Source organism: Muntiacus reevesi, chromosome 3, assembly GCF_963930625.1.
Source record: "Muntiacus reevesi chromosome 3, mMunRee1.1, whole genome shotgun sequence".
NCBI classification, from domain to species: Eukaryota; Metazoa; Chordata; class Mammalia; order Artiodactyla; family Cervidae; genus Muntiacus; species Muntiacus reevesi.
Window position 1 is genome coordinate 110,038,007 of NC_089251.1, and position 248,167 is coordinate 110,286,173.

At 43.7% G+C, this 248,167-nt stretch overlaps 5 protein-coding genes and 2 pseudogenes across 10 annotated transcripts; 4 read left to right on the forward strand and 3 right to left on the reverse strand.

The window, feature by feature from the left end:
* Positions 1 to 54,648: 54,648 nt before the first annotated feature.
* Positions 54,649 to 59,891, reverse strand: SYF2 (SYF2 pre-mRNA splicing factor). The gene is made up of 7 exons (XM_065930078.1): positions 59,805 to 59,891; positions 59,475 to 59,585; positions 57,891 to 58,016; positions 57,363 to 57,480; positions 56,953 to 57,043; positions 55,742 to 55,840; positions 54,649 to 54,962 (listed from the first exon to the last, which is right to left on the reverse strand). The coding sequence occupies exons 1-7, from the start codon at positions 59,829 to 59,831 to the stop codon at positions 54,797 to 54,799; spliced, it is 738 nt and encodes a 245-aa protein (XP_065786150.1). The 5' UTR covers positions 59,832 to 59,891; the 3' UTR covers positions 54,649 to 54,796.
* Positions 59,892 to 61,518: 1,627 nt separating this feature from the next.
* On the forward strand, positions 61,519 to 66,333 carry LOC136164082 (pre-mRNA-splicing factor SYF2-like; annotated as a pseudogene).
* Positions 66,334 to 76,562: 10,229 nt separating this feature from the next.
* LOC136165567 (U4 spliceosomal RNA) lies at positions 76,563 to 76,688 on the forward strand (annotated as a pseudogene).
* Positions 76,689 to 77,284: 596 nt separating this feature from the next.
* RSRP1 (arginine and serine rich protein 1) lies at positions 77,285 to 81,114 on the reverse strand. 6 transcript variants are annotated; one of them, XR_010662399.1, is made up of 6 exons: positions 80,924 to 81,091; positions 80,149 to 80,687; positions 79,599 to 79,750; positions 79,129 to 79,173; positions 78,279 to 78,903; positions 77,684 to 77,748 (listed from the first exon to the last, which is right to left on the reverse strand). XR_010662399.1 is itself a non-coding variant. In XM_065930081.1 (5 exons), exons 2-5 carry the CDS (start codon positions 80,633 to 80,635, stop codon positions 77,629 to 77,631), a joined length of 843 nt encoding a protein of 280 aa, XP_065786153.1. In that variant the 5' UTR covers positions 80,636 to 80,687; positions 81,032 to 81,114; the 3' UTR covers positions 77,285 to 77,628. The 6 variants fall into 6 exon arrangements, 3 of the variants coding, with proteins under 3 accessions (XP_065786153.1, XP_065786152.1, XP_065786151.1); XR_010662398.1 differs by having other exon boundaries at positions 79,099 to 79,173; XM_065930081.1 differs by lacking the exon at positions 79,129 to 79,173 and having other exon boundaries at positions 77,285 to 77,748; positions 78,279 to 78,362; positions 81,032 to 81,114.
* A 21,663-nt stretch (positions 81,115 to 102,777) lies between these two features.
* On the forward strand, positions 102,778 to 117,956 carry TMEM50A (transmembrane protein 50A). The gene is made up of 7 exons (XM_065930083.1): positions 102,778 to 102,937; positions 104,981 to 105,085; positions 106,716 to 106,828; positions 107,920 to 107,987; positions 110,108 to 110,200; positions 112,711 to 112,771; positions 117,530 to 117,956. Exons 2-7 carry the CDS (start codon positions 104,993 to 104,995, stop codon positions 117,573 to 117,575), a joined length of 474 nt encoding a protein of 157 aa, XP_065786155.1. The 5' UTR covers positions 102,778 to 102,937; positions 104,981 to 104,992; the 3' UTR covers positions 117,576 to 117,956.
* A 1,730-nt stretch (positions 117,957 to 119,686) lies between these two features.
* On the reverse strand, positions 119,687 to 158,682 carry RHCE (Rh blood group CcEe antigens). The gene is made up of 11 exons (XM_065930082.1): positions 158,535 to 158,682; positions 147,153 to 147,339; positions 142,173 to 142,323; positions 138,756 to 138,903; positions 137,657 to 137,820; positions 135,943 to 136,080; positions 133,484 to 133,587; positions 130,979 to 131,008; positions 126,363 to 126,442; positions 122,377 to 122,450; positions 119,687 to 119,845 (listed from the first exon to the last, which is right to left on the reverse strand). Exons 1-11 carry the CDS (start codon positions 158,680 to 158,682, stop codon positions 119,819 to 119,821), a joined length of 1,251 nt encoding a protein of 416 aa, XP_065786154.1. The 3' UTR covers positions 119,687 to 119,818.
* A 9,641-nt stretch (positions 158,683 to 168,323) lies between these two features.
* MACO1 (macoilin 1) lies at positions 168,324 to 234,712 on the forward strand. The gene is made up of 11 exons (XM_065930084.1): positions 168,324 to 168,567; positions 183,064 to 183,205; positions 184,809 to 184,935; positions 188,773 to 188,896; positions 190,636 to 190,814; positions 192,023 to 192,524; positions 218,119 to 218,277; positions 219,787 to 219,969; positions 222,169 to 222,289; positions 228,023 to 228,197; positions 232,780 to 234,712. Exons 1-11 carry the CDS (start codon positions 168,488 to 168,490, stop codon positions 232,980 to 232,982), a joined length of 1,995 nt encoding a protein of 664 aa, XP_065786156.1. The 5' UTR covers positions 168,324 to 168,487; the 3' UTR covers positions 232,983 to 234,712.
* The last annotated feature ends 13,455 nt before the right edge of the window (positions 234,713 to 248,167 follow it).

Here is a 248,167-nt window from a genome sequence, read left to right on the forward strand (position 1 = left end):
TGAACTAAATGCCACCAGATTGTTCACTCTTAAATTATTCGTTTTATAATACGTGAATTTTGCCTTCATTTAAAAGAAAAAAATTACTAACTTCCTTCCCTGAATCTCATCTTCTTCTGATCCTATAAGAATAAGAGTTCCTATAAATTTTTTATTATAACTTATAGTATAAAATTAATATCCATGTGTCCATACTGATACTAATAAGTGACCGGATTGAAAATTAATAAATGGGGAGAAGAGATGCGTCTCCCAGGTACAAAAATGCCAAAGAATTCATGTAGATGCTCAGTCACCCCAAAGAGGTGGAGCTCAACTCCCCTGTCCTTAAGTGTGAGCTACACATCACAAATTCCTTCCAAAGAATAGAATGCTGAAAGGGGTCAGAGGGGGCAACTTTACAGTGGAGACATTTGGAAACATGGCCTTAACCTAAGGGTCAAGAGAATGTCATGGTGAGAAGTCATGTTGACAACATGTGACCCCACCCCACCCCACCCCACCCCCGGTGTGAAACGACAAGAAAGCAACTTCATCTCTGCGGTCTTCCTCCCATAACTCCAGTCTAGGCATGGGAAAAAAAATCAGAGAATCCTTAAATGAGGGACATTCTACAAAACCCCTAACCAGTGACTACTCCTCAAGGCTGTCAAGGTCATCAGAAACGAGGAGTCTGAGAAACTGGCACCGACTCGAGGAGGCCAAAGAGACAAGATAACCGCAGACGGTGGGATGTCCGGGATGCCAGGTGAGAACAGGAAATGGACCTTAGGGGGAAACTGGTGACCTTAGAATCAACCATGGAGTTTAGTTCATAGAAGTGTGTCAGGACTGGTTCCTCACTAATGAAACACGGACCATGCTAATGCAAGCTGTTAACATTGGAGGAAACTGGATGGAAGGTATAAAGGAACTTTTTGCACTATCCTTGCAAGCTTTCTATAAAACTAAAACTACTCTAAAATAAAAGCTTTATTTCAAAAAAGGCAACGAACACATGTACACCCATAGCTGATTCATGTGAATGTACGGCAAAAACCCCACAATATTGTAAAGTAATTAGCCTCCAATTAAAATTTTAAAAAAATAAATAAAATAACAAAAAAATAAAGGCAACAGACAGAACAGTAAATATTCGTGCTTTCATATACACATGTATGTGCTCAGTCACTCAGTCGTATCCAACTCACTGCAACCCTGTGGCCTGTAGCCCGGCAGGCTCTTCTGTCCATGGGATTTTCCAGGCAAGAATACTTGGAGCGGGTTGCTATTTCCTCCTCCAGGGGATCTTCCCGATCCAGGGATCGAACCCGCGTCTTCTGTTTCCTCCGTTGGCAGTCAGATTTTTTACCACTGTCCCACCTGGGAAGCCCCACACATACCTATGCGTGTGTAATAGACAGATGTACACATGCCCTGAATATCTCAGAAAGCATGTTCTAGAAACTGACAACACCAGAGGCCTCTGAGAGGAACAAGGTGCTTGGAGGACAGGGAAAGGAGGATAGGGCATAAGTTTTCATAGCTTTTGAATTTTGAATACAAATTATTAGAAACTTCCCTCGTGGTCTAGTGGTTAAGAATCTGTCTGCCAACACAGGGGACGTAGGTTCGATCTCTGGTCTGGGAAGATCTCACAGGCCATGGAGCAGCTAAGCCCTCGAGCTGCTCTACTGAAGCCTGCATGCCTGTGGCACTCCACAACAAGAGAAGCCACTGCAATGGGGAGCCTGCACCCCACAACTAGAGAGTAGACCCCCTCGCCGCAACTAGAGAAAACCTGTGCGCAGCAACGAAGACTCAGGGCAACTGAAAATAAATACAAGAATAAAAGCAAAACAAGTGTCCTGGGAATTCCATGGCAGTCCAGTGGTTGGGACTCAGCGCTTTCACTGCCGTGGGCCCAGGTCCAATCCTTGGTCAGAGAACTAAGATCCCAAAAGTCATGCAGCAGGGCCACCCCCTCACTCCACACACACACACACAAAGTGCAAAAACGAAAAACAAAACAAATGCTTTGTGCTGGCTACAGCACAGACTAAAATTAGAATGATATAGAGAAGATGGACTTGGCCCCCCATGCAAGGACAAAACACAAGCTGGTGAACTGTCCCATATTCTTCACGTTTTTTTTCTTTTTGGGTACACCATGCAGCAGGCAGGATCTTCCCTGACCAAGGATTGAACATGTGCCCCCTGCATTGGGAGCACAGAGTCTTAACCCCTGGACTGGCAGGTACATCCTTCTTTAGTGTTTATTTAGTGGCTACAGTGTTTCAATTTTATAAGATGAAAAAGTTCTAGCAATCTATAGATCGATTGTTCAGTAATGTAAATATACTACTGAACTGTACTCTTCAAAATGATTAAGAAGGCAAAAGTAATGTTCTGTGGGTTTATTACAATAAATAAAAGAGAGAGAGTTCTGAAGCAAAAGTGTCAAAATGTTAACATCAATTCAGAGATGGGTATCCAGTTTATCTGCTTAATCGATTATGTTCTGTAATTTTCTGCGTATTTGAAATTTTCAAATCTCAGGGCAGAGGTGTGCGTGTGCAAAGGCCCTGAGGCCAGATGGAGCATAGCCATTGTGGGCCAGAGAGCAGGGAGCAAAGAACAGGGTGGCACAGGATGAAAGAAGTAGGTGGGGACTCGATCACACAGCCGACGGAGACAACGCCCTTCCCTCACATTCCAGAGCCTCGCATTCCTGCCAGCATTGAAGACAGTTCCGTTCCCAAGCACTGACAGGGCTCCTGAGTCTGTTTCCCAAATCACATAGTGCTGTCCCGGACCTGACTCTGCTCTTAACAAGACAAGCTCATTGTTCCCCTTCCCCTCGAGGCTGCTTCTCCCCGCAAGAGAAGGCTCTGAGTCAACAGGTTTCTGTGGGCGGATGCCCCACGGGCAGGGTTCACAAAGACGTGACTGTCTCAGGCACCATCCTGGCCCCACGAAGCAGGATCCTCACCTCATCCTCCAGCCTCCACATCAAAGACCACACATCAAAACCCCCACCAGGCGCCCACAATCCTCAGCCCAGCCTTGGTCCCGGGGTGGCTCTCTTGGGGCACATTTCACCCTGTGGAGACGAAGAGAGAGGTGGAAGTAGGACAGGAGCTGGTTGGCACTGCTGTGCCTGGGAGAAGAGTCAAATCATGGGGTGGCAGCATCTTCCACACGCATGGCACTTTACCGTGCTCAGAGCTCCAAGAAGGAGGCAGGGTGGGTGCTGCTCGTGACAAGTAAGGAGAAGGAATCTGAGAATGCCCAAGCCACAGCTAACCAGAGGGCGCAGACCCTCCGACTCCCAGCAGCACGGGCAGTTTCCAGTCCAGGAGAGGACCCAGGGCGAGGTCTCCCAAAGGCTTCACTTAGCAGCTGGGATCTTGGGCTGCCCTCCTGCTCATGACCTTCCTGGGGTGCCAAGTGCAGTGCCTGGCACATGGTAAATATTCAACAGCAGGTGGCTCTTCTAACCATGATGCCCTAGAAATAACCCACTAGAGAGCTGTCACTAACAGCCCACTCACCTACTCCAGAGGGCATCACACGGGCTGAAATAGGAGGAGGGATGAGGGCAGGAAGGGGGCAGAGCACACACCAGACAGATTCCCCCACCCTGCCCCCAGGCTCCCCAGCTCTGCCCTGATTAAATGCAGTCAGGGTCACAGAAGAGGCAGTGGGAGCCGGGACACCTGGGGATACCATCCCCACACTGACCCCAATGTGCTATGTTACTCTTGGGGAGTCACTTCTTCCCTGAGTTTCTTGGCTTTTTCATTGGTAAAATGAAGTGTCTGGACATCACAAAATGCCCTTCAAAGCTAAGGTCCTATGAATGTATATTATTCCCAATTTTTTTCTAAACTGAATAGATAGGTAGAGAGATAGAGATAGAAGGATAGGTGGGTGGATGGGGGGATAGAAGAATGATAGATAAAAACTGGTTGGTTATCTTCTTTTTTAGAAAATTGAAGTAGAGTTGATATACAATATCATACAAGTGACAGGTATATAATAGAGTGATTTGCAATTTTTAAATTTATAGTTATTAGTTATAAAAAATTTATAGTTATTATAAAATATTTGCTATATTCCCCATGTTGCACAGTATATCCTTGTAGCTTACTTTGTACCTAACAGTTTGTACCTCTTACTCCCTACCCCTCACCCCCTGGTAACCACTAGCTTGTTCTCTGTATCTAGGAGTCTACTTCCTCTTTGTCATATTCACTAGCTTGTTGTATCGGTTGTTATCTTCATTTAAGGATGAGGGAAAAAGAGAAAGTGGGGACGGAAACTAGCTACTGCCCCCTGGGCATTCCCACGTGCCATGATTTGCTCAAAGTACTTGCATAGGTTTCTCCTGCCCCTTCAAGATGGCAGCAAGTGAAGAAGAATGTTCAGAAACGATGAAGAGAAAAGGTCCAAAAATTACTGCCAGAAACCATCTGTATCAATTGAGGTTCTCCAGAGAAACGGAACCAATAGGATGGATGGGTGGATGGATAGGTAGGTTGATGGATGAGTGGATGGGTAAGTGGATGGATGGATGGATGGATGAATAGTTAGGTGGATGGATGGATGGATAGGTGGATGGGTGAGTGAATGGATGAATGGATTTATCTTAAGGTATTGGCTAACACAGTTGTGAAGACCAGTATGTCCAAAATCTTATAAGGCAGCAGGTTGGAATCTTCCAGCGACTGAAAAGTCAGGCATGAGATGATACAACCGTCTTGCAGCAGAATTTCTTCTCTGGGAAAAAAATCTCTGGTTTTGCTCCTAAGACCTTCAGTTGATTGATGATATTATACTATCAAGGGTAACATCCTTCACTTGAAAGGCAACCAATTGTACATCTACAGAATTCCTTCTATAGGGATTTGCCATCAATACCTAGATCAATAACTGGATATTATAGCCTGGCCAAGCATAGACACACAAAACTGGCCCCCCAACCTAGCTGATCCAGCCTCACTTGTGCCTCTCTTAACCTCTCTCCCATTTCCCCAACCCAGCCAAACCCACTCCCCACCCTTATCTCAAAGAATTAACCTCCAGACAGGGGCATTTCCATAGTCAAGATCTCCAGGAACCTCACCCAGTGGGGTTCTGAATGGGGATGCGAGCCAAACAGAACCAGAAAGATATTTCTATTAGGAACTTGGAACAAGAGACCTGGACTTGGCCAAATCGGCCACAAAAACCTGAACAAGAAAAGAAAAACCAGGTTTGCGGTTTGTTTCTGCTTTGGATTCCTGGGTATTCGCTGTCTCTCATAAACTTATTTCTGTGATATATACTGTAAATCTGCTTCATTTGAAATTCACAGTTAATGACCTATTCCCTCGGATTCAGGAAACAGAGTAAGGTTCCGGCTTTTAAAGGCCAGGAGTTTACTAGCCTGAATATGACAAGTATTACAAAGTATAGGCCTGCTCTAAAAGCACTTAAGAAACAGTCTCCATCAGAAATTTCAAGAATATCTTCAAATAACATCATTTATCTGCCAAAGGCCAAGGAGAATGGGGAGGGGTGGTGGGTGGGGAGTAAATGAGTATTTGATCACATCTGTACTTTCAACTCCCCGAGGAGTGGGGATAAATATTTACTAATCCTTCTTACTCCAGAGAGGTTTGTGTGCGCGCTCATGTGGGCAGGGGGATCTGCATGCGTGCTGACAGGTCCACACGCGGCACCAAAGGCCCTTCCGTCCACCAGCCCTCGCGGCTGATGCAACAAACACCACCATCATCTGAACTCCATGACAAAGAGGTAATTTAATAAAACGAGCGTCCCCGTTTTCGGGCCGGCCCACTTAACTGAAATCCAAAGCCAGCTCTGGAGTAAATTGGGCTGCGGACGCATTGATCGGGCCCATCCGCACTTTCTCATTTTCAATAGAGTCGGGGCTTAACCAGGTTAGTTTTTGTTAAACACATTACCCAGGTGCTCTCCTCTTACCAGCCCAATGATTTTGTGTCGGGCCTGAAGGATTGTAATTGCAATCCTGGGAGACGCCGACTCAACGAGGTCGTTTACCGAGGGCCGTGGAACCGGCCGGCCTCCTACCTGCTGGCCGCTGGGTGGAAACTTTCTTCCCTGAAATCTCGTCATGATTTACGGCCGAGGGCCCCGCAATGAGGCATCACATGCGAGGCTATCCCTGCGGAGAACAAGATGTTCCTTATTTTGGACACTGTGCTTCTCTCTAAGCCTGGGGCGGGGAAGAGGGAAGGCGCACAGGGTTAAGGCAGGAGGACTGGAGGGCCTCTTTGTTCCAGGGGACAGGAACTGGGGAGGGGCTGGGCCTCCGGAACCGGCCGTTCCCTGGGGGCATGTGATACAGGGAAAATTCCCAGCCTTACCTTCCAGTCTCTCTGGACCGCAGGCCTCAGCGAGACAGGCCCGGTCCTCCCACCGCGGACCCCAGTGGCTACTCCCAGCATCTCGCTGTGCTGTCTTTGGGCCCGACTCCCACGTCCACACATCCTGCTAGGAGATCACTTCACCCGTGGCCTGAGCGGCTCAATCTGGGCTGGGACGGGGACACCCACTCAGAGGGTCACGGGGACAAAGCCTGGGGCGCCGCAGCCTGCCCCGTGCACACGGTGAGCCTTCCATCAAGCTCAAGCGCAGTCATTTTCTTTAAGAAGAGAAGCTGGAAAAAGGATGGGCAAGAACCAGCGCTGGTGAGGATGGGGGGAGATCGGAGCCCTCCTCCTTGCTGACGGGAATGTGAAGCAGTCCAGCCCCTGTGGAAGCAGCTTGGCAGTCTCTTCTAAAGTTAAGTGTGCTCCTATCATGCAACCCCACCATGTTCATGCCTAGGTATTGACCCGAGAGAAATGAACACAGGTGTCCACACCAAGACTTGTGCACAAAGGATCACAACAGCTTCATTCCTAATACCGCAAAACTGGGAATGACCCAGACGCCCACCAGCAGATGAATGGATCAACAGAGTGCGGTCTGTCCACACAGCGAAGTGTTATTCAGCCATAAAAAGGAATGAAGAACTGATAACCTGCTACGGCATGGATAATCCACAAAATCGTCATACCAAGCAAAAGAAAGTAGACATAAAAGACCACAGAATGTATGATTCCACACTTAACGAAATGTCCCAAAAAGGCAAATCTATAGAGACAGAAATTAGGTTAATGGTTGCCTGGAACTCAGAAATAGAGCAAGGATTAACCATAAATGGGCACTAGGGATCTTATCGAGGTGGCAAAAATGTCTAGAGCTTGATTGTGATGATGGATGCCTGACTCGGTAATTTTACTAGAAAGCATTGAACTGTACACTTAAAATGGGCAGATTTTATGGAATGTAAATTATGCCAAAGTCATTTAAAAAGAGAGGATGAGGGAGGTTGAAATCTGCCACTTGTAACGAAAGCTGCTATCTTAGTTGAATTTGGGTTGGTTTGTTCTTTTTGTTTTGCTGAAGGAAGTTACCATGCTTCTGTTGGAACTGGAAAAGCTCATGAATATGTCGTTATATGAGATAATGGTGTAAATTTCCTAGTGCAAGGCCCAGCACAATGTTGGAAATGAAAGCAGGCTTCTTTTATAATCTGTTAGTTCTCTGTAGTTGGTTAGGTCTCCTGGAAGAGGAAAGATTTAAGAGGGATATGACTGACCTTTAATAGTCACTACCTGCCCTCTGGATGTTCAGTACATGAGATGCCTACAAAAGTCCAATGTCCATTCGTGGGAACCAAATAGAAATTCAGCCCTGCATTGGGCTTTCCCTGGTAGACCAGTGGTTAAGAGTCTGCCTTACAATGCAGGGGACACCAGTTCAAACTCTGGCCCAGGAAGATCCCACATGCCCCTGGGCAACTAAATCTGTGTCACAACTACTGAAGCCCAGACGCCTAAAGCCTGTGCTCTGTGACAAGAGAAGCCACCGCAATGAGAAGCCCATGCACCACAACTAGAGAGTAGCCCCTGCTCCCTGCAGCTAGAGAAAACCTGTGAGCAGCAGCAAAGCCCAGGGCAGGCAAAAATAAAAGAAAGTCAGCCATGCGTACACTGCTTATTGGGCATCCTCCACGTGCACAAGTTACTGACTCTGAGCCTCGGTTTTTTCATCTATAAAATGGGACGATAGGTTTGATGTAATAGGTTGGCTTGAGTTAATACACGGAAAGCACTTGGGCACACACCAAGTGTCAGCTATGACGGTTACTTTGTAAACCAGGACCTTCTCCCCGGCTTAGCTTCAAGATCAGCCTGCCTAATCAGTGGCTGCTGCTTCTTACTGCCACACTGTGCACCTCGCCCCTCTGGTGAGCAGAGAACAAGGTGGGGCATCTCTCAGCTGTCCCCACACCTGTCCTTTGCCACAGCGCTGGCCGCATCTGTGATGTCTCTGCCCTGTATCATTCTCTAGGCAACGGCTCCCCCCGTCACTGCAATGTAAGCTTCATCGGGGCAGGGATCAAACCAGTTTCTGCTTATTGTTATGTCCCCATCTGCCTGATATAGGAGCTAACAAGCTCATAACAATTATTTATGGAAGGAATTATAAAGGAAGATGAAGAGGGGATGGAGGAAGGAGTCACCAGCATTTTCCAGAACAGTCCTCACAAGATAAATGTTATTGTCACCAAGTGAACCTTCAGTCCTAGCCCAGAGTCTTCCAGTCCAGTGCCTGGAAGCATAGGAGGGTAGGAACTTTCATTATAATGGGGGAACGGTCCATAAATGGGTGCCATATCGCTCTGCATGTCGGCTTTCTGGAGTCCAGTAGCACTGGTGGTGGTAAAAGCGCAGAAAGTGTCATCCCTGTCATGCATTCCTCTGGAAACGGCCAGGTCTTACTCTAAGCACTGGATGCTTATTATTTAATCCTCTCAACAACGCTCTGCAGCAGGCACTACTACTGTCCCACTTAACATGTGAGAAGACTGAGGTCCAAAGCGTTTTAGTAACTAGCCTAAAGCCACACAGCTAAGTGGCAAAGCCAGTTTTGGACTCATAAAGCTTGACTCTGGGAACTTCCCTGAACTCCTACATGATGCTCCCAGAAGAGGGAGAGGTGTTTAAGGAATTAATGAGCAGCCTTTCTTTTCTGACACTATGGAACTTGGGACTCACCATAAAAAAAGGGCCATCCTCAAAGATTAATGCTGCCAGATCCCTCACAGACCCTCACTCACTCAATAAGTGTTTACTGAGCATCTTAGCCTCTGTTTCCTCATCTGTAAAGTGGGAATAATAGTAGTAGACTGTGTCTTGTGGGATAGGCACTCAGAACACAGCTTCATACATACGGGCTCAATCAGTTCAGTTCAGTTCACTTACTCAGTAGTGCCAGACTCTTTGCGACCCCATGGACTGCAGCGTGCCAGGCTTCCCTGTCCTTCACTATCTCCTGGAGTTTGCTCACATTCATGTCCATTGAGTCAGTGATGCCAGCCAACCATCTCATCCTCTGTCGTGCCCTTCTCCTCCTACCCTCAATCTTTCCCATCATCAGGGTCTTTCCAATGAGTTGACTCTTCAGATCTGGTGGCCAAGGTATTAGAGTCTCAGCTTCAGCATCAGTCCTTCCAATGAATATTCAGGATTGATTTCCTTTAGAATTGACTGGTTTAATCTTCTCAGTGTCCAAGGGACTCTCAAGAGTCTTCTCCAGCACCGTAGTTCAAAAGCATCAATTCTTTGGCACTCAGCCTTCTCTGTGGTCCAACTCTCATATCTGTACATGACTACTGGAAAAACCACAGCTTTGACTAAAGGGATCTTTGTCTGCAAAGTGATAGGTGTTCAGTAAGTGTTTGTCACATTGTTACCTACTTGAGGCATGCCCTCACTGAGCTATGGGAACATAAAGATGCAGAAGACACAGGCTTTCCCCAAAAGAACTTGTTGGCTATTCGGAGACACACACCAATAAACCATCACAACCCAGTCATTCTTTAGAAAATGGAAGGGCACCTCCTTGACCAATAAGATCTTGACATTATTTATAATATAAAATTCTAATCAAATTAAATACAAACAACACAAATGAGTGCATGTAATACTAGTGACATCTGAATAAGGTCAATGAATTGTATCAGTATTAATTTTCAACGGATTGTATCAGTGTTAATTTCCTACTTATGATATTGTACTATAGTTATGCGGGCTTCCCTGGTGACTCAGCTGGTAAAAAGAAAAATCTGCCTGCAATGTGGGAGACCTGGGATCAATTCCTGAGCTGGTAAGATGCCCTGGAGAAGAGAAACGCTACCCACTCCAGTATTCTGGCCTGGAGAATTCCAAGGACTTCATAGTCCATGGGGTCGCAAAGAGTCAGACACGACTGAGTGACTTTCACTTTGACTTTCACTGTAGTTATGCAAGGTGTTACACTTGGAGGGAACTGGGTGAGGAGGCTATGAGATCTTTCTGTATTATTTCCTACAATTGCTTGTGAATCTATAATTATCACATAATAGAAATCTTTTTAAATAAGCCTTTTGCTCTTTCAAGAGAAATTGATCTGTCATGTAATCCCATACAGAACTTTCAAGTCCATTAATATATACATATACATGCTATTATGAGTGTTTATATGAAGTGATACATGTTAGCTAAATTTATCATGGTCATTATTTCACATTATATGTAAGTCAAGTCATTCAAGTCATTATGTTGTACACTTTAAATGTGTACAGTGTTGTATGTTAATTACCCCTCAATCAAGCTGAAAAGGGGGAAAAATGCTGTTATGAACTTCTGGTTTGCCTGGAAAAAAAAATATTGATAGTACCATTATTAGGTGCCAAGTGGACGTTGTCTCCAGTCTTCACAATAGCAAGATGCTATTTTTCATCTCTAAATTCTACTGAGCATTGAAAATTGTCCAGAATGTGGGGAAACTGTGGCCTGGCTTTGCATCTGCTCAGAGGTTGTCCAGTGAGCATTGCAGCTAAGAACCAGGAGGGCGATGAACCACTTTCTCCATCTGGAACCCACCCTTCAAAAAGTATAAAGAAGGCAAGATGGAAAAATGGTTTGTGGTGGACAGGGAAGATGAAAGGGCTGGTAGGGCTGGAGATGTCCAGAGAATAGCGGCTTTCTGAAAGTCAGGAAAATCAAAAGTTTGCAAGAGGAAAAAAACAAAAGATTCTCATGAAGGTGACCAAACACCCAAGAAAAGCAGGTTTTCCTTTGGTTCAGGGATGCGACTGGCCAAAAAGCAGCAGCGTTACTTGTCACTTGCTGTATAAAAGCAACTAACAGGGTAAATCACTGGTGTAATATAAGATCTAGCCGGGTGTACGTGGTCCTCTCCTTTCAAATCAGGATTCAGTTGAACGCTTCAACATCGAGAAGAGAGTCAGTCCTGTTCATTCTAGGAAAGCCTTTCTGAGCCTGGAATATTTAGAAACATTAGAAATAAAATTTAGAAATATTTAGAAACTATAGTTTTCTAAATTATATTTACAATATAATACCTAATCATTTGGGGGCCCCACTTGGCCACAAAAGTCATTTGAGCAAAGAAAGCCATCATGACATCATTCCTGTTCTTTGGTAACTGTGCAGGAAAAAGGCGGGTGACGGATGACTAATACATGCAGGGACCCGGAGCTCTCCGAAGCAGATACAGACTTGGTCCCAGGCAGGAGCTGTGTTTCTGGTGACTGAGTCATCTGCAGGGACTCGAATGCTCTATAGTTTGCATCTGGACCCACCACAGCGTTCCGCTGGGGCAGCTTCCTTCCTGGTCTCGGGAAGTTCTAGAACAGATTTGTTTTTCCCAATCTGCAGCATAAGAGCGGCATATAAGGATGAGTCGTTTTTATGAACCACAGGGGAGTGTCTATTGAAGATGCGCCATGCATAGAAAGGTATGGGTGGGAACAGTATATTTTTTTAAGCACGGCTGAGATCAACCCACCATCTCAAGGTGTAAAATATGACTGGCTGCCCACCCTTCCTTCTGCAAGCCGAGCTCACTGGCAGAGGAGGCAGCACTCAGGCCCCCACTGAGTTTCCAGGACGTGGTAGACTGTGCCCTCTCATGAAAATGGGATATGAGAAAGATAGGTGAACCGCGACAGAAGCCAAAGAGCCAATTCCAGCTGATTCTCCATCTCCTGCCTTCCTAAAAAAAAAAAAAAAAAAAAAAAAGGAGTCTTTCTCCTCCCTCTCCACTTCCCAGGGAGACAGAAGCACAGTGGCTAAGCACAGTGCTCATGAGAGCAGGCTCCCTGGGCAAGCTTCCTCTGCCTCCGTTTCCTCGTGTGTAAAACGCAGATGACGGTAATCGTATGCATCGTCCCAGGCTGTTGTGAGAACTCAAAGTGATTACCCAGGTTCGGGCTTCTTGGTGGGGGTTCTTGGCTCATGGCAAAGGGTCCATACACAGGACTTATTTGTAGTGAATTCACCCATTCCAAGGTACTGCAGAAGCCTTGGCCTTCCCTCTTTGATTAAACCATCATGGCACCAAAGGAAGTAGGGATTTTATTTTCCCATTTTATAGAAGAGGAAACTGAGGCCCAGTCAGGCAAGATGGCTCTGGCCACAGTCACAGAGCCTCAAAGCCCGGTGGGTCCCTAACGGTCACAAAAGCAGCTCTATTGGTGGCAACTTCCAGGCTAGGGTCCCCCCACACCACCACGAGGGGTCTTGGTGTGAGCAGGGCTCCCCAGCCAGAGCCACTGCTCGGCCTCCTGCTCTAGCCCAGGCGGGCTCTGCGTCTCTGCCCGGGGATGGAGGCTCTGCTGAACCTCTTCTCTCCTGTAACTAATTACCAGCTACTAATCACTGCCCCTGCCAACTGCTGCCAGCATTTCAGAACGAACCAGCAAATAAAAAGCTTTTCACTCTTGATCAGCCTCTTAGGACTTCTCAGCCACGTTCCCTCACCTGTCAGGTTCATTTACGGAGGCAGACCCCAGAACGGAACCACTCACCCCCACTGACGACGCTGTTAGAATTGTGTTTCATGGAGACCGGGAAGAAGGGAAATGAGCGTGTGTGTATGAGTATATGGGAGTGTGTGTGTGTAGGTGTGAGTATGTGAGTGTGTGTGAGCATGGGAGTGTGTGTAGATGTGAGTATGTGAGCGTGTGTAAGCATGTGAGTGTGTGTGAGTGCATGGGAGTGTGTGTGTGTAGGTGTGAGTATGTGAGTGTGTGTAAGCATGTGAGTGTGTGTGAGTACATGGGAGTGTGTGTGTAGGTGTGAGTATGGGAGTGTGTGTAAGTACATGGGAGTGTGTGTAAGTGTGAGTATGTGAGCGTGTGTAAGCATGTGAGTGTGTGTGAGTGCATGGGAGTATGTGTGTGTAGGTGTGAGTATGTGAGGGTGTGTAAGCATGTGAGTGTGTGTGAGTGCGTGGGAGTGTGTGTGTGTGTAAGTGTGAGTATGTGAGCGTGTGTAAGCATGTGAGTGTGTGTGAGTGCATGGGAGTGTGTGTGTGTAGGTGTATGTGAGTGTGTGTAAGCATGTGAGTGTGTGTGAGTGTATGGGAGTGTGTGTGTGTAGGTGTATGTGAGCGTGTGTAAGTACATGGGAGTGTGTGTAGGTGTGAGTATGTGAGTGTGTGTAAGCATGTGAGTGTGTGTGAGAACATGGGAGTGTGTATGTGTAGGTGTGAGTATGTGAGCATGTGTAAGCATGTGAGTGTGTGTGAGTGCATGGGACTATGTGTGTGTAGGTGTGAGTATGTGAGTGTGTGTAAGCATGTGAGTGTGTGTGAGAACATGGGAGTGTGTATGTGTAGGTGTGAGTATGTGAGCATGTGTAAGCATGTGAGTGTGTGTGAGTACATGGGAGTGTGTGTGTGTAGGTGTGAGCATGTGAGCGTGTGCAGGCATGTGAGTGTGTGTGAGTGCATGGGAGTGTGTGTGTGTAGGTGTGAGCATGTGTAAGCATGTGAGTGTGTGTGAGTACATGGGAGTGTGTGTGTGTAGGTGTGAGCATGTGTAAGCATGTGAGTGTGTGTGAGTACATGGCAGTGTGTGTGTGTAGGTGTGAGCATGTGTAAGCATGTGAGTGTGTGTGAGTACATGGGAGTGTGTGTGTGTAGGTGTGAGCATGTGAGTGTGTGTAAGCATGTGAGTGTGTGTGAGTGCATGGGAGTGTGTGGGGGGAGTGTAGGGAGCGGGTGTGTCTGCGTGTGTTTTCCAAGGCCTCCTGGTGCTGTGTGTGCCCAGATGAATTGAGCTGAGGGATACTGTGGGGATGGGCAGGGGCCCCTGCCACGACTTATTGCTTCTGGAAGGGTCCAGGGTCACCTGAGAGACCCCAAAGCTGAAAGCCTCTGCCCTCCCACCTGAGCAGACAGCGGAGGGGGGTGGACCGCTGTCTTCACTGAGCAAAGGGAGAAACTGCGGCAAGGTGTGTGGACGGACACCCCGGCCTCTCCCCACGCCCAGCGCTCTGGAGGCCCCCCACGCCATCCCCCACTTGCTGGGTGCCGTGGACTGACTGCCTGTCCCGGCCCAGGGGCGGCCGTGCTCCGCGCCCTGGAGCAAAGCACTCAGCCTCCCCGTCCTCAGTGACAAGTAACAAATGTCTGGGCACCATGTCATCCTCCTGGCAGCCCTCTGCGGAGGGAGGCTGAGAACCGAGCATCCCCCGGTACAGATCAAGGAACTGAGGCCCCAAGAGACTGAGCAACTGAACGTTTACACGCATCTATGACTGCCTCCCTAGACACAGTCTCGGAAGATGTGGAAAGGCTGGGCTGAAGGGCAGACAAAACGAAGGCTTCTAAGGCATCTTGCCGATGACCCTCCAGAAATCTGGTACCAATGCATACTCCCACCAACCAATTTCCTTCTTTGAATATCCTATTTCTATCTTTCTGGGGGTCTGACCTGCTTGCACTTCCAAAGTCAATCCCATCACCAATTCTGCCAGAGGTCTCAGGGGTCCCAAGAGACACTCTATGATCAGCCAAGGTGTCCCAAGCTCCCCAGGTGGTAGACAGGTAACCCCTTCCCCCACACATACACACACCCACACACATACACACAGAAGGTGCACCTCAGCTTGTGGACACCGGCACATGTGTAATCAATGAGTTCTGTTGAGTCTGCTCAACAGGTTAGGGAGGCAGGCTCCTCACAGAGCATTTCCAACTCGGTTAAGAAAGTCGAACTGAAACATCAATAAACAGGCTCTGACGTAGACACCAAACATCCTGGAGATGGGGTTGCAGGGGCGCCCTCTGAGGGATAGACTGGTCAGGGTTTGGATCAAGCAAGAGGAGCTTCTCCAGGTAGGAGGGAGCTGAGTGCTCCATCAGATCTACGTTGCAAAATATTTCCTCAAATTGCAAAGCTAAGCAGGATGCCGCTAGTCCCTGGACAGCCTTCTGAGCTGAAACAGCTCTGTGAAAACATTTTCCAAACTCATTAGCCCTGCAGAAGTCCAGCTTTGCTTTCGAACTTTCCCCTGGCCCCATCCACACTCTGAACAACTGCTCCCCTTTTCATTCCATCCCCTAGGAGCTCTCCAACCTCTTCCCACGTCACCTGGCAACAGGAAGTCTAAAACATTTGCTGCACACAGCAAAGAACTTGAACTTGGGTTTGGACATGGTGTGAGAGGTAACAAGCAGGGAACAACCTTGGGTTAGCAGATGTCCTTGCCCCTAGCCCTCCACTCTCCCCTGCCTGACCTTCATTGGCCAGCTTCTGTTCTCTCTTAGACCCCATACCTGGGACGGTTTTCACGTCTACAGCCAGGAAGTGCTCTGCCTGGCCCTGTATTCCACCTACGTCCCAGCCCCCGGAGCAAACACAGAGCCAACAGCTGCCCAAAGCAGTTGCCTTGATTTACTGTCAAGCATAAGCCCTGCAAACTTCTATTTCCCCAGAAACACATGAAAAATTTGGCTCCTTCATTTGCTGACACAAATCTTTTTTTCCCCCCGTTATTCCTTCCTCCCTAGCACTCTCCCTCACCGCCCACCTCTGCCGCAGTTTCCAACACATAAATGAGAAACTGCAGTTGCAGAGGCAGGGAGATTGGACAAACTGACGCATCTTGAACATCAGCTTCCTTCTGAATCTGCAAGTCCTTGAGAATCTGCATCTGTTATCCCACGTAGGGGGAGGACGGGGTGTTCATGGGCCGTGGCTTGTTGGCTAGGCACCCATAGGCACCCAGAGGGGCCGCACACAGCACGGGTTCAGCCAAGCTGGAGAATCTCTAGCCCCTACTCCAGCCCCGGGGGGCTGGAGCTGTGCGGGGGAGTTCCTTCAACCAGCCTGCCCACGGAATCCTCGCCATCTCCCCATCCTATCCCGACCTGTTCTCCTGAAACCTCACCACATCAGTCTCAGTCAGATGTACTTGTGCGTGCTAAGTCCCTTCAGTCATGTCTGACTTTTTGCAACTCCATGGACTGTAGCCCACCAGGCTCCTCTGTCCATAGTATTTTCCAGGCAAGAATACTGGGGTGGGTTGCCATTTCCCTCTCCAGAGGATCTTCCTGACCCAGGGATCAAACCCATGTCTCTTAAGTCTCCTGCATTGGCCGGTGGGTTCTTTACCACTAGCGCCACCCAGGAAGCCCATTTGGTCACACCAAATAATAAAGTCCCCTTGACAGTCCCACTCCCACAACACACACACACACACACACAACCTTACCATCACACACAACACAGACGTGTCAGTCCTACAAGGTGTCAGATCAAAGCCACAAACCTGCATCATCCTTCCAGGCCCTCTGCAAGTGTCCCTGCTAACCAAGTCATCTGGATATTAAGAGTTTGTTAGGCTGGGTGGGGGTATGCTTCATCATTTAATGTTGCCTTTGATCAGAGGACAATGTTCCCCAGCTGACTTGTGGGCTATAGAACTGATTAGGGCACTTCACATATCATAGGAGAATCCCAGCACCTCGACCAAAGACTTCTCAGTGGGCAGCTCACAGGCCTGTCATCTGTGACAGCGTCGGAACTGCCCAGAGGCTAGGGAAAGGGTTGAGCAGTGTCAAATTTAGTAGGAACGTAATGTGTCCCCCATCCCAACCCAGCATCTGCTTCAGGTTCACAGGGGAGAGGAGCAATCTAATTAAAGAGCTCTGAGAGTTTGATGATAGTAGAAATAATAAGAGTCTGCCTGTCTCAAGCTCACTTTTCTTCCCGAGAGCCCTAAGCATTTTCACCAAGACAGTTCTGCCTGTCCTGAAGATTTGTGTGAAATGAACAAGAACTACATCATCGAGGTCCATGACAAAGTTGAAGCCCAGAGAGGTTAAGTCACCTGCCCAAGGTCACACAGCATGATCAACAGACTGAAACTGGCAGTTTCTTAAAAGTTAAGCAGGACTTCCCTGGTGGTCCAGAGGTTAAGAATCTGCCTGCCAATGCAGGGGACATGGGTTCGACCGCTGGTTCAGGAAGATTCCATATGCCACCGGGCAGCTAAGCCCCACAACTACTGAGCCCGCACACCTAGGGCCTATGCCCTGCAACAAGAGAAGCCACTGCAATGAGAAGCCAGAGCGCCATCACTAGGGAACAGCCCCCGCTCATCACAACTAGAGAAAGCCCGCATGCAGCAATGAAAACCCAGTGCAGCCAAAAATAAACAAATAAAATTAAAATAGATGATTAAAACAAGAAAGTTGGTAAAAAAAAAAATTTTTAAGTTCAGCAGAGATTTAACATACAACCCTACCGTTCTACTTCTAGATATTTACCCAAGAAAAATGAAAGCATACAGACACGTAAAGATTTTTAACCAACTATTTATAGTAGCTTTATTCATAATAGTTCCAAAGTGGAAGCAACTCAAATGTCCATCAACAGGTAAATGGATAAACCAAAAGGGGTATATCCCTACAATGGAATATTACTCAGCAATAAAGAGCAACAAACTACTGGTACATGAGCAATGTAGATAAATCTCAAAAACATTATTCTAAGTGAAAGAAGTCAGACTCGGAAGGAAGAAAAGTACATGCTATAGCTTCCATTTATTCAAAATTCTGAAACAACCAGCAGTAATTGAAAGCAAGTCAGGGGTAATTTGGAGAATGGGAGGGAGGGATTCCCAAGGGCATGAGGGAAATTTCAGAGAGGAATATGATCAGCATCTTGATTGTGGTGATGCTTTCATAGATGTATTCATATGTTAAAACTCAAATTGCACCTGTCAAATATGTGTTTCTTACTCTATGTCAATTATACTGCAACAAAACTGTAAAAAAAATGTACATATATAGGATTTCCCTGATGGTCCAGAGGCTAAAACTCAGTTCTCTCAATGCAGAGGGCCCAGGTATGATCCTGGTCAGGGAACTAGATCCCAGATGCCACAACTAAGAGTTTACATGCCACAAAGAAAGACCGTGTGCCAAAACTAAGACCCAGTGCAGCCAGATAATTATATACATACATATTTCTTTAATTTACATGTAAAACAGGAGAAGGGGAGACAAAGCAAAAGTGAAATACAAGTAGGAAAATACAAGATGCTAGAAGTGAAGTCAGTGTGCAGAATATAAGGCATGCTGCCTGCTACAGGACCAACTCAAATTTATTTCTAAGTTTTCCAATAATGAAAGAAAAGAGGGGGAAATTATTTTATTACAATAAAACAGTGTCCAGGAAGCTAGAAATGAAAATGTCTGAGTAAAGCCCAACAGGTTCTGAATACTGAGCCCTTCTCTGGAGCCTAGTCATCCACCCCCACTGTCATAAGACTCGGAAAGCCTAAATTTCTGTTTGTACAGGCAGAAGCAGGTTTCCCTTGAGACTCAGGGGTAAAGAATGCACTTGCCAATGCAGGAGACATGGGCTCCATCCCTGGGTCAGGAAGATCCCCTAAAGAAGGAAATGCCAACCCACTAAAGTATTCTTGCCTGGGAAATCCCATGGACTTAGGAGCCTGGCGGGCTACAGTCCACGGGGTCACAAAGAGTCGGACATGACTTAGGGACTAAACAACAATAGCAATAGGCAGAAGCAGTGGTGTGCTGCCAAGTAATTAACAACTGGCCCCTGGGGTGGGGTCTTCCTGACTGCAGCATTCCCCAATTTCTGGGATGTAAGTACTCCCACCACAGTGAACGTCAAACTACTCTTGTGAAGTCTTTGAAGCATTATATATTGCCTCCACTACAGATACAATGGCTGTAAATAACCCCCAAGACCATAGATAAAAGTGAAATATAGGGAAATAATTAGGAAGTGGTGGGTTTTGAAGACTTCTTGCCCTTGTTTTTAATATAATTTAATTGTAAACTTATAAATGTAATTTATAATGATGACTGGCTCATAAAAATTCCTGATGGTTTAAGGCATGGATCTCGATCTAGTATCCACCAGCTCTAGCACACCATTAGGCAGAAGTGAAGCCCCTGAAGACAAAGTCCCCATGTGACCCAAGGCCCCGTGGTTGGATGTGGGACCTGAGGGTGAATGGAGCCATCTATCAGTCACCGATACAGGTGGCCAGGCAGGTGGTGCTAAGGCAGGGATCCCTAACAAGGAACTTGTCTGCTATGCCCTAGAGGCTTTGGAGGGACCGATCAGCACCTCTGAATATTAAGTAAAAGGGGCTTCCGGCTGAACACACGCTTCAAAAACGCCTTCATGCCCTGAGGGTCTGGCCACAGGCCCATAGAATCCAGGGCTGGAAGCCCAGTGGGTCCCTAGTGTGTGTGTGGCGTCTTTGGGAGCTCTTTCCTTGAAGACTTGCCATCCGGGAACTCATACTTCCCGTCACTCATTCATCAAAGTCCGACCGAGCACAGCTCTGTGCGGGACCCTTGGAAGGTGCTGACCACACAGCCAGGAAGAGGATGGCCATGATCCCTGATAAGGTAACACTTAAAGTCTGCTCTACTGACTCATTACAAAATGACATGGGAGGCTTTGGAGTCAGACTAACCTGGGCCTCCCTCAGCTCTGCATCATCCTAGCTCTGTGACCTTGGGAAGTTGTTCGCCCTCTGAGACTCGGATTCCTCTCCCAGGGACTGAGAGCCCCCTGCAAGATAAGGTACAGAATTGTCTGATATAGAACCTGGTTCACAGCATGCATGCATGTGGGCTTTGTCTCCCAGAGCCACACAGGGAATGTCTGGATCCTTCTGCTCATGGGATGACTCTCAAAAAGTGGAAGGAGCCCCCAAAAGAAAAATAATAATAACTAAGACTTCCCTGGTGGCTCAGTGGTAAAGAATCTGCCTGCCAACGCAGAAGAAGCAGGTTCGACCCCTGGTCCGGGAAGATTCCACATGCCACCGGGAAACTAAGCCCGTGTTCCATAACTACTGTACCCCGGAGCCCTGGAGCCTGTGTTCTGCAACAAGAGAAGCCACTGCAGTGAGAAGCCCAAGCACCGCAACTAGATAGTAGCCCCTGCTGGCCACAACTAGAGAAGGCCCACACGCAGCACTGAAGACCCAGCGCTGCCAAAGAGAAAATTAATGAATTCTTTTAAAAAAAATAATAAGTAACACCAATTGAATTCTGTGCGTCAGGGACTATTCTGAGGCTCTCTGTGTATTAATTCATCGAATCCTTTCAACAACCACGGGAGATGGGTACTGTTGTTAAGCATATGAAAAAAAAAAATGGAGGCCCAGAGAGGTTGAGTTACTTCTCAAAGCCACACAGGGAGTAAGTCCTGGCACCAACGCGTGAGCGGGGGTGGTTCAGCACACGCACAAGCTGGACACCCCTGCCCCCCGAGGTGGTTTCAGATATCACAGCCCTTGGTTCCTCCACCCGCTACCTCCCACAGCTGCAGACCTGGACTCCCTGCCTCACACAGGTCCCGGCTCCCGCCGTGGAAGGCGCAGGGCTGGTGGGCTCCACGTTGCTGTGTACACCCAGCCGTGGTTGCAACCCCTGGGCCCCAGAGCGCTGCCGCCGCCCACTCTCTGCTCTCCTGCCCTTTCACTGGTCCAGGTTTAACCATGTTCTAGGAAAGTCACTAACTGTCCTTTCTTGGAAAATACTGTTCTTTAACCTGAGACGTGTCACTTCCCTTTTCTCAAATGTCCTTCCTTTTATGATATGATAGCGGTGGTCTACTTTTGGCCACAGTTTTAACACCTTCAACTGGCAAAATAAAGAGAAGTTTGTCACCCCAAGTGGTCCCAAGACTGAGAGAGGTGGACTTTACTAATTCTCAGGACCCAAAGCCTAGGGGGCTCGGCTGCCCCCTTTCAGCCAGACGGCCCTGGAAGACCCCTGTGTCCTGCTATCCTGAGGCTCCGCCCGCACGGCCCGGTGGGACGGCCTCACGGAAGATGCCTGCTCTCCCGTGTCTACTTGGAGGTGGCCCCCGATGCGTTCCGGAGAGAGGCCCCCACCCTCAGCCTGACCCACTTGCCAAACAATCTGGCGGCCTCACGGACTCACTAGCAGACTCAGAGCAGAGGTGAGAGTTGGCTGTAAGGAGCCCCTCTGGGCGGCACGGGGAGGAACAGCTGTAACCCTTCATCCCTAGGCAGGCAGAAGGGACGGTCCTGAGAGCTGGCGTGAAAACCCGGGTCGGGAGGAGGGGACGAAGGGAGCAGCACTGCCTGGAGAGGAGGCGGCTCTGGGGACCTGCAGGAAACCACGGGTGAAAGCCGAGAGACAGCCTCTCTGGGCCCAGTCCCAACTGAGGGCTCTGAACGAACTCCCCTCCTCCCTCCCACACCCTCACACATGCACGCTCACACACACTCACGTGCACAAACCTAGTGAGTGAGTGAGTGAAAGTCACTCAGTCGTGTCCGACTGTTTGCGACCCCATGGACTATAGAGTCCATGGAATTCTCCAGGCCAGAACACTGGAGTGGAAGCCTTTCCCTTCTCCAGGGGATCTTTTCATCGGAGGGATCGAACCCAGGTCTCCAGCATTGCAGGCGGATTCTTTACCAGCTGAGCCACCAGGGAAGCCCAAGAATACTGGAGTGGGTAGCCTATCCCTTCTCCAGCGGATCTTCCCGACCCAGGAATCGAACCGGGGTCTCCTTTATTGCAGGCGGATCCTTGACCAATGCACAAACATAGAACCATACCCTTATACACTCACACCAACGCACTCACTAAAGGACACTCACATACTCCCGTATTCACAGCTTCTCACACACACGCACACCCTCTCACACACGCTCATACAAACACCCTCACACACGCACACCCTCTCACACACGCTCATACAAACACCCTCACACACACGCACCCTCTCACATGGCCCTACACCTGAGGGTGGTCCCGGGGTCCATCTTTGCGCACCCCCGGGCACAGCGCCTGCACCAGCCCCGATCTAATCTGGATTGGGGAACCGGCCTTCAGTTCCGCAGGCGCAGACCCTGCTAGGAGGATTTGTCTGTGCAATCATTCCCAGCGTCTGGTCTTGAGGTAGGGAGCGGGGGCGAACAAAGGGCAGTGCCAAGGGAGCAGGGCAGCGGCTGCCAGGCCCCGATCGTCCAATCCTGGGTGGCCCTCGAGCTGCAGCGCCCGTGAGCACCACGGTTCAAGGCGGCTCCTCCCACAGGTGGCAGACGAAAGGCCACTGGGGGAAGTGTCAAGGCCTCTGTTTCTTTGGGGTCTTCAGCCCATAGCATCTCAGAACAAATGCCGGCCTCCATGGGAGAATTTAAACTTGTGGCTAGGGCTCTCAAGAAACACCGCCGTCCTGGCCTCCATTCTATCTGCTCTCCTGGGGGACTGGGGGCTCATTCCTTCCTGGCTGCAGCCCAGCATCTCACTTAGGAACCGAGTGAAGAATTAAGTCACCACAGAATTAGCTACATCACCCCACTGGCTGCAGCCCCAAGGATACCCATTTTGCAGATAAGCAAACTGAATCTCTGTGACGTCAGATTACTTGTTCAGTGATCAGCCTGTGAATGGTAGAAACCCAAAGTGGAACCCAGGCCAGCTGCCTCCAAGCCTGAGCTTCTGAACACCATGCCATGAATAAAATAGTAGACACCTCTGGTGTGATAAATTTTTTAAACTTCCCTGGGAAAACCTGATGAACAAGTGAGTTTGGAAGCATCCATCTCAGATACAAATGCTCCCACCCAAACTCCTAGGGGATTCTGGACTTTTCCCCAAATTGTGTCCCTTTCATGCTTCCTGATAAAACAGGATTATGCATGGAGAGCTTGGGCTTCCCAGGTGGCACTGGTGGTAAAGAATCCTCCTGCCAATTCAGGAGATGTGGGTTCAATCCCCAGGTCAGGAAGGTATCCTGGAGTGGGAAATGGCAACCCGCCCCAGTATGCTCACCTGGGAAATTCCAGGACAGAGGAGCCTGGCTGGTTACAGTCCATGGAGTTGCAAAGAGTCGGACATAACTGAGCGTGCGCACACACACACACACACACACACACACACACACACACACACACGCACACACAGAGCTTATTCTCAGCCAGGCACAGTTCCAGGGACTTGACATGAATGGACTCATTGAATGAATGCCCCCTTCCAGTCCTGTGATGTCGGAATTGTTATCCCCATTAGACAGATGAGGAAACAGGCACGAAGCCATCAGGAGGCAAAGATTTAGAGCCAGGCAGGGCAGCTCCGCCTCCGCCCTGGGCGGCGACCCCGAGCGCTGCCCCTGGCACACGGCTGGGCTGCCAGGGGGGCTGGAGTGGTGGCATTGTCAAGAACTGCGATTTTTATCTTGACAAGTGGTCCTTTCACAATTGCTGTTTCCCCTCCGCAGCCCAAAGTGGAAATGAGAAAGGGGAAAAAAGAAACAGGGCGACAGCCGGTCCTGATGGATGTGCCCGGCTGGATCACACCTTGAAACCAAAAATCCATTCCCTTTGTCTGCACCAACAATGTGTGTTGAGAGGCGGCAGGAAGCCCAGGCGGCCCACCCACCCCTCTGGGGGAGCTTGGCACAGCTCCGGGTCATGCAGGCAAGCCCTGCCTGGGGGGAGGGGGACGCAGGAAGGGCAGGTGTACACAGGGTCTGATGGTGCAATCACGGAGGTAGGGAGTGGGCAGCGTGACAACCCGGGAGAGCAGCTCCAGGGGGCCCCAGAGCACCCGGAACAGTCTGGAGAGAAGCCTTTCAGGTCGCCATGCCCTCTCCCTATAAATGGCCCTGGAAACACTCTCAGGACAGAGGTTTCCTAGGTGGCCTCAAGTCCCACGAGAAGCCGGGACTCCCAAGCTACGAGACTCGGGGACTCAGCCCCGCCTGGGTCAGTCTGTGGTGGAGGGTTGTCTGTGGTTCCTCCGATACCCAGGGATGGGGGGCCTGCCTAGGATTACAGAGGTGCGATTCAGTCTGCGAGGGGTTTCCAGGAATGAGACACACACACTCAAAGTGCCATGAGGCAGGTGGTCTCTCTGTCTCACCACTGGACCCGGCAGGTGTGTGTTGGATGAGTTTGTGATGAGATTATCAGTAAAAACTAACATTTATCCACCATCATGGAGAAGGAAATGGCAACCCACTCCAGTATTTGTGCCTGGAGAATCACATGGACAAAGAAACCTGGTGGACTGCAGTCCATGGGGTCACACAGAGTCATACACGACTGAAACGACTTAGCATGCATGCATGCATCAGCCATCAACTGACGGTCAGGCATATGCAGGGATTAGCATTTTTTTTTAAGATTATTCAATGTGGACTATTTTTTAAGTCTTTATTGAATTTGTTACAACAATGCTTCTGTTTTATGGTTTGTTTGGTTTTTTTTCTGACCCGGCGGAGGTATGGAATCTTAGCTTCCCAAACAGGGATTGAACCCACACTCCCTGCATTGGAAGGCAAAGTCATAACCACTGGGCAACCAGGGAAGTCCTGAGATTATTTGTTATCCTCCCAACAACCCTACAGTGAAAGCTCTGTGAATTCAGAGGGCTGGAGATGGGGACCAGTCAGGGGGCACTGGGAATGTTTGTACAGAGCAGGAGGGCTCTGGGTGGGTGGAGAGGAGGCAATGCCCTGCCCTTGCCCGTGACCTGCCTGTCAGCAACCCTAAGCATCCATATCTGTGTTGATACAACCAGCCCCGGTGGCTCTAAATGGACAAAGCCAGCCCAAGGTGGAGCGACGGCAGTCCAGAAGGTGAAGCGGGACAGGACCCTTGTGAGTGGTGAGGATCCACCCGCCTTGCTGGGGAGAAGCAGGCCTGGGGTCAGGCTGAGGTGGAATCCTGGCTCGGCCTCCTGCCTGGAAGGGCCGAGGGCAGGAAAACAAGAGTGCCTCCATAACCGTCAGCGGCCACTGGGCCCATTAATGAATCACGCCAACAATGCGTCTCTCTATTGGAGCCACCAGCGTCGGGCACCTTTTTCTGCTGCCTTGGGCGGGTGAGTCAGCATCCTCCGATGTCTCCATTGGTCACCTGTGGCTCCCAGTAACTCAGCCATAAATCCTCACCCCCACACCGCTTGGATGTCAGCCGGCCCCTGGGAAACCCTGCAGGATTTACGAGCTCGCAAGTCCAGATTCACCGGCGAGGGAAAACGGGATCGTGTTGCCACGGGGGACCTGGTGCTCAGAAGCCATAAACCACGCTGGTGACAGCGGGCCTGACGGGTTGAGGGCCCTCCCGGGTCATTTGCGCTCGGCTTAATGGCCACGATGATGAGGCAGGCGCTGTTTGGGAGCTCCTGGAGGGCCACTACTGAAGCTTTAAATCTGTCACAGGGGGTTGAGAGAGGGGCTGCCCCTTTTCATCTTCTTGGGGCGCCTGATCACAGCCCTTTGGCTTCCCCCCCCCCCCCCGTTCCTCCTCGTCTGTCCTACCTTGCCCCCACGAGATGGCCCCGACGTTTCGAACACACACGTCGAATTCTGACTTGGGAGCGCTGGAGAGTGACAGCCACTGCATTTCCCAATCATTTTTTATTGTCTTTGGAACAATAGTCCGCTGTGTTCCAGAGCACACAGGCTCATCTTGAGAGGGGCAGCAGGAGGAACGGGGGGCTGCTCTGGGGGCCAGGGGCGCGGGGCGTCCAAGGCAGCAGCGGCAGAGAGCGGGCCACGGGGCAACGAGGGTCTGGAGGCCACCCTCGGCCCTGCCAGCCCCAGCCTGGTCTGAGCCACCTCCCCTGGACGCCTCTTCTCTCCCTGGACTCAGCCGCTAGCCCATTAAGTGGCCACTGCAAGAAGCTGGTACCAGGTCTCTTGCCTTGTGCTGGGGCAAAAAGTATTCAGGTCTTATCCAGTGAGTGACCTCAAATTATCAAAAGCCAATGCGTTTATTTGATCTAAGACTCTGTGTGTGTGTGTGAGAGAGAGCGAGAGAGAAAGAGAGAAAGAAGAGGAAAAGATTAAAGGCAAAAGAGGGTATTATATGAACTTCTCCTTTGGCAGAAGGAAAGAAAGACATAGCATCTCTGGCTGGCTGTGAATGCTCTTTAATTAAGTAATAAATTTGGAAACAGGGAAATGAGCCCCAGTAAAGACACACTCTATTTAATTACCCATTCATCTGCTTGGCTCTGCCAGGGCACTTCTGCCAAGACACGCCGGCACATGGGCACTCAGGACAGAGGCTGCCCAAGCCCACATTCCGATTTGGTTGCAGCTGATGCCGTGTTGAGAGGGCAAGAGACACAGAGGCCCAGAGGCCGGGAGAGACAGAGACGGGGAGCCAGCGACGGGCAGAGTAACAGCTCTGATTCCATCAAAGGGCTCTGGTGACACTGTAAACCACCAGACATATTCAGAGTGGTTTGTCACCAGAGCCCCAGTGGAATTGACTCAGAAGGCATTGTTGCAGATTTTTCCAACGCGAAGTCAAAATAAAGAGGCCGTGTGTGTGTGTGTGTGTGTGTGTGTGTGTGTGTGTGTGTGAAATACTGCTCCCTGTCGTCTCCAGTCCCGCCCTGCTGCAGAGGAGCAAACCCAGGGTTTGGATCCCAAGTTCAACTCCAAGCGATTGCCCTGAGCAGAGTGGCCAGATGACACCCGGGTTGCTCTTTTCACCGAGGACAGAGCCAGGAGGAAAGCAAGGCTGGATCCCGGGGGACAGCTGGACCCCGAGAATCAAAGACTTTGGGATTCTATTTCTGTGTCCTTGCAGGGCCTGGAGCTCTGGGCCTAATTCCAGAGCTCAGACTCCTGGGTCAGTTCCACGAAAACCAATCACAGGACCCCTACCCCCACCCCCACCAAAGGCCGGGGGCCAGGATACTGGGAAGAACTGGGGAAGGAGGGATGGGGGTGGGAAGAGGCTGATCAGGGTGAAACCAAGGCCCAGCTACTCACTGTGTGGCACGCCTCTGGGAGTCTGTGGTTTGGGTACTGGAGCATTTCTAGAATCCAAGAGCAAAGTAAGGAGGATTTAGGGCAGCAGAAAGTGTCCTTCGGGTCACTACAGTGCCCCAAGGGTGTCTGAAGAGGCCCCCTCCCACCTCCATCAGGGATCCCAAACCCTTCACTTGTTTCCAGAATCTTCTCTCCATGTGGAAGAATATTTATGAATTGCTAGAGGAATATGTATTATTATGGACCAAATCTTTCCTGCTTTGGCCACTGATCCCTAAAATCTGCTCCTATAAACAGCCCTCGCTCACCAGGCAGCCTCGTGATGTGTCAAGAGTAAGTAAACCTGAAACTGCAGAGGAGATGGCCTTCAAAAGACTCCCAACTTTCAAAATTAAGGCGAAGAAAGCATTTGGCATAGGACATTTCAGGACTGGCCAGATTCAGGGCTTTGCAAAAATATCTTGGGACATTTCACTAACGCCAGAGTGAAGCGGCCAGGGCCAAGCTCTGGTCATTATAGGTTATTTGCAGCTTGTTTCTTTCCAAAGCAATTTTCTCCTATCTGCGAGCTGAGGTCTTCTGACTCAGCCTGATTGCTGCAGCTGGTGCACACAACTCCCGCCTTCACCAGCTGACAGGCGTTTGGAGACGGCTCTGGAAAGCGGCAGGAATGTGAGGGCCCCCGCTCCAGTCCCGGCTCCCAGAAGACCCTGGCCGGCTCTCTGCACGCTCCAGAGGCATCCAGGGCACTGCCGAGGGGGCGGCAGGCACACGGGACACAGCAAGTCAGAGTTCCCCTCCTCCCCGGGTGGGGCTCATCCAGGCGAAGTCGTGCCCATCAGAAGGTCAGTACCATGTGGCACCTGAGCTCTGATGGGCAGGAACTCAGGGAGAAGGGAGATGGAGCCTGGGACTCTGCGAGGAGCCTCAGCACACAAGTCAAGCTGTCAGGATGTGTGGCTGGCGGGTGGGCCTTTAAGCACACCACCCACTTGGGGGGCTTCACACACACTCAAAGAGCTACTGTGTGGGATGTTTCCTTGATGTGGAATAGATCTTTAGGCCCCTTCTGATACCCTCCATCTTTTTTAATATCGATTTATTTTATTTGTTTTCATGGCTGCACTGGGTCTTAGCTGCAGCACATACAGGGTCCTGGACCTTCGTTGCGCGTGCAGATTCTTTTAATTGCAGCATGCAAACACTTGATTGCGACCTACGGGATCTAGTTCGCCAACCAGGGATTGAACCCAGGCCCCCTGCATTGGGAATGCCGAGTCTAAGCCACTGGACCACCAGGGAAGTCCTCTCCATTTTTTAAAAATTTCGTGATCTTCCTATCCCCCTCAGTCCATCCTCTGTTAAAGCTGTGTCCCTGTTGGCTGCTCTCTTGCAACACACTCGGTCCGCCTGGACCTGTCCAGCCAGCAGACAGCCTCTGCAACCCCTCAGTCCCTCAATATCATCCGCTTCCATGTTCACCTCTCACCCCTACGGGGTGGAGGTCACCTGTTGAGGATAAGTCCTCTGGAGTCTTCCAAGAGACCAGTTTCACAGGTGAATAAATCTCCGGGGAATGTGTCCTCAAGGCTGCCTCCCTCCAGGTGATGTGATTGTAAAGTCCACGTCTCCCACCTACATCCTGCAACAGTGTGGCCAGGCTGGGAAGGACGGGGAGGGTTTGAGGCCATGAAAGCATCTAACTACCAATACCTTATGCCACATGAGCCAAGACCTTACTCCACCTTCAGCACCTCCTGCAAAAAGTAAGGGTGCAGGAGACTTCTTGGCAGTTCAGTGGTTAAAACTCTGCCTTCCAATGCAGGAGACTCAGGTTTGATCCCTGGGCAAGGAACTAAGATCCCACATGCCAAGGGGCAAAGAAGCCCACACGTTGCAACAAGAGAAGCCCACGTGCCACAATAAGGCCTGATGCAGCCAAAAATAAATAAAAATGTAAAATAATAAGTTAATTTAAAATTAATCAATTATTTTATTTTTTAATTAATTAATTAATTTTTTAAAGTAAGGAGACCGAGACCTTCAGAGCAAGCATTTCTCCAAGGGCACCCACACTTGTTTCTGATCTGTACACCAGTCAACACTTCCCCAGACCACAAACAAAACGCCAAGGAATAAAAGACCAACGTGCACCCTGGCGTGTCTCTTAATATTTCCAGATGCCCTTATAGGATTTTCTGCTCACTAAGAGGGCCTCCACCAGCTACCCACGTCAGTCTGAGAATGGAGATCAGGGGCCCTTGCTAGGCTCAGGTAATTTGTTCTTCCGCAGGTCAATACCTAGAACTGGGTCTAACGAATGATCCTGGTCCAAAGAGCTTGGTTTTGTCAGATCCTCTCTCTATACCCAATGGTGGCCAGTGGCTGGTGCCTCTGCTCTGAATATCAGCCTCTTGCCTTGATGCCTCTGGCCTGAGACTCTGAAATGTTTAATCAAAGCCATCCCTGAGACTGCCCCCCTTCACACAAGGCTTCTAGCTCCTCTCTCTAAAGACCTCAGTTTAACTTAATGGACAAAACAGAGAATGATTTCTATATGATTAATTAATTAGAGTCTTCCTAGGAAGGGTAATAATATAATAACTTAAATAAGACTGCAAGGCCTAGCTGCCAGTTTATAAAAAGAACACCAAGAATAGCACAATTAGAAAGACCTTCCAGATGGAGGGAATGAGGAACAGTGCACCCAGTTCTGATTAAGAGCACACTTGGTTTCTGGGGTTTCAAGTCCAGGGTCTGCCTATTCCATCTAAGAGTTACCTGCCTTCTCTGAGTGGGTTCTTCGCTTGATAAATGGAAGAATAGAGGTGTATTTTTCAGTGCTGTTGTAGAAATCCAATAGATGCTATGTCTGAAAACTTCTCAGGAAACAGGCTTAAAACACATGGAAAAATGCTCAAGAAATTCCAGCCTAATAGCTGATGCTAAGAATGGAAATAAGTGGGAAGAAGCCTGACGAATGTGATCCATTGTGTTTTATCAGCAAAGATTTTATTTTTCTCTGCACTAGGAACCTGCATGCCCACTCTAAGTCCTCTGAAAGTAAGTGGATGAAAAGTCCCTGTAAGAAACATCTTAGTTGATTATAAATGACTAAACAGTTTTTATTTGCAGATGAGTCAAGGTGATGCTAGTTCGTAGACTTGCTGGTTGGTATGTAGATTTGGAGCACTAGTAGCTTGCCGGGCTTCCCTTGAGGCTCAGCTAGTAAAGAATCCACCTGCACTGCAGGAGACCTGGGTTCGATCCCTGGGTTGGGAAGATCCTCTGGAGAAGAAAAAGGCTACCCACTCCAGGATTCTGGCCTGGAGAATTCCACGGACTGTATGCAGTCCATGGGGTCGCAAAGAGTCGGACACAACTGAGTGGCTTTCACTTCATGGTAGCATGTCAGTGTCCTGCCACCCTTCACCCAGGCCCCTCATCTCCCCCATACGGTCTGTCCTCACTGCCACGCTCTTGCCCAAACCACTACTCCAGGTCTCCCACCTTGGGAGAATCTGAATAGTTCTTTGGTAATAGGGGATTAGAATGGTTAATACATTGATTCTAGAGGCTCTCTTCCTTCTGGAGCTTTTTATACTTTAATCCTAAATCATGATCAATGGGGAACATTTTAGACACTGGGAAAAGTCAGGATAAAAGACACGTGTGGCTTCTCTGAATCAGCACCTGTGGCTGAAGCCCACCAGACTTCGTCGCCAGTAATTGCTGGCATTTTCAGATCACAGGAAGACCTAAACTGAATTAGATCAGTGGCTCTTAAGTTTGAGAGTACGACAAAATCACCCAGAGGGCCTGTTAAAGCACAGATTACTGGGCCCCACTCCAAGACCTTCTGATTCAGAAGGTCTGAGGTGGAGCCAAGGGATTCACATTTCTAACAAATTCCCAGCCAATGAAGAGGCTGCTGTCCAGGGACCATGGTTTGAGAACCCTGGTGATACACGTTAAAAACCTAAAGGCATACTACCACCTAGTGGAAAGTTCTTAGCAGTACCCAATGCCAACTATTCTTTGATTTTTAAAATGTATTGAAAATTACACATCTTTTGCCATGGAAAAGAATCAAATTCACAAAGCAAACTTGTCATTTGTATACTTGGGAATCCACAACCATATTCAAAGCTTCTTTGAAGAGATGAGGTGTCACATTATTTATGATAACATGGCTGCAATTTTAAATCAACTTAAACCAAAAACAGATTATTCTCCACCAGGGAAAAAACCCTTTAAATACCTAAATAGAATAAAAACCACTGCTGGCTCTGTTCTCTGGCCACTCTCCCATCACCAGATGCACATCTCTCTCCTGAAAGGAAAAATCCACACACCCTAGCTCTCCAACCCGCTATTGATAAACCACTTCAACCTGGTGTAATTGACAAAATTCAGCAGGAGACTGGCCAGAATGAGCCTGTTTCAGACCCTGAACTTTGCGACCTTTACATACACAGAACAGTAACAGTGGTTAAGGACCCTGTGAATAGGTAATTGACATGCTGACAATGCAATTACCCACTCCCACCTACTCATCCCAGTCAGTCCTATCTAACTCCACCTGGCGCGAAAGGAAGGGACACTACAATTGCCGATGGCAGATGACTTGGGATTCCACGCTTGGAGGGCTGCTGGATCGTCGTCAGCATGGAGAAACACATTGAGGCCGTGCTACAAAAGATGGCGTGGTACCAGGAGAACGGAAATGACAGGGACCGGAACGGTTTTTGATGCCAACAGTTTATATTTGATCTCCAGATGCAATACAGCTGACAGCTAATTAGTTTGACTTAGATCTACACAGATCTTCGCTTTTTTTTTTTCCACACATGCTGTGGGCATGCTAGTGTGAAAATGTGTCTGCCTGGGGTTGCTCTTTGATTGAGAATTCTCTGGAATGAACACACTTGGAATCCCCGAGAAGTCTGGAGCCCCAGCACGTGGACCATCTGGTGAAGACAGTCTTTCTCTCTCCAGCTTGGCCTGAGAGCAGGTAATGCAAGAGCTGTCTTTTTATTCAAGTGGCCAATTCCAGCCTAACAAAGCTGTAGTAGATCGTTCAGTTTCATGTTTCTGAGTACGAGGCCACCATTAACCTGCAAACCTCAGTGGTCAAGAGCTACTGGATGGGAATTCTGTGGCTACTAAGGAAAAAGAAACTGCAGAGCATTAGCTGGTGAGCTGTTTAGAAGAAATGAGAAAGACGTGCGGAGCTACAGTTTCGGGGACAGCTGGAGCAGCAAGATCTTCCCCTCCCCTGGCCCCAGAGGATCAGAGCTACATTTATACAGCCCTACTGTGTGCCGATAAGGGCTTCCTCCGTGGCTCCTGCCTGCCAATGCAGGAGATGCAGCTTCGATCTCTGGGTCGGTAAGATCCTCTGGAGGAGGAAATGGCAACACACTCCAGTATTCTTGCCTGGAAAATCCCCTGGGCAGAGGGGCCTGGCGGGCTATTGGGGTTGCAAAAGAATCAGATATGACTTAGAGACTAAACAACACTGTGTGCTAAGCGTTTTTAGAAGCACGTGTGGTCTTCACAACAGGTGCTATTATTCCCCTCATTTTACAGATGAGGACTCTGAGTCATGAAACTGATCGCCTTAGGTCAGACAGCTGGTAGATAGAGAAGCTGGAATTGGATCCTCTATGTCCTTCTCCATGCTTCCCTGGTGGCTCAGACAGTAAAGAATCTGCCTGCAATGCAGGAGACCCAGGTTGAACCCCTGGGTTGGGAAGATTCCCTAGAGGAGGGAATGGTTACCCAGTCCAGTATTCTTGCCTGGAGAATTCCACCGACAAAGGATAGACCATGCTCTTCACCACTACACCTTAAGACTTCATGAGTCGGGCTTGGTCTAATCCATCCGTGGCAATCCGGGCCCCGCTGACTGGCCTAGGAAAGGTAGATGTGGCCTGCACTCCCCAGAAGCGGGATTATACCTCACCCCCTACCATGACCTCATATTGGGCTGAGTGGCTCTCCCTGTCCCCTGACTCTGGGCTTAGCCGTGTGACTTGCTTCCGCCAAGGGGATGTCTCAGCATGTGGTTCAGGCTGGGGCTTGAAATGAGCTTGTGCCATTGGTGTACCCCCTTGTCCTCATGGGTCCCAGAAGGAGATTCAGGTGCCAACCAGTCTGGCCTAAAACCCAGAGCCAGTCCCAACTGCATCCAGCCTTAATCAGCAAACCATGGCCACCTCACTGGCTGTGTACATCTTGTACTGATACAGCTCATGATCATGTTCCAGTCGATGATACTGGGAAAGGTTTCCAGAATACACTGAACCTCCAGAGGAGAAAAAATTTTGGACTTTGCCCCTCTGTTCCTCACTGGGCACTGGTAAGAGGACACGGTACCCAGTGTTGGGCACCATCTGGTGACCACAGGTAACAAACACAAAGACGAAAGGCCAATACACTGAGAAGCCAGAGTAGGAAAAAAGGACTGATCCTAGGTTCTTGGTGATCTTTCAAGTCACTGAACAACTCCCCACCTCTACATTTTTTTAGGAAAACAATATCCTCTTTGTTCAAGCCAGCACCGTTGGGATTTCTATTATTTACAGCCAAAGCCATTCTTAACTGCTACTGACTCTCTTAAGTATGGGCTTAAAAAAAAAAACTGTTTCAAAGGCTGTATCTTCACATCTCCTTTTTTCTTGAAGTGGGTCAAATCTCTCCAAAAAATAGCAGGAGGGAAGTCACAAATTCTTGCTATCAATCAATAATACCTGCTGCTACTTTTCCTAGAGTGATTAGTTTATAAGTACCTTCTGCTTCCCAGGTGGCGCTAATGATAAAGAACCTGCCTACCAACACAGGAGACATAAGAGACACAGGTTCAATCCCTGGGTCAGAAAGATCCCCTGGAGAAGGAAATGGCAACCCACCCCAGCATTCTTGCCTGGACAATCTCACGGACAGAGGAAACTGGTGGGCTACAGTCCATAGGATCACACGGAGTCAGACATGACCGAAGTGACTTAGCACACACGAATGCTTATGAGAAGCAGCGTAACAAAAATCAGTCCTTAAATTTTATTTGTTGACATAGTCAAGTTTCTAGAACACTCCCTAACATATAATAGGTGCTCAATATAGCTTTTTTAATGAAGTTTCTGACTGAGTTGTTGATATTTCTCTGGATGGGCCATCACATGTGTCTCTTGGGAATCCAAGAGTCTGATTTGACTATTTTGTTTTCTTAAGAGGCCTCCTGGAAATCACACCAAAGTGAATTTTGTGAAGCCTGCACATTAAACAGATCTTCCAAACTCAATGGAAGTCTTGTCATGATATGATTACAATCAGAAATGATACTAGCTTATTGAGATATAATTCTCATACCATAAAATTCACTTTTTAAAGGGCACAGTTTAGTGGGTTTTGGCATACTCACAGGATTGTGCAACCATCAACCATAATATAATTTTAGAACATTTTCATCATCCCAAAAGGAGACTCATAACCATCAGCAGTCATTCCCCAACACTCCCTCTCCCATCCACCCAGCCCCTGGCAAAACCACTAGCCTACTTTCTGGTTTTATGGATTTGCCTGTTCTGGACATTTCATATAAATGGAGTCATATAATGTGTATTGTCTTTTGTGTCTGACTTGTGTCAGTTAGCAAATGTTTTCAAGATTCACCCATGTTGCAGCTGGTATCAATATTTCATTCCTTTTTTAAAATTTTTGTTTATTAATATTTATTATTTTTTACTGTGCTGGGTCTTCATTGCTGCACAGGCTACTCTTTCGTTGAGGTACACAGGCTTCTCATTGCAGTGGCTTCTCTTGTTGTGGAGCATGGGTTCTAGGGTACTCAGGCTTCAGTAGTTGTGGCACATGGGCTTAGTTGCTCTGTGGCATGTGGGATCTTCCCAGATCAGGGATCAAACCTGTGTCTCCTGCATTGACAGGTGAATTCTTTACCACTGAGCCACCAGGGAAGCCCTTCGTGCCTTTTTATTGCTGAATAATATTCCATTGTGTGGACACACCACATTTTCTTCTTTTTTACGCCACATTTTTTTATGCATTCATCATTTGATTGCTTCCACTTTGGGGCTAGTATAAAGAATGCTGCTACAAACATTTGCTTACAAGTTTTTATGTGGCAAGATAGCTTCATTTCTTTGGGGTACATACTCAGGGGTAAGAATTGTTGGGTCATATGGTAACTCTCTGTTTAACCTTTTGAGGAATTTCTAGACTGTTTCCCAAAGCAACTGCCCCATTTTGTATTCATGCCAGTATGTGATGTATGGAGAGTTCCAATTTCTCCATGTCCTCACCAACACTTGTCATTATCTGTCTTTCTGATTATAGCTAGTGAATGTGAAGTATATTTCATTGTAGTTTACTTTGCATTTCCCTGAGGGCTAATGGTGTTGAGCATCTTTTCTGTGTGTTTATTGGCCATTGGTACAACCCCTTTAGAAAAATGTACAGACATAAAGTTGATCTTATTTATATAAGCTAATTTTGCTCAGAGTCTTCCCTGATAGCTCATTTGGTAAAGAATCCACCTGCAAGGCTAGAGACCCCAGTTCGGTTCCTGGGTCAGGAAGATCCACTGGAGAAGGGATAGGCTACCAACTCCAGTATTCTCGGGCTTCCTTTGTGGCTCAGTGGGTAAAAATTTTGCTGAAAATTGTTGTAGGCCTGGATTATGGAACCAAAATTCTTTTTTCCCTAATAATAAAGTATTACGAAAAACTGATCAACTCACATGCCATTGATATAGAATACCTGAATCTACAACAAAGGAAAAGATCATTGTTTTCTCAGCCACTAAAGTCCCATCTCTTAGTATGTCTGGCAAAAACAAAAAGAGAGCAGAAAATCAGTCTAGTAGAGCAAAATTACAATCAGAATTAGTGAAATGTTTAAATTCAAAATGGCTTTTAAAATTCGCTTTTCTTCTTTTAATTACATGTAGTAACGGAAACTAGCTTACTGAATACTTTAAAATTACAACTTTTCCTACTTTTTAATTTATCTACTAATAAGTTCATTCCACGAACAAAGCTAGTGGAAGTGATGGAATTCCAGTGGAGCTATTTCAAATCCTAAAAGATGATGCTGTGAAAGTGCTGCACTCAATATGCCAACAAATTTGGAAAACTCAGCAGTGGCCACAGGACTGGAAAAGGTCAGTTTTCATTCCAATCCCAAAGAATGCTCAAACTACTGCACAGCTGCATTCATTTCACATAGTAGTAAAATAATGCTCAAAATTCTCCAAGCCAGGCTTCAACAATACGTGAACCAAGAACTTCCAGATTTTCAAGCTGGTTTTAGAAAAGGCAGAGGAACCAGAAATCAAATTGCCAACATCCACTGGATCATCGAAAAATCAAGAGAGTTCCAAAAAAACATCTATTTCTGCTTTATTGACTATGCCAAAGCCTTTGACTGTGTGGATCACAATAAACTGGAAAATTCTGAAGGAGATGGGAATACCAGACCACCTGACCTATCTCTTAAGAAATCTGTAATAAAATGCAAAAAAAAAAAAAAAGAAAAGAAAAGAAATCTGTATGCAGGTCAGGAAGCAACAGCTAGAACTGGACATGGAACAACTGACTGGTTCCAAATATGAAAAGGAGTATGTCAAGGCTGTATATTGTCACCCCGCTTATTTAACTTACACTCAGAGTACATCAGGAGAAACGCTGGGCTGGAGGAAGCACAAGCTGGAATCAAGATTGCCGGGAGAAATATCAATAACCTCAGATGTGCAGATGACACCACCCTTATGGCAGAAAGTGAAGAAGAACTAAAGAGTCCCTTGATGAAAGTGAAAGAGGAGAGTGAAAAAGTTAGCTTAAAGCTCAACATTCAGAAAACTAAGATCATGGCATCCGGTCCCATCACTTCATGCCAAATGGACAGGGAAACAGTAGAAACAGTGGCAGACACTATTTTGGGGGACTCCAAAGTCACTGGAGATCGTGATTACAGCCAAGAAATTAAAAGACGCTTGCTCCTTGGAAAGAAAGTTAAGACCAACCTAGATAGCATATTAAAAAGCAGAGACTTTACTTTGCCAACAAAGGTCTGTCTAGTCAAGGCTATCGTTTTTCAGTAGTCATGTGTGGATGTGAGAGTTGGACTATAAAGAAAGCTGAGCGCCGAAGAATTGATGCTATTTAACTGTGGTGTTGGAGAAGGCTCTTGAGAGTCTCTTGGACTGCAAGGATCAACCAGTCTATCCTAAAGGAGATCAGTCCTGAGTGATTTTGAAGCTGAAACTCCAATGCTTTGGCCACCTGATGCAAAGAGCTGACTCGTTTGAAAAGACCCTGATGCTGGGAACGATTGAAGGTGGGAGAAGAAGGGGACGACAGATGATGAGATGGTTGGATGGCATCACCAACTCAATGGACATGAGTTTGAGTAAACTCTGGGAGTTGGTGATGGACAGGGAGGCCTGCCGTGCTGCAGTTCATCAGGTCACAAAGAGTTGGACACGACTGAGCAACTGTACTGAACTGAAGTTGCTGTATATCAAGCATACATACAAGTGTAATACTTGTTCATTTAAACTTCACCAGAACCCTATGAGGTAAGTAGCATGTATTAGATAGCTATTCAGTTCAGTTCAGTTGCTCAGTCATGTCTGACGCTTTGTGACCCCATGGACTGCAGCACACCAGGCCTCCCTGTCCATCACCAACTCCCAGAGCTTCCTCAAACTCATGTCCATCGAGTCGGTGATGCCATCCAACCATCCTATCCTCTGTCATCCCCTTCTCCTCCTGCCTTCAATATTTCCCAGCATCAGGGTCTTTTCTAATGAGTCAGTTCTTTGCATCATGTGGCCAAAGTATTGGAGCTTCAGCTTCAGCATTAGTTAGCTATGCTGTGTAACAAATCATCCTAAAACTTAGTGGCTTAAAACACAGCCACAATTAATTATCTCTCACAGTTTCTGTGGATGAGACATGGGCAGGGTGGCTTGACTCTGCTATACAATATCTGGGCCTCAATGGGAAGACTCGAAGGCTGGGGATTGAAACAGCAAATATCACTCAAATGTCTGGCAATTGATGCTGGCTATAGATTAAGACCTTCACCAGGCCTATGCAAGCTCTTCAAAACATGGTGGCTGGATTCCTGAGAGAGAACCAGGTGGAAGCCATATTGCCTCTGTGACTGAACCTCTGAAGTCACTCAGCATCACTTCCATCATGGTTACAAAGACCCATCCAAGCTCAAGGAGGAGAAACGCAGTCCCTCCTGGTTATGGATTGCAGTATGCACCGTGATGCTTTCTTTCATGTGTCGGTTGGACTGGTCCACTTTCTTTCTGAGTGTGTCTGTGAAGCTGTTTCCAGATGAGATTCATGTTTGAATCAGTGGACTCAGTAAAGCAGATTTCCCTCCTCAGTATGGGTAGGATCATGCAGCCTTCAATCTGCTGGAGGCCTGAATAGAACAGAAAGAGGAGGAAGGGAGGATCCATCCTCTTCCATCCTGCCTGTTAAACTGGGACATCAGTCTCTTCTTGCTCTTGGACTAGAACTCACACCTTCAGCTCCCCTGGTTCCCAGGCCTTCAGACTCAGACTGAGTTTTACCACTGACCTTCCTGGGTCTCCAGCTTGCAGATGGAAGATTGTGGGACTTCTCAGCCTTCAAAATCATGTGAGCCAGTTTCTCATAACACATCCGTCTATATGGAGAAATTTATATAGAGATTGTATACATGTGCATAAAACTACATATACAAGTTGGTTCTGTTTCTCTAATACATATACCCCAGCAAAATTCATGTGTGGAAGTCTTAATCCCCATGCCTCAGCCTGTGACCTTATCTGGAAATGGGATCTTTACAGAGCTAATCAAGTTAAAATCAAGTCATTAAGGTGGGCCCTTTTTCAAACAAGTGGTATCCTTATAAATTGAGGAAATTTGAAGACAGTTAACTCACACCAGGAGAACACCACATGAAGATGAAGAAATCAGAGTGATCTTGCTACATGCCAAGACATGCCAAAGAGTGCCAGAAAACCCCTCAGAGCTAGCAAAGAGACAGGGAGGAGATTCTCCTTCACAGACCTCAGATGGCAACAAGCCTGCCAACCCCTGGATCTCAGACAACCAGCCTCCAGAACTGAGAGACCATAAGGGTCTGTGGTTCAAGTCACCCGGTTTGTGGCACTGTCAGCCCATATCCTCGGATGCAGAATGCACAGATATGGAGGGCCAAGTCTGGGACTTGAGAACATCCTCGAATTTTGGTGTCATGGAGGCTCCTAAAATCAATCCCCTGCAGATACCCAAGGGCAACTGTACTTTGTCAGAGCAGAGCTAGGAAACTAACCTCCGTCTGATGATGAAGGATCAACAACATCAAATTGTAGGAAGAGCACGCAGAAGGGGTAGGTTAGGGGTATGGCCATCTTTGGAAATTGCAACCTACCACAGCCCATCCCCTCAGCAACAAAAATTCACCTCCTTCCCACATGCAAAATGTACTGGTCCCCTCCTGCAAACCACCAAACCTCATCCCATTACAGCCCAGCTTAAAGTCCAGGATATGATCATCTAAATCAGATTCAGAAGGAACCGAGGCTTCTGGAGTACAGTCAAGGAGCACAGCTCCTCTGGACCTGAAGAGTCATCAATTAAAGAAATCGGTCATCTACCCGCCCCCACGGGCCACATGCAGTGGGGGAACAGCTCATGGACATCTTCTCCTTTCAAAGTCATCCCCATTCTCCAAAGAGCCTGAAACTATCACCATCAGAGATCTCGCTTAAGGGGCTTCCCTGGTAAGCCAATTGTTAAGAATCCCCCTCCCGATGCAGGGGATGTGGGTTAGATCCCTGATCGGGGAAACTGAGATCTCACATGCTGCGGAGCAACTAAGCTGGTGAGCCACAGCGAGAGAGTCCGTGTGCAGCAACAGAAGGCCCGGAGAGGTGCATCAAAGACCACGTGCCGCAGCTAAGATCCGACACAGCCAAATAAATCAGTATTTAAAAAGACCTCTCTCACACTGTTTTCTTTCCTTGTAGAATTAGATGATCTCAGAGTTGGAAGGGGATTTAAAGTTTAAGCCAGCCCTGCACACAGCCTGGACAAATGTTGGCCTAAGAGAGTCAGACCCTGAAAACTAGATACTGTATGATTCCATCTGTGGGGAGCTCAAAACTGGCAAACTAACTGGAGGAAATATAGGACAGAATAATGGTTAACTTTGGCGGATGGCTTGACAGTGAGAGATCACGAAGGATCCCTCTAGGCTTGATCTGTCTAGTGGTTACACAGGTTTTTAAGTGCGTAAAAATATGTAAGTCATAGCTCAGTCTTTTTAAAGATATTTAAGTTAGTTCTGTGGCTTCCATAATCAGGGATTTCATAAACTAATCAAATTCCATACTTCCCTCTGAGCCTTCCAATTGGAATAATAGAAGAATTTAATTTTCTAAATTACAATGGGTTAATGTTCTATCTAGGGAAAGGCTGAATGTTTTTCTTGGATTTAAAAAAAAATACGACTGATTTTGAAGCTATGTTCCTCAAATCCCACAAGAGGGCGCTAAACGGTGACCAGGATCTTTCCAAAAGGCTGTTTAATGGTCCCTGCTTTCCTTCCCCACCACTTCCTGTTGTCAGGCTCTGTCCCTTAAGGCCCCACACAAGGGCCTAAGCAACAGGTGAGAACGAGACCACTCTTTATTTGAGGGCTTCTATTATATTAATAAGAATGAGAAATGCCGAAGCAGGATTTTGTAAAAGTGGTGGTGTATTTTAGGTGTTTTACTTTTACATACATGTGGTGAGTGATATTCTGGAACACTCCACACAGTGTAGAGCATTTCTGAGATTGTTAGTTATTTTCTGCATCTTTCCCTAAAGGGTCACTTCCAGCCGAAGAAACGCACACCTGCCCCTCCCAGCACACACACACCACGCACTAGCACGAACACATACAGGTTTCAGCCACCTGAGATGTCAGTATCTCCCAGTTTCTCATCGTCCCTCCAGCCTGTTGAGCTCCCAACAGCCTAGAGATTTCCAAACGAAAATGCGATAACCTCATCCACAGAAACAGGACTGGATCCAAAGCTAAACTATTCGTTCAAAACATGAACATTTTATAGATAAGGAATTTTTTTTTGTTTTTATTTTAATGATTTGATTTTAAGTGCTGGTTCCACTGGGGCTTCCCAGGTGGCGCTAGTGGTAAAGAACCTGCTTGCCAATGCAGGAGACATAAGATATCTAGGTTCGATCCCTGGATTGAGAAGATTCCCCCGGAGGAGGAGGGCATGGCAACCCACTCCAGTCTTCCTGCCTGGAGAATCCCATGGACAGAGGAGCCTGGTGGGCTACAGTCCATGGGGTCGCAAAGAGTCGGACATGACTGAGTGACTTAGCATACGCTGGTTCTAACCACAGCAAAAATCCAGGTGAGACCTCTTGTTCTCAGATTTCTGGGCTCTGCAAGTGGTTGTCATTTGTCAGAGACCGGACTTTGAGTCTAACTGCCTTGGATTGGAGAAGCAGCCCTAGGGAGCATGAGGTTAATCCCGGATAAGCAGTGAGCTCTGAAGAGAGCTTTGCTGAAGGAGGAAGGCCACTGCTGCAGCACCTCTCAGTGCTGGGGGAAGGGGGACATCAAAGCTCCTGGGTTTCCTATCTCTTCAAAGCTTCAGATCAGCAGAAAGAGGAAGTCTCTGCTGGTCCTAAAAAAAAAAAAATCCAGACTTTTGGGGGCAGGGAGCAAAATCACACAGAAATCCTACCTCTCTTAAAGATTTCTGAACGTTCAACTTGGCATTATTGGGACTTCCCTGATGGCCCAGTGGTTAACACTCTGTGCTTCCAATACAGGGGGTGCAGGTTCAAGCTCTGGTCTGGGAACTAAGATCCCACATGCCGTGTAACATAGCCAAATCATAATAATAAATTGGTATTATCTTGATTTGGAAGAGTATAGAAAATCTCCATGGGGACAATACTTATTCATTTTGTTATTATTATTATAACTCACATGGTATCTGCTATAAACCAGACACGTCTAAGTGCATTATACTCATTAAATCCTCTCAACAGTCCTCAGAGGTAGGCATTATTAACACGTTTTAGAGCTGGAGAAACTGAAGCACAAAGTAGCTGGCTTATATTATGGACTGAATCATGTCACCCCAAATTAATATGCTGAAACCCTAACCCCCCCGTAAGACTAGATTTAGAGATGGAGCCTTTAAAGTGGTCATTAAGGTTAAATGAGGTCCTAAGGGTGGGGCCCTAATCCAATAGAATCAGTGTCCCTATAAGAAGAGGAAGAGATTCCAGGAATACACATGCACAGAGAAGAGGACTTGTTAGCACAGCAAGAAGGCTAACACACTGTAAGTAAGTAAGGTTAGCACAGTAGCCATCTGCAAGCCAAGGAGTGGGCCCTTGTCAGAAACCAGACCTGCCGGCACCTTGAGCCTGGACTTCTAGCCTCCAAAATTTTGAACAAGGAAATTTTTACAGTTTAAGCCACCTAGTCTATAGTATTCTGTTAGGGAAGCCCTAGTGAACAGTACAGGTGACTTGTCCAAGAATTTTTGCCTGATAAATGGAAGAACTGAGATTTGAATCTAGGTTGTTTGACACCTGAGTCTGCTTTCTTTTTTCTTGGCCACACCATGTGGCTTGCAGAATCTCAGTTCTGTGACCAGGGATTGAACCCGGGACACAGCAGTGAAGCACCAAATCCACACTAGACCACCAGGAAACTCCCCCAAATCTGTGCTTTTAATGGCTAATGCACAGGGTCTCTTGCCATGAAAAAGGAGAGAGGAGAGTCCTGTTTGGGAACATGAGGCTGACCACAGGAACTGCCAAGATGCAGGAGCATTTACCCTGCACACTTTATGTCAAGGAGAAGAGGGAAAAGTGGAAGCAGTAACAGATTTTGTTTTCTCGGGCTCCAAAATCCTTGTGGATGGTGCAGCCATGAAATTAAAAGACGCTTGCTCCTTGGAAGAAAAGCTATGACAAATTCTAGACCACATATTAAAAAGCAGAGACATCATCTTGCCAACAAATGTCCATCTAGTCAAAGCTATGGTTTTTCCAGAAGTCATGTACAGGTGTGAGAGCTGGACCATAAAGAAGGCTGAGCACCAAAGAACTGATGCTTTCAAATTGTGGTGCTGGAGAAAACTCTTCAGAGTACCTTGAACTATAAGGAGATCAAACCAGTCAATGCTAAAGGAAATCAACTGTGAATATTCATTGGCAGGACTGATGCTGAAGCTGAAGCTCCAATACTTTGGCCACCTGATGCAAAAACCTGACTCCTTGGAAAAGCCCCTGATGCTGGGAAAGACTGAAAGCAAACAGAGAAAGGGAGCAGCAGAGGATGAGATGGTTAGATAGCATTACCAATTCAATAGACATGAGTCTGAGCCAACTCCAGGACATAGTTTTAGACAGGGGAGCCTGGAGTGCTATAGTCCATGGGGTTGCAAAGAGTCAGACACGACTTAGCAACTGAACAACAGCAACAACAAAGCCCATGGCACTAAGAGCTTTGCATGGATTATTCTTTTAATACCAACAACCATCCTGTGAGGTTATTTGTAGTAGCCACCCACCCCCTCCCATTTTACTAAGGCCTTAAGAAGAAGCCAACAGGGGCAAACTCACCCCAGGCCAGCTGAGAAGACTGTGCTAAATACAACTAACTGTAACTATGAGAGATTATTTTGTTATGAGCAGCTTCACCACCTGACCCCAAACCGTTCAACCAGCCTCCCAAATGGGAGAACACAGTTGAATCAAGTGAGAATTAAGCCTCCATTTCTCTGGCAAGGCCTCTGAAATCAATGAGCCAGTGAGGAAGGTGTCCCCACTGAGATGTCACAGTGTTGAAGAATAGGGTTAGTGGGGAGCAGCCCTGCCCTGATGGGAGGGCAGCTAGGAAGGAATACTGTCAGAGGGGCTTACCCAGACAAGACTGCTGAGGGTGGGTGGGGGAGTGCAAATTTAAACAGGACCACTGCCCCCTCCCTCTTAGAATAAGTCATGGCCAATGGGCTTCCCTGATGGCTCAGTCCGTAAAGACCCTGCCTACAATGCAGGAGACCCAGGTTTGATGGAAGATCCCCTGGAGAAGGAAATGGCAACCCATTCTAGTATCCTTGCCTGGGAAATCCCGTAGACAGAGCAGCCTGGTGGGCTACAGTCCATGGGGTCTCAAAGAGCCAGACACGACTAGACCACCAATGGGGCCTCAGCAGCGGTCAGGTTGATGTCAGAGGGGGCTCGCTAACATTGCCTCTGTTTCCAGCCACATCCTCTATGTCCCCCCAAATAGACCTCACTTCCTTTTCTAGGCACTCAGTTTCATCAGACCCATGGATGTGTTCGGAAAGACTGACATAAATCATCTCCATTCTCCCTGCACAGAATTTTCCGGACAAGATGTGTTTCGAAGGTAAGCACACCTGAGACAGGTGGTCCCTTTTGAACTTTGCGGCTAAAGTCAAGGAAGAGACCTCAGCTTGGTGCTAATATGTCTTTCATGACATTTCTCATATTTTCTTGTCTTTTGACAAACAAAGACTAGACTTCAGATTCAGAGCCTTTTATGGGCAGGAGTGTCTTCCCTCCTATCTCCTGGAAATTCCAAATTACACATACAGGGTCCCCTAATTCACTGATACCCTGCTTATTATTTAATTCTTTTACTTTCTATCTTGCCTTTTGGAGGGTTTCTGTTGCTATGTCTTCAAGTCCACTACTTTCTGCTGTGATGTCTAATCTACAGTTAAGCCCATTCAGTGTATTTTTCATCTTAGACATGTAATTTTCACGTCAAGAAGTTCAATGTAGGCCTTTTCATGTCTCTTCTTAACTTTTTGAACATGTGAAGTACAGTTATAGTAACTGACTTATCTCTTATTTCAAACGTCTGTGTCACTTCTTGGTAAGTTCAGGTTGATTTACTTTTCTTCTCATTATGAGTCCTATTTTCCTGTTTCTCTGAAGATGCTAGACACTGTGAACTTGATTTTTTAGGTACTGAATATTTCTGTGTTTATTATAATGATTCTTAATCGTTGTCCTGGGATATAGTTAAATTATTTGAAAGCAGTTTGATTCTTTCTTTAGATTTTTTAAATGAATTTATTTTTCATTGGGGGATAATTGCTTACAATATTGTGTTGGTTTCTGCCGTATGTTAGGATGAATCAGCCATAGATATGCACGTGTCCCCTCCCTCTTTACCTCCTTCCCGTCTCCCACCCTATCCACCCCCCCATGTTGTCACGAGCACCAATTTGAGCTTCCTGAGTCATAAAGCAGATTCCCACCAGCTAGCTATTTGACATGTGGTAATACATATGTTTCCATGCTATTCCCTCCATTCATGCCTCCCTCCCTTTCCCCCACTGCGTCCACAAGCCTGCTCTGTATGTCTGAGGGAAACCATTTGATTCTTTTAGGTCTGAACGTCTAAGATTTTTAGGCAAGACCCAAGCAGTGTTTAGTCCCAGGCTAATTAATCTCCACCACTGAGGCAAAACCTCAGCCGTGAAACATGAAGTTTTCCAGCTCAGCTGGTGGGTACCACTCTTCCTGGCCGTGCGTGGTGCCAGGCGCTGTTCTCCCGTCAGCCTGCGGTCATGTCCTCACACCATATCCTGCCTTATGCTTGCTGAGACCTCTGCAGACTTTCCCAGTTCTGCCTGCAGCTCCCTTCTCCCCAGCACTCTGTACTGCGAGCTTTGCCGCGGTGGTGTCCCCAGACTTTCGGCTCTGTCTCTTCAACGAAGGACACCTCCGGGCTCTGCCTGGCTTCTCCCACCATGCGCCATAGCCTGGACGTTCTTTAAACACAATGAGCTCAGTTGATCTTAGGGCTACCCTTGTTTCCTCTCTTAGGAACCACCGGCCCTCCTGACTTTATTTCCAGGATCTTGAAAACCGCTGGGACTTCCCTGGTGACCCGGTGGTTAAGAATCCGCCTTGTAATGCAGGGGATGTGTGTTAGATCCCTAGTCCAGGAACTAAGATCCCACGTGCTGCAGGGCAACTGAGCCCACAGCTACTGAGCCAGAGTGCCACAAGAAGAGAGTCCAGCCTCTGAGACCAAAGATACACGTGACGCAGTGAAGATTCTGCGTGCTGCAGCTAGATGTAACACAGTGAAAGAGAGAAAACTGTTTCACATAAACTTTTTTTGTTTGTTTTTGCTTCAAGTGGCAAGGTAAATCCATCTCCCATCCCTCCATCTTGACTGAAAGTTGAAGTCTCATGTTAACTCTTTCAGTTAGATTTTAGAATTTTCTTCACATAGATCCTGTGCCTTCTCACTTAACCCAGGCGGCTGAAGAATCCTCCTGCAAGTGCAGGAGACACGGGTTTGATTCCTGGGTCGGGAAGATCCCCTGGAGAAGGAAATGGCAACCCACTCCAGTATTCTTGCCTGGGAAATCCCACGGACAGAAGAGCTGGCAGGCTACAGTCCACGGGGTCACAAAGAGTCAGATACAACTTAGCAACTAAACAACAACACATTTTTTTTCAGTTAATTAATTTGTTTTGATTGGAGCATAGTTACTTTACAATACTGTGATGGCTTTTGCCACATTCAACATGAATCAGCCACAGGTATACATGTGTCCCCCTATCCTGAACCCCCCTCCCACCTCCTTCCCCACCCCATCCCTCTGGGTTGTCCCAGAGCACCATATTTGGGTGCCCTGCTTCATCCATTGAACTTGCACTGGTCATCTATTTTACATATGGTAATATACATGTTTCAATGCTATTCTCTCAAATCCTCCCACCCTTGCCTTCTCCCACTGAGTCCAAAATTCTGTTCTTAACATCTGTGTCTCCTTTGCTGCCCTGCATGTAGGATCATTGGTATCATCTTTCTAAATTCCATATATATATGTGTGTGTGTGTGTGTGTGTGTGTGTGTGCGTTAATATACAGTATTTGTCTTTTTCTTTCTGACTTACTTCACTCTGTGTAATAGGCTTCAGGTTCATCCACCTCATTAGAACTGACTCAAATGCATTCCTTTTTATATCTGAGTAATATTCCATTGTGTATATGTACCACACTTCCGTATCCATGCATCTGCTGATGCACATCTATACCTACACTGAGGCCAAACTCCACCCAAGAGCCAGCAAGCTCCAGTGCAAGACACTCCATGCTAATCCTCCAGCAAAACAGGAACACAACCCTGAACATTAAAAGACAGGCTGCCCGAAGCCATACCAAACCCATATGCGTGCTTTTCTATGTGTGCTAAGTCGCTTTAATCATGTCCGACTCTGTGCAATTCTATGGACCATAGCCCACCAGGCTCCTCTGTCCATGGGATTCTCCAAGCGAGATTACTGGAGTGAGTTTCCATTTCCCTCTCCAGGGGATCCTCTCAGCCCAGGGATTGCACCTGCATCTCTTATGTCTCCTGCATTGGCAGGTGGATTCTTTACCACTAGTGTCACCTGGAAAGCCCATGGACACCCAGAACTCACTACTGGACACTGAATTGCCCTCCAGAGAGGATCCAGCTCCATCCACCAGAACACAGACACAAGCTCCCCCAACCAGGAAACCCTCACAAGCCGCTGGTCCAACCCCACCCACAGGGAGCAGACTCCACAACAAATATATTCTAGAGACTTCCCTGGTAGTCCGATGGTTAAGACTCTTTGTTCCCAATTCAGGGGGCATGGATTCACTCCTGGTCGGGGAACTTATATCCCACATGCCACAGGCTTGGCCAATATATATAAATATATATGCATATACATATACTAATTTTTACTGTATTGCAACTATTTCCTCCCATCTCCATTTCTAGGTATTTATTTCTACAATGGAGAAAAACGACTGATCTTTGTATATTTCACATTTGTCCTGAAATCGAACCATGAATTGTTCATGCATTTATTCAGCGGCAGGTAACAGGAAGATGAGAGGCAGGTATCTAGGGCTGGTGCAGCTGCTCAGTGCTGCCAACAGGAATGCAAGCTCCACTCTCCTCGGCACATTAAGTTTGTCCTTGTGCTTGTTACCTCATAGCACAAAAAGGCTGCTATTAGAACTCCAGCCCTCTCATGTATGATCCAAGCAGGAAGAAGAAAGGGGGAAGCAGGGAGTGGCTCCCTTATGAGGAAAGCAAAAGATTTCTCTGATTAGATTGTGTCATCTTAGCCAGAACTGTAACATTTGACAACTGGAACGGCAGGTCAGTCTGGGGAAACAAAACGTTTAGCTGGAAATTTTACCACAAATTCACCCCAAAAATCAGGGTTTGGTTGGTTATGAAGAGAATTGATGCTGGACAGGCAATTAACAGGCCTTCAAGTTACTCTTGCATTCTTAAAATAAACCCTGCTGGCTCATATATTCTTGTAAACACCTTGCCAGATTCTTTTTGACAATGTGTTTTAATGTGTTTTTTGTTTAAGGCTATTGCAATACTCAGGATTAAAGACTTGAACTAAGGTAATGGAAATGGGAGATGAAATATGTTTATTTTCGGGAGCTTCATGTTCAAGATAGTGGCATAAAAGGATGTGCATTCATCTCCTGCCAGAGCACCAAAATCACAACTAACTGTTGAACAACCATCAATAGGAGGATGCTAGGACCCGCCAAAAAAGACACCCCACATCCAAGGACAAAGAGGAAGCAATATGGTAGGAGGTGCATAATCACCATAAAATCAAATCCCATACCTGCCAGGAAGGTGACCCACAAACTGGAGAACAATAATACCAGAGAAGTTCTCCACTGTTGTGAAGGTTCTGGACCACACCTCAGGCTTCCTAACCGGGGGATCTGACAAAGGGACTGGGAATCCCCAGGGAATCTGGCCTTGAAGGTCAGCGGGATTTGATTACAGGATTTCCACAGGAGTGGGGGAAACAGAGACTCCAGACTTGGAAGGCATGAACAAAACCTTGCACACACTAAGACCCAGAGGAAAGGAGCAGTGACCCAACAGAAGGCTGAACCAAAACTACCTGCTAGTGTTGGAGGGTCTCCTGTGGCGGCGTGGGCGGGCAGGGGCTCACCACAGGGGCGTGGCACTGGCAGCATCGGGCTGGGAAGGTCCACCTTGGCCCAAACCCTCCTGGAGTTTGCCATTAGCCCCACCACAGAGCCTGTCGTCCCCAGGGCTGGGTCACCTCAGGACAAAAAGCCACCAGGAAGTTCAACCCCACCTATCAGCGGATAATTGGATTAAAGTGTTACTGAGCAAGGCCCTGCCCACCACAGCAAGACCCAGTTTTTCCCATCACCAGCCCCTCCCATCAGGAAGCTTTCTCAAGCCTCCTCCAGCAGAGGGCAGACAGAAGCAAGAACCACAGTCCCACAGCGGCTAAAGCAAAACCATCATCCATGATGATGAAAAAGCAGAAAGTTATGGCCCAGAGTCCCAGATGAAGGGACAACATGTTGTTGCTCAGTCACCCAGTCGTGTCCGACACTTTGTGGCCCTATGGACTGCAGCATGCCAGGCCTTCCTGTCCCTCAACCATCTCCTGAAGTTTGCCCAAGTTCATGTTCATGGCATCAGTGATGCCATCCAGCCATCTCATTCTCTGACGCCCTCTTCTCCTTCTGCCCTCAATCTTTCCCAGCATTAGGGACTTTTCCAACGGGTTGGCTGTTCACATCAAATGAACAAGATATTGGAGTTTCAGCATCAGTCCTTCCAATGAGTATTCAGGGTTGATTTCTCTAAAGATTGACTGGTTTGATCTCCTTGCTGTCCAAGGGACTTTCAGGTGTCTTCTCCAACACCACAATTCAAAGGCATCAATTCTTTGGCACTCTGCCTTCTTTACAGTTCAGCTCTCACAACCATAAATGACCACTGGGAAAACCATAGCCTTGACTATACAGACCTTTGTTGGCAGAGTAATGTCTCTGCTTTCAACACACTGTCTAGGTTTGTCATCGCTTTCCTGCCAAGAAGCAATCGTCTTCCGATTTCATGGCTGCAGTCATCATCCACAGTGATTTTAGACCCAAGAAGAGGAAATCTGTCACTACTCTGAACTTTTCCCCTTCTATTTGCCATGAAGTAATGGAGCCAGATGCCATGATCTTAATTTTTTAATATTGAGCTTTAAGCCTGCTCTTTCACTCTCCTGCTTCACCCTCATCAAAGGCTCTTTACTTCCTCTTCACTTTCTGCCATTAGAATGGTATCATCCACATATTTTGAGGTTGTTGATGTTTCTCCTCCATCTTCATTCCAGCTTGTAACTCATCCAGCTAGGCATATAGGTTAAACTAACAGGGTGACAGTAGACAGCCCTGTCATACTCCTTTCTCTATCTTGAACCAATCAGTTGTGTCATACAGAGTTCTAAATGTTGCTTCGTGACCCACATACAGGTTTCTCAGGAGACAGGTAAGATGGTCTGGTACTCCCATCTCTTCAAGAGCTTTCCACAGTTTGTCATGATCCACACAGTCAAAGGCTTTAGCATAGTTGATGAAACAGAGGTAGATGTTTTTCTGGAATTCCCTTGCTTTCTCTGTGGTGTTGGAGAAGACTCTTGAGAGTCTCTTGGACTGCAAGGATATCCAACCAGTCCATCCTAAAGGAAATCAGTCCTAAATATTCATTGGAAGGACTGATGCTGAAGCTGAAACTCCCAATACTTTGGCCACCTGATGCAAAGAATTGACTCATTTGAAAAGACCCTGATGCTGGGAAAGATTGAAGGTGGGAGGAGAAGGGGATGACAGAGGATGAGATAGTTGGATGGCATCACCAACTCAATGGACATGAGTTTGAGTAAACTCTGGGAGTTGGTAATGGATAGGGAGGCCTGGTGTGCTGCAGTCCATGGGGTCACAAAGAGTAGGATACGACTGAGCGACTGAACTGAGGACTGACTGAGCAATTGAACTGAACCTATGACCCAGTGAATGTTGGCAATTTGATCTCTGGTTCCTCCACCTTTTCTAAGTTCAGCTTGGACATCTGGAAGTTCTTGGTGTGCATAAGGCTGAAGCCTAGCATGCAAGATTTTAAGCATGGCCTTACTAGCATGGGAAAGGTGTGAAGCCGCTCAGTCATGTCCAACTCTTTGCAACCCCATGGGCTGTAGCCCACCGGGCTCCTCTCTCCATGGGATTTTCCAGGAAAGAGTACTGGAGTGGGTTGCTATTTCCTTCTCCAGGAGATCTTCCCAACCCAGGGATTGAACCCAGGTCTCCCTCATTGTAGGCAAACACTTTACCATCTGAGCCACCAGGGAAGCCCTAGCATGGGAGATGAGTGCAACATAAAACCTCAGAAAAACACTAAATGAAGTGGAGATAGGCAACCTTACAGAAAAAAGAATTCAGAATAATGATAGAGAAGATAATCCAGAATCTTGGGAAAACAACAGAGAAGATACAAGACATGTTTACCAAAGACCTAGAAGAACTAAAGAACAAACAGAGGTGAATACACTAGAAGGAATCAATAGCAGAATAACTGAGGAAGAACAGATAAATAATCTGGAGGACAGAATGGTGAAAAACAATGACGTGGAACAGAATATAGGGAAAAAAAAAAAAAGGAAAAAAAAAAAATGAAGACAGCCTAAGAGACCTCTGCACCAACATTAAATGCACCAACATTTACATTATAGGGGTCCCAGAAGGAGAAAAGAGAGAGAAAGGACTTGAGAAAATATTTGAAGAGATAATAACTAAAAACTTCCCTACATGGGAAAGAAAATAGTCAACCAAGTCCAGGAAGCACAGAGAATCCCAAGCAGGATAAACCCAAGAAGCAACACACCAAGACACACAGTAATCAGACTGACAAAAATTAAAGACAAAGATAAAAGATTAAAAACAACAAGGGAAAAACAAATAACATACAAGGGAACTCCCATCAGGCTATCAGCTGATTTCTCAACAGAAACTCTACAAGCCAGGAGGGAATGGCATGATATATTTAAAGTGATGAAAGGGAAGAACCTACAACCAAGAATACTCTACCCAACAAGACTCTCATCCAGATTTGGAGAAATCAAAAGTTTTCCAAAAAAAAAAAGTTTTCCAGACATGAAAAAGTTTAGAGAATTCAGCACCACCAAACCAGCTTTACATCAAATGCTAAAGGAACTTCTACAGACAAGAAACACAAGAGAAGAAAAGACCTACAGAAAATAAACTCAAAACAATTAAGAAAACAGTAATAGGATTATACATATCGATAATTACGTTAAGAGTAAATAGATTTAAGTGCACCAACCATGAAGACTGGCTGGGCAAATGAAAATAGGTGCACATATGCACTTTCACTTATCACTCTGCTTGACCCTCCAAATTGTATGTAATTATTTTATATTGTTAATTGTGTTCTCATTATGGCTTGCAATTTTAATTCTTTTGTGTGGCTATTGATTGTGCAAGCTGATATTCTTCACTAATGTGATTACGTAGCTATTAACTGTTTAATACCATTGTATCATGATTGGTCAACAGAAAAACAGAACTCTGTATCACCAAAACTATGATTTAATAGGAAAACCTGTAATCACTTTTTAAAATCCAGATGCATATAAATCAGAATTATCTTGAAGTTTGTTTTTGAAAAATACAAATACCCAGGTATTGCTTTTTTTCCCTCCAGAGCTCCAGATGTTTCTAATGAGCAGTCATGTTTAAAAATAACTGGACTATATGATGATCTTTTAGCTTGTTTCATCTATTTCATATTCAGTGCTACCTTTTCATTTAGTTTTCCAATTTCTCCATCTTTTTTTCTTTTTGATGTTTTTTCTCAAGCCTTTCTTAAGCACAGTAGAAAAGCTTTTGTACACGTATCAATAATCTATGTATTTTAGAAAATTTATCAATTTTTGCCTAAAAAATATGACATTTTGATTCCATTTGACTTCATATGGATAGAATGCTAGATTTCTAATTTTAAAAAATAGATATGCGACACACAACAAAGGTTTACTGTCTAGCACAAGAATTATAGTATCTTGTAATAACCTATAATGGAAAATAATTTCAAAAATGTGTATAACTCAATCATCTTGCTGTGCATCTGAAACATTATGTCAATTATACTTCAATAAAAAATATATATTAAGAAAAATATATAATTTATTTTCAGAGGTAGCATCCAGGCTGTGGTCAGACCTAACTGCACATAGATTAAATGCTAGAAGATAAAATAAGAACAGAAATAGAAAGTACTACATAAATTTTAAAAGGGAATAATCATCAGTGGTTACTAATTATAAATATTAAAGCTGAAGTTTTTATGAAATTTTCTTGAGTTTCAGGTTTTTCTTAATTTGGAATGTCCTAATTAGGTACTTAGCATTTTTATCACACAGAAAAAATACCAATCTTTCACTCTTTAGTTTTATTAAAATAGGACTATTATTGTGATAATAGCATTGTAGTCTTTTTATCTTTCAGATACATAGTGAAATATTTATAGATGAAATTATACATTTAATATTTGCTTCAAAAATAACATGAGAGTTATAGAAAGTGGATAGAAATGAAGATGAAACAAAGATTGACATAAGTTGGTAATTATTAAAGACAGGCACTGAATTATAGGACTCATTGTATTATTTTGACCATGTTTGCAATGAAAGCATGTGTGTGTATATCTGCATTAATATAAATGTATAAATACAAATATTCATTTTATTTATTGACTGTGCTAAGTCTTTGCTGAGGCATGTGGGTTTCTCCGGTTGCAGGGCATGGCTTAGTTGCCCCATGGCATGTGGGATCTTGGAGAAGGAAATGGCAACCCACTCATGTTCTCGCCTGGAAAATCCCATGGACATAGGAGACTCTCGGGCTACAGTCGATAGGGTCTCAAAGAGTCGGACACAACTGAAACTACTGAGAATATGGGATCTTAGTTCCCCAACCAGGGATTAAACCCAGGAAGGCAGGCTCTTAACCACTGGACCACCAGGCAAGTCCCCAAATACTTATTTTAAATGATAAAATGTTTAGTAGGGATTCTCCTCCACAAGATATCTCCTTTTGAAAAGGGGACTATACCTGGTCACTGTTTACGGGAGGACAACTCTACTTCCTGAACTTGGTCCTAAGCAGCCCTGCATGGAGCGCCTGCTCCTGCCCTCCTGTAGCCACTGGCATCTTCCTCATCCCCATCCTTAGCTACGGAGTCTACAGCCCCACATGGTTCCTGAGTCCAGTTGTAGATTTCATCAAAATCACTGAAATACCCAAAGTAACAGTGACAGCATTTACATATGCTACCAGCATTCCTTAGACCCAAAATGCTTCCAAGATTCAAGTCATACACATTTAAAATACATAGAAAAATAACAGAATTTATACAAAGTAGATTTTTACAAAACAAGTACATTACAAGAAATATATCTTATATCCAAGCACAAAAAATGTGGAAATATACATGAAGTATACATTTAAGAAAAAACATTTATTTTTAAATGCTGGGTGGGAGGGCACAAACGGAGTTCTAGTTTACAGTGTAACTCTGAAGAGAACTTCAATTTGCTAGCAGAAATTTTCACTCTAGCCTCAAGCTTCTAAACAGTTCTTAATGGGATTAGACGGCTGTTCCTCTTTCCAAATTCTGCTTAATTTCAGCTGTGTATTTCCCATAGAATCTTTCTGCCTTCTTGTTGAATTTAGCATTCCTTTCATTAATGTAGTCAATATCTGCATCATCATTGTAAGGACGTCTCCGGCTGTATTTGTCTCGTTTTTCAATTCTGGGAGAAGAAAATAAATTTCAAAACTGCCTTCCTTTTTCGTATTAATAAAACATGGCAAAAAATAAAATCAGTACACTTAAACTAGCACACTTTGGGGTGGGGGAGCCCAGTTTTCATCAAGATGAAGTTGAAACTGCCAATTAACAGCACATCCCTGGGTATGAACCATGAAATTCAGTAAATACAAACAAATCTACAGAATGCTTCTAAAAGAACAATGATACACTGCCAGAACTGGATACATGAAGTAAAGGAAATGATTTATAACAGTAATTATATTAATAGTTATTATAATTAATAATTATATTAATAATCACAGCTAATATAAACAAAGTACACAGTATGTACTAGACACTAATCTTAATACTGAAGTGTATGCCTGCCTATAAATTAAATTCATTTTGCTCTCTTGATCAATATCAGGAAAAACAACCCTATCAGTATTAAGAAACACAAATATATACTTAGGTAAATTTACTAGAACATTTATACTTCTTTAAATCAAAGAGTGCCATGGTTGTTAAAGTAGAAGTAAGAACAATTTCTTTAAAGAGAATAATTATACTTTCAATTATAATAACTCAATTCCATCAATATTTTACATCTTCATTCCAAATCAAATGGACTCAATTCATACTTGCTCTCTGTCCCCAATACCACTAGAGATGCAAGGTCAGAAATGAGCACGTAGAATCTCTATCTTAATTCATTCTAAGCACCTATGTCCATTTTGTCATGAAACATTTAGTGAACTGGCTGCTGCATGGAGTACTCACTGTTTTTCCAGGTCTATGACCATCCTGTCAATTTCCTCTGTGGAAGGCACATGTGTCCCATGAAGAAGACTGTTAGACGTTGGGAAAAACTCTTCTCCACTGAAAAGACAGCAATATGGACCTGAAGTAACACTGCAAGTGCGCCACATTTTCAAGCTAAACTACCATTCATGAAGAGAGATAAAATACACAAGTATCTTTACTGTGGGATCCTATCTCATCTTTTCTTAAAAAACAAGAGAAAAGAGGATACAGAATTGTAAAGGATGAAAGTTAAGAAATCACCTAGTCCAACCCCTTCATTCTACAGATGAAAGAGCCAAGGGTCAGAGGTTAAAGGACTTGCTTCTAGCCTCAGGTTCTCTTTCCACTATAGCAGGCCAGCAAATTCCAGCCTCTTGTTTACAGAAACAGTCTTACTGGGACACAGCCCACCCATTTGTCTGTGACTACTCTATGGCTGCTTTCACACCACAGGGGCAGAGTGGAGTAGTTGTGACAGAGCCCAGACAGCCTTTAAGCCTAAAATAATCATTCTCTAGTCCTTTACAGCAGTTCACCTATCCTGGCACTAAAGTATTCTATGTCCCAAAATAAGAGTAACTATGATAATCTCTCAACACCCAGTTGCAGAATGCTCCACTAGAAAGATAATCATGTGGTTAGCCTTAACTGCTGTGGACGAGCAGTAAACAGTGTCATCAAGACCTGAAACTATCCTTACACAGTTGAGGATTTCTCTGGTGGTCCAGTGGTTAAAAGTCTACCTGCCAATGCAGGGAACACAGGTTTGATCCCTGGTCCAGGAAGATTCCACATGCCACAGAGCAACTAACCGCATGCCCCGTAACTACTGAAGCCCACATGCTCTAGGGCCTGTGTGCGGCAACTACTAAGCCTGAGTGTTGCAACGAATGAAGCCTGCGCACCTAGAGCCTGTGATCCACAAGAGAAGCCCACGCACCTCAATGGAGAGCAGCTTCAATGGAGAGCAGCTCCCACTTGCTCTAACTAGAGAAAACCCACGTGCAACAAAGACCCGGCACAGCCAAAAAACAGCAACAACAAAAAAAACTGCTACTGATAATCCATACCTAAGCACTACAGTGCGTCTGTACTTATGTATATACGTTTATGTACACACACAAGTTTTAACACATCAGTATCACTTCAGGATGAAAACAGGGCTTGCATTAATCCTGTCAACTTACTGCTTTTCTCTCAGTCTCTCGTATGTTTCCATGTCTGGTTTGATCTGTTTGGTCAGTCGATGATACTGGCGAAGCTGGGCAGCAGCATAATCTAAAAATAAAACAAGAATTGGAAATGATATACTACCTTATTTGGTCATAACTATTCAAAATTATGAATCAAAATCAGAAAAATCAAAATTATTAGCATAGCCTCTATCCTGAAGATCCTGACCAAAGAGGCTTTAATTTTAGCACACTGAATAAAGGGATCCTGCTGATTCAAGTAGAGCCTTTTGGTATGTGGTATATTTGTATTTTTCTTAGGAGTAAGTCTCTTAGGGAATATTCCACGAAGGGGCATATCCTTTCTTAAAGCCAGAAACACTGAAAACATGCTTATCTCAGAGGCCCGCAAAGGTCAGTCTTACCTGAAAATCCCAGGTCAGGGTTTTTCCTCCTCTTTTTTCTCTCCCATCTTTCTGCATCTTCTGCACTGATTTCTAGCAACTTCACTTTCTCATAGTCTTCCCCTCTTGCTGCACATTCCTAAAAAGAAAGGAAAAAAGCTAATGCTTGCCCTTATGATACAAGTGATTGGTTGATCTATTTTAAGTGAATACAAAGCAATGTATTTAAAATAACCATTACTATGTGAAGGAGAAATTTGGTTATCTGCTACTGTATGTAAGAAGTGAATACACCAATCTAAAAAATAATTATTCAACATTTATCCAGTGTCAGACCTGCTTTTGAATGTTCCAAATGCACTGACTCATTTAATTCATAATTAACTCAACTAATTATTACAGATCCCATTTTACAGATGAGAAAACACAATCACAGGGAGATTAAATTACTTGCCAAAAGTGTGGCAGCTGATAAACAGCTTTTTTTTTTTTTACTGTCTCAATACAATAGAATAGATCACTTATGAAGACAGCAGAGCAGTTCCTAACCTTTTTCTTTTCTTCTTCCTGTAGTTCCCATTCCAAACGAGCTTTTTTGGCTTCCCAATTTGCAGGTAACTTAAGTCTTTTATCTTCTTCAACAACTTCCTGGTGATTTAATTTACGAGCTTCATTCTAAAACCATAAACCCAAAAGGTTGTTGGCTGAAACATAAAATAAATCCAAACAAATTTTTCCCACTTTAAAGAAGGCCAAGTAGACACAGTAACAAGGGACTCCATTTATCCTAAAAGCAAGAGAACCATCAAAGGATTTTAAGCAAGGTCTTACATTTGTATACAGTCAAGAAATGTGTTGAGCTGTACTGGTGTGCTATTCCAGATGCCTGGGGGTTAATGTCTCACATTATGAAAAAAAAATTCTACTTTCAATTCCCTTTTAATCCTGACTAATTCAAGGAAGAAGCCTCAATTTGAGGCTGGCGCTTTAATACCTATCATAGTATCTCTAACATTTCCCAAGTACTCCTGCTCTTTAGATATTTTAGCAGTTTACGTTATGGCAAATGAAAGGCACTCCCCATTTAAATTACTGAATGAAGAGTCTGTTTTAAAAAAAATTAACTACATAAACCAAAACAAGCACACTATCTCAGGGGCAACTTAAGTTAGATGTTTGTTGGGTCACAGGCTGGAGGCAGTAGTCCAGGAAGATGCGTATCTTAATATCCAACCCCACGTTCTTTACACAGGCCCTCCAAGTAAATATGTAAGTGTGTTTAATTCTGTATCAAATATTTCTGGGTAAAGAAACAGACTTCTTTCAACGTGTCATTCCTGCCATACAGACACCAAGAACATATATGTGGTCAAAGCTAAATCTGCTACACTGAAGGATACAGCAAACCATCGGGAACTGGAGACATTTCAGTGAAAAGGTGTTAGGAGGAGCTACTTATAGAATTTGAGTCTGTATCAGGTGACTGGAGGGAGAGGTTCAAGGAAGCTCTGGCTTAGGCAGGGTCAGAAAGTCAGGCATACTATGATTGTTTTTATGAACATACTTCAGTTCTTATATAGGAGGTAGGAGCAAGGGAGTGAGACTAGTGCTGCATTTATCGCTGGTGTTAGCAGAAGACGGTGCTGTGTGGTCATTTCTGTGGTCTGTACAGCTTTGCTTTTGTCACTGTGGTAGTCTGAGTGTGAGTGAGGATTTTGTGAAACCATGGCTAAGCTATCAGTCAGGACGCTTTGAGTTGAAACATCAAGAGATGCTTTTTTGTTTCTTGGCTCCAACTGCAGCCAGCTATTTGCTGGACTCTTATCCCTGATATGAATTCCTTTCCTTTGCATGTGTTCCCTCTGTTTGGAAGAGTTCACTGGAGTCATACTGCAAAGAGGCTGTTAGTGAGAGACCACCCCCCCCCCGCCAAACTCGAAAAAAGGTTTGGAGAAAGCATGTCCATTTCCAAATGTGACTCCAATGTGCTGCCAGGTTGAGAACCACCGGGACAGAACTTTCATCCAGCTCTGCCGATCTGTCACACGCATAGGTGCGCCTTCCTCTTCCCTCCACAAACTTGCACGGGCCTGGCCAGGTGACAAGTGTCAGGTGGCCTCCGGGACAACTCACCCGCTTCAGGTGCAGCTCCCGGAATTTGCGCAGTCTCTGTTCGCGCTTCTGGGCGGCCAGCTCCTCGGCTCCTGCGGGAGGCTGGGGCTCCTCTGCTCCACCCACCGGAACCTAGATGGCGGAGGAGAGGCTGAAGAAAGGGCCGGTTCGGCTTCTCCCCGGTCAGCCCAGGTGAGCCCCCGCGGGCCGGGCCAAGCGCTCATCGCCGATCCAGACCCCACATTATCTGCGCCTTCCTGACGCGGCACACAAGCACTTCCTCCACTTTTCTTCCCTGCTGCCCTCAGAACCTTCCCCAACTAAGAACTCTGGGTAGAACCCAGCACGTACCTTCTCGGCAAGAGTCGCAGCCGCCATCTCAAGCTTTCCTTGCTCACTTCCGGAAACAACACCCAACACTTCCGCCGACCTTTGGACTGCCGGGTAATATATAATAATAGCTACCATAAACCCCGCCTCTTCCGGCAGCCTCAGGAATTTAGGACCAATCCCTGCCCTTTTTGGCAGTGAGACATTTTCAATTGGGCAGAGTATTGCGCAGCCGCAAAAGGCCTAGAGGCGGGAGGTGGGGCTGGAGGGGCGCGGCGGGGACGGGTCAGGAGGCTTTCGGTAGCCGGTGGGTCGGGGAGCATAGCCAAGGTAGGGGAACCTTGTGGAAAGTTACCTCAACTGTGTACCTCACCCTTAAGCGGAAAGTGTTTTCCCCGCAGCGCTTAGACTGTGTCACCTCCTCCAACGCAGGTCTTCCCCTGACTACCTTGCCTCGCGTACACCCTTAGTACTGTCGTATGGCACCGTTTTCATTCTCTTCAATGTATGGAAGAGATTTTTCAAGTCTGTTTAATTTTTCTTTTCCCCCCACCGGTGTTGTAAATCGATGGGAGGCAGGTCAGGTGGTTTGGTATTCCCATCTTTTTAAGAATTTTCCAGTTTGTTGTGGTCCACACAGTCAAAGGCTTTGGTGTAGCCAATAAAGCAGAAGTAGTCTTTTGCTGGAACTCTCTTGCTTTTTTGATGATCGAGGGGATGTTGGCAATTTGATCTCTGGTTCTTCCTCTTGGAGGAAGTTACCATTAACCCCACCAGAGAGCCACCAGAACTTACACAGGACTGGAAAACAGACTCTTGGAGGGAACAAACAAAACCTTGTGTGCACCAGGATCCAGGAGAAAGGAGCAGTGACCCCCACAAGAGACTGACCCAGACTTGCCCTTGAGTGTCCAGGAGTTTCTGGCAGAGGCATGGGTTGGCGACGGCCTGCTGCAGGGTTGGGGGCACTGAGCAGCAGTTCCTGCATCAACGTTTTGAAGGAGGTCGCCATTATCTTCATTACCTCCACCATAGTTTGGCCTCAGGTCAAAAAACAGGGAGGGAACACAGCCCCGCCCACCAACAGAAAATTGGATTAAAGAGTTACTGAGCATGGCCCCGCCTGTCAGAACAAGACCCAGCTTCCCCCTCAGTCAGTCTCTCCCATCAGGAAGCTTCCATAAGCCTCTTATCCTTCTCCATCAGAGGGCAGACAGACTGAAAACCTCAAGCACAGAAAACCAACCAGTCTGATCACATGGGCCACAGCTTTGTCTAATTCAATGAAACTATGAGCCATGCCATGTAGGGCCACCCAAGATAGACGGGTCATGGTGGAGAGTTCTGACAAAATGTGGTCCACTGGAGAAGGGAATGGCAAACCACTTCAGTATTCTTGCCTTGAGAACCCCATGAACAGTAGGAAAGGGAGTAGTCAAATCAGTATATTTCTCAGACTTTCTTATTCCCAAATTACTGCTCTTTCCATCTTTACCATGTGGTTCCTTGAAGGCAGTAAAATAATACTTCACAGTATAGGTATGGGTGTTTACCTGAGCTCTTCTCCTTACATGAAATCTCCCCATTACACACACACACACACACACACACACACACACACACACACAATTCTTCTAGGGTGCACACACATACACACAATTCTCCTGGGGCTCCCCTCCTTTTGGAAAAGAGATGGGAATACCAGACCACCTGATCTGCCTCTTGAGAAACCTATATGCAGGTCAGGAAGCAACAGTTAGAACTGGACAAGGAACAACAGACTGGTCCCACATAGGAAAAGGAGTACATCAAGGCTGTATATTGTCACCCTGCTTATTTAACTTATATGCAGAGTACATCATGAGAAACACTGGGCTGGAAGAAGCACAAGCTGGAATCAAGATTGCCAGGAGATATATCAATAACCTCAGGTATTCAGATAACACCACCCTTATGGCAGAAAGTGAAGAGGAAATAAAAAGCCTCTTGATAAAAGTGAAAGAAGAAAGTGAAAAAGTTTGCTTAAAGCTCAACATTCAGAAAACTAAGATCATGGCATCTGGTTCCATCACTTCATGGGAAATAGGTGGGGAAACAGTGGAAACAGAGTCAGACTTTAATTTTTTGGGCTCCAAAATCACTGCAGATGGTGATTGCAGCCATGAAATTAAAAGACGCCTACTCCTTGGAAGGAAAGTTATGACCAACCTAGATAGCATGTTAAAAAGCAGAGACATTACTTTGCCAACAAAGATCCATCTAGTCAAGACTATGGTTTTTCCAGTGGTCATGTATGGATATGAGAGTTGGACTGTGAAGAAAGCTGAGTGCCAAAAAATTGATGCTTTTGAACTGTGTTGGAGAAGACTCTTGAGAGTCCCTTGGACTGCAAGGAGATCCAACCAGTCCATCCTAAAGGGAATCAGTCCTGGGCGTTCATTGGAAGGACTGATGCTGAAGCTGAAACTCCAGTACTTTGGCCACCTCATGCAAAGAGTTGACTCATTGGAAAAGACCCTGATGCTGGGAGGGATTGGGGGCAGGAGGAGAAGGGGGTGACAGAGGATGAGATGGCTGGATGGCATCACCGACTCAATGGACATGAGTTTGAGTAAACTCCGGGAGTTGGTGATGGGCAGGGAGGCCTGGCGTGCTGCGATTCATAGGGGTCACAAAGAGTCGGACATGATTGAGCGACTGAACTGAACTGAACTGACTGAACCATACAAGAAGAGAGGTAACTTCTATTGGATTTGTTTCCATACCTCTGCTGAAAATTCTGTGTCCCTATAGTAGAATGAAGCTTGAAAATTAAATCACCAGGAAATTGTGGAGGACAAAAGACTTAAATTACCTGCAAACTGGGAAGTTAAAAAAGTTTGTTTGGAGTGGCAATTGCAGAAAGAAGAAAAGGAAAAACTAAGTACACTTCTGCCATCTACATTAGCTGTGGATTCAAATATTAGTGCTATGTTGCAGCAGTACAGAACCTGGTATTTTAGTTAAGCTTTAGGCATTCCAGCTCTGGTTTCCTCACCTCTATCTTAGAGTTGTTGGAATAAAATATGTAAAACATTTACAACACTGCTGGCACATAGTTAGAGCCACATAATGGATATTGGTAAAAGGTTAAGCTACAGTAACAAAAGCTCCAATGATAAGAAAAGATAAAGCTCAGACTTCCCTGGTGGCTTAGCAATAAAGAATCCGCCTGCCATTGCAGGAGACTCGGGTTGGGCAGATCCCCTCAAGAAGGAAATGACAACCCACACCAGTATTCTTGCCTGGAAATTCCATGGACAGAAGAGACTGGCAGGCCACAGTCCACAGGGTCACAAAAGAGTTGGACACGACTTAACAACTAAACAACAGCAAAGACAAAGCCCGTGAGGCTTTCAGGTATCAGTTCCCAGTTGAGCAGCCCAAGTCACCTGACCTGGTCCAGCTGCAAGAGACATTGAGAACTGGGCGGCCATGAGGTCAGAAAGGAGGAGAAAAAGGATTTTGATGGACACTTAATGTTTCCCCCACAGTTATTTTTGGTGTCAGTGTTATAGATATATTACTTCTTTCAGATCATCACACAGCAAATTCCACAATTTTTGTAAATTGGCCATTTTACTGGCTTGATGGCAGTCTTCAGGTTTTTCATATGAATCAAGGAAATATAAAAGGCAATAAAGTTAATGTTTTTCCCCCTCATTTTAGGAATGTGCAGCAAGAGGGGAAGATTATGAGGAAGTAAAGTTGCTAGAGATCAGTGCAGAAGATGTAGAAAGATGGAAGAGGAAAAAGAGGAGGAAAATCCTGATCTCGGATTTTCAGATAAAAATGACTTTAACTTTACTGATTGGGCTTATTAACGGCCCATTTAAGAAGTCTAATAATATCCAACATCTAAAATAGTCTGCATCCCATTTTCTTCAGATTATGCTGCTGCCCAACTACACCAGTATCATAGGTTGACTAAACAGGTCAGACCTGACATAGAAACATATGAGAGACTTGAGAGAAAAGCATTAAGTCAATGTGTTTTAAAAGCATACGTTTTGTATGTTACTGGAAGGCCTTGAATATAAGAGTACTGATCCTGGAACTTTGCTTCCTGGCCTTGAGTCCTGTCTCCACCACTTACTAGCTGTGTCACAAGATTTTTCTCTTTCCTCATCTGTATACAGGGAATTACAACAGTGCTTTCTCACTTCATAGGCTGAGCAAAGAAAGATTAAATAAATTATAAAAAATAAATTCATACAACGCATTAGATCAGTGCTTGGCATACAGAAGGCACTGTATATGTACTGGCTATTATATATTATCATGATTATTACTGTTGCTATTACACATTCCAAAGGCAAGAGACACAGTAATACTTTCTATTATGTGCAGTAAGCAATGCTAAACTGCACTCCTTAATTATGTAAGACAGGTACTTCTGAGGTGGGTCTAGTGATAAAGAACCTGCCTGCCAATGCAGGAAATTAAGAGATGTGAGTTCAATCCCTGGGTTGGAAAATCCCCTGGAGGAAGGCATGGCAACCCACTACAATATTCTTGCCTGAAGAATCCCACGGACAGAGGATTCTGGTGGGCTACAGCCCATTGGGTTGCAGAGTTGGACACGACTGAAGCAACTTAGCACGCATGCACGTGCTAAAGATCAAACCTGTTTTAATAGAGATAGTGCAGTAGAGTGGAGAGGGCTGTAAATTGTGCTAAGCAGAGCATCTTACTCAAGATCTCTCACCGTATGAACTTGGTTAAGTCCATTAACCCGTGGTCCTCAGCTAACTCATTTGGGCTCTGGAATAGGAATTTCTTAAGTCTGAATTCTATTTCTTTGAAATCAAATATAACCCCTAAGCTTTCCACTTTTGACCACTGAAAACTGTCCAGTTCAAAAGGTATAGGACCTTTTTTTAACTTTATTTTGTATTTGGATATAGACAATTAACAAATACGTTGTGATAATTTCAGGTGAACAACGAAAGCATTTTACCATAAATATACATGTAACCATTCTCCCCTAAACACCTCTCCCATCCAGGCTACCACATAACATTAAACAGAGTTCCATGTGCTATGGTACAGAATCTTTTTTCATGTTACTCAGCAATTCACTTTTTCAGTGGAGAGGCATTCCACCCAACTTCTAGTAGGTTTCTTCATAGAACATATGTGCCTTCCACAGAAGAAATTCATAGGATGGTCATAGACTTGGAAAAGCAGCAAGTACTACAAATGTAGCCTGAAGTTTTAGTACTGATTTCATGCCTAATAAAATTAATTGGCTAGAAATCAAAGAACATTTGAATTAAGAAATAACATTTGAATTATTAGTTTGAAGAATTGTCCCATCCTCTACCACATTTATGTGTTTTGAATGGTGTAATTATTAGGCAGAATCTATAGCATATGCATAAAAATTCTAACATAATGTATCACTGCTCCCATATTTCAACCTGAACTCGGGTTCCCAAACTTCAGATCAGGTCATTTGATGGTTCAGTTCAGTTCACTCGCTCAGTCGTGTCCGACTCTTTGCGACCCCATGAATCACAGCACGCCAGGCCTCTCTGTCCATCACCAACTCCTGGAGTTTACTCAAATTCATGTCCATTGAGTCAGTGATGCCATCCAACCATCTCATCCTCTCTCATCCCCTTCTCCTCCTGCCTTCAGTCTTTCCCAGCATCAGCTCTTCACAACAGGTGGCCAAAGTATTGGAGCTTCAGCTTCAATATCAGTCCTTCCAATGAACACCCAGGACTGATTCCCTTTAGGATGGACTGGTTGGATCTCCTTGCAGTCCAAGGGACTCTCAGGAGTCCTCTCTAACACCACAGTTCAAAAGCATCAATTCTTTCATGCTCAGCTTTCTTTATAGTCCAGTTCTCACATTCATACATGACTACTGGAAAAACCATACCCTTGACTAGATGGGCATTTGTTGGCAAAGTAATGTCTTTACTTTTTAATATGCTTTCTAGGTTGGTCATAACTTTTCTCCCAAGGAGTAAGTAACTTTTAATTTCATGGCTGCAGTCACCATCTGCAGTGATTTTGGAGCCCAAAAAATTAAAGTCTGCCAGTGTTTCCACTGTTTCTCCATCTCTTTTCCATGAAGTAATGGGACCAGATGTCATGATCTTAGTTTTCTGAATGTTGAGCTTTAAGCCAACTTTTTCACTCTCCTCTTTCACATTTGATGGTACTGTTAACTTAAACTGCAAGAACAATGCTCACTGGACCTATATCCTTGCCAGGGTACTTTTCTAAATATATTGCTTTCAGTCTTAGAACAAAAAAGCAAGCAGCTTTGGATTCTGTATATGTTTCTACAGAATTGAAAAATGAAACAAATATAGCTGGTGAGACATCATTATACATTAATGAAAGGAATGCTAAATTCAACAAGAAGACAGAAAGATTCTATGGGAAATACATAGCTGAAATTAACTTAGAAAGAGGGAACAGCTGTCTAATCTCCTTCAGGAACTGTTTTGACTGCCAAATTGTACCAGAAAATCAGAACGCTTCCCTTTTATAACTTGTAAAGATGTGTTCTACAAATGACTGTGTTTTCATACTTACATATTTATTCACTTGTTTCAGAAAAATCTGTCTTGCATTTCTGTGTTTTAGGTGTGTACTTAATGTGTGTACTCTGCTAGGCTTAAAATTCTTAGATACAAACCCAAGTCATCATCATGATGAAATTTGTCATGTTTGACTTGACCTAGAGTTCAACTTGGGAGCTTCAGATGCTAAATTGGCACTAATTCTTCTTGTAAGCTATGGTAGGTAGTGAAAGAAAGGCAATGGAAATTCCTACTGGAAATTCACCTTAAGTTTCCCCATCCCCTCATCTGCCCAGAACAGTCAGTTAACAAGCTCTTGCCTGTCCCATATTCTACCCCATGGCCCAGGTACATGTATGGGGCAAGCATAGAGGGTAGGAGACTGATTCTCCAATGGCATTTTGTAAATATGCCATCCTTCAAAAAGCAAATATTCCTTTGAAGAATGTAAGTTAAAATACTTGGTCAAAGAATTATTAAAATATATATAATACAATCCATTTTTTTAAAGGTTAACTGGAATTCTAACCTTATTTCAACTGGTTTTAGGGTATTTTATTTTAGTAGTAATTATACATACACACACATGGGAAACAGAGGACAGAAGACTTAAGTCAGGAGTATCCCATGAAAGTGAAGATTATTTATTCCATGTCATGTGAATAAAAACATTAACTAGGACTGAGATCAGTAAATTGGGCAATGCTTACAGATAAACAAGTAGGAAAATATGACTTAGCTAATGATGGACTTATATAGACAGCTATATAAGTGCTATTAATAAAGGTATATTCAATGTACTGTGAATAGGGAAATTGTAACACTATGGTACATTCATATAATTAAAGAATGAGATCTACACTGAAGAGATGCTCTTATCTATATAAAGAGGGGTTTGTCCAGGCATAAAAAAAAATCCAGGATGTACATCATACTATTTACAGTGATTGCCTCTGGAGAATGGGAACAGAAGTGGTAATTTTACTTAGACTAATTTTTTAACTTAATTACACAAATGCACACCCATGCAGCCCAATCTTATCAAGAGTACTGAAATGACAGTTTTTTGTTCTCCAGTATTTTCAAAGAAAACTTTAATACATTTCAATTAACGGAAAAGGAGGTGAGGAAAAAATTAATAGGTTTCATAGACATGATACTGACCTGGGTTTAAAAGACAAATAGAATTTCTACAGAGGGGAAAAGCACTCCCAATAGCCAACCAAAAATCAGAAGTTAGTATGATCTGAAGACTACTCTTTGAAGGTGACTGGGTGCATGATGAAAGCCACTAATTCAAACAGGCAACACTGTAAGAAGCTCAGTATAGGAAAGGTTCATTTTGAAGCACTGAGGCAAGCATTGCAAACTGGAGTTCAGAAAATTGCTAATCCTCAGTTAGTAGATGATAGTTAAAGGCAGAATGGAGGAAACCGGCAACAGAGGTTAAAGGAGTAGGCCAAGGATAGAATCCAACAGCGGGCAAAGGACAAAGAGCCACTGTACACAGTAGAAGAGGTCAAAGACAAATGTATAGCAATCTGCCTGAAAGACAGAAAACTTTCAGAAAGGACTCCATAAGGAAATAGTGAAAAGTGAGCCCTCATAAGAACAAGTTTTATTTTACTAGGTAAGCTTGATAAGTGTTTCAGCAAAGAAAACCAAAGGACAGCGTGCTGTGTTAAGTCCAGTAAGCATAGCTTCTCTACGAAAAAAAAAAAAAAAATCAAAGTATTGCAGACCTGAGGGCTTCCCTGTTGGGAGCCGCCGGGACGAGAAAGGAACCTGCAAGGCAGCTCTTCCCCTCGAGGTTGTCCCAGGGACCCGGTATGTCCCTTTCTTCCTTCTGTCTTACTGTTGTTGGGCTATTAATTTTTGGAAATGATAATTTATAGTAATAAGGCCTCGCTGGAAAAGTCCAAGCCTTTTTGGAAATGCTCAAGATTGCTCTGGCTCAGGACATGACCATAAACATCAAGTCATAAAAGAAAAGGCCACAGGTATAGCTTGGCTGCTTGCTTAAAAGACTATAATGTTCTAGAATAGAAAAGAGTAGAGGTGTTTAGATTTAGAAGTAGATATACTGCTTTAGTTTACTTGCTCCTGGGTTGAAAGGGTTTTCACTATTGCTATTTCCTTGCTGCTATTTGTTCCTTGTTTCTCTTTCTTTAAACAACATGGGATATTATGGGTATTTTTGTAAAATTAGAAAATGAGGTATATAGGATTTTAATAGAAGATTTATATTAACCAGCTTTACTGCCATTATTTTACTATTAATAGAGGTGTTTTGCTGCTTTAAAGGTGTTCTTGCTGTTTAATAGTTAATCGTTGTAAATTGAGATTTTATGGTTTCAGGTAAAGAAAAATATCAGTTTTTTCTCATGATACTATTTTCAGAAATGTCAAACATGTTACTATAACCCTTCCCATGTATTGTTTTATTGTCCAAAGAATTTACACTATACCTGAGATTTATGAAACACTGTTTTTGTTAGAGTGAGAATGTTAGGCCATTGAGGCGAGAAGATTATGTACGGGATATTTAAGTATAAAACCCTGTAATCGGAACCGTTCTAGATGAATGCTTAGGGGAAAAACATGGGGAAAAAAATATTGACGGAAGCACAAACCAATATCTGATGTAATATGTGGTGACTTAAGGGGGAGGTAACATTCATTCTATAAAAACTGAGCTATCCTAAAAATAAAAAAAAAAAAAAGCTACCTCTTCTACGCAACGTCTGTGTGTGTCTGTCTGTCTGTCTGCTCTCGCCAACACCGTTCATCCTGAGGGTTCCCCTGGATCCTGCTGGGGCTGGACCCCGGCACTTCCGTTGCTGGCTCAGAGGTCAAGAACCCACCTGCCAGTGCAGGAGATGTGGGTTCCATCTCTGGATTGGGAAGATCCCCTGGAGAAGGAAATGGCAACCTACTCCAGTATTCTTGCCTGAGAAATCCTATGGACAACGGAGCCTGGTGGGCTACAGTCCATGGGGTCACCAAAGAGTTGGACATGAGTTAGTGACTAAACAACAACAGTATTACACACCTGAACCTAATATCTAGGGCTGTGCTTTTTTTCATAGGCACAGTAGCCATCTACCACATGTGACTAGCTACCAGTTGAAATGTGGCTAGGACAAACTGAGGTGTGTTTTAAGTGTAAAATACACACTGAGTCACCACCTCACCAAACAAAGGTAGGATATCACCTCTTTTTACATTAAATGTTGAAATATTTTTAAATATATTGGGATAAAAAATGAATTGACCTCTTTAATCTTTTTCACTGAGGCTCTCCTTTAAATTCGACAGCACTGAATCTAGTCTCTTAGTACAATTTCTCACTGTCAGCACCTGCTTGCTATTTGTCCACAGGTTATAATGACATGGTTTATCACACCTAGGCAACTGCATCCCACTTATGCAATGACAGTCTGGGAATATGCAGTTATCTTTTGTTATAAAACTTAGAAAGACTGAACACAGTAGTCATGGCCACACCCAAACAAGGTCAAGTTAAAGACTGACAGGATTTCATGGGATGATTATGAAAAAATGGAGAAAGTATATTATTTTCAGCATTAGGAGTTAGGAGTATTAGTCACTCAGTACTGTCTAACTCTTTGTGACCCCATGGACTGTAGCCCACCAGGCTTTTCTGTCCACAGAATTTTCCAAGCAAGAATATTGGAGTGGATAGCCATATCCTTCTCCATGAGATCTTCCCTACCCAGGGATCCAACCCAGGTCTCCTGAATTACAGGCAGATTCTTTACCATCTGAGCCACCAGGAAAGTCCTCTTTTCAGCATACTGGATAATAAAAAGAAAATAAGCCAAGATATTTGGGTCATGGTGGAGAGTTCTGACAAAATGTGGTCCACTGGAGAAGAGAATGGCAATGCACTTAAGTATTCTTGCCTTGAGAACCCCACAAACAGTATGAAAAGGCAAAAAGATATCACACTGAAAGATGAACTCCCCAGGTCCAAAAGTGCCCAAGATGCTACTGGAGAAGAGCAGAGAAATAGCTCCAGAAGGAATGAAGAGGCTGAGCCAAAGTGAAAACAATGCTCAGTTCTGGATGGGTCTGGTGGTGGAAGTCAAGTCCGATGCTGTAAAGAACAACATTGCATAGGAACCTGGAATGTTAGGTCCATGAATCAAGGCAAATTGGAAGTGGTCAAAAGGAAATGGCAAGAGTGAAGATAGACATTTTAGCCATCAGTGAACTAAAATGGACTGGAATGGGCGAGTTTAATTCAGATGATCACTATATCTACTACTGTGGGCAAGAGTCCCTTAAAAGAAATGGAGTAGCCCTCAAAGTCAACAAGAGTTTGAAATGCAGTACTTGGCGACAATCTCAAAAATGACAGAATGATCTCTGTTCATTTCCAAAGCAAACCATTCAATGTCACAGTAACCCAAGTCTATGGTCCAACCATTAATGCCAAAGAAGCTGAACAGTTCTATGAAGACATATAAGACCTTCTAGAACTTCTACAAGATCTTCTAGAACTAACACCAAAAAAAGATGTCCTTTTCATCATAGGGAACTAGAATGCAAAAGTAGGAAGTCAAGAAACACCTGGAGTAACAGGCAAGTTTGGCCTTGGAGTACAAAATGAAGTGGGGCAAAGGCTAACAGAGTTTTGCCAAAAGAACACACCAGTCATAGCAAACACACTGGTCATAGCAAACACACTCTTCCAACAACACAAGAGATGGCTCTATACATGGACGTCACCAGATGGTCAATACTGAAATCAGACTGATTATATTCTTTGCAGTTGAACATGGAGATCAGCAAAAACAAGACCGGGAGCTGACTATAGCTCAGATCATGAACTCTTTATTGCAAAATTCAGACTTAAATTGAAGAAAGTAGGGAAAACTACTAGATCATTCAGGTATGACCTAAATCAAATCCCTCAGATTATATAGTGGAAGTGACAAATAGATTAGATCTGATAGAGTGCCTGAAGAACTATGGACAGAGGTTCATAACATTGTACAGATGGTGGTGATCAAAACCGTCCCCAAGAAAAAGAAATGAAAAAAGGCACAATGGTTGTCTGAGGAGGCCTTAAAAATAGCTAAGAAGAGAAGCTAAAGGCAAAGGAGAAAAAGAAAGATATACTCATTTGGATGCAGAGTTCCAAAGAATACCAAGGAGTGATAAGAAAGCCTTCCTAAGTGAACAATACACAGAATCCACAGAACTATACAAAAAAGATCTTCATGACCCAGATAACTATGATGGTGTGATCATTCACCTAGAGCCAGACATCCTGGAGTGTAAAGTCAAGTAGGCCTTAAGAAGCATCACAACGAACAAAGCTAGTGGAGTTGATGGAATTCCAGCTGAGCTATTTCAGGTCCTAAGATGATGCTGTTAAAGTGCTGCACTCAATATGCCAGCAAATTGGGAAAACTCATCAGTGGCCACAGGACTGGAAAAAGTCAGTTTTCATTCTAAACCCAAAGAAAGGCAATGCCAGAGATTATTCAAACTACCCACAATTGCACTCATTTCACATGCTAGCAAAGTAACCCTTAGAATTCTCCATGCTAGGTACACGAGCCAAGAACTTCCAAGTGTTCAAGCTGGATTTAGAAAAGGCAGAGGAACCAGAGATCAAATGGTCAACATCCAATGGATCATAGAAGCAGCAAAAGAATTCCAAAGATCTATATCTGCTTCATTGGCTAAGCCAAAAAGACTTTGACTGTGTGGATCACAACAAACTGTGGAAAATTCTTAAAGAGATGGGAATACCATTCTCTGGTATTCCCACCTTACCTGCCTCCTGAGAAATCTGTATGCAGGTCAAGAAGTATCAGTTAGAATCAGACATGGAACAACAGACTGATTGAAAATTGGCAAAGTACTACATCAAGGCTGTATATTGTCACCCTATTTAACTTATATGCAGAGTACATTATGTGAAATGCCAGGGTGGATGAAGCACAAGTTGGAATCAAGATTGCCAGGAGAAATATCAATAACCTCAGATATGCAAATGATACCATCCTTAAGGCAGCGAAGAGGAACTAAAGAGCCTCTTGATGAAGGTGAAAGAGTGAAAAAGCTGGCTTAAAATTCAACATTCAAAAACCTAAGATCACGGGTTGGGAAGATCCCCTGAAGGAGGGCATGGCAACCCACTCCAGTACTCTTGCCTGGATAATCCCATGGACAGAGGGGCCTGGTGGGCTATGGTCCATAGGTCGCAAAAAGTAGGACATGACTGAAGCAGCTGAGCACAGCCCAAGATCATGGCATCCAGTCCCATCACTTCATGGCAAACAGGTGGGTAAGCAAAGGAAATAGTGACAAGACTTTTTCTTGGGCTCCAAAATCACCGCAGATGGTGACTGCAGTCATGAAATTAAGACACTTGCTTTTTGGAAGAAAAGTTGTGACCAATCCAGACAGCATATTAAAAAGCAGAGACATTCCTTTGCCGACAAAGGTCTGTCTAGTCAAAGCTATGGCTTTTCCAGTGGTCAAGTATGGATGTGAGAGTTGGACTGTAAAGGCTCAGCACCAAAGAATTGATGCTTTTGAACTGCGGTGTTGGAGAGGATTCTTAAGAGTCCCTTGGACTGCAAGGAGATCCAACCAGTCCATCCTAAAGGAAATCAACTCTGAATATTCATTGGAAGGACTGATGCTGAAGCTGAATCTCCAATAGTGGCCACCTGATGTGAACAACTGACCGGAAAAGACCCTGATGCTGGGAAAGATTGAAGGTAGAAGGGGACAACAGAGGACGAGATAGTTGGATGATATCACCGACTCAATGAACATGAGTTTGAGCAAGTTCTGGGAGATGGTGAAGGACAGAGAAGCCTGGCATGCTGCAGCCCATGGGGTCGCAAAAAGTCGGACATGAATAAGTGACTGAACGAGGCTGAAAGGCAAGATCACTGCAGAAGGGAAACTCAGAAGTGACACACGTCCGTATCAACAGATTTGGCTAATCTGTTATATAGGAGGATTGGTTAAAGAGGGTACATGACTTGTATACTTAGCTATTAAAGGCTGTATTTGAACACAAATCACAAAGCAGGTGCTTTTCTGTCACCAGCTAAGTGAAGGTGAAAATTATCTTAGCATTTTGTCAACAGTTCATTGCCAAAGTCTCCCTTACAAAGAATACCTTGAAGAGTTCTGTAACCTTGCTAAGGATATACCAACAAATTTTACTAACAGGATGTTCATGTTATCCACATTTTCAAAAAATTACAAACCCTAAAACCAATCCTGTTTTCTTGCACTCTGATGTAACTAGGCCAGTCTATGATATTCTCAGGTCTCCTTCGAATAAAAATGAACCTACTATTTAAACTCTCATGGATTAGAAGCAAATTACCCTCCCAATAACCACTGTTAAACTAAGTGGGGAAAAAAACATTTTATTTTACCCAGAAAAACCCTTTCTCCCAGGAAATTCCTTGTTCATATCAAGTGCTACTAGCTTAAAGGATGAGAATGTGACCAAGGTAAAGATAGTAACAAATTTGATGTCCAAGGACATATATCCTCAAGTCTTTGCACATTTACATTTTTAATAGGGTCAAATTTAAGAGCAACTCTTATCCAATACAATATTCTACACAGAAGTATTTATTATCTGCACTTTCCAGCAAATGGTTACTTAAAATTCAGTTCTAGGCTTCCGGCTCAAGATGGCAGACAAGGATGTACGTGCATCTCCTTCTGCAAGAGCATCAAAATCACAACTAGTTGTTGACCAACCACTGACAGGAGGATGCTGGAACCCACCAAAAAGATACCCCACATCAAAAACAAAGAAGCCACAGCAAGGCGGTAGGAGGGGCACAATCACGATAGAATTCCATACCCGCCAGGTGGTGACCCACAAACTGGAGAACAGTAATACTGAATTAGTTTTCCCACTGTTGTGAAGGTTCTGGACCACACCTCAGACTTTCCAGGCTGGGGGTCCAACAAAAGGACTGAGAATCCCCAGGAAATCTGGCCTTGAAGGCCAGCGGGATTTGATTATAGGATTTCCACAGGACTGGGGAAAACAGACTGCAATCTTGGAGGACACAAACAAAACGTTGCATGCACCAAGACCCAGAGAAAAGGAGCAGCGACCCAAAAGGAGAGCTGAACCAAAACTACCTTTCAAGTGTTGGGAGGGTGTCCTGGGGAGATGTGAGTCAGCAAGGGCTCACCACAGGAACAGGGGCACTGGCAGCAGCAGTCCAGGAAGTTACCCCTTGGCATAAGGCCTCTTGGAGGTCGCCATTCATCCAAAGAGCCCTAACAGGGAGCAAGTCCAACCCCACCCATCAGCCAATAACTGTATTAAGGCGTTCCTGAGCAAGAAGGCCCTGCCCACCACAAGACCAGTTTTCCCACGCCAGTCCCTCTCATCAGGAAGCTTGCTTAAGCCTCTTAGCCTCCTCCAGCGGGCAGACAGAAGCAAGAACCACAGTTTCACAAGAACTAGAACAAAGCCACATTATTGAAAGTTACTCAGCATGAAAAAGCACAAAGTTATATCCCAGAGGAAGGGACAAGATAAAACCCTAGAAAAACCACTAAAGTGGACAGGCAACCTTCCAAAAAAAAAAATTAAGAATAATGATACTGAAGATGACCCAGGATCTTGAGAAAACAATGGAGAAGATGCAAAAATCATTTACCAAGGACCAAAAAGAATTAAAGAACAAACAGATGAATAATATGCTAGAAGGAATCAATAGCAGAATAACTGAGGCAGAAGAACAGATAAATGACCTGGAGGGCAGAATGGTGAAAATCACTGACATACAACAGAATACAGGAAAAAAGAATGAAAAAGAATGAAGACAGCCTAAGAGACCTCTGGCACATTAAATGCACCAACATTTCCATTACAGGGGTCCCAGAAGGAGAGAAAGTACCTGAGAAAATATAGTAACTGAAAACTTCCCAAACAAGGGAAAGGGAATAATCAACCGAGTCCAGGAAGCACAGAGTCCCAGGCAGGATAAACCCGAGGAGAAGCACACCAACACCAAGACGTAGTAATCAAATGGACAAAACTTAATGACAGAGATAAACTATTAAAAACAAGGGAAAACAACAAATAACATACAATGGAACTCCCATCAGGTTATCAGCTGATTTCTCAACAGACACTCTACAAGTCAAAAGGGAATGGCAAGATATATTTATCAAGTAATGAAAGGGTAGAACCTACAACCAAGAATACTTCTACCTGGCAAGACTCTCATTCAGATTTGACGGAGCTTTCCAGGCAAGCAAAAGTTAAGAGAATTCAGAACCACCAAACCAGCTTTATAACAAATGCTAAAGGAACTCCTCTAGGCAGCAAACAAAACAAAACAAAACAAGACTTACAGAAAATAAACCCCAAACAATTAAGAAATTGGTGATTGAATCATATATATCAATAATTACCTTAAATGTAAACAGACTAAACACATGAACCAACGCGACTGGCTGGCTCTGGCTGGCTGGCTGAAAACACATGTATGCACTTTCATTTATCTCATCACTTTGACTCCCTCAAACTGTATGTAATTATTTTATATTGTTAATCAGGTTACCATTATGGCTTACAATTGTAATTATCTTTTACTTTTTGTCTGGCTATTGATTGTGAAACTGATAAACATCTTTTATTATGGTGATTATGTAACTATTATTCTCTAATACATTGTATCACCAAAACTCCATTTAACAGAAAAACCTGTAATCCCTTTTTAAAATCCAGGTGCATATCAGAATTATCCTGTAATTTTAGGCTCACTGTATAGCACAGGAAACTATAGTCAATGTAACAACCTACAATGGAAAATAACTCCAAAAATAATATATGTGTATATGTACAACTGAATCAACTTGCTGTGCACCTGAAACATTAACTCAATTCTATTTCAATAAAATATACTTCAAGGAAAAAAATTCAGTTCCTCAGTCATTCTAGCCAACTTCAAAAGTAGTCAAAAGCACACACGGGGCTAGTGGCTCTCTTAATGGGATGTGCATGTAAAATACTGGATAGCACAGCTTAAGTTAATACAGTATTACATCCCACTTGAGGATCTTCACTATCTTTTTAAGCTGACATCTTACATTTATATTCAAACATTTTATGCAATTAGTCAAATGCTTGAAGAGACCATTTAAAATGACTTAAATCAGCTTTGCACAGTGGCAGTATCGTAGCCAATGAGGTTTATCCGAGGCGCGATTATTGCTAATTGAAAAAAAAAAAAAAAATGACTTAAATCTTTCTAGCTCTGGTATCCACTACTATATCAACAGGCAAAATTACAAAAGTCTGTGCTGCTGCTGTTAAGTCGCTTCAGTCGTGTCCGACTCAGCAACCCCATGGACTGCAGTCTACCAGGCTCCTCCATCCATAGGATTTTCCAGGCAAAAGTACTGGAATGGAGTCGGGTGCCATTGCCTTCTCCACAAGTCTGTAGCTAATGTATAAACCAACTGTCCAGATCTTTAGTGTAACACTCATTTTAAATTCTTTACATGCTTAGTTAAGCCTCTGATTTTCTAGCTCATTGAGCCATTCCACTTCACTCTCTTGAGTTTCCTGCCCTGATGGCTCAGTTCAGGACAACACTATGCTAATACTAAGTCTTCAAGGTCAAAGTTCTCAGATTTTAATGAGTATCTTCATCAATGGGGAACACGGTTGTGATTCAGTTTCTAATTCAGATTTGGGGTAGAGACTTGAGGTTCATCATTTCTCACAAACCCCCAGGTAAGGTCACTAAGCCCTATGGTATCAATCCATGGATTTGGATCTGGAAGCAGGAAGGTTTTAAAGGAGATATTGCCCCATTCTTCTTCATTAAATAAAAACACATTATGTAAAATATACACAATCAAGAGAGACTAAAATAATTTTTAAAAATTTATTAACAAAATATTTACAACAAGAACAGTTCAATTACTGTTTGCTTTTAAAAATTTCACTTCTACATAACAGATCCATATTATATAAAACATTTACCAAGTGTAAATATACAAGAATCCCACCTGTGTGTAACCTGTGGTCCATTTGTGCTATCTCCCATCTGCAAGAGAAATCTAAAACATTATTTAAATTAAGTATTTACACATTTTTGTGTTGTCATTTGTAATTGCACCACCACCACTAAATGGTTCACAAGAATGGAATAATGCTAGAAACACAAACTTGCAAAAAAAAGTGCATTTCAGGCAACCTTAGCTATTGGCTTTTTTTAGACAGGTATCCACAGTCCATATGGACTTTTCTTCTTATCTATTTTTGGGGATCCTGAAGAATTCTCTTCAGCAGTAGCTTTAACTGATTTCTGAAGCATAGGCTTTGCTACAGAATTCTGAAAAAGAACAAATTCTTAAGTCAGCTTCCCAAACACATACATTATATATTTAAAATATCATTTTAAAGAATACATTAAATAAAAGACACCAACCAAGTGCAAAGCCATGGACCTCACTTGCAACTTGATTCCATCAAACTGTAAAGCCAAGACACTAGTGGGGGAAATTAGATACGTGCAAGGCATACTGCAAAAGGGAGATACTAAGATAGTTTTGAAATTTTATTAAGCCTTTAGCTAATTATTCTAATCACAGGATACTCTGAGATTTTATTTTAAAATATTGCAACAATCAAAAAGGACAAAGGGAACAGTTAAAAGGGGAAAACACTGAAACTGAGAATGTGCATATTAGAGTAGGAACCTACTGGTCACTTGTGAGGACCACACAAAAAAAGTATTAAAAATTCTATTTAGTGGCTTAGTAGGCCTCATATTATCAGAAGTAAGCTAACAAAAATAAAGCCCCCTAACAGAAATACATTCCAAGTCTAGCTTTTGAGTGATCAATGCTTAGATATACCTACGTTAGAGCTAAAAGCGATGCTTTTTTGCTGATAAGACTTTTCACTGGCATTTTTTATTCCATCTTCTGTTAACTTGTCCGATAGCTAGACAGATAAAAGAAAGTAAATTTTAGAAGTCATACCCTTGTAGGTATAAAAAGCAGTCTAATTGTATTAGAAATTTACTTGTAGAGACACAAATCAAGTTTGATCTAACCAGTCAAACTAAAATAACATAGTACTTTTGTTAAATTTTTCCCATAACAAAATTGATTCAATGATTTAAGACACTATTCTCCATAAAGCAGTATTGTATGTATCTCTCTGATATTAATTCAAGTAACTGTGAAAAATCATACCAAAAAATACCTAGCTTCAAAAGAACTAAGACATTTGCCCATCCAGTTGGGTACCTAAGCACCTGAAAAATCCACTCTTCTTTGTTCACCACTAATGCTTAGGCAAACCCACATCTGGGTCTACATGATAGGAGATAACCCATCCTTCCTATGTTAACTGAATGTATCAATCCCTAATTATCTTAAACCTTTAAAGCTATGCATTTTATGCTGCACATTTCTGGAGAATTATAATAAACTTATCTGCAAATGAAGCAGGCCTCTTCTTCTGTAATCTCTCAAAATATCTGGAATATATTGCATATATTATGAAAGGGACATCTGTATCAGACGCCCCACCATTACAAAGTACACTTTCATTTAAAAATTGTCTTTAGTATCTTATCCAAATAGTGCTTGTCCCAAATTCTAGCATGCATCGGAATCTACCAACAAAAAACTAAACTTTCGGTGTGTCCACATAGACTTCAAATTAGTTTAACCTCTGATGCTTTTGCGCATGTATCAATTACCAACAGACTTTCTTCATCAATGTCTGGAGACCACATTCATGATTTCTATAAGACAGAAATAAAGCAGATAAACTATACTGTATGTTGAGTACAGAATCTGTGGGAACATAACCCTGCAAATGAAAATTACAGATACTCTGTAAAAAACTAGCTAGAAAAACTTGGTAACTACACAGAAATCACCAAAGTACCAGCTACAATTATGGAAGTAATCAGGATTATGTCAACTGAAAATAAAGGTCATTAGTCTCCCACTTTCATGGGAAAGACCCTATCTAATATTGTCAGGTCTGTTATTTTAAATTATATCTAGCTAGCCATTCCAAGAAACAGTCTAGGGTAAATGAAATAAAAATGGATAATCAGCTCTTTCTGGTAAGTAGTCTTCTGAAGATCTTATTTATTTTAATACTAAGTTTAAAGATGAAGTTTGAAGATTACTAGTTTTAAAATAAACTTAAAATACTTACCTCAGACTTTGCACCATTATTCAGTACAGCTGTTTCCTGGTTTCTTTCTTTAGAAACAGGAACACTTCTGAGACTAGCTGGCAAGTCAAAGTTGGCTGTTCCTAATGCTTTTGCTGCATTGGCTTTGGCTATTTCTAACAACTCCATTCGATCTACAAAAGGAAACACAAAATGTTCATTTATCCGATAGCATTTCTCCAAAAAAACTCAAAATCACAAACTGTTTTTACACTAGTAATATAAAGATATTTAAACAGTATCTCCACGTATAAAATATACTTCTATTTATGGAAAGAGAATTCTACCTCTTTTGTTTAGCAAAGTATGCATCCCTCAATAATCAAAGCTTGGTCAATAAATCAGTAGCATTTTGAGAGCTGGTCCACCCAGAACTGCCCTCCACCGACCCATTTAACACGCACGGTGTTAAGCCCTTAGAGGGTAAAAAAAAGTTGTCCATTTTAAAACTGGGTGCCAACCATACCGGAGCTTTAACTATTAACCCGCTGGGGTCCTTCCTCTTTCCCCGAAGGCCTCTCCAACGACTCACCTTTCTCGCTCAAACGAAAGGGGGTTGGGCTCCGCGACCTGCTCCGGGATCGCCCCCTCCAGCTTCTGCGCTCCTCGGGGTAGACTGTGCGGCCGAAGCCGTAGTAGCGGCGGCCTCGCGCGATGGCGTAGGCCCTCCGGTAATACAAGCGGCCGCGGGAGCGGCTGCGAGACCGGTAGGACCTCCGGGTGGAGCCTGAGTGCCTCTCCCGGTACCGGCGGCTGCGGGAACGCGAGTGGCTCCGCGAGTAGGAGCGCGAGTAGCGCCGGTACCTCCTCTGATGGCGCCTTCGGGAGCGAGACCTGGAGCGGCTCCTCCGCCCGGGCGGGCTGCGGCTCCGGGACCACGACCGGCTCGAGGCGCTGGAACGGGACGGAGAGCGGCTCCCGGAGGCCGACGATGGTCGGCTGCACGGGCCCGACCGCAAGGACGAGGGCGAGGCCTTGGGCGGCGAACTCGGCCACAGGTCGTTCACGTAGCTGGACATCTCGGCCGGCAGCTAACCTTTCTACGAATACCCCTTCCCAAAAACTCAGTTCCTAAAAACAAACGAGGAAAAAAAACAAAAGTTAAGTTCCGGAAGTGAGTCCCGAAGGCGGTCCCGGGTCAAGGAGAAAACTAGCATCCTGGCTTCCAGGCAGTGGCGCCGCCTGCGGCCAGCCTTCCCGCCCTGCCACCTTCCTTCCCCCACCCGCGGGGCTCACAGAGGACAGAGGCCCGGGTATACACACGTCTTGAGGTACTCGCGGGGGCACCCCGTCACCAGAAGACCCACCACAGGCCGTCGACGCCTCACTCAATAAGAGAAAGGCCCAACGCACGCCTTCCTGCAGAAGCTAAGGACGAAGAGGTTTTCACTATTCTTCCCCAAACGAAGACTCACAAACTCCACGTCCGACGGGCTGACACGATTTGAACAGAGCGACAGCAGACGCATCTAAAACACCAGGAGCTGGCGCTCGGCGCGTGCGCAAAGACGTTGCGTGATGGGCGTGGCTCTTCTCGTCCAACTGCCGCTCTTCTCTCTGCCCGTCCAGCCCCACCCTCCGCCTCGCCCATTGGCCTCTGAGATGCGCTTGCGCGCCCAAGCAAGGAAGGCGGGCGCGGACACGCATTCGCTCCATCCGGGTATCAGCCTCTGGCTGTTTGCGTTTTCGGCTGTAAGTGGGGGGGAAATGAGGCAGCAACGCGCGGGTTACACTAGTTGCTGGGGCTTTATGCCCGGCCAATGTTGACTGGGGCGTGGTCTCCTCTTCTGGGAAGCTGCAGGCTCGGGGTGTGCCTCCCGGGACCCTTATTGGCCACTTCCTCCTGACCAGTGTCCGGAAGGTGGGCCGCCCTCTTGAGACGTCACAGAAAGCGTGTCATTGCGTGCTTTATATTAGAAAATGTGTCTTGGCTAGAAAAAGTAAGAAAGGTAAAGACAGAATGCAGAGACACTCATCAGTTTAGTTCAGTCGCTCAGTCGTGTCCGACTCTTTGCGACCCCATGAATCGCATAGCTGACCTTTAATTTACTGAAGGTTCAGAATGACGTCTGAGATTATTCCAATTATTATTTTGGTGCTACAAATTAAACACTGATGACTTTTATTTCCAAGGATGTATAAGTAGGATACATGTTAGACATCAGTTCAGTTCAGTCGCTTAGTCGTGTCTGACTTGTAACCCCATGGATTGCAGCACACCAGGCGTCCCTGTCCATCACCAACTCCTGAAGTCCACTCAAACTCATTTCCATTGAGTCGGGGATGCCACCCAGCCATCTCATCATCTGTCGTCCCCTTCTCCACCCACCTTCAATCTTGCCCAGTATCAGGGTCTTTTCCAATGAGTCAACTCTTGCATCAGGTGGCCAAAGTATTGGAGCTTCAGCTTCAGCATATTCAGGACTGATCTCCTTTAGGGGGTGGACTGGTTGGGTCTCCTTGCAGTCCAAGGGACTCTCAAGAGTCTTCTCCAACACCGCAGTTCAAAAGCATCAATTCTTTGGCTCTCCGCTTTCTTTATAGTCCAACTCTCGCATACATACATGACTACTAGAAAAACATAGCTTTGATGAGACGGACCTTTGTTGGCAAAGGAATGTCTCTGCTTTTTACTATGCTGTATAGGTTACTCATAGCTTTCCTTTCAAGGAGTAAGCGTCTTTTCATTTCATGGCTGCAGTCACCATTTGCGGTGATTTTGGAGCCCCAGAAAATAAGTCAGCCACTGTTTCCCATCTATTTGCCATGAAGTGATGGGACCAGATGCCACGATCTTAGTTTTCTGAATGTTGAGCTTTAAGCAAACTTTTTCACTCTCCTCTTTCACTTTCATCAAGAGGCTCTTTAGTTCTTCTTCACTTTCTGCCATAAGGGTGGTGTCATCTGCATATCTGAGGTTATTGATGTTTCTCCTGGCAATCTTGATTCCAGCTTGCGCTTCATCCAGTTCAGCATTTCTCATGATGTACTCTGCATATAAGTTAATTAAGTAGGGTGACAATATACAGCCTTGACATACTCCTTTCCCGATTTGGAACCAGTCTGTTGTTCCATGTCCAGTTCTAACTGTTGCTTCCTGACCTGCATACAGATTTCTCAAGAGGCAGGTTAGGTGGTCTGGTATTCCCATCTCTTTAAGAATTTTCCACAGTTTATTGTGACCCATAGTCAAAGGCTTTAGCATAGTCAATGAAGCAGAAATAGATGTTTTTCTGGAACTCTTGCTTTTTCGATGATCCAACGGATGTTGGCAATTTGATCTCTGGTGCCTCTGCCTTTTTGAAAACCAGCTTGAACATGTGGAAGTTCATGTGGAAAAAACCTGGCTTGGAGAATTTTGAGCATTACTTTACTAGCGCGTGAGATGAGTACAGTTGTGTGGTAGTTTGAGCATTCTTTGGCATTGGCTTTCTTTGGGATGGAATGAAAAGTGACCTTTTCCAGTCCTGTGGCCACTGCTGAGTTTTCCAAATTTGTTGGCATATTGAGTGTAACAGACTGACCCAGACCTGCCTGTGAGTGTCCAGGATTCTACAGTGGAGGCGTGGGTCGGCGATGGCCTCCTGCAGGGTTGGGGGGTACTGAGTGTGGAAGTACATACTCGGGATGTTTTGAAGGAGGTCACCATTTTCTTCATTACCTCCACCATAGTTTGACCCCACGTAAATAGGGAGGGAACACAGCTCTACTCATCAGTGGAAAATTGGATTAAAGATTTACTGAGCACAGCCCCGCCCATCAGAACAAGACCCAGTTTCCCCTTCAGTCAGTCTCTCCCATCAGAAAGCTTCCATAAGCCTCTTATCCTTCTCCATCAGAGGGCAGACAGACTGAAAACCACAATCACAGAAAACTAACCAATCTAATCACATGGACCACAGCCTTGTCTAGCTCAGTGAAACTATGAGCCACGCTGTGTAGGGCCACCCAAGATGGACAGGTCATAGTGGAGAGTTCTGACAAAATGTGGTCCACTGGAGAAGGGAATGGCAAATCACTTCAGTATTCTTGCCTTGAGAACCCCATGAACAGTATGAAAAGGCAAAAAGGACACTGAAAGATGAACTCCCCAGGTTGGTAGGTGCCCAATATGCTACTGGAGATCAGTGGAGAAATAACTCCAGAAAGAATGAAGAGACAGAGCCAAAGCAAAAACGACACCCATTTGTGGATATGACTGGTGATGGAAGCAAGGTATGATGCTGAAAAGAGCAATATTACATAAGAACCTGGAATGTTGGGTCCATGAATCAAAGCAAATTGGAAGTGATGAAACAGGAGATAGCAAGAGTGAACGTCGACATTTTAGGAATCAGCAAACTAAAATGAACTGGAATGGGTGACTTTAACTCAGATGACCATTTTAGATGTACTAATTGTTATTAATAAGGACTTCCCTGTAGCTCAAGTGGTAAAGAAGCTGCCTGCAATGGGAGACCAGGGTTCAGTCCCTGGGTCAGGGAGATCCTGTGGAGAAGGGAATGGCAATCCATTCCAGTATTCTTGCCTGGAGAATTCCATGGACAGGGAAGCCTGGCGGTCTACAGTTCACTGAGTCACAGAGTCGGATACGACTGAGACACACACACACATTGTTAATAAACATGACAGATGCCTTAAAATAAGTTTTCATCCAGTGAATTTACCACTTCTGTAAGGAGAAGTATTAATAGTTCTCTTAGCTGCTTTGCAAGTCAAAGGTGAAATTTTTACAAAGGCCACTCTTTTTGGAGGGAAGATGCAAAATCACATCCTGGATTATATAGGGTAGCCCAATCTAATCAGAGGAGAGATTCAAAGCAAGAGAAAAATTCCACTCTTCATTGCTGCTTCTGAAATGTTTGGAACATCTGCAAGGACTCAGAGAGATCTGTGGGAACTAAGGATGGCTCCCTGCTGACAGCACCAAGGAAATAGAGCTCTTAGTCCTACAATCTCAGAACTGAATTCCTCCAATACCTGACTGAGCAAGATGTTGGCGATTTGCCCCAGGTCTCCTGAAAGAATGCACTGGCAGCCCTGCTAACACCTTGACTTTAGATCAGTGACCCATCTCACAGAACTGTTAATAAACTGGGGTTGGTTAAGACACTATTAAGACTTTATTTTTTTGGACTCCAAAAATCACTGCAGATGGTGACTGCAGCCATGAAATTAAGAGACATTTGCTCCTTGGAAGAAAAACTGTGATTACCTAAGCAGAATATTAAAAAGCAGACATTACTTTGCCAACAGAGGTCTATATAGTCAAAGCTATGTTTTTTCCAGTAGTCATGTATGGATGTGACAGTTGGACCATAATGAAGTCTGAGCACTGAAGAATTGATGCTTTTGAACTGTGGTGTTGGAGAAGACTCTTGACAAGAGTCCCTTGTTGTGCAAGGAGATCAAACCAGTCCATCCTAAAGGAAATCAGTCCTGAATATTCATTGGAAGGACTGTTGCTGAAGCTCCAATGCTTTGACCACCTGATGCAAAGAGCCAACTCATTAGAAAAGACCCTGTTGCTGGGAAAGAATGAAGGCAGGAGGAAAAGAGGACAACAAGATGAGACGGTTGGATGGCATTGCTGACTCAATGGAATGAGTTTGAGCAAGCTCCAGGAGATGGTGAAGGACAGGGAAACCTGGCGTGCTGCAGTCCATGGGGTCACAAAGAGTAGGGCTGAGTGACTGAACAGCAACAACAAGAAGACACTTTGTGGCAGTTTGTTACTGAAGCAGTAGAAAATGAGTACATTCACTAAAGTTTTATAACTTTTATCCATGCACATCTTACACTTACCTTGCTAAGTGTATTCTAAGATATTTTGATGATATTTGTGGGTCCTGAATAGGATCCTTTTTGTTAAGTGTTCAGTTTGCTTTATGTGTTTGAAAGGTACACAACAGCTAGCTGAGTTAGGTGAATAACACCTAGGTCAGTTTTTTTACCCAGCATTAATGATTTTTTTCATTTAATAGGTAAATTCAACCTATTTACATTTATCAGAGTAACTGCATTATTGACCTTATCTCTTCCATTTGGGGCCTATTGTTTATTTTACTTTGCCTTTTTCACTTTTTCCTATTTATTTTGCCAACCTGATCAAGTCTCTCTTCCTCACACTGTTCATGTAAAGGTTCTGCAATGTTTCATCATACCATTAATGATTTAATAGTTATCTTTTTCTCCCTGTGAAAGATATTTAAACCCCATCTCTCCTTCCATAAATATTTATAAAATGTTTATTATATTAGATGCTATTGGATATGTTCAGAAAAATTGAGTACCAAAATTAAATTTTTTTATTAATTTTAATAACAGCTAATTTTGTAACAAGCAAGGAAATCCAAAGATCTATAATGTAAAAGCTAATAACACATTTCCTGTAAGTATGGAATTCTATAAAAGAGGGTCCTAGTCTTTTCTCCATAAATTAGAAAAAATGTTAACATATTCAAACTGTCTCAAATACAATATGCTATTTTTTGTGAATATGGTCTCTTTTAAACAAACTGATTTGAAATTTGCTTTTATAATCAGTATCCTTTAAGATAAACCATATAGATCTAATTTATTTCTAATCAGCTATCTAATACTCCATAGTCTAGAAGGACCAGAAATTAATCTATGCCTTATTCATGGACATTCATGTTGTATCCAGTTTTTCCACCACTAAAAACTATGCCTTGGACCCAAAGTCAGATTCCAAAAATGTCAGAGCAGTTGCAGAGCAGAGCTCCTCCACTGAATCCTAATAATGGCTTCAAGGTCAACAGAGCCATGTCCAGGATACAACCTAATTGCAATGAAAACCTAGCACTACTCAAAGAATTACTTCCAAAATACCTGAGGTAGTAGCTCAGCAGGTAGGCTTAGCTCTCTCAGACAGAGACAGGATAAGACGAGCTTGCAACCATGGATCTCATCTAGAGGGTGAGAATTGTAAAGAGGAAAAAGGAGCTCTCAGTAATCCTGACACAGAAGACATACTCATTTATCTTAGAAATGAGATGAGACATCTCTGTTATTAGAGCTGCTTTAGAACCATTATCTATAGTCAAGGCAGTTAACACAAAGATCAATAAACTCCAGTCTGATGTGACATTCCTGTCTTCCAGGATCTCCCAAAGAACTCCTGCCATTGGTTCATACATTACCCCATGTGAGCTCTCTGTTAATTGCCAGTGATTACTGAGCTGCATATAACTAGGCTGTTATTCCCACTATTCCTCCCAGTGACTGTTTCTTGAATTGGTAATTCTGGCATGGAAATACCAGTCTTCAGGGCTATTTAGGAGACACCCTTTGATGTAGCAACTTAACACTTCTGTTGCCTCCCGTGAGAATGTTACCTGCGGTATCACCATGGACACTGACCACCATGGCCCTATTGTAGCCACCATCAAGAGGTGTTAGGAAGTCTCCTGTACATGTTATTTGGCTTTGAGGTTAGGGCCAGAAAAAGCAAGCAAATAGCACACAGATACAGTGTCATTCCCTATAACCCAGAAAGTTATCATTCCTGGTGGTGTCATTACAAGATAAGGACTGACCTGTGCCTCTGCCTAACTAAGAATGTGGCATTTGTGTCCATGCCTAATGGCCACCTCTATTGCTTCTTTGAGGGCTGTTCGGCTATGCACAGAAGAGAACTCTTCAGGGCACACTTCTGCTCAGCAGAGTGTTGTTCCTGAATCAGATGAGCTGTCTCGGCCATACCCACCTGAACATCAGGGGAACCATAGCTAATCCATGTCTGTGGACTACGTTACAAGGCCTGCACAAAGAATCTGACTTCAGTAAAGGCACGGTCAGGGGCAGTGTAGTAACGAGAATGCCAACAGGTCAAGAATAGAAAAAGGAGAAATACTGCACAAGGCTACTATATAGATACTGTAAGAGATTTCCTTTTCACACATTACAGGTCTTGCAATCTAGTCTGTGTCCTCAAGGACTCCCTCAAGTCCTTCACAGCCTTTATTGACCATACTCAACAATAACATAATCACAGATATTGTCTCACAAGGCCCAGCACTAGTCTTGCCCTATGTAAAATGATCTATTCTATCCTCAGCCTAACAACAGGTAACCTTCATTTCAAGGTACAAAGCAGTGCAACTGTGATGTTTTACCAACAGAACCAGATTTTATACAGCAAATTGCCTCCATATAGGCAAAAGACCACACATCAGCCAATTGGGCCAACTATGCTCAGAGAAGTTAGGACTGGCCACTGCCCCATATTCAACAACCATTTCACGAAACCCTATTAATGAATAAGTCTTTACTGGGAGACTTCCACTGGGACCTTATAGCAAGCTTTCATGTGCTAGATACTTTGTATTATGCAACTGGACCTAAATCTGAATTCTCTGGAATCTTCTGTGCATCTCATGATGAGTCTACCTACTTGAATATTTCTTCACGACACACTAGATTACTTTCACTTCCTTTCCTCAACCCACCAGCTTGGCTTTGTAGGATAGTATGCATTACAATGCTTGCAACTTCATTAGGAGCCAGGGTCACACTTTGAGCCACTTTAAGTACTGGTACTTTTAATGTTATATGATAAAGTCTCAAAAGTGGGATTTCTGGATTAAAAATTCTGTGTAATTTAATATATCGTCATTCTGTGTGATTTAATATATTGCTGTATAGTTTTCCAAAAAGCGACAATGTCTGAAAGAAACCCTTTCTGATCCCCCAGACCTATTAATTTTCCCCATTATAGGCTTATCCTGTTTTCCTGTGCCTCATATTTGTAGCACTTCTCACAATTGTAATAAAATTTTAATTCATTTTGTAATGTGTCATTTTCCTGCTAGAATATAAACTACATAAGTACAGGCTTGTTTCCACTATATCCCAATATTCCAGACACCATATTGCACATGGAAAGCACTCAGTTGATGTTTACTGAATAAACAAATGAAACAGCCTCTCAAATAAATCTTGAAGGGCAGGCAGAGGGAAAGGAGAGTAAGTATGTATTTGTTCTTTTATGTATGTATATATGTATGCTTTGGCCACGCTGCAGCTGTGGGATCTTAGTTCCCCAACTGGACCGAACCCAGGCCCATGGCAATGAAAGCACAACGTCCTAACCACTGGACCACTAGGGAATTCCCAGGAAAGGAAGGGAGTTTTTCTTTTTTTTTGCTGTGCCACATGGCATGCAGGATCCTGGTTTCCCTAGTTCCCCAAGTTTCAACCAGGGTTTGAAAACACGCACGCACACACACACACACACACACACACACACACACACACACACACACACACACCCAGTATGGGGTCTTAACCACTGGACTGCCAGGAAGTACCAGGAACATTTTATTTTTTTATCTTTTTACCAGGAACATTTTAGACATGAACAAAGTTCTTAGCAAAATGTTGGAAACAGAATTGCCCATTTTGTAATCTGGGGACAGAAAATAAACCAGCATGTCTAGAGCAGAGGGTTTGTGGTGGGGAATTCTGGAAGATAAAGCTGGAGATGTGGATTTAGGGTACATTATGGGGAATCATGAATGTGAAAATTGTCAAGCAATAGGGGCCTAGTTTGTCAGAAACCGGTAGATTGAGGAGGGTCAGAAGATATTAAAGATCTGAAGAGGAAGAAGAAGGTCCAATGTAATCTTTTACGTTGAAATGACTAGATAGAGTAGGACAGCTAGGTATTACTTGAAATTAGTGAACATGAGTTCAAAAGGAGACCAGTTCGTATTTATTACTTTTTTTCTCCAACATCTGATCTCTTACCATAGAGGTTTTCAGTATTTAAATGAATGAAAAATAAAGTGAGTTAATATTGAATTTATGTTGCATGCCCAAAGAGAAATGCTTTATGCCAGAATTTTTTGGGGGGGCGGAGGGCCATGCCTGGAGGCATGTGGGATCTTAGTTCCCTGACCAGGAATTGAACCCGGCCTCAGCAATGAATGTGACAACTCCTAAACACTGGATGGCCAAGGAATTCCCAAGGCAGATATACTTTTATTTGAACCATTTATTTTAGAGAACTAGGTCCTATGGAGCACTGCATAAAATTAGCATGGATAATGAGAGAATATTATGAAATTTATAAAATAAAAAGCTCAAACATTAATAAGTTTAATAAACTATATAAAGTGTTTCTGGTAGAACTTCTACTGTTTCTTTTTTAGCAGTAAATATGTTCTCATAAAGACTGCTTGTCACATCCACAATTATGTGCTTCATGAAAATTTAGCTAGGGTACACTACTAGTCTCAAGACTTTTATACTTCCCTTTTTGAAGTCTATTTGGTGTTTCGGCAGAATTATCAACCCTATAAGCCTGGCAGTGCTTGTGATCAGACTGAGACCGAGGGCAGAACCCTGTAGCCGCTTGATTGCAGGACACGGGTATCGATATTGTGTGGCAGAGTTTAAATGCTCCTCTGTAAGCTGATGCCCTAGCTCTGTGCTTTGGCTGCAAATGCATCCCAGCGTTACATTTTTCTTTTCTATTGCTCTGTTTGTCTCATTTTGTTTAGAAAGATGGTCAAAATAAACTCCATTCCTTAATAAAAGCATAAAAAATTTAGTCACTGAATATGGCTGTATGTAGGTTATTACTGTGGGGAAACTTGGTTTGGCCAAAGTATTGTTTCTGTGAAAAACTCTGACAGACCAAGGTCTTTAATGTTTCCATAACACTTAAAAAAAAATCAAAATGAATGAGCTACCCAGTTACCAAGATTTCACTTATATTAATGTAGTTGCACATATGAAATTTGAGTGTAAATTTATTTTTCCAAGATTTTTAAATGATGAACATTATTTGAATGAAAGAGAACCAATCTATTGATTGTTTACAACTGATAATACAATTTTATTGTATGGATTTTTTTCAGTACATAAAACAATATGAAGCCACCCACAAAACATGGTGGGAGTGTCTTCCTCACTACCCTTCACTTTCTAAGATGATACTACTCATAGTGATTGAAATCAGACTGGGTGGCTTAAACCACAGAAATGTATTTGTTCACAGTTCTGGAAGGTGGGCGTCCAAGATCATGGTGCGAGCTGGATTGGTTTTGTGAGACATCTCTTCCTAGCTTGCAGATTGTTGCCTTCTCACTGTGTATTCACATGACTTTTTCTCTGCACATCTGTCTCCTCCTCTTTTTAGTAATGACATCAGTCCTATTAGAGTCCCACTGTCATGACCTCACTCAACCTTAATAATTTCCCTAGAAGCTCTGTTTCCAAATATAGTCATAATGGGGGTTAAGGCTACACAGGGGGTGGGCATAGAGACAACAATTCAGTGCATAACAATAGTTATTAACAAACATTATAAAATTTTAATGGATTAGATATCAGTGGACTTCCCCTGGTTACAGTGGTTAAGAGTCCGCCTGCGAATGCAGGGGACATGAGTTCAACTCCTGGTCCAGGAAGATTCCACATGCCCATGGGGCAACTAAGCATGTGAGCCACAGGTACTGAGCCAGAGTGCTCTAGAGTCTGCACACAGCAACGAAGAGTAGCCTCTGCTCGCCACAACTAGAGAAAGCCCTTGCAGAGAAATGAAGATGCAGTGCAGCCAAAAATAAATAAATAAAATCATATATATTAAAAGATATCTAGGAGTTCAGGAGTCCCAGAATGTGAACCCACCTTACCTAACCTTAACTAACCCACCTTACCTAACATTTAACTTCCTTGTAAAAAAAAAAAAGTATTTTATTCAGTAATTAATTTAACCAATGTTTATTGAGTGCTAACTTTGAGCCTAAGATACAGCAATAAACAAACTGTACTATGTGCTTGACCTCATGAAGTTTGTTTTCTAATAGTAGAGACAGACAATAAACATATCAAGATGTAGTTCTAATGAGATGGATAAAACTGGAGCCCATTATACAGAGTGAAGTAAGCCAGAAAGATAAAGACCAATACAGCATACTAATGCATATATATGGAATTTAAAAAGATGGTAACGATAACCCTATATGCAAAACAGAAAAAGAGACACAGAAGTACTTTGGGACTCTGTGGGAGAAAGTGAGGGTGGTATGTTCTGAGAGAATAGCACTGAAACAAGTATACTATCAAGGGTGAAACAGACCACCAGCCCAGGTTGGATGCATGAGACAAGTGCTCGGGGCTGGTGCACTGGGAAGACCCAGAGAGCTGGGATGGGGAGGGAGGCGGTAGGGGGGATCGGGGTGGGGAACACATGTAAGTCCATGGCTGATTCATGTCAATGTATGGCAAAAACCACTACAATATTGTAAAGTAATTCGCCTCCAACTAATAAAAATAAATGGGGGGAAAAAAGATGTAGAATGTAATGTCAGGTAGTGATACATATTTTGAATTTAAAAAAAAAAGCAAAGGAAGAAGTGGACAACGTGTGTGTGTAGGGGGGCTGCTATGCAAAACAGGGTAGCAGTAAAGGCCTCTCTTAAGGGGCATCATCTGAGCAGAGACTAGAAGGAGCGGAGGAGTGAGCCTGTGGCTGTGCAGAGGAGGGACATCCTAGGTAAAAGACAGGCCCAAAGGTTCTAGGGCAGCAGGGCAGTGTGTTTCAGGGTGTGCGAGGAAACCAGTGTAATGGAGTAGAACGAGCTGGGAGTGAGTGATAAGTGATAAGAGCATGAAGGATCTCAGAGCATTCTACTCTACAAGAGAAGAAGCCACTGAAGCCTACAGAGAACAGAAGAAATAGAAACTGATTTATATTTTAAAGCCTCTCTGGCTGCTGTATGGAGAAAAATGAGGGAGTGGAGACCCAATATGGAGCAGAGAGACAACTGGCCCAATGCTGGGCTGAATGAATCACTAGCTGGAATCAAGATTGCCGGGAGAAATAACAACAGCCTCAGACATACAGATGATACCACTCTAATGGCAGAAAGCGAAGAGAAACTAAAGAGCCTCTTGATGAGAGTGAAGTGAAAGTCACCTCAGTCATGTCCCAACTCTTTGTGACTCCATGGACTACACAGTCCACAGATTTCTCCAGGCTAGAATACCGGAGTGGATAGCTGTTTGCTTCTCCAGGGGATCTTCCCAACCCAGGGATCGAACCCAGGTCTCCCACATTGCAGGCAGATTCTTTACCAGCTGAGCCACCAGGGAAGCCTGGAGAGAGTGAAAGAGGAGAACAAAAAAGCTGGTTTGAAACTCAACATCAAAAAAACAAGGATCATGGCAACCAGTCCCATCCCAGATGAGTAGAAAGTGGAAGCAGTGACAGATTTTCTTTCGGGGGGAACTTCTTTTCTTTTCTTGGGCTTGCGGACAATAACTTTAGCCATGAGGTTAAAAGATGTTTGTTCCTTGGAAGGAAAGACATGACAAACCTAGATAGCATATTAAAAAGTAGACACACCACTTTGCCAACAGATATCCGAATAGTCGAATAGTCAAAGCTATAGTTTTTCCAGTAGTCATATATGGATATAAGAGTTGGACCATAAAGAAGGCTGAGTGCCGAAGAATTGATGCTTTTCAATTGTGGTGCTGGAGAAAACTCTTGAAAGTCTCTTGGACTGCAAGGAGAACAAGCCAGGCAATCTTAAATCAACCCTGAATATTTATTGGAAAGACTGATGCTGAAGCTCCAGTACTTTGACTAGCTGATGCAAAGAGCTGACTCCTTGGAAAAGACCCTGATGCTGGGAAAGACTGAAGGCAAAAAGAGAAGGGGACAGCAGAGGATGAGATGGTTAGGTAGCATCACTGATTTAATGGGCATGAATTTTGAGCAAACCCTGAGAGATAGCAGAGGACAGAAGAGCCTGGAGGGCTGCAGTCCATGGGGTTGCAGAGAGTCAGACATGACTGAGTGACTGAGAACACAAGCATGCTGCTGTATATATTTTACTGCAATAAAAAAAAAAAAGATGTTTGCCATTTTTGCTTCAATTTTTTTTTACTGTTCACAAAGTTTAGAACTAGATGATATGCTCATAGTATTATAGGTTACAGAGCTGATATCTGAGCCTAGATCTGACTCCAAAGCCCATACCTTAACCACCCTGATTTACTATCCCTGCATTAGAGTCCCTGGGACCCTTCCTCCTCTTGCATTTCACACATTCCAAGGTCTTATCTCCCTCAGAGAGCTCTTGAGATTACTAGCTCGCATTCATTCATTCAACAAATAACCACTGAGCTTTTCCTAGGTACCAGGAACTATGAAAATACCTTTTCCATACTCATGTAAGTCTCATCACAGCCCACAGTGAAAGGGATAGTGCTTAGACCTGAGAAAACTGCAGCCTGGAGAGGTTACATCACATGTTCAGTAGCACAGGCCTAGTTGGTAACCAAGGCAGGCACTAAATTCAGGTACGCCTGGCTCTGGAGACAAAGCTTTTCATGACCTCTTGTTCATTGGAGACAAGAGTGTTGTTTTTCTTATTTCTGGCATTGTGTTTACCATGAGGGAAACGTCACACCCACACTGTTAGTAGCTTGAGTCATCCTTATTCTCTGTCTACACCTGACAGATTCCTCTGGTTAAGGTTTCTCCTGTTTATGTCTTTTCTCTCCCCCAGAAGATCTGAGTTCCATATTCGGGGAATTTCTTTTTTACCTCTGCACCCCAGCATCTGAAGCTAGGAAACTGAATGTTCTTTCCCAAGCTTCTGTCCTCTCAGGAGTTATTTCTCAAATATGAGATCACCCAGCTACTCAGGGGAACCAGGGCTAGAACTCTGTTTATATCGGGGAGGCATGTGATGCCGCAGGTCCTCAGTTTAAACGTAGAGGAAAGTTAAGGGAATCGATCATGTGTGAAAAGGTCCATATGATACCTTTAAATCTCTTTCATTAATCTTTTAATAGAACCATTCGCTCTTTTTTTTTGGGGGGGGGGGCGCTGAGCAATACGCAAACTCTTAGTTGTGGCATGATATGTGGGATCTAGTTCCCCGACCAGGGATCAAACCTGGGATCTAACTCTGCATTGGGACTGCAGAGGCTTAACCAATGGAGCACCAAGTCCCAAGAGGGAGCTCTTTTTAGTCGAAAGATATGAACCCACGATTCAACACTCTAATTTGACTACCATCTGAGAGATTAAAAGAACCTGATGGGGCTCTTCCCGTTAAGGTTCAAGTACAGTTTTTGGTTGCTGTCTTTTCTTGAATACTGTCACTGGGTTCCAATATGTGGGGCAGATTCATCAGGTGGAGGGTCTCTAAAGGTCTCTTTGACCTGCTGGAAATAAGCTTCTAATACTGCACTGGAGTCTTACAGTACTGGGTCATATCAGAGTTCACAAGAGCTGATTGAGCACGTGTGGTTCTATCATTAAGGGCATGGGTTACCTGGTAATGATTTCATCAGGCATCAACTTCTATTTCCCAAAAGGTGCTGATCTTATTGTCCTGAGCTAAAAGGTGACAATTTAGGCCAAGGTAATCCCGTGGTTTCAGTTAGTTTTGCCAATTTTCATTTTAGAATGCCATCGGTACCTTCAACCATTCCTGAAGATTGAGGATGATGGGGCCAATAGTAGTGCCATTACCCTTTAATAACTCCGTCTAGTTGTTTCATAATTTGTCCAGTAAAGTGAATCCCTCTATCACCTGAAATTAAGTTTGGGATTCCCTGAAGGGGAAAAACATTTTCTAGTTATTTCTTTACTACAGTGGTAGCATCAGCTTTCCAACATGGAAAAGCTTCTACTCATCCAGAAAATAGACATACTGTTATTAAGTACATATTGATGGCCCACAGAAGGAGGCAAAGGAATGAAATCTAAATGCAAATGTTCAAATGGTCCAGATGGTGAGGCAGAAGTTCTGGAACCCCTTTCCTGAACTCATCCAGGTCCTGGGATTGGCTGGTTAAACATTGTGTTTCACACCATCTTAGAACAGTTACCCCAGCAATATTTTTTCCTAATTTGATTCATTTGGTCAATCCCACAGTGAACAGTTGGAGTGCTTATAATAATAGCAATCTGAGGGATTCAGGAAGCACCAGTTGACCATCCAGGGGTTTCCCAAGTCTTCTTTTATATTAAATTTGCATCCATTCTTGGTGCCACTCTTGTTTCCTAAAACAGATGTATTTGCTTGTCTGTTAAATAAGTTATCATGAGCGATTTGGTTTGGATCACCTTTGTGGAGTTCATTCGTTACAGAGTTTTGGTATATTAGGAATCCCATGAGTCACAGCCTTAGTATCTGAATCGTCTATATCATTTCCTTGATATTCGCAGTCTGATTTGTATGAGCTTCAACTTTTATGATGGCAACTTACAGAGGCAGTAATAATACACACAGGGGCTTAGCAATCTGTGGTGCATTTTTCATAGGCATGCCACTGATGTTAGGAATTCCTTCTGCTTCTGTAGTATACCAAAAGCATGGATTACTCCAAAATCATACCTGACTGGTATACTTATTTACAGTTTATCTTTGGTTAACTCACAGGCTTGAGTCAGGGTAACCAATTCTGAAACTTGGGCTGCATTAAGTTGGGGGAGAACTTTCCTTTTTAATTTTGGGTATTATAATTCACTTTGGGCATTATAAGCATAAGAGTGTGATATTTTCTTGCAGAATTTTTGGTGTAGGAACCATCAACATAGAGTATTAATTCTGGATTAGTTGATGGGTTTCCTGTAAATCTAACCTAGGAGTCAAATTTTGAGGAACCAATTCGACACAGTTATATATCTCTCTTTTGTTGGGTAAATGTAGGAGAGTAGCAGGGTTTAAAGAGTTACAGCGAAGAATGCACAGGCTTGACAGAGAGAAGAAACAGAATCTCATAAACTGTTAGTCTCCTGATTGAGAAATTCAGTGAATGCTTGGTTTGTAGTAAGCTTTCCACAGCATGAGGAACCTGTAGATATGAATCATTTCCCTGAAAAAGTTCCGAGGACTCTACAGTCTTAGTGACTGCAGCTGCAAATTTTTTTTTTAAGACTTCTTTTTTTTTTTTTGATGTGGACCATTTTTATCTTCCCAACACAGTTCAGTTGGTAAAGAATCTGCCTGCAAAGCAGGAGACCTGGGTTCTATTCCTGGGTCGGGAAGATCCCCTGGAGAAGGAAATGGCAATCCACTCCAGTATTTATTCTTGCCTGGAAAATCCCATGGACAGAGGAGCCTGGCGGGCTACAGTCCATGGGGTTGCAAGAGTCAGACTCGACTTAGTGACTAAACCACATTGAATTTGCTACAATATAGCTTGTGTTTTATATTTTTATTTTGTGGCCACCAGGCATGTGGGATCCCAGCTCCTGGACTAGGGATTAAACCCACACCCTCTGTATTGGAAGGTGAAGTCCCAACCACTGAACCTCCAGGGAAGTCCCCTGCGACTACTGCTTTCAAACAGTTTGGGTCTGGCCTGGTTAATGGGCAGGCTATAATAGACTATAGGTCTATTTTTTTCCTTCATGTTCTTAAGGACTCCTATACCCAATCGTTCCATTCATGGATGAACAATACAAAAGGTCTAGAATATTCAGGGAGCAATAATGTGGGAGGATTTTACAAAGCCCATTTGAATTCAGGAAAGGTTTCTTCAGGTTTTATTTCCCAAGGAAGAGACTTCCGAGTGCTATTTTAGTTCACAGAGTGGGGAAGCCAATCAAGACATATGAGACTCAGGACCTACAATATCCTGCAAGACAAAGGAATCCTTACAGGTCTAGGATAATTTTGAATGGTATTTATACTTTCTAAAGACAGAAAGATTCCTTTTGCAGAGAATTCATGCCCTAGATAATGAACTACCTCTTTTGAGAACTGAGGCTTATCTTGAGGTCTTACAGCTTTTTATAGGAGCCCCTGGTGGCTCAGATGGTAGAGTCTGCCTGCAGTGCGGGTGACCTGGGTTCTAGCCCTGTGTTGGGAAGATCCCCTGGAGAAGGAAATGGCAACCCACTCCAGTACTCTTGCCTGGAGAATCCCATGGACGGAGGAGCCTGGTAGGCTACAGTCCATGGGGTCACAAACAGTCGGACACGACTGAGCGACTTCACTACAGCTTTTATAAGCCAGTCATGTAACAGATATGTTAAATTGATTCCTGAGTTCTCCAGGGATGAGGAACAAAGAAGCACGTCATTTACGTATCAAATCAAGGCAGAGTCTCTGAGAACTTCCGGAAGAGTATTTAAATCCCGGTGTTAAATTTGTGAAAAAGATGAGGGAGCCTCAGTAAACCCCTGATGCACTGCTGTCCAGTAAAAGCAAACATTGACTTACTTTGTCCACAAGGATGCTGAAGAAAGCAGAACATAAATCTACAACTACTAAAGCATTTGGACTCGACTAGTACATTTGCCAACAAAGTTATTAGCTTTGGTACCCCTAGAAACTTCAGTATCACAATGGCTTTTGCTTATGGCTCTAAGGTCTTATACAAATCTCCATCCAAAACAAAACAAAACAAAATCTCCATCCCAGTCTACAGGGTTTCTTTAAAGATAAGAACAGTGCAAGAACTGATACAGGGGATAATAAGCCTCTGACTTAGTACATCGTCTGATATAGAGGTGAACCTGTGTATGGCTTCAGGCTTCAAGGGGTACTGAGGTGAATTAGGAAGTGGTTTAGAAGGATCATTCTGAATTTTAATGAGTTTGGGACTTTTTATTGTTTCCACATCTGTGGAAGAGGCCCATAGAGTATCAGGGATTTCAGAGAGATCTATCAGTTCAGTTCAGTTCAGCCGTTCAGTCCTGCCCAACTCTTTGCAACCCCATGGACTGCACCACGCCAGGCTTCCCTGTCCATCACCAACTACCAGCGCTTGCTCAAACTCGTGACAATCGAGTCGGTGATGCCTTTCAACCACCTCATCCTCTGTTGTCCCCTTCTCCTCCTGCCTTCAAACTTTCCCAGCATCAGGGTTTTTTCCAACTTGTCAGTTCTTCTCATCAGGTGGCCAAATAGCATCCTTACTTTATGGAATTTAATAGTCTCCGCAGGATAATCAGTTTGGACTTGGAGAATACATAATGCCTCAGTGTCAGATGAGTCTGGAAATTCTAAGATTATTTCTCCCCATGAAAATTTTACTAGGCTTTATAATGCAGAAAGCCGGTCTTCCCTCCACCCAAAATGAACAACTTTTTATTGAAGTATAGCTCATTTACAATTTGTGTTAGTCTCAGGTATACAGCAAAGTGATTCACTTATAGATATATACTTTTTCAGATTACTTTCCATTATAGGTTATTGAGTGAAGAGTGCAGTCGCTCAGTCATGTCCGACTCTTTGCAACCCCATGGACTGTAGCCTACCATGCTCCTCCATCCATGGGATTTTCCAGGCAAGAGTACTGGAGTGGGTTGCCATTTCCTTCTCCAGAGGATCTTCCCGACCCAGGGATCGAATCCGGGTCTGCCTCATTGTAGGCAGACACTTTACCATCTGAGCCACCAGAGAAGCCCTTTATAGGTTATTACAAGATGTTGAATATAGTTTCCTGTGTCATAGTAGGTCCTATTGTCTATTTTCGTATAGTAGTGTGTATCTCTTAATACCAAACTCCTAAATGATTCCTTCTCTCTTCCTTTCCCCTTTGCTAACCTTAAATTTGTTTTCTGTCTGTGAGTCTGTTTCTGTTTTGTGAAAGTGAAAATGAAAGTAAAAGTAACTCAGTCGTGTCTGACTCTTTGCAACCCCAAGGACTGTCCATGGAATTCTCCAGGCCAGAATACTGGAGTGGGTAGCCTCTCTCTTCTCCAGGGGATCTTCCCAACCCAGGTCTCCCATATTGCAGGCAGATTCTTTATCAGCTGAGCCACAAGAGAAGCCCAAGAACAGTGGAGTAGGTAGCCTATCCTTTCTCCAGGGGATCTTCCTGACCCAGGAATCGAACCGGGGTCTCCTACATTTCAGGTGGATTATTTACCAACTGAGCTATCAGGGAAGCCCATTTCTGTTTTGTAAATAAGTTCATTTGTATCATTTTTTAAGGTTCCATATATAAGTGATATCATGTGATATTTGCCTTTGTCTGACTTACTTCACTGAAGATGATAATCTCTAGGTCCATCCATGTTGCTGCAAATGGCATAATTCCATTCTTCTTTACAGATGAGTAATATTCCATTGGGGTGGGTACGTTTATGCACTGTGTGTACACATATCACATCTTTATCCATTCAACTGCTGATGGACATTTAGGTTGCTCCCACATCTTGACTACTGTAAATAGTAGGTAGCTGTATAAGTAAATAAATAGTGAATAGCTGTATCTAGGAAATTCAGAGGGGTGTTATCATATAATAGCAAAATATCACTTTCAGAGAAAGAGCCAACAGTTATGGGTTCCAATAAAGGAATTATTTGAACTTGACATTATTCCGAGGTAGTTCTTCATGTATCACGTGGCTTTATTTCTTTTTATTTTAATATTTAAAATTTTTTTATTTATGTATTAGCTGTGCTGGGTCTTCACTGCTGCATGGGCTTATCTCTAGTTGTGGCAAGTGGGGGCTACTCTGAGGTTGCAGTTTGTGGGCTTCTCATTGCTGTGCGGGCTTCAGTAGTTATGATTCCCAGGCTCCAGAGCACAGGCTTAATAGTTGTGGCACATGGGCTTAGCTGCTCTGCAGCATGTGGGATCTTCCTCCCAGACCAGAGATCTAACCCATGTCTTCTGCACTGGCAGGTAGATTCTTTACTGTTGAACCACAAGGGAAGCCCCCATGACAGTTTTAAAGTAAATAGAGTTGGGGGGTGGCAGGAAGGAGCTCCCTGGGGGCCTGGTGTTTAGGATTGGGGCTTTCACTGCCATGGCCTGGGTTCAATCCCTCATGGGGAACTGAGATCCCACCAGTCATGTGGAACAGCCAAAAGAATAAAAAGAAAGAAAAGAAATAAGTAAATAGAGCTGCTCTGGTATCTATCAATATGGTAGAAATTCTCTATTTAAGTTTACTTTAATTTTCATTCTTGAGTTAAAGGAATCATTGAAAGTAGCTTACTGGGCAACTTCTTGGAGGCTTATCATTGTTGACAGTCATCACAAGAATCTGGGAGTTGTGGGCTGTCTTATAGGGCAACTGGATTGTTAAAAGTGGGCCAATCTACCACTATCCCTTTTGATTACACGTATCTCTACCAATAGGGTCAAAATATGAAGTAGGAATGTATCTCCTGAAGTTGGGTCAGGATTGTTACCTTGAATTTATTTGCCTGATAGCCTTTTTCTGTTCTACTGTTCTTTCAAAATGTTCAGCAAAATGTTGAAGCTTTGGGAGGGAAGTGACTTCCGATTCTTATTTATCGGAATAAATAAGAGCTCCATAACAAACCATGGAGCTCTGGGTGAAGCCTATTAACAAAATGGGGACACAAGGGAAAACTAGTCCCCAGATTTTTGAGACCAGAGTATTGTCTGTGTGTGCTAGGTCACTATAGTCGTGTCTGACTCTTTGTAACCCTCTGGACTATATAGCTCCCCAGGCTCCTCTGTCCAAGGGATTCTCCAGGCAAGAATACTAGAGTGGGTTGCCATGCCCTCCTCCAGGGGATTTTCCCAACCCAGGGACTGAACTGAAATAGACAATCTTGCTTAGACTTCAAAGACAAAGCAGAGCAGGCCTCTGACCCAGTTTGTTAACCTTCCTGGACTGCCTGAGGTGGGTGCAAGCCTTGTAGCACCATAGATAAGATGAATCTTGAGATTGTTGAGCCCCTAGAGGTAGTCTAGTAAACCAAGCCTCAGGCTTAACAACATTCCAAGTTTTACATGACAAAACAAACAGCATTATCAAGAAACCACAGCTGCAATTTGCTTACAAATTGATGATGATATCAGTTTCTGTCCTGGGATTATAAGTGAGAACTCCAAAATGCAGTTTTTCAAGTCTCACCCCAGCGAGTGCTGCCTAGTACCTCTTCTCAATTGGGACTCCAGATGTGCTGTGTCATGGGACTTCCCAGCACTGTTTAAGTCTGTATGTTGGTCAAAACCGTATTTGGTGATGTATCCTCTTTAGTTCTCTTTTCTTTTAATGTTAGTATACTGAAAGTAAGCTAGATAATTCTCTAATTAGTATTATCTATTTGTATAGAAAGAAGGGCTTATTTTGTTAACAAATCCTTTGAACTTGAGAGGAAAGTGAAAACTTTCTGCAAAGCAGGGTCTTTTCAATATATTTCTTAAAGCCAATTTTGAGCATTTCCTGGATTCAGTATCATGCTAACAAACTAGCTCAGCAGGTAAAGAATCCGCCTGCGATGCAGGAGACCCTGGTTCAATTCCTTGGTCGGGAAGATCCACTGGAGAAGGGATAGGCTACCCACTTCAGTATTCCTGGGCTTCCTTGGTGGCTCAGCTGGTGAAGAATCCACTTGCAATGCGGGAGACCTGGATTCAATCCCTGGATTGGGGAGAACTCCTGGAGAAGGGAAAGGCTACCAAAAACGAAGATCATGGGATCCGGTCCCAACACTTCATGGCAAATAGATGTGGAAACAATGGAAACAGTGAAAGACTATTTCCTTGGGTTCAAAAATCACTGCAGAAGGTGACCGCAGCCATGAAATTAAAAAATGCTTGCTCCTTGGAAGACAAACCTAGACAGCATGTTAAAAAGCAGAGACATTACTTTGCCGGCAAATGTCTGTAGAGCCAAAGCTATGGTTTTTCCAGTAGCCATTTTGGATGTGAGAGTTGAACCATAAAGAAGGCGGGAATCATTCCAAGAATTGATGATTTCCAACTGTGGTGTTGAAGACTCTTGAAAGTCCCTTGGACTGCAAGGAGATCAATCCAGTCAATCCTAAAGGAAGTCAGTCCTGAATATTCATTGGAAGGACTGATGCTGAAGCTCCAATACTTTGGCCACCTGATGCGAAGAACTGACTCACTGGAAAAGACCCTGATTCTGGGAAAGATTGAAGGCGGGAGAAGGTGACGACAGAGGATGAGATGGTTGGATGGCATCACCGACTCGATGGACATAAGTATGAGTAAGCTCCGGGAGTTGGTGATGGACAGGGCGTGCTGCAGTCCATGTCGGAGTCAACTGAGCGACAGAACTGAAATGAACTGAAGTGAGCAGCAAGCCGGCCCGGGCGGGCGTGAGCAGACTCGCCGCGCGGTGGGCGTGGTCTCTCCGGCCCTCCTCCCGCCGGTCCTCTTCTCCCCACGCCCCGCTCTCTCCGTCCGGTCTCCGCATGCGCGGCCGAGCCCTGGGGGCGGGGCTGCTCCATCCGGGTATCCAGCGGCCTGTGGGTGTTCTGTTTTCTTGGCTGGAACCTGGAGCGGTAGGTGGGAGGCCCGGCCCCGGCGCGACACGGGGATCCGGACGTACTGCAACCGGCCAGGCTGGACTTAAAACTGTAAGTACCAGGCGGGAGTAGGGGGAAGGGGAGGGGCCGCCCGCTGCCGGCCGATTGAGGCTGGAACCGTCTGCCCGGCTGATGCTGCCTGGGGCTTTGCGTCCATCCTCTTGGGGACGCTGCAGACTCAAGCCAGCGCCTTGCTGGACCCTTCTTTCCTGCCCACTTACTGCTGACCTTTGTTCGGCCGGGGGCGGGAGAGGGCGACCACCTCCGCGCTCCGGACACTGCCCTCCCCTGGACGTCGCAGGATGCCTGAAAACCGAAAATCACCATGCTCCTCCCTCCCCGCCCCCGCTACTTTAGATCTGGGGAAGCTGACACCCGGGAAGGAGTTGAAGCCGGCTGGTCCCCTCGGCGAGGGGCCTGGCCGAGCTAGAAGAGCTAGATCTAGTTCCCACGTCTTCCCAGTCGCTGGCCACCCTCTACACCTCACATCCCCGGGGTCTGGAGGGGCGGAGTTTGGGGTTGAGTGTGCGGGTCGTAAACCAAAGCAAAACGGAGGATTCGGGTTGGCGTCATCGGGGCAGATCGAAAGCAAAAGATACTGGATTGCTATTCTGCCCAGGGAAGAATTTTTTTTTTTAAGTTAATTTTCAAAATTAGACTTGTCCTCAAGGCACAGCTTTTAATTTAATTTTTAAAACGGAGTTTCCAACTGGGTTCGTTACTTTTGTAACAACCCTGGTTGTCAACTACAGAGTAGCTTCATAGAGGTTAAGATTCACTGTGGGAATTTGGATGTTTGCTTATGAACAATTTACACTTAAGGCAGGCTTTTTCATCTTCTGAGACAGAGATAATATGGATGTGTCTCACACTGGGTCTGTATAGCTCAGAGGAATGTTTTGTGTAATTGTCTATGGTAACTTACCCGTGGTAATTTAGCAGTGGATTCCTTTGTCTTTCTTTCGTTTCATCCTTCCTTCCGTGTGTGTGTGCGCGCGTGCGCGCGTGCTTACTCGCTCAGTCGTGTCTGACTCTGCGCCCTTCTGGACTGTGTCCCACCAGGCTCCTCTGTGCACGGGATTCTCCAGGCAAGAATCCCGGCGTGGGCTGCCATGCCCTCCTCCTCCGGGGGACCTTCCCGACCCAGGGCTCCAACCCGCGTCTCCTGTGGTCTCCCGCATTGCAGGCGGATTCTTGACCCTGCGTCGTGAAAGCCCTCCTTCCTGCCTTTTCTTTATTCCCCCTTTCCTTTTTTAATGGTCTGAATTAATACTGACTTCAATTGTGTGCTTTCTTTTGGCTGGAAAACATGTTAGAATCAGAGGTAGAGATTATTAAAATGAAATGGCTGTTCTTTACATAGACGGCTTCCCTTATGGTTCAGCTGGTAAAGATTCTGCCTGCAATGCGGGAGACCTGGGTTTGATCCCTGGGTTGGGAAGATCCCCTGGCGAAGGGAAAGGCTACCCACTTCAGTATTCTGGCCTGGAGAATTCCATGGACTGTATGTATAGTCCACGGGGTTTCGAAGAGTCGGACACGACTGACCGATTTTCACTTTCACTTTTACACAGAAATGAAGCCACAAGACAGGCTTGGAAAAAAAATAATGAAGTGAAAGGACTTGATGTGAAGAAACATGTTATAGATAAAATGTGTAAATTGTTAGGAGAATTATTTTTCATCTGAGTCCATACTTTAACTCAACCAAAATTTTATCATTTGTCTCTTCACTGTGCTAGTGCTCCTGGACTCTAAATATCTAAAGAACATAATAACTTCATTTGGAATTAAAGTTAATAATCATTATAAATTTTTTTCAGTATTTGGACACCCACTTTTGCTTAAAATCATCTTTTAAATTAAAAAAAAAAACAACAACTAAATGAGTCCACACTTTGTTTTCCAGAGTTCTGTGGAAATTCATCAAAAGCTGAATCTCAAATGTTCTGAAATATTATGTAGCAAATAAAGTATTTATAACTTCATTTTTATTAAATTATTCCTAAACTGATGTTTTCTAGAAACATAAGTCAAATTTGAAGAAATTCACTAGAAGTACTGTATTAAGTTGGTTTTGTTTGTTTGTTTAAGTGACCTGAAAAAATGTCTGGATTTCTGGAAGGCTTGAGGTGCTCAGAGTGCGTTGATTGGGGGGAAAAGCGCAATACTATTGCTTCCATTGCTGCCGGTGTTCTAGTAAGTGTCCTTGATCATTTGGGCCTTCCTTAATTTGATGTGTTTGTTTTTATGTATTTTGAATTCTGTGTGATTTAAGTATGTACTATTTATTTTATCTTTGACCACTGAATTTTTAAAAATAAATGTTGATATTTTTGTTTATGAGAGGATTTATGTATTCCATTTAAAGAGTTGACATTATGGCTTAAAATTTGATATTTTTCTTTTACTGCATAAAACATAGTATAGTGAGACAGTATATTTTATATATTTATTCACAACATGGATTATGCCTCCTCTTAGTGAGTACATGAAGTTACCAAGAAGTGTTCAAGAAACAATGAGGTCAAAACCATTCAAAAGATATGACTGCATTTCTCCATAACTTAACTTTTCAGTCTCATTAGATAAATAAAGAGCTCATTAAAATATATTGTTTAGAAGTAATTTATAGAATAAAATTCTTATTTATATTACAAATCCTCAAGGCATGTGATATTTTTTTGTGCTCTAATGTTGACATATACTCTAAAGAATGAATTTTAAGTAAACAAGCAAAAATCTAAGTTTAAATATGTCTCTTTGCCTAGCCTCTTGACAGTTATAATCTATGAAAAATAAATTGTCCTAAATTTTTCCAGAGTAATGTCGAAATATAAAACTGCGATAGAAATTCTGCTCTTATATTTTAAAAAAAGCTTTGAATTTTAGTCTCTGAGGAAAATATATTGAGTATGTTGGGCTCAAAGTGTTTAAAAAAAAAAAGGCAAAAGAATACCCAGTAAAAATGTCATTAATATAGATCTGTCTGTAACCTGATAAAAATAATTTGATTAACCTAAAATAGTTATTTATAAATAAATAGAGCTAACTAGTTCAAGGTTGGAAGTGGAGATAGAGAAAGGGGTTACTTTCCAAATCTGCTAAACTACATGTCAGAATTTGGTTAATATCATCTTTTGTAAGTGTCTGCTCCAGTGATAAAAAATATTTATGCAGTTTTAATGTCTTTTTTCATTTTATATTTGTCCTTGATAATGTCCAGAGCCAAATTCAATTAAGATAAATTATAATTTTGTGTTTTAATTGAATTTAGCATCACCCCTGAAACCATCTGTAGACTGCACTGTTCATCAAAAGAGAAGGCAGTACTGCACGGCACATTGTTTATTTCACAGCACCAAGAGACTAGCTAAAATTCTATCAACAATAGTTATTCCCCATATTATTTTGAGTACTGTTGTTTTCATTTTCAATAATATCTTTCTGGAGGTTTTTATCATCAGCAACAGGCCACTCCTCTTGTCAGTTCAAGTCTAAATGACTTTTTTTCTTTCTCCTGCCATGAAATATAATTTACTTTTAGTTCACAAAAATTAGATCACAGACTTTTTAAGTGACAGTATAAAAGAATGATTGTAATCATCTTAGAAAAGAAGTTTGTGTTAATAAATAATAGTTGTGGGATTTTAGAGTATCTAATCCTTCATCAGATACTAAGCAAAGTGCTAATTGTATGCAAGAAACTGCTGGAAGATTTAAGAAAATTGTGGACTTTATTAGAAGGGATCTCTTCACTTAGATTCTTTGCTTTTTAGCCAGTAAGACAAGAAATGACTGTCATTTCTCCTCCTGTGGTTTGTTTTAGTTTTTTACAGGCTGGTGGATCATCATAGATGCAGCTGTCATTTACCCCCGCATGGACGAATTCAACCACTCCTACCACGCATGCGGTGTCATAGCAACCATAGCCTTCTTAATGTAAGTGTCATCGCTGGTGACATGACTTGCAGATTGTCCCAAGAGAAATATGTTTTACATACAGTTGAGTAGAGTTAAGATTTTTAAATGTTACCAAATTAACATATGGGTTGTAATTTAAAAGTCAAATCATAGAGAAGGACTTAGGAAGAAAAACAGTGATCCTCTTTTCTGTTCTTCTTATTTTAATATTTATTTATTTGGCTGAGCTGGGTCTTTAGTTGCAGCAAGGGAACTCTAGTTGCAGCATGTGGGATCTAGTTCCCTGACCAGGAATTGAACCCAGCCCCCCACCGCACACACACAAACACACACACACACACTGAGAGTGTGGGGCTTAGCCACTGAACCAGCAGGGAAGTCCCCAGAGCAAGCTTCTAAAGAAAGCAAGGCTGTCTCAATTTAGAGTGGTATTCTGTGAAGCTCAGTGAAAGACGTTTTCTGTTTGGAACATGTGTCAGGGATGGACAGAGTAAGATTTTACCGCTTGCATCTCTTCGTGGTGAGTATGTCTGATGTGTACAAAAAGAAAACTAGATAGGACCAAGCTAAAGATCACTCCAATCTTGGCAAGGTATAACTCTAAGAATATCACTCTCAAATTTTAGCAAGAATCAGAATCATCTAAAGGATTTGTTCAAATTCAGATTGCTGGGCCTTACACCCAGAATTTCTGCTTCAATAAACTTGGGGTAGAACCAGGGAATTCTCATTTTAAAGCATGTCCAGGTGATGCTGATTCTGCTGGTCTGGGGACTGTATCCAGTGCTTCACAGGATACTGATTGAGGGGCCTTGCCTATTATTGTATGAACCCATTACTCAAGACTCCTGAAGACTTAAATTTGCAGAACTCTTATGGTTAGATAGCATCACCAACTCAATGGACATGAATTTGAGCAAACTCCAGGAAATAGTGAAGGACAGGGAAGCCTGGCACGCTGCAGTCCATTGGGGTGGCAAAGAGTTGGACCTGACTTAGAGACTGAACAATAACAACAACAGCTTGTTGTACCTGGCAGTTTGATGTCATGGATAATTTCCTCTTAGAGTCAGAGACCCTGATCTCTTGGTTTTATTTTGTTCACACAGGATTAATGCAGTATCAAATGGACAAGTCCGAGGTGATAGTTACAGTGAAGGTTGCCTGGGTCAAACAGGTAAATAGATGCAAACAACATCTTACTGTACATTCTTAAAATAAGAATTATACATATAAGGGCCACTTGTCTGACTTCTTCAGATCGGGAATAGGATGGAGATGTATCTAAGGAGAGGTTGTAGAAAAGTTGCATTTGGTCAATGGTTGCCAAATAGTTCAGAATACAAAGTTTTGAGTATATAACCCTGTCCAATAATAGTCCTATATAGATATAAATGTATATAGTGTATAGTAAAAAACACTATATAATAATACATTATGCAAAGTGCAAAGTAGACTTTCTAGTACTTGAAGCTTTACTATACAAATTATTTTCTTCCCTTTTTTGCCAACCTTACTTGATTGAATTAAGCATTTTGATACAGCTTTGATTCATAGTTTTTGGCATGTCTCAAAATACACAACATAACATTTATGTTATCTTGACTATTCTTAAGTGTACAGTTCAGTAGTAGGTACATTCATTTTTATTGTGCAGCCAGTCTCCAGAACTCTTTTAATCTTGCAAAACTGAATAGGCAATAGAGTTGCAGTGGTTAGACTCACCCAGGCCTGCCTGTTTCCGCTAAGGAACTCACGTCCCCTGGACCCATGGCCATGTGCCCAGGTAGGCAGGGCACAGAATGTGTGTAGCAAACTTCCTGTAGGGTCCAATTGAGCCAGAGATTTGAGGAGACGGATACTTACTGAGCATTTTAGATGGTAAACTTATATCCATACAAAAATGAACCTGAATATAGGCAAATTTTAGGTGACTTTTTCCCCCCCGCCCTAGTGAAATAAAAAGAACTGCAGTGGTCGATTCTGGTCTGTGTTTTCAGACTCCCTCTGGTTCACTCTCTGTTACCAATAGATGAACTTAAATAGAAGCAATACAGATATACTGATATACTGTGACCTTGTAAAATCTAAATGAAGAGATAAAAATGTTAGCACAGCTCTGGGGGTCCAGAGCTGGTTGTATTTGTGTATCATATCATATCTATAAGTAAGAGCTTATTATTTCAGAACTATTGTTTTATATCTTGGGTATGAAATCAGAAATTTACATATAACATTATTTGCTGTACTTTATTGAGCAAGGCAAGGTTTTTATTAAAATGCATTTGTGCTAATTAAGTAAACTCATCTCAGAATTCACTTTAGGCGAGCTAATGACTGTTTCAATCAGTCAGTTCAGTTGCTCAGTCATGTCTGACTCTTTGCGACCGCATGGACTGCAGCACCCCAGGCTTCCCTGTCCATCCCCAACTCCCAGAGCTTACTCAAACTCATGTCCATCGAGTTGGTCATGCTATCCAAGCATCTCATCCTCTGTCATCCCCTTCTCCCGCCTTCAATCTTTCCCAGAATCGGGATCTTTTCCAGTGACTCAGTTCTTCGAATCAGGTGGCCGAAGTATTGAGTTTCAGCTTCAGTATCAGTTCTTCCAATGAATAGTTAGGACTGTTTTCCTTTAGGATGGACTGGTTTGAGCTCCTTGCAGTACAAGGAACTCTCATAAGTCTTCTCCAACACCACAGTTCAAAAGCATCAATTCTTCGGCCCTCAGCTTTCTTTATAGTCCAACTCTCACATCCATACATGACTACTGGAAAAACCATGGCTTTGACTAGACGGACCTTTGTGGGTAAAGCAATGTCTCTGCTTTTTAATATGCTGTCTAGATTGGTCATAGCTTTTCTTCCAGGGAGCAAGCATCTTTTAATTTCATGGGCTGCAGTCACCATCTGCAGAGATTTTGGAGCTCAGGACATAAGGTCTGTCACTGTTTCCATTTTTTCCCCGTCTATTTGCCATGAAGTGATGGGACCGGATGCCATGACTCTGTTAGTAAATCTTCATAAATATTATATAAGCGTGATTTATAAGTTGATTGTCTTTCCCTGTTAATGTGATTTTAATGCTGTCTAGGCACTTAGAATGTAAAGACAAAAGTCGACAGGGAAACGGCCAGCGTCCACACCGACAACGCTTAGCACAGTTCCCACTATTCTGGCTTTAGACTCTGATGGCAACTGCACATGTTTTTCTCTCTGGGTTTTTGTCTTTTTTTGAAAGGCTAATTGAACTGAGTGCTGCCATTTAAGAAACAATTCTCGTAAAATTTCTCTTAAGGTGCTCGCATTTGGCTGTTCATTGGCTTCATGTTGGCCTTTGGCTCTCTGATTGCATCGATGTGGATTCTTTTTGGAGGATATGTTGCTAAAGGTAAGAGAAAACACAGTTTACCTTTTACTTCAATGGAATTTTGAAATTTTGCATTAAAGTTGTTTTTTTTAGAATAAAGTTTTCTTTGTATAGTTCAGCCAACTACTAGCAATGCATTTGTGCCCAGGAACCCCCCCTCCCTAATCTGTATTTGTATTTGTTTTGTTTGCTATGTTTTTAGTATTCCTTTCTCCTGTATTTTTTCTTTTCATCTAGAGCCTGGAAGGGATGGGACACAGCTCCATACCTTGTTTCTCTTTGGCTTCCAAAAACCTCAGGAGCAGAACACATATCTTGTCCAGCTATATGGCAAGTCTTGACTTGCTGAATAACATGCAGACAAAGCTTTAACAGCCTAGAATTGAAATTTATTGAGCTCAGCCTCCTTGATAATATATCGTCATCTTCTTTTAGATAAAAAAGCAAATGAACACTTAATGCATATCTGCTATATAAGGCCAGTTTGAGGCAAGCTAGGAAAAGACCTCCTCTCAGGTCCCTGGTTGAATCTTTGCCTTGAGGGACCCCAGAAAAATATGAAATTCATTCAGTGTTCTAGGTAAAATTGACTATGCTTATCATAGTAAAAAATAAGATATTAATGATTTGCCAAACTGGACCAGCAGAAATCTAATCTAGCTCATATTTTAACACTTCACTTTGTTAGATAAGATGTAATTCTTGGGTTAAAATAATTGGTTTCCTGATTTTTTTATTCAAATTGTTTAAATCTTGCAGATAGGAATGATAGGCAGTTTTAAATATTTATAGTTCTTCTTTTATTTATGTAATTTTTTATAAAACCATGTTGCTAAAAATATAGAAAAGAAAGAGAAGAAAAACTGATAATCTTACTGCTCTTAAATATTTTGGTATATTTTCTTTGGTTTCTTTTGTTTCTTAAATAGTTGTAATCATAGTATAAATATAATTTTGAACCTAGCCTTTTGCCTATCATACGAAATTCTCTTGCTGCTACAAAATTTATCACCATCATAGTTTAAAAACAAAAATGTTACTTTTTTATCATGTGAATTGCATAATTCTTACTCATTGTAGAAAACTGAGAATATAAAAGAACTCAAAGAGGAAAGTAAAATTACTGATAATTCTTCTTTCCTAGATAACAACTATTAATACAGAGCCCCTTTTTGTAGGAAGGTGTTCATCTCATAGATTTTGAAGTTATTTTCCTAAAGGCTTCTGAAGCCAAGTTATGCTTTGAGAATTATTAGCAGCAAATCTGTAATTTTATGAAGTGCCTTTATATAGAATCTTTATGAGTCATTCTAGTGGTAATGGTTATTTAATGTGGCCTTCTAGTACAGAGGGCCTATACAAACCAGCTATTATGGTAGCCAGATTAACTTAAAACTCTTAGGAGGAAAAGTTGCTATTCATCACGCCTCAGTTTGTCAGTGAGTGATCATTGACAGCTCCAATAGTAAAAACTTGAAGAATTTCAACTTCAGTTCAGGATAAAATCGAGACAAGATGGTCCTTTGGCAGTCTTTCCTATCTTAGTGGCTACTTTCTCCATCCAGGTGTTTAGGCCCAAAACATGGGTGGTTAAGGCCTGTCAAAGATGACCTCTTTCTCTTACATCCCACAGCCTAATCCATCCCCAGATTCTGTTGATTCTGCTATTAAAATATATCCTGAATATGACCACTTTTTATCTCCTCTGTTGCTCCCACCCTGGTTCCATCCATGATAGTCTCTGGCCTGATTTCCTAAAACAGCTTGTTTGTGTCCCCTCCCCACCCTCACCCCTCTTTAGTCTACTGTCAGCAGCGCAGCCAGAAGATCCTGTTGAAGTGTGTCAGCTCAAGTCACTTTTCTGCTCAAAACCTTCCAGTGATTTTTTTCCCTCTCACCCAGATTGAAAATCAGAGTCCTCAGCACGACTGTGAAGCTGCGAAGGATCTGCACTGCACCCCCACCCAGCCGCTCATCCTTCTTTGATCTGTCTCCTGCTTTCCTCTCTTTGGCCCTTGTGACTGTTCCTCCACTGAACTAGCATGCTACCACCCCAGGGCTTTTGCACTTGTCGTTTTGCTGCTTCTGCATGGCTGCTTCTGCCCTCACTTTCTTTGTGTTCTTACACTTTTCCTTGCCTCAGCTTCCCATGAGGTCCTTCTGGCCATCTGTCATCATTCAGTACACTTCCCATACCTTTCCTGCTTTACTTTTTCTTCTTACTCACTCTTAACAGTGTTTAGCTCCACGAAGGCTAGCATTTCTCCTGTTTTGTTTACTGTGTTATCCTCAGCACATTCAACAGTGCTGGTACACAGAATGTGCTCGGTATTTATTAAATAAATGAAGGAAGCTACTGTTTACTAAACCAGAACTACACTCTGATATGTACTGTGTCATTTAATACCCACACCAATCATAGTTGCCAGAAAAATCAATTATGTTAGGCAGGAAAACTGACATTCACCAGTTTATCAGAAACTGAATGTTTTGAGATCATGCACCTCTAACTGTTACAATTACTTTTATAGAAAAAGCCGTAGTATACCCTGGGATTGCTGTATTTTTCCAAAATGCCTTCATCTTTTTTGGGTAAGTTTGTTTTGCATTCTTCCTCCTATCTTTTTTTTCTTTTTTTAAAGTGATACTTTATTTTATGTCATTGACTGTATTTAGTTGCTTAATTTCCTCCTGTCTAATGCCTCTCCCCCATGTTATTGTCATAAAATAAGAATGAGACTGAGACAGATATTTTTAATACGTGGGTTGGTTTACTGCCAACCTTGGAAACATACATTGATTTTTTTAAATGCCACCACCTCTCCTTTAATGAAGACTTGTGATTCATGTAGATTTAGTTATCTGGCACTGGCACTGTTCATTTAAAATTTATGTCTCTAACAGTTGCTTTTAGTGAAAGCCTGCCTAAAGCCATTTCTTCTTAAAATTTTGTTTCTGGATGCATTTTATGGTTCTTTCTGTCTTTGGTGTCACTAGAATTTATGTGTGATATTTGAGGTGTAAAGCCTTGACCTTTTTTTTATCTTTCTGATGCAATGACGAAAGATTACTTAGACCCTAAAAACCTTAATACTTTTATCACTAATCTTTTCTAATGTTCACTCTTTCCTGGACATATAGGGCATGCCCTATCCCCTTTCCCTAGCCTCCTTCTTCACCCCACCTCCCAAAAAAACAACAGAAATTTCCCTTTATCCTATGTATCAGGAGTTCTTAATTCCCATTGCATGGGTAGGCTTCTAAAAACTGGGAACCACCAGACATATCTGCATGCAAGACATTGGTTTTTCTGTTTATTTCTGGGAAGAGAGCCTATGGCTTTCATCAAATTTTCAAAGATGTCTAAATCCAGAAAAGGTTTTTTTAAAAAAACTAAGCAAAACTGCTGTATATTCTAGGACAGTCTGTTCTAGGACTTCGCCTTCCCTTCCTTGCCCCTTCCCACCCACCTCTTGGAAGGAAATAGATAACTCCTGCCTACTTGAACCACTCATGGAATGCTAATAGTTGCCCTTTAACAATAGCCAGCAGTTGGTATTCATACTTTTTCCATTCCACCACAAAGCATTTGCAATTTTATAAAATCAGTTTAGAAATAAGAAAAATGTGAATTTACATGTGGCAAGATATACAGCCTCTTTGGGTCATACCTTGCATCTTGAAACTAGTGGGGAAAATCCAAGAGTTTTTTTGTTTTTTTCTAATGTTAAGCCATTGATTTTTGTGCAGAAAATAATGCCCGAAGTTTCTTGAGCACTTTTTATGTGCAAGACACCATTCTTAGTGTGTTACATGTGTGCTCCCAGATGATTCCTAAAACTCTAAAGGTGGCTCCAGTGTTACCATCACTTTATATGTGAGAAATAGACACAGAGATCATGTTCCAGGTCGTGTGGCTAAAATTCAGGCTATCTGACTCTGAAGTTCAGGCTCCAGGAGGATGGAATTTGGAATGAGTTTAATTAGCATTTTCTCCTTTGTTGAGTCTTCAACCAGTTGCTTAATATTAGTTCTGTTTCCTTCCTGCCCACCCCCGCTCCTTTTTTTTTGTTTTTAAAGAATGTAACACTGTACTTGAAAAAATAGGAAGTGAACCAACCTCACTCTCCAAGTTTTGTAAATTTGGTAAATATAGGTAGATTTGTTATTTTGTAGGGTGGTGTATTATAGCATGTGTTTATTAGAGGGACAGTGTTGATGTTTAGAATTTTTTTTCCTTTCAAGCTATAATGCTGAGGCTTGAACATCTTTAAAGAAGGACCAGGCATCTGAGCTCAGTACTCCGGAATCTCCACAGGGTTAGAGGTGCTCGTGGGAATTCAGTGTCCCACAACTTCAGCCAATGGAAGGTAGCGTAACAGGGTCAGAAAAGCTTCAGGATGGAGTGGTGGGGAGGGGATTTACCAAGAACCAGCCAGGGAAGGCTAAACAGCAGCCTTCTGGGTTTTAATCATTGTTTACTCTAGCAGAGGTGGAGGATAAAGTAAGTTCCACCTTGAGATGCTGTTTCCGGCAGAGAAGTTCCTCTGAGCAGGGAGGAGGAGCCAGAGGATTGAGAGATTTGTGGGAAATTTTTCTTTTTTTTCAATGAGGGAAGAAACACGTGTGTTCATGCAGTAGTTACCACATTTTCACAGAACCTTAAAAACCCATTGCTGACTTGTCTCAAGTTAGTTATAATACGTTATTTTTCTATGCAACAAGTTTGGTTAATTTCTCATGTATTGCTATTGTACTCATTAAATCCAAAAACTGATTTGGTTTTGTGAAAATACTGTAGGCAAAGAGCAGTTAAATCCAACTAATAGACACCATTGTCAGGATAGTTGTAGCAGATTGCCTACCGTCTTTGAATTTATAACAGAACAGTTCTCAGCAACAAACTTAGAAGCTATTGTTTCAGACATCAAAAACAGAAATCAGTACCAAAGGTAACCATCTGACAATGCAAGAGGGAGTGGCTCTTGCCTAAGAAACTCTTGAGGTTGCAGTTTGCATCTGGTGTTTAGGGTGTAAAGTTAAGCCATGCATCTTTTAAGCTATCTGTGGAGTAAAGGCTCTGGTTTTTCTTTTTCTGTAGCAGTAGTTTTGAAATTACCTGGAAGAGCACAGATCAATCGCTTTTTGGAGGTTTATGAAATCCTTTATAAAGGAAAATTCCATGAGGGTACAGACGACTTCCTGGTTGCTTTTTTTTTTTTTCCATTAAAAAACACTCAGGTGCCTACCTTTATAAAGGTCTGTGAAACCTATTTTGTTTTGGCTGTGCTGAGCGGCTTATAGGATATTAGTTCCCCAGGGCAAACCCAGGCCCCTTGCACTGGAAGGGCAGAGTCCTAACCACTGGACTGCTAGGGAATTTCCTATGAAACCTTTTAAAATTGACCATTTTGATTGAGGGTATATCTTTGAGTATACACTGGAAATTGGAAAACAGATGAGAAAACAAATGAAAACCAGCAGATGCCATTGTAGTGTCTCCTTTTCACTCCTCCCTTGCCTTAGCCCCCCGACATCCAAGCCCCGATGAGTTTGCTTCTGAATTGTCTTAATCCTCTTCTCTCTGTGTTCATTTCCTTTGTTAGGCTCGGTCATTCTCATCCCTTCCTGAGCACTTCACACTCTTGACTGATGTCTCTCTTGGGTCCAGTTTTCCTGTATCAGTGTTCCTTCTAAAACACTAGAAAATAGCGGCCCACTCCAGCATTCTTGCCTGGGAAATTCCATGGTCAGAGGAGCCCGGTGGGCTGCAGTCTGCTGGGTCACAAAAAGTCTGACACCACTGAGTGACTAACACTTTCATAGAAGAGATTGCCACTAGGGGCCGTCCAGCAAAATTCAGAACAGCATTGTTTTGTTTTATTGAGCTGACATTTAAAAATGAGGGTATTTTACCTAAAAATCTGAATTCTTGAAAATCTAGAGGACCCGCCAGCCCTGGGCCCTGGCTCAGCAACAGTCGTCTGGAGCTGAAGTTGTTTCTTTTACCGGAGATGCGTCTCTGCGTAGTCCCAGCTCCTGCATTGTCTGGGCCCAAGCTGCCTTTAGTAGATCACAGGCTGGTGCCCGCCCGCTTGACTCATCTGAGGCTCCTGAGGCCCCTGTGGGCAATTTGCCACTCTGGTCAATTGGCTTGCCAAATCCTGACCACGGCCGTTTCTCATCCTCCTTGCCTCTTAAACTGTACTCTAGCCATGTTGGACTCTCCCCTGCTCTACTACACCACAGGTATTTATATCGAGGTATATATCAATGAGCCAAAAACTTTGTTCAGGTTTTTCCATAAGATCCTACAGGAAAACCCTAACGAACGTGTGTGTGTGTGATCTTGTGCATCTGCCCTCTTAAATTGAAGCCTTAAAAAAAAAGCTATAGATACTTCCCAAAATAAAACCTAGAGTATAGGCTCTGTGAGGGCATTTCCTGACATGTCTGTCTCTGGGGCTTTGCCTGAGGACCCGTGTTCTTTTTTTTTTGACCTGTGATCTTTTATTCTCTTTGCCTTTTTTATTTTTCTCCACTTTGCCTTTTGATCTGCCGTTTCCTCCTCTGAAACATCTTCACCATCCCACCAACTCCTGCTTCTCCCACCCTGCCATTCAAACTCCAGCTTATCCTTCCACGTTCTTCTAATATCACCACCTCTGTAAGTCCTTTCCTGACACATTCAGGCAAAATAAATCCCCATATGGGACTTCCCAGTGGTCCAGTGTCTAAGACTCTGTGCTTGCAATGCAGAGTTCGACCTGGGTTCGATCCCTGGTCTGAGAACCAGATCTCAGATCCCACATCACAGCTAAGACCTGGCACAGCCAAATAAATAAATATTAAAAAAAAAAAAAAATCCCCATACGTTCTCTGCTCCCTTAACATGTGGTGTATATGCCTCTCCCCACCCCCGACCCTCTGTCCTTACCACGTTGTGTCATCAACAGCATAAGCAACTTGAAGGTCGGGACTGTATCTTTACCTTTAAAACCCTAGCTTCTCGCACTGCCATCTTGACTCAGAAAAGGCTTGTTAAGGGAATTAGATAATATCAGACATATAATGGTTACACGCTAAACACTGGTTAACTTCTTAAGAGGGACATACGTCTCCAAACTCAGAAGTTCGGGTTGCAGGATAGCTTGTGGTAAACAGCACAGTCGCATACATTGGCCGAGCTTACTACCATGGAATGATCAGTTTCTGTTCTGATACATCCCGTGGGTTTTTTCCATACAGCTCATCAGTTATTCTTTGTTGCTAGTTTCCCACAATTCTAAATCTCTCATCTTTTTTCCCCAGACTCAGCCAGTCGTGTGATATTTCTTGTTCTTTTCACAGAGGACTCGTTTTTAAGTTCGGCCGCACTGAAGACTTATGGCAGTGAAAGCTTCTGGTTCGTTACTGCCCAGCAACCCTGCGTGGGGTTTCTTCTTGTTTGGTTGGTTTTTTTTACTACTCACTCCCAGTCTTTCGTAATGCCATTTTCTAAACTCCTTTCTGAGTATAGTCTGAAATTTGTATAATACTAAAATCATGAGAACTCTCTCTTTAATCAACAACCACAGCAAAATCTATTGTGATATACATTTGATTACGTTTGATTAACTTGTAAAATGTTGAAGAAAAGTATTTCACGTGAGAAATTTTTATTACATTTTATCATGTTTATAAGAATAAATCACAAAAGAAGTCATGGAAGCATCTTATATGAGTATTTGTCATATCCAAGGTCCAAAGCTGCAATTAAAATGCTCTGAAGATTTAATGTGTTTATTTAAATGTGGCCTGTTCTGTGTCAAATACTAGATGAAACATAAATAATGATGAAATATAAACACGTTCTTGTTTTTAAAAACTATTCAGTGGTCAGAATTCTTTCTCACTATCCTTTGTGTTTGCTTTATTAATGTATGGTTTTACCAAAAATTCTGTAAATATTTCAGTGTAAGTAGTTATTGAGGGTCTCCCAGGGGGTGAGTGAATATGTTGAAGGAGAGAAGCCCCATAGTCTAGCCACCAGTTTCCTCAGAAGTGTCCCCTCGGTGCCACTGACGGCGGGGAAGGGCAGTGGTAATCGCTCGGCTGTGACCCTGGGCCTGGTGGGACGCTGACAGTCACTCCACAGCCACCGTGGAAGGAAAGAGGAAGCGGAGAGGGGCTTGGTCTTTACTCCGGTGACCGACTCTCTTGTTGGTTTGATAATAAATTGAATTCCATTTTGTTGTATCTCTACCACTAAGCTCAGAATAGACCAAGTGAGGTCAGTTATAATGACAAGTGTTCAGCTACTGGGAACTCTTAGTCTGTTCCTTTTTGGAATTCTTTTATCCCCCAGGCTCCCCACTCTGACATAATGGGAATTTTTTTTCTTTAATGAGCTAGCTAACAATGTGGGTACATGTTCTTCAGAACTAAAGCTTGAAATACTGTCTTATTAATAAAGCTTGCAACAATTCGCTATTTGTTAACCACCAGATACCTCTCAGATGATTTAGATTGTGGTACCCTTTCTATGTCAGCCACAGTTTTCTCCCAGTGTGTATGTTTTATTTTGTTTGTTTTTAAATTTTAGTTTTTGGTTACACTGTGTGGCATGTGGGATCTTAGTTCCCTGAACAGGGATCAAACCTGCACCCCCCTGCATTGGAAGCACCGAGTGTTAACCACTGGGCCGCCAGGGAAGTCCCTACTGTGTATGTTTTGAATGTTGCCTGGTCATCAGCTACTCAAGGAAATGACTGTATCACTGTCATTTCACCATCAAATCACTGTGTTTTAGATCCACAGGTATGAGAATTGGAGGAGATCTTGGGGATTGAAGTTTACCTTCTCTTTTTTCAGATAAGGGAACCCAGACCATGGCGATTTAAATGATATCCTCAGGGTCATAGGACTAGTTTTTAAATCTTGAGGCAGTCTGTCTCCACGTTGGATCACAGATGTTTTCCCTACAGTTAAATTCAGGATGTGCTCAGGGAATAAGAACTCCTTGTAAAACCACTGGAATAAAAAGCATAATGTCAGCAAGGATTAAATCTGAGTCTTCAGTTTTCCCCTGTTTTATATCAGCTGCTCTGCTGATATAGGTGAGTTAGCGGTGTAGCTGAATACTTTATTAAGCACAAGAAAGAATCTAGGAATTGTCAATAAAATTGAACCAAAACCTTAATGTCTTCCCTCATAGTTTAATCAGTAAAGAATCTGCCTGCAAGGTAGGAGAACTGGGTTCGATTCCTGGGTCGGGAAGATCTTCTGGAGAAAGAAGTGGCAACTCACTCCCATGTTGTCGCCTGGAGAATCCCATGGATAGACGAGCCTGGCAGGCTACAGTCCGTGGGATCGCAGGAGTCGGACATGACTTAGCAACTAAACCACCACCACCATGTGTCTGTACCCAAGACAGTATTGAGAGCATCATCTTTCATGAAACTAAACATAATTATTTAAAATCATTATAAGATTATTAAGTTTTTAGTCTTTTATTTTTAGTATCAAATCTATCTGACCTGTCTCATTGTACATAAGGAGACTTTGCTATAACAAGTGGTTGTGGCACACACACAAATGGGCAATGGTGAAAAGTTGTCTTGTTTTCACACAGGCCTTGTTTCTCTTGGATGCTTTCCCTTAATATCCAACAGCCAAACGTGGAAACTGTAAAAGGAAAGCAAACTTTTTTTATTATAGATGAACACTTACACACTCAATATTGCACACATATTGATTCTGATTTGATCTTTTGAAATTTATGTTGCCCAAAATGTTACTTTATCACAATAAAGAACCTTTATCACAAAGTTCTTTCAAAAAATCTGAATTGGAAGACCTCTTAGGTAAATCTCAATTCATACAGCTCTTTACATGGATCATTCATGGTCACCTGGCTTTTGTTTGTATAACTCCAGTGGAAGACTCATTACCATGTGAAGTAGTTCTTTCCATAAAATCTTATGGAAAAACCTGAATGAACTTAATTGGCCAACCCAATAGTGTCATCTGTCATCCAGGGATGAGGTGGGTATCCTTGGGGTTGGTGAGTGTCCCACCCTAGGAAGTGCTGAGCATGGTCTGAGCAATCAGTGAAGGAATGTCATTTTTAACCTCTAGTAGTCTGCTTCTATGACATACAATAAGGGCATTTCATAATGTTTAAGATGTCCTTTTGGATGGTTTACAAAAAAAAATCATTCCTGGATTAATCAGCTTGGGCAGTTTATATTCTTGCATTTCAAACGCAAGCTGTAAAGCATTATCCTGCTGAAAAAATGGTTCTACTCAGCTATAAAAGAAAAAAAGAAAAAAAAAAAAAATCAGAAGATTTGGGGAAAAATAGCCATTCTCTAGTAACTGACCATAACACATACACACAAACACATATGTGTCTCTGAAGCCAGACAGACATCGATTCAGCTTCCTCCTGTATCATTTACTAGCTTTGTCATTTTGGATGAGTGACTCATCTTTAGATGGGGAGACTTATTCTTATGCAGGGTTTTTGTGAGGATAAAGTCAATTTGATTTTGTTTAAAAAAAAAAAAAAAGTCAATTTGAGTAAACTCCGGGAGTTGGTTATGGACAGGGAGGCCTGGCGTGCTGCAATTCATGGGTTCGCAAAGAGTTGGACATGACTGAGCGACTCAACTGAACTGAACTGACCTGAAAGTCAAATAATGTTGAAAAGCATCCAGCACGGACTGAGAAACAGTAGGCTTGCAATAAGCGATAGCTGCGAGACTTAACACATTCCACCGTGGTTGTGGCAGGAGGGCTCAGTAGTTGCAGCACATGGGCTTAGTTACCCCGGGACATGTGGGATCTTAGTTCCCTGACCAATGAGTGAACCAGCACCCGCTGCATTGGAAGATAGATTCTTAACAACTGAATCACCAGGGGAGTACCGATACATATGTTCTTATCTTGATGTGGTCATGGTTTCAAGGGTGTATAAATATGTTTAAAGATAGCAAATTATATACTTAATAATGTGTGCAGTTCATTGTCAAGTATACCTCCAGAAAGCTGTTTCAAGAGGAAGAGGAGCACAGAGATCAAGGAAAAGGAGAGGAGGTGGTAGGTTCTCTCCGTTTTGCCCCCACAGACCTGAATACCAAGGTCCGTAATAAGGCTGGTTCTGTGTCCCCCTGGTGGTCAGTGTCTGGGCCTGCTAGGTGGAGAAAGGATTGGTCTGGGACTCAGAAGGCCCACTTTCATTCACAAAGGCATCAGTTGTGCATTAATCTGCCCTCTGTTGGCCCCTGCTTCCCATTTATAACTTGGCCATATGGGTCCCTGCTTGCCTAGCCAACCTCAGCATCAGTTGGAAGATTACCTAACATACATCAGAGAACTTTGTGAACTGTGAGTGCAGGTCAAAGGGAGGAAGGCAGTGGGGTCTCAGGGAATGAGCCCCGACCTTCTTCCTAGCCCAGTCATGACAACAAACCCTACAATGTCACCTAGACTGTCAGTGGCCGCTGAATTATTTGAGTTTTACATCTCTTGACTCATTGACCCCAGGTCCCTATACTGCACGTTTTCTCGTGTCCACTAGCTGTAATTTATCCCGCTCTTCCTCTCAGGACTTAGACAGTCATGACTCCGCTCAGAAGTCTAGCAAATGAGGGGACTGGACTTGCTGGTCCCTGTGGGCCTTCTGGCTTTTGCACTGCAGGATTCTATCACCTTCATGTTGAACTATTAGCCCACTTCGGTGACTCCAGATGGGGAGGAGACGGGGCCAGTGTCAGTTCTCACATCTCTACTACCTCCCCACCCCCGACCAAGACACACACACACACACACACACACACACACACACACACACACACACACACCATGGATTTGCTTTTCCTCCAGTGACACACACACACACACACACACACACACACACACACACACACACACACACCATGGATTTGCTTTTCCTCCAGTGCTCCTTGCTTCATTTTTACTTTACTCTCCATAAACACCAAGTTAACTACCTCCCCACCCCCGACCAAGACACACACACACACACACACACACACACACACACACACACATCATGGATTTGCTTTTCCTCCAGTGCTCCTTGCTTCATTTTTACTTTACTCTCCATAAACACCAAGTTAACATACATACCCCAGGTATCTTTTTTTAAGTCCATTCACTCCAAACCTATGACATTAATAGGTTAAAAATCTTACCTTCCAGAAAGATTGGTCGTCAAAATAGTGACTCTTGTGAGTTGATTTCCATATGTTGAGGTTTAAGAGCAAGCCTGTTTAAGTTCATAAATAAATGTTACACATTTAGAGGATTGCATTTATCTCAAAGTTAATCAGACTATCATATCTCACCTATGATAACTCAACAGAAATCCTTTTATCTTCCACAACCGGGAGATAGAAGCATTGAAGCACTGTCCTTCCCGGACCTGTTTAATTAATTCTACAGAGATCTTTTAAATGGAACTGGTAAGAACAATTATATCCAAAGGATTATATTACACTGAGAGGTATATGATAGTCATGGATCTAACATGCTTGCCAAGACAGAGAAGAAGGACCCTGTTGGACAAAGCCCCACTTAAAGGCTGATTCATTTAAACACAAGAGCTACCATGGAGAGCGACTCAAACAGCCACCCTTGCAGGTTCATCCTCCCTGGTTCCAATAAAGTCCCAGTGACCTCAGCTCCAGATTCCACTGGTTAGGAAAGCAGGTAATAAAGTGCTTCTGTGCTTGTTCTTGTCAGCCATCCTACCTCTGCCCAGAGAGCTAGGGCCCTATGCATTGCCCCAGTTGCTCAAAGTGGAATTTCCAGTTAAAAACTCATGCTTACCTTTCATGTGAAGCAGGGAAATGCCACTGATAGACTTATCTGTGTATTTTTAATGGTGATTCATCCCTATGTATTAAATAGTAAGATTAACAAGAGTAGGCGTGTGCTCATTCACACTTGCCTCTCACATTATGTGCCTTTAACTGATATTGGCATGGCAAGTGTAATCCACACACCTCATTTAGCTAGAATTACTCATAAATGAACCTCTGTTGCCTACTAATATTTTTCAGATAGTTGAGGCTTACTCATCACTGATGAAAATCCACCTAAAATATATTTTCTTGCCTTGTGAGACAACACTGAACACATTTAGACTTAAAAAAAAAATTAGAGCTGTTGATAGGAATATCCATTTATCAAAGGCACTGTATAACGTGGAGAAGGGCCACAGCTGCTGAAAGTTACTGGCCTGTTCTCTGGCAGCCCAAGCTTCTCAAGCTCTTGTGTCTTGTTTTAAGAATTCATTTTCTCCTGTTAGGCTCTTTGCTTTCACTGCTGACTTCTCCCAGTGTGTCTTACCTCTGGAAATCTACCTCTAATCTGCTATTTTTAATCTGCCTGAACTGGGAAAACCCTTAACCATGCTTGATAAGATTGTTTCTTTTTATATTTTTTCTCTCTCTCTCTCTTTTGGCTGTACCACCCAGCATGTGAGATCCTACTTCCCTGACCAGGGATGGAACGTGTGCCCCCTGGAGTGGAGGCACAGAGTCTTAACCATTGGACCACCAGGGAAGTCACCAAGACTGTTTCTTACCTAAGTGCCTATAGGAGGGCTTCACAGAAAGGGGTCTCTTCATGGGTAAAAATGCTTGATTTTAGGGGGTCGATTTGGTGCCATCTTGGCTTCCTGGAGGCCTCTTTCCCCTTACATTGTCCAAGTAAATTTTTTTTTTAATTTGGGAAGATATTAGGGAATGTCTTTGTGGTGCACAGCACATGGAAGGCTGTGTTTCTTTTTCTTTTTTTGGCCAAGTGGCAAGCAGGATCTTAATTCCCCGACCAGGGACTGAACCTGTGATGCTGAAGTGGAAGTGCGGAGTCCTAACCACTGGACCACCAGGGAAATCCCGTCCAAGTACTTTTTAATCACCACTTTCCTCAAGTAGAAAGCAACATGTAAAGATGAAAGCTCACTGTTCTTAACTCTTAAAGGGATAAAAGCAGTGTCTTTATGCTCTTTCCTGGTCTCAGTGAGGCATGGGAAGCCTTCCCAGCTGCTTTACAAGACAGCACAACTCAATGTCATTCTGTCTACACTGGTGACAGTGGTAAATGGCATGAGAGCCCAGGTGTAGGACTGCCAAATACAATGCAGGATGCTCAGTTAATTCTGAATTCTGAGTTGGGTGCCTTGTGTTTTCACTTGTTAAATCTGGCAGCTCTCTTTAGGGTTGGACCGCCACCACCAACAGAATGTAAACTTACGGCAGGAGGCCTTGTTCTCATCTGCATTTAATCAGTCATCTCAGACTCTGTTGAAAGCTGAGGCCAACTGGTACATTAAAGCAATTCTAGCCAATCTCATTCTCGAAAATTCCAGAAAGTACTTTCGGGACTTTCCTGGTAGTCCAAAGTTTAAGACTCTGTGCTTCCAATGCACGGGAAGTGGCTTCAATCCCTGGTCAGGGAACTAAGCTTCCCCATGCCATTGTTGTTCAGTCACTAAATTGTGTCTGACTCTCTGTGGCCCCACGGACTGCAGTATGCCAGGCTTTCCTGTCCTTCAACATTTCCCGAAGTTTGCCCAAACTCATGTCCATTGAGTCGGTGATGCCATCCAACCATGCCGTGCGGCCCAAAAAAGTACTATCATACATGTTTTAGAGCTGAAAGGATGCCAAATGATTAGTTACTATAATCCATCCTCTTTACAGAAAGCTAGCCAATGCCCAGAAAGAGTAAAGTGACATGGTCACACCATTCACCCAAGGTCACACCATTCTTTAGTGTCTGCTTTGGCTATTTTGTCTCTGATTTGGCATTCACTCCCTGCTTAGAGATACAATATATGAGAGTCTAACCAATAAAAGGTATTTACCTGTAGAATAACAGTGAACAATTCTGGGCAGAATGCATGTTTTCCTCTTGCATATAAGTAAGACAGGCAAATTGATGTCTCCCCAAGATTCTTTTGGGACTTCCCTGGTGGTCCAGTGGCTAGGACTCTGCACCTCCAGTTTGATCCCTGGTCAGGGAACTAGATCCCACATGCCACCTGTGTTTTGGGGGCTTCCCTGGTAGCTCAGATGATAAAGAGTCTGCCTGGAATGTGGGAGACCCAGGTTCAATCCCTAGGTCAGGAAGATCCCCTGGAGAAGGGAATGGCAACCCATTCCAGTGTTCTTGCCTGGAGAATTCCATGGACAGAGGAGCCTGGTGGGCTACAGTCCACGGGGTTGCAAAGATTTGGACATGATTGAGTGACTTTCCCACTCACACTCACAAGATTCTCTGCTCTTCTGTCACATTGCAGAAGTAAAAACATACTTCAGTCCTCTGCCTACAGATCTCTAATGGCCTCCCATTTTCAGAATGATCTGGCTCCTTCCTACCACTCTGTCTCCAACCCCTTCCCCTCTCCCATTTCTCCAGCCACATCAGCTACACTGACATCCTTGCTATTCTCCGAACAGGCAATGGATGCTCCTGCCTCAGTGCCTCTGGCCTTGCTGTCCCTTTTCATGGAAAGTTCTTCTCCCAAATAAATACACGGTATGTCTCCCTCCTTCTTTGCAGTCAAGTCCTTGCCTAAAGGTCAACTTCTTGGATAGGCCTTCCTTACCACCCTTCCTAAAGAGCAGCCCACCCTCACCATGACTTTGCATTTCCCTACCCTGATTTATTTCTCTTCATAGTGCTTATCACCATCTGATGTACCATATATTTTTCTGTTTATGGTGAAAGCTCCCTCCCCACCTAGAATATCAACTCAGTGTGACCAGGGAATTTGGCTTGTTCACTGCTGTGTCCCTAGTACCTGGTTTATTTGCTGAACAAAATAGCAGTGTAGGTGTTATCAGGGAATAAAAGGTAAGTACTGTAAGCATCAGGGTTTCCTTAGTCTTCTGTACAAAATTCAGTGAAATCACCAGTCCTGGACTCAAGAGGCTACAGTGTCTAGGTCACCTCTGAGGGCCTTCCCAATTCTGAGATTTTGTGATTCTGTCTTCATTTGTTTTTTTAAATCAAGATCTGAATCCTTCACCCCATTTGGCTGGAGCTGAGGGGGGTGGGTTCATGGGGAAGGAGATGGGCACATAATGTCCAACCATGCGGCAGGTGCAGTCTCGGCCCAGACCCTGTGCCCTGGACAATGGTGGAAGAAGGGTGGTCTCACACTGACCTGTCAAGAGACCAGAGATCACACTCATGACGATGGTGAAGCCCAGCGCCCCAAGGTTGATGAGTCCCCGGTATTCGAGCCTAGAAATGACAAAGCAGAGGAGGTCACATTTGGGCATCAGGCTGCAGAGGTCACTGCAGACCAAAAGGACTATGTGCATCAGCGGTGACGCGGTCAGGAAGGGCCACCAGGAGAACAAGCGCCCCCTCCCCAGGCAGTACCTTCCCGTCGCTCTCCTGCAAAGCTGCTCAGACACGAGAAGGGGAAGAAGGCATTTCAAGATCCTCTTGGGCTCTAGTTCATGGATAATGAACTAGACCAGAAGTCAGAAAACCCAAGTTCAAGTCCCAGCTCTGTCACTAGCTGTGTGACCCTAGGCACTTAACCTTGGAGTCCTGAGTTTCCTCATTAGGCAATTAAAGATAAAGGTTTTATGTCTATCAGGGCAAGAAAAAGAAAGGTTTTATGTCCATAAGGGCAAGATAGGGTACAACTTGGCCAGCAGACCCATCTCCCCTACCCACCCGCCTTGAACATACGTCCCTGTCTTCTCTCCTCCAAAGCAACCCTGAGGCGTCACTTTAGACTATTAAGCGGTGGGGTGGGGAGGGAGCTAGGAGGTGGGTTCGGGATAGCAGGACACATGTACACCCATGGCTGATTCATGTCGATGTATGGCAAAAACCACTGCAATACTGCAAGGTAATTAGCCTCCAATTAAAATAAAGTAATTAATAATAAATAAATAAACTATTAAGCGGCCCTTGGAGGACATCTATGTGACCCTGTAGTAGGCAAAATTTTCTTAAACAGGACACATAAGAACTCAACATAAAAAAAAAAAAGAACTCAACATAGAGGGAACAATGATACATTGAATAAATTAATAATACATTGATAAATACATTGATACATAAAATAAAGATCTTCTGCTCATCAAAAGACATCATTAAGAAAGTGAAAAATAACCCACAAAATTGGAGAAGTACATATATCTTACAGTACATATATCTGACAAAAGACCTATATCCAGAATATTTAAAGAATTCCTAGAAATCAATAAGAAAAAGTCAGAACATATGACAGAAAAACAGGCAAAAGAAAGTGAACAGACATTTCAAAAGAGGAGGCATTCAAATGTCCAAAAAAGTCCTACGCTTAAGTAGTCATCAAGGAAATGAAAATTAAACAGTACGTTTGACGTCTAAATTACATATTAGGAAAAAAAAAATAAATAAATTATATATTAGGTAAAGGAAGCTCTCTGCTTCCACTGTATAAACCACAATAGAAAACTGGAAGCATCCACTGAAGCATATTGTATGAAAACTGTATCATCCAACAGCTCAACTTCTAGGCATATACTCAACAGAAGTGCATTTGTAGGTTCAAAAAAAAGTGCTAGAACATTCATAACAACAATTCTAGCTCCAAACTAGGAACTACTGAAATGCTCATCGATAATGGATAAATTGTGCTGTGTTCATATAATGGAACTCGGTTATATGTTTTCTTAGATTTTGTATTTGCCACTCATCTATTGCAGGGCCAAACTAAGTGTCAACATTGTTTACCTCCATCTCTCATAGTCAACCTTCATCACAAGCCCCCAGCTGCAAGCTCTAACATTTGTGTTTTCACTTTCGGCCTATAGGGGACATCCCTATGTCCCTCCCCTGCCGCTCTAGTCCTAAAGACAGTCTCTGCTCCTTCTCTCTCTACTGCCTGGCCCCTGCACGTGTAAGCTTTCACGTGTCCCTGGTGGTATGTCTCATCTCCAGGGCGATCGGAACATCCACGTTTCCGTTCAATGACGTTGAAACTCTCCCTGTTGTTGTTCAGTTGCCTTTGTCAATTAAGCCCAAGCACAAATCAATGCTATATTCCAATGAAAATGAACAATCTACAGAGGTGCTCAGCGACATGGATGAACCTCACAACTTCAGAGTTGAGTAAAAGAAGCCAAGAAAAACACAAGAGCAGACCTCCTATATGATTTTGTGCATTTAAAGGACAAAAACAGGCAAGACTGCTTGCTGCTCTTAGAAGTCAGGTTAGCGGTTGCCCTGAGACAGGACACAGAGTTCTGTGTGCTGGTTATCGGGCGTGTCAGAAGTCATCGAGTGGTACTCTTATGATATATTTTTAAAAATTTTTGTTTATTTATTTTGGCTGTGCTGGGGCTTTGGTGCTACGTGGGCTTTTCTCTAGTTGCGGCGAGTGGGGGCTACTCTCCGGTTGCCGTATGTAACCGTGGGCTTCTCATAGCAGTGGCTTCTCTTTTTGCCGAGCACAGGCTTCGGAGCACTGGCTTAATAGGTGTGGAGCACAGGCTTAGTCGTTCTGTGCCATGTGGGGTCTTCCCGGACCAGGGATGGAGCCTGTGTTTCCTGCAGGGGTGGATTCTTTACCACTGGACCACCAGGGAAGCCAACCCTTATGATACTTGACTATTCTGGAAGTAGATTTTGTATTACAAGGAAAAAGTTTCTTAAAAAAGTAGTAAGTGGTAGAATAAAAGCGAAAGTCGCTCAGTCGTGTCGACTCTTTGCCACCCCATGGAATAGTCCATGGAATTCTTCAGGCCAGAATACTGGAGTGAGTAGCCATTCCTTTCCCCGGGTGATCTTCCTGACCCAGGAATCGAACCAGGGTCTCCTGCACTGCACGTAGAATGAAGGCTAAACCCAAATCTGTTACTTTCAACCCAAATTCCCTCTCTGCCATCTGAGAGTAGAAATGGATGAAGTAGAAATGGCTGTGTTAACATTCCCCACACGGGGTGGGCTCCTCGTGCCAGGGCTTCAGCCTCTACGGTTTACCTTCTGATTTTAGGTGATCCTCAGAGCAGGCCTGTGAGAAAGTCCCTCTTTCACAAACGGGAGGTGCAGTTTAGGAAAGTGAACCAAGGATCCCATTGCCGTGTGGCTTGGAATGGGTGTTTCTAGGGATTCAAACCAGGCAGTTCTGTCTACCCACAAAAGTGGCCAAATTTCAGCATCGGTGGTCTCCCTTCTCAGATTTGGCCAGATCTGCATTCCAGGGATACTATTATTTATTTGTTTATTTATTTATGGCTGCACTGGGTCTTCATTGCTGAGTGTGGGCTTTATCTAGTTGTGGCCAGCGGGGGCTATTCTCTTGTTGCAGTATTCAGGCTTCTCATTGCAGTGGCTTCTCTTGTGGCCGAGCACCGGCTCTAGAATGCAAGGCTTCAGCAGTTGCAGCTCCTGGGCTCTAGAGCACAGACTCAGTAGTTTGGCACTCCGGCTTAGTGACCACCCAGCATGTGGATTTTATCTCCTGCCTTGGAAGGCTGATTCTTTACCCCTGGACCACCAGGGAAGTCCCAGGGATACTATTTTGTTTTTAATATTTTTCTTTAAAGTGAAGTCACTCAGTCATGTCTGACTCTTTGCATCCCAATGGACTATAGCCTACCAGCCTCCTCCATCCATAGGATTTTCCAGGCAAGGGTACTGGAGTGGGTTGCCATTTCCTTCTTCAGGGGATCTTCCCGACCCAGGGGTTGAACCTAGGTCTTCCGTGTTGCAGGCAGACACTTTACCATCTGAGCCACCAGGGAAGCCCCTATATTTTTCTTTAAGTAAACTTAAAATTAAATTTAACTAAATCTAATTAAAAGGAACTTTGTGTCACTAGCTTAAATGGAAGAGAAATAGGAGGTAACCAAGAGACAGTGAAAAAAAAATATTGCTTTAATCTGCTTTAGATGCAGCAGCCAGGGCAAATCTCAGACTGAGGTTTCCTTTGCTGTTGTTCAAGTTGGAGGTCAGCGAGGGTGGGAAGAGTGTGGAGACACTCAGCCCTAAGGGAAGCCTTTTCCCTGATGTAATCAACAGATTGCACGAGAACTGCAAAACGGCGCCTGCACGGTGTGATCCGGTGCTCTTTACGTGTGTCTTCACGCCACTTAAAATCCCACAGTTTGTGAAAAATGCTCCATCCAGGCTCCAAGCGCAGCATCTGACTCATTTACATTCACTCACCCGAATAGGGAAGTGGGCAAATACTGTTCGTGGAATGAATGAAAAGTCATTCTTTGGAATGACGTGTCTGATGACACAGAGCTACTAAAGCAGTTGATCCACACTTCCTGGGAAGTGTTCTGACGACCAGTTCAATCCTCTCGCCATCCTTCCAATAAGTCCAGATGCCCTTCTTATGGAGGCAGCAGCATCAGTAACTATCCTAAAGAAAGTGACCGTGTGTTGAGTGTTTACTACACGCCAAGCACTGTCCTGAGCCCTTTCTTGTAAGAAAGTGGAATTGTCAGTTGCTCAGTGGTGTCCAACCCTTTGTGACCCCATGGACTGTAGCCCACCAGGCTCCTCTGTCCACGGGACTCTCCAGGCAAGAATACTGGAGTGAGTTGCCATTTCCTCCTGGGATTGAACCCAAGTCTTCTACATTGTAGGCAGATTTTTTACTGTCTGAGTCACTAGGGAAGCCTTGAGCCCTTTCTCTTATGTTGCTAAATCTTCACAGCCACCCTGGGACGTGCATCTTATCATCCTATTTTACAGATAGAAAGCTGAGACTTTAGAGAGCGTTTGAATACCAATGCCCAAAGTCACACAACTGTTACGTGTGACCTTGCTCTGTTTGTCCCCGAAGCCTGTGCCCTTTACCTCCAGCAGACCAGAGGCCACCCCGAGAGAGGTCATTGCTGTCACTGTGCCCTTCTTTTGCCAAGTTCCTGCAGAGGAGGGAAGACTAACACTTGGTCCTCAGCTGTCTCATCCTGATGAGACTTGACTCGCAGACGGCGCTGGAGTCAGGCTCACGCGGATGCACAGGACGACAGCTCTCATTTCCTCTCAACTCCATGTGTGGGACTGTCACTTTGGTGGCTTGAAATCGGCCACGGTGAGAGTACTGGCACCAGAGAAATCAGCAGACGCTCTGAGTCAGGGCTTTGTTTCACCAGAGAGACAGTGGTTAATCCTTTAGCAGCAGATTGGTGGCTGGTTTCGCTTTGTTTCTATTTTTTGCTATAGGCCAATAGTTCTCAAACCTCAAATTGCAGGAGAAGCACCTATAGGACTTGAGCAAACAGACTGCTGGGTCCCGCTGCCAGGTTTCTAATTGTGTGGCTCTGGGGTAGGGGAGGATTTGCATTTTTAACAAGACCCAGGAGATACTATTGCTGTTGAGAACCACTGTTCTGGGAGAGCCAGAGAATCACAGAATTCGGGGAAGGGGAGGGCAAGTAATCCAGAAGTTCCAGGTCAGCTGCCCACGAGCAGAATTTGGCCTACACATTGTTTCTAATGGGGGCATTTTCCTGTAGCTCAGATGGTAAAGAATCTGCTTGCAATGCAGGAGAAGACCCAGGTTGGATTCCTGGGTCAGGAAGATCCCCTGGAGAAGGAAATGGCAACCCACTCCAGTATCCTTGCCTGGAGAATTTCACGGACAGAGGAGCCTGGCAGGCTATATAGTCCACGGGGTCGCAAAGAGTTGGACACAACTGAAGTGACTTAGCACTCACATGTTTCTAATGATTTTGAATCTTTTGCCAATACTTGGGAGAGTAGGTGCATAACTCTGGATTTCTGCCTTCTTTTAAGAAGTCATTAGATCTGGCAATACTGATCCCGAGTCTCTGGATGGTTTAAGCTGCCTGGCACTGAAGAACAAATGCCCATGGTTTCCTCCCCCTGCTGGTCTCATTTTTAACCTTACCTGTCTGGCCCCAATAGGCATCTGAGTGTAGGGCCCTGCTAGAACAACCTGTCATTTTACAGAGGGGGACTCAGGACACCAGAGAGAGAAAAGAGATTGCCGACAGTCACACAGTTATTAAAACAGCGGCAGGGACATCTTTGGAGTCTGTTACTGAGATGCCTTGCTTCACATATACCATCCTCTCCTCATCCCCAAATGGGATCCTCCTCATCCTTAAGCAGCTCAAGAATGTATATCTCATTTGCTCATAGATGATTCCTATAATTTGGAGCTATGGTTGTCTCTGTTGTTGGAATTATAAGGGACCTAGCTCTCTATGATTTCTGAGATGCTTCCAAACACAATTTCTCATCGCCCACTGCTGGTGCTCACCACCTCTACAGCCAGCTTCCAGCCACGTGACTTCAGACAGCTAACTGCCCCAAAGTATCATTTCTCAGGGAAAGCTAATAACACCTCACCAGGTAGTTGTGAGGATTAAATAAGATGATGCACCTAATGATTTTAGCTTAATGCCTAGTACTTAGAAAGCAGTCAATAAGTAGTACTGATTGTCATCAGTAATTTTATTGTTGTTATTACTATATGGGTTCATCTGGAAAAATCTATTCCTGTATCATGCCCAAGTCACTCTTTCATTATGTGTGAGCCACATTCAGAAGATAAACAACTTCCAAAAAAAACAAACAAAACAAAACAAGAAAGCGAGAACAAGAAGATAAACAACTTTCAGAAAGCTATGGTCAGAGTTCTGATCATTGCTGTCTATTGCCTGGGGGGCATGGGACCTGACTCTGGTCCAGGGACTCACATTCCCACCTCACAACTGAGACATTAACCACACCCTCTCCCTCTCTGGGTCTCAGGGATGAGCAGTATTCAGCATTTTCCTACATGAACATATCACATATCAAATCCTCTTAACCACACAGTGCCTAGCTTCCAACACCCCTATGCGGGGAAGTACTATCATTATCTTCATTTGTCGTGGGGCGACAGAGGCTCAGAGAGGTTAGGTAGCATGGCCCAGGTCAAGAGCTCATGGTTATTTCACCAACACTTAAACCACCAGGGGCCGAAAAGTGGACTCAGTTGGTTTGGGCCTGACTGCCTCCTCTGTCTACATTTGGGGAGGCACCAGGACTATTAGCTTTTCCTCTCACTTAAGCTAACTGCTTTAGAAAGAAGTGGCCTGGACAGGTGATAAGTCCATCCAAGGTGGAGGCTGGGCGGAATTTTGGAATAAGTTGGCCGACAGATATTCACTGAGGCCTTCTGACTCCCTCGCCCTGAAGGTATGCCCCTCACCCCCAGCCAAGGACTCCGGGCACACTCCTTCCTGAGATGGATGGGGTGATAGGGGGCTGAGCCAAGCGACCCACGTGGGCTGAGTGGTTTCCTCGCGAAACTCCATCAGCACAATGGTGACGATCCCTCCGAGCAGACCTGGCAAGCCGAAGGTGTAGTGCACGCCATAGGTGTCGTGGAGTTGCACCGTTCGCTGAAGACACGCCTGGGGATAAACACCATCATCAGCAGAGCTACATGTGGGACTGCTACACCTTCCCCACCCTTTCCCAGACCCTTGGCATCCAGGGCATCCAGGGGGGTGGGCACTAGGGCTCAACTAAATAAGTGCTTCTCAGATTTGCGTGTGTACTCACAGTATCTGGGCAGCTCATCCAAATGCAGAGTTGGATTTAGTAGGTCTGGGGCCTGTGATTCTACTTTTCTAACAAAGTCCCGGGTGATATCAGTGCTGCTGGCCATAGTCCACACTGCTCACATTTGGGGCTGTGTTGGGGGAGCTCAGTTGGTAAAGAATCTGCCTGCAATGCAGGAGACCCCGGCTCGATTCCTGGGTCAGGAAGATCCCCTGGAGAAGGTGTAGGCTACCCACTCCAGTATTTTTGGGCTTCCCTTGTGGCTCAGCTGGTAAAGAATCACCTCCAACGCCGGAGACCTAGGTTTGATCCCTGGGTTGGAAAGATTCCCTGGAGAAGGGAATGGCTACCCACTCCAGTGTTCTGGCCTGGAGAATTCCATGGACTGTATAGTCCATGGGGTCGCAAAGAGTCGGTCACGACTGAGCAAATTTCACTTTCACTTTCTTTCACTGGGGGGCCCTCCTGTGCATTATAGGAGGTTTAGCAACATCCCTGGCCTATACCCTCTAGATGCCAGAAGCAGCCCTCTCCCAGGTATATCCATCAAAACTGTCTCCAGACATTGTCCATGTCCCCAGGGGTTGATTGAAACCCACTGGTCCAGCCCAAACTTAACTCCATCCAAAAGACTACATGACTGATTGAAAGGTAAGAAGCTGACCACTCCACTAGAGTCCCAGTCAGCATTCCTTCCATTTCATCACTTGGCCAACAGATGTGGATGCCAATGCAAATTAAAATATATATGTGTTTATTTGGCTGCGTTGGGTTTTAGTTCCAGCACACAGGATTTTCCATTGTGGCACATGGACCTCAGTGGTGTGCAGGCTCAGTAGTGACACACACAGGCTTAGTTGCCCTGCAGCATATGGGATCTTAGTTCTTGAACTCATGATCTGTGCATTGTAAGGTGGAATCTTAACCACTGGACCACCGGGAAAGTCCTCCAATGTAAATCTTATCAGGCTAGTTCCCTCCTTAGAATCCTCATTGTGTTCAGATTAACAATTCAGACTCTTCAGCTCCCCCAGGAGGTGTTCCCGAGCATCAGCCATCTCTCAAGGCTCTGGTGGGAGACACACTCCCTGATGAACTTCATGCTTCAGCCAAAAGAACATCTTTCTGTTACTTGGTTGGGTCACATGCTCTTCTCACCACTGAGCCTTTGAACACACTGTTTCTTCTGCCTGGAGGACATTTCCCACTTCTTTCCCTGGTGAATATTAGTTCTCTGTCAATGCTTAGCTGGGATATCCTCTGCCCTAGGAAGCATTTCCTGACCCATCTCAGGCCAGGTTAGATGTGCTCTAGTAGCAGTTCTTACACTGTGCTGTGTTTATTTATCCATTTTCTTCACTACACTATAGCTTAGGACACAGAATGACTGTTAAATGTGTTGAGCAAATGAACGAAAAAAAATCAGTGAATCACCTTTGAATCCTTCCCCTGGTGATAGAATCAAGCTACCTGAGGCACAGAGAAAATGACAGACACTGAGCCTGATGATAACTCGTGATACACGACTTTTGGCCACACCTTATATCTTGTGGGATCTTAGCTCCCCAATCAACCCAGCATCCCTCTTTTGGGTGCTGCCTTTCCCATCCCCCTTCACATGGTTCATGGACAAAAGTCATAAATGTATCATGTGCCCTATCTCCCACCACTGCCAAAGATGGGCACATTATCCAAGTTAGACCAAAGAATCCCTTCTCCAAAGAACTTGCAATTTGTACCAAGAAATTTCACCTGGCTGCCTTCTTGAAGAGAAAGATGACATTCCACCATGTGGAGTAGAAGAGGAAGGAAGAGTGAAAAGAAAACAGGTGTTTAGGAAAAGCAAAAAAGGAAGAGCAGGAACTCCTTGGGCTCCCCACAACACTACCACCCCTGGTGCCAGTCATTCCTGGGCTCTCAGCAGCATTCCTGGACTTGGGCTCAGTGGTGTCCCAGTAGCCTTATAACAAATCCCCCTTATTCCTGAGCAAGCTTGAATAGGTTCTGTTACTTGCTCCTCAGATCTTAGCTAAAGCACCATCCAACTAGGATGGGTCCCTCACCCAAGCTCTGAAGCTAAATTGAGACGCTGCCAACCAGTGCCTAATGCAGCCCATGGCAATACGTGATGACCCGCCATGGTCTAGGGGCCTGGACCTTGGCATAAGGCCAAAGCAGTAGGTATTAGTTGCCCAGCTCCTTACCTGCACATATTTGACTCCCCCGATGGAGATCACCCCAGCCACAAATCCCAGCACCATGGCAAGCCAAGGAGAATGGATCAGGTGAGAAGGGGCACCCACAACCACACCTCCTGCCAGCACTGCATTGTGGATGTGAGTCTGCAAAAGAATAGCTTGTGGGTGAATGAAGTAAGCTAGAGGACAGCATCTCTAAGTTATTTGGTAAGGTGATAGCAAGACAACACTATAACATCCTCCCTGCACCTCTGATCCTGAAACCAGCCCCTCCCCTCTGCTGAGACTTCATCAGTGGTCTCATCTCACCCCACATCTCAGGCTCAGGGAGCAGTTACCCTGGTTGGCAGTCATTTAGCTTGAAAGCGCAGTTACTCAATATCCAAACCATGCTCACACTTAGTTGTGATGTATCCTTGGGTGCTTAGACATTCAAGGGCTTTAACTTTGTCACCAGAAAAAGGGGGCTTTGATTGTAACTGTTGCTGAGTCATGTCTGACTTTTTTGTGACCCCGTCGACTGTAGCCCACCAGGCTCCTCTGTCCATGTGATTTTCCAGGCAAGAAATACTGGAGTGGGTTGCCATTTCCTTCTCCAGGGGACTTCCTGACTCAGGGATTGAACCCACATCTCTGGGATTGGCAGACAGATTCTTTACCACTGAGCCACCAGGGAAGCCCTTTGATTGTACCTACTGTTTCTGCTTATTTAACTTATATGCAGAGTACATCATGAGAAACGCTGGGCTGGAAGAAGCACAAGCTGGGATCAAGGTTGCCGGGAGAAATATCAATAACCTCAGATGTGCAGATGACACCACCCTTAAGGCAGAAAGTGAAGGGGAACTAAGGAAGCCTCTTGATGAAAGTGAAAGAGGAGAGTGAAAAAGTTGGCTTAAAGCTTAACATTCAGAAAACTAAGATCATGGCATCTGGTCCCATCACCTCATGGGAAATAGACAGGGAGACAGTGGAAACTGTGTCAGACTTTATTTTTTGGGGCTCCAAAATCACTGCAGATGGTGATTGCAGCTTACTCCTTGGAAGAAAAGTTATGACCAACCTGATAGCATAATAAAAAGTAGAGACATTACTTTGCCAACAAAGGTCAGTCTGGTCAAGGCTATGGTTTTTCCAGTGGTCATGTATGGATGTGAGAGTTGGACTGTGAAGAAAGCTGAGCGCCAAAAATTTATGCTTTTGAACTGTGGTGTTGGAGAAGACTCTTGAGAGTCCCTTGGACTGCAAGGAGATCCAACCGTCCATCCTAAAGGAGATCAGTCCTGGGTGTTCATTGGAAGGACTGATGCTGAAGCTGAAACTCCAGTACTTTGGCCATCTCATGTGAAGAGTTGACTTACTGGAAAAGACCCTGATACTTGGAGGAATTGGGGAGGAGAAGGAGACGACAGAGGATAAGATGGCTGGATGGCATCACCGACTTGATGGGCATGAGTTTGAGTAAACTCTGGGTGCTGGTGATGGACAGGGAGGCCTGGCGTGCTGTGATTCATGGGGTCGCAAAGAGTCAGACACAACTGAGCGACTGAACTGAACTGAACTGTTCCGGCTATTGTAAGAATTAAGTGAATTACCATATGTAAAACTCTGAGCCCAATGAACATGAGTAAATGCCCCCCAAAATAGAAGCCAATGAATGACTATGTGTGTCAGGCCTAGAAGACCCAAGTGTTGTCCAAGGGACAGCCCCTCTCCTCACCATGTTGATCTTCCCTTGAGGGTGAGCCAAGGATGACGTTAAGATGGCAGTCACCGTGCTAACCGCCAGGGCGTAGTAGGTGTTTAACACAGCCTTTCTTTTGTCTGCATCTGCCGGCAGAGCAGAGTTGAAACTCGGCCAGAACATCCACAAGAAGAGGGTGCCTGTGGACCAGAAAGGGTCAGTGGCCAGAACCAGTATTCCTGCTCCAAGGCCTCAGTCTCTAGAGACTTAAGTCAGGAGGCTCCCAGACCTGGCCAGCCTCATCTCTGTCACTATCTTGCTCACCGACTTTGGGCAAATCAGGTCTCCTCTCTGAATTCTTAAGCCAGGAGGGCCCAGCTAACATACTTTATGGGCAAGAAAAAGTAAGGCCCAGAGAGTTGAAATCACCAAAACCCAAGCTTTCTGTCCCTAGCCTATGATGGCCACATGCTTATTATTTTTTTTTTTTTAATTAATGGAACTCTTCCACTTGGCGCTGGTATTCAATTGCCTGCTGGCAGTCTCACTGCCTGATTTCTTCCCTCTAAGTCTCTCTCAACCTTTAAGTTCATCACTTACTGAAACTCTTCCAATTAGACATTATTACTTCTCTCTTCCCGCTCCCATTCTTTCCTTCACTCCCAAGCCTGGCTTTCTTCATCCATCCAATTCCCTTCTTTAAGTTAAGGACAAAAGGATTGGATAATCTAATCTTATTTATTTATTTTTAAATTTATTTTTGGCTGCATCAGGTCTTAGTTGGGGCATGTGGGATCTTAGTTCCCCAACCAGCAATTGAACCTTCACCCCCTTACATTGTGAGGCGGATTCTTAACCGCTTGACCACCAAGGAAGTTCCCGGATAACCTCATTTAAACTGAGATGTAACAAGTCTCTCCTCTCCTTTGGGTATCAATGAAGAGAGGTTCCCTGGAGGGGAACGCTTCCTTCAAAGATGTGAATTCATCAAACACTGCTTGAGGAAATGGGTCATCACAAAAGGGCTTTAGACACCCGGGGAAAGTTGGAAAAGCAGAGAGATTTTTCTGCAGAGCCCTTTTGGAGCCTCCTGCTCACCCCAGATCTGAGCCCACCCACATCACCTTGTCCTCACCCAGCATGGTGAACAAACTGGGGCTCGTTGCTGTCTGATCTTTGTCCTCCGATGCACTGGGCAGAGGCTTCTGGAGGCAGCAGACCACGGTCAGCCCAAAATAGGCCGCAAACATGTGGATGTACATCATGCTTACATGTTTGTCCATCTGCAACAAAACCCAGTGGGAGCAGTGAGCGTCAGCAGCCTCTGCTCCCAGGGAAATCCCTGTGTTCCATTTAGGAAGTTCTGCCTTCATGCAAGAGGCATGACTTGAAGTCAGGAGACTGACCCCACCCAGCAGTCCCCCTTTCAGAGGAGCCCCATGAGTTGCTGTGTATTTATTTATTCCTGGCAGTTTTCTGGTTGGCTATATTTATTTAACTGGCTGTACCTCTCAGCTTTCGGGATCTTAGTTTCCTGACCAGGGACTGAACCCAGGCCACAGTAGTGAAAGCGCTGAGTCATAACCACTGGACCGACAGGGAACTCCCCTCTGGCTGGCTTTGAATACTTTGGGCCGAAGTCCACTTACCTGGGGAAAAAGCCACATGGACGTATACCCCACTGTTTCTTGCATTTTGGCAGAATTTCAACTCTTTGCATGGAGTATGAGTGCCATAAACTTTGCAACATGAAGCTGCCAGAGATTTTATAATACCAAGCTAAAGTCTTCAGAAAATTCAAGCTATGTGCTAATTTTGCTTTACAAATGTTAGGTAGATAGAATAGGAAAAAGGAGTCCAGAATGGTGGTGGCTAAAAGACAAAGAAGGGAAAAGCCCCGAAATAGAACAAAGGAGTGAGGACCTCAGATAAAACAAATAACCCTCCTGGCTAGCCCAATTTACATAGGGCAGGCTCAGAGGGAGGAGAAAAAAAGGCATAAAAAGAGGAGGGATGGGGCTTCTCCTCTTCTCCTGTCTTTTGGGTCGACCCACTCTCAAGGATGTATTTTCCTTTGTTTTCTAAATAAAACTTCGCTGTAATATGGAGCTGTAACATGGAGCTGTAACACTGGTCTGTCCGTCGAGTCCAGTTTTTGCTGTGGCAAGACCAAACCGAGGAAATTACACACTCCCCCCAATACAAATATCAAATTTAGTAATCCTTCACAACTCAGTGGGCTATGGTTAAGTCCTGTCCACTGTGCCTTCAAAAAAGCATCCAGATTTGGCAGAATTTTTACCACCATGCCCCAACAACCCCCACTTGGTTTAAACCAACTTCAATACTTGCTCAATACTTGTTGTGATAACCTTCTAACTGGTCTCCCTATTTCCACCCTTGTCCCCCAGCCGAGTCTTCTCCATGTAGCAGCCAGAGCAATACTGTGAAAATCTAAGTCAGCTCACGGCACATTTCTGCTCTGAATCCCCCAGTGGCACCTGGCTCCCCCAGTGTCAAAGTCGGCATTCTTACTATGACCAACGGGACCCTGCGTGACCTGCTCTCCCACAAACCCTCTGACTCCACCTCCTGCTCATTCCCTTGCTCTTCCTTCAACCCACAGCCATGCTCTCATGTCAGTACCAATTTGAACCATCTGTTCTACTGCCTGGAGTACAGGGTAGAGGGAGCGATCCATTCTGGGCACAGGCAATAAGGGGATGCATTGTCTGTTGAGAATTTAAAACAATAATAAAAGCAACCAAAAGTCCATCTCCTTTTTATTACCATGGAAAGTGAAAGTGTTAGTTGCTCAGTCATGTCCGACTCTTTGTGACCCCATGGACAGTAGCCCACCAGGCTCCTCTGTCCCTGGAATTCTCCAGGCAAGCATACTGGAGTGGGTTGACATTCCCTTCTCCAGGGAAACTTCCTGACCCAGAGATGGAACCTGGGTATCCTGCATTGCAGGCTTATCATTAGCTAGTTAGTTCAGTCGCTCAGTTGTGTCTGACTCTGTGACCCCATGAACTGCAGCACGCCAGGCCTCCCTGTCCATCACCAACTCCCGGAGTTTACTCAGACTCATGTCCATCGAGTCAGTGTATATATCATCAATTCTAAACAGTATATCAGTGGACTTCTCTGGTGGTTCAGTGGTTAAGACTCCACGCTTTCACTGTAGGGAACACAGGTTATATTCCTAGTCCCCCTTGCTAGGGAAGTTTCACATGCCATGATGCAGCCAGAAAAGAATAGTAATAAAATAAAAAATTAAAATGAATAGTGTCACTAATAAGATCCTACTCTTGAAAGATGAAGACCACTCCAACAGCTCTGCCCTTGATCTGCCCCTGTCTTCAGACATCCACATGACTTGCACACCTGCTGCCTTCAGCTCTTTACTCAAAAATTATTTGCCTGGTGAAACCTTCCCTGGTCACTCTTCCTAACACTTTATCCCCTCTCCCAACTATTCATATCTTCTACCTTCATTGTACTTTTTCCTCCATAGTACTTATCACTATCTAACATGCTATAGAGACCTGCTGTAGAGCAGACAGCAAAGAATCTGCCTGTAATACAGGAGACATAAGAGATGTGGGTTCAATCCTTGGGTTGGGAAGTTCCCCTGACCCAGGGAACTTGCAACCCACTCCATTATTCTTGCCTGGAGAATTCCATGGACAGCGAGCCTGCGGGCTACAGTCTATGGGGTCAAAAGAAATGGACATGACAGCAACTAATACTTTCGCTTTCAACATAGTATCTCTTTTGCCTATTTTATTGATTACTGGTAGTCTTTCCCTCTGCCAATAAACAAGGAAGTTCCGTGACAGTTACATTTTCCCATTGCCTAGAAGAGTGCCTGGTACAGAACAGGCTCAGAACAAATATTTGTGAAATGAAAGAATGAAAATTAAGGAACCCTTAGTCATACGTAAAAATGCAACTCTGCGGAATTCTCTTGTAAGAATGGAAGAGATCTTCCATTTTTAATCTCTTTGCAGTCCCCCAGGAATCTAAAAACCACATTTGGCAATTGTCAACTTGGAATCCTCATTTCTTGAGTCATGTCTACTGAAACAGCTCTGGTTTCTGGCTCTGGTTTCCCCTGAGCCCTTCCATGAAAGAAGCCCAGGCTGAAATGAAGTTTTTAAGGAGAAGACGTGAACTCTCAAAATCAATGCTAAGCCCTTCCCTGGACCACCTAAACTAACACATTGCAGAGAAGAGAGGAGATGGCTTTCACTTAATGCAACTTTCTAAAACAACCACTACGAGAACCATAACAAAGCAGGAGAAGGCTTATAATGTGCTACCTATGGTGAGGAACTGACCTCTTTCCTTGACAGCAGTGTTTTTATTGTGGGAACACCTTTCCATAGCATTTGAGTGTTGAGCAGACACCACACTTTTGCGACCCCATTTTGGCCTGTCTCTAATTTTTTTTTCATCACAGAAGCTTTACCAAATGGAGATGGAGCCCTCCCCTTCCACCTGCTCATCCCTTATCCCAGACATCCCTCCCCACATCACCAGGACTCACATTGAGGTAATTCATGCCAACCAGCCTCGTGGCACTGAAGGCTGTCACCTCTATCAGTGTCATAAACACCAGCTGCAGCAGGTTGACCTTCCCCAGGACGACACCCGCGGAGATCAGCACAGATGTAGCGCTCATGGTGGCGTTCTGAATACTGGGGAGAGTGGGCAAGACAGGGATGATAGAAAAGTAACGATGCCTCTCATTCATTCATTCATTCACTCAACAAACACTTGTTGAGGACCTACTCTCTGCCTGATACTTCTCAAAAAACCGGGGACAGAACAGGAGAGCAAATACTCAACATTTCTGCTCTCATGGGGATGTATGTTGCCCAGTCTGGAATCTCTTTCATTCCCTTCCCTGATCAGGGTGGCAGCCACACGCTGAGAGATCGATCTGGACACACTCATCCCAACTAAGGATGCGCTGAGGTTCTCACAGGAGCATCTGACTGCTTGGATCCTGCCCTGGGCTTCTCTTCCGCCGTCATCACACACAGATTGCTCAATAGAGGGCGCTCTTCACCTGCCATCTCTCCAGTGATGCAGGCACCCGCTCCGGACACGGAAGCCTGGCCGTGCTGCCGTCCATGGGGTCCCAGAGAGTTGGACACGACTGAGTGACTGAACTGAATCCTCATCTCTCCCTCTCCTTGTAGTGGAAAAAAGACTGGGTTTGGAAGTAGGGCAAGTCTGGCTTCCAGTTCCAGCTTTTCCACTTGAGCAGCTATTTAATCTCACTGAGTGTGCCTCTTCATCTGTAAAATAAGAATGATGGTAATACTTATCTCATGAAATCGGGGTGAGGGATTAGAAGGAATGGTCATGCCCGTGTGTGGATCACACCAGGACTGGCACAAAGAACTCAGTGCTATTACTGACTCTTTCCTTCCCTTGACAAGTGAGCAAGCTTAGTGTGGGGATTTGGAAGGAGAGAACAGCTTTTGTTTTCAAGGCACTTACGACTGGCCTGGGGAGACAAAGCAGACATCATGACCCTGTCAATTAAGACGATCTGTGACATCATGCAGCTTCCCAAGTGGTTCAGCGGGTAAAGAATATGCCTGCAATGCAGGAGCTGCAGGAGACTCTCAGGTTCTATCCCAGGGTTGGGAAGATCCCCTGTAGAAGGGCATGGCAACTCACTTCCAGTATTATTGCCTGGAGAATCCCATGGACAGAGGAGCTTGGCAGGCTACAGTCCATGGGGTCGCAACGAGTCAGACATGGCACGTGATACCACAAGGCAAGAGGGGTTCATTGGAGGAAGAGAGCACTGTGAACTGGACTCATCAGGGAGGGCTTCCTGGGGGAGGTGGCACCGAACTGGACAATCCTTGGTGTTTAAGCCAACCCACCCTCTTCTGGGCACCTTGCTGAGACCACCCTTCCCCCTAGGAGTTGATGATGATGCTACCACCACTGCTGCCATCATCATTATCATCATCTGTTGGATAACAAGACTGTTGGGTAACAGTCTTGCAAGTCCATCATCTCATTTAAATTTAAATCCTCCAGGTAATCCTCTGTAAAGTAATGGTGCTAGGTACCATCCATTTTACAGGACAGGACATTGAGACTAGCAAGGTAACTTTTTTGGTAATGGCCACACAGCTAGTTAATGACAAACACAAGGTTCAAACCGACCCAGCTGGCCTGGATCCAAGGCCTGGACTCTGAAGTTTGGACACAGCCTTCCCACTGTTTGCTGCCAAAGTAGTATCCTGCTGAAGGTTCAAGGATTTTGGAAGAAAGGCCAGAGGAGGGCCAAGGGTATGGGGAAAAAGTCTCAGAGGGACCAGGAATTATGGAAATAATGGGTCGGTCACTGAGTGTTTCACTGTGGCTGGCCATGTTATCTTTGGGGTGAGCACTCGTTTCATTCAGTTCAGTTCACTCAGTCGTGTCCGACTCTTTGCGATCCCAGGGACTATAGCACATTAGGGTTCCCGGTCCATCACCAACTCCCAGAGCTCGCTCAAACTCATGTCCATCAAGTTGGTGCTTTCCTTGGCAAAGGACTAATTCAAGAGATTCTGTGCCAGTGGCAGGATTTCAGACCCCAGGGGTGGGGGAGGTGTTGAGACAGTGAAGTGCAGTGCTTAGGACAATCTCTCTCCAGGCTGCCAAGGTTGGAGTCCTGACTCAGCCACTTCCTGGCTGTGTGGCCTTGGGCAAATGACTTAACCACACTGTTTCCATTTCCTCATCTGTAAACGTAGAGGCAAGGCCTTTGGAGCTGTTGGGAGGGCAAAGTGAGTCAAACACAGTCAGGAGGGTAGTTATTGCTATGATAGGCCCTCAATGTACAGCATTAAAAATATCACATATTTTAGGGTTCTTTTTTATTTTCATCTTTGTTCCAATAACCAGTTACTAAGTCCTTACTATGTGAGGAAAACAAAAGAGGGGAAGACAGGCCCCTGCCCTGAAGGGACTGGTCATCGATGACTCAAGGCAGAACAGATTTAGAGCCAAGTCAGTCTGCACCGGTGGGTGAGGCCTCAGGATGGGGAGAGGGAGAGGGCCGGGCTGGGAGGCAGGCCTGGGCACCACCCACCACCCCAGTCAGAGCAGGAAAGGTCAGAAAGGAGCCCATTGTTCAACTCTGGGAAGCCAGTCCCGTTGGGGGTCACAGCCAGGAGGACCCAAGTGGTCAGGGTGGGGCAGGGGCGTTCACTCAGGCAGTAAACGGCCTCTTCTTGTCTTTCCAGATTGAATCAAGGGCAAACAGATTCCTGCAGGCAAGACGTCAGAAGAAGGGGGCAGCCTGGAGACTCCTGGAGACTCAGGTGCAGGAGGCCAAAGGCTTGTGTGACTTAAGCCTAGGCTGCAGAAACCCCAGACCAGCACCACCCTGTCAGGGTTCCCCCAGAATGCCCTTTGTCACTTCCCAGGTGGTTACTGGGGTGGGGTCGGGTTAAAGAATCCCCCTGGATCAGCTCTAAAATGGTTTAAAAGAAAAAATGTGGCGGGGACTTGCCTGGCAGTCCAGGGGTTAAGACTCCACACTTCCAATGAAGGTAGTGAGGGCTCCATCCCTGGCTGGGGAACTAGGATCCTGAAGGCTGCATATCGTGGCCGAAAAATGAAAAATTTTTAAAAAAATTTGTTTAAATAAAAGAAGCCCTAATTAAAAAAGAAAAAAGGTGGAGAGTTCTTTTCAGGGCCAATGGGGAGCTGAGACTGTGTTTCTTATCATGGCCACTTTGCAGTATGTGGGAAAGGCTACAGAATGAAAACTGAAGCCACTTCTACCACTTAGCTCTGTGACCCTAGGCAAGTGTCTCGTGAGCTCTGAGCATCTCATTCCTTGACGGTACACCCCGTCAGACCCCTCCATGAGGGAGTTAAACACATAATGTTTGTGAAGTGCCCAGCACAGAGCCTGGCTCATAGAGAGGTGTTTAACAGTAGTGCCCAGAGTTTTAGCAGGGTATCAGAGGGGAGGGTAGAATGGCCTTGGAAGGTGATGGGGTCCCCAGATACTTGAGATGGGATTTACCATCATATGGGCAAGAAAAAGTTTCAGAACTGGATAAAACCAAAAAACAATTAAAAACATTTTTTTACCTTGTTCCTCCTATTGAGTGTGAATGACTTATTTCTGCAGGCATGTACAACTATATGGATGTGTATATGCGTATATATGGACTTCCCAGTGGCTCAGTGGTAAAGAACCCACCTGCCAATGCAGGAGACACACAAGATGTGGGTCCAGTTCCTGGGTCAGGGAAGTTCCCCTGGAGCAGGAAACGGCACACCATTCCAGTATCCTTGCCTGGAAAATTCCATGGACAGAGGAGCCTGGCTGGCTATAGCCTATGGAGTCACAAAGAGTCATGACTGAGCATGTACCACCATATGTATATGCACATGTATACTCTTGTGTAACCATCACCCAGAATACATAGAGAATGTTTTTGTTATTTAGTCACTAAGTCATGTCTGACTCCTTTGTGACCCCATAGACTATAGCCAGCCAGGCTCCTCTGTCCATGGGATTTTCCAGGCAAGAATGCTGGAGTGGGTTGCCATTTCCTTCTCCAGGGGATCTTTCTGACCCAAGGGTTGAAACTGCCTCTCCTGCATTGGCAGGCGATTCTTTACCACTGAGCCACCAGGAAAGCCCAAGAGGATGTTTTTTGCATCCCATAAGCTTCTTTGGAGCCTTTTCCTAATCAATAAGCACCTCTGCTGCTAAGTCACTTCAGTCGTGTCCGACTCTGCGACCCCATAGACGGTAGCCCACCAGGCGCCCCCATCCCTGGGATTCTCCAGGCAAGAACACTGGAGTGGGTTGCCATTTCCTTCTCCAGTGGATGAAAGTGAAAAGTGAAAGTGAAGTCGCTTAGTCGTGTCCAACTCTTAGCGACCCCATGGACTGCAGCCTACCAGGCTCCTCCGTCCATGGGATTTTCCAGGCAAGAGTACTGGATCGAGGTGCCATTGCCTTCTCCAAATAAACACCTCAGGTAACCATTATTCTGACATCTAGCAACACAGGTTAATTTTGCTAGTTCTTCTAAAGGCATCTAAATAGACCAAAGTTAATTTAAAGAAACTAAAGGCATGGCTATTTCTTGTCCACCAGCATTTGAAGACTGAAGGTACTTCCTTCTTTTCAAGAGACTATCTTTCTGAGTGCAAGATTTCTTTCTTTTTGTCTAATCTCTATTATTTTTTTCTTTGAACTAATATTCACTGTATAAGTTTTTTAAATCAATTTTAAAAAAAAAGAAAGGACACAAGGAGGGCTGTAGATCTGGGTCTCTTGTGATGCCACAAAGGAGGGTTGTCAGATTAAATAGAGGATGCCAGTTAAACATGAATTTTAGACAATGTATAACTTAGTTTAAATAAGTCCTGAATATTGCATAGCATTGGTGCTAGAAAGAGACATCCCAGCACTTCTAGAATCTGCTCTCTTGGACCCCAGACCCCCAAGAACCCAGAAGTGATCCAGCAGCCATCTAGTTACCTGAGCATTTCGATGTTCACCTTTCTAGGGGAGAGTTGGATCAGTAAGCCATCCAGCAAGACTGCTAGCTGCACCCCGAGGGCCAGCAGGAAGAGATTGAAGGCTACGCTGCTCCAGCAATGTCTCCGCAAAGAAGTGTTGAGGAAGCCGAAGCCAAGGGAGGCCATGATGAACACATCCTGGAAGGCTGCTCAGGGGAAAGAGGCCAAGAAGGAGGACGAGAAGCAGACAAAGTGGAAGGTTGTGTTAGTTTTACCGAACGGCAGCTGGAAGGGGCATCAGGAATCATTGAAGAGAGCTTGGTCAAGTTACCTCCCCTCTTTAAGCCTCAGTATTCTTATCTGAATAATGGGGATAACACTTACAGGGTTGAGGGAAGGAATGACTGAGCTAACACAGAGCCTGGCCCACGGTGAGTGTTCAACAAAGGTAGCAATTATTGTTATTATTAAACACAATAATATGAACATGCGTAAGGAGTCAGGGCCCGTCCTTGGCATGTAGCTGAGACTCAGAAAAGGTACTGACCTCTTGCTTTTTGAGAATCAAGTTTAACCTCCTGATCATGTGTGAGAGAAAAATAAGGCCACATAGTTTGGTGACTTGGCTCAGGTCATTCAGAAAAGAGGGAGCAGTGACGGGTCTAGAGGTTCACAGGCAAGAACTAAATTATCTTTGCAGAAAAACAGCTGTCTCCTTTGGCTCCTGCTGAGGGGGCCCTGGGGGGCCATTGGAAAGCATCAGGGCCACCTGGGTGACCCTCCCTTTCCCAGCCTCAGACTTCGTGTGGTGGCTGCCATGGCAGATGGGGGAGAGGGACTTAGCTGATGTTCCGGAGGGGACCAGGAAGAGGAAAGGGCGGATGCTTTGAATCGGCTCCAACTTTGCAAAATGGGTAACGGCTTGGGCTCTGGAACTAGATAAGCTTGGGGTTCTATCAGGGCTCTGGCACTGTCCAGCTGTGTGGTTTAATCTCGCTCTTTAACGTCTCTGAGCTTTAATAACCGCCTACATTTATTAACTGTTTGCCAAATGCCAACGCTGTTTAAACCACTTAACGTAAACTATCTCGTTTAGTTCTCACAAGCGTCCTTCACTGCGGGTGCTGTTATTATCACCATTTTGCAGATGAGAAAACTGAGGCATAGAGGAGTTATCATTTGCTCCAGCTGATAGAGTTGGGATTTCAACCTACAGGGTCTGCTGTAGAGCCTGTGCCTTGAATTACCACACTATCTGCCCTCTTGGTTTTCTCTTTTATTAAGTGGGAAAAATAATTATACCTCCCTCATCAGGTTGCCAGAATCAAATGGTATAATACACATAATTGCTCCAGAATAGTAAAGACTATTTTATCAACAAACATCAACTAGGTTCACATGTGTGCAAAAGCCTGGAGAGAAGTCTTAAAGGAATTCCGCCCCCTCCCTCCCCTCCCCCACGAAGATTATCTCTGGGTTTAGGAGAGTTCCACTTTTAAAAAAATTTTTAGTGTTAAAATTTTCTACAACTGTTATGAAGAGAGTAAGTAATTTTTTCTTAAAGAAAAAAAGCCTGTGCTTTGAGGCTCTATCATTCTCTATTAGGTTAAATCATATTAAATTGCCAATATCCGACCATTTGACCTATAAGAATGGCAATTTGTATGTTTCAGCTTCTTAGCTGTATGACCTTTGGCTGGCTTACTCTCCTCATCAGCTAAATAAGGGCTATTATCCCTGCTCAGAGGGTACTGGGAAATTGTTCAAGAGCTTGGCTCTGTCCCGGGCACATGGACAAAGCTCAGTAAATAGAGGCTATTCGCCACCAGCACCATCATCACCTTCACAGCAGTAAGAAGTCACCTGGTCTCCAGCCTTGGGTCTGATAGCAACAAGGAAATTCTTCTTTCCAGAGCTCTCCAAAGCCTCTTCAACTTACATTGAAATTTACTTTCGTTAAAAAATACAGGTAGCTAGGGTCTTGCACACAGGACTTGGGTGGTTAATAATCCCAGGTCAACCGGATTACAGGGGACCCAGGCATCTCCATGGGACCTGGGGACTTGTGGAGTGGGCGAGAAATGGACCATCAGGAGAATTCAACTTCTTGCACCTTCTTCTCTGACATAAGGGAGGGGGAGGGGAGGCAATGTTTCAGTCTCCTGCTTGGAACGGGGGTGGAATGGGCACATTTTGTATAGGGGCTCCTCTTGGGACTGCTCGAATCCCTCCAGGGGCTGAGCAGGGAACTATGTAATGAAGGTTACAGCGTATACTGGGGAGTGGTGAGGCCTGTGGCCAATTGGAGACTTAACACCCCACTTTAGATATTCAAATTCTTTTTTAAAATTAATTAATTTATTTTAGTTGGAGGCTACTACTTTACAATATCACGGTGGTTTTTGCCATACACTGGCCTGAATCAGCCACGGGTGTACATGTGTCCCCCATCCTGAACCCCCTCCCACCTCCCTCCCCATCCCATCCCATCCCTCTGGGTTGTCCCAGTGCACCAGCTTTGAGTGCCTTGTCTTTAGATATGCAAATTCAATCTTTCCTTTAAAACTGCTGTTAAAAAACAAAAACAAAACAGTTCCCCATTTTGCAGCAATGCTATATGTAAAGGGTCCAGACTTACTGAAGTTTCCATGAATAGGGGAACCCTTCCACTTTCCTCTCATTCTACAGAAGGGATGCAGAGACAGCCTGTGACTTCCTCAAGAGCACCCAGCATGTCTGCAGCAGAGCCAAGCTCTGGACTCCTGGGGCCGTGCCCTCCCCTCAGTGCTAGGCTGTCTCTTGCTCTTGTTTGTCCACACCTCACTAAGGGACCTAAGGCAAGTCCCTTGCATTCTTTGAGCCTCGGTTTCCCCATCTGTAGCTCATGGGAGTTGGACTTGATACTCTCTAAGGACCTCACTGCTCTGGTGTATTCAGAGGAGGGGGCAGCGTGTGGGAAGGGCAGGGAACCAGGATTAGGTCAGAGGTGGGGCTCTGAAGAGGGCTTCCCTGGGGGTTCAGATGGTAAAGCGCCTGTGTGCAACCCAGGTTCGATCCCTGGGTGGGGAAGATCCCCTGGAGAAGGAAACGGCAGCCCACTCCAGTACTCTTGCCTGGAAAATCCCATGGATGGAGGAGCCTGGTAGGCTACAGTCCATGGGGCTCTGAAGATAAACAGTCAGAGACTCTTGGTTGGGGCTTTATCAGGCACAGCTGCCACGCCTGCGCGGGTACAGAGCTCAGAACCCTCCTCCTACAACCCCACACTGGCCCTGGGGGTTGGGGAGGGATTGGGCTTGTGCTCCAGCCAGGGGGATAAAATTAGGGTGGCAGGGTCTTGGAGCTGTTGACAAAGCTCACTCACCCCAAACTGGTCAGTAAATTACGTCTGAGTTCAGGGCCTCTCACCCCCTGCATCCTCCCACTTCTCTCCCAGCCTCGCGGGGCTCTGGCCCACGCCCACTCCTCCACTCCTCCCATGTCTCACAGCTGGATCCCAGCTTCAATGCTGGGTCCCAGCTCAGGGCATCATCCCCACTGGTATCAGCCTCCACCTCTCAGAGCCTGTGCTATGCCCTGCATCAGCTGCTGGTCTGATAAGATAATGAACCTAAGGTGTCCAGGGCTGATAAGGAGAGGATCGCTCCAGGGGCCCCATACCCGGGCCTCAGAGGGGAGTTTTACACATGATCTAAGGTGGGCCTTCCGGAGAAGTTTATGCAAGTCCCGTGACTTGGAGCAAGTCTCGTGACTTGGAGCAAGTCTAACCTGGGAGTCCTATAGGACAATAATCAACATCATTGTAACAGCAGGCACATATATGGTGCCCTCCACAAACTAGGGACTCTTCCAAGTACCTGCCATCCTTAGACTATGACAAGCCCACGCAGGAGGTATCTTTGATTATCCCCATTTTACAGATGGGGAAAGGGAGGCACAGATAGGTGCTGGAATTAGCTCAGGTCACACAGCTAGCAAATGATGGTGGCAGACCTGAATCCTGGCTCTGGGTTTAATCGCTATACCATCCTGCCTCCCCCTCCATCCTTCACTCTCCATAGTGTCAAATATGAGTGTGGGCCTCTGAGTCTGGCTATCTGAGTTCAGAGCCTGGTTCAACCTCCATGTCCCCGCTTCCTAGTCTGTAAAGTGGTCTGAAATAATGGCACCTGCTCAGAGGTTTGCTGTTAGTAGTGACTTCCTTGGCTCCTGTGAATCGCTTAGCCTAGCACTGATGCATGGTAAATGTTAGGACTATAAATTATCTCAGGCCTGCCACTTGTTAGCTGTGGCTTTGGACAAGACTGTTGCCCACTCCTTCAGCCTGACTGCCCCTGGGAGTCTCCACCGTTCCCCACACACCCTTCCACCTCCCTCCGACCTGCAGACACTTCATCAGCTCCAAAGCCAGGCCTGGCTTCTGTCCCTCGGGCCCTGGGCTGGACCTCCACACTCTTCTCCCCACCACTGACTTTGCACGGTACCTCTGCAGCCTTGGTCTGGAACCATCCATGGAGCCTCATGCTGCCTTACCCTCCGTCACAACCTCCAACCCCACCCTCACCCCTATAGCAGTCTGGGGAAGAAAAAGAGGTTTCCCAATCAACAGGGCTGGGAAGGATAAGATGTGGGCTTCCCAGGTGGCGCAGTGGTAAAGAATCTGCCTGCCAGTGCAGGAGACACAAGAGATGCACGTTCTATCCCTGGGTCAGGAAGACGCCCTGGAAGAGGAAATGGCAACCCATTCCAGTATTCTTGCCTGAAAAATCCCACGGACAAAGGAGCTTGGCAGCTACAGTTCATGGGGTCGCAAAGAGTCAGACACGACTGAACCGTGTACGGTGTACAATGAGTACCAATGACGTCAGTACACGTCATTGGCAAAGTCCTTCTTGTCTTTTAATAGCTCTCCTTCCTGCTTCTAAGGAGTTTGGGGGTAACTGGGTGGTAGCCACAGTGCAGGGCCCAGGATGGTCCCCCAATCTGGCATCGTTCAAGCAGGCTCTGTGTGACAAATGGTCACAGTAATGGCCCCCAAGGAACCATGCCTTCCAGTATAGAACCCTCCCGCCTGAGCTGAGCGCTGTGATGGGCTTTGGCTAAGGGGACATCAGCAAACACAATGCAAGCAGAGGCTTGAAAAGCACCCCTGGGCTTGCCCTCTTACTGCTGTAAGCCCTCTGCTGCCGTGTGAAAATCTGGGCAAGTCTGCTGGAGTCGCATGGGCTAAGCATCCAGCCAGCATCAACTGACAGACATGCGAATGAGGCTATCAGAGACTGTTCAGCCCCAGTCAAAGCTCCAGGCTGGAGATGTATGGGACGTGCATCTATGCTTAGTTGCTCAGTCATGTCTTACTCTATGTGACCCCATGGGCCTCCCAGGCTCCTCTGTCCATGGAATTCTTCAGGCAAGAATACTGGAGTGGGTTGCCATTCCCTTCGCTAGAGGGTCTTCCTGACCCAGGGATCGAACCCCAGTCTCCCGAATTGCAGGTGAAGTCGTTTACTGGCTGAGCTACCAGAGAAGCCCCAGAGATGCACAGTGACCCTAGGTGAAATTGACAGAAGAGCTGCGTGGCCACAGTACAGCTGAAACTGCTGAACCACAGGATCATGATCTGGAGCAAATTAGATGATTGCTATTTTGAGCCACTAAGGTTGGGGGTGGTTTGTTATGCAGCAATAAATAATGGATACAACTGCTTTCCCCAAGCATCTCACTGGCACCTCAATCCCAAGCCCAGAATGAACATATCATTGTTCATTTATCCCCCAATCTTCCCTTCCCCTTGTGCCTCTCATCTCAGAAATGGGCACCTCCATCTGCCAAATCACACATCTGAAGCCATCCTTGACTCCTTTCTTGTTTTTTCAAAGAACAGCCAATTTTATCTCCTAAATAACTCTTGAGTCTGACTCTTTGCTTCTCCTTTACTGCCCCTGCCAATTTGACCTCATCACAGGTCATCCAGGCCAGTGGTCATCAGAGTAGGGTTCACACCCCTCAGAAGATACTCCAGACAATCCATAGGGGCTGCCAGAAGAAGAGATATTAGCACTGCTAATTCTACTCATTTTTTCTAAAACATTTAAAAAATTAAAGTCTATTCATAATAAAAAGCTAATTTTTTTTTTTGCAATGCTTTATTGTGGCATGTGGGATCTTAGTTTCCTGACCAGCTATCCAACCCAAGCCCCCTGCATTGGAAACATGGAGTCTTAACCACTGGACTGCAAGGGAAAAAAAGAAAAAGTTCAGTCACTCAGTCGTGTCAGACTCTTTGCGACCCCATGGGATTTTCCAGGCAAGAGTACTGGAGTGGGTTGCCATTTCCTTCTCCAGGACTGCAAGTGAAGTTCAAAGCTAATGCTCTTTATCAGTCTTCATATGTGTTCATTCTTTCAAGCATTTCGACAACTCAGTAAGTACAATCATTATGTGACAGAGGTTAAAACAGAGGCAGAGAGTGATTTGCCCAGGTCTCACAGCTTAGTAGAGGCAGAGGAGAGATGGGAACCAGTCTCGCTCCAGCCGTCCTCAAACTTCTGTGTATTCGAGTCACTTAGAGGGCTTGGTAAAACACAGATTGCTGGGCCCCACCCTTGAGCTCTGGATCAGTAGGTATGGATGGGGGCCCAGGTATTTCTGGCAAGTTCCTAGGGGATGCTGAGGTGGCTGGTCTGGGGACCACATTTGAGGACCCCTGATCTAGGTTCTTCTACCCCTAAAGGCACTTGGCCAAGTTTGCAACTCTGCAAGCATTTAATGTTCAGATGAATCCAGGAGCTTTCTCTGACTTGCTTAGGATGTCAGCTTAGTCCCCCAGCTTTGGAAGGTAAAATGAGGGAATATTAGGCCCCTGAAGAGGGGGGGTGACATGTATTTCTTCATATTCATCTTGTTGTAACTAATGACAGGGTTTTGTTTTGCTTAATTGACAGCTTTATTACGGAAAATTTTAAGCACACACAACAGAGTGAGTAGCATGGTGAACATCATGTACCCATTCCCAGCTTTGATGACTGTCACAAGGGGTCAATCTTGTTTTTAATTATCCTTCTCCCCTCGTTTTCTTTCTTTTTTCTTTTGTTGTGTTAGTTTGAGGTGTGCAGCAGTGATTCAGTTGCACATATATATATATCCCTTCTTTTTTCAGATGCTTTTCCCATAGAGATTAACACAGGCTATTGAGTAGAGTTCCCTGTGCTAAACCAGTAGGTCTTGTGGATTATCTATTTTCTATGTAGTTGTGTTTATGTTAATCCCATTCAATCTTATTTATATTATCCTTCTCCACCTGTTTCCTTCCTTAGCTTTTCTTTTTCCTTCCCCTCCTCTTTCTCCTTCTCCATCTCCTCCTCCCCCCTCCCCCCTGCCTTTCCCCTCCTCCTTCCCTACCTCTTTCTCCTTTTTCTTCTTCTTTTTGGCATGAAACAGATCCCAGACATTGTTCTATCCCAGTGTGCTTCTCTAACAAATAGGGCTCACTATTTGTTCAATTGCTAAACCTACTTCTAAATAGGTTTAATGGAGAAGGAAATGGCAACCCACTCCAGTACTCTTGCCTGGAATATCCCATGGATAGAGGAGCCTGGTGGGCTACAGTCCCTGGGGTCGTGAAGAGTCGTACATGACTGAAGCGACTTAGTAGCCGAAGCAGCAGCAGCAAATAGTTTAAAAAGCACCCACTATGCTATTATCACACCTAATGAAACTCATAACAATGCCTGTGTGTTACATAATACTCAACGTTTTATTCAGATTTCCCGGTATTCTCAAAAATGTCTTTTTTTTTTTTTTTAGAATTGGCTGATTTAAATGACTTATTATAGTTTACGTGGACTGGATTCAATTAAGTAGACTGACAGATTGCTACTTAGTTTTAACTCAACTAACCTTCACAAAATGGACTAACGGCTCAAACTGCCAAAAACCACAGATTGAAGGCAAAAGAATAATGTCAGGCAAGCGCAGAAACAAAAGGTAGTTTTAACTCAACTAACCTTCACAAAATGGACTAACGGCTCAAACTGCCAAAAACCACAGATTGAAGGCAAAAGAATAATGTCAGGCAAGCGCAGAAACAAAAGGTACCTCTTGTGCACTGACTCTCCGTCAGTCACCTTCAGAGTTAAAGAAAAAACCCAATCTAATCACATCTGACAAGAAGTCAAGCAAGATAATTTGAAACTATCTAGAAGACCCTGAGGAATGCATTGCCATCCACTGTCATTCACGGTAACAATGGACTGTGCCTGGAGTGACTGACACCATCACAATCAGTCATTTGAAAATATTTTATATTTCCTTTTGATTTCTTTCCAATTTTCTAATTTACATACATCTATGATAGCGTGCAAAATATATTACTGCAGCAAGATTTAAGTAGAACATAGAAATACAGGGCATGCTTGAAAAATTTGAAGACCCCCAGTCCATAGAACACTACAGTCTCCACACTGGTTTCCACCTCAAGTCAGGCCCCTTCCCCACCCCTGTGCCAGTCCTGGAATGGCTTTCTCCATAACCAAACCCAAACTGATCACACTCCTGCTTTCTAATAGATCAAGAAAATGAAGGCCACCCTGCTTACTCAAGGGAATGGGTCCACCCACTGCTTCCCTCTTTATGCTTCTACAGCGCTGTAGGGTTAAACTCCAGCCTGGTCCAGTCTGATGAACACAATGATTCCTGCTGAGCTCACGACCCTCTGTTTTCACATGGTTATACTCTACCTGAGCCTCTGAGGCCCGGCTGGACAGTCACTTCCCTCCAGAGGCCTTGCCTGACATCCCCATCTCCCTGCCTGGGTTGTGGGCCCTCCTCTGTGCTTCCATAGAACGTGAGCATCTGAGGACACTTATGTCTATGATAGCAGCACAGCCTAGGGGTAAAGAAAACTGAATCCAAACTACAAAGTTGAAATAAGGGCTCTTGTGCCTACTGATTATATGACCAGAGACTCAACCTTACTGTAAAATGGGGCTGTGAAGCATCATAGTTAAGTGCGTGGAAATTCAAACTAGGCCGCTTAAGTTTCTTTTTTCCCCTTAATTTAGTTTTAATTAATCTATTTTATTTTTTAATTTTTATTTTATACTGGAGAATACAACTACTAACTATTAACAACACATTAACAATGTTGTGTTCGTTTCAGATGTACAGTAAAGCAGTTCAATTATACATATACTTGGGTCCATTCTATTTAAAATACTTTTCCCATTTAGGTTACCGTAGAAAACTGAGCAGAATTCCCTGTGTAGTCTTTGTTGGTTTTCTGTTTTAAATATAAGGCTGTGCTCTGCTAAGTCGCTCAGTCGTGGCCGACTCTTTGCGACTCCAGGGACTGTAAGCCCACCAGGCTCCTCTGTCCATGGGAATTCCCCAGGCAAGAATACTGGAGTGCATTGCTATGCCTCTTATAGGGGATCTTCCCAACCCAGGGATCGAACCCAGGTCTCCCACCTTGCAGTCGGAATCTTTTCCATCTGAGCACCACAGAAGCCCAAGCATAAGGCTACTTAACTTTAAACCAAGGACTTCCCTGATGGCTCAGGGGTAAAGAATCTGCTTGCCAATGCAGGAGACTCAAGTTCAATCCCTGGGTTGGGAAGATCCCTTGGAGAAGGAAATGGCAACCTAGTCGGTATTCTTGCCTGGGAAATCTCATGGACAGAGGAGCTTGGCAGGCTACAGTCCAAGGGGTTGCAAAAGAGTGAGACACGACTTAGCAACTAAAGAACAACAGCAAAATTTAAAACTGCTGCGCTATTGCTAGCCGAACAGTCTTGGGCAAATCACTCCAAGTGCCTAGCTTCCTTCTATGAAAAGTGGAGATCATAATAGTACCTGTCTCTAAACAATCTGCCTGCCAATGCAGGAGACGTGGTTCGATTCCTGATCTGAGAAGATCCCACATGACTTGGAACCCCTGTACCACAACTACTGAGCCTGTGCTCTAGAGCCTGGGAACCACAACTGCTGAAGCCGGAGCAACCTAGAGTCCGTGCTCCGCCAGAGAAGCCACTGCAATGAGAAACCCGAGCACCGAAACTAGAAAGTAGCCCCCACTTGCTGCACCTATAGAAAAGTCTTCGCAGCAGCAAAGACCCAGCACAGCCAAAAATAAATAAATAAAATTGTTATTTTTAAAAAGTAGTACCTATCTCATAGGGTGACAGTGAGGATTCGATGTAAAGCATTTAAGATAGTGTCTGGCGTGTGCATGGATGCTTAGTTGCTCAGTCCTGTCTGATTCTTTGCGACCCCATGGACTGTAACCCAGCAGGCTCCTCTGTCCACGGGATTCTCTACGTGAGAATACTGGAGTGCCTGGTACATAGTAAGTAATCAATAAATATCAGCTCTGATTAGCACGTATCTGGATCCCACATGGTTTGTAACAGACTGAGCAAATGAATGAATGAATGGATTGAATTACATTATACCCAACTGAAAAGAATTACAGTAAGTTGAAATGAATGAAAATTGTGCCCAGGCCTTGCTTGTTCAGCACTGAGTACCCTCTCTGGGCTAGCCCATAAAGCAGTGTAGGGACTTCCCTCCCCAAGTCATCTCCTTGTTCTTCTTTCTGCTGCTGAGGGCCCAGAGATGCCTTCCCTTTGCTTCTAGTTAACTAGCTAACATCACTTAGAAACATGCAAGCACTCAGCCAGGCTTACATTTCTGTTTCATCTCACGGACCTCACTCAAGGAGGTCCTTCCATTATCACAAACAACATCTTGACTCTCCGAGGTGCTTGAAAACTCCTCTCAACTTTTTTGAAAAAGCAGAAGCCACACCACTGTGGATGTCTATCTTGTTGACAGTCATTCTCATCATGGTCTGTGAGTATTTTTAGCTGCATATATATAAAATAACAACCATCCTACATTCTCTTCAGCCAGAGCTTATGCCTCAGGATTTGCAGGCAGAAAGCAGACTTCCCAGTCCCTAAGTGAGAAGGAAGCTTCCAAAAGAAAGGTGGTACAGAAATGAGAAGAGACCAAAAAAAAAAAAAAAAAAGGAAACAAGATCCCTCAAACCCAACAACACCATGAAATTCCTTGCTGTTAAGGAAAGAGAAGAGAAGAGCGGGTAGTGAAGGCAGAGAATTGTGAAGACCCTTTGGCAAAGGGAAATCTAGGGACAGAGAAAAGGAGGCCCCTCCCTCTGCCCTGACAAATCAAGGAAGGCTTCATGGAAGAGGTGATGGCCACACTGGTCCTAAAGAAGAGACGGCATGTTTGGTTGGGTCTGTGTGCAACAGACTGAAGAGGATGAGGAAACCCCTTTCCGCAGAAACTTTGTGGAAAGGAGGCCCTATGCCCCTGGAGGACCTCCTCTTCCCTGCGCCTGCTGTTTGCCTCTGTGACCACCTCCCCTCCGGACACTCACCTCGGTAAGTCCTCAAGACCTTCTTCTGTTCACCTGCTGAAGCTGGATAGGAGGTGAAAAAGAAGAAGACGACAATGAAAATCACCTCCAGCGTTAAGGCCAATGGGGGCAACCAGACCCGCACAGACTTTTGGTACTTAGAGCCCATCCTGTGTCCACCTCTGTGAGGCGTTTCCACCAGCGCCGGGCATTTCCCTTCGGCCCCACACCCTCTAAGGGGAGGGACAGGAGAGACAGCGGGAAGGCCTTATCTCAGGCTGCAAGGCTGGTCCTGCCGACCTATCTGTGGAGTTAACACAGGAGCGGAGGGACAGTGACAGGGAGGAGGAAAATGCATTTATTCCAACATTAATTGATTCATTCCGTCATTCATTGATTCAAAAAGTAGTTGCTACATTCCTACCACAGGGCAGGCACTGTGTCCAGTTGAAAAGAGGGCATTCATTCACTCGACCCTCAAACACAAGAATCCTCCTTCATCCCTTTTTTCGCTTACCTTCACCACATCTTGCAAGAAAGGCAGAGAATAGATCAACACCCTTATTTCACAAATGGGGAAACGGATGCTTAGATGGAGCTTTGGATTGGCAAAATTTCTCTTTAAAACCTTACCACAGGTCAGAGAGGGCACCAAGTGGGCTCTTAAAAATGATATAGTGAATGAATGAATGAATGAAAGCAAAGAACAATATTAAGTCCTGGGGAGGACCTAGGACCCACAGAGAACTAACTCCTCAAAGCCACACTGTTGAAATTAGTTTTATCTGAATCTGTATTTAAATACAGACTCTGACCTGTTTCTCAATCTTTCAAGGGCAGGTATGACAAATGAAAGGAGGAGGCAATCCAGCTCTAGGAAAGCCCTGGTGGAAGTCCCGCTCTAGCCCGAGGCTAAAGTTGTCCCCCACTCTTGTCACCTGCTCATAGAGCAGTCCAGGACTTGCCTGGGGCATGAGCACTGCAGTGCATTTGACGATGGTCACCAGCCTCTGTACCCCCACCCCACAATGAACTGTCCCCTGGAACAGGATGTAAGGCACCTGTGATATAGTTCTGTTCCTGCAGCTAACTTTTCCTATGGCCACATCCATTTGCTTAGCAGAAGATCTGAGATATAGAGAAAGGGAGGGAGGAGGAATCAACATTTTTTACCTTCTACACTGGCCCCAGTCACTGGCCACTGTGTGCAGACTGAATTTATGAGGGCCCAGAGACTAAAATCTGGCTAGGAGTAGCAGGGAGGCAGATTGTAGCCCAACATGAGTGAATATTTTATTGACCATTCATGGGGTAGTGAGTATCCTGTCGCTAGGGGAATGCAAGCAGAAGCTGATGGTTAGTTGTCAGAGATGTCTTGTGAGTGATTCATATGTGGATTATGGGAGATGTTAATCACCTGGTAGAATCTTGTCTTTTTTGTTTTTAGAAGAAACTAAACCCAGAAGGTCACACCCAAGGTCATACAGTCATTGACATTAGTCATTTCTTGCTCAGCGCAGCTTTATTTACAAAAAAGAAAAAATTGAGAATAACCTAAAAGTACAATAGTAGGGGATTAGTTAAGTAAACTACAAGACACATAATCTGCCACCAATATAATCATTCTGAACATGGAGAAAAATCCAGAAGAAACTGCTTTTAAGGTTTATAAAAAGTGGCACAGGGGATAGATTATTTGGTGAAGGAAGTTACAGAACAGTGTGCATGTTCCCACTTTTTGAAATAATAATAACACTGTATGTTAACATATGCATTGGGGGAAAAAATTGGCTATAAACCTCTCCTGGTTACTTTTGGTTTAGGTATGTTGGGAAGCTAAAATTTACTAAGTACTTTAGTACGCTAGGCACTGTTCTAGGTACTTTACATGTATGAACTCAGTTAATGAGCCTGTGAGATGGGACTGTTAGCCTTTCTACAAGCTGAGGCACAGCAATATCAGGGGACTTGCCCAAGGTTATGGGGTTATTAAGTATTAGAGCTAGGATTTCAACCTGGGCAGTCTATCTTGGGCACCTGGGTGCTTAACCACCTAACTTTAGCCCAGATAACTCCTAAGTCTTCTCCTATTTCTGAAAGACTAGCAATGTAGGATTCCAAGCCTTCTGCTATCTCATCAGTAAGTAAGGCATAAGTACTGGTTTCTAGAGCTCAGCCCTCATGGTCAGCCTTGGTTTTGATTTCTGGCCTTTTTCAGGCCATCAGTCCTTTTTTTTTTTTAACTTTAAATTTTGTTTTGGGGTATAGCTGATTAATGATGTTGTGGTAGTTTCAGGCAAACAGCAAGGGACTCAGTCATATATATACATGTATCCATCCTCCCCAAAACTTCCCTCCTATCCGGGCTGCCACATAACATTGAGCAGAGTTCCATGTGCTATACAGTGGGTCCTTGTTGGTTATCTATTTTAAACATAGCAGGGTGTACATGTCCATCCCAGACTCCCTAACTATCCCTTCCCCCGATCCCCTCCCCCTACCCCAGCAACCATAAGATTGTTTCTAAGTCTGTGAGTCTCTTTCTGTTTTGTAAGTTAAGTTCATTTGTATAATTTCTTTCTAGATTCCACATATAAGGGATGTCATATGATATTTCTCCCTCTTTGTCTGACTTACTTCACTCAGGATGACAATGTCTAGGTCCATCCATGTTGCTGGAAATGTCATTTCATTTTTAATGGCTGAGTAACATTCCATTGTGTATATGTACCGTGTCTTCTTCATCCATTCCTCTGTCAATGGACATTCAGGTTGCTTCCATGTCTTTGGTCATGGAAGTTTCCTTAACAGGGGACTCCCCTGTGAGGGGGATAAGTGAATGTGATCCTTGTTGGCCTGGGTCCTGTACAGCAGGTCCTGTACCTGCCTACCCAGGAGCACCAAATGTCAGACAGATGAACACTAGAGATTTCCAGTCGCTGCCAGCCCCTGGGCTTGGAGCTCTTGACGGTTGTGTTTACATGCTGGCACACTCAGTGATGATGGCAGCTGGTTCCCACAGGGGCACCCTAAAGCCCTGTGTGTCCTGATCCTGCCCAGGGAGAGGCAGACCACTTGACAAGAGGGCCAAGCTCCTGCATGAACAGAAAGGCTTTCTTTAATAAAAGGGAGCCGACCCCACAGGTGGCCTCTCCCAGATGACTGATCAAAAGGGGAGTTTTCTCTCTTCCTCTCTGTCTCTTGCAAAAGACCCCTGTTTTCTGATGACAGTTCCAGATAGTCTGACTCCAAATCTTCAAGGCAGGGTCCCTGGGAAAGCACATGGGATCTACAGCAGAAATGTCATAAATCAAATGTTAATTGTCAACTCTAGGTGGGAGGTGAATGGCTTTTCACTGTACCTTTCTCTCAACTTTTTAGGTTTATATTTGAAGTTTTTCATAACAAAACGTTTGGGGGATATGTTCTGTGTGTACCTGCTGTTTCCCATGCCTAAAGCACCCCTCCCCTCAGGTATCTACATGCTCCTGCCCTCACTGACTCAGATCCAAACGACACGAGACCAGGAACTTCTGACTGTTGTATCCTCAGCACCTGGTGCTCAAGAAATACCTGTTGACTGAGTAACAGCTGCCGATTCTGTAATGCCAAGCACTGGACCCAGCATTTTGCAGACATTATTTCATTTACCCTTTCCCTCAAACCTGTGAGTATAGGCATCACCACTCCCATTTGACAGATGAGAAAACTGCTGCTCAGAGAAGTAATGCAAGCGCCCAAAGTCACATAGCTAGTAAACAGCAGGGCCAGAACCCAACCCACATCCATCTGATGCCACAGCTTTTGCTCTTAACTGCTTTGCACTTCTGTCTTCTATTAACTAAACCACTTAACAGTCTCAATTTCCTTATGAGTCAAATAAGATGAGTTGCTTTGCTTTCCTCACAGAGTTATTATAAATGTGGGACTACATAAGCATGCTTGGCAACCTATGTTTTGGAAATGAAGGTGTGCAAGTGGTGCCATGACTGTGGCCTCCTGGTCTGAGTGACTAGACTTCCTACGGGTATGATGAATCAAATCAGAGAGACTACGCTTGCTCCTTGGAAGGCAAACTATGACCAACCAAGACAGCATATTAAAAAGCGAAGACATTACTTTACCAACAAAGGTCCATCTAGTCAAAGCTATGGTTTTTCCAGTAGTCATGTATGGATGTAAGAGTTGGACTATAAAAAAAGCTGAGCACCGAAGAATTGATGCTTTTGAACTGTGGTGTTGGAGAAGACTCTTGAGAGTCCCTTGGACTGCAAGGAGATCCAACCAGTCCATCCTAAAGGAAATCAGTCTTGAGTATTCACTGGAAGAACTGTAGCTGAAGCTGAAACTCCAATCCTTTGACCACCTGATGCGAAGAATTGACTCATTGGAAAAGACCCTGATGCTGGGAAAGATTGAAGGCAGGAGGAGAAGGGGACGACAGAGGATGAGATGGCTGGATGGCATCATCAACACAATGGACATGAGTTTGAGTAGGCTCCAGGAGTTGGTGATGGACAGGGATGCCTGGCATGCTGTAGTCCATGGGGTCACAAAGAGTCGGACATGACTGAGTGACTGAAATGAACTGTAGCTTTCATGTGTAATCATTCATTTTCTGTAGAAACAGGACTCTATGAGAACACTGCCATGCCCTCCTTATCTGAGTTAAATATTAGAAAACTCAGTCATGGGCAGTGACCAAGGAGGTAGGTAGCCCCCCCGCCACATCTTCTCTCTGGAATCCTGTCCACACCAAAGGTGTGACTTTGATCTGGGCATGCTTAGTTAGAGTGTGGCTAAGTCAATCATTTATCTATTTAACAAACATGAGCTTTGGAGTCAGGTGACCTGGGTTCAAATCCTAGCTCTGCAAATTATTAGCTGTGTGACCTTGGGCAAGATGATCAATATCTCTGAGTCTGTTTCCTTATCTGTAAAGTGGAGAAAAATCAGCATCCATCTCATAGGTTGGTTGTAAAGATTAAATGAGGTAGTACACATAAAGTGTCACATGTGTAGAGAACTTACCATAAATGTTAGAAATTATTATTATTGCATAAACTTGACATGTTTACCTTAGAAAACCTCAAAAATGCAGAGGTGTGTAAAACTTACATAGAGCACCCACGATTTCATCATCTCTCCAAACCAGCTCTACTTCTTTTTGTATATAATCTTTCAGATTTTTTTCTATTCATGTGAACTTATGCCTTGTTTTTTTCCCCTACAAAAAATGACATTATATAGCACATGTTTAGTAACTTGCTTTTTTTCATGAACAGTATATCATAAGCAGTTTCCAAACCAGGAAAAATCTTTCTATGACACTATTATGGTGGATAAAGGTCCAGGCTCAGACTACCTGCATTTGAATCCTAGCTCTATCACTTACTGTGTGACCTTAGGCAAATGACTTAGCTTCTCCATACCACAGTTTTCTCATCTGTAATATAGCACCAGAAGTAATCTCTTGGGCTCCCCAGGTGGTGCTAGTGGTAAAGAACTCACTGGCCAATGCAGGAGACATGGGTTCAATTCCTGGGCTGAGAAGATCCCTGAAGGCGAGCATGGCAGCCCACTCCAGCATTCTTGCTTGGAAAATCCCATGGAATGAGGAGTCTGGCAGGCTACAGTCCATAGAGTCGCAGAGAGTCAAACACAACTGAAGCGACTTAGCACGCATGCACAGTCATCTCTTCCTTATAGGGTTGCTGTGAGAATTAGATCAAAACGCATAGGATACTTAGAGGAGTATCCACACAAAATAAGTGTTATGTGTCATTATTCTCCAGGGCACACTGACTTCCATGGTAAGGCAATGTGATTATTTGTTTGACCAGCCCCCTCTGTGGGATATCTGGGTTATTTATAAAACTGTTTCTGTTCTAAACACTACTATAAATATCTTTCATTAACAGGGTTCTCTGGGGACATGTATAAGAGGTGGCCATCCAAAGTCTGGATTTTCCTGTAACTCCCATGAGACAGGAACAAAGCTCAAGGCAGGTGAGCCAGCCTTGTCTGGTGGGTTTGAGGGGATAAAAGCTGCTGAAAAGGTGGGCATGCAATTTCCTTGGATGTGAAACAGCACGTGATGATCTCCTCCAGGCTATTCTGAGCTCAGTTGAAACCTATGTGCCAATCCCAGCCCCTTGGCCATCTGAAAGTCCCAAGAGAAGAGGAGGAATGGCCCTGAATTCCTGTCTGGCACTTGGTCTTTGGAATGAGAGCAAATGATTTCTCTTTCCTGTCTTACTCATCTGTTAAATGGCCACTGCTGATCTCCCCTGCTTCCTGATTGGTGGAGGAAGAGTGGGGAGCTGGGGAACTCTGTATTAGGCAGGAGGCCTGTCTCATCTCAGGCCAGTTTTGTGTGCTGAGGTTCCTAAAAGGCCCTTTCAGTTTGAAAGGCTGGAACTTAGGTAAAGCCAAAGGGTTTTGGAGTAAGGTGGGCCAGGAAAATACAGAGTCCAGCCGGGGCAGTAGGAGTGAGAGGAAGGGAATGAAGAAGGGAAGACTTACAGTGGTATGTCCTTGGACTCTTGGCAAGAAGGCCTTTCCCATCATTCCACCCCAGGCAATCATTAGATCAACCACCCTTAACATCAAGAGTTATTTACAGGCACCAGCCTACAGCATCAAGGCTCCATGCAGCTTAGCTTATGACTCAAGCCAAATTCCTTTACCATAGCAACTGCATGACCTTATTTTCTCTGAGCCTCAGTTTTCTCACCTGCAAAATGGAGCTAATATATTCTGCTTCTAAACATAGGGCTTGAAGTGATTCTAAGAGGTAATCTTGGCACAGAGTGGACAGGTCACTCAACTCAGGACACCAGCAAGTTGACATTTCAAGTGGGACTGGAACCCAGACCTCCAGATTGCTTCTTCTTGGGCCATCACCCTGGGATTCTCTCTGCCCTTCCTCTGCTCCCATGAAGCCCAACAACTAACAGTAACTCCCAGTCACTTTATACTTCTCCACAGCCCTTGTCAGGAACCTGTTTGATGGCAGGCTAGCCAGAGAGCTTCAGAAAGCTGGTAAGTGTCCCCAGTGCCTCTCCCATCTTTTTTCTGGACTATTTACCCGTCCATTCCACAGTCTGCCATGGCACTGTCCTAGACAACAGGGACCCAGTGTGGAGTGGGAAAGACCAAAGATATGGCCTCTAACCTTGCAGAGTTGACTTAGTTGCTGGCCCAGGTAATCTGAAAACTTGCAATCATGAAGAAGAGGGCTATTCCAGCTGGCAGACCCTGTGGAGTCTGAAGCCATGATCTCACCATGTACCTATGCCTTCAAGCCTTCAGTTATATTGATTTAGGTATCCTTCTCCGTGAACCAACCTGTATCCTTTTCCATGAATCAACCTGCCTTGGCAACCAACCATGGCAACTTGGCAACAGAAGTCTTTTTCTGTTGCTTCAAGCAGAGTATTAGGTTCAGATGCTTTCACAATGATAGGTAGCCTTGGTGAAACTTTGAGCTCACAGAGTTTGTTATCCTTGGCTGCCCAGTGACACTTTATCAAAAGGCTGGAGTAGAGGTGAAGGATGAAAAACAGATATACTGTTAACAGAAATGACTTGCAGTAACCTACTGCATGTTTGTCCCTGAGAGTTCATCATCTGGTAAATAGCCTTCAAACAAACCTGAGTGAAAACAGAGGCTCTGAGACATTCAGTAACTTGCCCAAGCTAGCAAGTGGCCAAGCTGGAATTTCAATCCAGGTCTGAAAAGGCAGATACTCTTGCAATTTTTCTAAATGCATCTCTACAGGGTATGAATCCAGTCCCCAAGAAGCTTTTCATCTAGGTGAATGGACAAGCCTCATCCAAGAAACCACAAATAAGGAACAGGACTGCTGGAGATGCTCTCTGTAGAAGCAAAGGCACATAAGAGGAAAGATACAGTTGTCTTAGTGGATTTGAGGACGGTGAATAGATTAAGGCTTGCTGGCCTGGGGAGGCCTGAAAAGAGGGGTGGGTCCCCCTGTGACCAGCTTTGGATGCCATAATAAACAGAATGGGTCTTCTTTTCCAGGCACTGGGTAATCTTTGTGAAGATTTGTGACAGTATAAAGTAACAGCAGTAGTTGAGGATGATGCATTTGGGATAAATTACAAGTTCCTTCTTGGAGTGGATTTTTATTTAAGGGAATGATCACAGGGCTGGGAGACGTCCACGCATCCCAGGACAAAACAAGATGGCATCTGCTTTCCTGTAAGTTTTTTAAATGTGTTGTAAGAGCATCTAACAGTCCCTCGGGTGCTGAATGGTTAAGCTGGTACAGTCACTTGACCGGAGATTTTGCAACCATCAGAAATATTTAGGAAGGATGAATTCATTATAACATGTTAAAATGCTTATGTCAAAGAACAGAACTACAAAACTGAAAGTCTAATACAATCATATTCTGCTTAATAATAATAAAAACAACAGTAATAGTAGTAGTATATCATCCAGGGGGAGGAAACTGGAAAGACAGGGAAAAATACAGAATGCTAACAGTAGTTCTGTTAAGGTGATGAGATCCATCGGTGTCTTTCCCATCCCCCGCCCTCAGCAACTTCTCTATGTTTCCCCAGTTTTTCTTTACTGACATGCGTTCCTCTTTTTGACATCTATTCTTTTCCTTTCTCTTAAAAGAAAAAAACAACTTTGTCTTTTCTAACTGCTATTTTGCCATACCTATGCTGCAGGGGAGCAATGAGGAGTAAAAGAACAAATAGATGCAGAGCACCCAGCACGGTGCTTCGCAGAGAATTGGGCGCTCTAGGAATGTTAGGTGAGAAGGGTCACTGACCCAGCTTCCCCGCGGCACCAGAACGCTGCTCGGGGGCAGAGACTCTTCCGACGTCGACGCTCGCCAGGTCCAGCAGGCGCGGTGCCCAAAGAAGCCGCCGCCGCCGCCAAAGTCAGCCCTGCGGACGTGGAGCCTGGGCCGCACCGCCCCACACACACCCACCGCGGCAACCTCGCGCGACGGCGCGCGCACCACGGCCCCGCCCCTGTGACGCGCCTCCAGGAGGCGGGACCACGGAGGCCCCGCCCCACGCCTACTCCGATTGGCCGCCGCGCTGTCACCACCACGTCGCGGGAAGCTGGCAGGGTGTGTGAGTGTGCCTATGTGTGTCCGTGTGTGTGTGTGTGTGTGCGCGGTTTGCTTTGTCATTCGTACCCCCGTCGCTCGCAGATGCGGCCGGCTTGGCCGAGCACTCCAGGATCCTCAGGAAGGGCCCCCGGCGCTGTCCCCGGCGCTTCCCGGACGAGGAGGATGCGGCGAGCCCCTTACATAAGGATGCGGCGGACTGGAGTTTCAGTTCAGCACAGAAACGCACATGCCGCAAACCCAGGCCTCGCGATTTCATAGGGCGCTAGGGATAGCTTAACAATGAAAAAAAGCACCTCATGCTCTAATGTGAATTCTCATACAGTGAAATGCAACCCAACAATAAAGAAATGCACCTTCGTAACAAGGCAGAATATAGGATGTTATATTTATAGGGCCTATTTATAAGCCTCTATTTAAATCGTTTCTGATAGGCTCGGACGCAGGCCCAGACACCTTCATGATTGGTGCACTCTTCTGTCCTTCAAAGAGGTGGGTTCTAGAGTCCGTTTTGCCTCAGCGGGCCCCGGGATTGGCCGGTAGCAGCGTAGCGGCGCCTGCGATTGGTCCTAGAGGCCGTCCGTCGGAGCGGTGGAGGCGGGGCAGGCGGCTGGCTGGTGCTGGGGCGGGCGGGCCCCGGAATTGTCATTTCTTTGTTTCCGAAGGCGGAGGAAGCTCTGAGCGCCCCCCTCCCTCCTCCCCGTCCCACCCCCTCCCCCCCGGGTGCTGGCTCCATGTCTGTGTGACCGGCCCCAGGGGTAGAGTCCAGGCCCGACGCGGGGCGGGCCGGTGTCGGCGGCGGCGGCGGCTGAGGTGAGAGACGGCGGCGGCGCGGGCACCCGGCCCCCCAGCGGGAGGATGAAGCGGCGGAACGCCGACTGCAGTAAGCTCCGCCGCCCCCTAAAGCGGAACCGGATCACCGAGGGCATCTACGGCAGGTGAGCGGCGGAGCCCCCCGCCTCCGCCGGCGCGGGCCCCGCGGGCCCCCCGGCCGGCTCCGAAGGGGACGGGCCCCGTTATGTAACCCCGACTAGGCCGCATGCCGGCGCCGGGGGCTCCTCGGAGGAGCGCTGCCCAGGAGGGAGGGGGCCCCGGGGGTCCGCCCCGGGGAGCGCGGGGCGTGGCGAGGGCCGCTGGCCCGTCTTCGAGGGCGCGGCGGGCGCGGGCTGACGGAGCCGCCGCGCCGCCGTTGGGAGCGTCCGGGCCCCGCCGGGGGGGAGGGGCGGCGACCCCTTCCCCGCTCGCGCCCGCCGGGCCCTCGGGGCCGCTCCCCGGGCCCACGGGCCGCCTCTGTCCCCCCCCCGCCCCTCGGTCCCCTCTGGCCCGGGAGTCACCGGCCCGGGCAGGGTGGCGCGTGGACCATATGCCCCGGTGACGGGGAAGGCTGACAAAGTTGGGAGCAGACAGGGCCCCCCTCCCGCGGTCCCTCGGCGGACCGGGCAGGTGGTCACGTTGCCCCCTCTCGCCTTTTACTTCTCTTACGGGATCTCAAACTTGACACCGACTGCTGAAGCTCATACCCACCCCCCCAAATCCTGCGCTGCGGTCCCGCTCCAGACTCAGGCCAGATGACCCTTTTCTCAGCCGCATTATTTTGCCAATTCTAAGCAGATAGTTTTCTTCGAACCCGTTAAAAGGGATTTTTCTCCAAACTCACGTGGTTTTTTGTTGTTGTTGTTTGTTTGATTTGTTTTTAATCCTCCCCAAAGCAAAGCCGGGTCCCTTTAGATAGAAATTGAATCCAATACCGAGGGGTAGGACAACAGGTTCACGGGGCAACTGAGTGACCATCCCAGCTTCCCTCAGCAGCGTTTGTGTTCGACTGTTATTTTCTGATCTCACTGTGTTAATTCTAAATGGAACTTGCCTTCATAAAGAAATGATTTAAGAGGAGAAGTGGTTAGTTTACAAAGGAGAATTCTCAGGATGTGCATATAAGCTTAATTGAGTCCTGGCGGTGTTTTACAATTTAGCTATTCTAGCTGTGGAACTTAGAGAAATATGTGAGGTAACTGATGACACCCAAGTTGGCCTGAGCGTAACTGTACACCTTGCTCATGCTACTGTTTACACGTTTAGAAAGATTTCTTTTCACAAGCAGCTGACTGAAGTAAACATTGGGTGTTTTCTTTATTTCAAGCTTAAAAGCAGTTAAGAAGTCAGTTAAAGTAAGAAGTTCTTGGATATATCCTTACGTAACGAGCCATAGATCATAGGAAGAGTTCATTCATTCAACAAATACCTGCACCATGTGCCAGGCCCTGTTCTAGCTAGTAAGAGTATGGAAGTAAGTAAAGCAGGCCAAAAATCCGCACTGAATCAATCAAACCTGACCAATTAAACAAAAGCTATAAAAGCAAAAAACATTTTTCCTACCAATTTAATGGATGGGGGGGAGTTCTCTTCAAGTTACACACACTATAATTTTTGAATAAGGGAAGGGTTTTCCCCCTGCCTATTGAAAATGATTTGAACAATTTAATATTAATGGTGACAATAGAAAAAGCTTGTTAAGCAGAGTTGGTAAACCAAGGACAACCGTGCTATTTGAATGGCTGCTATTTACAGTGATGATGTACCTGTTTATAGTCAGAAGATTGAGAAGCCCATATTGTTTCCATGTTTTCTGTTGTATTGCAACTTCTCTTGTATTTGAACATACATGCGCAGTTTAGTACATGCCTCATAGTTACCGCTTAGAGTGCATCAGTGTGAAGAAGTGAATTTATTGTCTAATGAAGTTCTATTAGTTTACTAATGAACTTTTGAAATTTGAATTTTCTTACCCTAAAGGTTAATAGTAAATACCCTATGCAATTATTCCGAGTTTCATCTGTAAGATTGTGGAAAACCAGTAGTATTTCAGCTCTCAAATCTGTTTATGCTTCTCTTTGATGCTCTTTAAGTTAAATGTTAATAAAAGACCTACATATATTTGTATCTTTCTTTTCTCTTGGAGCACCATGTATCAAGTGAGCGTTTCAATTTACTTATATGTTTCTTGATTTATATTATTTATATTTCTTAGTTTATATTATTATATTATGGAATATTATGATCTGAAGAACAAGATCATAGTGTTAGGGGTTTTTTGCAGTTTTGTTTTCAAAAAGAGATTTAGAAAATTTTCAGTTATTTCTAAAGCAGACAGAATGAGCTAGTTATGAATTGTGGTGTTTGAGGATTTGTGAGTATCAAATTTCTGTTCATCATCACATTTAAGTCTACACTAAATTGTTTGTAACACCATCTATTGCCCATTTTGTTTCCCAACGTCTGGCCAATTTTGGTCTCATTAAATAGAGAGCTTTGTTTTTTTCTGAGGCTCTGTTGACAGTTCTGATAACCACTATCTACTGTTTCACAGCATAACCTTTCATGGACTTACTATTTGCATGTTCTCAGTCTGCACAGCTCTGAGCTTGGGCTAACAAGGAGGGAGCTGTGTTAAAGAGAGCCCTGGACTGAGAGTGTCAGGAGACCTAGGCTCAGACTCAAGTGTCCCAGCTCTGCCATGTGGGACAGACAGGGCAACCCCAGCTTTGAGTCCCAGTTCACTCATCCGTCAAGTGAGTTTTGAGGACTAAAAGGAGATAATGTCCAGTTTGTGAAACTCTGCATAAATTCTAGCATCTTACAAACATTATTTAGCATGTTGTTGTTATCACAGTTTACCATATTTGGTTTATTTTTTAAAGGAGTCAGGAAAGACCATAAAATTTGTTACAACTATCAACAAAAGTTGAGTAGACAAAGCAAGGGATCAGTTGCAGCTTGGTCTTGCTGAGGGAAAAAAAAAAAATCCCTGTTGCTGAAATGCTTTTAATCATGGGCTCCAATCCAGCAACTGTGACTGAGGTGATTGTCAGAGGATACCATTATTGTCAGTATGGCTGTGGTAGAATTCTGTTTCAGGGGCAAGGTAGATGGAAAATGAATTTTTAGCATTATATTAATGTTACCTGCATTTATGTATATACCTATCATTTGAAAACTGAAATGTATTAGAAATATGTTATTCCAGTCAAGTTAATAATCAGAAATAAGTGAAAGGAAATAGGAATGGTGATCATTTTCTTTTACATTATTATGGGCTAAAACTTCAATGCCATTTTGAAAAATCTGAGCCTGCATAGAACCTGACAGAGAATAGGAATTCAGTGCTCAATGTTGAGCAAGTGAATTAGTAAATAAATGAATATAAGCCAGTCCATTCTACTCATTTAAGAACCTGCATTGTTTAGGTAATTATGGAGGATACAGGATAAGATATAATTCCTTGTCTTCAAGGAGTTTACAGTCTAGGAGACCATAATTCCCTCATAAATTTGTATAGTGATTTTGAGGTTCCAGAAAACTTTGAGTTCTATCCAAGTAAAAATATTTTAGTTGAATTAAATTTTCACTTGCTGGTTTACCTGATGCATTAACAAACTTACTTTGCCCTGTGCTATTTTATGATGAAGTAGGTAGTCACCACTAAGTGAAGAAATATATATACTCAGATGAAATTGATGTGAAAGTACTTTGGAAATTATGAAAAAAGTTTTTAATAAGAGAAAGTAAAATTAATAACTCTACTTAACTATAACATTTCAGAAGCCCTTGGCTTTTAGGGCAGTGAGTCTCTCCCTGAGTCTGCCTTCACGCATGCACCAGACACTCCCCAAAGTAATACCTAATTACTCCATACAGTGATTCTCCAGGTGAGATGGGGTTGGAGTGCTGTGTAGTTTTTAAAAGCCTTAAGGGAATTCTGTGTGGTTCCACACCTTTCATCTTGCCAGGTTCCCCACCCCCTCTGAGAATTTACTGACTTTATAATAGGAAAACGAGAAGACAAGTTTTGGTGAGTAGGAAACGGAGGCAGAAACATTTATGTTTAAAGTCTCTGCAGTTAAAATCGTTGCTTACCCAAGTAAGTATAGTAAGAATTTTAAGTAAGGCATGCGTGTGTTTTAAGCTTCCGGAAGTTATTTTATATTTCAAGCTGGTAGTTGAAGGAAGCACCCCTTCACGTGTGGATTTTATGGATACCTCCTGCATGGTGTGCTGAGTTCTGCTGGCAATGCGTTGCCTGAAGGTTAAGCAGTGTAATGCTGTATCTGATTTTTACATTGTAGGACTGGGGACTTCCCTGGTATGTACCATGACTTTTCCCATCTTTATTTCAGAGGAGAATTTCCTGGCCTTTGACTTTCTGTAAATGGTCAAAGTTTATATACTTCTCAGCTTCCTAATTTCCTTTTTCAGACCCTTGTCTGAATAATCTCATCTCCAGAGATTTCACTTCACTGCTTTTCCTGCTATCTTAATGATATTTCCTAAGCCTAGTTTTAGACTTCTTTGGGCCATGCTTATTAAAGCCACTTGAGGCTGGCCTGACCCTTGGCTGCCTTAATTGTACATGTGTTCTGCAACTGAAACCCCAGATACCAGTGTTGCAACCTCACAGCCTAAAAGCATTTTGATCATCTTGTAGGCCTTAACTTCAGTGGTGCTGAACTTGACAGAAAAGTGATAAACGCAGTATTGTTTTAGAAGGATATTGGGGAAGGGGGTAAATACAGTGGAAAATTTAGAAATTGAAATGTTTTCACTAACCTTTCTAATGGTGTTTAGCTTAACACTTGTAGTTTCTGTGAAATACATTTAAACAAATCTTCCACACTGGAATTTTATACTTCATTTTTGCTAGTAGTGTACTACCTTAAAAGAAAAGTACTTTCCTCCAGCTTGCATTTATGATTCTTCTTGTCTGAGTGTTCTTGACAGTTTAGTTTCATTAGATGTTTTGAAAATTACTTTAAGTTGCTGCTCTCAGTTGAGGTGGGGAAGGGAGTGAACATGATCTATTTCAGACTATTTGCTTAAAAGTATCCTGTTTTATTAATGATACTTTCCTTTTTCTTCACATTGGTTCCTCATGGCTTTTCTTGAACCTCACTAGATTTGGACATTGATTTTAATAGTAGTCTGAATAGCTTATTATTTTCACTTTCTTGTTATATACCTATATATTGTGGACCCAATCCATGTTCTGTAAGCACTTTTATTTCCAGAGTCTATCTTTGGCCATTTCTCCCAGGTTTTCTAGATACTAGAAAAAACCCCTTTGGGATTTTATGTGGCTATATGTGTGTTTTGTTTGTCATTTTCTAGGCTACCATCCAGATGATATACTTAAGGGGCTATAACAAGATAGAACATATATCTTGTGGAATCTGGAGGATCAGATAGAGATTTTATAAACTAAGTTGAAACCTCAAAGTGAAATACTATAATTTGGGTTACTTTTCTTGATGAAATTTAGTGTGCCCTTCAAATATAGCTATTACTTTATTCTCTAGGCTTCCCAGATTTGAGTGTAATTATTTTACTTGGATCATTTTCAAGAAATAGGTCCAGAAGAAAAATAAATTTCTTCTCAACAAGCTGCATAAGTAGAATGGTACATACCAACAGGAGAAACACATACCCTCTGCTGCCCCCCCCCCCCCTTTTTTTTCCCATCATGAATTTCTTCAAATACCTGAGGAGTGACTGTTTCCTCAAGGTCTCTCACCTTCAGGCAGTGCATTCTGGTAATGGAAACTTAAAAAAAATGTAATCAACTATTAGAGTATATACTTTGAGGCTTTCTGTCTTTACTTTGACATTTAGTTTAACTGACATCAAATTGACCTCAACTCATCAGCCTTCTTACGATGCCTGTCATCCCCAGACTTGGAAGCCACTTCATAGCATTGGCTTTCCTTCCTTTGTGTTTTTACCTCTGCTACCCTTAAGAGCCATGTGCTCACATTGACTCAGAGGGTTATAACATCAGAAGTCATTTATCCCTCACCCCATCTTCTCTGTTGCCATTTCTGTTTTGGAGGTTTTGCCTTTAGTGGCTTGAAATGGTGCAACCAGTCCACTTTAGGTGTATCCATAGGAATCACTGATTCATTAAGGCTGTTTGGGATCTGCTTCCTACCCAGAGCAGGGGAGTTGGCTAGAAGTACTCGCACTCTTGTTTAAAATTATATTACTACTTTGCTCATCTTCAAAACACTTTTAAAACCCAAATAAGCTGCTCTGTACTAAAGTCAGTGCTCTGGCTATCTTGTAGTGAGGTTACTTGAGCTCTGGAGAGAATGGGGACCATTTTCTTGGTCAAACAAAAACCCCTGTCTCAGATGATAGAAATACTAAGGTTGGAGTCTTCTTTCGCAGATGTAGTATTATTTTCTTGTGTTCTTCTAGGCTTGACAAACTATACCTCATGGTTCATTGTGTTTCTGGCTTTTTTTAAAAAAGAGTCGTCTTTTTATTTTTAAACTACTTCTTTCTCTATTACAGTGACCATTCTGTGAGTATGACTATTATTGGAGAGCAGTCTTGAATTGTCCCATCTTTTGTGCCATGGCTATTTCTGTAAAGAGCATTTGACTTTAGCATCTTTTTCTGCTTTTAAAGCTTCATAGTGTTTACAGATTAAGTTTATTGATTCATAGTTTGTGAATTAAGGTGCTGAGGATTTATTCTTTTGTGAAGTGTTTTTGCTTGTTTTTTAAAAGCTTGGTTCTTCTGATAAATTAAAGAATTGTGTAACTCGAATATATACACACAAAGGGATATAAAGAAGGGCAATGATATTTATTGTGCATGTAACAAGTTGAGAAAGTCCAATGTGATAGTTAAGCATATGGCCTTTAACATCTTACAAACTTGGGTTCAAGTAATGCCCCCAACACTAGTTATGTGATCTTGAACAAGTCATTTACCTGCTTTAACCCTCAGTTTTCTCATCTGTAACATGAGGATAGTAAATAATATTATCTACTAGGATTGTTATAAGGACAATTGACCTAAGTCACGTAAAATACTTAATATAGTATCTGACACAGGCATGGTTGCTTGAAAAGTTGATTTCTTTTATTCTGTTGTTGGTATAATTTTATTTTCATTCTGTTATTTAGTTCCAGGAAAGATACTGGTTTCACAGATGAGAAAACTGAGTTTGCAGGAGGTTTCACTACTTGATAGAGGCCTCTGTCTGTCTAACCCTGCAGTCTGTCCTGTCTTGTACTTATTGTGCTGCTTCATCCTTTCTGAGTGGTGTTTACATTCAATAACATATAGTAGAGTTTGGTCCTCTCAAGCTCTACTACATGTAGAACAAGTGTCCTTATCTTCATGTTTCAGGTGAAGCGGCAACTACCAGGAGTGTCCTATGCAACAACATTAATCTTTTTTCCTTCTCAAAATGAGAATCTCTTTTCTATTAAATAATCTAGTATAGATATGACAACAGTGCAAAACGTGATCCTGGACTGAATCCTGGCCTGGAGCCTGGACTTGATCAGTGGGTCTGTCTGTTGCTATAAAGGACATTAGTGAGATAATTACTGAAATTAGAATAATGTCTATAGGTCAGGTAATAGTACTATATCAGTGTTGATTTCCTGATTTTGATAATTGTGCTGTGGTTTATAAGAAAATACTCTTGTTTTTAAAAAATTGAGTAAGGGGGCATTATGTCTACAAATTATTTTCAGATGGTTCAGGGGAAAATGTACACATATATAGGGATAGAATGATGACAGAAACTTGATAAAATGTTTTATCATTTGTGAAGTGGGTGGAAAGATATAAGGGAATTCTTTGTAGTATTTAGGCAACTTTTCTCTAAATCTAAAACTATTTCAAAATGAAGAGTTAAGAAAAGTAACACATGCTTGTTAGAAAAACTAAAGCAGTATGACAACGTGTAAGTTTAATGTAAAAAACCTTAGTCCTCCTGTTCTGGAATGAGCACTGTGATATAATTTATAAGTATGGTTTCTTCTTTGATCCATATAGATAAGTATTTCTTAACAGAAATAGAGTTCTGTTTTATATACAAGTTTCTTGGTTTTTCTCCACAGTTAATCGTACCGATTTTTTAATACACAGAAATTGATTTATCTTTGAGTGGCAACACAACAATGCATGTAGAATTCAGTCTGTGTTCTCTGGTCGCCTAACTTCCATTCCTGTGCCCTTTCAACAGTGCCCTGCAGCCTATTCTGTGTTCCTCAGGTTTCTTTTCTATTGAATGGCAGTAACTGCCCTGCTTATGTGATAGTTCTAGGGATAAAAGTGAGATAATTTTAATATGAAAGCTTTTGGAAGAGTTACACAGTGAAAGTGAAAGTCGCGTCCATCTCTGAGACCCCATGGACTATACAGTCCATGGAATTCTCCAGGCCAGAACACTGGAGTGGGTAGCCTTTCCCTTCTCCAGGAGATCTTCCCAACCCAGGGACCGAACCCAGGTCTCCTGCACTGCAGGTGGATTCCTTACCAGCTGAGCCACCAGAGAAACCCAAGAATACCGGGAATGGGTAGCCTATCCCTTCTCCAGCGGATCTTCCTGACTCAGGAATCTAATCAGGGTCTCCTGCATTGCAGGCGGGTTCTTTACCAGCTGAGCACAAGTGCAGTGTAAATGTGAAGTATGATTAGGTAGATGATCTTTACTGTTGAAGATCTGAAGCATAACACTTGATTCACATATGAAATAAATCTCTAATGTTTAGACAATGTTAGCACAGGTTTTAGGGCCTCTGGCTTGTCTTCTTTCTCCTAATGTCTTCACCCATTTTCATCCCAAACCCCTAGCGTCCACACTATTGAAAGTGTTTTTGAGATAGAAATTCTAAAACTTTAAACTTCCTGGTTGCATTAGGTTAGAATACCTGTCATTAAAGAAGGGAGTAGTAGAGGATGATCTTAGATGGTTGGATAGCATCACCGACTCAATGGACATGATTTTGAGCAAACTCTGAGAGATAGTGGAGTATGGTGGAGCCTGGCGTGTTACCAGGGGGTGGCAAGGAGTCGGCCATAGCTTAGTGACTGAACTACAACAAACCTGTCTTTGATATCTTGAGTCATAAAGTACTTTAGAAAAATGCTATACAAACAATTCTGGAAAGCTTTTTTCAGTGATTTACATTCTAGAGTTTTTTCTTTTTAAATTAGATGTATTTCATCCTGTTAAGATTTGTCATTTCAGAGTGTGTGTGTGTGTGTGTGTGTGTGTGTGATTGACTTCAGCCTGGTTTTCTTTGCAGCCTGCAGGAGGCCCAGAATAGAAAAGAAAAATACAGAACAGCTTAGGTCTTCTCAGGCTGCTCTCCTTTTCTGGATTTAATGCAAGGATTGGTTGCAGAACATAGCAGTGGTTCTAGTCTTGAGGCTCATGCATGACTTTCTGTACACCACCATTCCTCAAATATTTTCTCTCCGGACTTCTTTACACTCTTAAAAATGATTGAGAGTCCAAAGAACTTTTGTTTGTATGGGTTATATCTAAAATTTTTGCTGGATTAGAAATTAAGACAAGAATTTTGAAATACTAGTCATATAAAAATAGCAATAATAAATCCATGAGAAGAGTGGTATGCTTTTACATTTTTACAGATTTCTTTAATATTAGACTTAATAGAAGATAACTTTGAGGACCCTCACAGTAGTCAGAGCCAATGTCAGTTAGGCTAAATGGAGTAATGACCTGGCATCCAGAGCAAAGCTGATAAGATGCCTCTTTTACTTGCGGGAAAACTGGTGAGAACAGATTCAGAGCAGGTGCCTGGTAGTCCTTCAAGAAGAAGCTGAACTTGTCATCTTCATTGTTGTTGCTTTGTTCAGACCCCCTCCTAGTCGTCTGTGCATCACCTCTGCCTCTCCCTTTATTGTACGTGTGCGCTTTGATAAAGGCTCTACTGTTGGTCCTAAACACTCTTATGCGCGGCGGGTCGTTCATTCAACAGCTATTTGTTAAGTTTCTCTGGTGTTCAAGGTTCTGTGCTGGGCATTGAGAATAAAGCAGGGAACAAAATGGGCAGCTCCTTTGTTCTCATGGACTTTGCATTTAAAGAGTCATACAAAATGTTATTTAACTATAATATGATTCTTATGGTACAGGATACTCTGAGCATATAATGGGGTACCAGTCTTTACTTTTGGGTCAAGGAGGCCTTTTTTGAATAAATGTTCATGCTGCATGCTGAAGGATAAGTAGTATTGGAAGTGTTTCATTTAGTTTAAGTTGTATTTCTTTAAGGATCTTATCTGTGACTGAGAAAGAAATGTAGAAAAATTGACCCTGAACAGTTTGAATGTTCCCAGTTGAGGGATGGACAGCTAACAGTTCAGAGATAGGTACTGATTATCTGAGTAGATCGTTGTCTTTTTTCTGAGACGTTGTGGAGTTTAGTGGAAGTCTGACCATGAGACGTTTATACAGAAGATAGTACTCTTCTCAAATTTTAATGTATGCACAAAGAGTCTAGGGATCTGGCTAAAACATAAGATTAGACTGAATAAGGGGTGGGCCCAGAAGTACTGCTTTTCTGAAAAACTCATACATGATGCTGATGCTGCTGGTCCACGGATCACACTTTGAGTAGCAAGACTACAATTACATATAATAAGACTTTTAACAGGATACCAGCTGAACAAGAGGCTGGGGAAATATTCTAGAGGTGATGTCCAATAGGAAGAAGTATTTGATAGCAGTAGAAGACAAAGCAGTTTGGTTCAAGAAGTATCATGCTACATAGTGAAAGGCAAAAGGGATTCACAGTTGCTATTACAGAGAGGACAGGAAAGCTGGGCATTGCAATAGATGATTACTAGCACAGCCAGAGGGGCTTCCCTGGTGACTCATGGTAAAGAATCCGCCTGCAATGCAGGAGACCTGGGTTCGATCCCCGGGTTGGGAAGGTCCACTGGAGAAGGAATGGCTACCCACCCCTGTATTCTAGCCTGGAGAATTCCATGAACAGAGGAACCTGGCAGGCTATATAATCCTTGAGGTCACAGAGTTGGACACAACTGAGTGACTTTCACTTCACTTTTCACTTTAAGCACAGCCAGAGAAATATTTCACAGAAATATTTCTGTGGTGAGTACCAAGAGAACTAAATGGCCATTAGTCTGCCTAGGGAAAAGGTCAGGTACTGAGGATTTATGGCCACCCTATGGTAATTAATTATGTGACTCCAGAAAATGATCTAAGTGACAAGCTGCAAGAGATACTAGAGACAAAGCACTTTCTGCACTTTTGGTTGGGGGTGGGGAAAGAATGTTCAGTACTATCTCTAGTTAATCATAAGTGATTAATCCATAGATGGCCATATTTCTAAATAGATTCAATTTAAAAAATGATTATAAGTGGCAAGGGTAGGAATAGAATGGGGAGAAAAACCAATCTTATGGTTAATATCCACTGTGAAAAGGTCACCAACAGTAAGCCTAATATTTGCATATCTCTCCTGTATTTCACTGGCACCCAGAGTAGAAGTTATCAGACTATCAAAATACATTGTTGGTCTTCCTTTATTTCAGGATATTATTATGGAAAGTATCTTTTTGTTGCAATTATGCTTTAAATTTTTGTTCAAGATAGTTTACAGTAATTAGTAAATTTGTTTGAATTGGAGAATTAAAGTAACAACAAGTTAGCCATAAGTCATATTATGAACTATTAAATCAAGAAAAAATATGATTAAGTATAGCATATTTTTTCATGATTTAATAGAAATATTTTGGAATGTTATAATAATGGTTTAAAGTGGAGTGAAAGTGAAAGTGAAGTCTATGTCTGACTCTATGTAGCCTGCCAGGCTTCTCCATCCATGGGATTTTCCAGGCAAGAATACTGGAGTGAGTTGCCATTTCCTTCTCCAGGGGATCTTTCCAACCCAGGGATCAGCGAAGCCTGGTCTCCCGCACTGCAGGCAGACTCTTTACAGTCTGAGCCACCAGGGAAGCCTAAACCCTATCTAAAATTTTCTCCCCCTCTAGAATGTCATCTCTTTGGATTTGTCAAGATCTTATGACCTTCAGAGTATGGGAGGAAAGGAATTAGTCAGATTTTCTACACTGATGAGCAGTCATTTTAAATTTCTTTTAACTTTTGTACCTGTACCTATAGAAGGTTAATAGGCGTAATTTACTGATATAGAAGGCTCAGTGAATACTGAATTAGGCAACTGTCTTAAACATTCTAAAACTCTATTAGATTGAATCTATAAAGTTTGAAACTACTCCTAGAGTAAAATCAACTCTTAAGATTGCCTCTTGATTTTAGAGGTAGGCCCACCTAGAAGGGGGAGCCTGAGGAAAGCTGAGGGTATAGCACATGTTTGTGAAAGATCAAGTTTCCTGTGTACTTCTAAACATGACTCCATAAGAACTGAGTATCAGGAAACATGGGAGTTATGAAAGCAGTGGTTTGAAAAGAAATGAAATAAACCAAAAGGAACCCCCTTGAGTTACAGAATTGAAAATGAGTAGTCACTGTAACAAAGATAATCATTTTCATAATGCCTTATAAGTTTAAATGATTGAGCTATTAAAAAGTATTCAACAGGTTGCCATTCTTAAGATTTGTTGTTGTTTAGTTGCTAAGTCATGTCTGACTCTTTGTAACCCCATGGACTATATAGCCCGCCAGGTTCTTCTGCCCATGGAATTTTCCAGGCAAAAATACTGGAGTGGTAGCCATTTACTTCTCCATAACGCTGTCTAAACAGTGAAATGGAATGTTGCCAGCTAGACCTGGCTCCTGCCATGCTTGGGAGCATTTCGGACAGAGAGCAGTTGGTAGAACTCTTACATTCTCCACCTGAGAAATAGTGACAACTAGCCTAAGGAGGTGCCCACCATGTCTTATTCAGCTACAAGGAAAAAACCACTTAATTTTAAAGCCAAACTTGGAAATCTAGTTTCAGACTAGATCTGTGCTCCTGAATGCCCGCATGACTCAGTTATTCCTTCTAACAAACTATGCCTTGCTCTTCACTGGATCAGCAGTGGGTTTAATGAGTGAGAATGAGAGCTCTGTTCTTATCTGACTAACAAGTGACTCCAGTGAAATGAACTTAAAAGTTGGACTTAAGATTCAAACCTGTGTTTTAGTTTGCCTTGGGTTCCTTGATTCTACAGCAAACCTCTTCATCAGAACTTACTGTCATGCCTAAAGAAGTTCTACCAAGAATCAGTATTAGAAATTGACTCTAGTTGCAAATTATGTATCCTCATGATACTATAACTCAGGGGTCGAACCCACATCTCCCAGATTGCAGACAGACTCTACTGTCTTAGCCACCAGGGAACCCCACTATATAACATTAAGGGTCATTTGTGTCTGTTTCTGACATTCTTTACCTGTGTGGCATCAAAAGAATCCTCTCTGCTGGATCCTGCTTTATTAATGTTACTCCCAATAATATAAGTCTTTTTGTACCTTATTTTAACATATTTTAAAATTATTTATTAGAAGTCTTGATTTATTGTTCATGGTGTATATTCAAACAACTGATTTAATCACAGCAATATTGGAATGTTTCTGTTGCAGAACACCATGCAAAGCTATAGCCCAAGTCAAAGTGAATTTAGGCATTTCCAACCCGAATATCTTGGAAAATCTTTTTTTAAAATACCTATATTTAACCTGCTCTAGAACTGATCAAACTAAAGACCTTAGACTTAAAGACCTTAGAGACTTATTAATAGGCAGAGTTTGAAAGCTCCATTATCTTTAATACAACTCTTTAGTTGTATGAGACCCCTTCAAAGAATGGGTTTTTAGATTATATGAAAACTGTGTGGTTTTTTTTTTTTTAATTCAGACCCTCACTCTGCTTTGAGATTGTACAGTGGTTAGAAATGCATTCTGACTGGCTCATCAAAGTATGTTCCTACTTCACAAAAGTCCAAAGGGAAGTGGGAGGACACATTAGCATCTCAGCTAGAGCAATGCTGGGATCCTTTAAGGTTTTTCCTTTAATGTACATTTTGATACCCTCATAGCCCTTAGAAGTGATTGGCATCTGCTCCCTAAGTTAATGTCTGTCTATTTGGGGAAGTTATTTGGTTTTTGTTTGGTTAATGCAGATGAATACTATAGAGAGAAGTAAGAGGAGAAAGAGGGGGGAAAAAAGAATTCTTCAAGCATGTAGGGATGCGCATCAAGAATTTCAGAGACTTCAAACAGATGTAGAGGGGTGGGGAAACAGCAAATTTGAAGCTGCTCAACCATGACATTTCTTCTAATGACGAACAGCTTGAAAGCTGTAATTTTGAGAGTGTTGTAGTGTTTTGAAGTCAGACACTTAGCACATTTTAAAATAGTGGTGAAATTTAAATGGGCTTTTTCCATCTTAAATGGAATTAAGCATTTTGGGTCATCATCTTATTTTGATAGTTGTGGGTCTCAGAATGAACACCAGAGCTTTTAAAATTTACATGGGCCATGGCAGCATCTCTTTCTGTCTTTTATCTCCATTGTTTTCATAGTGTAGAAAGGTATTTTTTCTCTTTTAAATAAAGCAGTGCATTTTCATTTTCTGGTTCTTCACCAGTGACCTTGAATCCTTTATTTTCATATTTTGCAGCACATTTTTGTACCTGAAGTTCCTGGTGGTGTGGGCACTTGTGCTGCTGGCAGATTTTGTCCTTGAATTCAGATTTGAGTACCTGTGGCCGTTTTGGCTTTTCATCAGAAGCGTCTATGATTCCTTCAGATACCAGGGACTGGTATGTTTATTAATACATGTTTTTCAAGTATAAAGGATTTAATTACCCTTCTAGAAAGTCTTCAGTAACTGCTAGTGAAACTGTTTAAAGTAGGTTTTATTAGCAATACTTAGGTGACTGTATTGAGCTAACAGAGTCTGTGGGCTGAAACTGCCCTTTCAGGCCACTTTGTCTAAATCCACTGATCAAATCGTTAAACTCCCTCCTCCTCTCCCATTCCAGTGAAAAGAAGGGGAGGGAGGGAGGCTTTCAGGAGGGAGAGGCAGAGTAGCAGGGGAAGCAGTAATTACCTACCCAGCCCTACTCCGAAGTACCTCTGGAGCCTCTGGCTTAGTGATCGGGTTAGAGTTAGATCAGTGGTTCTCAAACTTTCTGTGCTCGGGACCATTGACACTCTTAACAACTATTGAGGACTCCAGAAGGCTTTTATTTGTGTGGGTTACATTTACCCATATTTACTATATTAGAAATGAAGTCTAGAAAAAACTTTGATGCTTTTTTAATTTAAATAAAATTTTTAAATTTTATTTAAAATAAAATTCTAATTTGAAATAAAAGTTTAATACTTCAGTCACTTAAAATAGCAATAATAAACCCATTACATGTTAATACACACGTTAATACATGTTAATATACATGAAATTTTAAAATGAAAACTTAACTGTATATTCCAAAACAGAAAAGAAATGAAAAGATTTGACTACATTTTTGAAAACCTCTCTAATGTTTGGCTTAATAGAAGACAACTGATTTTCATATCTACTTCTAAACTCAGTTATTACCAATATCATGTGTCATGTAATCAATGATTTTAATCAGTGAATATCAATGTCATGTATTCTAGAAGACACCACCATACTCCTGAGTAAATGAGTGTGAAAGAGATAATGCCTTAGTATTATTATGAAATTATTTTACTTGGAAGACTTCTGAAAGGATCTCAGAAATCTCCAGGGATCCCCAGACCGTGTTTTGAGAACTGCTGGATTAGAGCAAGGGCACAGGCCCTTGACTTGCTCCTTTGAGTGACCTGTAGTTCTGTTGTGTTCCAGAGTCACATCTTAAACCTGTAGCTCTTCTCCCCAGGCCTGGTACTCTGGTCAGAGCAAATCCATGCCGTGAAAAGATGGTTTCAGGCTCATGTCCTGTTAGCAATAGATAATGCTGTATACAGAGGAAGCTGCATTGTTGGACATCTGCGCTATTCTTAACCACAGTTGTGTTTCATCTGTGTTCCAACAGCCTATCCTTTAAGAATGAGGCTATTTAGTAATGTTTTATGAGGAGAGAGGAGAATTTTCTGTGTTAAATTCTGTTTCTTTTAGGTAACCCACCTGTGTAGTCCAAATAAACTCACTGTGAATCAACCTCAATTTGTTCTGGTCCAATTCTTCATGATTTGAGGCCATAAATAGGATTACTCTTCAATGCTAAATTAACCACATCTTTTTATATGGGTGATTTTAAATATTTAAAATTTCCTGTAACTTGCTCTGTAGTTATTGCGTAGCAGATTCAGAGATTTTGTTCAACGTGTTTTTAATAATCTCTGTTTGAAATGAACACTTCTAATATGTGCTTTTTATTTTGTCTTTCCCTTTAGGCCTTCTCAGTATTTTTTGTTTGTGTAGCATTCACGTCAAATATAATATGTCTGCTATTTATCCCCATTCAATGGCTTTTTTTTGCTGCTAGTACATATGTGTGGGTTCAATACGTATGGCACACAGGTAAGTCTTAATGGTTTCTTAGATGGATTGAAATCTTAGATTCACACTTCTCAAATGTGATTTCCTTGAATAGATTATTTAGAATTGAGTTTAATGTGGACATTTTAAAGATTCCTTTTCATATGAGATTATAGTATACCTTTAAAGTATATATATTTTTTTATTAAATCAAAAGTTTAAGCCTTTATGATTTGATATTTTGATTATAGTCATTTCAGTTACCAACTCTCATTATGAAGTATCCACATTTTTTAAAAAATTAAAGCAATTCTTATTTAGGTAGACTTGAAGACAGCCATGTGCCAAATAAGAAAAATGTTCCTGCAGCTTTAGCATTGAAAGGAATGTCAGAAGTCATTTAGTTGAACCTTTACTTAGTATAAGAATCCCCACAGCATTGCTGGCACATGGTGTTTTAATCTCTGATTGAAAATCTACAATGCAAGAAACTTACTAGTGTTTTGGGGCAGTTGGAATAGAAAATTCTTCCTTGTACTGAGCCAGAATTTTCCTCCTTACACTTTTGACCCAGAATATCTTGACTGTCTTGGGGTGCACTGATCACTTCGAGTTCATAAAGTGCTTTCTCCAGAAAAATATATGGGAATATACAGAATATATATTTTTTTCAATTTCAACAGGCTTACAGACCATCCCTCTAATCCAAACATTGAACCCCTGTGTTAGAGCCACACTGAATAGGTGTACTCTTCTGTCCATGTTAACATTTCTTTAGACTAAAACCCACTGTCATATCCTCTCATGTTCTTCTCTGTAGACAAAGCATCTCTGATTTCATCAGCTTTTCCTTGTATGTTATTTTAAGCACTTTGACCATTTTGGTCTCCCTAGTTCTTAGTGGCTCTCTAAACCACAGTGTACATTTCAGGTGTGTTCTGGCTTGAGTGAAACTACATAGTCACCTCCCTTCTTCTTAGAGCTATTCTTATGCTATTACAAACTAAGATGAGATGAGATGTTTTAATAACTCCAGTCCACTACGAAGCCTGCACATAGGACACATGGGGATGTGAGGACTGGCCCACAGACATGTGGGGATGTCGCACTTGTCTGCGAAAGCTGCATGAAACTTGATTCCGAGGCCCAGCTATAACCTGTAGCGTTTTGACCATTGAAAGAGCACCACCTAATAAAAGCTCTCTGGAGCAGCATTCATCTTCTTCTCTAAATGCTAGAAGGATGATGTTGTCCCATGTTAGGAGACACAATTCAGCTGTATTTTTGAAGTATCTGCTGTGAGCATGGTTTTCTCCATCTTTAGCACTCTCTCATATCTGACTGAATTTATAAGCTAGCATGCTTCTTCTTTAGTCTGCTTTCCTCTAGTTAAAGTGATTTTTCTATATACCAGGTTTTACTTGTGTTTTCTTGTCCTGGGCCTCAGTTTCGAGTGAGTTGCTATTTACACTTATTCTCTCTAGATCTCAACTTTTTTTCTGTCATATGAGGGTGGAGTGATCTAGATAATAATTAAAGGAACCTTCCAGCTCAGATAATCTGTGACTCTGATGAACTATAATGATTTTCTAAGTTGCTTTAATAGTGTCTTATTAGTTGAGAAAAAGCTACTCATGCAACTGTTAAAAGAATTGGAATTCAGTGGGTGACCCACAAGGCAGCAATGAAGCTAATGTAATAATTGATATTGGTCTCTCTTTAGCTCTAGGCTCAGAAATGCATGTTGGAATACCTAAGTTATGAAATGCATTTTAATTCAGAGTGGTTAGTGAGCAAACAGAACAAACCCTGTGTTCTTATTAGACCCAGTAAATATGAGTGCAATTTTTATAGGTTGGGATCAATTTCTCTTTCATTGTTAAAATTTAACATTTTTAAAAAGAATGTTAGGAATGGTTGATGAAACTATATATATTGCCACAAGAGCATGAAAATATTACGTCATTAATTTTTTCTGTTGTTAAGAGGGAGAAAACAGGATATAAAACTGTAGGTACAACATTAAACTATTGAACTATTAAACTAGTTCAAAAATATTTTCAGTGTGGTTTTATTTATTTAGATGTAGGAGTATGAGTAATTTGTCCAAATTTTTCTATTTTTTCCTGTAATATGCTTATTTTGTTTATGATAACTTTAGAATTTAATATAGAAATTAGATATTTACAGAATGTAAATTTTTTGAAATGTATTTTGAAATGAATTTGAAAATGGATAATCCTAAGGATTGCCTTTTGTCTTCCTACCTTGCAAAAATACCCTTTTTTTCGATTTATTAAATCTATAAGAATGGTTGAAGCCATTAGCTGTTTTCACAGGACTTTGTCTGTCTTATCTTATGGACTAGGTCTTTGGGGACTTGAATTCTCCTTAGAAGCAGATTCAGTATTGTTTCTGTGAATTTGGACACAATTTATATAAACTCTGGGCCTCACTTTGCTCTTCCATAAAATGAGGAAGTTGGACTAAGTGGGACTGATCTTTGGGACTAGTTTTTCTAGTCCCAAGATTCTGTAATTTTTCTTCTGTTTCATCCGTTCCAAAGAGTCTTAGAAGAAAGCCTTCTAGTCCTTCAGGTCACTGAGTTTTCCCTCCATTTGTCTCTTGGCTGTAACTGGCTTGCTTTATACACTCTCAAAGGGGATCTTTCCAGAGTTACAGCTCTCATGTCTTTGTGTTCCATCTTCATAAAATACTCCCTTATTAGTCATGTCCTCACATGGATGGACCTAGCCTACAAACTTTGACTCTAAAACCCAGTGAAAATTATCTGATTATTTGAGTCTTGTTTATTCTATTGCAAATTGCTTTTTCATCTGTTGAAAATTGTTTTTAATTACAAAAGGAATATGAGCTTGTAGTTAAGAAAAAAAACTTTTTTGAATAATACTTGAATGTCAGAAACATTTCTTAGTGCTGTAATTCATTCTTTAAAAATTGTTTTTTTTTTCCTACATATCATTCTGTAGTAATACAGGTCTTCATCCTTTTGAAAAGTTGCATCATATTTCATTATATAGATTTATTATAATTCAGCATTTCCTATTGATAGGTATTTAAGTTAATTCTAAATTCTAGTTTTTGCTATTGCAAATAATACATTGAAGATTCTTTTTTTTTTCATTTATTTTTATTAGTTGGAGGCTAACTACTTTACAATAATGTATGAACATTCTTATACATTTATTCCAGGGTTCTTTTATATGTCTATAGGATAGATTCATGGAATTGGAATTTCTGGGTCAAAGGTATAAGTATTTTTAATTATACTGCCAAATTGCCTTGTAACAAAGTTACCCCAATTTATATTCTTGCTAAGAATGAGAGGGAAGTCGTTCACACATCTTCCCTGTAATATTACCCATCTTCAAAATTTTGGCTTTATCTGATAGGTTAAAATAATCGAGTCTCATTTAAAAAGTTTTTATCTCCCTAAGCAGTAGGGAAGTTGACATCTTTTCACATGTTTTTAAACTGTCTATAACTGAGTCACTGAGTGCACACGCACGCGCATACACACACACACACACACACACACTTTTTTTTCTTTTATAACTTCCAATTTTTTTTCTTCAGTTGCCTTTTTTATTGATTTGTAGGAGGTCTTTGCATGCTAGGGCTATGATTTCTTTGTTTTACATATGTCGTAAATATTTTCTGCCAGAATACTATTTTTTATTTTTGTCTGTGATTCCATAGCATGTTTTGTCATATGAAAGCTTTCAATTTGGATCAAATTGCTTTTTAATTAGTTTCAAAGTCTTAAAGTTACTGTTGTTGAACCAGTCTCCCAAACAATCCATCTGTTATATTAGTTAATGTTTCATTGATGCTTGTCTCTCTGCTGCTTTCCCACAGAAAGGGGAGTGTGTTTGCCCACAGTATCCCTCTGGATACTCTTTGTTTATATTGAAGCAGCAATTAGATTTAAAGATCTCAAAAATTTTCATGTAGACCTTTGTCGCCCATTTGCTGCTCACTGGTGAGTATTATGTATATTCTTAATCTCTAATCCTGTTCAATGTTTTCAGTGTAGAATGGTAAATTTAATTGTAAATTTTTTCTTAGAGATATTATACGAATTCAGAAGACAACATAACATGAGGTGGTAAAGAACATGAGCCCTCTAGTCAGGGAGATGAGTGTTTGAATCTCAGCTCTGCCCCCTAACATCTTTGTGCTTTGGACATGTCACCCTCTCTAAGCCTTAGTTCTCTTACCTATATATTGGGAAGCTGTCTCATGGGATGTCATGGGAAAGATGAAATGAAGTGATATATGTAAAGTGTTTAATTAGGTCCATGTACATAGGTGTCTGATACTTGTTATCTGTTTTTATTGTAATCAGATGATGATTCCAAAAAGTCTTGATGAAATATATGACTATTTCATGGAACTTAAATGATTTTAAAATTTCCTTTGCATGTTTACAAAAGCAAGAGAATATTATTAATAATTTTTAAGGACTATTATTTTTAACCTTAAACCATGGAACATTTTTAAAAATAAGCTTGATTTTTGTTTATATCTATTATAGAAATTACCACTTACTGTATGTTTCTTTCAAATATACCAATTTTTGCTAATATTTATGGCAGAAACCAAAACAAATAAGAATCAACAACCAAAAAATAGTTACCAATATATTTAAAATCTTCACAAATAAGTGAATTAAATAGACTTGGTCAATAAACTTGTCACTATAAATTTGTGGTGTGATCACATTTAGACTAATTATAATTGATAAATTATAAGTTTTAATGTTAATGAGATGTCCCTGGTGGCGGTAAAGAATCCTCTTGCAATGTAGGAGATGCAGGTTCGATCCCTGGGTTAGGAAGATCCTCTGGAGAAGAAAATGGCAACCCGCTCCAGTATTCTTGCTTGGTAAATCCCATGGACAGAGGAGCCTGGCAGGCTATATAGTCTGTGGGGTTGCAAGAGAGTCGGACATGACTTAGCGACTAAACAACAGCATTGATGAAGCTTAAGAAAAGTTTTGACAGACAGTGTTTTCAGAGGCTTTGAAACAATATTAGACTGATGGCTTGAATGAAAATATTTCAGATTTTTGTCCCAGAGATAAGAGTTGTAAGTACAGCTGGTTTAACTTGTTGGTGCAAAACAAATGTTGGCTCTGATAATATCAGATACTTGGTTAAACGATTCTTAATTTATGTTTGATAGAGTGTTTTGTGAACTAATTTTCCAGGAATAGCTGGTGACAGGCATTTCTCAGGCAGCAAGATGATGAGTCACCTGAATTTGACCCTGCCTTTTAGTATTGAAAACCAGATGATGTGTTTGATTTTAATGCTTGCAATGTTTCCTTATGACCACTCATAAAATCTCTACCTTTTTAGTTTTTAAAAACATACAGATCCCTAAGTCCTAACTGTGCATGAGGCAGGTTCCTTGTTAATCAAAGACTTTAGCCACTGTATCCAACAGTCCCTGTGGTAACTTCTTGAGTGTATTTGAAGATTGCCAGGGCCTGATGAGCATCTTCTTATGGTCCAACGGTCCTGCTGTTCCATAGGAATTTGTTCTGCATGCTAGCTGCCTGATTCCCACAACAGCCATATTTATTTGTGTTTACTGAATGCTCAGCTCTTATCATCATCTATGGTGATGAATCAGCCAGAGGGTCCTCATGTGCTTGATGCATGTGTTGCTTGTTTTCTTAACTTACATTTACTAGCAGAACTGTCTTCTTTGTAGTATTGGATACCCTGTGGTGACTTTGGGCTTTGGCTTCAAAAGTTACGTAAGCTACAAAATGAGGTTGAGGAAGCAAAAAGAAGTGCAGAAAGAGAACGAATTTTACATGCAGCTTCTTCAGCAAGCCCTCCCTCCAGAGCAACAAATGCTACAGAAGCAAGAAAAAGAGGCTGAGGAAGGTAGGTCTTTACTCTAAAGCTGTTAGCTCAATAGGTTAGTTATTAGTTTGTCAGTAGTATTTTTTCAGAAAAATTGCTAGGGCTTTGGAAAATTACCATGGCTTTTTGTGTTTTCTGGTGTTCCTCTTTAGGACTGTTGCTTTACTTGGTCATGAAATACAGAATATGTATGATGTTTTCTGCCTAGTGTCTTAAGACCATGTGCTTTTAAATGTGTTTATTTTTTTAATTTATTTCATTTCCTTTTATAGTTTATTTTCTATTTTAATATTTTGTTATGAAGATTTTAAAATATTTATTCTCAGTGACAGTAGTATATGTAACTATGTGCATTTGTAATTGAAGCAAGCCAAGTATAAGCCAGATAGAGATGTAAACACAAAATTGTTTTACAAATCAGAATTCTTCTAAATAGAGCAAACATGGCTAGGTTTTATTTTAAATGGTTTGTATAATGCAACATGGATCTTAGAATGACCTTTTTCTAATACAACCTCTCTCATGAATATGTAACCAATTCAATAAATAAACAGACAGCAATACCAGTTTTCTTTGGTTTTTGTTTTTAGTTGATACATGACAAAATCTTGTTCTCTGGTGTGGTGCAAAATTATCTCTTCAAATACACTTTGTCGAGTTTGAATATGTAGACCTATACCGAAAATTCATTGTAAAGCGTCCTAGTAAATGATAACAGACTTATTACTTTAACAATAGAGGCAAGACAAAGGATAGGTGCTCTGTATGCTAACCTGTTTGTTTCATTTAATCTTTCTTCTCAGTAAAGTTATTAAATTTGCTTAATCCAAGCATCTTTTTAAATGTGGCCTTTTAAGATTATGATCTGCCTATGTCCTGTCACCCCAGTGATAGACACGTTTGATTTGACTGATAAATGAGGTATAACTTAATTGTAAAATCCTCATATTCTTTTCAAGGTCAGAACTTTAATGACTTGGTGTTTAGAAATGATGGTGATTTTCTAAATGTGCAGTTTCTCAAATTTTTTTGGCCTTGCTTTCAAAGTTAGCATAATGTGGTATGGTTATTGCTTCTGAATGAGTTTGCAACTTAATGTAGTGTGTTTCTAAGTGTAGATGATACAGTTTGTTGAATCAATCCATTTTGTTTTTTTACAACTAAATATTCCAGTGTGGGTTTTGTTTTTTTTGTTTTTTTTGCTTGTTGGTTTGTTTTTGGTATTGTAGCAGCCAAAGGATTACCTGATATGGATTCCTCAATCCTCATACACCACAATGGAGGTATCCCAGCCAACAAAAAACTCTCTACAACTTTGCCAGAGATAGAATACCGAGAAAAAGGGAAAGAAAAAGACAAAGATGCCAAAAAACACAACCTTGGAATAAATAACAACAATATTCTACAACCTGTAGACTCTAAAATACAAGAAATTGAGTATATGGAAAACCATATCAATAGTAAAAGATTAAATAATGATCTTGTGGGAAGTACAGAAAATCTCTTGAAAGAGGACTCATGCACTGCTTCCTCAAAAAACTACAAAAACGCCAGTGGAGTTGTGAACTCCTCACCTCGAAGTCACAGCGCCACAAATGGGAGCATCCCTTCCTCATCTAGTAAAAATGAGAAGAAGCAGAAATGCGCCAGCAAGAGCCCGAGCGCTCACAAGGACCTAATGGAGAACTGCATCCCTAATAACCAGCTAAGCAAGCCGGATGCGCTGGTGAGGTAAGGGGGCGCTGTGTCCTTAGCACACTTCCTGTAGACTGGACTTGGGTCTCGAGAAGCATATTTCCGAGTAGGCCTGCAGGGATTGTTTGTGATCAGATACGTGACAGTGAACTCTGTGGTGTTGAGATGTTTAGTGTTTCTTTCCCACGGGTCTGTTGGTCGCCCCATTGTCCAGGAGCATTGACTCCAGCCCTTTCCAGTGTTCTCAGTGTGAGGTGATAGTGATTACTTCCCACATTTGACAGATTTACACATAACTTGATTCTTCTCGTGGTTTTGAGAGGCGTATCTTTAGTCTTTTTTCTATTTGCATATCCAAAGATCATGTGGCATAGACACGAAAAGAAGAGTTTGTGGCCTGTTCATGCAAATCTTTTTCAGACAGTTGCAAAAAATAATCTTTCTAAAAATTCCATAGGTAAATGCAGTTAATCCTTGAACAACACGGGTTTGAACTGCGTGGGACCACTTATATGTATTTTTCAATAGTAAATACGGCAGTACTACATAGCCCCTAGTTGGTTGAGTTTGCGGATGTGGAGGAACCATGGATATGGAGGGCCAACTATAAATTACACTGGGAGTAATCTGCATATTGTTCAAGGGTCAACTGTACAGTGTTAGATATAGATTTTAATTAGAAATGTTCCTTTTCCCATGTTTAAGTTAAACATTGTTGTATTACCTTGATTGACTCAGACTTCATTTTTCTATCTTTTACGTATTTTATAAATTACACATATGTTCCTTTTACTTCATCAGTCAGTCAGTTTAGTTGTTCAGTCGTGTCTGACTCTTTGCGACCCCATGGACTGCAGCACGCTGGGCCTCCCTCTCCATCATCAACTCCTGGAGTTTGCTCAAACTCATGTCAGTCGAGTTGATGATGCCATCCAACCACTTCATCCTCTGTCGTCTCCTTCTCCTCCCACCTTGAATCTTTCCCAGCATCAGGGTCTTTTCTAATGAGTGAGTTTTTTGCATCAGGTGGCCAGAGTATTGAAGCTTCAGCATCAGTCCTTCCAATGAATATTCAGGACTGATTCCTTTAGTATTGACTGGTTTGATCCCCTTGCATTTCAAGGGACTCTCAAGAGTCTTTTACTTCATATCTTTCAATTTGGAAATTGAGATCTGAACTGGAGCTTTTTAATTTTTTTCTCTCTTTATTATTTTTTAAAATTGGAGTGTAATTGATTTACAGTGTTGTGTTAGGTTCTGGTGTACAGCAAAGTGATTTAGTTATACATATATCTCTACATTCTTTTTCATATTCTTTTCCATTATGGTTTATTATAGGATATTGAATATAGTCCTCTGTGCTATACAATAAAACTTTGTTTATCTATTTTGTATGTAGTAGTTGGTATCTGCTAATCCCAAACTCCTAATTTATCCCCCTACCCCCTTTCCTCTTTGATTACCATAAGTTTGTTTTCTACGTCTATGTGTCTCTTTCTGTTTTGCAAATACATTCATTTTGCCGTATTTTAGATTCCACATATAAATGAAATCATATGGTATTTGTCTTTCTCTGACTTACTTCTCTTAGTATAATAATCTCTATATCCATCTGTATTACTGTATATGGCATTATTTCATGGAACTTTTAAAAAGTACATAGCTCAAGAGGGCTGCTGTGACTCCCTCTCTCCACTGAGTTATCTCATGTTCCTGTTTGGCTTGTTTCAGAGCAGACAATTTATGAGGAAAGTTTCTAGTATTATAAACTATATGAATTAGTTTAATAATTTGTTTTAGTTTTCTGATTGGCAGCTAGATAAAGGGAAACACAGGTGGATTCTACTCCTTAAGGCTCTAGAGGTTTCATAGCCCTTGGCCACTATTGGAAACATGGTGTGCTGCTGCTGCCGCCAGGCTGACATTCACGTGTGTTGTTTTTGACATTCTGCCCCATCGTGCCCTGTGGAGAAAACACTCAGCAGACAGCTGTCTTTCATTTGCCCAGGGGAAAAAGACCAATCAGTTGACCTTCTATGTCAAAGGGAATATCTCACAAATTTACTATATGCTATAAATGAAACATCTGCCACCAACTTTTTAACATGCTCTCTCCTGCACAATTTTAATAATAGCAGTCAAGTCAAAACAATTTTCCTCTGTTGGGTGTTAAGAGAGAGCAATCAAGGCTCAGTCCTGTGATACCATCTCACTTGGGCCCCACTTGCCATGTTGGTTAACTCTACTGCCTCATCTGCCTTTAGTAAAGAATTTCAAGGATGGCCTGTTTTCCAGTCGTGGGTCCAGTGCTCCTGTGCCCGCTCCTGAGGTGTCTCCCTCTTCCTGTGGTCACTGATGTGTATTCTGCTGTGCCTTGATCTGAAGGGCTCCAGAATACTATTCTGTTTTAGGGATACCTGCTGTCAAATACATAAATATAAAATATTAAATAGTTTCATAAGCTTCCATGGGATTATTTTCAACTTTTCACGTAATATTATAAAAATAGATGATATAAATATCCAACAATAGGGGAGAAAGTTAAATACTTATAGTCCATCTATTTGATGGATTTTTAATACAGACATTAAAAATCATATTTTAAGACATAATATAGGATGGTGCTAATAATAAAATATTTCATGAAGAAAGTAGAGAGGAATCTTACTGAAAGCATTTTGTTTTTCTGATATACACAGAGAAAGAATTTGACGGGAAAGGAGCCAAAATGATAATAGTAGTTATTTCCCCTTGATAGTGTTGGGGTTTTTAGTTTTTCTTTCATCTTTCATGCATTTTCAAGTTTTTCTGTGATAACAATGAAAGTTTATGAAAGGAAAATGTATCTTCCTTGACTTCATATATGTTTTGATATTAAGACTCTAATGGATCCAAACCTGACATGTTTGAGCTGTTAGCCAGAGAGTGGATTTGTTATCTTGAGATGGAAAAGGCTAGGCTTGAAGTCTCTTCAACAGTCTGTACATGAGTTCTTCGCTCTTGCAGGTACATCCAGGGCTGTGTACAGGTCCAGGCTGGCTAAAGGGATAAGACTGATTGTCCCTTTTATAAATTTTTAAAAAATCACTTGAAAACCAGTGTTGTATTATTAGTAGTAAATGCAGCACATTCCACATAGCTATGTGTGTCTCAATAACATGGTTGAAAACTGGTATATATTGAACCAATTCAATATATTGAATTGAAACCATTCAATATCATTGAATTTGCAGGGGGGAATTCATTAATATACCACTTTCAAAGTGAAGTCTTGAAGATTGGTATGGCTGTCAAAGTAAGGTCTGATGGTCGTTCCCTGTGAAGGAGGAAGCAGTCCTTTGGGTCTTTTCATTGTCTCTCCAAGCTCCAAGCATGTTCTCTAGTGTGCTGTATACCACAGACTGACAGATGACTGCACAAAGGCCAAAGCTGGCCCACCGACTGTTTTTGTAAAATAAGTTTTTTTGAAACGTAGTCACACTCATCCATTTGTGTAGCGTCTGTGGCTGGCTTATGGTGGCAGAGTTGAGTAGTTGTGACAGAAACTCTTGCCTACAAAACCATAGATGTTCCTAGCCAGCAACTAAAATGTATGCTGGTAGATTGCTACGGTTGGGGAAGGTGAGGAACTTGGCAATAAGCATTGCCTGTAGGCCACTTTCCAGGAAAAGTTTGGCAACTTGCTAAAGCATCTTTTGGTTTGAGAAATAAGTATCTTACAAAATGACCCAATTTCTGCCAGCTTGATTTCTGAATTCTTTACCCAAGTTATTTGGAGACAGACTTAAAATACTGGTAGCCAAGAATATTTTTAATTTTGACATGGAAAAAATTCTGTATATAAACAAAAAAGGAATGAGGAGGATCAGTTATTTTAACTAAGTGCTGGGTTAGAAAGGAATCATGTAAATTAGAATGAGGTTTGCTCAATTTTTTTCTCCAGTGGTCAGTTTTTACATATTTTCAGTGTGCAAAAAATTATAGAAAATTTAGGTGGAGAAAAGGAGACATATTACACAAATCACTTAAATTTTTGTTGTATTTTCACCAACTGAATTTGTATAGATGTGGCCATAGCGTTTGTGTAGTTTTTTCGTCCTGATTTTTCACCTAAATTATATTGAAATCATTTTCCCAGCTTAGCCTAACCCTGGTCTTCACTTGATGTGGAATATTCCGTGGCAGTTCTGTGTGATCATTCGGTGATCTGCCTGCGGTCCAGCAGGTCAGCGTGTAATACCTGAGCTGCTCTCCTGTAGCCTCAGGGCCTGCGAGCAGAAGAGCCGGCACTTCTGTGCTTGGCACAGTGCTCCCTCTCAGACAGCCCGAGACTGCAGGGTTTCTGTTTGGGACTTGTTACTTGTTTCAGTTTCCTGGTTAAGGGAGAGAATTTAAAACTGGGTGCAAAATGTAAAGTGATCCATATTCTGTAGAAATGTTGAAGTAGAAGTCTCTTTGTTTTATTTTCATCCCACTTTTTCTTTGTTTTTGTGTTCAAGACATTAATCTTTCTTGTTTCTCATGCTTACTCTTAGTAAGATATCAACTCTTTAACGTATGTGAATAATGTTTGGTGTGAAGAGTCATAAAGGAAAGTATCCACACTTTACCTAGAAGAGAGGCGTTTAAGGAAACTGAGTAGAATTTAGAATGTTGTGGAGATATTTAGACCAGCCTTCCCGGCCCTGTCATTTCATCAGTGAAGTAAACAAGCCTTGGGCGATTAAATGACTAGTCCTAGTAACCAGCTGGAGGGACAGTTACAAGGACCAGAACCAAAGTTTCTTGACTTCTGCCTTTGCTATTTGCTATTTTCTATTTGCCTGTGCTGCTTAAAAAAAAAGTTATATCAACCTGCTTTTTTGTTCTGGCTTTTTAACTTTTTTACATATTCTTGTGTTTCTGTTTGTTTCAAATATATATACATCTAAAGTTGGCACGAGGATTGGCCCTGGAGCTGAATTTTCTGCTCTTCTGACAAAAATCTATAGAAGAAACGCTTAGAATTTCAGAATTTGTTTAATTTTCCTTTCTTCTAGAGAGATACTGTTTTCTTTGTTGTTTTTTGTTTTTTGAGAGATACTGTTTTAAGAGTTTTAAAAATTCTTGCTCTTGCCAAAGACACAGGGGTGTATTTATTTCTGAACAGAAGGTGGCCATCTGCTGGTACCCTTTAAAGTTTATAGAATCTCTAAGAATGCAACTCTCATTAGGATTCCATGGAAGTTTGTCTGCTTCAGACACCCTAGAGCCCCCTAGCAGGGAATTTGCTCTTTAGGAATAAACCTGGGATGGGCCTGTGTTGACACCAGCAGACCCGAGAGCCTCAAATTGGAGAACTTAAGATAGGGAATGTAAACATCACCTTACCCTGGGGAAAGGCCACCGGTGCCTGCTTGAAAGGTCTGAGGCGTGGGCATGGCCATGGTGGTAAGTTCTGAGGGCAGAGGTGGGGGTAGCTTTTCTTCAGGGAAAAATGGAAATCTGGGGAGTGCTGTAATTTATTGAAGAGTCATTTTTTTTTTCTTCTCTAAATTCATTTGGCTATTTCAGGCACACCAAAATGTTATTACTTAAAACTTAGTTTGTTCATACAGTTCTGCATAGTTGGAGACTTAAGAGCCTTGGGGGAAAAGTAGAAAACGTTTATTAGGATTTTTCCAGTAAGCACTAAGCAAGTATGGTAGCCCTGCCTCAGCAAAGGTGGTGGTGGGGCGGTGGGGGTAGGGGTTCGAAGGGGTAGAGAAGCTCTTAAAGAAATTCTAACTCATTCACTTATACAGAGAAGTGTTTAACTTACATTCATACCCAGTAACTAACTTATATTACCACTTCTGGGTCTTAGGGAAATATTTTAGGAGCGTATAGATTGATGACAACATAGTTGATAAATAGGCTTTATAATGTTCTGGTTCATCAGTGAATATATTGATTAGTATTGTGTTTTAGTAGGCTGTGATATGAGTATTTGTGACTCATCTCTTTCTAATTTAAGCTGGTGGGTGAGCAGAATGTCATTGGCCTTCATTCCACTTTCTAGCCATTATAAATCTTGTGTTTATGTTTTATGATTTTATGTTTTTCTTATGAGGGACAAAGATAGCAAAAGCTAACAACAGCCAGCTTTCTTCTTTGATGGGACTTGGCTGGTGGCATATATGGCCCAGGTGGTTTGACTAAGTCTTTGTACTTCTGAATTTAATCTTGTCTCCAGATAACAGTGTTTTAAATTGTTGCGTAGCCTCTGGCTTATAGAAGACTTCTTAGTATGGTCTTGCTGTTTGGGAACAAACAACAGGCAATTTATACTACTTCCAATTTTTCATTTCCCCACATTTTAAAATGTGTGTGTACGCTCAGTCATGTCCGACTTTGCAAGTCCATGGAATGCAGCCCGCCAAGCAAGAATACTGGAGCAGGTTGCCATTTCCTTCTCCAGGGGATCTTCTGACCCAGGGATGGAATCCATATCTTCTGAGTCTCCTGCATTGGCAGGCAATTCTTTACCACTAGGCCACCTAGGAAGCCCCATTTTAAGACATCTACAGACAATTTAAAGTTAGATATCCACTGAAAAGAAAGGGCCATGTTTTTAGATACTGATTTTTAATTATCAGTGGATTCAGTATGATTTTGGTGTGAATAGCTGTGAAGAAAGAGCATAATAAAGAGAGAACCCAAGAAGCCTCTGTTTTGTCATCTTAGAGATTGTAGGCACAAAGCGAGGATAGAATCCAAAGCTGAGACCTGACTCTGGGGAAGAAACAAGACAGTGCAGTCAATTCCAGAGGTAGAGCCTTTGTGCGTTCACTGGGGTAAGTACCCGGGGGAAGGTGGCCTTATATGGACTTTTCCAGCCTTCTCTCAAGTCCCTGAAGAGTCCTACATGGGGGATCACAGTAGTTTAAGTGGGAAATGTTACAGAGGAAAAGTGAAAGTGAAAATCGCTCAGTCGTGTCCGACTCTTTGCGACCCTATGGATTATACAGTCCATGGAATTTATCAGGCCAGAATACTGGAGTGGATAGCCTTTCCCTTCTCCAGGGGATCTTCCCAACCCAGAGATCGAACCAGGTCTCCTGCATTGCAGGCGGATTCTTTACCAGCTGAGCCACAAGGGAAGCCCTGAAATGTGGAAACGTATCTTAAAAAAGAATGTAATGGAAAGACCTCAAGATGGATTGTTAAAAGGGAGGAAGTAGCAAAACTGATCAGATAGTATGACCACATTACAAAATATGGGTAAGTATTGTTCTTTACATATGCAGAAGATTATTTGAAATAGTTTATACCAAATGGTCAATTATAGTTGATTATAGTAGATGTTTACTTTCTACATTGTCTGTTTCTACATACTTTGAATTTTTACACAGGCTTATTATGCCCATAATAGAATGTAAGCTCAATGAGATTAAAAGACGCTTACTCTTTGGAAGGAAACCTATGACCAGCCTAGACAGCATATTAAAAAGCAGAGACATTACTTTGCCAACAAAGGTCCGTCTAGTCAAGGCTGTGGTTTTTCCAGTAGTCATGTATAGATAGATGTAAGAGTTGGACTGTAAAGAAAGCTGAGCGCCAAGGAATTGATGCTGTTGAACTGTGGTGTTGGAGAAGACTCTTGAGAGTCCCTTGGACTGCAAGGATATCCAACCAGTTCATCCTAAAGGAGATCAGTCCTGACTATTCATTGGAAGGACTGATGCTGAAGCTGAAACCCCAATACTTTGGCCATCTGATGCGAAGAGCTGACTCATTTGAAAAGACCCTGATGCTGGGAAAGATTGAGGGTGGGAGAAGGGGACGACAGAGGATGAGATGGTTGGATGGCATCACTCACTCAATGGACGTGAATTTGGGCAAACTCTGGGAGTTGGTGATGGTCAAGGGGCCCTGGCGTGCTGCGGTTCATGGAGTCACAAAGAGTCAGACATGACTGAGCGACTGAACTGAACTGAAGCTCAATGAGGCCAGGGACCACCTTTGCTCTTGTCTTCCCCTTTTTTCCTTTGCCGTAGTATATGGTGATTGGCACATGGTAGATGCTCAGTAAATACTTACTGAACAAATGTCACCTTTGTCCAGGAAGAATAATAGGTGGCCAAGGGAGGAAAGATGGGCCTCAGTAATTGCAGTGCGCTGCCAGTGCCATGTCATTCAAAGGCTTTTGAAGTTGGAAACCTCAGTGTTACATTAGACCAAGCCAAGGACCTGCTATCTAGTGTTAAACTGTTTGTTGTTCTTGAGTAAGTTGTTACTGACTTTATTTCTAAAAAATAAAAAGAGTTTCCACTCTTAAGCCCCCTTCCTTGCTGTGCAAGAGGTTCAGGAATTTCTGGAAGTTACAAGGGCAAGGGGAGAAAACTCCAAGGGACAGCTGTCGAAAAACCCGTTTTTTTCTGACAGTGGCCTGGTTACGCTGCAGGGCCAGGGAGTCTAGGCACAAGGCACATGTCAGCCAAGAACGCAGAGGAAGTGTGTGTGCCTTGTCTTATTCCTCTTTCCTGGTGGCTCTTGCCTTCCCTCTTCCCGCTTAGTCCTAGCCGTTCTCTTTGTCTTTGTGGTAGCTAGAGAGAGAGAACTCAGATCCCACATTTCTGTTCCAGAACCTTCCCTCCAAGGATATCCCCTTGGTTAGAAAATGTGTTGACTGCCCTGTATTATCATCTCAGGTGCCAGAGAGAAAGTGGTATATTGGCTTGTTTTCTTCTGAATACATTTCATTTGAATACATTTTGCTCTGTGTCAGGAATAGTTTGTGAAATCTGAGCTTGGGAGACAGTGGCTGGGGCTTTGGACTTGCCCCTGGCTGCCTCCCGCCCCTGTGCTGACACCCTCTGCTGCACAGTGACACGCCCGGCGCTGTCCCCGCGAGTGGTGGCTGCCGATGCGGGCCTTCCCACTTCTACAGGTGCATTTGATCATTTATTCATAACAGTATCATTTCCAGCCTAGAGGTAAAACTTAGTAAAATACATGACATTTCAGAAAGATTTTAACTAGACACTTAGAGGTTCTAGTTAGATTAGATTAAATATCTTGTATGTAGCTATTACTAAATTATTTGGAAATGATTAAGTGGAAAAAGTAAGTAGTGGAATGTATTTCTATTAATATTTAGTAAGTTTAGTGTCTCTGTGGAAACATGTTTCTGATTTATATTAGTCTAGCATTGTTTCTGAGCCGATGTGTTGTCAGACCTGATTGTTTTCATTGCCTGCCTTGCTCATAGTGTTTAAGGCACCTGTAGGTTTTACTTGGTTAGCTTTGTTTATTATATTAATTCATAATATAGTTTGAATTTGTTTTAATCATTGCAGTGATTTAAAACTATAATATTCTGGGATATAAATGCAGTCATAGAAGCATGATAATTTTAGACTTAAGCAGACCTGTTTCACGCTTGGAAACCACTCAGCACTTGAGGAGCGAGGCCTTAATGCATCTAAGCCAGTGGTTTTTTTAGTGTCTGCATATCCGGGTGATCACAGGAAATAATTATCTGTGTTGCATAGATAAATTATGAAATTACACATAAACTATTTGATGGGGTGAGTCCACATTAGAAACACTTTTATGTTGAGTACTGAGATTTTATTCCAACAACAGGAATTTCTGATTAGACAATTAGAAAATTTCCTCCCTAGAATTCAGAAGGAACTGCTATAAAATTTTGTGTTAAATCCTGAGTCAGTGTGCCCCATTGGCACATAATGAATTGAGATTACCAGCTAAGGATTAGGGGTGGATTCCCTGAAGGGGAGGAACTCCAACGAAAAGGAACTGTGGTCTTTAAATGTTACTCACGCTCTCATTTAGAAACTAGCTATTTGAATACTTTGACAGCCAGTGTGAGTATACTTCAGTCTGTGCAAATCTCTCGGGGATCTCTGAAACCTTTTTGCTAGCCAGCTGGGACTCTCAGAATTAAAACTAAGTTTTAGTTTCTTTTTTGTGAGAAGAATGACAGCTCCTTACTCTCAGGTGCATTTCTCCTTTCTTGGTAGAGTGCTGAAGCAGATTTGAAATAGAAATACGTGCAGCGAACTGAGAAGGGCCCTTGTCCTTCCTCTCCCCTGCCTCTAGAGAGGGTATAGCAGACTCAGACACGTATAGGAACGAGGCAGGCCCTAGGCATGCGCTGGGGGCCAGGGTTGGCGTCATTCACAATCAGGATGTCCCTGGCATCCCGGAGTTTGAAAGCACATGCCCTTCCAGACGGGACAGCCAGTTGTTGCCCTGGGGAATTGTAGGCCCAATGTTGCTACATCTTCTGCAAATTTATTTAGAAGAGATGCCAGAGATAGAAATCTTTATGTGAAATGTCACAGTTAAATATTTTTTTTACTTCATGTAGAAGAAGTTCAAACGAAACGTGTTTATGGGCCAGGTTGGTTTACCGGTTTATAACCTGTGCACCTGACCCTTCCTGTTATTCTTGTATTTTGTTCCATCCCCCCACTGACCGCATCAGTCAAGACTGGACTTCGTAGAAAGGACTTTTCATTAGGGACTGTCTGGCAATCCCATGAGCTGGCCTGCCGTGTGTTAGTGGGACTTTTTGCCTTCTCCTATCCTTGAGCTCCTTGTGCTCCTGGAAAACATGCACCTGTTGACAGCTCCCCTTCAGAGTGAGAAGACTGCTCCCTTTTTTGTTGGAATCCTCAACTCCTGACCATGAGGCTCTCGGACCACTTAGCAGGAGAGGGAGCAATCTTGTGATAAGAAGGGTAGTTGAGTCTCTGTGCATGTCGGTCAGTCATGTCTGACTCTTTACAACCCCATGGACTATATAGTCCATGGAATTCTCTAGGCCAGAATACTGGAATGGGTAGCCTTGCCCTTCTCCAGGGGATCTTCCCAACCCAGGGATCAAACCCAGGTCTCCTGCATTGCGGGCGGATTCTTTACCAGCTGAGCCACAAGAGAAGCCCAAGAATACTGGAGTGGGTAGCCTATACTTCTGCAGGGGATCTTCCTGACCCAGGAATCGAACCAGGGTCTCCTGCATTGCAGGCAGATTCTTTACCGAGCTATCAGAGGTGTTCCTCAAATGATAGAGTATAGAGGCCTCCTATGCCTAAGGATGGTGACTTCTTCCACATCAGGGTGTTTTTCTGCCATATTCTTGGAGCAGACACCAAAACAGGGGACATGAGACTGGTCATTCACAGATTTCACAGACTAGCTGGGTTTGAATCTGGACTTAGACAAACTGTTGCTTTGATAGGGACTGATGGATGGGAAGTAATAGTTGATGTAGATTTAGGAACTGAGGCATTTTCTACTTCAGAAAATTTAAGTTCCCCTTTTTTGGAGTGACCTAAAAAGTTTAAGAAGTAAAACAGTTGGGTTTTCCCTAAGGCTTTCAGATTATTCTGAAACTGGCCTGTGATGTGGGCAAATCTGAGAGTAACAGTGAATGTTGAAAAACCATGCAGAGCAAACAAACAGCTTCCTCTTTAAAAAAAAAAAACAACACACCAAAAATTTTCTCCCAATCAGAAAATAATAATTAAAATATTAAAAATAAGTTGCAGATGTTGATTACTTCCAACTTTGAAAATAGAGATGGCCACTATCTACATACACATCTTCTCAGTCTTTTTTCTTTTGCATACATACTTATTCTTTTCACAAAATGGAGCTCATATACTATGTATACTGTTTTATAATTATGTTTTCCCACTGATTCTGTCATGAGTATTCTCCCATGTCATTGAATATTCTTCCTCAGTGGTTTTTTAATAGTTGCGTGTCAGTCAGACACATGAATGTACAATTTATTTGGCCAGTTTTCTGTTGAATATTTATTTAGCCAATTTATTTAGTCAATTTTCTGTTGAATACTGATTTTTTCTTAGTAGAAATACTATTGCAACAAACACACTTTTACACAAATCTTTGTATCTCCAGCCTGGGAATGGAATGCTGTATCAGCAGATACAAACATTTTGAAAACTTTTGATACAAATTGTCATATCTGACCATATCCTTTAAGGACCTTATTAAAAATAGTAGTTCATGGCACCACTAGCTTTATGCTTCAGGGGCTTCAAGAATTCAGTTTCCCATTTCCCTGAGTGGCCAGTGAAATCCTCTAGATTTCCTTTCCTGTCTCTTTTTGTTCCTTAACAAAAGGGACAGCTTAGGGAGCAGAGCCCTAAGGTACTCTGTGATACGGTTTTACCTAGCAGTCAGGTCATCAGGTAATTACTCATTTTTGATACTTTTGCCTGGTAAGCAATTGTAGTAATCACAGTGAAACCTGAGGTAGCTTCATTTCCTTATTTCCAAAGTTGTGGTTAGTTGGATATACTGGAACAGCTTCACTTGTTCAGTGTAGGCCTCATTTACGTTGAGAAACATTTGTGTCTTTATGTGAATGACCCATGCTGCCTATCCTATCAGGGTGAATGACCTGGAAAGAGGGAAAGGGAAGGAGTTGGTGGAGAGGGCAAACAGTATTTCTTCTGGGGACAGAGCTTTGATTTATGAGCTCAGTTTCCTGCAGAGACAGCTGCGTGGCCCCTAAACAAGTCTTGTCTTGTATGATTAATGTATGCTGGGGATCTCCTGATGGAATTAGGTACTTCCCGAGATGAAGCAGTTGCTCTTCACTCATTCTTTTCGTGTGCACCTGCCTTCCTGATAAGCAGACCCTCCTTTGCCCCTGTCTCCATCAGCCCCTGTTTAAACTAAAAATCTGGCAGCCTGCTCCAGATAGGTTGTTTCCAGAGCCTCATATATCATAACACTGACCCTGTTCTATTCTAAGCACTGAGGAGATGGACACAGAGTGAGGGTTAGAGATGTGGTCTTGGAAAGATTGAAAGAAACTTTAGAAATACACTTCCAGCTTCTAATTTTAGACTACCATCAGTCCCTGGCTTCAGAGAATTTATACACTTTTTAGAAATAAGATAACATGCACAGGAAAAGATTAAAAACCAAAACAGATTTAAACACAGCACAGGGCAGGGGTTTAGTGCCAAGTGAGAAACACCAACAGGAAGGGTTTTCAGGTTTCAGAAGGAAAGAAGACATTGGGCCCTTAGAAGTCAGCTCCTCATACTGGAGAGTTGGGTTTTTTTGTTTTTTTTTAATTTTTAAATATTTATTTTTTTTATTGAAGGATAACTGCTTTTCAGAATTTTGTTGTTTTCTGTCAAACCTCAGCATGAATCAGCCATAGGTATACATATATCTCCTTCCTTTAGAACCTCCCTCCCATTTCCAGCCCCACCCCACCCCTGTAGGTTCAGACAGAGCCCCTGTTTGAGTTTCCTGAGCCATAAGCAAATTCGTTTACATATGGTAATGTAAGTTTCCATGTTACTCTTCCCATACATCTCACCCTCAACTCCCCTCTCCCCATGTCCATAAGTCTATTCTCTGTTTATCCATTGCTGCCCTATAAATAAATTCTTCAGTACCATTTTTCTAGATTCCATATATATGTATTAGAATATGATATTTATCTTTCTCTTTCTGACTTACTTCACTCTGTATAATAGGTTCTAGGTTCATCCACCTCATTACAACTGACTCATATGTGTTCCTTTTTATGGCTGAGTAATATTCTATTGTGTATATGTACCACAACTTCTTTATCCATTCATCTTTCAATGGACATCTAAGTTGCTTCCACATTCTAGCTATTGTAAATAGTGCTGCAATGAACAGTGGAACACATGTTTCTTTCAGTTTTGGTTTCCTCAGGGTATATGCCTAGGAGTGGGATTGTTGGGTCATATGGTGGTTTTATTCCTGGTTTTTTAGGGAATCCCCATACCGTCTTCCATAGTGGTTGTATCAATTTACATTCCTACACACAGTACTTAAGCGTTCCCTTTTCTCCACACCCTCTCCAGCATTTACTGTTTGTAGACTTTTTGATGATGGCCATTCTGACTGGTGCGAGGTGATATCTCGTTGTAGTTTTGATTTGCATTTCTCTAATAATGAGTAATATTGAGCATCTTTTCATGTGTTTGTTAGCCATCTGTATGTGTTCTTTGGAGAAATGTCTGTTTAGGTCTTTTTCCCACTTTTTGATTGGGATGTTTGTTTTTCTGGTATTGAGTTGTATGTATGAACTGCTTGTATATTTTGGAAGTTAATCTTCTGTCAGTTGTTTTATTTGCTATTCTCCCATTCTGAGGGCTGTCTTTTCACCTTGCTTACTTTTGGTTTCCATTACTCCTGGAGGTGGGTCATAGAGGATCTTGTTTTGATTTATGTCATCGAGTGTTCTGCCTATGTTTTCCTCTAAGAGTTTTATAGTTTATGGTCTTATATTTAGGTCCTTAATCCATTTTTAGTTTATCTTTGTGAATGGTGTTAGGAAGTGTTCTATTCATTCTTTGACATTTAGCTGCCCGGTTTTCGCAGCACCATTTTTTGAAGAGGTTGTCTTTGACCCATTGTATATTCTTGCCTCCTTTGTAAAAAATAAGGTACCCATCGGACACGACTGAGCGACTTCACTTTCACTTTTCACTTTCATGCATCGGAGAAGGAAATGGCAACCCACTCCAGTGTTTTTGCCTGGAGAATCCCAAGGATGGCAGAGCCTGGTGGGCTGCTGTCTGTGGGGTCGCACAGAGTTGGACCTGACTGAAGCAACTTAGCAGCAGCAGCAGCAGAGGTGTGCGGGTTTATTTCTGGGCTTTCTGTCTTGTTCCATTGATCTGTGTTTCTGTTCTATGGCAGGACCACACTGTCTTGATGCCTGTAGCTTTGTAGTGTAATCTGAAGTCAGGAAGGTTGATTCCTTCAGCTCCGTTCTTCTTTCTCAAGACTGCTTTGGCTGTTCGGGGTCTTTTGTGTTTTCATATGAACTGTGAAATTTTTTGTTCTAGTTCTGTGAAAAATGCCATTGGTAATTTGATAGGGATCACATTGAATCTATAAATTGCATTTTGTATTTTCACAATATTGATTGTTCCTACCCAGTAACGTGGAATCTCTCTCCATCTGTTTATGTCATCTTTGATTTCTTTCATTAGTGTCTTACAATTTTCTGTGTACAGTTCTTTTGTCTCCTTCAGTTCAGTTCAGTTCAGTTTCTCAGTCATGTCCAACTCTTTGTGACCCCATGGACTGCAGCACGCCAGGCCTCCCTGTCCATCACCAGCTCCCGGAGTTTACCCAAACTCAGGTCCATTGAGTCAGTGATACCATCCAACCACCTCATCCTCTGTTGTCCCCTTATCCTCCCGCCTTCAACCTTTCCCAGCATCAGGGTCTTTTCAAATGAGTCAGCTCTTCGCATGAGATGGCCAAAGTATAGGAGTTTCAGCTTCAGCATCAGTCCTTCCAATGAACACTCAGGACTGATCTCCTTTAGGATGGACTGGTTGGATGTCCTTGTAGTCCAAGGGACTCTCAAGAGTTTTCCAGCACCACAGTTCAAAAGCATCAATGCTTTGGCGCTCAGTTTTCTTTATAGCCCAACTCTCACATCCATACATGACTACTGGAAAAACCATAGCCTTTACTAGATGGACCTTCATTGGCATAGTAGTGTCTCTGCTTTTTAATATAGTCTAGATTGGTCATAACTTTCCTTCTAAGGAGTAAGCGTCCTTTAATTTCATGGCTGCAATCACCATCTGCAGTGATTTTGGAGCCCCCCCAAATAAAGTCAGCCACTGTTTCCACTGTTTGCCCATCTATCTGCCATGAAGTGATGGGACCAGATGCCATGATCTTAATTTTCTGAATGTTGAGCTTTAAGCCAACTTTTTCACTCTCTTCTTTCACTTTCATCAAGAGGCTCTTTAGTTCTTCACTTTCTGCCATAAAGGGGGTGTCATTTGTCTCCTTGGGTAAGTTTATTCCTAGATATTTAATTCTTTTTGTTGCGATGGTGAATGGGATTGATTCCTTAATTTCTCTTTCTGACTTTTTATTGTTATTATATAGAAATGCAAATGATTTCTGTGTATTGATTTTGTATCCTGCAACTTTGCTAAATTCAATGATTAGCTCTAGTAATTTTCTGATACTGTCTTTAAGGTTTTCTGTGTACAGTATCATGTCATCTGCAAACAATGAGAGCTTTACTTCTTCTCTTCTGATCTGGATTCCTTTTATTTCTTTTTCTTCTCTGATTGCTGCAACTAGGACTTCCAGAACTATGTTGAATAATAGTGGTGAAAGTGGACACCCTTGTCTTGTTCCTGATCTTAGGGGGAATGCTTTCAGTTTTTTAACCATTGAGAATAACGTTTGCTGTAGGCTTATCATATACGGCCTTTACTATGTTGAGGTGGGTTCCTTCTATGCCCATGTTTTGAAGAGTTTAAATCATAAATGAGTACTGAATTTTGTCAGACTTTTTCTGCATCTGTTGAGATTATCATATGGTTTTTATCTTTCAATTTGTTAATATGCTGTATTACATTGATTAATTTGCTTATATTGAAGACTCCTTGCATCCCTGGAATAAACCCAACTTGATCATGGTTTTGAGTTTTTTGATGTGTTGCTGAATTCTGTTTGCTAAAATTTTTTTGAGGATTTTTCCATCTATATTCATCAGTGATATTGGCCTGTAGTTTTCTTTTTTGTGTTGTCTTTGATTTTGGCGTCAGAGTAATGGTGGACTCATAGAATGAGTTTGGAAGTGTTGTTTCCTCTGCGATTTTTTGAAAGAGTTTTAGAAGGATAGGCATTAACTCTTCTCTAAGTGTTTGATAGAATTCTCCTGTGAAGCCATCTGGTCCTGGGCTTCTGTTTTTTGGGAGATCTTTTATCACAGCTTCAGTTTCAGTGCTTGAATTGGGTTTTTCATAATTTCTATTTCTTCCTGGTTCAGTCATGGAAGATTGAATTTTTCTAAGAATCTGTCCATTTCTTCCAGGTTACCCATTTTATTGCTGTATATTTGTTAATGATAGTCTGTTATAATCCTTTGTATTTCTGCATTGTCTGTTGTAACCACTCCTTTTTAATTTCTCATTTTGTTGGTTTGATTCTTCTCTCTTGATGAATCTAGCTAAAGGTTTGTCAATATTGTTTATCTTCTCAAAAAAACAGCTTTTAGTTTTAATCTTTACTGTTGGTTTTTTCATTTATTTCTGCTCAGAACTTTATGATTTCTTTTCTTCCGCTAATTTTGGGGTTTTTTGTTCTTCTTTTTCCAGTTGTTTTAAGTGTAAAGTTAGGTTGTCTATTTGATTTTCTTGTTTCTTAAGGTAGGATTGTATTGCTATAAAATTCCCTCTTAGGACTGCTTTTGCTACATCCCATAGGTTTTGAGTTGTCATGTTTTCATTGTCATTTGTTTCTAGAAATTTCTTGATTTCCCTTCTGATTTTTTCAGTAACCTTTAGTTAGTTATTTACTACTAGTAATTAGTAGTAGTAATATTAATTATGCTAATTAATTATAATATCAATATTATTGATATAATTATATCAGTATATTTATATTGATGTTATTCATAATTATATTTATATATTAGTATATTTATAATAATATAATTAATAATATAAACATTAATGATGATTATTGATATTAACAATAACTAATATTATTGGTTATCACTTACTTACATAGTAACCTGTTTTTTAGAAATGTGTTGTTTAATCTCCATGTGTTTGTGTGTCTTACAGTTTTTTTCTTGTAATTGATATCTCATAGCGTTGTGTTTGGAGAAGACGCTTGGTTTTCTTATATTTACTGAGATTTGATTTGTGATCCAAGATGTGGTCTATACTAGAGAATGTTTCATGTGCACTTGAGAAGAAGGTATATTCCTCTGCATTGGATGAAATGTCCTGAAGATATCAATGAGATCCATCTCATCTAATGTATCATTTAAGACTTGTGTTTCCTTATTAATTTTCTGTTTTGATGATCTGCCCACTGGTGTGAGTGGGATGTTAAAGCCTCCTACTCTTACTGTGTTACTGCCAGTGTCTCCTTTTATGTCTGTTAGTGCTTGTCTTATGTATTGAGGTGCTCCTGTGTTGGGTGCATAGATACTTAAAATTGTTATGTCTTCCTCTTGGATTGATCCCTTGATCATTATGTAGTGTCCTTCCAAGTCTCTTGTAATATTCTTTATTTTAAGGTCTATTTTGTCTGATATGAGGATTGCTATTCCAGCTTTCTTTTGCTTCCCATTTGCATGGAATATATTTTTCCATCCTCTCATTTTCAGTCTATATGTGTCTTGAGGTCTTCAGTGGGTTTCTTGTAGACAGCATATATATGGGCCTTCTTTTATATCCATTCAGCCAGTCTGTGTCTTCTGGTTGGAGCATTTAATCCATTTACATTTAAAGTAATTATTGATATATATGTTTCTATTGCCGTTTTTATTTTTTAACTGGGCCTTGAATGAGTAATTTGCCATGAAGTGATGGGGCCGGATGCCGTGATCTTAGTTTTCTGAATGTCGAGCTTTAAACCAACTTTTTCACTCTTCTCTTTCACTTACATCAAGAGGCTCTTTAGTTCCTCTTCACTTTCTGCCATTAGGGTGGTGTCATCTGCATATCTGAGGTTATTGATATTTCTCCCGGCCATCTTGATTCCAGCTTGTGCTTCCTCCAGCCCAGTGTTTCTCATGATGTACTCTGCATTTAAGTTAAATAAGCAGGGTATTTAATACAGCCTTGACATACTCCTTTTCCTATTTGGAACCAGTCTGTTGTTCCATGTCCAGTTCTAACTGTTGCTTCCTGACCTGCATACAGGTTTCTCAAGAGGCAGGTCAGGTGGTCTGGTATTCCCATCTTTTTCAGAATTTTCCATAGTTTATTGTGATCCACACATTCAAAGGCTTTGGCATTCAGAAAACTAAGATCATGGCATCCGGTCCCATCACTTCATGACAAATAGATGGGGAAACAGTAACTGACTTTATTTTTCTGGGCTCCAAAATTACTGCAGATGGTGATTGCAGCCATGAAATTAAAAGACACTTACTCCTTAGAAGGAAAGTTATGACCAACCTAGACAGTATATTAAAAAGCAGAGACATTACTTTGTCAACAAAGGTCCATCTAGTCAAGGCTATGGTTTTTCCAGTAGTCATGTATGGGTGTGAGAGTTGGACTATAAAGAAAGCTGAGTGCCAAAGAATTGATGCTTTTGAACTGTGGTGTTGGAGAAGACTCTTGAGAGTCCCTTGGACTGCAAGGAGATCCAACCCAGTCCAATCTAAAGGAGATCAGTCCTGGGTGTTCATTGGCAGAACTGATTTTGAAGCTGAAACTTCAATACGTTGGCCACCTGATGCGAAGAGCTGACTCATTTGAAAAGACCCTGATGCTGGGAAAGACTGAGGGCAGGAGGAAATGGGGATGACAGAGGATGAGATGGTTGGATGGCATCACTGAGTCTATGAACATAGGTTTGGGTGAACTCCGGGAGTTGGTGATGGACAGGGGGTCCTGGCGTGTTGCGGTTCATGGAGTCGTAAGGAGTCGGATACGACTGAGCAAATGAACTGAACTGAACTGAATGAGTGAGGTTTGAAAATTAGAGGCCTTTCCTCTAGGAGGGATGGTATAATTAAAGACGAGAGATGTCTGGAAACGAGTGGGTCGTTTTGGCTGGTATGATGGGTGTATATAAAAAACTCATCTTTCAGTCACTTGGCTGTATAATTTGGAAGTAAGCTCTGAAGCCCCTTTTCTTACAGAGCAAGCAGCCATGTAGATTGTGTTTTCTTGCAGGGCCCACAGCATCTCTGTCAGAGCTTCTTAGAGTTCAGAGATAACCATCAGAACCAAGGCTGCTTATCTTCCTGATGGCCTCATGGGGTCATTCTGGCATATATACAGAAATACACACTAACGTTGTTTTCTAGAGCAGGTATGGGGTGTCACTCAGAGTATTTGGGGAACCTAGTCCTCCCCAGGTGAAGTTCTGGCTAAGAAAAGATCTCCCTCTTCTTTGCGGGACTTGCTTCCCAGGTGGTGCTAGTGGTAAAGAATGTGCCTGCCAATGCAGGAGACATGAAACTCAGGTTCGATCCCTGAGTCAGGAAAATCCCCTGGAGGAGGGCATGGCATCCCACTCCAGTATTCTTGCCTGGAGAATCCTATGGACAGAGGAGCCTGGTGGGCTACAGTTCACGGGGTTGCAAAGAGTCGGACACGAGTGAAGTGACAGCACACACGCACACTTTCTGGAGAAATTTTCTGCCCCACAGTGTTGAAGCTCTTGTGTGTTGTCAGTCAGGCCTCATCACACCTCAGGCTTTATTAAAATGTGAAGGTACTGGCTGTACACATTGGAGGCTTTTATACACTCATGAAGTCAGTACTGTGGCTGTAATTCAAGTGATTCACGAAAGATAAGGATTACAGACATTTAGACATAAATATCTCCCCACCTTTTCAGATACTGACAAACAGTGCTTCTCTCAGCTGAAAGCTGACCCCTGAATACTGTCCTTTGTTGAACCATCAGGTGTGCTTCAAGATACTCAGATACTTTTCCTACCTAGCTTGCCTTGAAAGACTCAGGTTTGAGCTTCATACTTATTGGTCAGCTAGGAAATTACCCCTTATTAAAATGTAAAACCTCCCCTTAAAATTAAATTATTGTCAACCGTTTACATTATAACTTGCCTCCGTTGAGTGGGCTGAGGGAGGAAAGGTGCAGAGCTGAGGTTTGGAGTGTCGGTTTTGCCCTTAGGTCCGCTGGGCCGGTAAGTGGAAGGGCTGCCCCAGGGGCCCCACCTCTCGTGTGTAAGTTAGGTGATGTGCTGAGTTCAGAGGTAGGTTCAGTGAGTTTAGAAGTTGGGTTTAAATTTATGAATAAACTGGCTCAGCAAGGTACCTGGACCTCACAAGTAATGTTTTGAGTTGGTTAGACCCCTGGCTCGTCCGATGCAGCACAAGTGGATGTGTTTATTGAACTCGCAGACTCCAGCTTTGCCGTGTGCCCTGTCTCTATCCCAGGTGGCAGCCCTCGGGCAGCCTCTGTCAGGGTGACTGGTGCCACAGGAGTTGGGCAAGGAGGGAGTGCATTTATTCGCTACCTAAGCAACCCACTCCAGTACTCTTGCCTAGAAAATCCCATGGACGGAGGAGCCTGGTGCAGGCTACTGTTCATGGGGTCACAAAGAGTCAGACACGACTGAGTGACTTCACTCACTCACTCACTCACTCAAGCCTTTCCAAAGTGTGGTTAAGATCTGTGTGATCCTTTATTTCTCTTTTTTGGATGAGTTTGTAGCTCTGCTGGAGGAAAGTTCTCTTTTATCCCCTTAATCTTCTGCTGTGTAGGGAGGAGAATAGGATTTAGCTCTGATAAACGGGTTTAAGCTTGGAGATGAATGTTTTTCCTCCTTTTTTTCCAAACATTTATTTATCTTTGGCTGCGCTGGGTCTTCGTTGCTGCGCGCAGGCTTTCTCTAGCTGTGGCGAGTGGGGGCTGCTCTCTAGTTGGGGCGCGCTCGCTGCGGTGGCTTCTCCTGCTGAGCTCAGGCTCTAGACTCTGCGCCTCCACAGTTGTGGCTCATGGGCTGCAGAGCATGCATCCTCCTTTCTTTTGATTCCTATTTACTGAAATTAGTTTTAACGTTAATAAACTATTACTTTTGTCTCATTCTCTTCCTGACCACTTGCTTCAGATTTAGTTGTTGCAGGTATTGACATTTTAATACAGTCCCATGAATACATTTGAAGATTTTGCATTAACCTTTTAACACCATTTTATTAGTACTTCTTGGTGCTTCACACCAATAAATTATATATCTGCATTTTGCCTACTAAGTACTGATCTTCAACACAAAAGGGTTAAATATACCATTACAACAGGTAGTTATCTTTCTAATAAATGCCCCTGGCATTTGACTGGTTCAATTCAGTTCAATTTACTAATGCACATAATTCTTTAAAAACTCATGTCTACATTTTTTATTGAGCATATGCAGGGATTGAGGTATATTTTTAAAAAGTAGGATTGTACAGTACATCTGTGCAATGTAATATTATGTAGCAATTGTTTGTGAAAAGTTTCTAATAGTGTGGAAAGGTTCTTAAGATAAATAAACTATATACGTGGTATTCTCTCAGCAATATAATATTTATGTGTGTTAAGAAAGAGAAAGAAAAGAGAGACATACAGAAATGAAGTAAACCAAATGCAAATAGTGGTTCTGTCTGGATGAAAGAATTATGAGTTATTCACATTTTTATTCTTTTCTGTTGTATGTAGTTTTTTATTTTGACTGGGTATCACTTTTCCAATAAAAACATAAATCCAGTAAGGGATTATAAATCATTTTACCACCTACCTCAGTAAAGATTTAAAATATAGTGAATGTTCAACATTAAATTAATGCTTCCTGCAGAGAGACAATGAAAATTTTCCCCTCATAAATTTAAAAAATTACTGAGAATTTACTATTTAGCACATTAAGTTATCTTACATGTTGTTATAGTTTCCTATAGACCAGTATTTCTTAAACTGAGGAATGCTGGTGTTAAATAACAGATTTGGAAAACAGTCATTGATAGTTTTACAGAACTAATGTCAGCAGTTATGAAAATCCTGAAACATTTTAATTCTATACCTTGTGAACAAGTTATTTAATTTTTGAAAATAAGTCTTTTATTGAAGTATAACACACATCCACAAAAATGTGCAAATCTTAATTGTACAGCTTATGAATTTTCACAAAGTAAACATACCCTTGTAACCATGTCACTTTATCTCTTGTGTTGTACTGCTATATGTCTTTGACAAAATTTTCATAGCTCTCCACACAGAAGATATTCTTTAGCGTTCCGTGATCTCCAGAAGTTATACTCTTGGTATTTCTTCATGTTTTGCTCTCATAACTTCACTAACTCACTTGTTCTTTTTTTACATTTTTCAAGGAACTCTGAAAGTTTCATTCAGAATATTGTTATTCTTTGTTCATGGTAGGAAAGTTTGGCTTTTGTAGATTAAAAACTGCAAAAAAGTAATAACTTCAAAATTATCGACATCTGACATTTATGTTGGGGGCTTCCCAGGTGGCGCAGTGGCAAGGAATATGCCTGCCAGTGCAGGAGACACAAGAGACGTGGGTTCGATCCCTGGGTCGGGAAGATCCTGTGCAAGAGAAAATGGCAACCCACTCCAGTGTTCTTGTCTGGAAAACTCCATGGATAGATGAGCCTGGCGGTCTACAGTCTGTGGGGTCGGGAAGAGTCAGACAGAACTGAGAGCGCACGCGCACGCACATTCAGAGCCTTTGTGTATTCAGTCTTTCTCTCGTTCCCAACCGCCGCACGTGCTTTGCCCCAGCGACAGGCTGTGTGGAACCTGATTCCTGGGCCCTACATAAGATCCAGCTTAGGTTGCTGATCTGAAGGAGCAGTGTGTCAGGCCTAGAAATCCTAGACCAAGTTGAGAGGAACTTTAGAGATCATTTTGCCTCAAATGGAGAATCTGAGTCCTAAAAGGTTGCATGCCTTGCTCAGGGTCACAGCGTTGGCACCATAGCTGAGTCTAGAATCCTGATCCTCTCTCCCGTTTCTAACCCATGCTAAGTCCCTAGTCTCTTCTTAAAGCTCATCCTTTTTTGACTAAAAATGTACTACTCCTCAGGCAGTGAAATTGACTTCTCAAAAACATAAATTACCTAACACGTTTTTCACCCAGACTTATTAATGGGGGTAACCTGATAGCATCGACCTATTTTGGAAAATATCCTTGGGTTACTTTGGGTGAACGAGGGATGGTGTGGGTATGGTAAAATGCCAATTGGTGATTGCTTAGAGCCATTTCGGGAGTACATTCAACTGGAATAAAGCTGGCAATAGGGAAAGTGTGGCGTGATGTCTGTTGGTGACCCTTCCCTGGGGACCGAGCTGTGTCAGGAGACCGGCAGTGCCTCTGGAAGACCAGGTCTCTAGTCTGTGCTCTCACTACAATAGATGTAGTAACTTTTTGATTTTGAGGTTTTGTTTTAGGTGGCTGAAGGTAGGCAAGTAAATAAAGCTGCTGTTTGGTTCTCTAAGGAATACCTGGCAACAGATATATGTATTTAGTAGGTGTTGATCACAGTGATTGATGGGCCCTGGGGATTTAGTGTTTCATGAAACATATAAGGACCTAGCCTGTGGAGCTGACAGTTCTAAGGAGCAATCACCATTGCCTTCCCAGAATCTTGGTTCTGTTGCTATGTTGGATTAGTGAAATGGACGAGTCTTGTCAGAACAAACTGACATCTGCCTACCTGTAAGTTTGTAGGAACAGGTGTCTTCTGAGTCTCCCCTGGCAGTCATCCTTGGCCTGACCTTCAGTGCCAGTCTCCACAGTCCAGTCTCCAAACCCCTTCTATCCTTTCTCCCTCTATTCCCAGAGTGTATCCCTTTCTCAGAGGCCAGACTGATTGCCCTGTCCCCAGATATCTGTGGCTATTGGTGCTTTTGAGTATGTTTCCCCTTATTTAGAATGCCTCGTCCTCCCCTTCTGCTTCTGCAGATCCTGCCCAACCTTCGAGGCCCAGCTCATTTCCCATCTTCTCTGCTCGGAACTCATGCGGTACTTCTCCTGACACCATGCTATGGCTGATAGAGCCACAGTTTGGCCAGTGGGAGAAGAGAGTGGACTGTGGAGCTAGGTTGCCTATGTGACTTTAGGCTGAAGACTTTTCTGAATCTAGGTTTCTTCATCTTTAAAAATGTACTAATAATTGCCAAGGTTATTCAGCTTACCTCATAGTTGTACAGATTAAATGAATTCGTGCCATTAAAATCTACAGGACAGCGCCCGACACATAAGTTCTCATTAAATATTATATTCCTTTTGGCGTGTATTTAACTGTGGCCTCCCTGTATTATGGTTTAATCATTTCAGATGTCTATTTATTGGCCTCTAGTGAAAACATAAAGTCCTTCTCATGAAGAAAGGGGCTTGACATTATACTTCTTGTTGACCCTTTTCAGTCCTGCATGTGCACATAATAGTTCCCCAGTGCATATCACTTAAAATGAAACTATGACTGTTTGAAAGAAAATAGATGAAACAGGAGTGAGGAGTTGTGAAGATAAGCTTCATTTCACAGATGGAGTTTTCTTATGATTCGTAGATCATGTAATACGTTCCTTTTTTCATTGTTGTTGAGTCTGATGAGCTCTTCTGTCACAGTCACCACAAGTGTGAGCATCATTTAGCAAGGAAGATAGCAGTTACAGGAGGTTGTCTCAGACACTTGTCTTCTTGGCCCAAGGTGAGAGGGAATCTCAGAGTAGATTCTGACCTGTCAGGATGTCTCAAAGCAGTGGGTCATGAGCTGGTTGTTAAGAGCATCTCTCTCGTGCTGAGGAGCATGGGGAATTCACCAGTGGGGAGGGAACCTTCCCCTTCAGCCACCCTCCCTCTGCCTTCCCCTCTTCCTTTATTAGCAGCTCAGATACAAGTCACCATCGTCACCTGTCGGTGTTCACAAATGTTTGAAGAGAAGCAAAAGGTACCCTCTGGTGGGAAGGCTTGGGGACCCAGGTCGAAGCACTCATTCAAAGGCTGATTGTGGACGGGAGTTGCAGTGATGGCGGGGCGCTCCGCCGTCCAGCCAGCCCTCAGGGGCTTCAGCCAGGGTCCCCCACAGAGCCCCAGGGGTGCCCACTCAGTGATGAAGATGCTGCTCTTTTCCTTCTCCTAGGCTGGAACAAGACATTAAAAAGTTAAAGGCTGACCTGCAGGCCAGCAGGCAAGTGGAACAGGAGCTCCGCAGTCAGATCAGTTCTCTCTCAAGCACCGAGCGAGGGATCCGCTCAGAAATGGGCCAGCTCCGGCAGGAGAATGAGCTGCTGCAGAACAAGTAGGTGCACCTTGTGGGCCTTTGGCAGTGAGCCAAGCAGCCTCATATCAGTTTTGTTTTCGGGGATTGGAGTACAAGGTTCATGATGACAAAAGAATCTAGCAGAGCGATTTTTAAAAATAAAATGTTTAAAGTATTTAGTATGAGATATTCAATGTGTTACAAAATCTATAAAAACATTTAATGTTAACAAAACAGTTTAATAATACTATTTGTCTTCTCTCATTTAATAACTTCTGCTCTTAGTTTAAAATAGTCATAGAGCTTTTGTGACAATTTGAGTAAAATTGACCAAAGTATTTCTGCCACAATTTGAAGCTCTTACTCCTTTGAGTGACAGTTTCCAGAGGATTAGACTCTCTGTACTTTGATTTCTGGAACTAAAAGTGGCATTGAACTTTGAGTTTATTTGAAGAGGCAGACCAAAAGCCTGCTCTTCTTTTATGCTTTCCATTAATTCATTCTGGAATTACTTCTTGACTCAGTGTGGGTCTGTCTTTCTTTTTTTTTTAGTCTCTAGTCATTGGGTGTCTGGGGTAGTGATTGCCTACTGTAGGTGCTGAGCTGTCTGAGCTTTCCCTTGAAAGAGCATTCCTTCCTCATTTTCAGGGAATGTGGCTCAAAAGCTAGAGTATTATAGACAAATAGACTTTCCATTGTTTCTGACCCATGTATGTGTGCGATGGCTGTAGCATTGTTAATATATTGATACAGTGAGAAAAACTCACCTTGTATTGATATATAAAGCCAGGAGTAGTAGTAGCAAGGCAGAGACTGGCTGAAATTTCTATCTGAAATTAAGCATCCTGTGATTCTAACTACGAGTTTCTATTTTGGGATTCTCGGAGAAAACGTCTCCCAGCTGGAAAGGAAAGGCTGCAGTAGGCTGTAGCATATTGTATTCAAGCAAATAAAGACCTTGCCGTCCCACCCTTTCCCTCCGTTTCGGTGGGGCTGGTTCCATCTGCTCTTGTTGGTCTCAGACTGAAGTTGTATGAGGCAGTAGAATGAGTTCTCCAGTTATCGTTTCCTCTCTTAGAAACTTGTTTTATCCTGTTTTTTGGATTACCTTCTGTAGATCACTTGCAGAAGTGAAGTGAAAGTCGTTCAGTCATGTCCAGCTGGTTGCGACTCCGTGGACTGTATCCATGGAACTCTCCAGGCCAGAATACTGGAGTGGGTAGCCGTTCCCTCCCCCAGGGGATCTTCCCAACCCAGGTCTCCTGCATTGCAGGCAAATTCTTTACTGTCTGAGCCACCAGGAAAGCCCAGTAAAGCAGAGGTTAGGTCCAATTCTGTATCTTGTAAAGTAGCTTGTTTATTTGCTCTTAGGAATCGTTAAATAATAATGACAGTGTATTTTCCCTGGGCCCTCTGGGAGTTGACGTCTATGATTTGCTATTCAAATCTCCTGTTTGGCCTTAAAATGATAAAGAGAAGCCATGTCTTTCCAGGGTTTATGGTGAACACTTCTAATTGTAAAACTGTATGACAATTATTTCCATATAGATTACATAATGCTGTGCAAATGAAGCAGAAAGATAAGCAGAATATCAGCCAGTTGGAGAAAAAGCTAAAAGCTGAGCAGGAAGCCCGAAGTTTTGTAGAAAAGCAGTTAATGGAGGAGAAAAAAAGGAAGAAGCTAGAAGAAGCTACTGCCGCCCGGGCGGTCGCGTTTGCCGCTGCGTCGAGGTAGGTCCACACCGGCTGCACCGAGTTCCTTGGACTGAGAGTGGGGATCTGATGCCTGCGGCGGGTCTGGAGGTACACAACCGTGCAAGAATGGATGGCTTTTAAGTACTGTTATGTTAACTGGTTTAAACTCGTCTATGCAAGCTCAAGCTCTCATGACCACTTCATCCCTCAGTGACCTCCTCTGTAAAGCAGGATGAGGGAATTACAAAATGCTGCTCAAAAAGGGGTTCCAGTCACTTTCTGTAAGACTGATAATTACTATATACTTTGAGAGAGCCTATCTGGAGTTTTGTTCCCTTGCAGAACTGTCATTACTCTCTAAGTTGTATGTCTCTAGAGTTTTTATCTTAAAATGCAAGAAAGATAAAATCTCAGTTCCCCAGGCACTGTGTCCTGACTGCTTATGTCTTTGTTGGACATCATCAGCAAACTGTCAAATGACCTTAAAAAAGATGGAGAAAGAGTTAAGAGCCTCTTTTTCTCCTTCTCTGTCTCTCTTTAGCTTCTACTTCACTTTTTCACTTTTTCTTCATTTTTTCCACTGGTGAAGTTCTTCTGCACGGTGAGGGTCATTTATGGGTTTACAGATGCAGCATGAGGGTCAATTATTATTTCATTTAAATTTCTATCCCCAAATTTGCATCTATGTGATGTAGTTCTACTTTTTGCTTTTTTGTGTTTGACATGTTAATAGCCCTCTTTTCAGTGCTGGCCTTTGTAGAGTACTTGGTAAACCATCATTTCATCGTTCAGGAAGTATCAATGGGATGGAGAAGTCTTTCTCTTGTGTGATCCTGCCTTACCCCAGCAGACTCTGGACTGCAGCTGGCTGAGCTGACTTGGCCCATCAGCATCTTTACGAATTCACAAGACCCTTTACTAACTTGCCTAGGATGTGACAAGTTTTGTTTGTCCATCATTTAAAGACTTGTGAGCATTTCTGAAACACTTGCATTGCAGGAGATTTTCCTGAACAGTCGTCTGGTGTGGCTTGTGCTCTTCTTAGTTCATCTAACAGTTACTCTTTAAAAAAAAAAAAAAAAAAAACCCTGAGGTGGATATGATAGTTTCTTAACCACATTGTTTAGTGTCTCTTATGCCTGAGAATCAGTACGTTGGTTTCAGTCTCTACCCTTAATCTCTTCTGCTTTCAGTTAAGCTTATTGCCTCCTACCCTTGGATGGTTCTTGTTTGCCATCATTCATGTAGTGAAGTGAAAGTAGCTCAGTCGTGTCCGACCCTTTGCAACCCCATGAACTATACAGTCCATGGAATTCTCCAGGCCAGAATCCTGGAGTGGGTAGCCTTTCCCTTCTCCAGGGGATCTTCCCAACTCAGGGATCGAACCCAGGTCTCCCACATTGCAGGCAGATTCTTTACCAGCTGAGCCACCAGGAAAGCCCTCATTCATGTAGAGGCTGTTTGTTTTTTGTTTTTTTAATAAATCTCAAACCTTAAGTCTCTCTCTGGACCTTCCTTTTTGTGGGCAAAGGATACCTACTTTCTCCACCAGGCTATTTCTGAAACCTAAACAGTTCATCAGCTTTGAACTTGCTGTTATCATCATCTTTTTAAGTTTTTCGTTGTTATAGCCCTGAGAAGCAAGTCTAATGCTGCTCCCTTCTCTTTCTATTTACTTCAGGCTTGTCAAAATATCATGCCTAAAGAAAGGTGATGTTTGCAGTGCATAGCCCCTCAAAAGTGAAAATGTTTTTAGCTCACTGCCCTCTGCTGGAGACAGAACACATCTGGTTCTGTCTTGCTCAGCTTGTGTGCATTGTCTCAGGTCATGTTACCTGATGGGAAGCTTGGTGGATTGTCAAAGTGGAAAAACCTCAGTTCTTACCCCGTTCTGTGACCTACAAGTTGGGAACCTTGGGACTATATTCACTTTTTCAGTATTATATTATATCTAAATAGCTTCAGTTTTCTTCTCTGGAAAATGGAATAATAAACCCAACTCCAGTAAAGAAGGCAGTATGAGTAAAAGTACTAGCTTGGAACTTGGCTTATCTAAGACAACCAGTTAGTAATCATTTTAGATCATTTTTGAAATTATAAAAGTACAGAGAGAATGAGCAGACTGAGCCAAAAGCTGAAATCTGATTCTGTGAGTACAAGAAAAATATCGGTCCTAAAGTATGATTAAACCTATACTTGTCTGAATTCTTTTTCCTTTCTCTTCTTTTTTAAAAGGGGAGAGTGCACCGAAACCTTACGGAATCGGATCAGAGAATTAGAAGCAGAGGGCAAGAAGCTCACAATGGACATGAAGGTTAAAGAAGACCAGATCAGAGAATTAGAGCTGAAAGTTCAGGTAAGGGAGGAACAGCCGACTTCATCTCACTTCTTGAATTCCTCTTTTGTGTTAGATGTGCTCTGTGCTGCCACGAGGAGATGGTCCCTGCTAATACAAGGCAAACCCCATTGCATTTGAAAATCTCCATGTGACCAAAAGAAGCTCTCAGCTTGTGCAGCTCATTCAAGCTATATTTAATTTAACTGGATTCTAAGACAGGCCAGAAATATCGGTCCCTGACATTGTTTTATACCAGAATTTGGTTTACCACAGATTCATTTCACTTTTTCAGGTTACAGGCCAAATTAGTGTGCTTTGGAACTGATATACTTCTTCTTAGCCCTAACTCTGTATCCATTGCCAGGGAATTGACCATTCTGGATGGCTCTGAGCCTCACAGATGGCCACTCAATGCATGGAGTGGAGGAAAACTGCATGTGCATGGAGTGGAAAACTGCCAGTTCTTTGGACAGTGCCAGTTTTGGGATTGTGTATACCTTGACAAAGTATTTGATGTTGGGTCTTTAAAGGAACATTTAAAACTAATGTCTTAAGTTGTTAAGTTACAGTAATTTGAATTATAGGAGATCCATAAAAAATCAGTGGCAGATAGAATAGATGACCCAGAGACAAAGCCTAAGGTGTGCAGTGAAGATGGCATCAGAAATGGATAAAACAGCAAGGGTTAATCAGTGAAAGGCTGTGGAACAGCTAGACAACAGGGAAAAAAGAAAATTAGACACTCATCTGATACCACAGAAAAAGAAATTCCAGAGAAAGAGTCAAAATTCCACAGGAAAAAAAATACATTTTGTTTTAAATCACAAAGTGGAAAAAAAATGAAAAAAAACCACCTGGGGCGGATACAGATATTGCAACAAATATTATAAATAAGGGATTAATATTCTCAATATGTAAATTGTTGATAAGTATTGCTAAGAAAAGCTCAAAAATCTCAAATATACAGATGATAGGCAAAGGGTAAGAATAAATAATTCATGAAAAAATACAAATGACTGATAACAATGTAAGAATATGTCCTTATATATCACCAAAGACAGATTAAAATTAGGTATCATTTATATTCTGTGAAATTAGCAAACAATTTTTAAACAGTGATAACAGCCTGGGTAAGGGTGCAATGAAATAGGCCTCGTATGTTGCTGGAGGAGGGATAATGTTCTAGAAAGACCATGCATTTTCTAAAAATATTTTCCTCAGACCCCAGCCTAAGGTAAATATTTTAAAGTCTCATCGATGATTGATAAACAGAGATGTATATCACAGTGGTATATATTAATAAATGCAAAAAAATTGAAAATAATCTTAACAGTGGAGATTTAATAAATTATGGTACATATACATTTAGGGCCATGCCATTTCTGTCCTTTATTGTGCCTATCTTTGCATGAAATATTCCCTCGGTATCTCTGATTTTCTTGAAGAGATCTCTAGTCTTTCCCATTCTGTTGTTTTCCTCTATTTCTTTGCACTGATCACTGAGGAAGGCTTTCTCATCTCTCCTTGCTGTTCTTTGGAACTCTGCATTCAGATGGTGTATCTTTCCTTTCCTCCTTTGCCTTTTGCTTCTCTTCTTTTTTCAGCTGTTTGTAAGCCCTCCTCTGACAACCATTTTACCTTTTTGCATTTCTTTTTCTTAGGGGTGATCTGCATCACTGCCTCCTATACAATGTCATGAACCTCCATCCATAGTTCTTATGGCACTCTGTCTGTCAAACGAATCTGTTTGTCACTTCCACTGTATAATCGTTCAGTCCAAATTTTGCAATAAGGAGTTCATGATCTGAGCCACAGTCAGCTCCTGGTCTTATTTTTGCTGACTGTATAGAGCTTCTCCATCTTTGGCTGCAAAGAATATAATCAATCTGATTTCGGTGTTGACCATCTGGTGATGTCCATGTGTAGAGTCTTCTCTTGTGTTGTTGGAAGAGGGTGTTTGCTATGACCAGTGCATTCTCTTGGCAAAACTGTTAGCCTTTGTCCTGCTTCATTCTGTACCCGCAAGGCCAAATTTGCCTCTTACTCCAGGTGTTTCTTGACTTCCTACTTTTGCATTCCAGTCCCATATAATAAAAAGGACATCTTTTTTGGGTGTTAGCTCTAAAAGGTCTTGTAGGTCTTCATAGAACCGTTCAACTTCAGCTTCTTCAGTGTTACTGGTTGGAGCATAGTCTTGGATTACCATGATATTGAATGGTTTGCCTTGGAAACGAACAGAGATCATTCTGTCGTTTTTGAGATTTCATCCAAGTACTGCATTTTGGACTCTCCTGTTGACCATGATGGCTACACCATTTCTTCTAAGGGATTCCTGCCCACAGTAGTAGATATAATGATCATCTGAGTTAAATTCACCCATTCCAGTCCATTTTAGTTCTCTGATTCCTAGAATGTCGACATTCACTCCTGCCATGTCCTATTTGACCACTTCCAATTTGCCTTGATTCATGGACCTAACATTCTAGGTTCCTATGCAGTATTGCTCTTTACAGCATTGGACCTTGCTTGCTTCTACCACCAGTCTAGTCAAGGCTATGGTTTTTCCAGTGGTCATGTATGGATGTGAGAGTTGGACTGTGAAGAAAGCTGAGGGCCGAAGAATTGATGCTTTTGAACTGTGGTGTTGGAGAAGACTCTTGAGAGTCCCTTGGACTGCAAGGAGATCCAACCAGTCCATCCTAAAGGAGATCAGTCCTGGGTGTTCATTGGAAGGACTGATGCTGAAGCTGAAACTTCAATACTTTGGTCACCTGATGCGAAGAGCTGACTCATTGGAAAAGACCCTGATGCTGGGAGGGATTGGGGGCAGGAGGAGAAGGGGACGACAGAGGATGAGATGGCTGGATGGCATCACCAACTCGATGGACGTGGCTTTGGGTGGACTCTGGGAGTTGGTGAGGGACAGGGAGGCCTGGCGTGCTGCGATTCATGGGGTCGCAAAGAGTCAGACACAACTGAGCGACTGAACTGAACTGATGGACCTAACATTCCAGGTTCCTATGCAATATTGCTCTTTACAGCATCAGACTTTGCTTCTATCACCAGTCACATCCACAACTGGGTATTGTTTTTGCTTAGGCTCCATCCCTTCATTCTTTCTGGAGTTACTTCTCCACTGATGTCCAGTAGCATATTGGGCACCTGTTGACCTGGGGAGTTCCTCTTTCAGTATCCTATCATTTTGCCTTTTCGTACTGTTCATGGTGTTCTCAAGGCAAGAATGCTGAAGTGGTTTGCCATTCCCTTCTCCAGTGGACCACATTCTGTCAGACCTCTGCACCATGACCAATCCGTCTTGGGTGGCCCCCCACGGCATGACTCAGTCTCACTGAGTTAGACAAGGCTGTGGTCCTGTGATCAGATTGGCTCGTTTTCTGTGATTATGGCTTCAGTGTGTCTGCTCTCTGATGCCCTCTCACAACACCTACCGTCTTACTTGGGTTTCTCTTACCTTGGACGTGGGGTATCTCTTCACGGCTGCTCCAGCAAAGTGCAGCTGCTCCTCCTTACCTTGGACGAGGGGTACCTCCTCAGGGCCGCCCACTCCTGACCTTGAACGTGGAGTAGCTCCTCTTGGCCTTCCTGGGCCCGTGCAGCCACCGCTCCTCGAACGTGGGGTAGCTCCTCTCGGCCGCCACCCCTGACCTCAGACATGGGCTGTGACAGACCGCACAGAAGCGCAGGGTCTGCGACAGACCTTGCAGATGGTCAGGGGCAGCAACCGAGAGTGCCAGGCTGCAACGGCACAGGAGTGGCCGAGAGGAGCTACCCCACGTCCGAGGTCAGGGGCGGCGGCCGAGACGAGCTACCCCACGTCTGAGGTCAGGGGAAATGGCAGCCTCTTCAAAAGGACTTGTACAAGCATTGTTGTATTCAGTGCCCCTGACCCTGCAGCAGGCCACTGTCGACTCACACCTCCGCCAGAGACTCCTGGACACTCAACAGGCAAGTCTCAGTTGTTTGTGGATCACAACAAACTGTGGAAAATTCTTAAAGAGATAGGAATACCAGATCACCTTACCTGTCTCCTGAGAAATCTGTATGCAGGTCAAGAAGCAACAGTTAAAACTAGACATTGAACAACGGACTGGTTTCAAATTGGGAAAGGAGTATGTCAAGGCTGTGTATTGTCACCCTGCCTTTTTAACCTATATGCAGAGTACATCTTGCAAAATGCCAGGCTGGATGAAGCATAAGCTGGAATCAAGATTGCTGGGAGAAATATCAATAACCTCAGATATGCAGATGACACCACCCTTATGGCAGAAAGCATAGAGGAGGTGAAGAGCCTTTTGATGAAAGTGAAAGAGGAGAGTAAAAAAGTTGGCTTAAAGCTCAACATTCAGAAAACTAAGATCATGGCATCTGGTCCCATCACTTCATGGCACATAGATGGGAAAGCAATGGAAACAGTGACACTTTATTTTCTTGGGCTCCAAAATCACTACAGGTGGTGACTACAGCCATGAAATTAAAAGATGCTTGCTCCTTGGAAGAAAAACTATCACCAACATAGACAGCATATTAAAAAGTAGAGACTTGACTTTGTTGATAAAGGTCCATCTAGCCAGAGCTATGGTTTTTCCAGTAATCAGATATGGATGTGAGAGTTGGACCATAAGAAAGCTGAGCACCGAAGAATTGATGCTTGTGAACTGTGATGTTGGAGAAGATTCTTGAGAGCCCCTTGGACTGCAAGGATATCCAACCAGTCCATCCTAAAGGAAAATCAGTCCTGAATATTCATTGGAAGGACTGATGCTGAAGCTGAAGCGCCAATACTTTGGCCACGTGATACGAAGAACTAACTCATTGGAAAAGACCATGATGCTGGGAAAGACTGAAGGCAGGAGAAGGGGATGACAGAGGATGAGATGGTTGGACAGCATCACCGACTCGATGGACATGAGTTTGAGCAGGCTCCAGGAGTTGGCGATGGACAGGGAAGCCTGGTGTGCTCCAGTCCATGGGATTGCAAAGAGTCGGACACGACTGAGCGACTGAACTGAATTGATATATTTAGGAATATTATATAGTCAATAAAAATTGTATTTTCAAAGAACTGTAGATTATGTAAGTTTTTAAAAAATTATATGTTTAGTGTGATTTTGATTATGCTAGAAGATACATAGGCTTAAAAAAGACTAGAAGAAGATATATCCAATTTTTTGCAGCATTGGGATTTTGGGTGATTTTTATTTTCTTCCTTGAACTTTTAAGTATTTTTTAATTCACTATAATTTTCAATTTTTCTTAAAATGAAAATATTAAAATATCAGTGTGTATGTGTGTGTGTGTGTGTGCATCTGATGTTTTAAGTGGGTTTATTTTAGAGTATGCCCTGTCAAAATAATTTAAGATTTTTACAGTTTTTAGTTTAAGTTGAGAGTAGAGTTTTGACTAATTTGACTAGAGCATTATAGCACCATTTGCAACTGGCAGCAGGGTCTTTGTGGTTCTGAGTTAGGACCTTAAGAAAGTGTTTTATTTGGAGACAGAGTCCACTGTTACCTTGAAATAACCCAACACAGTCAGTGTTTCTGTATGTGCATGTCACTGTATAAATACATTTTGCACTCCCTCTAAGGGGTAAGGTGTATGAAGGAGCAGGATTCTGTGTTCTAGAGGCCAGGTCAATAATGGTGGGATTTTATTTGTGATTTCAGGCTAATCTGTAGACATCGATGCCAAAACTGTCTTGTAACATTGCTGCTTTGATGATATTGATAGGAGCTTCGGAAGTATAAGGAAAATGAGAAGGACACTGAGGTGTTAATGTCAGCCCTCTCGGCCATGCAAGATAAAACACAGCACCTGGAGAACAGCCTGAGTGCAGAGACAAGAATCAAGCTAGACCTGTTTTCCGCACTGGGGGATGCAAAGCGACAGCTCGAGATCGCCCAAGGTAGGCGCGCAGCGGGGCCCGTTCAGGGCTGCCTGGGGACAGAGGGCAGAGCGTCCTCAGAGCGCTGACCAAAGGGGTTTGAGAAGTGCCCACCGTGAGCACCTGGGAACCATCACGTTCATTCATTCTGCAGACGCACTGCGAAGTGAGAACGTGTCCAGTGCAGGGCACCCCGGGGAGAGGGTGAGTTTCTGTGTCGGGAGCTCAGCGTGTTGTGGAAGTATTAGAGGACTGCAGAGTCACCAGAAGGCGCCAGTGGAGCAGGACCATGGGATGCCTGGGAACACAGGCAGGCACTCTGCCGGCCTGGAGCGGTAGAGGGACGTTTCCCAGGGGAGCTGATGTCTGACCTGGGTCTTGAGTGATGAGAAGGGGTTAACCCAGTGAAGAAACAGTGTGTAGTGAGCAGGAGGGGAAGAGAGGCGTCTAAACAGAAGAAACAGCTTGAGCGAGGCGGCTGCAGGCTCTCTTTGAATGGAGCAAAGGTTGCAGATGAGGGAGTGGAGGTACAAGGAGGGTCTGGAGGGCAGACTGTTCCTCAGCAGATGTTACTGAGACTCACCGTGCACCAAACACCGTGAGCATCCCCGAGGGAACCGACGCTCACAGGCAAGCGTGTAACACATGGAGGGGCGCAGTGAAGGAAATAAAGCAGTGGCAAGAGAGCCTGTGCAGGGCGGGGAGGGGTGCTACCGGTTTGGCCTGGAGGACATGGAAGAGCCTTTGACTAGGTAGCGTTTGAGCAGAGTGAGGGAGCAGGTAAGTGTCTCGAGGGAACTTGCGTCATGGCCAGTGGGGCTGCAGCCTGAGTGATGGGGAGAGTTTTTAGGATTAAAAGTAGCTGGAGCCACATTCTGCCAAGCCTTGCCGCCTATGGAAAGAACTTTATTCTGAATGCTACGGGAAGCTTTGGAAGGCTTCAAAATAAGAGACCGGATGTGACCTAATGAAAAGAAGTTTAGATTTTGTTCAAGAAGTTGATAAGCCACAAATAGATGACTGAAGAAAAATTTTCTCAAGCAGTTGACTTAGTAGAAGGAAAAGAATATCTCAACAGGTACTTGCAAAGCATTCACACTTGGTCTACATAAACCGTTTTACTAGAAGGTGAAGAGGAGACAAGATAAACAAGACAGACTCTAGTTGAGGATCCACTGAGGTAGTGGCACTCAGACTTTTTGGTCTTAGGGACTTCTTTACACTCTTGACACATTATTGACCAGGGGATTTTTGCAGGAACTAATGCCTATGGTGTTACTTTGTCTCCGGTCAATAAAGTGTTAAAATTGAGTGACCCAGAGAGGTGTTTTTCAAATGTGTGTTTCTACATTCAGTCTGTTGTGCTTTCATTTGCCATGTTGCTTCTGGAAGACTTCACTTTGTTTCCTGAGGGAATGCGCGTGAAGAAGGCAGATAATGTCTTAGTACTAGGGTGAGGATAGCGTGGACGCTGTGAGAAGTGCCACACCAGGGAAGGCCACACATAAGGCGTGCCACCACACAATAGATAGAGGCCAGCGGCCTGAACGGCCAGAGGAGAGGTCAAGGTGGCTTCCTAAGGGAGGGGCCGTTGGATGGACTTTGAAGGGTGAATTCTTTTTTTTTCTCATACTTCACAGTTTTTATCTTGTATGGAGTATAGCCAGTTAATAATGCTGTGGTAGTGTCAGGGGGACAGCGAAGGGACTCAGCCACACATACACATAGATCCATTCTCCCCCACACGCTCCTCCCATCCAGGCTCACACAAAAAATTGAGGAGAGCTCCACGTGCTATACAATAGGTCCTCCTTGTTGTTTATCCATTTTGAATATAGCAGTGGGTACATGACCTCGAAGGGTGAATTCTGAAAGCAGAGAATGGCAGGGAAGACCATTCTTATCTGAGGGAACAGTGTAAGCGAAGGAAAGAAAGTGCTGAGAACGTCCAGGGGAGCAGTCCAGTGGCGTCCAGTTGGGGGATGTGGAAGAAGAGAGTGGGTTAGGAAGGACAGTGAGTGAAACAATACTAGAGGATGTAACTCCTGGATTTTCAGGAGGGAAGAGGGTGACATGTTCCAGCAGGGCTGCTAAAACCTTGGAAGAAGAGCTGAACAGACTTAAGGAATGAGGAGAGAAAGTGAGTTTGGTTTGGGATGCTTTCTTCTGGAGTTGCCTCCCAGACACTGAGCTGAAGGTCTTCAGCAGTCAGTGAGAATTGGGGCCTACACCCAGAAAGAGGGCCAGAACCCTTGGGGTTGGGTGGGATACAGAAGTTGTGAAAGGTCAGTGAAGCCATAGGAGTGGCTTGGGACGGCAGCAACAGAGCAGGAAGAGAAGGGGGTTGAGAATCAGGTTTATGAATCTGCAGATTCAAGGAAAGACATTTAAAAAGAAGCTTCCTGGGAATCCTGCTTTAGAGGCAGACTTCTGAGCACACACTGTATTTTTCTGCCTGCCTGGCTCAGCTCCCTGAGAAGTGGCCACCCTCTCTCTGCCTCCTCCCGTTTGCTTGGACTTGCCTCCTGGAGGGAAGCAGCACCTGGTCTCGGAGTAGCCGAGGGGAGCGTGGCTTCTCAGCACGGATTATACTTCCATGTTGGCCCAGAAATTCCTGTAAAGCCACAGAGAAGCAGAGAGAACTGTCTTTTTCCAAAGCTCTGGGATTGTTTGTACGTTACTGATTAAAGAAACCAAACTTAAATCTGCATGGAAAAGAAGATACAGTGGCTCGTATATCAGATGCCATTAGGTATTTTATTCATCTGAAGCTTTCTTTGTTCAAAGAGAAGGAGGGTATTTGATGCTCACTTGAAGCTGAGGGGACGTGAAGGAAGCCTTAGGGAGCATTCCTTTCTGCGGCTCTTTGTCTCTGCCTTCCCCAGTACTTCTCTCTTCTGTCATGCTTGGAATATTCTAATAGGAACCCAAATTTGTAATTTAAATCAAACCCCTTGTTGCCTTTCTCCTTCTGCTTTCTCTATCATTTGATTCATCCTGGTTCCAAAATGGCTTTCATCTCTACTGTATCATTTTTTAAAATCTGCCACCACGCTCTCTTACATTTCAGATACATTACCATCTTCTGTAGGACTCAAAGTGAGTGCAACTCAAATGCAACCTCTTAATTTTTTCAGCATTTAAATTTCAAAAGGGCTCCTCCTAAGTGTTCTTCCCCTAGTGGACCAGGGAGCATCAAAGCATGATGGAGATTGCATGGGCTTTGGAACCAAGTGGTCCTGGGTTTAAATCCTGGTCAGCCATTGATATCTGAATGACTTTGGTAGGATATATGCCTTGCAGGGTCTCAGCTTTGCATTGAACTGGGCACTAAGGTTTTGGCAGAGATGAAAAAGGGGGGACAGTCTTGGCCCTCACAGAGCTCGTGGACTAGAGGAGAGATATGGGGCACTGCTGCTGCTGCTAAGTCGCTTCAGCCGTGTCCGACTCTGTGCGACCCCATAGACGGCAGCCCACCAGGCTCCCCTGACCCTGGGATTCTCCAGGCAAGAACACTGGACTGGGTTGCCATTTCCTTCTCCAATGCATGAAAGTGAAAAGTGAAAGTGAAGTCGCTCAGTCGTGTCCGACTCTTAGCGACCCCATGGACTGCAGCCTACCAGGCTCCTCCGTCCAAGGGATTTTCCAGGCAAGAGCACTGGAGTGGGGCACCATTGCCTTCTCCAATGGGGCACTAACCATCGCCCGTTTCAACACTCATAAGAGACAGAATTGCAGAATCTGGAGCCAGACTGCATCATGTTCAATTCCAGCTCTGTCACTCCGCCTCTGTGCTCCTGTTTCCTCATCTATAAAATGGATGATGATGATAATTCCCAGCTTAGACAGTTGTTTTGATAAGTAAATGAATTCGTCTGTGTAAGCACTTAGAACAGTGCCTGGCACATATGCATTAGCTATGTGATTATTAGAATTATTACACAGAAGGAAGTGACAGAAAGGGAAGATTAGGGTGTGTTGAGAATCAAGGAGTTGGGGGCTGGGGGTAGAGTCTGATTTAGATGGAAGGAGCAGGGACAGCTTTGTGAGGAAGTACAAACAGAAGCCTCCTGAGTTAACAACACAGAGCACAGAGAAGCGCAGGTGGAGAAGCGGCCGGGCGGCTCGCGGGAGCTGGTTGCGTTGCTTGCCCTGACTCAGAGATGCTCCGTCCTCCCAGGGCAGTGTCTCCGCTCCAGAGGCCGAGCTGCAAGTCGAGAGCAGCCCCCTCTTAGGCTGCCTTGCTGCTGCTGAGCCCAGCACATGGCTTCTGGTGCGCGAGCTCTTTGCTTCGCCACACCGGCCTAGACACAGTCGCTTTGCCCTTGCACGCCGTGGCCCATGGGCCACATGGGCCAGCTTTTCTTGTACCACTAGTGGACTGCGCATAGTTTTTACATTTTACTATGGTCTTAAAAAAAATGACAAGAACAGTATGTGGCTCACAGTGTTTAAAATATTTACTGGCCCATTACAGGAAAAACGTCTTCCCTTGCAAACCGTCAGAGCTAGAGTTGAACCCGCTTGGGACTGACGGGCCCAAAAGGGCACTGTGTTGGGTGAACCCTTCCTTCTCACTAATGGCGGGTCTTTGATCTTCCAGGACAAATTCTTCAGAAAGACCAGGAAATCAAGGACCTAAAACAGAAGATAGCTGAAGTCATGGCCGTCATGCCCAGCATAACATACAGTGCTGCCACCAGCCCCCTGAGCCCCGTTTCCCCCCACTACTCTTCCAAATTTGTGGAGACCAGCCCCTCTGGACTCGATCCCAATGCCTCTGTTTACCAGCCCCTGAAGAAATGAAGGCCAGCAAGTGTGTTTCGTTCAGCCGTTTGGTTATCAGAAGGCATCACAAAGGAGCGTCTCTGGCAGTCAAGATTTAAAAAAAAAGTTGATATTTTGTGGGACTGTATATGTTGTCGTTTTTAAAAAGGGGGGGAAAGATAACATCCAGGTCTGATTAGAACTGCCCATCAGTTTTTCTTGTAAATTTTTAGAAGACCTCACAGAACTTTGCAGTTTATTTTTCTCGGCCAATACATTAAAACCATTCTTGGATTTCAAGTAGCCAATTTTGCCTTTTATGTATTCTTACAGTTTCCTCTTGAAGAAAAAAAAAAAAAGCAGAGTTTTTGCTTCTCAGCCCTTTATTTTTGTTTTGTTCTTAAATTAGCAAGCAAAACCTGCACATTGGGTTCACATGGGATGATAATGAAAAATTTTAGTTTTTAGTGTGAAAAGGTTCAATAACCTAACACAGCTTTGATCCCATAGCTGCATTGAAGATATTACAGAAAATAAAAATTGATGACCCCTCCAAGGACCAAACAAATTCAAGGAGTATCATTTCAGCCGAGGGGAGAGACTCAGGTGATGAGACCAGCTGTGAGAGTGTCACAGGGTTTGTGTCTCAAACGTGTATGTTCCCATCGGCATGTTCAGTCCTGGAAAATAGCTAGCAGCAGTCTTGTTCACAGTGCCTTGGGAAAAGACATTCAAGAGGAAACTTGATTTTAAACGATTTCCCCCTTTACCATCGTCTATCTTCTCTCTCTATCAAGCTCACTACGGATCCTGCTGTGAAACTGGTGGGTAGCTGGGCTGGTTGTTGCCGCCACAGCCACACCTTCTGTCTCCTTTCATAGAAAGCACCACCGTGTTCTGAACTGGGCTCGAGGCGGGCACCCTGGGAGGGGGAGCTGGGTGGTGGTTGTGTTCGAGAGACTGCGATGCTGGCTAACAAAAGCTGCAGTTCTAGGTTTTATTTCTGTTTTAATTTCCTTTAACTGTGCTTTCCAGTCTTCGTCATCTTGTGTTTGACGATTTAAAGGAAACTTGACAATTCCTCAGCTCTTGTGCCAAGGAGGGTTTTTTGTTTGTTTGTTTGTTTTTTAAGAGTTTAAAACTCAAAATTCTGCACAAAGATTTCGGTTTCAAGTGTGTATTATACATTGGTAGAAAAGTGTTTGCACTGGCAACCTTCGGAAGTGTTTTAAGAATCCGGGTGGGGGTGGAGGGAGGGTCTGGGAGAGGGAGGGGCAAAGCGAAACTGTATTTGGAAACTCGGAAAATTCAGAAACCAAACAGATTGGCTTGGCTTCCGTGCCATGGATTCTGGAAGGACATAGTTCTACAATTTCCTGTTAATTGGCATGTACGTCTCATTTAAAGCAAATTTAAGTAGGACAAGCAAGTCAGCAAAACAGAAGTATTAAAAAGAATCATCCTTTCAATCACAGACCTTGTTTGGGATTAAAAACTTCTAGCTTTAGCCAGCTGTGCATGTCGCTGCCATCTTGCATTTTTGAATCATCTTGTGTAACTGTCACCATGAAAGTGTTACTTGGAATTGTCATAGGTTTTTTTTCATCTTTGTGCAAAAACATGGAAAATTGTTACTGACTTTGTGTTGAGGTTTCCCCCATTTTGCTGCCTTTTGGGACACTACTTTGGTTAAATACTTGGTCTTGGCTGCATTCTTATTTTTTTTCCTGTGGGGTTCAAAAGAATAAACATTTTCTTACAGATAAAAACTAGTTTTCTGCCTTTTTAACTTTTCAGGAGGGCACACAAGCTAGATTGTTCTGAATGGGCCTTAGATTTTCACGCTCCTGTCCTCGATTCTGCGCTGCGACAGTGGCAAGCGTCCCATGGAGTGGGGCTCAGGTACAGGATTTGAGACGAATCCATCCCAGCTCTCAGGTGGTTTTCCTTCTAGTCTTACTTAGGATGTATCCATTCTTATCCCCTCACCCTCCCTCTTCCTTTCCTCCTTCTCCCTCCCCACGGTTTCCTTTCTCCATGGCATTAGAAACAAAGTTGACTTGTTTTCTGGTACAAAAAGCAAGTTGGGGTGGAGTCGGAAGGTAGCTGGTGAGAAACTGTTAATTCCCTTTCCATTCCCCAGAGTCCCATGTTGTGACCGGTACCCTAGCATCCTGAACTGGTCTCCAGGGTAACCACGTCCGTAGTCCTGCCTTCTTTCTAGAGGCTTTGCCTGTTTTCATCCTCTGAGAAGCCAGCTGCCTGCCCCTCTGGGCCGCTCTTTTCCTCTCTTGGCCGCTCTTTTCCTCTCTTGGCCATTGTTACAATTGACCTTGGCTCCACTTTTGGAAAATTCTGCTCTTGGCACCTCAGCCCTGTCCCTGTGGCTGGACAGTCTTCCTGAGTCTTGGCCACTTAGGCTGCTGCAAACATACCACACTTAACTCCTCGAGCCGGGTTCCCCAGGGGAGACCCCTCCGCTTGACTTTTGCCTTCACCCACCCTAAAGGAATGTGTCTGCCCAGAGCCTCTCAGTCATGTTCTTTTCCACCAAGGAGATCTCCAGTTGTTGTCTGTATTATTCTAGGGCCATTATGAAATGGTTCCGTGTTAGTACAGTATCATTTATTACAGGCCACAAAATAATGTTTGCCATTCTGGATGATGATTTACAGAAAAAGCGGCCTGCGTGCCTTTTGATTGGCTGAATAACCTCTCTTTACTGACATCTCCCAACTTGACATAAGGAAATAGCTGTAGTGTGCCTATTCCCTCTCTGATCATCTTTCCAAGACACCCTACAAAAGGAGAATGAACAGTTCCTCATGACTCCTAGCCTAAAAGGAAGGGGATGGTCCTTTCTCCTGCCATCCCAGTTGCCCAGATTCACGTGGCTGTTTCCACAGGGCTGTGGCAAGCCACCTGGGAGGCTGAACATTCCTAACAGCTGCTCTCAGATTGCTTCCTGTGAAATTCACATCATCGCAGAGGAAGACAAAACAGGAAACTGGAAGCCCACCCCAGAGTCAATTCAGTGAAGGCCAAAACTAGTCAACTGGCCCACAGCAGCTAGACCTGTGTAGGTTAAAGGCCCTTGAGCCCCATAAACACCTGGTGTTCTGTGACTCAGTGGTGGCTCGCGCTGAGCTGGCTTCTTGGCAGGCCTGCAGCATCCCCCTCTCTGAAGGCTCTCGTCTGCTCTGGGCTGGGCAGAGCCCTCTACACAGAGAAGGCAGTCTGCCCTCAGCTTTGCCACCAGCACAAGCTCTCTGGGGTGGGTGCTGTTCCCTCACCCTAAAGAAGGTCGATAAATAGCAGCAGCCGGCTCCTGACTGCCCAGCCGCCCAGAAGAAAACGCTGTGGGAATCAGGAAGAAGAGCGCTCCGTGAAGTAGCCAGGGCCTCCAACGAGGTCCGGAGCTGGAGCTGGAGCTGCTGCAGGGAGTAGCCGTGAGGCTGGCCTGGCTGGGAGTCGCCATCCTGGGCCGACTGGGCACGCGGGGGACTCTGTTCCCACAGCCTGACTTCCAAGGGAGCTCCTCAGCACGTGGTCTGCACCTGGGGCCTGCAGCGTTAGCACCCGGGAGCTCTTCTCCAGGCCTCCAGTTAAACCCGCATTTGAACAACGTCTCTGGGTGGTTCCGTTGCTTATGAATAGTTAAGAAGCCCTGCCTTAGCCAGCTTTCCCAACCCGAAGCCTCAACAAGGTCACTCTTCTTTGAAAATTCAGAATGAAAACTTAATTGATGAGGGGCAAGCTGGAGAGGAAGAAGCCAAAGTGTTACACATTTCGCTTATTTCTTGTATTACCTTTCCTGCTCTTCATTAGAATGCAAACTCTGTGAGAGCAGGGATTTTCATCTGTTTACCCTTGTAAACCCAGCACCTAGAACAATGAGCGCCACATAGGGGGTGCTCAATGAATACTTAATGACTGAATGAAGCTAACTATTAGATGAGACATGTAACCTGAAATATGATGTCTTAACTAAATCAGAACATCTCTGTGATAGTATTTACTGTTAGAATGACAGTATAAACAGCTGTTTCAAGGAGAGGGGACAATTTGAAGTGGCATATTTACCATGACTTCTTCCATCTGCTAAGGTTTTTGCTAAAACCTTGTTTTTCTTGTCAGATTTTCTGTACAAACTCCTGCTTGAATTTGCCAGGTGCCAAGATTTCCTAAACTGCTGGACGCCCTGCAGACAGTCACTTCTCGGCCAGGAAAGCCTTGCTGCAGGGAGCCTGCTGGGGACCTCGGTGTTTTTACCCAGATCGAATTTCCCCAAGTGCCGGCTCAGCTGCATCTTGAGTCAATGTGGGGCTTTTTCATTTTGACAGTAATCTAATTATGAAGCGTTTCTTCCCGGAAGGTACCTGCTTAAAGACTGAGCCTCCTGCCCAAGGGGACCACACTTTTTTTGGTTTCCTCCTTCTTTGGACTTACCTTGTCTCTGCTTTATTCCTACCTCAATGTTTCTTTTCATTTCCTCTGCCTGAAGTTTAAATCTTGCATCCCCTCAGGAAGGGCTTGCTAGGGTTCTGGAATCATCCTGCCCTTATACCTCTGATCTCTGTCCTAAGAATCCCAGGTTTAGCATCACACAATATGGTGTGGTCTTTGGAGCTATGTCCAAGAAGCCAAGATGGGTTTACCCTGGCAGTGGTCCATTCCGCCCCTTCCCCAGCTCTGCAGCCTCCAGACACCTGAGTGCTGAGAGGGAGGTGGGGCTGAGGAGGTGTGTTAACCCAGCACCAGCACCTTCGGCGTGGTCATTGCCTTTTGTGCTCAGAGCCTGGGTTGCTTCGACACAGTATCTGGTACCAGGCCTGAACTTCTCTAGAACTTCTCAAACTTGGAAGTTTCATCAGAAGTGCCTAAATGGCTTGTTAAAACACAGATTGCTGTGCCCACCCTCCAGAGTTTCTGTGCAGAAGAACTGAAGTTTAGGGCCTGAAAATTTGTGTTTCTAACAGGTTCCCGGGTGACCCTGGGTCCCGGGGCTCCACTTTGAGAGCCAGACTTGGGAGTGGCGAGCGAGGGCAGGCCCTGGAGCCCGGCCCTACGACGCCATCCCTCCAGCTGCCACCAGGGGGCACACGCGAGCCTAGCGAGAGGGCTGCTTCCCCCTCCAGAGCCAGGTCCTCTGGACAGCAGCTCTGCCCTATCGATTTCTTTCTTTCTAAATGTATTTTTGTTATTATGTATCAAGAAGAAGAAATATTGACCTAAAGGGCATGGTAGGTTCTCCAAGTCTCTCTGACAAGCATGAAAGGTCTGAGGGACCAGCCTGTTGAATATGTTGAATGTCCAGGCCTGCAAGAAATGGAACTCCATTTCCACAGGAAAAGCCTTTTGGAGGCCTCCAACACACTGACATAGGGACTCTCTTTCAGAATGTTCTGAATCACTCCGTATTCAGAACCTAAGAGGCACTTAAGAGTGTAAGTGAGAAAAAAAAAGAGTGTAAGTGAAAAAAAAAATGAAAAAAAGAAATGTAAGTGACTTTCATTTTCGTTTTTATATGTGTGTGTTAAGTTGCTTCAGTCACGTCTGACTCATTGCAACCCATAGCCCACCAGGCTCCTCTGTCCATGGAATTTCCCAGGCAGGAATACTGGAGTGGGTTGCCAGTCTCTTCTCCAGGGGAATCTTCCTGACCCAGGGACCGAACCCACGTCTCTTATGTCTCCTACACTGGCCGATACCGGGGACCTGCCTGGGAAGCCCTTTCTTCTTTGTATCTCACTATATATATTCCCAATTTTCCACAATAAACCTAATATTACTTTTATTAAAAAAATGTTTTTTAAAACACTTTCAATGGAATTAAAAGCCAAAACAACAACTCAACATTTGAGAATTGAGAAAATTCACACTATCCAGATTTTTGTTTGTTTTTTTCGAAAATCTGCAGATCTGGCCTCCGGGGGGCTGGCGTTCCTCTCCAGGCACTGCAGGGTCTGGCGGCGGGGCGTGGGTGGGGGGGTGGGAAGCAGGCCTCAGGAGTCCGTCCCTCACTTGTTAGAACCACTGGGGGAGCTCTTAAAAAAGCTCATCCCCAGGGCCCACTCCCAAAGAGTCAGATTTCACCAGGCTGGGAGGAACCTGGGCTTTGTTTTGTTTTAACTCCACAGGGGTTTCTAATGTGCAACCAGCGCTGAGAACTAGAGGGTAATGATCCTCAATCCCGGCCGGGGCTTGGGGCCTTAGACAGGTCTTATGGGCATTTATGGGTCTGGGGTTGGGCCAGGACCAAAGGGGCTTTTAGTGGTCTAACAGCTGTCCATGGCTTTCCAGGTCGCTCAGTGGTAAAAAGTCCGCTTGCCAATGCAAGAGATGAAGGAGACTCGGGTTCAACCCCTGGGTCGGGAAGATCCCTGGGAGGAGGGCATGGCAGCCCACTCTGGTATTCTTGCCTGGAGAATCCCATGGACAGAGGAGCCTGGCGGGCTACAGTCCGTGGGGCTGCACAGAGTCGAACACAACTGAAGCGACTTGGCACGGGCACCAATGTTGTGTCAGTCCAGGAGGTAGCTGCTCAGAGAACTGCTGATCCACGGCAGCGGCCAGTGGAGCTGAAAAGCCAGAGAATTCTACCTTTCAAGTCAGCTGTGCAGCCTTTCTGAAACATCAAAAGTAGCTTTGAGAGCGCACAGCTTCCCAGCCTCTGTAAAGCTGGGCCCCCCGCCCGGGGGAACTGACAGCTTAACGTGCCCATTGTCCTGACAGCATTGTCATTCCAGCAGCTGCACCGGAAGCCACAAGTGTCCTGGGAACCAGAGGAATTCGCCCAGCAGGCGGCGCTCGTGGCAGGCGGTGCGGCAGTCAGGCTGTGCTGCGCTCGTTCTCCTGGCGACCCCCGTGAACTGAAGCAGATACCCTGGGCCTCTGTCGGGGAGGCCCTGTCTGTCTGCCCACTGATCAGTCCTGACTCGGAATCAACTGAACCCCTTGGGAAGGCAGAGGGGGATAGGACCCCCACCTCCCAGGATGGTTTTCACTGTCCGACAGAATTTGTCCCAAGTCCCATGAACTCTCTGTGCCTCACTTTCCTCATCTGTCAAATGGGGTTGATGAAAATGGTCCCCAGGTCCCTCTGGTGCTGTGAGAATTCAGCGAATCAGCACCTCCCGGGCACTGGGCTTATTTGCACTTCACCTCACCCATCAGGTCACTAATCCTCTCGGCCATTTTAGGAGGAACATACAAGAAGTGGGCTGGAGATATGAGCTAAAGCATGGAAGCCTCTAAACTCATTTATTTAATTTATTGTAAGTATTTTTTAAAAATTTGTATTTGGCTGCACCAGGCCTGAGTCGCGGCATGTAGGATCTAGTCCCCTGACCAGGGATCCAGCCTGTGCGCCCTGCATTGGGAGCACAGAAGCTTAACCACTGGACCACTAGGGAAGTCCCTCAAAGCTCATTTTTTTTTTAATTTATTTTTTTACTGAAGGATAATTGCTTTACATAAGCTCATTTAAACGGCCGTGCTCATAAATCCTGTGTGTGTGTGTGTGTCCACACCTCAGCATTCACCCTCCCTCCCCCGAGGGTATTTTGCCTCCCCAGCTTTGAGAGTTTGCAATTTTCTTTCTTTGCTGCTGACTCCCACGTTCAAAGTCTTCAGTTTAGGTCTCGCTCCTCAACTCCAGACTTGTATTTCCAGATGCCACGTGACAAGTCCTCTGGGGTGTCTCACGGGCCCTCTGACTCAATCTTTTTAAACTAAGTACCTAATTTCCTCCCAAACCTGTCTTCCTCCATCCTTCCAGCGGCTCAGGCGGCCCCTGGATCCTCCCCTTCTCTCACACTGTCTCATCCGTCCGCAGATCCAGTCAGCTCTACCCCTGGAAATACAACATGTTTCCAGAACTTGACCCGTTCTCCCCTCCTACACTGCTACCCTTCTGGTCTGACCGACCATGCTCTGTCTCCCGGACATCTGCAGGAACCTCCTCACTGGCCTTCCTGCTTCAGTCCTTGCCCCACACGGTCCGGTTCCAACAAAGCAACCAGAGAGCTGCCGTTAGATCACAGATCAGGTGATGTCAGACTTCCAGTGAATCTACAGACTTCTTGGAGCAAAGAAAAGAGTGCTTCTAACGTCCTGCCAGCCTGTACAAAATTCATCTTCCACCTATCTCTCTGATGCCTCTCCTCCCAGTCTCCATGAAGCAGTGCCTCCTTGCTAATCCTGCCAAGAATGCTCCTGCCTCAGGGCCTTTGCACTTGCTGTCTCCCTCATTGTTGAAAAGCATTTTATTTTAGAACAGTTTTAGGTGTAAATCAATTTTAGGAAAAAATGATAAGATAGGAATTCCTGTACTCATCACCCAACTTCCCCGTATTATTAGCATTTTACATTAACTTGGTACCTTTGATATAATTAATGAACCAATATTGACACACTGTTATTTACTAGACTCCACAACTTCATTCAGATTTCCTCAGTTTTTCCCTAACGTCCCTTTTCTGTTTGAGGAGCCCGTCAGGACACTGCATTACATTTAGTCATCATATCTCTTAGGCTCCTCTTGGCCATGACAGTTCTATTCCTTCTTTTTCAAATGTCTGATTCATTCTGACTGGCTAAAACCAAAGAGTCTCTATCCTCCTTCTCTGCTTTCTTCTTCTCAGTATTAATTACTATCTATCACATTTAAAAGTTTTTATTTATCTTGTGGTTTGTCTGTCTCCCCTGATGGAAAATGTGGGTTCCATGAAGCCAGGGATTTCGGTCTGTTTGGCTCACCGCTGTATCCCTGGCCCTCAGTAGCATTCCTGGCGCATCGTAGAAGATGCTCCGTAAATGTCTGCTGGATGAGAGGATGAGCGTTGGAATCCAACTGTAAGCCCCTGGGTCCCCTTGCGATCCAAATTCTGCACTCCTTCGCCCGCCTAGGAAACAAGAGAAAATTTTTTCTGAGCGTTTCCCTCCTATGGGCCCTGGGTCCACCTACCCTCCTGTATTCCAACAACCCCAGGGGGTTGGTTGGTGTCCTCACGGGTGAGGAAACTGAGGCTCAGAGAGGCAGCGTCACACAGGCGGGCACTGAAGCCTCTGGCCTCCTGTAGTCTGTTGGGTTGGCCAAAAGTTTCATCTGGTTAATGAATAAGGTGCTCGACAAAGTTTTTGGTGAAAAATGAAAAAAAAAAAATGTGCCTTCTAGTTTTATTGGAAACCGGACCAACTTTTTGGCCTGCCCACGACCAGCCTCCCCCTGAGACACATGTCTCCTGCAGCCCGGGACCCTCTAGCAGTTAGAGGGAGGGTTCTTTTCTCCATGATGGCTTATCGCGGGATACTGAATATAGCTCCCTGTGCGGCACAGGAGGACCTTGCTGTTTATCCGTTCTATATATAATGGATAAGAAGATTGCATCTGCTAATCCCGAACTCCAGATCCATCCCTCCCCGCCCCCCTCCGCCTTGGCAACTGCAAGTCTGTTCTCTATGCCGGTGAGCCTCTTTCTGTTTGTAGATAAGTTCATTTGTGTCATATTTTAGATTCCATATGTACGTTTGTCTTTCTCTTCCTTACTTCTCTTAGCAATATAATCTCCAGGTCTGCCATGTTGCTGCAAATGGCATTATTTCATTCTTTTTATGGCTGAGAAGTATTCCATTGTAGATGTGTTCACACCCTCTTTATCCATTCATCTATCCATGGGCATTTAGGTGGCTTCCATGCCTTGGCTATTGTCAGTAGCGCTGCTATGAACCTAGGGGTGCATGAATCATTTCAAATTACAGTATTCTTGGGATATATGCCCAAGAGTGGGATTGCTGGATCATGAAGAAGTGAAGTGAAGTCACTCAGTTGTGTCCGACTCTTTGCGACCCTGTGGACTGTAGCCCACCAGGCTCCTCCATCCATGGGATTCTCCAGGCAAGAATACTGGAGTGGATTGCCATTTCCTTCTCCAGAGACAACTCTATTTTTAGTTTTTTGAAGAACCTCCATAACATTCTCCATGGTGGCTGGACCAACTTACATTGCCACCAATAGTATGCGAGGCTTTGAGGGAGGGGCTTTGTGGCTGGGGTTTGCAAAAAGAGAAAGACAGGAATTCAGCCCAGTCAGGACATCACACAGAGTCAAAGAAGGTCTAGCAGGCAAGCGCTTTCATGGGCCCTGCCCAGGCCAGGACCAGGGCTCTGTGCGGGTGAGCAGACAGGCCCCGTCCAAGCTCACAGTCAACCAGACCAAGGGTGGGCGAGGAGGCTGGCCTCCTTGATTTGGGGGGGCGTGGTGGCCCGCAGCTCCTCCAGTGAGGTCAGGGTTTGTCTGTGCCCTCTCAGCTTCAGGCAACAGCAGCAAGTGTGGCCACTTTAGGGCACCTCACTTTTTCCACCCCAGCGCTGCCTTTTTCTCTAGCAGGTCCAGTTCTCTCACCTTCCTAACTTGGACTTGGCTGGAATTGATGACACTATCTTTTGGGGGTGGAGTCAGACACTCTGATTGGCTCAGGAATGTAACCTCAACCCCATGAGGACCAATGAGATGCAAGGAGCCCTCCCTTACCTTCCTCCAGAGGGCTTCCCTCCCCTCCCACCCAAACTGCCGGGCAGTACGAGGCTGTGGCCTCCAAGGTGGCCTGTTGTGGGTGGTCCGTGAGGCGCTGGGTGAAGAGCCTCACTCACAGGCTGGCTTGGGTGAAGAAGGGAGACCAGGCACTGCTCGCCCACAGACCACAGGGCCCACCCTGCCCTAGGGGTCCTCTTAGACACCAGGCAGCTGGCAATAATAAACTCTTCCTGAATGAATGGACACATGGATGGATGACGCCTGCCCTTAGCTCCCTATCCCGAAATGAACTGCTGAACTGGACTTTTATCTCTCCTTCAGTTGTTCTCCCATCCCAAATGTCTCTAGTCTCAACTCCCTAATCTGTATAATGAGTGTAATAATAGTATCTACTTCCTAGAATTATTGTGGGAACTAAATGAGTTTAATATGTATGGCACGTAGTAGATACATGCGGGTGTGCTCAGCTGCCCGGTCCTGTCTGACTCTTTGTGGCCCCATGCAACTGTAGCCCGCCAGACACCTCTGTCCGTGGGATTTTCCAGGCAAGAATACTGGAGTGGATTGCCGTTTCCTACTCCGGGGGAATTTTCCCAACCCAGGGATCGAACCCGTGTTTCTTACATCTCTTGTATTGGCAGGCAAATTCTTTATCATTAGCACCACCTGGGAAGCACTAGTAGGTACATTACAGATGTCAGTTATTTTTGTTAAGATTAGCATTATCATTTCCCTCTATGAGCCTCAGTTTTCCTATCTGTGAAATGGGAATTCATCTGTTCCTTCAACAAACTACTGATCATCATCCATGTGCCAGGCATTGTTGTTAAGATCTGGGGCAGTTATAGAAATGAATGGGCCAAGGTCTATGTCTGGAGGAATTAACCTTCTGGTGTGGCAGGCAGTCAGAGTTAAAACCCAGTGGGGGAAATATCAGGGCATTTGGAAAGTCTACTGTACAGATGTGGGGTGACCTGGGGTAATGAGAAGCTACTTCCAGAACTGGACTAATTGAGGTGAGAGATGGGACTGAATCCGTATCCCCTGCTCTTTCCAGGATGCTGAGTCGGCTTAAAAACATTTGGGATAGGCTCCAGTCATGAATCAGACAGAAAAGGAAGTTAGACTACCAGTTCAGTTCAATTCAGTTCAGTCGCTCAGTTGTGTCCAACTCTTTGCAACCGCATGGACTGCAGCACGCCAGGCATCCCTGTCCATCACCAACTCCCGGAGTTTACTCAAACTCATATCTATTGAGTCAGTGATGCCATCCAGCCATCTCATCCTCTGTCCTCCCTTTCTCCTACTGCCTTCAATCTTTTCCAGCATCAGACTACCAGAAAACACAAAGTTTAGAGCTGGAAGATGGATACAATTAAGAGTCAGGGAAGGACTAGTCAACTTATGTCGCAGGCATCTTTCTTCTAAAATACTCTCTCAGTTTTTAAAAATTATGTGAAATAATGTATAAATCTAGTTCTATAGACTTTTGTCTGTTTTTAAAAGCGAGTGAAATTTTTTATTTTAATGGTTTCATATCTGATAGGAACAGCCCCATTACACCGCCCCCTGGTGGCAACGAGTTTGTTGTATTTTGTTTGAGATGAACAAAAGACTGCAAGCTCAATTTTGGGGGGGTGATGGTGATGGTGGTTTAGTCACTAAGTCATGTCTGACTCCTGCGACCCCATGGACTGTAGCCTGCCAGGCTCCTCTGTCCAAGGGATTCTCCAGGCAAGAATACTGGAGTGGACTGCTGTTTCAGGGGTATGACCCGAGATATCAAAGCCATTCCCCCAACTCCCCTTCTCCCCATCCCTTTACTAAAACCCAGCTTCTATAGTTGATGTTCCCAAGTTCCCAGCTTTTTGCCTGAGCCACACCTACTCCAGTCTCCCAGCAGACAAGCCAACCAGTTCCTCCTCCCAAGCTCTTACAGGCCCTTAAGAAGGGGAGAAGTTTCAGACCTGGGCTTCCCTCAACCTTGGCGACCCCCAGATCCCTGTCCTAGAGCCCAGGAAACGCATCTTCTGGCCCACTAGCGATGCTGCCTGAATCTTGCTGTGTGGCCCTGTATAAGTCATTAATCATTTGAGCCTCATATTCCCCATCAGTACAAGGGAGCTCTCCGATCTAGTTCCGCCCCAGCAACATGGCTATTGGGGGTGCAAAAGTGGGGGCAGGGCGGAGGCGTCCTCTTCCTTCCCCTGCCTCCTAGGGGAACCCCAGGACCCTGCTCAGAGGAGGGAGGAAGCCCTGCTTCCCCTAGGGAAGTTGGTCCCAGGGAACTCTGTGATCTTCCCCACACTCACTGTGGGCGGGGAGCCAGCACTAAGAGCTGTATTAATTATTACCAACTCCCCCTTGGGAAGTGAATTCAAAATGAGGTCACCATGGTAACCCAAATGGTTACAGTGTGACCAAATTTTTAAAGTGCTCAACATGTTCCAGGCAAATCACCTCTTAGTAGAAAAGAAAAGATTGGGGCGTCAGTGGCACACCCCAGTGGCCTGGGGAGCCCAGCAGTTCTCCTTCACCAAGAGAGGGTGAGCAGGGGGCAGGGCAGAGCAGAAGAGAGGCCTGAGCGGGCAATGACATCCAGGTCCCACAGGAGGCCCGGCCCAGAGCCAGAGGCCCTGGGTTTAGTCCCGGCTCTAGCATCATCTTGTCCGCGGCTCCTGGCCGGTGCCTCGCTCGGCCTGGGCCTCCAGTCACGCTTCACTCAGCAGTATCTCTTCCAAGAGAAAACAGATGGGACTTCCTCAGTGGTCCAGTGGTGGAGTCCACTAGCCACTGCAGGGGACACAGGTTCAACCCCTGGTCCAGGAAGATCCCGCATGCTGCGGGATGACTAAGCCCGTGCATCACGACTGAGACCTGCGTGCTTTAGAGCCCACGTTCCAGAGCAAGAGAAGGCACCGCAGTGGGAAGCCCGCGGCTGCAACTAGAGAGTAACCCCCACTCGCCGCAAGTAGCCCCCACTTTAAAGCCCGTGCGCAGCAACAAAGCCCCAAAATAATAAATAAATAAATACTCTAAAATCCAGCTTCAAAGAAAAAAGATCAAACAGATAGATGAGCCAGTGGGTTGTTAACCTCACGTGTGGGGTGGAGGGTGATGGGGAAGGCCAGGGAGTTTTTGGCTGATCAGACCTCCAAGGCAGAGAGAACACCTGGATTCAGATCCCCCCACTCCGCTGCCAGCAGCTATGGTGACCTTGGGCCTGGGTCTTCACCCCTCTGAGCTTTGGCTTCCCTGCCTATAAGAGAGGGGGCTACCAGTAGTCCCTTCCCTGGGGGGTGGTTGTGAAGTTTAAACAAGATAACGCATGGAACGTGCTTAGCGTGGCACCTGCACATAAGAGGTCTGACTTCCTCCGGTCACTGTGCCCTGTGGACCGGCCCTGAGTTGAGCAAGTTACATGTAATCTTGCAGTGGATCTTCACTATGTTCCTCCCATGTGATGGTTGCTATCGTTAAGCCCATTTTACAGATGTGGAAACTGAGGTTAGCAAGGTGAAACAACTCACTGAGGCACACAGAGCACCGTGGAGGGGAGCGAGCCGGGTCTCAGTCTTGAGTCTGAACTCGAGCTCCTAAAACCACTCCCTACACAGCCTGAGGATGGTGAAATGAAACATAGATTGAGTATCCGACAGTTGGTGCTTATTAACTAGTGTGTGGCACATGATTGGTACTCACTAGATAGTGGGCAGTCATAGGCGCATCCAGGCTTTGTGTCATAGCCACTGTACCGCCCCTGACCCCTGTCTTCTGGAGCTCGGGTACCAGGTCTGGTGGGTTCAGAACAAACATGGCTCAGGCGGTGATGGGCGAATGGACAGTCCCCTCTTTAGGTCACTGCGTCACAGTGGCCCTGCCTGTCCCCAGGGCCCTGGCTGTCCTCACACTGTGGGGACACAGACAGCCAGGAGCTGCCTCTGACCTCACCCTGCCCTGGTTACTCTGGACTTCATGGCCCCCACCGCTGGGTCAGCCTGCCACCCCAGCCTCCCCTCCCGGCCACCCCCAGGCAAAGCCCAGCTTTCCCAGGACAGAATGGGGTCAGACCTGCTGGGTGATAGATGGATTTAATAACCAGCTCTTCCTACCTCCAGCCCATTTGCCCTCCACTGTCCCAGGCCCACAAGAGGGGCCGGAGTCAGCCTCATCCGTCAGGGGAAAGAAGTTGGAGGGGTGGAGACCACTCTCCCAGCCTGCTGAGGGCTCTCCGGGAGCCCAGAGCAGCTCAAAGCTGAAAACCTGGGATTTGGACTCCCCAGTTTTAGCCCTTCTTCCTCTTGGTGGGATGACCTGGAGCAAATCATTGCTATTCTCAGACCCTTACTTTCTCCATCTACAAAATGCAGCAGATAATCCCCAGGGTTGCTGTGGGGCCTGAGCCAGTAGCAGATGTGTTCTTGCTTTGTGAATCTCCATGCACACATAAAATGTGATTCTGGTTATTGATCATCTTTGGCTGCTATCTGGGTTGGGTCCCCCTAGAAGCAGACCCTGAGTCAAGGATGAGAAAAGTTCCCTTGGACATTCTTGGGCAGTGATGCCCTGGTGGGGAAGCAGGGAAGTGAGGTAGGGAAGGGAGAATGCAGTTCAGGCTGTGCTAATCAGCAGGCTACAGGGGAACCAGCTACAGGGGATTAGCCCTTCTAGAGACTTCTGCAAGACA

Coding starts and splice junctions, on each gene's coding strand:
- RSRP1 (XM_065930081.1), bottom strand. CDS start 80,635: ATGTCCAGCTACGTGAACGACCTGTGGCCGAGTTCGCCGCCCAAGGCC. Junction 79,751..80,148: donor CTTTCGTTTGAGCGAGAAAG/GTGAGTCGTTGG, acceptor TTCCTTTTGTAG/ATCGAATGGAGTTGTTAGAA. Junction 78,363..79,598: donor ATAATGGTGCAAAGTCTGAG/GTAAGTATTTTA, acceptor TTATCTGTCTAG/CTATCGGACAAGTTAACAGA.
- SYF2 (XM_065930078.1), bottom strand. CDS start 59,831: ATGGCGGCTGCGACTCTTGCCGAGAAG. Junction 57,044..57,362: donor CCCTGACCTGGGATTTTCAG/GTAAGACTGACC, acceptor TTTTATTTTTAG/ATTATGCTGCTGCCCAGCTT. Junction 54,963..55,741: donor GTCATAGACCTGGAAAAACA/GTGAGTACTCCA, acceptor TTCTTCTCCCAG/AATTGAAAAACGAGACAAAT.
- RHCE (XM_065930082.1), bottom strand. CDS start 158,682: ATGGGCTCTAAGTACCAAAAGTCTGTGCGGGTCTGGTTGCCCCCATTG. Junction 138,904..142,172: donor TTGGCATGAATTACCTCAAT/GTGAGTCCTGGT, acceptor GTTTTGTTGCAG/ATGGACAAACATGTAAGCAT. Junction 131,009..133,483: donor GTCACCATTGTGCTGATGGA/GTTTCGCGAGGA, acceptor CTGGAGGTAAAG/GGCACAGGCTTCGGGGACAA.
- TMEM50A (XM_065930083.1), top strand. CDS start 104,993: ATGTCTGGATTTCTGGAAGGCTTGAGGTGCTCAGAGTGCGTTGATTGG. Junction 105,086..106,715: donor CCATTGCTGCCGGTGTTCTA/GTAAGTGTCCTT, acceptor GGTTTGTTTTAG/TTTTTTACAGGCTGGTGGAT. Junction 107,988..110,107: donor AGGTTGCCTGGGTCAAACAG/GTAAATAGATGC, acceptor ATTTCTCTTAAG/GTGCTCGCATTTGGCTGTTC.
- MACO1 (XM_065930084.1), top strand. CDS start 168,488: ATGAAGCGGCGGAACGCCGACTGCAGTAAGCTCCGCCGCCCCCTAAAG. Junction 188,897..190,635: donor CGCCCATTTGCTGCTCACTG/GTGAGTATTATG, acceptor TCTTCTTTGTAG/TATTGGATACCCTGTGGTGA. Junction 222,290..228,022: donor AATTAGAGCTGAAAGTTCAG/GTAAGGGAGGAA, acceptor TGATATTGATAG/GAGCTTCGGAAGTATAAGGA.